This window comes from Molothrus ater, chromosome 4, assembly GCF_012460135.2.
Source record: "Molothrus ater isolate BHLD 08-10-18 breed brown headed cowbird chromosome 4, BPBGC_Mater_1.1, whole genome shotgun sequence".
Taxonomy (NCBI): Eukaryota; Metazoa; Chordata; class Aves; order Passeriformes; family Icteridae; genus Molothrus; species Molothrus ater.
Window position 1 is genome coordinate 37569788 of NC_050481.2, and position 288358 is coordinate 37858145.

The following is a 288358-nucleotide window of genomic DNA, read 5'->3' on the forward strand; positions in this document are numbered from 1 at the left end:
ATAAACAAATATGTTATGGAATGCTGGAATGGTCTGCCCAGGGAGGTGATGGAGTCACCATCCCTGCATGTGTTTAAAAAAAGACTGGATGTGGCACTTGGTGCCATGGTTAGTTCAGGTGTTAGGGCTGGGATGGACTCGATGATCTTCAAGGTCTCTTCCACCCTGGTGATTCTGTGTGTCAAAAGACTGAGGTTTTCCAGTTCTACTGATCATTCTCATGAAAAGCAGACAAGAACCCCTGCCCAATTTCATTTGAAATTTGAAAGTAATCAGATGGTAAAAGTGATCTATGACATCAAAATATGTAAGAATTTAGAGGCTTACTCAATGACTGTGTCTGTTCTTCCTTTTTAATTCTAGCACTGTTTTTCCATCTTGATAAGTATGTAAATAAATAACCTTCCTTCCTTATCCAGACCTTTCCCTGTTCTCCCTTGTAGATGCACAGCAAACTGAAAAAAAGACTATGAAAGGTAATTTGTCATTATCAGGTATGATTATCAAATTGTGTCCAGGGTTAACTAGGAATATTCTGTTCTGCAGGGTAGAAAAAAACCCCAAAAAGTCATTGCTTGGTGCAGGGTTTATTCCACAGTGTCTCACAATGCTCAGGATCACTAGAGAGAAGAGGGTGTCCTTGCACTTCTTGAGAAGTCTGAAAACCTGGAGAGCCCAAGTTTGGGGTACTCAGTCCTACTGCTGGAACATCTCAGTTTCTGCAAACAGGCTCCTCCTTCCATGCCTGAAGAACTCTGTTCATTTCCTTAAAAAGAGGGTTGGAGGAAAAGAAGGTCTCATAGATCCTTTCATTAGGAAATGAAATAAGTACTTTCTTGGCATCTGGAGTGGGAATTAGTTTAATATTATGTAACACTTCCTCTGGTGGTGTTTTGATAGAGCCAAAATACATTAATTGAATGAAACTCAGACTGCAACTTCATATAACAAATTTCAGGAATTATGAAAAACAAAATGATAGTGCTTTGATTTCAATTCCAAAGGCAAACATAAATCAAAATTAATGTCACCCCTTCGGAGCATTTCCAGAGCACACTAGGTGGTGCTCTAATTCCAACAGCAATTGCTGAATGTGCTTTATTCCTTCTGCTTTCCTGTAGAGGTATAACTTGTTGCTTTTCTTAGAGTTCTAAATATTTTTAAATTATAAATATTTGCCCTGTACTTTTCAGATGCTCTAATGGATCTTTATTTGGTAGGAACAACACTGAAACCTCTATTTTTCATATTTTGATTTTTGGTATGGTGAAATAAAGTCCAAAGACTTCTGATTCTTATTTTACTTAGGACTAAGGTTTCAGACATGGGTTTTCCTTCTGTGTATCAAAAGACTGAGGATATTTTTGGGAAAATCCTGGATGTCATGCTCAAAAAATTCTCCTGGAGACTGTTATAATCTGTGCCTGTTTTGGTACCACAACTTTATCAACATCCATAGAAGTGAATCACACTGCACATAGTCTGGATTGGGTCTGTCAGAGGAAGGAGAACACGTTGGATTTAGATTCCCACTACTATCCATGTTACAGATGTGTAGCCTTATGACCTCATATATAGGAGTTGCTATTACTTGAAAAATGACACTGGTCTTTGTGTTAAGCTGGCAGAAGAGCCTCAGACTTATCTGGCTCTGCCTGGACCTTGTCTTGATCTTTCTGGAAGTTTGTTTTAGCTTGTTTAGCTATTACAGCAATTGCCTAATGAGAAGATGACCATGAACAGCTCATTCTATCTTTTGCTTAGCTTTGTGCAATTTTGTGGTACAGTGCTTCTTGTTACGTAAAGTGCCCAATAATAGGCAATAATAAAACTGTTCTATATAGAATGAACTATGGTTGACCCTGGAATAAAATGTAGGGTAGAGGGGACAGGGAACAACAGTAAAGCCTTTTAAATTATACTAGAGGCCCTGGTGCTATAAACCACTCTGTGTGGTCAGTCACTGGTCACCACAGAAATGCAGCCTTGGGACTGGTCAAAACCAGTGTTACGGATTGCAAGGAGAACAGGGGAGAAGTATCCAATACATTAAAATATGCTGTGTGCGGGGAATTTGGTTGTACTGTGGAATTGGAATTGTAAACCAGTGGAACAAGCAATGTGTAGAGCATGTTAGAAAGTGCATCAAAATTGTGCTACAGAGACCTTAGAGGGGAGGAAGAAAACCAACATCACGCTTCTCCTTGAGAAGACAAGAAAGCAGTCATCAACTTACAGTCTTAACCAAAGTAAGGGTACACCAAGAATAAGGTGTAGATACTAGTAACTGGGTGGATTCAATTTTAACTACTACTTTGGAAGGCTTTTTGATAATAATATTTTTTTTTGATTATTCTCTTTTTTATTTTTTTCACCCTGTAATAAGGAGTTCTGGGCTATTAATAATTCCTTGATTATGATTTGAGATTTACAAAATGAGGTTTTAGCCCATAAGGTGTTTTTTTATCCCATGCAAACTGTACAAGTTGTAGCTCAACAACCTGATGCGCAGATTAGATTGCGCTCTGGAAGCAACATCTCCAGCGTTTTGATGGCACTGTTTTACTTCCCCCTCTTGGAGATCATTGCATGAGCCAGGGAAAGAAGATAAAGAACATAATTTCAAGTGGAAGTATGAGTGATTGAGACTTCATACCTACCATGTATATTTACAGATAATTAGGAACTCTTCCACAGCACTTTCTCACTTTTCTGTACTCCAAGTGTGTGTATTTAAGCAAATATTCCTAGGGTACCGTTGGCATACCTAATGTGACTAATTGTTAGTAAGAATGGAAATTGAGTACAACTTTCAAAGCAAAAAAAATGTCACTGCAGGGCTGGATGAAATTATTTTGGAAATATTACCCATACTTCTTGTATGTATGGCTTTAGAAAATGATATGCATTCACACTGGTCCTATTAACATATCAGTAACAGCTGGAAATACTCTCCAGCCTTGATGTGAATTAGGAATCATGTGGGAAGATGTGAGAGCATTCCAGTCCAACATTTAGATTAACAATTTTAGACAGTTTGAACCCATACCCTAGGAACAAATCAAAAGGCATAAATAATTTTTAGCTCTACACAAGTAATATATTACTTTACTGTATCAGAGTTTTTTCAGGGTTTTTAAACAGAGCCCTTCTCTTGTCAAGTGTCCTGTATTAAACTATAGTTCCATGTTGACATTCATTAAGAAGGAAAGATTTCATCAGATGTTTCCTATCACATCAGAAGGACTTTGCTTTGGGTAGGCAAATATTGCAGAAATTATCTTGGCTTAGTTAAATCTAAAAATAGTGAAGATGTAGGAGAATACCTTTTAAAATACATTGCATGCTGTCAGCAATGATTATTTTTGAGTTTTCTAAATTGTTTAAAACACAAAAATGCCGACTGTCTTAGGAAAGTCTTTGCTTCTACTTTTGTCCTTGAGTTTTCTGTCCAAAAACTTGTTTTATCTATTAACCTTATTTATTAAGGGGTGCTTCAATTCACCTTTCTAATAGTGCTTTCAGCATATAAAAGGTTTAATTTCTGGAGAGTATTTTGTTTTTTATGTTTGAAATGCAAAACTATGTGCAGTTAAAATAACTGTCTACTTTCCAAATTGAACTAAAAGTGGAGCAATATATCCCATTTTATTATTGTTTTCTATTCTAATCAGAAAGTAATCTTGCAGCAGCATCTTTTTTGTTATTTCAAACTTCATGTAAAAAATTTAAAAATTTCCAGTCAATCATGCTCTCTTTTTCTCAAAAAATTTGACTCAGTTGGCTTGCTTCAACTGATTTTGTAAGACTAATAGAAGCCTCAAAGCTATTAAGTTCATACAGATTCATGAAAATTAACCTGAAAATTGGGTATGGGTGATGCTTCCTGATTAATATGCTGTGGTATAAGGTTACTGAGACCCATGAGTAGATTCATCTGTGGGAAAAACCTCAACTCAGTAGACACCTGACCATGTGTCATCTAACCATGACACCCCTAGCCATAAGAATCTAAGTATGCTGAATTCCACTATTTTTAAGAGTTTCAGCAATGTGTAATGATTCTATAGAGGAAGGAAAACATATACATACATACATACATACATATATATATAAAATCCTCTATTAATGAGTCAATAGAAAGAAAATGTTTTTCCCAGCATGCTCTTTCCTACCTGCAAAGCTGCTTGAAACTGAAATCTTTGCATCAGTATCTCTGAAGCAAAATGTTTACTTTCAATGTGCCACAAAAACCTCATTCTTTTTGCATCAGCCTAAAATCTGGTTCCTTAAAGTATTGTGGAGTTCCATGAAAGTTGAGATCATGTATCTCTAGCTTTCACTCTCTGCCTGCCAGGTTCCTCCTCTAGGCTATCTGACCTCTGTGGCTCACTAAGTAGTATCCAGTAACTATGAAAGTTTAGTTTTTATCACATTATCAGGCTAATTTCAGTAGATGAGGAAAATTAGATAACTTGTAGTAAGTGGAATGAGATGGATCGTTACATCACGAAATATAGCATGCCAAGGTAAGGAAATGCCATTTCCCCATAGGAAGTTGAAACAATGAACACCTATTTTGAGATGAGGAAGATGCTATCAGCTTATGTAGACAAAAGCTCATCATATCTCATAATTTTATGATTACACAATAAATATCATTAAAGATAAAACAATCTCTTGTAGATAGTGTTTTTTTACTGGTACTCTTCTAACAGCTTAATGAAGCAACCTTCAAAAACCTCTGGACGCATTTTGGAAAAGTTCATATTGCATCCTTCCTTGTTCCATAACTGTTCCCGCAAATTTTTGCCAAAACCTTTCTAGCTTTAGTTTCATATCCTTTATGTTATTTTCACTCAGTTGACAAAAGGTGAAAGTTCTTTCTCTTGGTTTATGAAGTAAAATGCTTCCATAGTTATGCTCCTTTTCAATCCAGACAGGACAAGAGTTTGGCCACTATAGGGTTTTTCTCTAACATTTTGTCCTTAAAGCAAAGGCTGAACATAGACTGTCATAAGCAGATATCACTTCAAGTCAAAGGGTACATCAGACTTCCTTCTCTTCTTTGCATCTCCCTTTGCTATCTCTCATGATACTGGTATTCTGCTGGAAGTAAATCAATTCCAATACACTAAGATTTAGGAATATCTAATGTTTAGAGGTGTTTGACCATATGTATAGAAGTCTTTGTGTGAAAGATGATGATATTCAGTCATTGCCAACCTTCAGTAAAAACTACCATGTGTGCTTTAGTTTATTTCCTTACCATACATCAAGAAAAATCTAAGGGTGCAGGGAAAAAAAACCAGAGAAATTAGGTACAGCCTGGTTTTCACTGCCTCTGTCTGCCTCTGCCATTTTCCCCAGGATTATATAAGATAAAAACAAAGATGACTTTTGTGACTCTAAGACACAAAAGGTTTTGAGAATGGTCAGGTAAGGAGAAGTTTATATTAGTTGTGTTCTTCTAATGCTGCCTTTTAAAGCAAATAAAAACATTAGGATATTATTATTTATAACTCATAACTTAGCATAAATGAAGCAAAAACTTTAACCTAAACAAATCAGAGGTCTGGCAATCACTGGCTGTAGGAAGCTTAAGAAAGACAAATGCCAGATTCTGCACTGGGGATGGGGCAACCCTGGATGTACCTACAGACTGGGAAATGAGGTGCTAGAGAGCAGTGATGTGCAAAGGGACCTGAGGGCCCTGGTCGATGGCAAGTTGAACATGAGTCAGCAGTGCCCTGGCAGCCAGGAGAGCTCCCCTGTCCTGGGGAGCATCAGGCACAGCATTGCCAGCTGGGCAATGGAGGGGATTGTTCCGCTCTGCTCTGCACTGGGAGAGCCTCACCTTGAATATTGTGTGCAGTTTTGGGTGCCTCAATATAAAAAAAATACATCAAACTTTTAGAGAGCATTCAAAGACAGTCTACAAAGACAGTGGAGAGCCTGAGGGGGGAAGCCATAAAAGGACAGCTGAGGTCACTTGGTCTGTTCAGCCTGGTGGAGACTGAGGGGAGACCTCAGTGCAGTCGACAACTTTCTTGTGAGGACCAGAGGAGGAGCAGGAACTGATCTTCCTGTTGACTAGTGACAGGACCAGAGGGAATGGCCTCAAGCTGTTTAGGTGGGATGTTAGAGAAAGGTTCTTCACTCAGAGGGTGGTTGGGCACTGGAACAGGCTCCCCAGGGAAGAAGTCAGAGCACCAAGCCTGACAGAGTTCAAGGAGTATTTGGACCATACTCTTGGGCACATGATGTATATTTTTTTACATTTTTGACTCTTGGGGATATCCTGTTCAGAGCCAGGAGCTGGGCTTCACTGACCTTTGTGGGTCTTTTCCAACTCAACATATTCTGTGATTCTATGATTCTATAACAACTCAATTGTTAGCTTGAATAGTAGCAATCCAGATATGCAAACAATATCATTTCCATCTGAGAATAGTTTTTAATTAACTCATCTGTGCAGGGATTTTTGTCAAGTTGCCTGGTAACTTTACCTCTTTTCAATTTAGACTTATTCGAAAATAATAGTAAGATTTTAAAAAAAGCAGACAACTCTGAGAACAAATCTGCCGCTTTATAGAAATCTGTCAAATTTAGGGCTGGGAAACTGTGTTCAGAATCCATGCCATAACAAAATTCCTAACATATTTTGCACGCTAATCACAGATATCAAGGTGGCCTAAATGCGTTAGTCAGGCTTATCCTCCAGCTTACACTTATTTGAAAGTGTTAGTTTCCTCCTTTTAGGTCTATAATTTATTGAAGTTACTTAGAAACTTGCATTAGTAATGCAGGATTGCAGTAATTTTTATATATATATTTAAAAGTTTTTAAATTTCTTTACCAGTTCTCAAGTTTTGAAAAGCTAGAACCACTTTGAATTCTTAAAAAAAGAGAAGAATTTGGGTACTTAAATTCAGCATTGGGCTCAGTTATATACACCATCAAAAATACCCATCATTACTGCAAGATAACAATGGATACTCAGGCTATGTCATATTTATTACTCTTACATCTGTAGAGACTAAAAATGAACATTCAAAAGCCCTTAGTGTAGAAGTCCAACAATGTCACTTTTCATTTAAATCACTGAGATGGAGAATGGGCCACAGAAAATTTGTTTCTGCAGAAAATACATCATGTACAGGAAATATGCAAATATACTCATTCTGTTAAAAATTTTAATTTGCCTTTCAACCCAGAAGAGCTTGGCAGTTTTAAAACCTTCAAAAGGCAATTTGCAAGAGCAACTTAGATCTGAGTTGTGGTCAATTTGCCAGATCTTCATTGCTGTGACACTTTGAGTGTTTTACAGTAATTTAGTTTATTTTAAGGTGCCATAAAAGACACAGGATGAAAATACTTAAGCTGTTAAACTAAATTTTATTTCTGTGGGAGTGATGGTTATGCATTCACTTTATAAAGAAAACTAAGAAGGATCACTAAAACTAAGATAATTTATTTGAATAAAGCATGTAATATTGCTTTGAATAAATACAAATTTTAAACTTTTTATTTCAAGTTCTGAAGGTCAGGAAATAACTCACATGATCAGTTTAATTCCTTCTCAAAATATGTTAATGGGGTGTAAGCATAAAGTAGAAAGAAGCAAACAAGGATGGAATAAATACTTGTATATATGTCTGTTGCACTGGCTTGAAACTTGTTAATTCAAGGTGCACAAAATCTTTTCTGCTTATTCATGAGATTAGGAATGGACCTTGCATAAATTTGCCATATTTTAGGAGATCTATTGATTTTTCTCTTTGATTTATTTCCTAACAGCATCACCACAGCAGAACAGGCTGTGGCCCACTTTTTGAAGAGTTTTCTGGTTTGTGCAATCGAACTGCAATGATAGTAGTCACAGGACTAATAGCTGGCTTGAAATGTAACCCTGTTAAACATCAACCAAAGCCTTCCACAGAAGGCTGCAGTGTTCTGCTGGTGCGTGACTTAGCTGTTTACAGAAAACTGACTGGCTGTTTCTGGCTGTTTACAAAGTGGCTCTGAAGGTTTACTTAGCAGTGGTCTGCTTTCAACAAAGCTGTGTGTACGATTTCCGACTGCCTTTTTTTTTTTTTTCCCTCATTTTTTTGGACTTCCATGAAAAGGGGGAGCAGTTTAACTTTATTTAGGACTCTGTTCCACTTGGTCTTCGAGCTTATTTTGGAAGAAAGCATGTGCCTTTTTAGGGGAGTTATCTTCTGGTCATTTTTGAAGGCTTTAGATTTGTTGTCACCTACCTCAATTTTAAATCCCAAAACGGACCTGAATGGGGCTGCTCCAGGTTTACTTTTTATATTTGCTACTTGCATTTGGTGGGATCCAGTATTGTTAGAAGGTCCTCAGTAAACAAGTAGGTGACAACAGCACATATTTTTTGACCACTTCCGCCCTACAATCCATAAGAATCAATTGTAGTAGTTTGTCTTTTTCTTAGATTGTTCTGAAATGTAATCCTACATGTCTAATGATATATTTTACTCCTTCAAAATAGTTCTTCACTTGACTGTATTTTTTTTCCTCTTGAGTTTATTCATCAGTTAACAACTCTGCAGCATGATACCATGGCTGACCTCTCCTGATATGCCATCTCTCACATTCCTGCAGCAAAATTGTCTCCCTCAGTGATAAATTAAGGATAGAACAGTTCTCTCCATTCACAAATTTGACCATTAAAAAAAAAGTCTGTACTTTCTCCTGCTGAATCAAGTAGAAAGGGGAGATTGTGAGGAAAAAACCTTTTGTAAACAAATCTGTTCAATTACTCCATTGCCTTGTAGGAAATACTTAACTCTTATTATATCCTCAATAATATGATTTTTTTTTCCTTGGTTTCACAGAACTGAAAGTTAGTCTTTATATTAATTAAGGAAATTATAAAGTGAAAATTGAAGTAGATATGCATTACTTGTTTGTTATTCCATCTCTGATGGAATCCACTGAGAAAACCAGGCTCTTTGAGGTGGAGAGGACAGGCTGGAGGCCATAGGAATCTTATTTAAAAGGACCTAGCTGTCATATTAAGTCAGAACTATAAAATAAAGGTAGGTAATTTCATATGTTGTGAGAAAAGTATCTTAGATTATTCCAGTACTTTATTGCTCTGAACTAAAATTTTAAAATTTCTGAATGTGTGAAGAGTTTTAGAGCATGTCTATTCTTGGATAGCTATTTTGAGATACATTTAACCGTGTGACAAAATGTGATAAATGCATAAACTCACTTAAAATTTTTGGTTTTTATTATCCTTATACCTTGGATCTGAGCAATGAAGGCAAATTACTTTTATGAGGTACAATGTAATTATCATGGAATGTCTTGGGTCAAAATGACTCATAAGGATCATAGTAAATCTTTCAGTGTGTTTGCTTTTCAGGTTGTGCACCTGTGGTGATTCTTCAAATTTCCATAGTCTCTTCTTCTTACAGTATACAGAATAGAAATTTAAATCTTAAAATATAAAGAAGGAAAAAAATAAGAAATAATGGCAGACATAGACAATTTTAACCTTTGTTTCCAAAATCACAGTAGACTGTCTCAGATTTATCACTTGGAATCATGAGTATCATGTGGTGGGGAGGGCAAAACAAAGTTAATAATAAAATCAACATTTGCATTTCTCACCATTATGAGATGAAATAGATTACTGCTTCAAGGTTGGTTTATTAAATAGTATTCCTCAATCATCTAACTTAAAACCGGTAATACTTGATATTAATTAATGCCTGAAGAATAAAAGGATATGTAGGATATATTCAGATGACAATGACTTAGAAGGAAGTCATAAAGCATAGAGGGTGAAAGATTTTGATGTTTTTTAAAAACACAAGAAAATATTTCAGAAACGTGTAATAGAAGGAAAAGGTTAGCAGAAATGTTGAAGATGAAATGCATTTACTTAATTAGAAACTATGGCAAAACAATTCAAATTTGTAAAGATAGTAGTCTAGCTCAATACAAATATTGAAGAGATGAAGTATTTGTTGTGAAAAATACATGTGCATGGAGCTGGGAAAAATGACCTGAACTCACGAAAATGCTGCGCTAGGTTGCTGACCCTTGGAAAACAGGTGCTCTTCAGCACTGGCTTAGGATATGTATCCATGTAGCACTCCATAAAACCAGCTTCAAAGTCATACAAGTGCTGAAATCCCAGTCCTGAAAGTTATGTATTTGAATGGTTGGTTAAATGTCATTGAAAGTGGAAAATAACACTGAAATTTAGGCACATATCAAAATCTTGCTGTCAGCCCTGTCCATGAAGAACAATGGACAGCTGACATAGCTTTCAAAAGACAATGGAAGGAAATGCCTTCAAGGGAACTGTTAAAGAAAAGCTGTTTAAAATAGCCCTTAAGACTTTTTTGACTCTGCCTTCAGTTCTGCCATAAGTATCTCAGGATATGACTGTAATGGTGGCGTTGAGGAGCTTTGTGTGTGGATGTTGAATAAGGCTATGGTGCAACTTTAGATTGCAAAGGAGCATGAACTACTTCATGAAATCACAGGCCTGAAGAGGGAAATTCTAATCCATTTTCCTATGGGTGCCAATTGGTGAAATAAAATCAAATAATTGCCTTGAGACTTTGTTTCAAAGGAAGTCAGCTATGGGGTAAGAAATTTGCCTAGACAGAGCTACCCATGTAGTGGGCATCTACTCCTGTTAACCCCATACAGCTGTTGGCATGAGTCTGTGTCACTTGCAGATAACTTCTGCACACTGCTGTCTAGTGACACTATCTTGATGTCACCACAATGTATCAGTATGTTACTGAAAATATAATTTAGTTCATAGGAAAGCATAAGGATAATTTACATAAATTTTGAAAAGTATCTTCAATTAAATTTAAATAACCCATCAGCTTTTATCAGCACTCAACAGCATTTCTCATCAGAGTGTGTGCAATCAGTATTGCCACCTATAATCTTTTGACCATAATTTTTGTAATTCCTTCCTCCTCTCTACTGGGAAGCTTTAAATAATAATTGCACTTACTGTCTTTACTCAGTAGAATATGTACAACAGTAGAATATGGACAAGATTTATTGTATTGATTTGGGAGATTTATTGTATTTCATTTCTCTTCTAAGCAGATTTTTGAGTCTTTCTTTGCTTCTCAAAGAACAGATTGTTACAAGCCAAAGGAGGAAACTTGACATATTCCTTACAGTTTAGAAAGTGTATGAAGTTTCACATACTGCAAATAAATATGTGTGGTTGGTTGACCCTGGCTGGATGCCAGGTGCCCACCAAAGCCACCTTATTATTCCCTGTCTCAACTGGAGAGGAGGGAGAAAATATAACAAAAATCTTGTGGGTTGAGATAAGGGCAGGCAGAGATCTTTCAGCAGGTACCCTCACGAACAAAATAGACTTGGCTTGGGGGAATTAGTTGAATTTGTTACCAATCAAATCAACATAGGACAATGAGAAATAAAACATGTAGGACTGGTTGTAGGTAGGATTGTAAATTTCTGTGAAGCTAGCATGTTGGTTGGGTTCACTTGTGAATATCAGGATTTTGGATAGCTCCATGGGGTGAAAATGAGAGGGGAAGTAAGATCTCTGACAGCATATGCAATGTCTTCTTGGGAGACATTCTGGCCTTTACAATTCACTTCTAGACTTGCTTTTGGAAAATCATTGAAAGGAATCCATTACCTTCAAGAAATGAATGCAGTGTAGAGCTTAGCTTATGATAGTAGCTCAGATGCTTAATTTCTTTAGCCACATTTTAAACCATGTTCTCTACTTCCTGCTTTATCTGAAAGGATGGTGGATCCTCTGGAAGGATGAACATCTTCAGTTCCTCCTTTGAAATACATATCACAAATCTCCTTGGCTAAATGTACTGCTGCTTTTCAGGCAGCATCCTTTGGTAATTCTTCCTGCTCTTCCCATTTTATTCACTTTCAGGACAAAAGGTCTACTACTGTGTTTTTTATATTCTTTTGGGGGCTTTTCCAATATCTCTCACATAGTATGTATGAGATATATGAAAAAGTTTAGATAATACATGTTCTGGAAAAGCAGCAGCATAAAACATGGCTTCCATTAAAAATATATTTTCATTCACTTTAATTATAAATTAAATTTAAGGGTAAGAGATTTTTAAAAATACTTACATTAGTGATTTGATTCTGTAATTGTCTCCATAAGTTGTTTAATTAAACAAATTCTTACCTTTAGTTTAGGAACTGTCAGAATACGTACTTTTAAAGGTCAGGGCTTAGGTAGTTTCCTTATTAATGTTGTAGAGAGGGAAAAAGAGGAGCAAAGATCACTGCTTAGGTACTTTGCCTTGCTTTGAATGGAAAGAAAAACCCAAACAAACCATAAAGTCTTAACAATCATTTCGCTTTCATCACGTTTTAAAAGGCTTGCGCAAAGCCTTTCTCCTCTGCAAAGCCAAGCAGGATTTGTCCCTTTATGATGATTGCCTTAGAAAATTTAAAATGCAGGGAAACGAGTTTAGCAGCTGTCAAAATTAGTGCAACTCCTGGGACTAATAAAAAGAAAAACTGTAATGTTGACACATCAAATGACATCCTCGGGATGTGGGACAACACCTAATGTGCGTTTTGTCTGACCTACAAGATGTGTGAGTGGCAGCCCTTGTGCATGGTCATTAACTTGAAGAGGGACATTATGCTTAGGTCTGAAATTGTATATACTACTTAAAGGAGAATAAACATTATACTGTAAGTGTGGGGGGCCAAAACAAACCCTGAATTTGTTGACAGCTGCATTGCAACACTGATGTGTGCTTAAATGCCCTTTTAACATGTGTGTGTGTTATTTCTTTAGTGTTTGGATGTGGATATGTCTAATAATGCTCATCTTTTTAAAATATTTATTTGGCTTAGATACATATCTATTCAATACATAGTGAGAAACTATAAGAATTACTAAGCATGTGTTTTTAAAAATATTTCCAAATGCTAAAACAGACAAAAATATCAGTAGAAACTATAAGTATGAAAAAAGCAAAATGACGTTTTAAGAGAAATTTGTTTCCAATATACTGATTTAACTACCTTGAACTAAATAGGTCAAGGGCTCAAATGCAGAAAACGGTTGCAAGTCAAAATGTAAAACACTCCAAACCCACCACCCTTCAAAGAAAGATTTCCAGGCTTATCTGGATGAATCCTGACCTGAGAAAGAACCTCTTCCGTCCTGCCCTGAAGACAGCATGAAAGAGAGCTTTATCTTGTAGGTCAGAGAAAGTAGGGAGAGGTTAGAACTGCCAGAAGTCAAGCTGAAGCGACCTTTGCAAGGAAATTAAAACAAATAAACAAAAAGATTCTTTAGATAAGGAAGAGAACAAGATCTGTTTGCACGAGGTAACCTGTATTGGCCCCAAATAAGAGTAGTATTTCGAATCACTTTTAAATAATGATGCTAAGAATCTGCACAAGCCAGACAGCTAATGATTATGGACGTGTGGCAATGGAAACCATCTCCCTAATGACAGTACAATAAGCACAGTATGTAACATATGCTAAATAGATTATGGGTAGGAATTGGATAAGTGCTTTCAAGAGTTTTGCCATTTCAATCTGGTAGCAGCTATTTAGGAAAATGAGATGAGAAGTAAAGGGGAGAAAAAAATAGAATGAAGTATAATTTGTGTTTTTCAATTATGTATCTTCCAACAGCAATATAAGCTTAGATAAGATGCCCAATCCCATTACCAGAAAGAAAAGTTATTTTTCTAATATCCCGAACTCAATTCAAGCATAAGGCCTTCTGTGTCAGCTAAGGACATTGTGCTTTGTGTTTTCTATTAAACATTCTAAACATGCTGTGGAGCAGTGGAGTCTTTTACGGCTTGTTTTGAGCTGAGAGAGTTAAAACTTTTGTTCCATGGACTCACAAACTTCCTTTTGTTGGGTCAGTTTGATTCTGGGAATGAAATCTGATGCTTATATAGGGTGCTACATAAACTCCTCCATTTTCCTCCGACCAAAAAACATGTTCTATGTATGTTCAAGGTCTGGACGTGCATCTTTTGTCCCAGGTAACAAGCAAAAGGACGAGAGGAAATGGCCTCATATTGTACCAAGGAAGGTTTAGGTATTGGATATTAGGAAAAATTTCTTTAGTGGAAAGGTGGTCAAGCATTGGAACAGGATGCTCAGGGAAGTGGGACAATCCCTGTCCTTGGAAGTGTTCATAAACCTGTGCACTTGGTGCTGGGGATGTGATTTAGTAGTGGGCATGGCAGTGCTGTGTTAATGGTTGGACTGGATGATCTCAGAAGTGTGTTCCAACCTAAATGATTCTGTGTACACATACATAAACAGCGCTAGCTTTTGCCTTTGCTACTGTGGCCCAACTTCTTGGACAACTCATGGATGCAAAATAATAGTAAATGGCTCGTTGCTTGCAAAAACTAAGCAATAATGCCTGGGAGGGTTTTAAAGGCTGTGTTATGAACACTGCACTGACTTTAGCAAGAAACTATTGTTCTCCAAAGAGCTTGGAGAAAATCTGCTTTCCAAAGGCAGAATTTAAGAAACTGTGGAAAAGAGCCAACAGCTCTGAACTGCTATTGCCTTTTCACAAGCAACTGGAGACAAATTTTATTAGAATTTTTTTTCCAAGAGGTATTAGCCACTGTATTCAGAGAAAGGAGAGGATAGACAACTCGACATAAAAAGATTTCATCACATTTTCACTAAGGGCTGTGGTGCCTGCAAATTTTTGTTTATTTTATTTTTGACAACTATTATCTGCTTGTCAGCATGGAAGTGCCACACAAGAGGGAGAAAGAGATCACCTCCTGTATGTGATGAGTAGTCAACTTGTTCCCTAACATCACCTAAACTCATAATTCTTACCATGTTGGAGAAACATACTTTGTCCTCCTGGAATAACTTTACAGTTAATACATGTTTTGGTGGGATTGACCGTCCCCCTTGCTGTTGATTGATATATGTCCTAACCTTAGATCTCCGACGTGTCCTATCGTACACCCTGCCACAGCATTTAAGCACTAGGAAAAGATATTCTGCCTTATCTAAATCTCTGCACTGTGCTGCTTAAGACATCCCTTTTTTCCCAGATTCTTCAAGAGCCATTTCAGAAGGCTGCTTCGTGGGTGGCAGGGGATGCAGGAGGAGTGTGCCTGGTATGCCATTGCAGGTGTGCCTCTCCAAAGCTCACTACCTGCAGTGCACAGAAAAAAAGACTCTCACTACTTGTTTAGGGCTACTTGTGGCATGTCCTTCCTATTCCCTTTTGTAGAGAAAGCTGAGCACAGATTAGAAGTAGTTCAGCACAGCTCTCTCTAGACAAACAATGAATACTGATGCATGGAGCAGGTGAAGCAGTGCAAGAGCTGTTGGGAGTCTTCAAGGAGGGTCTACAAAGATTTGAGAATTTGTAAAGCAGGTTTACAGTGTCCTGAATTCTAGCCATTTTCTATACATACATAGTAGTTGCATATTGGGTGAAAAGAGCATTATCTTTTCTCTCTGAAGTGAAACATTCCAGAATTATCCCCAATTTCATTAGAGACAGCCACAACATTCACTGTATAACCTAAAGCTTGCCATTCTCAGAGCCAGTGCTAGTAGAGTGCTGCAGGTGATCTGTTGAGGGATGTGTGCTGTAAGTATGATGAACTTTTATCTTTGAGAATATTTTACCTTAGTCTTTGTCATTTTTATTCATCTACTGATTTATCTGAGTAATATAATTTTCAGGTTTTTAACTGTGGTGTTTAATTGCTGTGGTATGTTTATATTTTTCAGCTTTGGAGGATTTACATTCCAGACTGTCTCCTATTTAGAGAAGCTAGGGCTCAAATGCAAGTTTGACTTGGAAGCAAAGCCTGTTGGTGTGGAGGTTTTGGTTTCTACTGTGTTCACATTTGGATTAATTATTTTTGTGGTCTTCTCATAAATAAGAATTAGCTTGCTTTTTTTTTTTTTCTGGTGAATATCTGTTTGCCATTGACAGATTCTTCAAAGGTGGTTACAGACTATTTTTGCTTTAAGAATGTTTTAATTTGGGTAATTAGGGTTATATCTCCAGAGACAAAAAAAAAAAAAACAGAAAAAAAATTGCATTGTATTAAGTATTTTAATTCCAAATACAATTTTCATTTCACAAGAGAAAACTATCGAAACTTTTGCAAAAGAAAATAACTACTGATATGCAGAACATTTTCTGCGTAAATACACTCCTTGCATGTTTAAGGAAATGAAATTTCACTAATGTTTGGCATATTATATGCATAATCCCATAGAGTTCAAAGTCTTGTTTTACACTTCAGCACTGGGAATCAGGATTTCCCAACACAATGCAGTCAGAAAAAATGAATTAGCACTGACGCAGAGCTCGTGACCTCCTTGGCGCCGAGGGGCTACATTTAGCCAATTTCCTGCAAGGATATAGCTCAAGGAAAATTTCTCACTGATGCCTAATGTAACATATATGATCATATTTACCTTTTTGTTTTAACTTCTTCAGGACTGACTTTAAAAAAAAATCAAGTTTTTAATAGTTACTTGAATACCATTCCCTTGTTGAAAATAAGATTTAATTTCATTGCCTTTGTATATGTCCTGTTTGATGGTTAAGTCCTGCGTTTTGTTATTTCAACAAACTTCAAACATGTCATAAATAAATTTCCACTGGGTTGGCACTTCCTTTTTGCTTCCTGATGTAGGGATTGATTGTTCTTTGCAAGTCTCTTGGGATTTTATGAGCTTTCTCAGAATGACTGACTTGACCACAAATTCAACCATCATAATTTTCAGAAACCGTTCACACAGAAAAGCCAATAGAGGCAATTTTTAGAACAATAGCAAGTGCTACGTATTGTATGAGATCAAATGCCTTCTCAGGTGTAGCAAGAGACACTGACAATGATGGAATCTATTCAAAATGTTGTTAGTGGCATTAGAGTCAGTAGCAGAGAAGGTTGTTAATATGAAAGTTGTATGAGATAATATTCCTAGAATAAGCGTTTCTCACAAGGGGTGTCTTTGTATATGCATAAAAATACTGACATGGTTAAATAGATTACTTGGCATTTGGGAAGTTTTTCAAGTTCTGTGGAGATGAAACAATATTAAAACTACTTAATCCACTTAAGATAAGAATGTAGTAAAATTTTAATAATATCTAAATTAGTTAAGTAATATAATTGAATAATTGAGGATCTCAGAAACAATAAAAGAAATTAATGAAATAAAAAGAATTAACTGACAAAGTAAAAGTTCAATGTTCAATCCAAATGCTTAGTGAGAGAGATGTCCAGTGGTATCTTGAACAGCCAAGTGAATCCTGATCTTCTCTAGGCCTTCATTTATACCTGACAGCTTTGAAGTGTCAGCTATGCTTGGTGTCTGAAACAAGACTCTTGCTATCTTTAGTCTCGGAGATCACCTTTTAATATTCTACTAACTATTCAATAGTATTAGTATATTCTGGTCAGTTCTTAATGAAACAGCATAAATAAGATCACTTCTGGATAGTTCAACAGAAGTGTTAGACATCTGAGATTTAATTCCACCCTTTTTCTTAAGTACTTTTGGCCATAGCTGGATATAATTTCTCTTCTGTGCCAAACTCTTCTGTGTGAAATGTTTGGGAAGATGTCTGTATCCAAGGAATCATAGAACCCTTTAGGTTGGGAAAAAAACCTCTGAAATCATCAAGTCCAAACTAAAGCTAGAGCTGCCAAGTTCATCACTAAACCATGTCCTCAAGTGCCACATCTACATGTCTTTTAAATATTTCCAGCAAAGGTGATTAACCACTTCTCTGTGTCAGCCTGTTCCAGTGCTCGAAAACCCTTTTGGTGAAGAATTTTTTTCATAATATCCAATCTAAACCTCCTCTGGTGCAATTTGAGGCCATTTCCTCTCAGCCTGTTGCTCGTTACTTGGGAGCTCCATTCCCACCTCACTATAACCCCCTCAGAGAGAGCCAGATCATCTCCCTTGAGCCTCCTTTTCTCCAGGTTAAACATCCCCAGCTCCTTCAGCTGCTCCTCATAAAACTTGTTTTCCAGGCCCTTCACCAGCTTTGTTGCCCTTCTCTGGACTTGCTCCAGCCCCTCAATGTCTCACTTGTACTGTGAAGCCCAGAACTATTTCTGTGATGGCAACAGATGCACAATGACTTCCAACTCCTCTTGGTTGCTGTCCATGTGGAGGGCATTGATGCAGATGTACTTCAGTTAGGCTATCAATGCCATCGTCCTTTATGAGTTCTTGGATGTCTAATTTGGATTTCCTATTGACTTTTGAAGTGCTTTAACCAATTAGAAGGTTTCTCTGGAGCCAACTGGGCACATATCTGGGTTGGACTGCTATTGCCCTATAAGATCTTAAAGGCAGCCTTTTTTTGGAAATTTATTTTTGCCAACACTTTGAAGCTGAAAATGAGATTGTTCAGTTATTTCATATTCCAAATATTGGGTAAAACTGGATTAAATATTTAAAGACAGTAATTGCTGAAAAATATGTTTTGTAATGCTGAATGATGCATAATTAGCATTCCTAGACTTACTATTTAAAATATTTCTGGAAAGCATTCTAATGCAGAACTAAGTGTCAAATATGCATTTAATTTATGTCCAAAAAATGCTGCTGGCACAGTCATCCACTTAGGAACAAGTGGTTACTTGACTACTGAGCAAACGTGATACTAATGAATGGAGTATAACATCACATAATTTTCCTATGTTCCTATCACAGAAAAAAACGTGGAGGGCTTTAATCCAAAGTAATAATTTTTCCTGTTTTCATCCACAAGTTGTACAGTTTCACCATGCTGTGTGGAAAAGCAGCTGGAATTACATTCCCAGTGTAAGCAACTAGTATACAAGTTTGTACTCGGGCAGTCAATGAGCTCAGAAATATTTATGCATTTGCTTAACAGAACCAAAACTACTTCCTAATTTGTCAGTGTATCTATGCCCTATTTAATCATGAGAATCACACCATTTTAATCAGAATTTTATGCCCAGTGGTATAACCTTCAGTCTTCAGTTTTAACTGGTGTGCAGCTAGCACATAAAAGGAAATTGAAAAGGTAAAACTGCATTCAGCAGCGCACTTTCTTATCCTCCTGCACAAATTTAGAAATTTGCTACAGAGAGCATAATTAAGAGTTTCATCTCCATTGCTCAATAACTAATTCAAACTGGGAGAAGCTGTATGTAGAATAGTGGGAAGACTGATATTTTCATTACCACATCTTATCAAAGAGAAGGTGAATCTCATAAGAGGAGATGCTAAATGTCCTTCAATGTAAATATCTGTAGTTTAAAATCACTGTGCTCAATTTTGGGTCTGAGCTGCTTCATTAGGAGACAAACTATGTGATGCCACATTCAGGCCTTTCTTATGACAGCTTGCTATCACTGTAGGCAGAGAAAATATCCAAGAGGCTGGATGTTCCAGCAATGGCTGTGGTGTAATCCAGGAGAAAACAGTGGCTGGTATCAGTTTTGGAAGTGGGGAGATGAACAGGGAATCAACTAACAACTACAGAAACAATGCTGGGAGAGAAAGCCCTATAGAGAGATTATGCGAGAAATTAAGTGGTGAAGCTAAAAGGCGACAGGAACTCAGAGAGATGTGATGTACCATTTTACATAAAATTAATTTCAGGTAATACTACTTAAAATAGATTTTTTTCTCTTACCCATTATATAATAGGAAGAAAACCCCTATTGTCTGTAAGTCATTCATAATACATACTGAGGAGATAATGTATCATGGGACACACTTGAAAAGGTTTGCAAACTGCTGCAGTATCTGAGATTATCTGCTCTAAGACCGAGCAGAGGGATCATTTCTTTTCTTAGGTTAGAATTCTCATTATTACTTGTAAGGACATGGTGGTACTTGGAAGGAGATTTTTTATTCCTTGAAAATTTATTCTCGTATGTATCTGTAATGGTATTTTATCTAGCAAAATAGGAAGGTGTTCAAAACAACAGTTTTACTCCAGACTTCCCTTCAAAATTTCTCTGATTTTTTTAGTCAGTTAATTGTATGTATACTTCGTATTTATTTATTTCTCTATTTATTTCTATGGAGATATATAAGCTTTATCAGTAAGCGAGATATATCTGTAGGAATTTAGCAACTGTTGTTAATATTTAGAAAAAACAGCTATATTCTATACTTTTATGTGAATATTTATTTTTTTAACAAAAAATAAGAACATAGCTACTCTGTTGATCAGTCATTGAAAAAAGAACATAATTGTCAGAGGTCACCAAGAGCTATGCCATAGTTTAAGCATCTTTTTGCTTGACTTGATGTTAGAATTTAAATTCTGCCTGGGAAGCACTTCCCAATTAAAGCATTTTAGAATTCAAGACCTATTTCTTCATACAAACGGACTGAAATAATTAATTTCAAGAGAAAGCAATGGGAAGAAAAGAAAGAGCCTTACTGAGCTACAATTCTGGCACCCTTGGAGGAATGGGAACAGATGGTTTTGCTACAGATCCAGAACTGTTCTGCATTATTTTTCCTCACTGTCTCTCATCCTGCCTTTCAAAGGCAACAGCTCCCCTTTTCTGGACCACAATACAGATTTTTTTTGGATACTTAGGAGGATGTGTATAGATGTGGGTTATGAGATTCCATATAGAAGGATGCATGAAGCCAGCTGAACCAGAAGGGAGATTGTTGCTCTGCTCTTGTGAAGATAGTGGTGTTTCTCACAGAAACAGGACCTGCAGGAGAAGGATAGAAATGGATCAGAAAAGTTGGCCAGTGGCTGTATTTTTATAATTGTAAACATTATAGGGAATCAGACTGCATATAAACTGCATATATTCTATCTATGAATTAGATATAGTGAGACAGCCTGTCTCACTAGTGCTGGATACCAGATTTTAATACCTGGTTGTGCAGAACCTGAAGTGGTTTTAATTCTCATCAAAATTTGTAGTGACATAGAGGATATGTCTTGTTTGCATCTTGTCATGGGAATTAGTATTTTGTTTATGGACTGTTTAGAAAACAGCCTAATTCTGGTCTGAAATGGCTTATGCAAGAGAAAGCTATTTCTATTGTGTTTGTTTTTCAATTAAATACATTTTTTCATCTGTTGAAAATATATGAAATAGATGAATAGTACTGAAATCATGTTTTTATGGAGTTATATGATATGAAACCCTTGTGCTCTCTGTCTTATTTGTATTTAGGTCTCTCTAGAGAGTATGTTTAACTTTTTTTTTTCTGTATTTTGGCATGAGAAGGAGATTAGATCTGTTAGAAATGCATACTGTTTGGTGTAATCTGGAAGTAAACCAGAATGTATCAGAATTCTAACTAAAGAAATAAATACATTAGCTTTCACAACATCATTTTTCAGTGCATTAAGGGCATACTCAATGCTTTTCTCATACTCAGTGTGTCTTAGCAGATGGAATGATCCCACTGAGCAACCTTCTCTGCTTACAGTTTTCTACTCAGCAGATGACAGTTTAGGTCAATGATTGTTTTATTTGATGTAAAGACAAAAGTAAATGTAGGCAATGTAAATAATAAGGATAAATTAACATTATTAAAGGGAAAAAACAAACTTTAAAGGCTTTAGATGTAGAACGGATCAGCTCTCATCAATTCCTGAATGTTGTTTTTGTCTTTGAAAGGCAATTACTTTTGTTTTTTCATTTCTGCTAAGATAAATTTGGACATGTAAGTGTTAAGTATCAATTTAGACATTTGGGTCTTGAAGACAGGCAAGCAGAACATTATCTAATTGCTTCAATGATAATTTTTTTCAAAAAAAATTCAATTTAAAAAAATTTGCAAAAAATTTCAAATTAAAAGTTTTCTCATTTAACTCATACTTCAATTGTTTAAAATCTATTAAAGAGGCTTTCCCATTCAAAATGGTTTTCTTTTTTGAATTATTTTAGTGGTTATACCTTACTATGCATGAAGATGACAGCTTAGGAAATGGAAATATATTGCTTTCATTGAGGTATATATAAAGTATTAAATAAGCATAGTAAACCAAGAAATACTCCAAAATAATCAAGTGCGCATCTGGCAAGGCTGCTGAAAATTTAAGTATAAATAAGTTCTAACTGTGTCAATTTACCCTACAAATTATTGAAATCACAGCAAAACCACAAAAATATGTGGAGTTTCTTTGCACATTGAAGAACCATTTAATCTCCCTTACTCAAAGAGAGCAAAGCATGTTATATCTTACAGAAGAAAAGCATGACAAAAGCATTTCCCATGAGAAATAGTCACATGAACTAGATGAAAAGGATTTATTCTCATACTTGTAAAATTTCCAGAACTACTGGCTTACAGCACGTGGCAATCTCCAGGACAGCTCAACCCCTTCTCCAACATCTGCTGTTCTCTTACAAAAACATGATGGTCAAATAAATAGCACCAGAATCCTGGTCAAGTCAACCACATTAGTTTAGAATTTTATGTTCTCCATTTCTGACTTGAATCTTCCTTACTTATATGAAGTATAATAACTTAAACAGAACTAAGAGAACCTTTCACTTGAGTTTTGGGTGTAAAGCTGTTAGAACTTTGAGTATCTACTGAATTTTACTTCACAGATTAAATAGAGAAGTCATCAGTTTACATGTCTTGATGGAGTTTAGGTATATACACTGCATTCTAGGCACTTGCAAAAGTGCATCTTCAGGTTAGGGACAATTTCTTCAGAAATTGCCTCATATGAACTGGGAGCAAATTAAAGAGGAATCCTTTTGGTCTAAGTTTAGGATTTAGGTATCACTCACAGTGATTATCTAGTCATTTGTGAATCTAATTCATTGTGGTTTTTTCCTTTGTGTATCCTTCATCTTTCTCTTTACTGATTCTTCAGTGAGAAGGAGATTTTCAGCACTGACTGGTGAGTATGCTTAAGGCTTAGCTATGTTTTGGTGTGGCATTTCACTGTGTTGCAAACTCTCATGGCAGGGACAAAACAGTGGAGACCACAATTTGGTTTAAGCTGCCTATTTCACAACTTCCCAAACCTCATATGAGTGGTTTTGCTGTCAGTAGAAGTTGTTTCAAATGCTCCTAATCTTAATTAACACTTCATAAATTGTGGGATTGTCAGTTTTCTCGGTCTTATTTTTTCAGTACTTTTTCCATGAGGCGTGCTTTGAGGTTCACAGTGTTTCTGGCTCTCTCTGGGAGAGCTAACAAGAAATTCCAGTAGATATCTGCTGCTTCATTTTGCATGGAAAAGGAACAAAACTTAGGCATGATGTCTTCTCAAGCTAGAGAGTTGTAACAGCTATAGTTACCCATCTATGAAACCTGGAGTTTTCAGGTAAAATACTCCTGAGTAGCTTTTCCCTTCTTCAGTAATCAATGATGTTAGAACAACCTGTAAAGAATAAGAGTGCTTGATGATATTTCCCAGGCCTTGCTACTCTGAAGACTGATCACAGCCTTACAATGAAGCCACTGAAATGAGTAATGCCATTCAGATCAGAAGAGTCAGTGATGTCAGCAACAAGCCTCATCCTGCAGATGAATTGAACTTGCATTCAGCTAACCTCTTCTTGGTTTTTTCAGTGGCGAGATTATTTATTTATTTATTTATTTATTTATTTATTTATTTATTTATTTATTTTTACTTTTTTGAGTACCTATTTTTCTTCCTGGGAGTTTGAGGAAGCCCCTAAAGCAGCTGATCTTCATTCCAAGCTGGCCCTAGAAGCTGCCTGATGGGTAAGTCACAGAAGAACCCAGAATCTGTCAGCACCGGCGGCTGCAGCTGCATTCCCAATTCTAAACCACTCAGAGAGAAGATGCTGGTTTAGGAATCCATGTGCACAGTTCTGCAGGACTCTGACCGGAGATAGAGTGAATAACTGAACTGAGACTGTAGGCTAGGAAAGGTGGAGTTTTCTTCACCCACTGGTTGTTTATCATTGTTAAAGTTACTAAATTGAAAACAGTTACTTTAGAACTGTTTTTCAAATTAAGCTACAGTTTAAGAATATAAGCTATACTTCTTACATGTTTCAAAGAACAATGCCATAATAAAAGGAAATGTTAACTTGTAGATCTTTGAAACATAAAGACATCTGATTATGAAAGCTGAATGTTTTTAAACTTATTGCAGTAATGTACTGAATGAACAGATAAAATTCTACCACTTGGATTCTCTAAAGCATAAGCTACTATTATTAATCTTTCAAAAGAATACTGATCTTTTATATGTAATACTTGCAGCAATATCAAGACATCTCATTGCTGCACAGCCTGTTCTTTCAAATAAATATGCAAGTGTGCTGTCACACAGCTGCCTGACAGTTAACATCATCAATATGGGTTTGAAAACTCACTCTCTTATTTTTAGAAATTACATTTAATAAAAGATTATTCTCTACAAAAAACATATATTTGTATTTTGGTCATAGCTTGGAAGTGAAGTTAGATCTTAGTACTAGTTCAAGTTTATTTCAAACTAAGCCTCCAGGCAGTGTATCTGCTCATATGATTAGGGGTTTGTTTGGTTTTTTTTTTTTTTTTTGTTGTTGTTGTTTGGTTTTTTGTTTGTTTTTTGGGTTTTTTTTTTTGTTTTTGTCTGGTTTTTGGTTTTGTTTGTTTGTTTTGGGTTTTTTTTGTTTGTTTTTTTGGTTTTTTTTGTTTTTTTTTTGGTTTTTTTCTTTCTGGAAGCAATACAAGTCCAAGGTATTTTTGTGCTTCAGTTAGAGGTTATTTGCTGCACTTCTTCAAAATAAGTGTCTCTTAAATGGTTTACAAAAACTGATTGGATAAGCTGAAACCAACAGTATCTAATCTGATTGTACCTCATGGACTACATTGACCCAAAAGTGTTCTCCAGCCAAATTACTGGACTGGGGGCAGGTTAGTGAACAGTACATCAATAAGATATAAGATTTGAGCTTACAAATAGTATCTATCCTTAAAAACGGCATTATCCTTCTGGAAAAGATTCCATAACCCCATTTCATCTGTCTTCACAGTGCTGCAAAGCAGGTGGTGGATACATCTGTCCTAAGGAAGAGCACAGACCTCAGAGTTTTTGTGGGATATATGAGAAGTCTCCTTACCTACCCTCGAGCCCAAGATTTTACTCCCCACACAGCATGAGATGTGGACACAAACTCAGTAACAAGGCTGAATTTAGTTCCAAACGCTGCGCTGGACATCAAGGACTAGGTGAGTGCACTGTTAGACTGCAGAATTAAAACTTGAATTTTTTACTGAGAGAATGATATTATAAACTGGTTTTTTGTTTGTAAATTATCCTTTCTGTTTCAAGTGGTATCTGCTAGAGTGATCAATGTATCTGTTATCTTTTTTTGCAAGTTTGCTTTGGGGAGCTCTCAACTGTAATTATATTTATTATTATTATTTGCTTGGACAGATTGGATTTGCAAACTTGGAATGTAAAGTTTCAGACTTTTTTTTTAACACTTGCTTTCATGTATGTGTAGTGAAGAGTAACTGTAGGTGTCTAAAATGAGATTAATCCCAGTGTTGGCATGATTATTTAAGAGAGAGAATAAAGTGGTGTTAATGATAACAGAGAAGAAAGCAATGCTATTTTTAGGGAGAGATTGGATAAAAAGGGGATACAGAAGGGTTAGAGCTAACAGTGATATGTGGAAAAGGCTGACAGGGAAATAGAGATGCTCTTACAGGGAGACTGAGATGTGGTGCAGAAATCCAAGAGAAGTAATTTGAGAAAGAGAGCAAAGGGGAAGAGTTCAGTGACCACATACCGCTGATTGTAAATGTAGAGAAGGGATAAAGTTTGCTGAAATGCAGTTGAAAGGCAGTGACTGTCATGAATGGATACAACAGCCTTACTCAGGATCAGGAAAAATACCTGAATCTACAAGATGTTATTTTCATGACAGGGTTTTGCTGAGAAGAAAAGGGAATAAATGGTAATAAACACTTACTAGAGGTTTCTGTTGTTTGCCAGAAGCAGAAATGCTTATATAAAAGAGCAAAGTTTTTCATGTTTTTTATGTGTTTTAAGATTTTTATTATTTTTTCTGGAATCTGCTACTTGTAATTTAGTACATTCTCAAGCTGAAACAAGGTCCCCTAATTCACAGATCCAGACTACAGATAAATTATAATTTTTTAATGATAAATTACTAAAATTTTTGAACTTTTAATTATAAAATTGATGACCTCCTAATGTTTTCTACTGCCCACATTCCATTACAACATTTGGACAAGAGAGTATAGATAAAATTAGTCTATACGTGCATTCTATAAAAACGTTTTCATCTCTCCAGAGCTTTTGAGATCTCTGGTGTATTGTGGAGTCTTAAACTTGTATTTAAGTGGCCTAATTTCATTAGTCATTATTAGCCATTAATATTAATTAAATTTTAAAAAAATTAATACCTGATTCATTTGATCTTATTATTTCATCACTCAATTAGAAGGTTGTCCTGTGTTCTTTCCCAATAGTTTTATCTGAAATGCAAAACGAAAAGAGAACAAAAAGAAGCTATTAAATAATTTATCAACTATTATTTTTATTTTCTTTGAGGAAGCAAAACCCCTGTAATATTAAGAATTCATCCTATGAATATTTTCTAAATGAAAAAGTTGTGAAAATTCTGAACACTTTCAAACTTTTCTACCTGACAGCAACCATTTGTACCTCCAAATGATGCAAAATTAAATATATTTATATCAAAATATTTTAAGAATATATCCTTAAATTAAATACAAAATAAATAATATTTAAAAGAACACAGTCTGTTCCTCAGGCTAATCTGTTGATGAGCTTACTGACTGCATTAATTATTCCATTCCTGTCTTTTGGTATAGATGTGATGGGTGGTTATGCTTGAAAGAAATGGGAGATATGCAAAAATTCAAGGGCAGCTGGAGTTGTAACTGAGATCTTAAGACTGAAAATGAGAATACTGAAAGCAATCCTCACACTAAGCCTTTCAAGATGATACAGTACATATGCAAGATTTCATGCTGGTCTTTCAAATAGAGCTGAGAGACCTGATTTACTGTCAACTTGTTCAGCATGAATTGAACAAACATGTCAGCTGACTAACAACACTGACACTGTAAATAGCATGTCCCTCTGGTCATGCAGGTAGAGGGGGCTTACCCTGCAGAATTTACGGTCTCCCTAGAGTACAATATTGAAAGAGTACAGAAACTGCTGTAAATTCCTGATGAAATGCAAGCATAAGTCTGTTTACTATTAAATGTGATTTACTGCAGTTACATGCGCTCTCCCTCTCCCAACCACCTTGTAATTTTTGTACAAGGTACAGGGATTTTAGACAAATAACAATACAAGCTTTTTATTTGGAGTTAGTGCAGAATAACTTGCATATAGAATTATCATCTATCTTTCAAATCTCCTTTTAAGCTGTATAACCTATTTTTATATTTTTTTAAGAATATCAAGGTTTGAAGTGAAAATGAAAATTTCAAAGAGATCATAATCAAGTATCGCTTCAAAACAAAAACAGTGTAGACCTGTAAGCTACTTTTTGTAATAAATGCAAGGAAGACCTACTCTAAAGATTATTTCATGACAGTATGGAGATAAATGGGATCACATTTATCACATAGAATCTGTACAGTCTCTCCACTAGTAATGATAGTAATTCTGATGTTTGTGTTATGTATAATGCATTTTTACAAAACTATGCTCATGGAAAGTAGAACTGGAGATTGTGATTATCAGAAAATAATCTTGTATTTTGCTTGTATATATTATTCTATGCATCTACATAATTTTGTGAATGGCTAACTATTCACTTTGCTCAGACACAAACCTGATTTTGTGGTAACTTTTACAAGTCAGGAATTGGCTCTCTATAAATCTTATTTTACTTAGATTGGCATAATTTATGCTTAAAAGTTTCAATACTTGGAAAGTTAAGAAAGAAAAAATGTGCATTCATGAACGTAATTCTTATTGGATGCTAGTGTTTGTGATAATGTTGAAACTTCTTGTTCACTGGTCTCATTTTTGAACTTCCTGCCTTCCCTTCCCTACTCAGATGGGTTTTACTATTTTTGACTGTGGTATACTTACTCAGTAGAAATGCAAGTAGCTGCTTAGCCACAATGGGTTTATTACCTGTTTTCATGAACTCTTTAAAAAAATTTAGACATTTGATCATTGCTCAGTTTTGCAGGGTTTGGTTTTTTTATTTGCATATTGTTTTAACATGCACTTCTTATAATCTCTGTGGAATCATGTGATGGAATGTAGATTTTGTTCTGCCTTCACTTGTGCCCTTCTGCTTTATAACCAGAAGTACATTTTTGATCTGTTAGTTAGATACCTGCTTACTTAAGCTCTGTTCCTGGTATCAGATTTGGTTTGTCTTTCTCTTCACTGCCTCTCTTCTGTATTGGTCTGGGACAGAAATTTAACATCTTCACTTACAGTGGGGTTTTTTTCCCTCATGTCTTTATAAAAGTGTAGTGGTTTTGGTTCGCCAATGCAAGTCACGGCAGTAATCCAATTTGTTTTTCAATTGTTTCTTAAGGTATTTTAGGCTTCCTTCAAGCAGGTAACCTACAGAAGTGGATGCTTCAATTTTTTGAATACTGAATTAAATTTGAACATTAACCTCTAGCTCTTATGTCAACATTGCCAATTTAGACACTGATGATTTGTGTGACTACCAATCCTACTGATGGAAGTGTGAGTTCTTATAACAGCTAAAGTTGTACATCAATGTTAAACTGTCATCCACATTTCTACATGCATTTGATTGCTGAAGCAATATGGTAATAAAGACATTGTTCAGTATTTGCATGCCTGAACTTCACCCTATTATCCTGTTTGGATAATAAATAGCTGGCCTCTTAAGAAGAACACTGAGAATAGCAGGCAGACAGTGGAAAGTGGTGAAGTCTCAAAGTATCATCCTGTTACACTGCCTCAACCCACGATGGGGACTGAGTAATTAAAACTTATGAAATACAAAGAATCTAGAAAAGCAACCCCTCCTGGCCAAAGTTCTGGAATATAATACTATTTCATCAATAACTCTTTTAAGAACAGCTGTTGAGACCCAGCAGAATTATTTTTAGAGCTCTGGCCACTCCTGTCACAAACATTTTGCTTTGCAGCGTTGCTTGCTCCACTCTGCACCCAACAAAGTTTCTGTAAGTAAAAAACTTCCTTCCAAATTCTAAGTTAAAAATCTTACCTTGTTTTAAAATTGTAGATGTTTGATTTCATACTTTCTGAAAGAGATTTTTTCAATGTAGAGACTGTGTCAACACAGCAGACTGGTACAAGTCCTTTCATGTCCCCATTAGAATATATTTTTTCCCCTACAAAATATATTTGCATCTGTATACATGATCTGCATATATATGATCAAGAGATCTGATTTGACTACATAATGGTAAACTCATAAAAGCATTTTGAAAGACTTAGCTCTGAAATTTATAATGTAGCCTGTAACACTAAATAAAAAACAATCTTGGTATTTCCACTTACATGCCAATAATCTTGAACAGACATAGTTTTATACTTTTCCTTGGGAATAACACCAAGAAATAAAATAGTAGATGAATATATTAGAATGTGAGTAGTTGCTGCTGTGCTGTAAACATAGCCCTTATACTTGGGCAATGTACAGAATCTCCACTGTTCTCCTTGTTATTAATTATGCCTTTGCTACTTTCATTCTAGAGACAGAAGTACCATGGGCTCACAAAACCCTCAGTATAATTCTGCCACATGGCAAACACAACAGGTACAAGAAAATGTCTGCATCCTTCTTTCATAACAGTGCTTTCTCCTTACTGCTTCTTTCCCTGTTAAGAATACAGAAAATAGAGCTGAATCCAAGTTCCTTTTTTAGGCAGATGATTAAACATTCTCACCATTATATAATACGATTTCCATTTTATTTTAAACATACTTTGCATGATATAAAAATATTGATCACAGTGAGCTTTAACAATTGTTACTGCTATAAACAGAAATGCTGCACGATGGTTTTAGTGGAAATAAATTATATAGTCATTATCTCTTAAAAAAAAAATCACAAGAAGGAGAACCTAGGCTTTTGGTCATTGACAGAAAACAAGTCCTTATTGAGTTCTTTACAAAATGTGAACCCCAGTTGTTTTCTACATTTGCTTTCCACGTCTTGAGAAAAGCACGAGTCTGTCTCTGAAAACCCCACAGGGTCTCTGGTGAACATTTAATTCCAATTATTAGCAAAGTTTCTGTTGTTCTTTTGTTCTAATGGAAAAGTGTACACCAGTGTAGCAAGTAGTGCTCTCTTGGCTAATTCATAAGTGGTCTTTTCCAATATGTAGGTACACAGCGGCACACTTCTTCACTGAAGTAAAAGCCAGCGTCGCAGCGTCTCGTCCGCACTGTACACGGAGGTCTGTAACAACTGAAGAAAGGGGAAAAAAGGTGGGCATTAATATAAAACCATTGTTTGTAGTTAACTGGAACAGAAAGCTGTGTGCCTTCACACTGCTGTTTCTCAACAGAATATTTAATTCCTACAAATACATATATTTTAAGTTTTTATGTTCTTATGACAATTTTAGTTGAACTATTTTTCACAAAAGACAATGAAACAATAACAAATTATACTGAAATTATTATTTTGCAACAGATACATAGAGACTTTTTTATCACACTGCTGGTTGTAGTTGCATTCTAATCTTGTGTACTATTTTTTAGTTTTAGTTTGAAAATAGGATATATTTCTGTACTCAGATTGGCATGCTGCAAATTGGAGGTGGTAATCCAGAATTAGGTGATAACCAAATCTCTCACCCTCCTACCCAGGACTGTTTCTCATCTTATTGACTAGTTCAATAAGCCTGAGAGAGGTTTGTCTACATATGTTACACTATGACTCTGATCTTGAAAATGAGAACATACATACTTCCTTTCAAGTTGCAAATTCCCACTGCCAGTCTCTGAGCCAGTGGGAATATATCTGCATTCATATTGCATCTGTGTGCACTCTGAAGAAAAATCGGAGCCTATTTATCATGTTTCTGATAAATCTTAATGGAGAAAGAACAGAAGTAGTGTCTACCTGATTAAAATAAGTTTAACAATAATACGGCATTGAATCACAAATCACATCTCCCTGTGCAGTGGCAGAAGTTTTCCTCACCAACTCCTTGACTGAAAAATAGAACTTATACAAAGATAATATCTCTGGTTGTCCCTGAACCCTTCCTTTTCCTATTTAATTTTTCTATTAAAACAAGAACTTGACCCAAAATAACCTTACAATAACAATGCTAAATACTTTCTGGTGTATAATAGAGACAAAGTACAAGTCTGTGATTTTTTCAGACACTGGCAATGAGTCAAAAGACAATAGTATGTGTCTTGAATTTCAGCACAGTTATAGTTAAAACTTGTATTGAAATAATGTGTGCCTGTTTGTGAAACACTGATACCATGATCTATTACGATAACTCTTACTTGCATACATACAGCACGCTAAATTGTGCAATGTCACTCTCCTCTTCCCTAGGTAATTCTTGTTTCAGTCTTGTGGTGACTCTTATTGTTGTTGCAAATAAGTTAGTATGTTGTGTGCTTGTTTTGGATTCTACTACTGTTTTGGATACTACTTTGCAATAGTTTGTTTATGATATGAGGTCTACACTACAGTTACATTAATTCACACCATCCAGTTCAACCAATGAATCTGACTATGAGGAAAGTGATAAGGAATGAGGAAGACTGCAAATGGGACATTTATTAACTAGTCACATCATGTTCAGTGTTTTCAATGTCATTTATCCCAGATTAGTTCACCACTGAGGTCTCTGTAATTAAGGGAGTGACATTGTTTTGTGCCACCTAATAGAGATTTGAAATAAGTGTAGCAGCTCATGGGAATCTCTCAAACCCCTAGCAATCTATTCCCCCAAAAATTTGGAAACAGTGGTAAAAGGCAACGAAAAAGTTTGTGGAACGATCTAATATTCTAAGTGAACAAGCAACCAGCCAGGGGTCCATTCTGGGAAAAAAGATGGAGTGGATGAAACACTGAAGTCACCTTCTTGCTGTCTCTGGCATGAAAGTTCAGACCATTGTACTGAATGACAGCAAAATTAAATAAGAAGAAAAAGAGGCAAACCCAAACTCTTCCACATCCCTCTGATTGTACACAATGAAAAGCACTCATGAATACATTAAGCATGAGGAGTTCACTTTGTTTAGGATTCATGCGTCCTTGTGAACTTCAACTTGCAGCTGGAGTGCTATACAGCACCTCTCCCATGTGAGTTTGTGTCTAGCAGCAGTCAAGGTCAGGTTACTTCAGTCTTATCCTTATTTGGGACATTTCAACAGAGCAAGAAAGTCCCTCTCCTCCTCTAAAGTGCTTAACAGATGAAGTTCCTAGTTATCTGGCCCAGCCAAAACTGACCAAAATAAATTTTAGAGGTGGTAGCACAAGGTGAATAGCAGTAGAGTCATTGTAACTACATAAATGTGGTTTCCTTAGGAAACTGCTGAACAATAGACCAGGTCTTTCAAGAGATTTGGTCTGAATGCTGTTTACAGAGTGGTTTCATGTGACAGAGGTCTGTTTCAATGAGGAAAATCTGAGCATGCTGGAGCTAAGATAGATGTTTAGTCACTATTCATAGTGCCAGGCAAAGCAGAAGCAACTTTCTCTTTATGGTCAATAATTGTGAATTTTTGCTGTGCGGAATGCCCAGATTGTTACAATGAGCACTCTAACAACTCCATAGAAGAAATGAGGAAATCCTACTTCTTGGGCTGATAAACAGCATAATCACCTTAAAAAGCAATCTGCTGAGAGCTTTTTTTCCCTTCCCATCCTGTGCTTTGTAGATGATTTTGTATTCCTTTCATCTGCAGCAGGGTGTAACACTAGAAGCAGAGGCATTTTAGCTACAATGCATAAAAATATTAGTGCTTCAAAACCAGAAACTACAAGCATTATTTGTAGGACAGGGAGCTGTCTAGGACATGGCTACAGGATTGTGCTCGTGTCTAGAGCTCACACGTCTAGCACAAAGCTCAACAGAGTGGTACATCAATTTATTTTTAATAAATTTGCATCATAAATATATTTTATATTTTTATTATAGAAATTAAATTGTATAATTGATGCTGTTTTAAATGAGCAAGGGATCTTTAAGAGATAAAAAGGATGTTGCAGGATTTTTATTCCTTTTAGAAACAGCTTGTGCTGGACAGAGCCAAAATGTGAGAAACCTATGCTGTTTCTTAAGGAGGAGAGATTGCCCCCTCTAACAGGGCTAACATCTGCAGGACTATTGGTTCTAGAGGCATAAAGTAACAACATATATAAACCTTGCTTTCTGCACTCAAAGACAAAAGAAAAACAGCTCAGAAAAAAGGTAAAAGCATCCTATGTCATACTGTCCTTGGAAGTGAGAAAAGGATTCTATCGTATTCAACCACAACACAACAGAGCAAGGCTGAACTTAATTTCCTCCCTCAAATACTAAGTCTTTAAATCAAGAGAGATATTGAAATCAACATCAGATATCTATTATGGCATTTCTTAGCTTCTTAAGTGCCTGACTTCTTCAGGTGTGAATGTTCTTTTAAAATGTAGGTGCTTTATATTTGTAGCACTGCTGGAAGTGAAACTTATAGTGTAAAGGCTTTGTAATGTGTAAAGCTTATGTAACCAGGCTGGTTTCTTCTTCTCAGCAAACATAAAATTGAGTTATAGAGAAGAGATAATTTCTGATGTTTCTAACTCTTCTACGTCACTTAAAAGGTCAAATATTTGTAAACAAGTAATGCCAGTTAATAATCTTTTCCCTCATTTTAGAGACTTCAACACAAGTGTCACTACTTGTATTTGACATTTAGAATACTTATTATGCCTAGTAGCTTCCTCTTCTATTTTATAGAAGTCATACAAGGTAAAACTGAACTGACAACAGGCTTACTATTTACTTAAGACTACAAAGCAGTTCAACAAGACAGCTGACGGCCAACCCAAAATTTTAGGCCTTGAACACTGTAAAAGAAATAAAAACTGTGGTTTTACCTGCATGTCTGGTGATGGAACCTTTTTCCTTTCAAGAAGCATTTATTGGGAGATTCTATACATTCACAGATGCATTTTGCAGGATTTAGTGGCTGATGTCTAGGACAGGTCTTTTTACATACACACTGGCACTTTTCTTCATCAAATTCCTTGTTGGGCCCACAGGACGCAGGGATAAGTTTGTTTTTGCATGTGCACTGACACGATGATCTGTCTAATTCTTTGTGAGGTCCACAGCTCGAGGGCCGCACGCCTCCTTTGCAGACACACTGACAGGTTTCTTCATCCAGCTCCTTGTTTGGTCCACAGATATGGAATCCTTCAGATGTGTCTGGAAAAGCAGCAGAGAAGTCCACTAGTACCAGAATTTTGTGTCTACTCTCTCACCTATTTTTATGTGAACAAATGAGCAAATCCATGCCTTTTATGGTGTTTCAAAAACAAGCATTTATCAAAAGACAGCAACAACCAGTAGTAGCAATGATACAGAAAATGATACAAATAATTACTACAACTTCTTGTCTTTAGAAGGACAGTTGATGCTTTAAGGGAAAGTGCTTACCAGATTCTCCAAGGTGAGAAGAGAAACCAAAATCATGCTGTGACAAACATCTGCAAATTTGATTATTCCAAATATGATTTTTCGGACAGGTCTTATTTGCCACGTGACACCTGCGAAATGAAAAATGCTGTTGATTTACTACTATAAGAGCTCAAGGGGAAAAAAAAAACCTATTTCAGCTGTTGATTGCTTTAGTTTCTCACTATTGCAAATATATTTCTAAGAGTGTCAGCTCATTCATAATTTTGTTTTTTATTCCTGTCAAATCTGCATCTAAAGGCTCTCCTCACTTCAGAGATGTTCAACCATTTGTTGAAGAAACCTTCTCATATATCAAGTTTTAGCTCCAAATTCCAGAAGATGGCATTTTTACTTTGCTGATGTTGATTTGAAGCAGACCTAACCGTTGAACATAAGCCTCCTATAGACAAGTATAAAAATTCTTTTGCATGCCAAATACTGCATGGTAACAGGCATCATTTTCTGTGTAGTTTTTTGAACTACAAAAATGTTTTCAAATTTAAGACGTCAAAAGACAGCAATAATAGTTTTGGAATTAATTCTGTAGGCAAAACTTTAAAAAATAAAATCAGTTTATCAGATTCCATTCCACTTTATGTGAAAGTTATGTGCCATTAGCTGACACTTTCTCATCAGTCACTCATTCTGACCAGCCTTCTCGAATCTAAAGAATTAGACTTTCAGCAGTGATGCCTCTTCACTTTAAAAGTAAAGACAATAAACAACTAAACACTTTAGTCCTCTTTTCCTGCTACAGTTTGCAGCCAAGGTAGTAGTACCAAAGAAAGCAAAAAATCCAAACAGCAGCTGTTGCCTTTTTAAAGAATGAGTGAACTGAGCTGTCTGGTGAATCACTGATAGAATATTTATGTGTATTATCTCATCTTCCTTGCTTGCAATTTCTTTATCACCACAGCTGACATTACATCTTTGAACAAGTCAAGCCTAACTTCATGTATCCGGGCCATGTAATTTATTCATTGTTTCTGTAGTATTTCTAAAATCCTACTAATCTTTTAAGACAACACCTATATTACACATTTCATGCACTTTTCATTCCCCTGAGCACCATTACTCACACATTCAAAAATGCAGGTGCTGGCATAGTCTTCCGTGATCATCATTTAAGTAGACCACTCCCTTCAACACACTAAATCACTCCACTTGTAAAGACTGCTGCAGTTTAACATTGCCCTGCTTCACCCCATGTTTTATCAAACTAGTGTTTCCTGATTTCATCCCAGTATACATCTTGCATACGTTTCCTTGGCATATGTTTCCTTTAGCCTGCCTTCCAATTCTGCTTGAGAAATTGTATGGATAATCTACAGCCATCTTATTGTATTCTGTTAAAAAAACCCAAACCAAACCAACCAAATTAAACCAAACAAAACAAAAATCAAACCCTCCTGCTTTTTTATTGCATGAAGCCACAGATTTCGAACTTAAATACATTAAGTAACAGTAGAGAAGACCTTTATATATTCTGATCTAGTACTATGTTGTCTTACCTCTGTTGAAGTGTGATTCCTTAGTCACAGGACAAACTGCTACCTGTGAGTGCTGGTCCAAGTCTGGTATCTGTACTCTCACCTCCCTCAACTACAAGTAGCTGTTTCCTGGCTAGAATAAACTCTTGCACTGATCATTTCAACTGCTCTTAACTTAGAAACACAGAGAAGCTGGAGAGGCAACATAATTTGACTTTCTTACTGCCTCTTGGGTTTGTTTTTTTAATAATCTGTTAATTATGCAATTAAACTAATTATGAATAGATTTATTTCCAAGCTACTGTTTATGATCCATGTTTTGATGAACAAATTAGATAGATTATATTCTATTTGAGTTTAATTTCTGTTTAGGAATATGTCAGAAAACATCCAGACTTAACAGATTGAAACCACTGAGGAAAATGCTTAACACCTCTGAGAAATTTGTTCTATTCACTCACCTTATTAAAAAATGCCAATTCATTCCAGATTGGCTTCTAGTTATTGACTCTTCCTCAAAGCAACTGTTAGTCTGTTATGTGTTTTTGACTTGCTATATATTTATACATCATAAAATCATCACTCAAAACTCTAAATTAAAGAAGGAGATCTTCAAGTGTTTTAATAACTTAAAATCAGATTTCTGGTGCCAGATTGTTCTGTGACATTTTTCATTCAAAATCACACACACAAAAAAATCAATATGCTACTTCTACGGAATGCCAATTAACCCTTTATTTCCCCCTTCCTTTCCATTTTATATGTGCCTCTGGCACATGAAGATGTGAAGAAAGATTTGCGAATTAAAGATTCCCTAAAAAACAAGCCTTTAAAAAAAAGCATTCAAAATATGAAAATATAGATTGAGAGAGAAATATTGTCTCCTAATTATTTACAGAGATATTTTTAGCTTTTCTTTTGAAAATAAATTGATTTTGCTGATTTTTTTTTGTCTCAATTGGAATGCAGCTCTTTCATCAAGCAAATCCCACATACATTATTCTTCAGTTTTAAATCATCTTGCTCCAGTTTTATCTACTGGGTAGAAAGGCGATGTTAATTTAGTAAAATTCTCTTTGTGTAAAACAATGGCAGCTCCCTTGCAGAAAGCATTCTGCTACTGTCATGCATAGCTCGCCTATCCTAACTGTGAAAACTTTCCGGCAGTATTTTAGATCTGAATTATACAGGTTTGCTCATAATGAGAAAGGCAAGACAAGCCTGATACTTACTGAGTTTGTGCTGCTGGCAAGGAACGCCGTATGATGGAGTGGACTTGTCTGTACACATCCAGCTTGGACATGCACCGGCAGGACGTGTGGTTGGCGAAGCTGACGGTGACGGGCTTGGGGCCGTGGGACAGCGGCACCGTGATCTCAAACAGCTGCAAAAGGCAAGGAAAAGCAGAAAACTGATACAGATCCAGCTAAAACTAATGTTAGGGACGTATAAAAAAACCTATCAAGAATTTAAGTTCAGATTTTTTTGTCATCTTCCAGCATTCAATTATACTGCTAAATAATTATTATGTGCAAAATGAATATAATGGCTATGATGTGACAACTAACATTTTTAGTGTTAAACCCCGTTACATGCCAGCTTGCTTACCACAACATTTAATACATGAGAGGAAAATGTACAAAGAACTCATTTTTCTAGAGGAGATGACTTCAAACTGGCAGCATTTTTAAAAAATCCAAAATGAAACTTTCAGAAGGTGCTTTGAAAAACTGAAGAATAATATAAAGAAGACAGTAAGTTACCACCTAACACATCAGTTGCACAATTACAAAAGCTTATGTAAAAAAGCAGTATAGTCGACTTTGGTCACACCAGTTCTGGATGAATAACATTTGAACTACAGCTTACCACATTTTAAAAATTTTTAGTATTTGTGTCTGTGCAAGTTATATGCCTATCCTGATAAAATATATCATTAACTGTTCTTTTTTATCCCAAAGTATTAAGAAATATCCACTACTGATAAAATAATCTGTAAGTAAATTAACAAGATCTTAATTTTAGTGGAAATTATAGATCAACTGGTGAAAGAGGACAACTTCAGTGATGCCTTGTAGTAACACTGAACAAGTGATAACAGAAGAACAGTTCAGTTTTCAATTCAGGACATCTACTTCATCAAATTAAGTAGGTTTTGCTATAAAACTCAAGTCTCAATCTCCTGAAAAGCTAGGACAGATACACTAGGTCAAAGTCTTAAAAGCTAGTTTTCAATAGTCTTTAAGAAGGGCAACAGTGCACTGCTGCCTTTTAGGTGTTCAGTCGTTCTTTCAAATACATTTAAGAACATTTCTTCATCTTCTGGGGACTTTACTACCTTTAAAAATGATCATTGTTTTTTTATTCCAGTTCCACTTGGTAAGATCGTATAAAAAAATCTTATTTTTAGCTGAGATGTATTTGCAATGCTCTTTAAAAATCTGTAACTTTAGAGTATGTCATTTACACAGCATGCAAATATAATCAGAATACTGGTAATTTTAAATGCTTCAAAATACAAAATACAGCATTATAGGATGTATTCACCTGCTTAGAAAGCTGATTCTTAGAAGATATGTATAAATTGATGGGCAGAACAAAGAGTATGAACTTATTTACAATATTACACATGTACGGAGAATCTTTTTTTCTTTTTCTGTTCTCTCATGACAGTATCACCTTGATTTTCTGAAGCTGAAATAAAAACCTGCTACAGAGAGATCTTAGAAAGTGAAATAAGCATGAGTGTGTGAATGGACCTAACTGCAGCTGGAAAACAAGTGCATGCTCTTCCTGTATTGATCTTCTTGCAGTAGATCAACTCCTGTATTGATCTTCTTGCAGTAGATCAATTTGCCATGCTGCAAAGCATAGCGGACTACAGACCACTGGAGATGGCAGCACAGGACGACTGCTACATTTCCAAACCACATAAAAGAGATAGGTCCCTGCCCAACAGTCCAATTCAGATTCAGGAGATCACCAAGAGAAATTTCACAAAAACAGCTGAGATGTATCAATCATGGTAATGGAACTGGAAATGATGGTGAATGTGAATTAATCTTAATTTACATTTATCCTTCCACTGTGAAAGGCATCAGTTTGGAGATGGATATTGCTAACAACTCCTCCCATCACCACTTCAGTGGTGTAGTGAGGAAAAAAGTCTAGTAAAACAACATAAAGGTAGACTAGCTTCCTTGACCTCCTCAAATTACCCTCAGTTTGCTCAAATAAATTCTCTTAAGAGTAACGTATTTTACCTCACCCAATAGCTGCTACTGTTTATTCAGTGAAACTATTTAAGTGAATAAACTCAACATGCATCAGTTTTGTCTGAATCTTCATCTAAGTAAAACATTTCAGATTATGTAAAACCTGGCCATGAACAATGCTTTATGGTTTTGATAACATCTACAATTCATTTTTTGCTCCCCTTCCTCATCCAACAGAACAATAAGCTCAAAATCTGCTGTCGCTATAGGGCATGTCTGGCAACATTTAGCAACCAAATGCCAACACATAGAAAGGATATTTCTCTGTAAAATGCCTCATAACATCTATGTATGAGGCTGGTTCTCAATTCTTTTTCTGGCACCACTGTTGGCTGTGGCTATTATTGCTGCTACCCACATGGCCCAAATGGGCAATTCTTCTTGGAGACCAAATGATTTATATTTCTGTTTGATCCCCCATTCTCTATAAGATTGGATTTACTGCACTCTTAGAAGCCCAAATCTTCTCTTCCTCTACAACTTTAAATTTTGATTAAATAAACAGACTAATGCACTCTAAAGGGAAAAACCATTTCCTTCAGGTACCAATCCCTAAATACAGATATTAAGTACCAAAGACTACAACAAATAAGCTTCAGTCCCCAGAAGATGTAAGATCTGACAGCAGTAGGGATTAGAGAAGTCTTTGAAAAGTGGAGACCATTTATTGCTCTGAAAAATTTTAGTAGTTATAATAAATAAAACAGCAATTCATGAGTATTGCTCCAGTCAGAGGCAAATAAAAGACAAAAATAGCCTCAACTGGTCCATGTTGTCCTGTACCTTTTTGCCACCAACACTGCATTTTCAAGAAACCAGTGGAAAGCAACAACAGAAGCAAAAAGCAATTGTATAACTAAAGAATAATATATATATAACAAAAATAACAAATCAACCAAAAACCAAACAAACCTAAAACTCCCCCCCACACAATCACAAAGCCCTGTCCTCCTCCAGAAAAGCTGCTAATTGTAAACATAAATCAGTTACACATTGTTAATCTCAGAGTACAGCACATACTAACAGAAGCTCTGTGTAATTGAGGAACAACTGAAAACCATTAATAATTAAATGTATTTAATAAGAATTCAACACCTGCCATTCAGCCAGTCTAAGGCTGTTTTATCACAGAAAGCCATATGGCAGGTCTTCCAGTCTTTCACACCATTTCTAGGGCTTCTCTTCAAAGTACTGTCCACAACCTAGAACTTAATATGATTTTAAACTTAGAAAAAAGAAAAAAAAATCTAACAGAAGATGGGAATCACTTGAGAAAAAGCATTCTCAGAACTCCTGAAAAAGCGATTTTCCATATATTCCTTCTCACTGATCCTTAGAAACACAGAGTGGTTTGGTTTGGAAAGGACCTTAGAGATCATATAATTGGAACCCCTCTGCCATGGGCAGGGACATCCTTCAATAGACCAGGTTACTCAAAGTCCCAAAAGCCATGTAATTCTGATCTGTGGCCTCGATGGCTTCTTCCTTACACTAGAAGGACTTTGTAGCATAGTTATCAGAAAAACTGAGGCTTTTTATACAAAGTATTTCTTTGCTTCAGTGGCTAAATTAACTTATTCAGCGCTATCATCATATGTGCCAATATCCATTGTATCAGCACACATTAGAATTATTAATACGCTCCCTGACTCCTAAAATATATCAACACTGTTATTGTGTGGGAAGGCCATCATTCTAGATACTTTTCAAATACAGGATTTATGTATGTTTTTTTTCCCAAGATTTACATTAACTACCCCATGTTCTTCAGATGGCCTGTGGTTTATTTTGGCAAGTTTCCCTTAAATTGATTGAGTCTAAGTTTCCATCACTTGTGATCTTTGCACTTTGTAAAGTGTCAGTAAGGCCAGCCAAATATAACCAGTGTAACACAGTACAATGTGCCTAGAGAGATTTTTAAACTAAGGACATAAAACTGATTTCAAAACTAAACACCTCTATATTGAAATGAAAAAAAATAAACTATTTGAGTAATGGCACATCATCATTATTTTACTTTTGAACTTTCCTGAAAAACTGTTTCAAGTCTTATGAGGGATACAACAGGTATTTCATATAATAAATAAATAAATATATTTTTAATATGCTTGGGTTCCTTATTCTATATTTTTCTATTTTAATCCCTTCCTCTTCCAAGAAATATTAACAAAAAACATTTGGAACTTATATATCTCCCACTATTAAAAGTACCTATTATATCACTATAATAATTAGTCTAACAGAAAAATTCATGGGAAAAGGTAGAAATGGTAATGTTGAAAACAACTGAGGATTTTTGTGGCATATCTCTGAACTGTGAAAAAGAACACCACATGCATCCCAAACTGGGCAAACAATTTCAAGCTGTTAACTTGTTTCCTGTGAGAAAATCTCCTCTAAATCTAATTTTGATCTGCTTGGATAGATGTTTTCCCTGGAGGGACTATAACTGTAACCGTGAAACGAGATGATTTAGGACCTTTACAACAAGTGATCTGAAAGAAGCCAAAAAAAGTCCATCCTGACAGCCAAGAGGGAGAATGGGATGAAACAGCTCTTTGACATCAGCCCTCTGCTTCCCTTCAACATATAAGTGCCTGTAGGTGGGGCATTAAAAAGCGCTGCTGAGGGTCAGGCTGTTACTGCACCAGGTAGTTCCACAATCTTTGTATCCACTGCTGAATCATTTGTGCCATGCAAACAGAGAACAGCTGCTTGATAACAAAGCAGCGAAAAAACCCTAACAACCACACCACAAAACGAACACCCAAGCAGTCACATTTCCCACAGATCCTTACTAGCCAAGCCACCAGTTAAAAACTGAGCTACTGCAGGCAGGAAAGGACCTACTGCAGTTTGTGAATTGGCCTAGGGAGTCTTCAAATATTGTCACAGACCTTGTACTGTATCTTAATTAAGTAGTTGTCTCATATCTCAATCCTGCTTGTATAAATATCCCTTAGCAACTACAAAAACAGGTTTTTGGAAAAAATGGTAATAATACAAAGCAGAATAAATTTCTACTTTTCTCTCAACAAAGTTAAGTAGCTAGAAAGGAGTAACACAGCCTGAACTAGAAACTATTGACCTTGCTCTAGACCACTACCACCAAGGCAGTCTGGGAACACCTGATCTAGTCCATTCTTCTGGAAATCAACTATTTGCTCTCTATAAAAATAATTTCTGTCCTTAGTTCTTTAATTTTTAATTAATTTTGATGAAAGCTGATATAATCTTTCTTTATATTTTAATGTCTGAAACCAGTACTAGAGCTTGCCCTCACAGTAAGAACTCCAGCTAAAAAAATTAGTTTCCCATTAAGCACTTTTTCTGCAGGATGAACACTATGAAGTTACCTTATGGAGTTTATGCACAAAAAAATAAAGCTAAAACTTAGTGAATTATGAGAAAACTATTTGTACTCATTTTTTCAGGAAATAAGAGAAACTGTGGTGAAAATAGATGTGTAGGGTACCTGAATTCCACAGAAGGTCTTGAATCCAATACTTTTTTTCTTTCTAATTCTCATCTGATATAGGTTAAACTGTGGTCACATAATTTTAAAAATGTGAGATGGTGACAGATGAAGATATATAGCTATAGGTCTGTTCCTTTATTAAGGGTTCTTTTAAAACTGCATTCTGTCAAGGACCAGATAAAACTGGAAATCAGAAGCAAGACAGAAAACTCATAGATACAATTGCTTGCTTTTACAGAATAATTAAGAAAACAAAACAGTTATTGCCTCTTCTTTCTACTAAGACCTTTAACATTTTCCTTTTCAGAGTCTCTCAAATCTTTAACTACTCTAGATCACATCATCACCAATAACATCAAGAACTTCAAAAAGAAACTCAGTGCTAAACATTTTCTACTGGGTAAAAAATTACTTCTCTCAACAGATATGAACAGTAAGATGAAGAGAAAGATTTGATTTAGCCCAAACTGACACAGTGCTCAAAAAACAGGAAATCTGTGTTATGTGGAACAGCTCTCTCTGTGATTAGATAATCCTTTATTTTGGTAAGCTAAACTTTACCAATACATGAAAAAAAAAAGTCTCACTTCTTGAGTTTTAAAATGAAAATTATATTTGCATCTTTCAAGTAAGTGGAATTGAGACAATGGTTTCTCCTAATAATGAGAAAAATGGTAAGGCTTGAACAAAGTCAGTGTTGCAGTTGTCCTCATTTAAGCTATTTGAGCTACATTACTCCTGTGCTGTGTGGCTGTCTATCAGTAGCCTAAATTTAGGATTGAAAATTCTTGGAAGGATATAGCATTTCAGACAGACAGATTTGGTGAGAAATGAAGGCAGAAAATGCACTCTATAACATTAGTGGCTTTTACTGTTTTCTTTACATTCCCTCTGTAAGGAGATGTAAAGAAAATTCCCTAATTCCCCTGAGAAAAGGCTCAGAACACTAAGAAGGCTTTTTGATAAAGGAGTGACATTTCTAAGGGCTTCAATTTTATAACTGGCTATGCAATTTTTGGTCTTTGTTATAAATATGTACTGCATCTTCAGCTAGATGAATCCTCTTGAAAAAGGAAGCAAGTTTTACACTATAAAGTGAAAAACAACCAACAAAACCCCTACCAAATACTAGAGTAACAGGAAAATACCCTAGGAAATGCTTTTAAGTATGACTATTTTTACATGATTTTTGAGGGAAATGTTGAAAGATAATTGTGATAATTCCTGTATCTACTTAGAATAATGTAGTATATACTGCTTTAAAGGCAGGTCACAGGCTCAGTGCATGAACTCTGCACTGGATCCTACCTGATCCCTAACCCTGAACTTGAAGAACAAAACCTGCACATACACTGGAAGAAGATGCATTACAACAAAATAAATAGGTACATAATGCTAATATGTCTTAATATAGTAAAACACCGTTCCTAAAAGGCTTTATTTGAAACATGTATCCTGCCTGCACATGTCCTGCAGCAGTCTACACCAATAAAATTACAGGCTAGTTTTCTATGAAGTGCTTGCCCCATAGAGGCATAAGGTAGATGGAAAAAAAAAAAAAAGAGAGAATTAAATTTCATGGATAATCTCAAATTTGAGAATGAGACATCATTTTTTCCCCTGAAAAATAAAAATATTTTGGTGAAAAGAGCGTTAAACATGTTTTTTTTCCAGGCAGTAGTGTCTTCAGCTGTTTTTCCTGTGTATTTTGGAATCAACTATTTCCTTAGCAATAAGAAAGTTTAAATTTTGCATGAATATAAATGTATTTGCAAGGAGTACTTGAAATGTAAAAGCGTGAGAACTTACTGTCTTGCTGATGTAATTTGTGCTGATATTCATACACTGAAGTCCTTCACTATTGCAGCAACCTCCACATCTGTAGATGGATACACATGGAGGTTTAAAGAAGGTGTTTGTAGTTGCTCCAAACTCTTTTCCCACATCCACACACACTTCACGTGGCGTGCACTGAGTTTTTCTCCATTCAGTATCGATACCTGCCAAGTTACAGGGAATTTCATATTATAAATTAACTGTTTAAAACCAAAACTATCCTGCAGTAAATTAGGATTCCTTATTAAACTTCGAAACCAAAATATGAAACTCTAGAGTCACACCCTTTAGTCAGTGAAACACACATCTATCTCTCTCTGTTACCTTCTAGTTGATTTTTTCTCCTTCATAGGGACATGACATATCATCATGGAGCAGATGAAAAGTCACAATGGAACTAAAAGGGAATCCAACAGGCAGGGGAGACCTTAAAGCACAGAATCATAGCCTGGCTTGTGTAGGAAAGGACCTTTAAATGTCACCTGCCATCTAGTCCAACCCTCTTGTAATGAGCAAGGACATCTTCAAGCAGATCAGGTTGCTCAGAGCCCCAGCCAAACTTGAATAAGCTTGGAGGTTTCCAAGGATGGGGCATCTTCCACCCCACTGGGCAACCTGTTCCAGTAATTCACCATCCTTATAGTAAAATTTCTCTTCCCTTTGCCTAGCGTGAATCTACTTTCTCTAGTTTAAAATTATTACCCTTGTCCAGTCACAATAGGACCTGCTAAAACATCTCTCCTCATCTTTCTTACAGGCCCCCTTTAGGTTCAGGAAGGCTTCTGTAAGAACTCCTGGGAGTCTTCTCTTCTCCAACCTGAGCAGCCCCAGCTCTCTCAGCCCATAGGAGAGGTGCTTGAGCCCTCTGAACATCCTCACAGCCCTCTTCTGGAGCTGCTCCAACAGCTCCACATCCCTCTTGTGCTGTCCCCTGAGCTGTTCACTGTGGGCACAGCACTGCTGATGGGTCTCACTAGAGCAGAGGGAGGGGCAGAATCACCTCCCTCAAACTGCTGGCCAGCAGCTAAAGCTGCACATGTCCTTTCTTCACCTGGGGCAATTCTCATCTTGAGTCAAGTCTGCGCTTTAGCTCTGCACACTTCTGCTAAGTAATTCTAACCAGCCCCACACAGTACTTCACTTGGGTATAAAATGTTAATAATTTTAAAATTTTATAGACATAATGTGAAATTCATTTTAATACATGTTCAGTTTGTTAACTAGAATTGTATAATTTAAAGCAAATGTATTTAGCAATTATGTACAGCATGTGATTTAATCTGATGGATGATTTTTGTGCCCAGATCATCCACATAAATTTGGGCAAAGACTTAGTATCATGTTATACAGCATTTTACTAAATATAATCTTACACTAAACAGCCCTGAGACTTACAGCAGTAAGTTTACTCCCTTTTGGCACTAGATTTTGGTAAACTATCCAACAAAAATGGAAATTTTGCCTTATGTGTACTTTAAACTCTCCATTAAGGTACATTATTTCCAATATCATGTCCAAAAATACACCTCCTGCTATAAATCCTGCATTCTCTGCCTACAAGCACTGGCTTAAACTGTAAGCTAATACATTTCATCCAAGCTATCTGAAACACTGAAAGGTATTCAAACACATTGGTTTGAAAACTGTTTTGCTTGTTTTAGCACAACATCATTACAACTATCCTCTTGTAACATAAAAAAGTTACAAGTGGATTATTTGGCATTCCAAAGTCATAATGCATAAGAGAAGAAAGCACTACTAGCTGTGATGCAATTGCAGAAAATGAGAAGAAATAGTTCAATGAGCCCAACTATTAGCATTCTCTTTGATTTCTGCAAAATTGTTATAGCCTCTGCAAAGTAGGATTCCTTATACTTTAAGACAAGCAGTTCACTTTCTCTACGGAGCCAAGAAAGCACTTTTATACAATGGGCATACCTAAAATATGTCTGCAGAGTGATTTCTTTCATTATGAAAGGCTACCTATCAAAGATTTTCTACTATAGAAAACACATCCTATCAAACTGCTGAGGTTGGTTTACTGACAATGCTTAGCTTTTAAAGCGTTTTTGACACAACTGAAAAGCCTTCAGAATTTCATTCATTGTGTGTTGGAACGTGGATTGCGTCCTGTACTTACTTTTCAGGATCTCTGCGTTATAGTGTGCTGCAGCAAATTTCAGGGAATCATCTGATCTTGTGTCAAAGCTGGAGTGCTCCCTGTTGTGTTGCCAACCTCCTCTCCTCAACTGACATTTGAATATTTTCCAGTATTCCGGGTAAAGTACTGTCATGAGTTCATCCACACTGGACACGGACCGCAATTGCTCTTCCAGGTCTTTGCTTCCATGAGCCTGCCAAAGTAACATGCAGGATTAATTACTTTCTCTGGTACACAAGGTTTGCTGGAAACTAGTCTGAAAAGCAAGTCATGCATTGTAAAGTAAAGGGGTCCTCATCATAAAAACTGCTTCTGTCAGTCAATGCCAGCATTACTATATTGACAAACAATGAAATGTTTTGCTTCTTCCATCACTTCTTTATCACTCTTGTAGTTCAAACTATCTGTGTGAGAAAGGAGCCTACACAATTAAGCCTACACAAACACAGTTTGCAGATTTTATACATATATATATATATATATATATAGCATTTTTATCCTGGAAAGGTAAGTTTTTGTGATGAAATTTTGATTGCTTGAACCCCCAAATACTTAAATGATGTTCATATTATTTAATATCATATACTCCTAAAGTAACACCAATTTTTTCCCATTTCATCCCTTAGTCACAGAAAATCAAAATGCCCAAAAATGCAAAACCAGTTAAAACAAACCCAAAAAAACAAAACACTAAGCAAAGAAACTAAGAAACTAAATCATGTTATTTAGTACCATTCTAGGTAAAATCTTAATAAGCAAATTATATTATAAAGCATGACTTCCTAAATCAGTAGGACACGAGGATTTAGGTACCTTGAAGAGTCTAAACCTCACACTCCCTTTCTGTTTCAGGAGTAGCCTCAAATCCTGTAATCCTGCTTTCTTATTCTGTGGCCTTTACACAAACTCATTGCAACTGTACTTTTCTAAATGACTGAGATTTACATTCCAGTTTATCGCTTATCAGGAAGATTCCTCTGTTCCTCTTAGATGAAGAACATGGCCATCAAAAGATTGGTGTTTATCCCCTGCCCACCTTTCTCATCCATGGATTGCTGACCTCTCAAAGGGAAGGCCAGTATGGAGAAAGAAGGGAATTGAAGAACCTTTAGCCACCTTCTCAGCCTACATGGCCCTTAGATGGCAGTATGAGACACAAAATACAGAGTACACTAGTACAAAATCCATCAACTCGCTGGAGACTCTCTATAGTTTACTATAAAATTGTTGCTCTACTCAAAAAACCTGTAAGAGTGCAAAATGTCCAAATGCAGAAAAACAAAGCTATATGAACTGAAATTTACAATTTCTTATCCGACTCTGCCACTAACAAAAAATAAACTTTTTCAGTTCAATGATTTTGAACATTACACAAGTAAAACAGGTAGCTCAGAACTAGCCCAGCTGAATCAAAACTGCTCCTTGTCTCATGGACAACTTCAAGGGTATAAAATGGTGTATAGTTTCATCTACTCCCTTATCTGGTGTCAAACACAGCAGAAACACCTCAGGATAAGGCAAATTCACAGAACTCATTTCTCTAAACACAGTTATATACAGAACTGTGAAGAGGATGAGGCACTGTACCAGGTCACCCAGAGAACCTGTAAATGTTCAATCCCTGGAATTGTTCAAGGGCAGGCTGGATGTAACTCTGAGCAACCTGGTGTAGTGAAAGATGTACCTGTCCATGGCAGGGGACCAAAAGTTAGATGATCTTTAAGGTCCCTTCCAACTCAGGCCATTCTGTGACTCTACTATTCTATTACCAATCTAAATTCATTTAATTTGACATAAGGTGTTATGAAGTTCAAAAAATGTTTTCACTTAAGCCTCACTAACCATAGTGTCCTTGCAGACGACTGTCCTGGGAGGTTTCAATAACCAAGCCATTGTCTCAGAAATGTGCCCATGCAGGCCTTCATCTCTTTCCTTGTCACCACAGGAAAGGCCATCCCTGACCCAAGCCATGCATCAAGCAGTTTCTGAGAGCTTTGAGTTCAAATTTAATGGTAACACAGAGAATTTTACTTCCCATCACCCCTGCTCTCCTTGCAGGATGCCACTCAAGGTCTCAATCAGTGGGTCACAAACAAAAATCCAAGCTTAACAAACACCTAATTTGGCGACTCGCTGCTTGCACCCCCTGAGAGGTGAGGAGTGCAGGGTTTGAGCAGCCTCTCACTCCTGCCAAACTGTTTCCTGAGGGTGCTGCAGCATATGGCCCTTGAGTAATGGGAAGCAAGTTGCTGCACCAGCACAATGCCAGCGTTGCAGATGCGCGTCTGCCACGTGATGGGAATGGGCATGGCACAGCGTGGATATCCTGTCACAAGGCTGGAAGCCAGGCTATTATGTAAAAGGCAGAGGAATAAAACCTGTGGTTAGCCATCCACTAGTTGATCCTAGGAAGTCCTAGAAGATCATGGGGGTAACATGGAAAGAGAATTCAACCAAAGCTTTGCCACCTCTGATGAATCCTTGAAAGCATGCACAGCCCACAGTAGACAAAACATCACATTGGCTGCTGATGTTGCAGATATTCAGAGTGCAGCCTAGAGCATCAGGAAAATAAATAATGAAACTCAGTATTACTTTGTTGATAAGAAGTCAATCATAAAGCAGGAAAGTGAAATTATTAGAAATAATGCATGCTGACTAATTCCCCTTTGGTCAGGCAATCAAGTCGTGTCTTTTCAGCTGGACACAAAATTTTTAATACATATATTAAATATGTATGAATAAAATTCAAAATATGAAGAAATTAATGGCTTTAATTAAGCATTGTATCAAATATAATAAAGTTTTATTTTACCCTGGATATTCCACAGGCCCTAGTGCCATGTGCCTACAACCCGAGACAAGGCAGTCCTGGTTGTGTGTATAGATTAAGGAAGGAGAGCCTGGAGAGCAGCACTCTGGAAAGGAACCTGGAGGTCCTGGTTGATGTCAAGTTGAGCCAGCAGTGCCCTGGCAGGCCAACCCTGTCCTGGGGGACGTCAGGCAAAGCATCACCAGCCAGGCAAGGGAGGGGATTGACCTGCTCTGCTCTGCACCAGGGCAGTGTCACCTTGAATATTGTGTGAAGTTTTGGGTGCCTCATATAAAAAAAATTAAAAAAAAAAAATCAAGCTATTAGAGAGCATCCAAAGGAGGGTTACAAGTCTGGTGAAGGGTCTGAAGTTATTGAGAACACTTGGTTTGTTCAGTCTAAAGGAGACTGAGGGGAGACATCATTGTGGTCTTCAGCATCCTCTCAAGGGGAAGCAGAGGGGCAGACATTGATCTCATCACAAAACCAGGACAGGATTTCAAGAAATGGCATGAAGCTGAGTTGGGGAAGGTTCACTTTGGACCTCAGGGAAAGCTTCTTCATCCAGAGAGTACTTGGGCACTGGAACAGGCTGCCCAGGGAAGTGGTCACAGCACTAAGCCTGTCTGAATTCAAGGAGTGTTTGGACAATACTCTCAGGTACATGGTGTTACTCTCAGGGCTGCTGTGTGCAGAGCCAGGAGCTGTACTTCAATGATCCTGATGGGTCCCTTCCAGCTCAGCTTATTCTGTGATTCTCTGAGTACTCCCTTGATATAAACATAAGGAAAACAATTTCTGGAGCAGATATATAAATTACTTTTAAAAAATTATCTTCTGCTTAGCTTAATTTGCTTGTAAAGATGGCTTCAATTCAAATTTATACTGTGGAAAAACAATCTGATCACTAGAAGCCTGTTGTTCTCTCCCCTCTTCCAATTTAGTAAGAAAAGGAGAAGGAAATTCATATGTATGTACTAAATACACTGTATTTAGTGCCCAGAGTTAGGGAGCAAAAAAAAAAAAACAACAAAAAAACCCCACAAAGAAAAATAACCCAAAAAACCAAACCAAACCAAACAAACAAAACTCAAAAACAAACAAACAAACAAAACCCCCAAAAAACAACAAAAAAAAACCCTTGAAATGTTGCTTTTTCAATATGCTTACAGTGTTACCTTGAGATACAGATCAACAATCTCTTCCTATACATCTATGTATTTTTTAACTGCAGCAAATTACTCTCATATTACTCTCATCTGTCAAAAACTGTTTAGAGGAACATTTGCTTAAGGAACTTGTGATTTAATTTTGTAGAACAGCCAAACATCTTGTTGACATGAACATCAAATGAAATCTTAAGTTCTGGATGATTACAAGAGTGTGTCCTGCATATAGGATAAGCATCAGATCATTAAGGATTGTTAGAAAGAGTTTTCTACTTTTTAAGGGAAGAATGAATCTCCTTCTGTAAATATAATAGTAGTCTTGCAACATTTTTGATTTTGTGCACATTTCAGTAATTTCACAAAAAAATACTGTCTTTGCTCTTTCTTAACTCTGCATTGGCTTGTAGTGTAGGACACTGGATTTTCATTGCAAAACAATTTTGAGACTTAAACACATTTAGAATATATGATGACACAAAGAAAGTAAAATCAACAAAAATGTACTAGAGATTAGAGGAGCTCTAATTTTTCATTCTTCTTATGCACGTGCAGATTAGTAAAGTTCAGAAAGAAATATGGCTTGTAGCTGCAATTACGGTCACCAAGCTAGTTATTCCCAAATGTTAAGTTCAAAGGGAGGAAAAAAAAGGAACATTAATAGAACATTAGCACAGGTTGTAATAAGAGAGATTCTATGACTTTTAGGACTGAAGAATGCTTTTTGATAAATTTAAACAAACAGTTGGTTTTCATATAATTAAAGAGCAGTCCTGATGAAATCGTGGACCAACTGCTTAATGTTTTACTGGTAATGCACTCTGGAGTCTGAGTTCGACATTAAGAAGGAAGCAGGAAATAGAGCCAAGAGTGATTACACAGAAGGAGTTTTCTCTATCCCATGCTTTTCTATATTCTTGGCATTTTCAAGTCAGTTCAGGAATTGGGGTTTGAACTTTTTTTTTTTAACCACCAGCACTCCCTTCAAAAGTGTTTATCCTCTCTGATTGACCATTCTACTATTTTTTTGTCATTTTTACCTATTATCATCAGTGTTGTCCTGTATGAACATCTGAAAATGCTAGATAGAAAGTGTATTCTAGAGAAAGACACTGATTAAACCTTTGACTAGCCAAACTGTACAAGATGATAGGTGATATTAAGCAAAATAACAACCTAAAAATACAAGTGTGAATGGAGAATACAATAAAGTTACCCTTCTCCATTTCAATAATTTCACATTTTTTATGAAGAACAGGAGAAGTGACAAATACATATAAATAAAGGTGCAAAGCTTGATGACAAGTGCTCTCTTGCTATTATTTAACTTCAGAATATTTCGTTATATCCAAGTATATTTTCCACAACATGACTTTCCATTACATGGTATGCCCAGTTTTTCATAAAATTACAGCTTGCAAGGGAAAGGGCAGGATACCAAATAGGCTCTATATCCATTAACAAAGTCAAATGTATAACAGATTTTCCATGCATTACATTACTTATCTTTCATATGTCCCCAGTGCTTGCCTCTATTATTAATAACAAAGGTCAGAACACTTAATATTTGGCAGCATGCTTGACACATAATTGATGGTGCAATATGCTATAATGGTACCTTATGTTTCTGTGCTGACTACAGTTGTCAGCTCATTTCATTTTCAAGGATTTTGTGGACAATTCTGAATAGGAAAATGCTGTCTATAAACCCCTCTGTTTTAAGATGCTTATATTCTGTATTTATTAATTGACTGAAATGGGTTAAAATCAAGTACTTAAATCTGAATGTTGAAATTACTTGTAAGCAAATGGAAATATTGCAGAAGTATTTATAACACTTCACTTGCATAATAATTTATTGCAATTTTCATATATTTCAATGCTAGTATTTTTAGAAACTGATGCCAATAAAAAAAAAGAAAATATTTTAATTAAAAATTGTAGCTATAGTTAAGAATTAAATTCAACTTTTATGCCCACTTCTATGGTCTTACTAGAAAAGCCCTGATTTTGATCTCCCATGCACCCATTTGTCACCAGCAAACTTGGATGACTGTAGTTGAGAACTTTTAAGTTACCATTCAATACAGTAACAAAACAGAGCCTTACAGAAGCCAAACAGTCACAGTGAACATAAATTTTTTTTCACATCACTTGAAATAGATGTGACATGATAAGTAAAAATAAGTAGAAAGACCACTGCAATTAATATGAACTAAATCAAAACATCATGACAACAGCAGAGAGATTAGAATCAGTCTCTGCTCCAAAGAGCTTACAAAGCACATCAGACAAACATAAAAAGTAAGAATCAAAGTAGAAAATAAATAAATAAACAAATCAGTCTGACCTATATTTTGCTTTAAGTGACTTCTATTCACTATGACATTTTAAATACTAGGAATAACATTAGGGAAAGAAAACAAATAAATGGGAGGAGTGAGGAATGTACAAAGTAGATAGGCAAGGAAAAATAAATGAGTTTAAGAAGAAATTCAAAAGAATTTGCTAAGAAGGAAAAAAAAGACATTGGCTGTAAGGATAAACTTAGGACTACAGAAATGTCACTTCTATATTATATATCACGTATTTTTTCTCTTGTTTTGACCTTTTTTTTGAGAGGAAGATCATAAACTGCTAGAAAATCATCCTAGACTTACACTACTTATTATTGCTCCACCAGTTCATAAGTACAAGTATTTAGGCTAAGGTAATCGGTAATGCAAAATTTCCATATTAAGGGAAATTAAATTTTTATGCATGGCAGCATTTTTAGGGCAATATTTTATTTAGATATTCTTAGACAACGCCGGAACAATATCTAAGTTTATAGATTTGCACAAAGGTTCTTACATTAAGTCCTTTAGTCAAACATTTAGCTGCTGCTGAGGCTCTGAAACATGCTTCTTGGCTGGTACTTATTCTTCAAGTACCTGCATTCCTCAGTGGTTCTCAACCTTCACTAAAAAAATGCAGGTACTTTCACATATTCAATGGGAATTACTTATGACAATACCCTTTTTTTAATCTGAGTTCCCTGGGAAGCAGAGAGAAAAGAAAAAAAAAATCTAGTTGCTTTCTAGAGCAGCTCTGTAGGCTGCTGCCTGATTGCTTTAGAAACTCATTCTGGACAGCTTGCTCTCACAGGTTTCTACAAACTTGGGTAATCAATACCATTCCTGACTATAACAGAGAGCAGTTTTCAGAACAAGGATTTGTGGCACCTTAGCAAGACTCTTTTTTTGGAAGAAATTTCACAACTAGATTATAGTAACAGGAAAGGTTTTGTTCTCACACACTTTGCCCTGATCTTTCAAAAAAGGTCAAAGGCTGCAAATATGTGGGATAACCCTTTGCTGTCTAAGTGCAGCTTCATCTGGATTGTTTAATTGATTCTAAGGCTTGTATTGAAGCTTCCAGCTAGCATTACAGATAGATTTGGAATCAATAAGGATTTGGATTATTGCTGCTGAAAGGCTTACATCTGATTAAATCTTGGCGACATCAGGCAGTGCAATCTGTACCAGATGAGATTTGTGTGTTATTCTCTTGGTCATCAGCAGCTCCAGTGACTAGTGGTGACAAATGTGTGCAGCGCCACGCACGACCAGACGCACGACCAGAAGAAAGGGGAAGCCCTTTGCAAGTAAAAAACTTTTGTAAAGGGAAGATAAAGGACAGCACTGTGATGATTGCTGGGACATCAAGGTGATGAACAGGCACAGACCCCTGCCAGGAAGGAGACAGCTAAAGGAATGAGAATGCCAGCATCCTCTGCAATGCACGCTCTGCAACCCAGCAAGGTTCTGGTGCTGATTGCGTGCACTGCCTCTACAAGACATCTGGGTGGCTGTCACATGGCAGCTCTGTAGAATTTGACACATTATAAAAACAATATGTTCATTTTGAATGCTTTTAAGCAACTTTTAACTAACACTGAGAGAAGCAAAGCACACAATTCTGAAAAGAAAAACTTGCACTCCTGCTAGAAATCTTCCTCATTAAAATACCTTACTCTCTCAGAAAAAGATAAAATGCCAGTTAAGCTTTTTATTTAATATGGTCTGAATATTGCTGTTTTTTCAAAATACTCTGTAATCTCTTGTTTTCCTTTCGGTAGTCACATGTATTCCATCAAAATCAGTACAACAAAATAAAATATCAGGCCTTTCAAAGGTTGCTTATTCTCAGTCTTTGCTTAGCTTTCATTAGTATTGCTTTTATGAACAACTATCATTAGCTTTGTCAAAAAAAACATACAAACATAGAGTCCTTTTTTGAAGAAAATTATCAACGTGGTAGCAATGCAATGAGCTGCAATCTTGAGCAAGTGCAACACTGGCAGTGAGAATTAAAAACTTTCTCAGTATCAAATGGAGAGTTACTAAGTGGAGAGGTAAGGGGTAAATTCATTTTAAATGAATTAAAATTAATTTTAATTTGAATGCCAGCACATTCTGAGACATTGCCTGAGCACAGTACCTGCTCTACATGAGTACATCCCAGATACCAATTAGTCAGTGAGTAGGAGCTCTGGCTGCGTTTCAAGGGACTGGCATCAAGAAGGCAGTAGGTAGTTTTTACATCATGTTTTCTATTCTGCAGGTCAATCATTCATAAATGAAGGTTTCACTAAGGGCAGGAATAATAAATTGCACATTTGTAAGAACATTTCTGAGTTATGCTGAACAAATAGGTTCTCACTGTGATGAGACTATTTAGTTTTCAATTCAACACCTTTGCTTATTCTTGAGTTTTTGAAAAAGCAGTCATTTATAGGAGGGAAAGATTACATGAACACACCATGTCTTGTTGAATAATTTCTCTCACTACTAAGTAACTTGCCTTTTCACCAAGTTTTTAGAATCACTATTTGAAACACTGAGAAAATATAATTAATCCATGGTCTAAATATTTAGTAACAGGTCACAGAAATTTCTTGAATTAGTTATACTTTTAAAATGGTTCATAAAACAAATAATTTCACAGACCACGAAACTACATCATTGAATTTCAAAGGCAAACTTGAACTTTATTCCTAAACAAATGTCTTAATCTAAAAGAACATGATTTCTGTTTTGTTAAACAAATCTTGCACAGTTTACAGATCTGTACAGAAATATTAATTACAAGACCACCTACTCTGTCACTATTTAAAAAAATATTCCAACCATAAACACAACACTACTTAAAATTCAACAAAAAACTAAAGAAAAGTGAGGAAGTAATAACACAATAATTCTATTTTAAAAGTCTTGGTTTTAAATTATTACAAACAGGTTTTGTATATATGAAAGAGGAAACAAATAAAGGGGCTCAGAAACCTGTGCATTTTATTTTATTTAGGGTTTCCAAGTATATTACTGGTTTATGCTATTTAGCATCATGTTTTTTTCAGTTAATTTGACACAAGTCTATTTAATAAGCCAAAGCAACACACCAGACTAGCATATCTGTCAGGTTTTGGAAACAAAGGTATTAAATTGTGAGATTTCATTAATAAAAAAGTACCAGAAGAAGCTTTTATTTTTGTTATCAAGCTATTACTTAAATATTTTATGAAAAGGATCTTTGCTAATCCAGACAAAAAGAAAGAGAACATCTGAATTTTTTTAGCCAAAGTAGTTATACAGTTCAGAGGACCAGCTACCCACAACCTGCTTGTGTCTAACCTGATAATTTGTGTTGGAAATTTGTTCTACCCTGAATTCTGTGTGAAATATCCTTTGGACTACAATTTGACACCTGTTACAGAAAATGATGCAGAGACAAACCCATTTGTTTAGATATTGAGCCTATAATACTTTTTTCCCTTTTTTGCTTTCCCTGAATGGCAAACTTCATTGCAAACTACAGAGAAAATCAGTAGTCCTGTGGAGCTGTCACACCTGTTCTGAATGATGGGGGAGAAAAAATAAAAATAAGAAATAACAAGGGTCTTTGATCACAAGAAGAGAAATCATGCTTTTGTATCACTAAAGGAGAAAGCTTACTGTACCATGTAAAACATGACAGGTATTAAGAGATTTGCCAGCAAGGCATGAGAGATAGGGAAAGGCAAATGAAACCTGAGAATGGCAAATCCAAGAATTAAATTGAAACTTGGTCACAATTCCCTTTCATGCAACTAAATCAGGAGAAATGTATGTTGCCCATTATTTTTGGCTTAAATTATTCTGAATAGCGTATTGTACAGCAATGTTACTTAAAAAGGATCAGGGAACATCAGCAGTATTAAAACAGATCCTAATTTACACTGACAGGACATAGAGTAATCCAATGCTGAACACAGTATGCTATCAGAAGAGTTTTTGAATGAGGCTTGACTCCAGAATGAAGTTATTGCAAGAAGTATGCCCTGAGGAATCAACTTCCATTGAATGGCAAGACATATAACCCCTGGTGGAAGATACAATATTGCATCCTGAAATCCATCATAATTGCCATTAGCTGAAACTTGTCCTATATACCATCTTGCTGAGCTGCCTCCATTCTTATCCAGGCCCAGAAACCAATGAAAAATAGATTAATATGGATTATTTATATTAAAAGGAAGCATACAGAGAGCAGGAGACAGGGAGAAAGAGGCTCTTGTTATTCCAGGTCTGTGAGAAGATGTAAGTGAATATGTTTAAAATTAAGCTAAGCATAGGCATAAACCCTACTGTTATACTGAAATATTTACTAAGGTTCATCTTTTTATCTGCTCTTAGAAGTAAACAATTTTTTAATTAAAAAGAATGCGTTTGTGACATTGCATTTTTTAGTTACTTGGTCACAGAGTCTTGAAGAGAAGAACTTTACCTAAAGAAACCCAGTCAGATTTGTGACATGAAAACAGGAATGGGAGAAGAGGTAAGGGAGTAAAAGTGGGTTACTACTATGACTGTGTAACACCTAGTCTCCAGCTTGGACCACCCTGAGATTTTATTCTTCAGCAGTAAAGGTGCACATCTTGAGTTGACAGATTCTGATACAAAAAGTAGGAAAAAAAAACCAACAAAAGGCTCTCAGCTTTCTGAAAAAAAAAATCCTATAATTTTCATTGTCTTCAAAATCAAAGGTTCTAGAGGTTTTCTTAGATTTTAGCAGGAAAAAGTGTCAAGCAGGAGAACTTGTGCATAGAGAAATTTCAAATTCTCCAGCACTACTGGCAACCTTTCAGGAATTGCTTTTCAAAGCATATGAAACTATTTCCTAAAGACAATCTGGAGAGATTACTTATAATGGTTTTCATATAAAACCATGATGGAATTATGTGCACACAAAAATAATGCAGTGGAAGAATTCCTTTGACTTTTTTCCCCAATTGCTTATGGCACGTACCACAAAGCATACACGTATATTTACAGGATTGCAGTCCTGGACACTGGAATTTTGGACACACACTTAGTAATACCAAGAGCCCATTGTAGTCACTGAGGTCACCATTTACAGGACTAGACCATGAAACAATTTCTGTTTGTTCTTGTATGTTTCAAACATTTCTTTTACTGAGAACTGCAATTTCCTCAATGCTTTAAGAGCAGCTCTTTTCAAACAAAGTAGATTCAGACACAAGAACACATGTCTCATTAGAGTAACTGGCAGTGAGAATGACATTTCTGAATTAAATTTTGCTTCAAAAGAAAGTGCTTTGTTGATTTTCAAATTTATTTGAACTAGGATTGCAAAAGAAGGAAAAATTTAAATGGATTAATTTTAAGGACATTTTGTTTCATACTGAAATAGTTCTAAAACAATTTGGAGAGCAATTACTAATTTAACCTTATAAACATGTATGGCAAATGCTATTAGATATTTTTATTAATTTAACTAGAGGCTATTTCTGATACCTCACATCACACAATAATCTCCCATGCTCTCTTACATTTAAGAAACGTCAAATAGCTGCCTCTCAATTATAAGTGCCAAAACTTGAACGGTATCTATTAAATTCCTGTTTTTCCTGAGAAGGAAAGGAACAAAGAACACAGAACTTGCTGTTTCAAAAGACTTAGATTACAGAAGTGTTGCCTTAATATGTCTCTTTGCAATTATTTGCATTCGTCATTTGGATCCATTAGAACTTAAACTATGGCATAATTGTATTTCTTTTTTGAGCTGTCATTGAAATTGACTGTGCCTTTAAACAAATGTGCCCAGATGCTCTGGGTACAGCTAATCACAGGCACAAAGGCCCAGTCAAGGTCAGGCTGCAACTTTGTCTCTAATTGCCTGGTTATACATTCCTTGTTCACGCAAATCTTCTACTGACTTCAATGGGATTTTTGTTTAGTGAGGATTACAGGATTCAGCCTCCTAGCTTAACTACTGCATCTATACATCGCTGTGTGTAATATGCTTCAGTGCCTACAGTTACAGTATCTGTACTTTTACTAGCCCTAAATATCATGTTGAGTTTTTTAAGACTTTTACCATTCCAAAGCCCTAAAATGCAGTTTCTGTTTTTAATCCTTTTCTTTTTTTGGATCTTCCACAGTCAACACTATTGGACTTTAAATAATAGTTACCTGGAAGCCCATCTTTGTCTTACTGCTGCTATAATTTTCATTTCAAACATTCTAATTTGCTTTCTAAACCTACTGACATAACTACTATATCAGCCATTCTGCTAAAACACAAAGAAAGTATGTTTCCTACTCGGTTACATTTCAGGTCCTTATTAAAGCAATCTGGTGATTTTTACATGATCTTACCAATGTCCATAATAGCTTTTGTTGACTTCTCTAAACATTTTTGCTTGCCACAGCATGTTTGTATTATTAATTCCCAATTCCATTTTTTTACTTGTTTACATCAGGTTGCTTTGCAGTTTTCCTAGTTTACCCCACAACATATGTCCATGAAACATTTTTCCATCATTATGCAAACACTACAATCTAGACAAAGTGCATGCCATCATTTTTTATCAGACCAGCTGTACAACTGAAAGACAAGGGTGTTTCTATGTTGTCAGTCAGGCCTGTTGGTCTCTTCCTCATCCAAACTGAACACATGAGGAAACCCAGACACAGCCGACAAGACAGTTCACTCCAGCGCCTGATTCTAACAGCACAAAACAAAACACCATGAGCTTGTCCCCAGAACATCCCAGCTGCTCTAGCAACAAAAAACCCTTTTTCTCACCTCCTGGAGCATGCAACCTGCAGTATCACACTACACAAAAACCTTTCTAAGGGGCTGAAGCACATACTTTGACAATTTAAAATCAAAAATACACTCAAAACCCCCCAAAAAACCAAGTTTTCTCTGAACTGATGGACCCTCCAAAGCAACAAAAACAGTAATTATGTCTCGGAGACATTAAACAGGAGCTGAGAGTACTGACAAAATGCTCTGGGCAGCACTGACATTGGGTGGACCCATAACTAAGGGGCCTGAGGGCTCAAGTTTGCTCTCTACTACAATCCACAAAGCTCAGCTAGATAGAGCCTTTCTTCCTTGAGAAATGCCATGAACATGAGATACCTCTGGTGCGACCCTTGCCAAAACCTTGATTAACTCCTAACACCTCCCACAGTAAAGCCTGGCATATGAACAACCCTGGAAAGTGAAAAAAGATCAGTGAAACTACAGGACAGCACATATAATTTACAGCTCAGTAACTTCCCCATGCATCTCATATCATAACAAAGTCAAGCAGCTTCAGAAGTCTACAGTTTAGTCTAATCAAATTTATTGACACATGTTAAATCCCTGTTACATTTGTGTATTTACCAAATAAAATTTTATTAGGAAATGGGATTTTCTCCATATCCCTCCCCATGCAAGGTTTTTGTGGAAATGTAGCTACCTCAAGCTCTCTGACCCCTGGATTCTGTCTGCTGGATTTAAGAAAAAAGCATTAATTCTGGAAGACTTTATACATCACAAACTTAGCCTCTGTCATTGCAAACACTTCAAGCAAAATACCAAAAATAACTCAAGCAAAGCTGTCCAGATAGAAAGCCAAGCACTCACTGGTCTTACCATAGGGAACCCTTACCTGACTGTCTCACACCCTCTGAACTCCCTCACACTTGCAATCCTACCTCGGGTCATGCTATTTATACTCATGTTGTCACTGATGTTGTCTCCATTTTTGCAGCATGACACTTTTGATAGAGATGTAGAAAAATAAAATCTTATGTTAGAGAAATACATGCCTCCTTAATGCATTGTCAAGAAAAATTTAATTTTTTTTTCCTTTTGATTAGAAAGATGAGCTGGTTAGCACTCAATACTTTTATTATGTTAAACATTTAGATTTTTAAATCTATAGACTTTGCTTCTACCCAGACCCATGGTCTTTAGCTCACGTGGGTCTTTGGGTAGCTACAAATGTTTGTGTTATCCTCAATTCTAAATATTAACTTCTGACTTCTGAGCAGCATGTCAACGGTGAGCCACAGACTGAGAAACTGAGTTCCCTGATTTTTGTCTTAAGAGAGGCCAATACTCCAACATGCTTTTCAAAGCATTTTACTGTAATTTGAACAAAATTTCTTGAGCAGCAGATAAAAGATGAAGAATTGCTTACATGAGAATCAGAAGCATAAACTAAAGTGACACACTGGGTAAAGCATAATCATTTAGTTAAAAAGTCTCTAGTGAGCTGCAAGCAGCAGCAAATATATAATTGCTGCTCAAGGTTTGCAGTTTCTGTGACATCACTATAGGAGCGATAAGAATACTATTTAATGGCATCCACTTTCAAGGTTACCTTATGTTCCAACAGAGCTGGAAGCAGTCACTGCCAAATGACATACAAACTGGTATTTGTCATGCTTGAAAGGCACATGCTAGTCAGAAGATTTTATCAGATATTTACTTTAAATGCAAAAGAGCACTTAACTCCCACTGACAAAAAAGGGATGCAAACTCGGTAAGTTTAGGACGCTGCTACAGTCACCAGGTGCTAGCGTCATATGCAGAAACAGTAGCTAACTTCTGAGGCCTCCAGCACCAGCCTGACCATCCTACTCTTCTTGCCCTGGCATATACAGTTGCAGAAAAGAGCACAGCTAATTTCCAGATGAGGTACAGATCAGCCTGTGGGCTTTGCAAAAGGACTTCTTAGTCTTAAGTATCTTGGTGCTCTGTCCCATCAAATAAGGGAGGCTGGGTGACCCAGCAGAGATGCAGTTCACAGTCTAGACTGCTGCAATTGACATAAAAGCCATGTTAACTCACTATCCTCTCTGTAAGCAACAAGAAGCACACATAGAAAGTATGGATTAGAACTGGACAATCCAAATTTTGGAAGGTAACGAAGTGAATGTTACCCAGCCAATAAGTGCATGTTTTTAAATGGAACTCAAAACTACATCTTTTCTGTGAATTGAAATTCTTGTGTGTCTTATTTTGACCTCCTTTCAGTAAAGCCTGCACTAAGTCATGGTACTTTGCAGCCTGCACTCAGAACAGAAAATAATTCTCTGAAGTGTCCAGATACGTACTTTCCATTCTTGGCCTTTTTCAGATTTCCAACAAATACTCAGCATTTAAGGATGGATCCCTGTTCTCTGCAGCCACATGTGGCTGGCTAACTGAGCTCAATGCCAACATTTCCTTAGAGCATTCCTTACATGAGTTGCCTAAAACTTCTCCCCACCATCTTTAAGACCAAATGACACAGGCACTGAAGTCTCCCAGCTCTGACTGTCAAAGCTATTTGTGCTTACTGATTCTGCCCACAGACAGACTCCAGCGCTGCCAGACTCAGCATCCTTTCTAGGGTAAGGCTAAGTGATCCTTCTCAGGGCTAAACACACTTGAAGGTAGTTTTGAAGAGCACATGGACGTTCCTTATATGAACAGCACATTTCATGATACTCTCCCTGAACAAAATTAGTACAAAAAGCACATAGTAATCACATTACAACAAAATCATACATAAACTTCAGCAAACACACGGAAAAGGAAGCAATAAGTCTTCAGTTCCTAGAGCTTTTGCCCAGTGCCAGTACACACTGAAGCCCCATGTGAATTCATTAGGATAGCCATGTCAGGCAAACAGGCTAGCAGGCAGAATTATACCTATTTAGCAGTACCTCCAAATTTAAAGCTGAAGAACTTCTGGGAAAAACAAACAGAAGCAGTCTTTAACTGACCATACCAATATTCCTGACAAAAGCCTGCTAATAAAAGGTAGAAGTTACACTTGGTATCATATCCTGAATCAGAAGGTATACTATATCAAAAAGATGTTGATTTGCCATTATATTTGAAGTGATTGCCTCAGGATTTATACTTAATCTGGTTTTCAGAAAGCATGAGCTATTCTAGATAGAAACAGATGTCAGAAAATGCACTGTCAGACAGAAAATATGGCACATTATTCTAAAAAGAGGCTTATGTTTTTTTCAAATAAAAATTAAAAAGACAATTCAATATAGTCAAATCCAGCAAAGGTATAAATGGCATATAGTTATATGTGTGTTCTTTCATGACTTCAGATTTATCACTGGTAAATTAGTGACTCCGATTTTCATGATTTAGATATATTACTGGGTCACATGGTAGTATTTTTGAAAGTAAAAACTTGGAAATATAGTTTTAATTTAAAAGTCTCCCAGATTTATGAGCCTTGTCAGCAGGGGGGAATGTGTGTAGGTTTTTTGTTGTTTTGGTGGGTTTTTTTTTGGGGGGGGGGGGGGGGGGAATATTCTTTTTTTTTTTTTTCTTATGGCCAACTAGTACTTGTTATTTTCTAATCCTCCTAGAATAACAGACTGGAAAGGTCCCCAATAGCCATCTAGTCAACATCCCAATCAAACTTCCAAAGACAAAAAAATTCACAGTGTCTCTACAAAACTAGTTGTATTGCTTAATCATCTCCCATAGAAAATATATTTTCCTTCTTATATCCTTTGGAAGCCTCTCCTGCTTCAAAATACGGTAATTGTCTCTTGTTCTAAGCCTGAGCACCACAGTGAAAAGCCTGGTTCCATAGCTGAAGTAACCTGTAAGTGGAAGACCATTATTTGGTCCAGTCCTCTCAGACCCTTCTCACAGGGCAGATGTTTCAGCCCATCTTGGTGGCCCACTGCTGGACTCAGTCAATTTTATTAACATCTTTCTTGCTGTTTTGTTTTCTTTTTCTTTTTGCTGAAAACCAAGCACAATATTCCACATGTGGTTTAACAGTCAAGTAGAGGACAGCCACTTGGCTCAATTTAAGGGCCACACTCCTCTTGAGGGAGCCCAGGACACGGTCAGCCTGCATGGCTGGCGTTCAGCTTCCACCAGGAACCCTAAGTCCTTTCCCACAGAGCTGCTTCCCAACCACTGAGCCTCAGTCCCGACCACTGCAAGGAGCACTTCCATCCCAGGTTAAAGACTTGCATTTGTTTTTATGAATCTCATCAGATTCCAGTCGGTTGTTTTTTCCAGTGTACCTGAGTCCATCTGAATGGCAAACCTGCAAGGAAGTCTATCAGCTTCACTGCCTCCACACCTCCAGTTTGCTGCTATACACAAACCATATGAAGGTGTGCTCTGTCTCACCAGCACATACCCTCTTCTCCTGTAACTCTCAAAGACATAAAAACATGGTTAGAGCACAATAACACCAAGGTTGTGGGTTTGATCCCTGTATGGGTCATTCACTTAAGAGCTGGACTCAATCCTTGTGGATCCCTTCCAACTCAGAATAACATGTGAATCTGTGACTGTAGTAAAACAGGACAAATCCCAGGAGAGGGCTCTCATCCACAAACCTGTGATCAGATTTGTCAAGCATGATTTACTCTTGGCATTTACAGTCTAACTCCAAAAAAATCCATTTACCAGTTCTCTAATCAAACCCAAGTTGGCTTTTTTCAAGGGCAGGATGATACTCAGCTACTTGAATTCCTCACATGAGCTTCAGTAATTCAAAGTTGCTACAAGCCAAGGCTGTCTTTGATTATTGCCTTCTTGGCCAGATCTTAATTTGTGAGGACTCTCTCTCTCTCAGATACAATGCACCCTCATTAGCATCCTTTTGACAGACTCCAGAAACATCCTGGGCTGCTTTTATGTGTGGCCCTTCCAGCAGGCAGGAGGGAGGCTAAAGTCTATCCCAACAACAAGGGTCTCAGAGCTGCTTATATATGACATTGTCCTATTCCCACTAAGCAAGTGATCCCTAAAATAGGCTCACCATTATGTCACTCATACCTGCCCCTCCTCTGATCCTGATCAACAAGAAACCCATCCACTCAAACTGCTTCTATTTGCAAAGGAAAACCCCCATTCCCTTCTTCCCTGCCAGTCTTCCTACATCCATCCATCATAGTTGTTCCAACAATGCCTTATTGATGGGTCTGCATGCAGAGGTCTGTCTCCTCCTGATTGATTCCTATGCTGTTTGCATCTCTCTGCAGGCAATTCTTCCCTGACAGTCTATAAACCAGAAGATTTATGTTTTGCTTTGGAGTTGTTCTTCCTCAGATTTGACCATCTGCTGGTAGTACTTTCCTGTCTGTCATCCAAATTTTGCTTGTTTTCTTCCAACAATTTTTTCCTTCTCTTTAAAATCTGTGTCCATCCCTCTCAACTCCAGCAACAAAACATTAATTAAAAAGTACATACAGACAATCTCACAAAGTTTGTCTGTCAGCTGTCGCACTTTCAAATTAGCACTGCTACTTTGAGAGAAGCTGTACTGCTGCAAATTAAAATTACGAAAAACCTGTAGAAGTCTATGCAGTAACATGTTCAATCAGTATCACGTATGCAGGCAATGGGAGGAAAGGTTTTATCCTAGCCAAACAAGGATAAAATTTCATCTAAGACAGTGAGTTTAAAGACCAGAACAGAAGACTGAAAATATTACCTGGAACTGAGCAAACAACCACATACGTACAGCTATCCTGCACTGGTACTCCAACCACTGCCTTTAAAAGTTACCCTAGGAATATCTAAAGATTGCAGTCCTGAGACTGCCTAACTCTATTTCATTTGGCACAGGATGCACTCTGGACCAGAACACAGGCACCCTAGCTGAGAGGTGCAGTTGATTCTCTTGATTGACAATAGGCCTTGACAGAAAACATTTCCTAAGACAAAAAAATCAGCAGGGCCTCAGTTCTGCTGAGGATACTGACCAGCAAGATATTGAAACATTAATCAACAGTGAGGATCACCAGCCTCGCATCTTGAACTACAATTCCACTTCCTTGGCTAAGCCTGCAGAAGAGCTTTAGAGAACAACAATACAGGCTCATTACAGGCTACCATTTATAAGAAGTGTATGCAGTTTCTCTTCCAGCAAGTCAATTGACTGATGGTAACTTAATATTTGTTTAGCAAACGGAGGTCATTTAAAAAAACAAGATGTTATTGACCCCTACAGTTAGTACAAAAAACCTCTGAGAGGAGGAATAGACACACAATTCAATGTGCTGGAAAAAAAGTGTTAATGTCGACTACTGAATGAAAACTCTACCAAACAACTCCCACTGATGGGTTACTGCTATAATATTGTAAAAAAATGTAGATCACTTGTGGTTCCTCCTAAACAAAATACTCACAATCCAAATTTCCAGTTGAGAATCTTCTTTCATCCAAGACTTAATTCTGAGCACATTTTTTTGAATTAAACCAAGAAGATAATCCCCAAGGTGAAAATAAAGTGATATAAACATTTGTAGGGCTGGAGTTCAGATTAGGCATCATTTTAAATTTATTTTTGAAAAAAAGCTTTCTATTACTAGGTGACTATTCCTATATTTATACACACTCTTAAACAACACATGTAACTGTTAAGTATAACTTCCTATATATTGCGTGGTTACGCAAACTTTTTTTAGAAGCAAGATCAGAGCAGAGAAAATGGCATAGAAAAAACAAAAATGCAGGACCAAAAGAGGCTGTGTTCCTCACTATTTCATGAAGGCTTTTTCCAAAATGCAGACAAAAGAAGGTTGTGTACATTATAAAATTGCTAGACTAAAATCAAAATAGTTTCTATAGCTAAGTTCTGCTCATTTTCAAATCTGGAATGAAAAGGCAGCCCAACCCCTTTGCTAGAAGTGCCTGCAAATCAAAAAAAAACATAATTGAAGGAGCCATTTCTGGCTGTTGTGACCAGAGCTACACTGATTTTAGTGGAGTTGAGACTATTAACAGCAGCTGAAGATCTGATCTTCCAATTTAAATTCTGTCTTGACTTTGAGTGATTCTGTTGAGGTCACTAGAACAGGGTTACTCAGGACATAAATTTGCCCCAAGGGCTTTTGTTGCCTGAGATATAAATATATTACATTAATGTATAAACAGAAAATGCCTAGCAAGTTCCAGTAAAGCAATTAATGTAATTAGTTTGTAACTTGTGCTCAAGTCTCTCAAGGGTTACTGGGGGTCAAATTAGGGAAACATTTCTGAAAAGCACGGGTCCTAAAATAGCAAAGTTTCATCTGACATGTCTAAGTGGTAGCACCTCTGTATTTTGACTTCTTTTTATAGAGAAAGCAGATGCAAATGGAAGAATAAAATACATCTGAAATGTTGGAATGTCAAGTTTAAAAGCAAATGATAATTTTGTGTGTTTCCAGAAATAAAAATGCTTTAGTTAATTTCGATTTAAATTTCAGAACATTATAAAGATACAAATAACAACAAAGGTAAGATTTTTTTCCACATGTTCTAAAACAGAAAACTTCAGGTGCAAATAAAAAGTAACCTCTTTTTACTGTCTGTAACCTCTCCCCATCTGGAGTTTAAGGTTCAGTAAATCTTGCACCATATGAAGCACACACAAGTTAGCAGGATTGGGCCTAAGCATTAAACATCAGTGGACCACAGCAAGCTGTTTAAGGAAACTGATGCCACTTGACATACATGTGAACGAAGCAGCAGTGTCTTTTACAAGCAGCAGCATGGTTTCACTTAGAAAGGCAAAAGCTGAAGGCTGAGAAACACTATAAGACACTCATTATCTATAAGAATGTCAGGGAGACAATTTATTTAATTAACTAAACCTGTCTGAGAACCCTAAACAGCCACTAAAATATAATTAAAATGAACTATCAAAGGTCACCATGGACCATTTGTTCATTTGGATAACAACAGAGGCAGATACCAGCCATTGATAACCCTCATTTATTGAATTTATTAACAAGCTGCAGGAATGTGCTTGTTGCATTACATGACTATGAATATTGAGCAATTGTTTTATTTCAACTTAACTTTCTTCCATTTTACATAGTTCACAACCCTTTACGCTATGCAAACACAACACTTTATTTTTAGATCCTGTTATGTCACACATGACATTTATCAACATGTCAATTAGTTACAGAAAACTGAAAAGAAAGAGTATGGAAATGCAGTCTCCTTAAGGGCTAAAGAGACCAGATAAATCATGACTTTACAACAACTACTTGTAGCATGTAGTTCTGACAGCACATCAAAACTCTGAATTTTTTCATGCCAAATACGTAAATCTGTTAGTTAACAGTTGCTAACAAAGCAGGAACTTTCAAAGTGGAGATTAAAAGGAATAGAATAGTCGAGTCTGTTTCAGTTCCATTAACAAAAACACGATGCTTCCATATACAGCTAGAGTACCAAGGGATGTGAGCAGCCAAAACCACAGCAGCTTTAATGGAAAAAGACAGAAATACGTATTTCTGAAGCATGGGCAGAAATGGAAAAATGCTTTTGATCTAGCTCATGAAGGATAACAAACCCTGACAATACACATTTGGGATGCTGCTCTCAGGTTTCATTATAGTATCATAGTGCAATGTTTCTAATTTGTTTATGTAGATATATTTCTAATTTGTAACTGCAAATACAAATTCCTTTGAATTAAAAAGGAATTTAAGCAAGTCAGATAGTTCACACTGAAATAAAAGGAAATATTATTGTTTCTGATTTATGAAGAAGTAACAGCTGGCACTTATTATGTCTATGTACTACATCAATCACCAAAAACACAAACTCCAATAAATCTACCTTATGTCCTTATAAATATAAAGCTGTTTTTCCTTTCCTAGACCAGATTGCTAGCTTATGAAAAGTGGTACAGCTCTAAATCCAGCACTCTATCTTCGAATCAGTTCAAATTATGTACCAGACACAAATTTATCTAGTTTAGCTTTTACAGATGGGGGAGGACTTTAGTCTTGCTGTTGCTGTTGTTATCTTATGGGGTTTTTGTTTGTTTCTTTTCTTTTTTTTACCAAGTGATTGACTTCCACAGAGAACACGAGACATGGTACCAGTAAATCAGAATATCAGCAAGTACTGCTGGGTTTTTTTCAAAGCTCGATCTGCAATAGATGCCAATTTGTGCATCATTATCTCTACTACAGCAAGCGTTGTTTTTAAACAGACAATCCACTGCAACTGGATAGTGACGAGAATAAAAAGAATAAAGGCAGTGGAAAGAACGTTAACCACAGAACGATGAGTAGGACTTGGCCTCTCACGCTCCGACCACCCAATGTATGGGACATTAGTGCTGAGAAACAAACGTGCTTTAACTCTCCCATCTGACAAAGAAAGAATGAAGCAGAACAGATTGTCCAGCAAGCTTCTGTAAAGAGCTTATCACAATTTTCAGTACAGGGGCTAGAGCAAACCACTAGAGAGCAAATATTTCTGAAGTCTACTCAAACTACATGGGAGGATTTAATCCAGACTGCGAAGAAGGAAATAGTTTTCCATTAAATAGAGCATTAACCTTCAAAGGAAAGTTGATCTTCTACCTAATCAGCAGAGGAGCAACTTATGGACAGATGGTGATGAGAAGACATATTTATGTCTTTCAGTCTTTATATTCAGGTTTTAAAAAGGTCAGTGGTAACCAGGCAGCTGACATGGGTAACAAAGTAACAAAGGGCTTCAGCTAAAATGGGGAAAGCATCCTCCTATGTGTGAATCTGGACGCTTTAAAAATCAAATTACTTTGTCTAGTTTTATCTAAAATACTTTCAAATTTGTCAGAAGGGACAAGAGAGCTATTACTTGCCATCTTTGAGAACAACCAATCTGGTGGACTGCTAGTTTCCAGAGACTATGAAAGAACACCAGAGTTCCTACCCCAGGCTCAATTCCAATTGCACAAACATTAGAGCAAACGATAAACAAGTTATTTGCAAGTTCTTAGGGAGGAAAATGAAGAATCATCCTCATCCCTTATGCCCTAAGAGATTGTAAACATCTGTTACAGCTCTGTGTAATACACTTATCACATCAAATGAATATCATTATATTTTCCTGTTATGGCAGGGAAAGGTTTCCTGATAAGGATGGAGCAACATGGATTAGATGAGTTAGGATAAACCTTCTACATGGTAATAAGCAGCACTGTTTCATTGTCACAAGGGGAAGAGCCAAACTTTCCCTCTGCTTGCTTGCAACCCAGCCTCACTGCTCCCAACCCTCTTCTCCCAACCTTGCACAATCTCTGCATGCATATGTGGCCACAAGTCAGATCCAGCAGTCTCTGCTGCAAAAGAGACCACACATACTTTTAAACTCACTATTTTTGCAGCCTAAATAAAGCCAGAAACCAAGACTTGACATGGCTGCACATGATATCTGTATAACAGCTTCCCCAACCCCTGCCCCATGATCCTGCTCCATGAATGGTATTGAGAGGTCCTGTGGTCAAAGGCATCCACTAAAAGATACTGATTAGCAAACTTGGCCCTTTATCCAATGTGTTGCACTGGCTAAGGACTACAAGAAATACAAACAGTTGTCATGGAGCTGCACTTCCTCTTACAATTATTCTTGAGAAAAAAAAACTGTGTAATTTTTTCTGCCAGCTCAGTTTTCTTGGAAAGCTTGTGACCTCAGTGTGAATTAAAAGCATCATCTTGTCCACTCTGTAATTTATTTTGACTTTAGTAAGGCTTTTTCCTTGATATTCTAAGACACAGGAAATGTGGTCTAGAGGAAGTTACTACAAAGAGGGAAGCAAAACTGCTGGAAAACTGTACCCCATGTTGTTTGTCAATGTTTCACTGTCAAAGTGAACACAGCTGTGCTCACTGTCAAAGTTAACACACTTGTTGCTGTGCAGTTGAACGTACACATTCTGGATTTGGGTAGCTGAAGAGGGAGATGCTTACCAAAATATGCTTCTGACTGCTTAGTGGTAGGCTGTAAAAAGTTTGGATGACAGGACCAGATTTCAAAAGAAACTCTGTCAATATAAGAAATACAGGGGGGAAAAGGTTATGAGATTGTGTTAGGACACTTCTACTCTTTAAGTATCTGAATCTTTTAAGTTCAGTCCTTCAGGCAGGAATACTCAACTGGACAAACACAACTGAAGAAGTAACGAATTGCTGCTAACTTTGTAGCAGCTCTCCAGTAAAGCCATCTATGAGTCACAACCTGAACATGAGTTAAAAACTAAAAAGAACACACTCAAGAGACCAGTGTTTAGTCTAAAGGAGTTTGAGGGAAGTTAAGAGCTAAAGACAAGGAAAGAGGAAATAAGTAATGTTCCATATCCACATTATCTTGGACAAAGAGTAACAGATTTATACTTACAGCACACGCTATTTACACTGGATATTAGGAAAAAGAATTTTGGTGAATCAACTTCTTTCCTAGAGATCTGAATGGGAAGCTATATTAACCAAATTCCCCTTTTGTCTGTTAATAGTCTGCCTTTGCTGTGCCACACAAAAACTTTTTTTGAGGCTTTTTTGTTTGCTTTGAATCTAGCCAGCATCTTGCTTTCTGCCAGTCTTGTTGTAAAACAGTACTGCTGCAGCTGAAGTCAGGAAAGCAATCAAGAAAAACTTCTCTGATGGAACTACATAGCATATCTCATTAGCAATTGTTGCAAACAGTCCAAGTATATGAAACAAAATAAGGACACGTTGATTCAAAATTTCTTTTGCTGTGAAGCTTCAGCTAGATCCAGTGCACCAAGTAACTCCTTCAATATTCATGTGGACAGCTCTACATGTGAATGTGATTCCAAGAAAAAGTGTCTTTTAGTGTAATTATATATTAGAAGGAAAACACAGTTGGTTAAAAATGCTCAAGAAATAATCCAATAGAGTGATTTTTCCTTAAATGTGTTGGATATAACCAGCCAACAAAATCACTTTGTGAAAATACATAAAGTACTTCTAAACTATTACTTTGTGTTGCAGTTACAAAACAGCCTAACAAATGTTGTTTGGACGCCTGCTCCAAAATCATGATTCTACCATATTGCTATCCAGTAGTTTAAGAGGATGGGGGAGAGGAAGAGAGTAAAAGGGAAACAGATCTTTTTCTGACTAATGGATCAATTCCAAAAACTTTGACATGGAGGAGGCTCTTTTTTCTTTTGTTTTCTTAGTAGTTGTGCAAAATTTGCAATGACTTTCAGAAAAAAATACACTTCAATCTTGTAAGGCCACATATATAAGTGTATATAAAAGCAAACATGAAAAAAAGGCAGAAATCTAATTAAGCTTTAAAAGGACAAAACACAAGGGGAGCCACAACAATGAGATGTAATCTTTCAGTAAGCAGAACACCCTTACATTGCTCGCTAGCTTTCCCATTCATCAATTCAGATCCCTGAATCCATCCCTGCACTGGGTGTATATAAAATGGATCTGTGGTTTAGCTACAACCTCCTGTGTAGATTGTTTCATGCAGATACTCACCAGAAGGCAATTCTTTGTGTAAGAGACACTTGATTTACTTTACATGGTTGATTTTAAACTATAATTTCTAATCAGAAAAACTATTTTAAAGTTCTAAAAATTAAAAGTATGAATTAATCCCATCAAAACCCACTCAGTACCATATTATGGTTTTAATCTAAAGGAGGGCTATAGAAATCAAATCATCACTTTTTTTGAATTGCATGACAATTTACAGTAAGAATCTTTTCTAATCATGAAGTCATTAAAAAATTGCAACATTTGGCTTTTCAGAAAGAACTTCCCCCTATAATAAAGACATTAGCACTGAAGCTTTGATTGAGGTTACATTTATGTAACTGAGCTCAAATATGTTTCTGTTTTAGACTACTTAGTTTTAGGGAAAATAAAAAAGAAAATTACTATTGGTCCCACTTTATACAATTCAATTTTAATTTAAAGCAATTGCCGAAAATTTTTAACCCCGCCAAACTCTTAAAGACACAATTTTAAATTATCTCTGGAACAGCTCCATATTGAATCTCAACTTTAGCTAATTTCTCAATAAATTAAAACATGAAGTTCCAAAGACTAATCTCATTTTCTGCATGTGAAAAATTTCACCGCAAAGTTTCAAACTCTTATTCTTTCAAGGTGCAGACTCCAATAGCTGAGCAACAGCTATTTTCCTTTCTATTAATTCTACTCATAAAAACCTACTAGGTTTTAACTAAGCAGAAAAAAAGCTTTGTTGGAAAGAAAAGAAAGTCAATTAAAATGTGTGATGTATATCAGTTGTTTGTGGACATTTCCTTGGCATACATACTAATTTTAAACTAATTCTTGATATCATTATTTTGACTTTGGAGAAGCTGAAATTTCTTACATAACCCACAATATAGTATACCAGAGATTGTAGGGGCAATGAGCTCTCAGAAGGTTTAAGCTTATAAAGAGTTTTTTCCAAATAGAAGTAGAGATATGAGAATTTTAAAGAGCATAAAATGCAGTTGGATCAGCTAGCTATCTACAAAAAAAAAAAAATCTCAACAAAACAGTGCTTAGAATCTCTGAAACTAGTAGCTGGACAAAAACCTGATAAAATGCATTAACTAAAGCTGGTTTCATGAAACACTAATGTTAAATGAATGGCTGCATTAGATAAAGCACAGTAAGTCCATATTGCAGCCTGGTTTACCCACTTCTCAGGATGTCATCATGGAACAGAGAAGAGTGAAGGAACATAGCTTCATAGCAGAATGGTACTTTTGACTGCTACAGCTCCACCTGAGGAAGAAGGACCTTCCATCTCAGCAGCCACCTGGAAGCACAGAAATCTTGGCTGCTCTCTTAAGCTTATGTAGGAGGGAAGAACTGAAGCAGAAAAGAACATGGTGAGGGCTCTCCAGTAGTGCCTCAACTTATCTTTTTGGGTTTTTTTGGAACCCAAAGTTCTTAGAAACCTCTGTAAAGCCCCAAGCTGTTCATTGACTCATCTATCTCAGCTGAAGCGAAGAAATGCCTGTGAAAGCAGAAGTTTAAGCAACTGGATGTCTTGGGAGTCTGAAAATCCTGTTCTATCTTGCCTTGATATACCTCTCATCTCTTAAAGTGGTTCTTCAACCTACCTTGATAAACAGAAACCTATTCAGACTCATCCTAGAGAGATCCAGGTACAGCAAACCCATGAGTAGGGGATTCTTAAACAAAACAAAACAAAACAAACAAACAAAAAAATTTAAAAAAATCTCCAAACCTCTGAAAATCCAAACAAATAAAAAATGGATCCAAGTCATGAACCTAAAAGGTCAATATTTTTAGATATGCCTCAATAGAAGCAATGCAGAAAATAAACTTGACCTTTATTATCAAAAAAGAAAACATTTTGTTACACCAAAAAAAAAAAAAAATCCAACATATACATACGTTCTACTTCAGGCTCTAGATATCTCAAGTTTCCCAATGCCTTAGTCCACACAGAGAGAACTTCCAGGGGCTAAATCAGAATTTGTATGGGTTTATCCTTTGAAGTTGTTCCCTCTCCCTGATCTCTCACAACATCTCTGGGTGACCAAGTTTCTAAGACAGCACATGGCTAAATGCCCATAGATGCTGGACTGTGTTCAAAATGCAATTCAGTTAACAAGAACACTAAAGTCCTCCAGTGGTAATAACCACTCCTTTGCTCACAAACTTGCAAATCCTTTATTTGCCAAAGATTACTGAGGTTTTTTAGACTGTGGAAAGAAGTTGACACCACTCACTAGAAATTACTCTATATGGCCTTTTAAAGAAAGGACACTAAAAAGAAAACAAGTAGCTTAACATATTTTCACATATCCCTATGCAGCTGTCTAATAGCATAAATGTACTTCAATCTTTAACTGGGTCTTTGAAGTAATAGCAAAAGAACTTCTTGGCAGTAATTTTTAATTTTTATAAGACCTTGAAATACACACTTTATTCTCACTAAAATAACTATGTGCACTTGGACTAAATCACTAAATCCATTGTCTTTTGCCAACTTCAGAAACTGAATCAAATCCTGAAGCTCATAACTGTCAGAGAACTCTTAATCTTCATGTACAGAGACAACAGTTCAAAAATATTCAACACAGAAATGTAGCTAGTAAACTCAAAGTGGGGATATAGATATCAAAATTACAACTCGTAGCAGAAAAATCTGATATTGCCAATTTGCAGTTTGCATAGTCAATGCTACATACATAGAGATAAGAAGTACACTGCCACATTTATGTTTTTTTTCTTTTGGGGGAACTAGAATTCCAAGCATATACCACAGCAGTTATTCAACACCTGAATATCCAAAACAGGTCTTCAAACCAGTAGTGACAAACCTGCATAAAGAGCTTGTCACTGGCTTGATGGCACCCATCACACATTCAGTCCCAGCACTTATGTCAAATTCAAACAGAAAATGAAGGTAGTTTGTGACAATGTGCAAGTTAACAGCGAATTAGTTACCTAGTGAAGGCACTAACAGGTGAAGCACTAACAGTGAAGTGGCTGTTACAACACAGAACTAAGCATGGATAAAATCCTTCAAGAAACGCTTTGCAGGGTCTTCCAGAGATGCACCCAGCCCCAGCTATGTCTAGAAATACCCCATTACTATATATATATATATATATATATATATATAATATAATATAATATATATTCTATATATTACATTGTATGTTATACCCCAGTTATCTTAAACTGTGGTTCAAGAACAGGTATCCTCTCAAATTCAAGACACTACTTTCTAAACTTCTCTTCCCACTGTAATCCTTAACTAAAAGGTTGTTGGAAATTACAGAAGCAAAACAAAAGGAGTTTCTTTGGGTCTCCACTTTCTCTAGCAATTATTATGGCTTTATATATACACACTGAGCAATGCAGTAGTTTTGGGGTTTGTGGTTTTTTGCTTGTTTTCCATAAATAAGAAGAGAATTACACCAACTCTCGCTATCATGTCTATGACTTCTCCAAAACGAGTTTCTTTCTTATTTCAAGTCTCTGGCTGGTGCCCATGTTTCCCAAAGAGAGAATTAGTCTGACCTGGTCTGCCCTCTGTACATGACATTGCAGCTGCATTCGCGGGCTGGAAAGGGGACTCAATGGCTCTAAGGAGCATTTTCTTGAGCAGAAGTGTTTCATATGAAGTGCTACAGGTTTTTCTAAGGCTCTTAGAGAATGAAAGAAGGAGGACAAATGCCCACAGAAGAACTTCCATGCCACCGTTACTGTGGCCTGAAATTTTGAAGCAGCTCTAATTCACTCAGCAGGCTGCTGCACAGCCAGGTAATATCAAGTAGAGGTAGAGGACCTTAAAAGACCTTAGAATTAGAGGTAAGAGGACCTGGCCATTATCCTACACCCATCTGTACTTCTCAGAAGGTGAAAACTAGAAAAACCCTCCTAACAGTTTCTTTCTGGCCTATGATAGAAAATGACGTACACCAAAGACGCACCTAACGCACTTCTATCACATGCCACACAAACAGCATTCCATCTGGCTATATTTGCAGGGACAACAAAATTCACTGAAGTTGCAAGTTCTGGCTAACCATGCTCAATACCCAAAGGTGTTTCACCACACTTACCCACACCTGCTTACCAGTTTGAAACAACAGCATATCCAAGCACCATTTGCAGACATGAAGTTATTTGGGATTCACAAAGGAGGGTCACCAATGAGAATCTCTCCAGGAAGCTGATCACTTTGGCACACTCTGAAAGCTTGAGTTTTGCGCAAAGTGCAACAGGTGCTTGCATCTAAAAATTGCACTTAGAAGAAGGCGTCAGTGACCACTCTTTATGTACGGTCTGGTACTCTGAATGCTTTCCTTGGAAATGGGTATCTGTTATCCCAGTAAAGTTTCTATCAGAAGTTCAAAACCACCCAGCAAGTGTTAGCAGCTGCCCAACCATCAGGGTGTCTTGCTTCACACTGGGCAGCTACCCAGCATCTCAGTGCCACCAGGCCAGCCATGGATAACCTGAGTGCAGTCACACTGGATCACAGCATCTGGCCCTCAGCAGCTTGTTGCCCCTTTTCCCCACTTTGTCGCCGCAAAGATCAGACCCTTGATCTTTTACTCAAAAGTATAGCTAAGAGTAAAGACTTGGGATTTCTACTGAGGATGTTGGCTCCATATTTTGTTTCTTTCTACGTGTGGGTCTGACATAAGTCTGCAGACTGGGACAAAACATGGATTGCATTCTGTTTTCACCTAAGTGCAAGCCCAGAGTAACTACTGAACTAATACACTTACTTACTCAGTTTTATATCCCAAATAAGAGAACTCAAGCCAAAATAACTCTTAGATTTATAGATTTCACTTCTTTAGTTTATGACTTTTATACTCCTTAACAGATCAAAACAGCCCCATATTTTTAATATGCAAAGTGTATTTCAGGTCTAGCATGCTCAGTTGAGGAAAAGTGCATTTATATTTAATTATGAAAAAAATTATATTTGTTCTCTAAATTCACTGCTTGAAAGCTTTTCTTTTCCTGTTAGCAATATTGGCAAATCTTATTTCCATCTTCAAACAGAACTGTTACTGTTTTATTTAAACTCTTGGAGGCACAATTCAAACTTCCACATATGTTTCCATACAAAGCCCAGCAATGACAAAAAGCTCAAAAAAAATTAAATATTTCTTCCAAAGCCAGAAAGGTCATTTGGACTGAGATGCCCAAAATTATTGACTGGATTTGGCTCACTAGAATAATTCCTTCTGCACGTAGCTACAGCTTCCTCCAGTGCTCTTTTTCAGATATTTCAAGACGTAAATAAGGGCAAGCTGGGGCTGCATGAATTACTCACACAGCTTGCTCCCTGTCATAACATTTATGGAAAGATCACAGCTCTTCTCTCTTCACTTAACTAGAAACAGACAAGCCATGAAGACACCTACTCTTGTTTACTGATCTATGATGGATTAATATACACTCACATAAAAGCAGCATGTGCACTTGTAAGAGGACAATTAGGGACAAGAAGAACATCACCTCCAATCATGTGATGAGATATATAATCACTACAATGCAGAGAGACACCCATCTTACTCCCTGATCAGTATAATAGGGCTGCAGTGATGTTTGGATGCATCACTTGAATAAAAGTTCATCTGTAGACATTGAAACTGGAGACAGTAGCTCAGTACCTGCCTTACTAGAGCCACATGCAGAAGAGGGAAGGGGGTACAATTCACTGTTGTTCCCTTTTATATGTGTGAGATTCTTATAATGCTGTCTCATTGACAACACTGGAATGTAGAAATTACTTACTGTGGCTTTTAAATTAATCTTCTGGTACTATTTCACATTTAGTCTTCTATGCAACAAGTATATATTAATGTTAAATATTAGAAGGTAAATCAGTTTTATTTCAACTATGATGAGTTTAAATTTTCATTATTTTGCTTTGCTGGAATCACAATTTTTCATATTTGGGAGTGCTGGCATTTTACTGCAGCAGGTAAAAAAGGGTTCTCTATGTGACACAGCAGATAACAATGACATAGGAAGCACTTCTGATGCAGTAATGTACATTTGTTCATTGCTCTCCCTATCTTTATAGGTTGTTGTTTTACAGACCATATAAAACACTTGCAATTTATTAGTAAGGCAATTTAAACTAGCATGGTAGGACAGCTGAACCATTCTTCCAATTACAGTTTGCAGGCATTCAAGAATACATTTTCTCCTATGCTTTGTTTCTGTCAATGTACATTAGCAATCAAATATGAGACTGACAGGGTCAGGATTATCAAGTTGAAAAAAATCAAGGTACTGCACTGGATTTGAGGTAAGAGTTTTAATTTGCTTTAATTTTCACTTTCCTTTCTAATGAAATTAAGCAGCCTTCCATAAAAACATGAATGGGAAATATAGGGAACTGCATTCAGTCTTCCTCATTTGTCATATTTTCTATGAAACTATCACTTGGAGTACTGAGGCAAGAACTGCACTTCACCTAGAAGTCACCTGGGTCTTATTGTAATTGCAATCTACTCAAAACAACTTTTTCTGTTTTAAGCAGAAAGATGAATTCTATTGCACTTCACAGTTCGGGGAAAATAGGACCAAAAAATTGAGGTAACTATAAAACACTTTTGACTCAGATGAAATGAGTGTGAGAGAGGTGACTTGGGTCTCACTTCCCCACTCAGAATAAAACTATTAAAGAAGGATAAAGATGAAGCAAGAAAGCAGGAGGAGGAGTGAAAGAGACCCTGCCTTTGGCATCTGAGAGCACAGGCAACTATTTCATTGGCACTGCCACAGGGGCTTCTGAGTTTATCTAAAGGCACGTTTGTGGACAGTCACATTTAGATACGAAACAAGTTACAGTCATGCATGTATTTAATGCAGATTAGGGAATAAAGACCTGTAAAACTACTTAAAAGTATCTCATTAATAAAAGGAAAGTTACTAACTCAGTGGCTTCTGTCTTGTGCACATCTTGATCACCTTTTATAATATAAAATGATACAGAACATAATACAATACTTCTAGTGAAAGCAGTCAGCCTTCTACTCACCCACATCAGAGAACATGCACGGTGATTTGACTTATGATGAGTCAGGCACCTAACAATTACAAAATCTTTTCTAAATTAAGACATGATTTTGGCATGAAAATATGTTTCACCCTAAATATGAACAGTTGTCCTGATAATGCAGAAGTGCTGCATTCTATTACCCTGAGATTCCAACTGTCAATGAGTATACAGACTTGAAATCTTATGGCAATAAATTATTAACAAGCATAAGAAGTAAATATCCTGGAGTCTTAATATATACCTAGGTAAGATACACCAAGACTGCAACAAGTATAAGCACGAGGTCCTGAAAAACAGCTTACTGATCTCCAATTTGAGTCTCTCCTCACCATTTAACAGAGTCAGCATCCTACTTTCAGTTGGGAGAGAGCTTATTTCTTCTTAGTAGCTGGTACAGGGTTGTGTTTTGGATTTGGTATGAGATTGACACTGAAAACACACTGTGTTGCTGGGTAGTGCTTAGCCTAAGCCAAGGACTTTCCAGTCTCCCTTGCTCTGCCAGCAAACAGGTGCACAAGAGGCTGGGAGGGAGCACAGCCACAACAGCTGACCCTAAGTGGCCACAGCGATATTCCATACCAGAAAACATCACAAACAGTATGGAAACTCGGAGGAGCCCATCACTGCTTGAGGATGGTCTGGGCATCAGGTGGGAAGCAACTGTGTTGTGCATCACTTGTCTCTCTTTGGTTTTAGTCCTCTCTTTCTTTGTCCTTCCCATTAGAATTATTATTGTTATTATAATTCAACAATTCAATTATTAAAATGTTCTTATCTCAACCCATGAGTTTTACCTTTCTTTTTCCAGATACTCCTCCCCATCCCACTAGGAGTTGGGGACAGTGGTACTTAGCTGTGTGGTATTTGGCAGCTGAGGTTAAACCATGACAGTCAGTATGAAAGTTTTAGGCATTGTAAAAATAGGCAGTTAAAAAATCTAAAATTTGGCAGTAAATACCTGTTTTCCAGACTATTTTAGTTTTAAATTTGTTTTTGGATTTTGTGTTTTCTAAACTGAAACTGACCTACTATTAACAAAACCATAAAGCAGAGATTAATTCATGAAAAAAAATTTGAGTGATTTTACTTCAGCTATAGCAGAATTGTAATGTGACAGTTTTAAACATACATTTGTATTCTTATTTTCAAGTTATCTAAAGAATCTATGTGTATTTATAGATATAGACACATATTGTGAATGTGCATGTGTGTTTGTGTGTCTATACATAAAAGGGTGGGAACAGCATGATTATATTCTATAGCTAGATCTAAACTAAGCCACAGCATCCGGATCCAGAACAATACCTTAAAATAAAACTATATGATCTCAGGAAATTCCATACTAAAATTATCTCTCCTTAAATTCCACTGTATTAGCACTGAATGGGAATCAAGACAACAGCTGGTGCTAGCAGCCAGAAGCATTGATCTATATACAGTTTTTTTCTTTAAAACAAATCAAGTGTGCTTTAGACTCTCTCAGCATAGAGTATGCTATATAGTGCTCCTACTAACCTTAGTTTCTGCATACATTTTACTGGAGCAGTAGGAATAAACTGGATAGCAGTTCCCATCTCTTCATTGCTGCTTTGCTTTATCTCTTTCACTTTCTCCTTCAGCTACTTGCTATGTGCAACTCAGCACCAACCAACGGTATTAAACACCAAGCAGATGTTCAATACTACAGAAACCTGAGCTTGATCTGAGGACAAAAGTTTCATATGCTTTAGAAAAATCCCTCAGCAATTTCACCAAAGAGGCTATGGAAAACATGAAATGCAACTGAAAAGTGTTGCTGCTGTTACACAGGATAAATGTGCAAGTGCACACTTATTTAAACCTCCCTCAATCAGCCTGCCCATTTAAATGAAGTAACTTTTGAAAACTGAAATTTGTGAATATACCTTGTAACTGTGGTTACTGAGGCCACGCCATGTATTCCTCAGAGCTGCCAGTCTCTGTCTTGTAGCTACAACACAAGACCAGACAGCGTGACTCAGTTGCTTAAACTTTGAGCAGTTAAGGCACAATAATCACAGATGTTTTACAAAGAATGACTACCTCCTTCGAGGCATTTTCTGCTCTAGGGCTATTTTTTCATAGGACATTGCAAAGTGAAAAGAAAACAGGCCCTCACAGCTGGGTTAACAGTACCACTGTGATCTAAGTTATTGATCAACAAATGTCCTAGACTATCCCAAAAAAAAACCCCACACTCACTCTTTCTATTCCCAACTGCTTATTCATGCCCTCCCACAAATTCTTGTCTCCTAGGTAGACACAGGCACATGTGAAGCCAAGAAGTAAACTAGACTAAAAAAGTAAAACAAAACAGTTCAACAGAGTACTCCTTAACCCTCACACCTCTGCCCAGGCAAGCTGCCATTGGATCACGTTCCCAGTCCAGTTCCCCACATCTCCCACTGGCACTCAGGAAGGGACAGTGCAGGTGACAAACAAGCAAGTGGGCAATGGGAATAAATACTATTTGGGCTGGCAGCACCAAACTATGCAGGTTCTGGCAGTTAACTGGAACTTCTCCAGTTTGTCCACTTGTAAGACCTTGTTTCTAGCTGTTTATTCAAAGGTTTTGACAGACTTTAACCTGAAGCTTGATTTTCCACTGAGGCACTGTCCTAATGTCTGTTTCTTGTCCACATTAATATAGTGCAGCCTCCTCAATGAAGATTTGCAGCACCTTAAATTGACAGGGAGGTATGATATGGAGTGATGAGAAGAGAAAGAAAAAATGAAGGGTGCCTCAGGGGCATACTTTTAAAATCTCCCGTAAAATTTAGCCAACAAATAAGCCTCACGGCTTATGAATTTCTGGTAGACTTTGGCAGATTGCTCTGCTAAAACACAAAAAGTTTTAAGGAGCAATCAGTGTATATTCCCTGCAGCTGCTAAACAAGACCTGCTGTGCAGGTACAGCTTTGGTCTGCAGTGGGTCATGAAGCAACAGCAGTGAGAAGAATAAAGTTCAGTGTAAAGAAACACAAAACAGGAAAAGGCTCATTTTGCTCTAAGAATAAAATGAGAAAAAGAAAGGAAACAGAGAGGGAAGATAGTGGAGTCTGCAGCTGAAACCTGGATCTCAGAGAAGAGAGTGAGAGAAAGAGGAAAAGAGAGCTGTGATCTGGAGCTGGTGAGTGAGATGGGGGAGAGACACACACTCCAATGAGGAATATACATTGGCACTAATTTGCTAAAGAAAAAGTGGAAAAGGAATCAAAGAGCCGTGACAGCCTGGTGTAACCTCATTGCCATTTATTCACATGAGAAAGGGCAATTACAAATTATGATTATAGGTACTAAGATGGGAAGGGAGAGATCAGATTATTTCACAGTTTGATGAAGAAGAGAAGCAAGGTGTAGACAAAACACAGTGAGAAATCAGAGATAGATTTAAAACACAGGAACTGCTCAAGAAGCCTAAAGGACACAAGCCTGCTGCCCCCTCAGCACAGGCTTCTCTCCCTTCAGCTGCATCAGTTTATGCATCAATTCACAGTCCTCAAATTAGGCTCAGCAGGTAATTCACAGGCTGCAGTGAGGGAGGTAAGTGGAAGCACTCAGGCTGGTGCTGCTCCCCAGCTGCCCACAGCCAGCCCCATTCTGCAGAGGACTGTAGGCTGTCCTCTAGATTTGGACAATACAGCCACAGGCATTTTTGTTTATCTTTTCAAAGTCCCTAAACATCAGGTAACTCCAAAGAGTATGAGAAGTACATCAGAAAACAAGCAAGTTTTTAACACTAGCATTATCCAACTTCTGAACACTTTATTTTTACTGAAGTAGCAAGCTGTAGTGTATATATTCATACACTTCATACATTTGTGGTTTCCATGCTTGTCAGCACTACCAGATTTATCTTGGCTCTAGTCAAACATATTATTTATGTGGAATGACAGCAAGGCATTGATAATAAATCTTCATATCACAGCAAGAGAAAGATTCCCAGACTCCAAACTTGTGTCACTGAAAGTCCAAGTACAAAGTAGAAGACAAATAATATTTATTTGTCCTTCTGCTAGTTTAGTTATTTCCACAGAACTAATTTTGGACAACTACCATCACTCAACATAAATAACCAATGGACAGTCTTTTAATTGCCAGTGCAAGTTTAGCTGCTCATGAACTACATGGAATTTGTTGCAAAAATTAACCTGTTTACAATTATATCATTAACCAGATCACTTTATCCCTACACAGAACACAACCACAGTACTATCTAATCACAGGGAAACCTGAGTTTGAGCTTTATAGCTCTTCCTGAGCCATGTTCAGCAGGAAGCACAGCTGACTAGTTAAATTAGCAATCACTCCAGTATTACCAGCCCTCCACTTCAATATTGCTTATTCTTATCTTATATGTATGTAAGGAGAAAAAAAATTAAATCGGCAAAATTAATTCAGCTAATAAGAGCCTTATTACCTACAAAGATTAAATGAGAAAGAATTTTATTAGAATAATCTGTTCCCGTTGGTAGTCATGGGTCATGAGGAGGTTGTTTGTGAAACACTGCATCCAGGTACACGACTACTCCTAATTTTGCTACACAGTAAAGCAAGATCAGCCACTAGGAGTTATTTGCCTGAAGTACTCATAAGTAAACTGTTGCACAGTTACTGTAAATCCAACATTAATCCATGCTGCTACCAGAAGGAGCACTTCCCTCCCCACTAGAAGCTTCCCAACATGTGTAGAGGAAGGAGAAAGAACCAGGAGAACAGGGACAGGCTTCTGGCAGGAGCTCTCTTCTGTCAAATGAAGTACAGCCTTATTTACCATAACCCATAGGTAACACAATTACTTGTCACTCACAGATACTACCTTCTTCAACTACCAGGGCTGGACCCAGACAGGTAGGATCAATTACACCTTTCTATCAGTTTTGCTTACAGAGCATAATTATACAAGGAAATTAATTTATTTCAGACTACTCTAGTAAAACCACTGCAAACTCAGTAAGAAAAAATAATCAAATAATAAAATTGGTCCTTCCAAGGTAGAGCTCTGTCAGAGCTTGGCATGAAATATAGTGACCTTAAAGAGGGTGGTAGAAACTTCTCAAACTGTGGTGATCTTCACTGACTAGAGTCAGAGAGGTTGTGGGGTTTTCTTCTTTGTTTTCTCTCAATCTCCTAGAACACTTTGAAGCCATTGCTGCAGCCCAGCTAAAGCACTTACATATCAGAGTACCAGGATGCTGGCTGCAAACTAATTCTGATTTTATGAAAGCAGATGGGAAAATTGGTAAGCAGTGGATTAGAGTAGTTCTGCATGAAATTCTGTTACTTTAATGATTACTAAAATCATTAATTCCATTTTTCTTTCATTTATTAATTCAATTTTTCTTTTAGGATTGCTACTGAGGTATCAGCGCAAGTTTTGTAAGAAAAGCAATTAATTTCACATCTTACTAAGACTTTGCATTTACTTTAAATTCTTCAGTATGGCACTAACTCAAAGTGAAAAGGAAATTCCAATTCTGATTAAATTAATTAGCTAATGAACACAACCCACTCTGGCTCAGAAAAAGCTTTTTTAACAGCTGCCTCATTAGGCAGTTTGAAGGTAAAAAAAAATATGTATAGTGATGACAAAAATTTAAGTCTTTAAAGAATACATGTTAAATAGTCTAAGTTGGGGCTTTATGATAATGCACATACCAGGGTTTTTGAGGAAGGAAAGAACAAAATCAAAGCTAAATACAATTGTAATTGTTTTCACAATTGTAATAAATATGTGCAGAACAATGACAGAAATCAATAGGTTGGCACAAATATGAAAAAATATTTATAATTCAAAAATGTTATCATTATCCAGAAGTACTTCAATTTTATTCAATATATGACTTGTTAGATAATATCTCTATTATAACAAAAATTATTTAAACAAATACGCCTCAGTGGGACCTTTGGCAAGATGCATAAATTCCTCAAATACAGCAGAACATGGTACTTTTCTAGTGAGCAGAAGAAAAAATGTCCCAATACCACAAAGCAGAAGGAACAACAATGCAAGGATAAATTTAAAAAAAAAATCCTAACCCTAGATGACTTAGTCTTCTTCAGAAGACTACAGACATTTCTGAGGGGGTAACACTCAATGTCTGCTAAAGCTCACATTGTATAATCTTTATCTGAAGGGCTTCTCTTAATTCCCTTATCTTCTCCCTCATCCTAGAAGATGAGAATCGGGAATTAAGGGAAATTTGTGACTCAACTCCACCTCCTTCCTCTAAATACCCTTTCAACTGTTCCTGGACTTTTCTATGGACTAGGGCATCAAGAGAAGAAAGGATCTCATGGATTGCCCGTGTACTCAGCAGTGCACTACGGTTCATCAAATGGCACCTGGAAGATGGAATTTCCTACTAATAAATCCACAATAGGGGTTTTAGGCATCATAAACACCTCAAAATAGCTACAGATTTTAATTCTGACCCGGAGGGAAAATATTTCCCCAAGCTGGCAAAGCCACAGGCAGACAGCAACTAAAGAGACACCTCAGATATAATAAAGGTCCAAAAATGAAAATAAAATCAGTCTCTTAACCAAGAGGGTGAGAGAAATCTGACAATACACCCACTGACTTTGACTGGCCAAAATATGAGCTAATGAAATTTGTATTTGATTGAAGTACAAAATAAAATAATTAAATGATACATTTATGTTCTTTCTTTAGTTTGGTCTTCAAAATTTAAGGACATATATCCCAGATCGTCAAATTAAATGCCCTTTCTTCCTCCCAAGTGCTGAAAATAACTTTTGTGCCTGTGTGACACAAGGTTCAAATTATAAATCTTAATAATATTAATCAAAATTAACTATAGAACAAGTCTTTGCATATATTGCAGTTCTACAAAACCAAAGAAACTCCACTGCCCCCAAAGCAGCACCATTCATGGTATGAAGTAGCTCAGAATCTACCAACTGCTAATAGAAACTTCAGTATGAAAACAGACCAAGCCATGGACAAGACATCCTTAGAGAGATACTGAAGAGGCAGAGGGATGTCTTCTAGTATCCTCAATCCAACAGCTGTGCACGTTAGGTGAGTAGGAGGGGAGGGCTCTGGAGAAACTGATTAAGTCCAAATATTCTCCTTAAACAGAACAGCACATGCTGCTGACATGACAAAGGCCACTTGCAAACCATTAGCTTGCCCCAGTGGGGTATTTCCTATATTCTTATGCTTTAGGCTAGGCTTGACATGTATCTAAAAATTTGCAAGCATGGGGAGGTTTTAAAATTTGCTTGGTCATATGCACCTAATTAGTGCACATAACCAAGCCCTCACAAATCCTGCCTGACAGTAACATCTTATTGTTAGCAGGCATAAACAGTCTTTGCAAGACTGCTGACATATTTCACAGATCACACTGAGCCCATATCTCATTTTTAAAGAAAAATCATTAAGGACATTAAATATATAGCTCATGGTTTATAACTCAAAAGATAGCTAGTTCCATTAAATCTCTTACTGCGCACATGTGGCAGGCAGAAAAACACATTAAAAGCATAATGAACACAAAAGTCTAAATAATCATACATCATCTTGAAACAGGCCCCTAAGAACAACTTTTATGTGAATTTTGAGGAAGTAGTAATAACTATGAAATGCCTTCCCCCATCCTGTTCTTCAATATAAATATGGGTAGTTCTTTAAAGGAGGCACTTTAATCATACTCATGTCTGACATGTTACAAAATACTGGCATATCAAGACACACTTTTAAAACAAATACACAAGTGGAATTATTAGGAAAGAGAACAAAACATCATTGTGGCCTGACACACATCTGTTGTGTCCCACATATGGAATCTTGTGTGCACTCCTGGCTCTCCCCTCTCCTTGTTCTGCAGTCTTCGAGAGAATTAAGAAGGCATGAATTCAGGTGATCAAAGGTAAAGAACAGTTTCATTTCAAAAAGCAGGTTACATAAGAAAGATCTTTAGCCTGAAAAAGAACAGTGGAGAAGGGAACTCAATAAAACCACAAGTGGCATGAACAGAATTGCCCCCTGCCTTGTCCAGAGGAGGGACTCGGGAAGTTTCGTATTTAATCAGCAGGTGTCAGAACCAATCCTTTTGTTTGTCTTGAGCCTTTGTTTGGTTGTTTTTTAATTTACAATTATGTACAGTAAACAGAACATCCACTTAAAGGCATACTTGTTGATACAGAGAAGGATTGATGTGAAAAGCTTCTGTGGGCTCAATGAACACCTGGATAAAAGTCAACTGAAAGCTATTAAAGAAAATGAAATAACACACACACCCCATCATTTAAGGCAAGGAAGTTCACAAGCTGCAGCCAACAGCCTGTCAGCATGCAGTGACACTTTCCATTTCTTTGCTCAGAAGGAGGTTGTCAAGCAGATCCTCACTATTACTAATTTGGCAGGGCTTTGGATGAGAAGGGCATAAATAAAAAGAAAAGAAGGCCAGCCAAAAAAAACTAAGAGGTAGTGAAAGACCAGAAGAGTGCCTGCAGCCAGGTGCATGTTGCCATGGATGCCCTTTCACAAACATGATGAGTCTGGGGATGCTGCAAATGTCTGCTGCTGAGTTTTCTAACTGAAGTCCCCAGCTGGCCAAGAAGGAGCAGGTACATGCTGACACACCAGGTATTTCTCCTGAACGTGGTCTGTGGGATGCAAAGGTGGAAGAAAAAAGTGGAATAGAAATTTCCCAAGCCATTTCCATGAGGAGGTTTGAGGACAAATCAGCTGGATGTTGTGCATCAAGTTTCCTACAGGTGAATCAATTAGGGCAGCTCACATGCTCAAGGATAAAAAAAGAAACTTTGGGGGCAGGACTCACTGGGTACCGTCTTCTTGCAGGAATAGACATGGCCATGGCTAAAAGGCAGCCTTCACCTGGAAGGAATTGGGGAGAAGGGTGTGCCAGGGGCAAGATGTGACAGATCATTTCTCATCATGTACTGTGTATGAGGTTTCCAACACCACTCTCCAATCATCCTTTGCCACATCAGTGGGGCACAGGGTGCAAGTTCAGTGGCTATACAGCATGGGCTCTCCAGTGAGACTGCTGAGAATGGCATATAGGGCTAATCAGGCATTTTGTCTGACCAGCTACAGATAGTCTCCTATGCGACTTCAATACTCCATATATATATAGCATAAGCCAACTAATCATGGAGTAAAGCAGCAACTTACAGGCTCAAAGTAAAAACAGATCATCCATCTGTCACATGAGATGAGGATTTGAAAATTTCATTAATTTTCTGAAACTGCTAGCTAAGATATCCAAAGAGTTTCATTACTACAAAGAGCCTTTTTATGCTGTTAATCCAGATTAGTAGTGACTGTTCAATTTAGAGTTTGCCTAAATCTTTAGTTCTACCTGATGCAAGAGAACAGCCTAATTCTTCCTTCCTTTGAAGCATGGCCCTGCTCTCTGAAAATTCTTCTCAGCTCCTTTCCCTACTTCCTGTTCCAAATTCATGGTTCATTGTGCTTTTACTGCTTTACAGCCCATCCACAGATATTTGAAAAAGGAAAGTACTTCAGAGCTCCTCTACAGATTTTTACTTCTTTATTTGTTTTTAGTGATTTGATCGCCTGCTGGCCCAGCCACATGGAGAAAAAAAAATCATTAATCTTAAAAATCTTCATAATTTTCGTAACTGATATCAGACTCGGAGAGAAATCGGCAGCTCTTCTCGGATAAGAAAAATATAAGTGTTTTATCACAAAACACTTTACAACTCTTAGTTGTACAGACTGCCTTTCATCTGACTTGAACACCACAGTCTTGGAGAGAACCACAACTGTAGGCAGCCCTTCATCAACCAGTTTGCCACTCTAAGGTGGTCTGATCTCAGTCTGAGTCCAGCTGTTAATTTAAACTACCTCCCTCAGCACACAAACGTTGAACCCCTCCCAAGAGGGGACATTCTCACGTGTCCAGCGCTATTGACATGGCATTCCTGGCAGCTGGAACAAATTGCACGGAGGTAGCCAGGAGCTGCCCACCTGCTGGGCTCTGCTCAGCCACAAAAGCAGCCCAGACCGCTCCAAACCGTGTGCTCAAAAAAGTTCCCATAGCTCAGAGTGCGCCTGGGAACACAAGGCGGAAAGCACAAACTCAGCACCAATGACACTCCAGCAAGCAAGGAAAGCCTCAGATAATTCGATTTTGAGCCTCTTGCTTCTGTTGTCTGGCAGTTTAGATGAAATTAAACTTTACCAAGGAGACATGCCAATACCCACCATATTAGGGATCACATCTGTGGGATTTTTGCAGCTATTAATGTTCTCCTGAAAGCTGTGCCCTGTGGGCTGCTCAACAAGATTCTTGGTATTTTTAAATGAACCAACATTTTGCCCTTCTCTAACCAGCCAGAAAAACATTTGACTGGAAAGTCAAAGTAACCGTCCTTCCTGGAAAAACGAATTCTCCATATTTACTGATTGTACTGTGCAAGCCTGCTTATTAACAAGATCATCTCATTTCCTCCAAATCACAGAATATTTCAGTACTAATGAACTAAAGGAGGTAAATTAGAATATATCCTTGTGGCAAAGAGATATTAAATGCTTAATATGACATATTTGACATTTTTAAGTCAAATGAAACAAAGTAAATTGTTGTATTTGTACTGCAGCAGTGCCCTGCCCATTATGCAAGATGTGCTTGAGAGTGGGTGGGGTGAAGAGGAAGTGCTAGCCTCTGTTTTAATTTGGAAACATCTGTCCCTAGGGAAGGGACAAACGTCAATAAGACATCAACTCACAAGTTTATTTTGTATTTTCCTTCCACAGTTAATTGCACTGCTGATCTAACCATTATAGTATAATTTTTATAGAATTGCTACTTATTTCCACCAAGACTCTTGATTATTATTACTTTTAAAGGCAAATTATGTTTCTGTCAAGTTTATCTGTGGGTAGTTACAAACAGGTAGAACTGGACTGACTGAAGTTCCTTATTTCTAAGATGAAATAGGAGTGGTGTATTCTAAGTAATAGTGAGTGTGCAATTAAGCAGAGATTCTCTCCTCAGCAGCACACCAAATAAAGAATTATCCTTTTAGGAGTATGAAATACAAGCACTGTCTTTGACTTAAAGTGAACCCTTCTATTATGGTATCCTCATAGTCTCCACCTCACAGCAGTCACACAGCTGTCACATAGTGTGCATCACCTCACAGTTTTTAGTCAAGAAGAATGACAGGTCAGGACTGGTAAACTCACAGGGCTCCAAAGGCAGCATTAAAAAAAATAGATTATTTTAAAAACCAACAAAACAAAACAAAACAAACAAACAAGAACACCAAAAAAACCCCACCAAAACCCTCTCAAAAATACTTCCAGCGCTTGAGTTAAGAAATGCTTTCCCTTTTTTTTTTTTTTCTTAGGGAACAAAGAAAACCAAAGAGACTTTTACTAACGCAGACTGGAGAGTTTACCCACCAGCTGTAACTTTCCCTCTCCCCCTCTGAAACAAATACACCCATTAAACAAACTAACTAGCCCTCCAAACATTTGATTGTCTACACAAACATGAGTAAGTCAAGAGCAGATAAGGTGTAAAGCTTCACTTGGCCAGTTTTTCTCTTGGCTCTAAATATTGTAACTGATGCCACAAGTACATTCTGGACAGCTGGAGCAGTTCACCGCAAATGCATTTGGCCAGCTGAATTTGGCAGTTTGAAGTAACTTGAAGGACAACAACAGTAGTTTTGCTTCTTTTAAACAACCTCAAATAGAAAAGAATATTTCAGTTGGAAAACACCTACACCAATCACCAAGTCCAGCTGCCTGACCACTTCAGGGCTGACCAAAAGCTAGAGCATGTTGTACAGGAATTGTCCAAATGCCTCCAAAACACTGACAGGCTCAGGGCATCAACCACCTCTCCAAGAATATTGTTCCAGTGTTTGATCATCCTCTCAGTAAAAAAATGCTTCCTAATGTCCAGTCTAAACCTCCACTGGTGCAGTTTAACTACTCCCACACATCCAACCACTGCACCTGAGGGACAAGAGATCAGCACCCCTCTCTCAACTTTCTCTCCCCAGAAAGCTGAGAGAGCAGGGAGGTCACTCCTCAGACTCCTTCTCTCCAAGCTAGATGGACAGAGTCCTCAGCTGCTCTTCACAGGACATTCCTTTCAGCCTTGTCACCAGCTTTGTTGTCCTCCTCTGGCTACATCAAAGGGCCTTCACATCCTTGAATTCTGGGGCTCAGAACTGCACACAGAACTCAGGGTGAGGCCACAACAATGCAGGAGAGCAGGGTATCTACTGTTTCTAAAAATCTTTAGAAATATTAGAAGTTTCCACACATGCTTGTGGGGTGTTGGGGCACTTAATATGGGTCATCTTCAGGGAAAAATATTAGGAAATAGTCAATTGTTGCATCTGTTCTCAGAAGCTATCCCTTATGCTTAATTCCTCTCTTCTCTCTTTCTCAACAGACCATAACTATTGAGTAAGCAAAGTCAAAGAATTAAACCATATAATTGTGTAAAGGATTTTGTTCTTTACAATTCCTGAAATAACGTAGTGCATTCTCAGTGCTGCCACAAGAAGGTAGGAGAAGTAACACAGGTGATGCCACACTTGACACCAGACAGAAATACATGTGTCATTTGCTCCCCAGCAGCCTTCTGGCATCTTCTTCCAAGAACTGTCCAATTATTTGCCAGAATTTTCCCTTGTCCAGTATAAAAAGTCCTGTTCAATTCAGTAAGGAGCAAGATATAAAATGTCTTCAACAGTTTTTAAGCTGCATTCTGAAGGTCAAACTATCAGAAAACTGTGAGTGAGTATGTAGAGTCATTATGTGAACAGTATGGAATAAGACAGAGTTAGGGTGACAGCAGTGTCAGGCAACTGATGTCATTAACTTCCCCAAGCAATCATTCTTCATTGAAGTTATCCATAAACAATATCCCAAAAGTTAGCTGCAGATGACATATGGCCTTAGTATCTACATGAAGAATGATTACACACTCATCTACACTCAGTAAAGACTACAATACCATCAAAATACAACAACTGTTATGATTTTTTTCCTTCTCCTTATCAGAAATTTTCCCCCATGTTTTCTCCTCCTTCCCCAAAGAACACCATTTCTCTTGGTTACTTTGCTAAAAAGGAGCTTCTTACTAGAATATCTATTCCTTCCACTGACAACTGCAGTCTCTAAATACTTGCAAGGAGTTGTAGCTACCTTAGACAAGCCAGAAAATTTCAAAAGAAAACACCCATCAAACTACTGCAGAACAAAGAGGGGGAGCAACACAAATATTGTCACCAAGAGAACTTCTGGAGCAGATAAACACAAAACAAGACAAACAAGTTGACAAAGTCAACAATCATCCATGCTCCCATAAGTTATCAATGTTTTAAATTAAAATTCTGGTGCAATCTATGCAGCCATTAGTTTCTTTGAAGTAGATAACACATTTATATGGAGGGGAATTTGGTATTACATTATCACTCTGACTAGAACCAAGGTGAAATTTTAAAAGTAATACACATTTCTAATAGATAGGGAAAATAATCATATCTATCCTACCTACTAAGCAAAATTTAGTACTTTACCAAACAAAACTCCTAAGAAGCAACTTAGTCTTTAAAAGAACTTGCAACTTTCAGGGACAGTCTTGCTTGGAATTTCTTATAACTCATTCGACAAACAGCTGTAACACATTTTTTTTTTTACATTAAACAGGATATTACATTTGATAGGAAACCAGTGTGACTTTAGTTGGATTCCCTTTTTTTCCAAGGATTTTTTTTTTCATGAATCACTGACCACATTTAAAAAAGCAGCAGCAGAAGGCTCTCAACAGACTTCTATCCTGGATGCAGGGTATCAGTGGGAGATTATTTTTACCATTACCCTCAGCTACAACAGTCTGAAGTCTAAGTCCTGGTTTATTTTTACTAAAATAAGTGGATACACACCGTTGAAAAACAGGCAAGACTTTGAATACACACAACCTAAATGAGTTTAAAAATAATACTTTTGATGGGATGCTTCTGTATGCCTCTAAACACTGCAGTTAAAATGACCTCCACAGCTTTTTTATAACCTTCATAAATGCATGGGATTGCTGCTGACAAACAGCTGAAGTCCCTCCCAGACACACCAGTGTGCTTACACTAGACAGGAATGCTCTCCAAGAACTAGAAAGTGCAGTGAGCTCTCTGAGCTTAGTACTGTACTTTACACAAAAGGCCAGACCAAAGTTTAATATCTATGTTTGCAGAAGCATTGCTTAGCCTTTAAAATAATTACTACTACCAATGTTCATCCTGTTGCATCTGCTACAAATAACAGTTCTAAAAAAAACAGCATATTTTTGTGTTCATGCGTCTGAAAAGAGAGTGGTTACACACATACAGACAAGAAAATTTGCAGCAGACTAAAAAGCAGCAGCAGGAAAAAATTTTCTCCCTACGTGCTCTACTTAGCACTGCTTAAATACAGGGAGTGAGGTGTGTGCTTGTTTTCAGAACAGACCAAGCAGCCTCATCTCTCACCTATGCATGAACACAGAGTAAAGCACTTGGTGAACTAAGGGGTGGCCATGAAACTGATGCGTCTGAGATTGTACCGTGGAGATACAGTGACAGCAGGAAAGCCAGAAAACTGACACGCTGCTTTCCCTCACACTCCCACTAACTAACAGTACTTAAACTCTGTTAGCTGTCAATGTGCAGCACTCTGTGATTAGGTCAGATTTGAAATAATCTTATAATAATCAAATTTAAAAGGTGTATATCAGGTAGCATCCAGGAAAAATGTAGCTCAAGTAAGCGCATGCATTTACACTGTGCTAAATCACAGAATCACAGCACAAACTGCTCTGTATTTTATTGCTCTCTGTGTACAGAGGCCCCAGTGAAATTTTCAGGGATGTGCTTTACAACAGGTAAATACATTTTCATTTGCTATTCCCATTCTAATACAAAACAAAAAATTTTCACATAAATATAGTTTTAAACCTTTTCAAACTACACGGGACAATTGACCAATATTGCTTTTGCAGTCACATAATCCTCAAGACTATGCAACAAAATGATGGTGCAGCTATGGTAAACCCTGCCAGCTGTGCAGTTTCATTCCAGGTATTGTTACCATAATAATCTATTCCTGCTATTGTTACCTCATTGCCATTAATGAAGTCTAGGTACATGCTACTGCCACACCTTTTTTTCAATGACCTAAGAAGTTTAATTCCTGCACAGAACACCCACGTGGTTCCTTCAGTTCATTTTCATTTCACTTCAGCAAACAAACAAGAAGGCATCATTTATTTCTTTAAAATAATACTCTCCCAGGTAGATAGTTTATACTCACCCCACATTCCTTATACAAAATTACCTAAAGAACACAAGCAGGGACTAAACACATTATAAAAACACCCGAAGACGGTACAAGGAGCTAAAGTTGCAAAAGAGCTCACCCTCCCCTTGCTGCAGCTGCTCCGAGCATCCCTGCGGGGCGGCGGGTCCCTGCCCAACCCGTGTAATCCGGGGCAGGAGGGCTGATTCCCCCGGGCCCGCCTGGAGCAGGGCGCTGACTGAAGGAGCAGGCTGCCCTCCACACCGGGCTGCCCTCCACCCCGAGCCACCCAGGCGGAGAGAGGGGCCCGGGCCGCGCTGCTGCCGCCCCGCCGGGAGGGGCGGGTGCGGCTGCCAAGGGGTCAGCTCCTCGGGACAGCCCCCTGTGCTGCAGGAAATCCGCAAGAGGTGATTTACGGGCAGGGCTCATTCCCGTCCCACTGAGCTGACAGTTCAGCTGCAAAGTATTAATCTGGGCCCTGAAAGCTTGTTAAATAAGGAACCTTACCCTTGGGCTGAAAAAAAAAAATAGTAGGGGTGGGGGGTAGGAGTGGAGAGGGATGAGGTAGTGTTGCACAAGCTTATCAGTGCCCACTTGCTGCAGAACATGCCCTTGCAAGAGCTGTGTATGAAGAACTACTACTATTTATATCTGTAACACTTCCAAGTTGCTGCAAATCTCTAGACAAGTTTAATACGTGAAAATTACCTGCTTAAAAATACAATACCCCTATTTTCTGGCCAGCTCCTATGTTGGAGGAGCCTCAACTTCATTCACACTTTTTAAAGCACTTTCTAAATCTAAAGCTCTTAAAATAGGAGCAAAGAGAAATAAAGATATTGAATGAAGAGCTGACCCAATGGCCTGTATGACCTGCACTTAGGCATCAGTTTAACATGCAGCAAGCAGCATGGCATCTTGATGGGAAGTAAAAACATAACATCTGTGAACTTCCTTGAAGTTAACAAAGTTCAAGTAGTTGGCTTTATACTGACAATACAATCATATTTTCCTTGAAACAATTATTTGCAGTTTACTTATTTAATCCTTTCATAATTACCTAAGATACTCATCTCAACATTCACAGAAACAAATATGTGCAGTACTCACTCACTCAAACAGTTCCAGCAAAAGCAACAAACTCATAACTAAAGGCTTCCAACATGACTAAGTCTGCTTGGATCCAGAATTTTTCTCTACTTACTACTCAGCAGTAGTCAGGCACAAAAACGTTTCCTATTAACGTAATCACTTAACACATGCTATCCCACTCTCCTTGGTCTCTTGACCTTTCCTTCCTTTGCTGACAGTTCCTCTTTTTCCAAGGAGCACTTGCACTTATACACAATGCACTGCAGTGGCAGCTCCCAAAGACTTCGAGGTTTCTTCAAGAAACAGAGTAACTTTCCACACCGTATGCTGGGAACACAAAAGCATCACTGAGGAGAGTACCCTCACTATCAGCTGTTCTACCTCAGCAGTCTAAGTACACAAAGTATGTGCTACGCTCCAGCTTGGAGTCTCTCTGCCTTTTCAGCATAAGCTATTCCAAGGCTTTAAAACTCAAATGCCAGTTTCACCCAGTAAATAACTGACTTACAGGCATGGGTTGGAAGGAGTTGAGGTATTTTTACCCTCCACTAAGTTTTGACATTCTTTCTTTTCTTTTTAATTTTTATAAATAGTCTCAGTGGTAAGAGTGGCTAACTGAATTGATTTTGTGTTCCTACTTTAAAATACTAAAGTGTGAAAAACACTTTATACACTTTTAAGCAAGATGATCACTGATAGCATTATTAGCACTCAGAATATTGCAGTGTAAGCATTCAGCTGTAGTTAAAAATATTTTGAGACTACAGTATAATCAGTAAACTTTTCCATGCAGATTTGAAAAGTATGAAAGTATGACTTCTGTGTACAACATATGGTGTACAACAGCTTGCATACCTGAAGTGCAGCTAATGTATACTATCAAAACTTGATTTCCTAGGTAGTTACACTAAAAGCTCCCAAGCTTTTAATCAGTAAAGCAAACAGCGTAGGGGGAGAAGAAAATCAGAATATTAGTTTAAATTTCAATCCACACAACTCCCTCCCTGCCCCATACTGAAATGAATAATGAATGAGCTAGGTCATGATTGCTTTCAATAAGTATGTCAGAAATCTTCAAAACAATGAGATGAGGGTAAGACAGACATCAAAGATCTCCCTAACAAAGCCACATGCTTATACAACCACATACTATGCATCTTTTTTATGCATCAGCATACCAGGAACTGCATAACCACAAGTACCAAAGGTACTTGAGTTTTATGTTACGAAACTTAAAATGCAAACAAAAATTAACCGAGAATTTTAAGTATTTGTGTCTGGAATCCGAGAATTCAAGCCCAACCTTCACCATGCGTCTGGGCAGAGCTAAGGTTTTCAGACCGGAGTGTCACCTTACACCTCCCGTCAACTCTGTCACACAGCAGCAGTTCACCCAAAGCGTCAGTAACTCCAAGAGACCTCTCAACAAATGGAAAGTCTAGGGTTTTGCTGTCATCGTCCTCCCACGCCTCCCGGGCCGCTCCGTTCTTGTGCCCAGCTGCCCCCCGGAGCGCTTCTCAGCCGCCTCCGTCCGTCCGTCCGTCCGTCCGCACTGCCCAGCGCAGGACCGCGCTCGGAGGCGCCTGCGGGGCGCGCCCCAGCTCCGGGGCCGGCATCAGCCGTAGCCCAAGGGCCGCTGCCCCGGCCGGGATCGGGATCGGATCGCTCCCCGCCGGGCAGTCCCCGCTGCTCGGCAGGAGCGCAGCCCGCGGGCTGCCTCCGCTCATCAGGTGTTTCGCGTCTCTCTGCAGTTGTTCCCGTGCAGCCCGCCCTCCAGCATCCCCGAAAACTCAGACACTTTTAAAAAAATGCCTTTCCCCAACTTTTAAGGAACTCCCCCCCCCCCACACTTCAAAAAGCTTCTCCCACATCTTTTCCTTGGTGGAATTCCCAAGCCGTCCGTTCACAGGGACTCGCAGCCACATGCCCAGAGGAACTGGCATCTACAGCGGGGGCACGGGCTTACCTTTGCCTCCCCCGCGTCGGGCTCCTCCTCGTAGTAGCCCTGGCCGGACTCGTAGGCGGCGGCAGCGGCGGGCTCACGGGGTCCCAGGAGCACGGCGCCGGCAGCCAGGCAGCAGCTCAGGGAGAGCACCTCCAGCAAGTGCATGGCGCAGGGATGGCAGAGCGGGCGCGGAGCGGGGCAGTCGGAGGAATGCAGCCGAAATTATGAGGCTCCTTCTTTTCCTCTCCCCCCCTTCTTTCGCTGTCCTCTCCCCCCTCCCTCCCCTCGCAATATCCAAGGCAGTAAAATCCGTGGGATGGAGAAGATGCGGTAGCAGCAGCTCCTATGCGCCTGCAGGGGAGTTCCCAACTTTCCCAGCCGCTTTGCAAATTCTCACCAAAGTTATCCAGAGTTTGCCAGGTAAAAAGCCCACCAGGAAACCGGACATCCGAGGCTGCGCTCACTCAGGAGCAGGGGAGGTGGAAAGCGCAGAGAGGAGGAGGAGGAGGAGGAGGAGGAGGGAAGGGAAGGAAGGAGGGAGAGAGAGCGAGCGAGCCGGGGAGCAGCAGAGCGGGACCGAGCGGCCGGTCGCACCCGGGGAGATGCCTTCCTTCGGGCGGGCCGGGCCGGGGGCTCGGTGCCGAGGGGCCCCGCCGCGCTGCGCTGGCTTGTGCTGTGCCCTGCGGACGGCTGTCAGCGCGGCCGGGGGGTGCGCGGCGCCCGGGGCTGCGCGGCGGCGGCGGCCGCGCATGGCGAAAGCGCCCTCTGCCTGCGCCTCTGCGCGCCGAGAGGGGCCGGCGGCCGCCTTCCTCCTCCTCCTCTCCTCCTCCTCCTCCGCCGCCTCCGCCTCCCGCCGCCGGCGGCCGCTGGCGCCCCGGGGAGCGATGGCCCCGCAGCGCGGGCGGGAGGCCGCCCGGGGCGGCTCTGCCGGGAACGGGAGGCGAGCGCGCCCGGTCCCGCAGAGCTGTGCTCGTCCAGCCACGAGCTCCGGCTCCGCCAAGACGAAGCCCGCGGCAGGTCCCAGCCCCGAGGAAAGAGCGACGTGCCCGGCTCGTTGCATTAGGCTCGGAAGCCAAGGGGTGAAGTTCGGTAAAACTCAGACAGAGAAATCATCCAAGAAATTTTTGTGAATCCTAATCAGTTACTTGTTGAGCAGTGTTGGCAGCTTCACTTAAGACAGTATGCAGCTAGTTTTGGCTGCAGAATAAAGGATTTTGCCGTGTTAGTAATCCAAAGAGCACCATAATTATTTGTAGCCTTCCTATCAATGACATTTTGAAGCCGTCTTCGATGAGAAGGAACGCCCCATTCAGAGCCCTAAATAAAACTGAGCACAGATCCTGTGTTCCAGTTACACTGTGATTAAAAGTTTAAAAAGAAAGCATATGGCTATCAAAGTAACACTCTACTGCCTGCTCAAATCTCAGCTATGCAAAAGGAAAATGTTATATTCCCTATACTCTTGTTTTTTGCTTGATTACTGACCCTTGGGTAAATATTTAAAAACCTTTTAGCTTGTTTTCTGCATCACTTGTGTACATCTTTTGGTAATTAGACTGTATGGGAACCAACTGTGATGGCAGATCCCTGACTGCTTTGACTAGATGCTGACAGTCTGCTCATGTTACGCTGCTCTTATTCTTTGGGAATCCCATTATGTTACTATTTTGGGAACAACATTCTGGGAGTTATACATAAAGGTGTCTCTGGCAGGCTCTCAGGTACATCCTGGGGTTTTTTTTTATTTATTTGTTATCATTTCCAAGGTGGTATTTCAACATGCTGCTACACAAATATTTTGATTCTAGAAAGTAATCACTTCATTTGCAATCAGAAGGAAATCTAAAGTTTAAATAGGGCTGTATTTTAAGAGGATGTGTAGTAATTAGAAAATTTATGAAGCACTGACATTTTTCTAAATACTTTCAAGATGGAGTAAAGCAATGAAATAAACACATGGGTAGAAGTTAAGCAAAACAGCTATGAAGATACAAAATAGCATACATAAATCAAAAAGGCCATTGTTCTTCACTGGACCCTTACAGCGCTTCAGATCAAAGCATAGGATTAAAGCCCAAAGAGAGCATAGGCCAGGATGCAAAATCCATCTAAATAGAAATACAGCATTACTGATTTGAATGTAAATATATTAAAAATCTCTCAAAAGTACCACAGACTGGTATAGAGAAGTTCATGTGCAGCACTTTAATAAAACCTGCCTGACAAATCAAGCACAGATAATATTATTTCAATAAATGAGTGCTGTGCAAGGAGAAGCCGCGGAACTAAATCACAAAACAGAATGAAACATACTGCTCCTGCTGTGCCATCATAATATCAGCTGGCTTCATTATTTATTTCCCCAGTTCTCCAGCACTTTCATTCTTCCCCCCACAATTCATGGAACATCCATCATGGGATCAAAGGCTTTTATGTAACAGAGCATTTCCACCAACTGCCCTGTATAGCAAGTTTCAAGTGTCATAATTGAAAGCTAGTAACCATAGGCATGGGGGCTCAAGTCTCAGTCTAATCAAGGTTTTAGTAAGAAAGTGGTTGAAATCTATGATATGTTCTGTGCACAAACATATAAATACTCCATTGGTTCTGGGACACTAAGGTTTTCCTTAATCTAGACTGTATTTTTCTCCATCCCATAAAAGATGGCTAATTTGAAGGTTTACAAATTAAAATATATTTCATACTTTCTCCACCACCTAATAGTTAATATTTCTCCTCTTGTTTTCAAATTAAGTAGAAATCAGCCTAGAGGACAATCAATTTAAAATTCTAAGTGACACTGTGTACACTAACAGTGAGCTGACCTTATAAACATAGGTGACTAAAGAGATATCCTAAAAATGTAGAGACGCAGCTCTGGATCTGACTGTCTTTTATGCTTCAATGGCAACAATAGCTACTGTTGAAAAATAAAACAACAATTTTTATGTCAGAAATAAGAGTCTTTCAAATGAATTATTTTAATATTGTTTTAAAAATCCAGGCCCCAATCCCTTGTTCAAGTTGGTGTAATATATATCTGCCAAGAACACACCTCTCCTGTGTCTAGAAATACCTGATGTGCTCCTTTCAGATACATTCTGCTTCTGAGACATGGATGCATTTCAATGCCTGTTTCCTATCCATTTGTTAGCAGTGTGAAAACTCACTGCAAGAAATGTGAGCAGAAAGTGGGAAATACATGAGAGTTAAGAGCAAGAAAAAACAGTAGCATGCTTTCATAATGAGGTTTACTTGCTTAATATAGAAATAAATGCTAACAAATGTTTTCTTTTTACAGAATATGATTTCCATTATCTTTAAATTATTGTGTTTAGTTTAAAGCAATCTCCTTTTCATTCTCCTATTAAACAGACAGACAGAGGCATACTCAAGAGTTAAAATCAGATACCATGGCTTGTTTTTTGTTTTAATAAACATCAGTCTTACTGGTAAGTTTCCATGGCATTTATGTTTAATGTAAATCTCAAAGGTAAAAAACATTGCTCCCCGTGTGCAGCAACTCAAAAGACTGTGGAAGTGCCATTCTGGAGTCCCAAAAATGAAGGCATTAAGTAAGCTTCCTTAGTTCCTTTACAGATGGGACTCCACCATGCTTCCTCTCATGATTAAAAAAAAAAAAAGAAATCGGGTATTAGTTAGTGTCTAGTGTCTAAAATATCAATGTCTGGTGTAGATACCATAAATTAGGGGAAATGTAAATAACCGTAAATGTTTAGGGGAAAAAAAAAAAAAGAAAAGGTAATTCTGATTCAGTGCCAAACTGGACAAATTAACTGCTCACTGATACATTTTCTGCCACTGAATCATGCAATCCAAAGTTTTATTACACATTTCTTTTCATATTGCTTATCTACTCAGACTAACCAGCTTTACAGAAGACTTAGCTACTGAAAAGGGGGGGTACTGTGGAATTGAGGCTGCAATCTGCTTCTCCACATTTCTTATTTGCATAAAATAGAATTTAATGGAAATATTTACGAGTACTGCCAGTTTTACTGATTATGAGAGCAATGTCCTTCCTCACTCATCAAAAGCACATTTAAAGCCCTATCTTTTTCTTGGTATGGGCCCTCATTCAGTATTTCCTCATATAATCCTAGAAAAGGATCTAAGCATGGTGGCTTGGAGATCATCAATAGCTACTGAAATATTTTCTTTGGCTTTGATCAGACATCCTCTCTTGAAAAACCCCATGGGAAAATGTTCTACACCAAACTTCCAGCTAGGACTCCTGAAATGTCATTTTATCCATTCACTTGCATTATTGCCGGGACAAATAACTTCAGTTCAATGAGAAAGACATCGTTGCTGCAAGATCATTTTCTGCAATGCTTGACCTAGCAGCCTGCACTTTGTTATCTAGAAATTTGTCTTTTGTTTAGTATAAAAATTGGTCCCTTTTGAAAATTAATTAACAAGACAAGAATCCTTAGAATTCAGCTTTTTGACACTGGTTGATATTCAAGGATTACAGGATTATTGGGATTTCTTTGTTCTCAGGGATTCCCTTTTTAAACTGTTAAAATCAAAACCATTGGCATCTAACATTAGAATTTCTCTGTGTTACAGACTAAATGACTGCAATAGTGTAAAACCCTTCCAACCCTTGCTATGAAGGGGTAGTATGATGCAAAAATGGACAGCACCAGGCTGCATCTCAAGAAAAGTGTTTGAATTAACCAAAGCAAATTACATATCTCTAAAGCTTAGAATGGAGAAAGCCTTAGCACACATTTATTCAGCTGACTTACATTATGATTTTTCTCTTTACCATAGTTTTTCTTCCCTCTTGTGATGTAAGGTCTCATACAACATCAAGTATCCATAGAACATTAATTTAACATCCTGTAGACTGATGATGTTCATTGTTATAACCTCTGACTATAAACAATAAAATGACTGATTGCAAATTTATGCTGCCTCTTAGCTGAAAGCTGTGCACAATCTAAACTGTGTATAGTCGAAGCCATGTCACTAAATAAACAATCTTAGATTCAACAAAAATATTAGGAGCTAACAGCACATGACCACTAAACATACAAACACTTAGCTTGATACATACCTTCCTGCAGTAGTTTTCCAAGTCATAAGCTATGAGATAGCCTTTTCAAAATTTCTTTCTTCCCATTTATACTTACAGAATTTGGTGGTATAACAGGGCACGACGATACCAAATCAATTCAACAGAAATAATTGTTTCTTTAAAGAGATGCAGTTTCCCCTGATTTTGCTCCTGTATACCTCCTCTTCACTTGGGTAGCTGCTGCATTCCTTCTCTTTTTCTTCAGTGCTTCTAACATTCTGTTCAATATTTTGCCTATCCTAGAAATTAGGAATATGCTAAACCCTACAAATGTAAAATGCTGAATTATTAAAACCTTATAGATATTGTCAAACATTATGGAGACCAGTTCACTTCCAAACCCAGAGTAGTATAAATGCATCATTTTAATCCTCATTTTTTCTTAAGAGGTTTTATTTATAAAAGTCAATTATTTTCTCCTATTTAAAATAGCCTTTTACAGATTTGAACACTTAGCCTTCCTTAATTAATCTTCTAGTTTTAAGCTAAAGAAGATCAGTGTTTTCAAAGTCCTGATAAATTTTTAGCTTCTGAAGTTACGCTTATAACTGTCATTTGGATAACATTTATCCAGGGGTTCATTGAAAGCTGATGCTCAACACTGAAAGAAGGTACTTCAAAACTGACTGTGTAGGGCAGAACAAAACACCCCAACCCATTCTTCTGTACCCATGTACATTCCCATGTGGTATTTGCTTTTTAGGCAGATTCATTTTAAGCTTGCAATAGGATGTAATTCTTGTATGTTTTTTAAGGATTTTCTATCCAGCCAGATGTTCCCTTTCCTGTAGCTGTAGATCTGACTCTTCCCACGTTGGAACACTCTCATTTCTCAATAGAAAGGGAACTACCTCCTATTTTTTTCTAATAATTTTTGTACTTCATGATAATTACTTCCAATTTTAAGTCTATCTGTCTTTGCTGTCCTTGCTCCCTAGGTCCCATCTTTACATATAACAAAGTAGAGGTGTATTTTCCCTGTGCTGCCATTGGTTCCTTGTGGTCAGAAAAAGCGTTGTTATTGACCTATTGCAAAGTTTAAAAGGTTGAAATTCCCTCCTGACTTCCTGATCCACACTGCAGGGTTTGCTTCAGCCCATCATACTGATTCAGAAGCCATAAATACCAAAATGTAGGGACATTAAAGACCAAAGTTCTTTCTTAGGTCCAACTTCATTTTTCACACAGCTGAAAATAGTTGGAGATAAACTTGAAAATTATGAAAGAGAGATTTGTGGTTTGGGTTGGATACTGGTTGGGTTTGTTGGGTTTTTCTTTTGTTTTCCTTGATACGCCAGGTAGCGAACATCTGGAATTTGTTGTTACAAGAGGTTTAAACTGTGAGGTTTAAAAATGCATCAGACATAGTTCTGGACATCAGGACCATAAAATGATTTTTAAGTAAAAGGGAGTTGGAGGGGTGAAAAGGAGGAGTAGTCCAATGTTGGATACTTTATTCAATGAATACAGGTGCTGGAAAAGCATGAAGGAAATTGACTGCAGTAGCAGACACTCACTGTGCTCTTCTTAAGTAGCATATTCAGTTGTAACTGTTGGAGACAAAAAAAAAAATAGATAAACAGTCTAGACAGATGGTTTATCTAAGCCCATAGGACATATCTTATATATGAGGGAAACTCAATCCATTTCTCATTGATTCAGGTCCAAACCACAAAGTAAATTTGTTCTTGTCTTACAGTCTCATGTTCAGACCACTATACTTAGTCATAACAGAAATATTCATTTTTACACATCATTATTACACCAAAAGTCAGTCCAACAGATAGGGTTGAAAGGAAGTACACAGGAAATCAAATCTTTAAAATAGTCTTCATAATTTTCAATGAAATTAATAAAGGGTGCTACTGCCATCCTCATTGAAACTAGATTTAATCATTCAGTCAGAGAGAGAAAAAACCTAAACCAAACTACATGTACCAGATTTTTGGATACATCTCACAGAAAAACAGTAAAGCAGCAGTTTCAGATATTTTTCCTCTTTTTTTTTTAATAATAACAAATAAGACAAAGCAAAATGAGAAACCTGCAAACCAACTTTGCAGCAGCAAGTTACCATCACTAAGTTTGAATTTGCAGCATGCTTAACTTGGTTACTAAGGTTTTGTTCTCTGCTCAAAAAATCATGACATGTTCCTTTCAAAATGTTGTATGTTTTGTGCTGAATCAAGAGCATTATTGTTGTTATTAGACGTCAGGATACATCCTGAGCACAGACCTAGAAAGATGAGGAACCAACGTCTCTAAGATTTCAAAATTCAGTCCCTAACCTTTTCACTTTTCAAAAACTGCTAAGAGAAAACAAACAAACAAAAAGCAGTGACAACAAATTAAAGAACAAAGGTACACTGATATGGAGATTGCATCAGAGGCCCCACATAATTCCCTCTTTCACTGTCTGGCCAGAAAATTTAATTTTCCTACATACTTAACACTGGGTGGCAGAGGTCCTTGTTCGCTGTGATATAGTGAAAGCCATGCTAGTTTACCCTATTATCATTAAAGAATTTATGCAATAAGAGACATGCTTAGACCAGTTATTGACTGCTTCCTACTTTCAACTCAACCTGTTAATCTGTCTCTGAACAGAGTCTTGATGTTCCACACTTCAGGCTAAACTAGGCAAATGATGCAACTGGTATGAGACCGTCACTGGGCAAAGCAGGCACAAAGTAGAGCACATCTATCATCCTTCTGCTTGCTTATCTCTTTCTAACTTGAATTCAAGCAGCTACTACTGATCTAAAAAGCAGGTAGCATGCTGGGCCTAATCTATTTTTTGAATTCCTATCCCATCACAAACCTACAGCTATACTCCACAGGGACACTTCAACTAATCTGTCCCAGTATAAAATTCTTAAGTGCAAAGGGTAGATCAACAGACCACTTTCAGGAGCAGATTCCAGCTGTGGAACTCAACCTAATCTTCTCTATTGATAATGAACATAAGCCTGAGTGTATTCAAAACTAAAACTAACCTCAGCTTCTTAGTAAGACTCCCTGCAGTGATGGCATCTTCCCATGGTAACCAACTGATCTGGAGAGAGGAGGAGGAGGCAGAGAGACAAGGACGTATACTTTTAAAAGCTCGAAACTGAAAATCTTTTTTTACAAAAAAAATTAAAATTATAGGTTCCAAACTGTGGATTATTACATTAAAATAATTTTCAGAGATGCACAGATGTTACCTTTGCTTACTTTTTCTGCCTTATAATTCTGAGTGGTCAAAAGTTACCCTTTATGTAACTGTATGGCCATTCATAGATATCTCACTTAAGCAGGATAGAGCAAAGTCTATGAGTCATCCTTTCACCCTATTTCTCTGCTCCTTTGAGATATGACCAGTCAGGAGCAGCACCTATGCCATGGAAGGACTCTGGGATGAAGGAACAGGCCAGTATGGTGCTGGGTTCTGAGTTGCCCCAGCTGAGGTTGGACTGTCAGACCACCTGACGATAACTTACTTTAATCTGTTTTATGACTAGTATACAGTCAAGGACAACCTCTCCAAGCCCATGTGCTCAGCTACATGCAAAGAGAAGAAACAAGACAGGATTTTTTTTTCCTGGGACCTGGCCATATTAGGAAGGTAACCTGGTGAAGCTCAGGGAACCCTAACTATATGGTGCTACTACTGAGACTACAAAGACAGCCACAAGAGAGATGAGACAAGCTATGTTATAGTTTAAAAGCATTTTTCTGCTTCTAAGGCATTGCAGATAGCTTCACCACACACCTTTTGCTCTTGGGTTACTCCTAATAAGTTTCTAAGATTTTAGGATGAAAATAGGTGTTTACTAGTGGGTCTATGGAGTTCTAGTATTCTAGTTGATAAAACTGCATAAAAATCAAAATAGTCCAAAGAAATATTTGCTTCCACACAATTCTGAAACTGTTCATTTGACAGGCTAATATCTATAGCCCACAGTTTTGCACTAAAATCTTTAAGGCAACTGGAGGGAATTAGGAGCCATAATTAATTGTAACAATGTCCTTTTATGTTGTAATAGCCTTCTTTCAAATCACATCTTTTTTTCTAAATCCCTATTCCTTTTCTTGCCCTTTTCCATCTATGTTGATCAGCTAAGCCAAAAGGGGTAAGACTCAAATGAGAATGAGATGTATTCATGGATGGAGAAGTATGCACAGCAAGGCTGTTAATATTCATAGAAGATCTTGAAAAGTCATTTGATTTGATTCCCTTTTTTTAAAACAGAACTTCAAAGTCTAGATGTACAGTAGATTCAAAGGATTTTTTTGCACATTGTGTGACCTATTGTTTAGTAAAACTGTGTAACAAATCCCTTGTTAAATTATAATGCTCCGTGCCAGTAGGAATAAAACAACTTTTTGAGTTCAATCTACTCTCAGTCAAGGTCAAAAAAAGCTGGGATCAAACTCAGTGAGTTTTCAAAAGCTTACCCTAAATATACAATATCAAAGTTCATAATTAAGAAGACTCATTTCATCAGCCAACTTCATGCTTGCACAGCAGTGGGAGTAATTATAACACAACTCATTTTTTCAGGTTGGCTTGAACACTTGACCTTATAAGCAAACTCCTTTTTTCACCCTTCCTAAGATGCAAAGCCAAACCATTTGCTTTTAACAAAACAGAGCTGTCAGTTTGACATTTCAAAGCATGTTTAAATGCTTTCTTTCATTAAAAAGATAGTTTATCTTTAAATAGACATTTACAGGCTATTTCTACTAATTTTTACCATGCAAAGATTAAAAAAAAAAATGTTTCTGCTTTCTTGACATTTTCTTAAGGTCATCAGTTGAACTGTATTTGTTCTAGCCTTTAGAATACATAGAAATCCTCAAATCCAAGCAAATGCCAGGATGCCTCAAGGGCATTGTTGCCTTGATATTCCTCTTGCATCATACCGACATTTTCTGACCAAAGAATGTGAAATCCAAATGGAGAACTACAATTGTTTTCAACAGTAGTCATGTGTGGGCAGATATTCATCAAAACTAACTGAACAACAGAAAGTGTAAAATAAATAGGAGAAGACCTCATCTCCCTTCTGTCATCCCAGAATTAAGGCTCCAGTCTAAAGCCAAGCATCTGATGGTTCATTACAGTCAATGAAAAACAAAACAGACTTCTTCCAAAGAGGAAGTATTTTTCCATTTCTTTGGCACTTTAGGACATGTGCTGAAATATTTCTCTCTGTTAGGGACAGAAGGAGACTATATGCTAACTTTGAGGTGCCTAAAGTTACAGAAAAGAAGTCTCATGTTGAGACTCTAAAGTAGAATAGCTGTTCCTGGGGAGATCCAATGCTGTAGGGGGATGCAAAATAAATACAGGTGGAAAGAGGGACAGGACAGGAACTTAGTCTCCAGCATGGCCATTTGATTATCAAAATGGAGCAAACATTATAGTGGCATAATTGATAAAATAAGGGGAGTATTTGATTGTTGACTGATAATGCTTTCATACTCAAATTGCTGTATTATTCATCTTTTGGGCTCTCTATTGAGCAAAAAAGAAAGCTACGACAAAAGGTGATTAGACATGTCAATAGGTTTTACTGGAGAATTATCAAATAAGTGAATGAAAAAAAAATTCACATTACAATTGATTAAGTCAGACTAAAAATTTGTTAGGTCCTTAATGTTGTCATCTTGCTTCTGGAGTGATTTCTATTAAAGTACTTTGATTTCTATCTGAGATGTTTGGACTGTCAAAATCAAGCCATATAGAAATAGGATATTGCTAGATGATCTGATCTTCTGATTGAGTTTTGGGATGCAGTCATCTGTTGGGAAATATGCCATTAAAAAAGCTGTGTGATCTACAAAGTGTGAAAGTAGACAGATTAAGCGAAGGAAATAGCATTTGAGACACATGTGGAAAAAGCTTAAAAAGTAGAGGTAGACCAAAAAACAGATTAAGAAGATTCCAGAAAGCAAAGAAAAAATGTACATTTTTTTTCCCCAAAAAGAGAAAAACCCTACATTTCATCAGATGATTATAAAGTCTTTTTAAAGTAACCCTAACTAGAGTAATAACTTCACGGAGTCAAAAGCTTCTCATTCAGTACCCCTAAGCCCAGAAAAACCTGACATCTCCCCAGCCACCACATTTTTTTTCCTGCCAATGTTTTAAATTCTGAAAACTAAAAACCAGTTTGTCTCTTTCTAGTTAAAGAACCTCTCTTATGGAAGTCTACATTGTGAGACGAACTTCCTAACAGTTTTGGTGATCTGAATAATCTGTTATACATAGGTGGAACTGACTCTTTCATGGTATTTCAGCAGTAATGCATTCAAAGTATTCTGGTTGCCAAAGTGAACAGATATTGCTCAACAAGTAAAGGTTACTATTTTATCAAGTAGAAATAACATTTTGAGGTTCATTGTTTTTTTGCCTTTAGAGAGAGCATGCCATTTTTCTACCCTTTTTTCTTTGCATTGCAAATACAAGTTTTTGCAATGTGTATTTTTGATAATCATAACTTTATGAGGATTTTAATGTAACACAGTGAAGTGCCTTGCTGGACTCTGTATGACCTTGCTTTCATTATTTAATTTTTATTTCCTTTTTTTTTTTTGTTTTGAATATTTTTGTTGGGTTTTTTTTGTTTGTTTTTAGTGAACTAGAAGATATTTCTGTGGAACTGTTATGTTTTTTATGTTAATTCCTGTAATTGCTATGTGTATCATGTTATATTTACAAAACATACTAACTCTGCCATGTAAAAATGTGGGCAGGTGGGTATTTTAAAGGTCCAATTTTATTGTAGATAAAAAAAAAGCCATTTAACAAAATCTCACACAGAAAATCTCTGATTTTATCATGGATGACTAACATAGCTAATATTAAGCATTAAAATCCAACATCACTTCATTTCCTCTCTCCCAGACTAGATTTAGAATTCTGCTCCCAAGAACACCTCCCAAAAAAACCCCAACCCTGCTCAAGGAGGGGAGAAACATGAAGCATTTTACCTCCAATTATGAAATCTTCTGAATTAGAAATGTAGATACCTGAGACAAAGTGCACACCTATGTCTATCTGATTCAAACAATAGTTCTGATCATAAGAGATCTTCTTCCAGTTATGCAGGACTGATTGTATGTCCAGATCAGGTTTTCAAAGACTGTCATGAAATGGTTTCAATAAGAGTCTCAGATTTTCATAAACTAATGAAGCCCTCAGAGTTCCCTTACTCACACGTCACTGCAGTGTGTGTGCTGCACTGCATTCTAAATGTATTATGAGATGGCTTTTTTAGCAAACCAGATGTGAAAACTACCCACAAGTTGATCCATTCCTTCTTTTGGAACCATGTTTATGGTTTTAATTTAAACAGCTCTATTTTTCCTTTGCACATGTCACAAGAATTAAATGGAAATGAGACAACTGTGTTCCAGGTATTCAGGTATTCTTTCTTCTATAGCTAAATATCAGTCATTCCATCCAAGTGGTCTGATTTTCACAAGTATCATGTTTTATGGGCTACTAAATTTAGTTTATCTGAGTGTAACATTTGATTTCTCTAATATTTAAAACTCAGAAAATTGTGTCTAATTTCTCTATAGGCATTCTTATTGCAAATGGTAAATGCCTACCTGGGGATGAAGAAATTCCAGATTTATTCACTGTAAGCTTCTTGTGCAGTAAATCCAAACTACTCAGCTGAATCAACAGCAGGCTAGAAAGAGAGCACCAACCAAGGTACGATTTCCACATGAGAGATGTGCAAGAGGCACTGTACTTATCTTGTATATAGAGTGCTGATTGTCTTTTACAAAATAATGAACAGATAATATTTCCATTGATATTTTTTCTCATGAATCTTGCTGGTCTATCACATGATTTTTTTTTTAAATGGTACCATGTATGTAGCCTTCAGCATTACATAATTAGGAAAATAAAGTAGCACCTAACTTTCTCTCTTTTATTAACTACAGAGGTTTCTGCTTGACTTTTATTAAAACAAGGAAGAGGTAGTTGTGTTTATCTTTTTTGCCACCTGTTTGAGGTAACAATTCTAGGAAGTTGCAAAAATTAGAATTACATTATGACATTCATTATGTATTCTTATTTCAAAGAAGAAAAAAATGGCATGAAGTAACATATCCTATTAATCACAGAGATTTGAATCCATCTAATCTTTTTCTATAATTTTGGCTAGACATCTATTATAATGTCAAATACTATTAGTGAAGCTTTAGCTACTCAATACATGCAGCACAAGTTCTTGCATGAGAATTGACACAACAGAGCTATAAGACAATAAAAGGGCAGCAGGGCCTGTGGCCTCTGCTCTCCAATTCTGTAATGTGAAGAAAAAGCGAATTCACTAGGAGCTGTCAACTCTAAAACATCTCAGTTCAACGTGATTTCACCAAAGATCAAATGGAAAAGGCTAATCTTGTTTTCTAGACACTTAAATCCCATTTTCCCAGGCAGATTTACCCCAGGTTCATCCAAATGTGTCTTAAGCAGAATATCTTATTCTGAAGTGTCTTTTTTTTTCCTAATACAACAGGCACAATAGCACTGAATACATCAGTGTCACAGTTATTGTTTCCAAAGATCAGGCAGAAGGCCACAAGACATCTATGGAAAGTAGAAAGCCTGTCTCTAACATTCTTACAGTACATTAGTATTTTATTGAAATATTTATTTCTATTTGCATATCAAAAATTTTCAGCATGATACCTTTCCACACTTGTAATCATCCTGTATTGGTAGAAAACAACACAATCCTTTAGTAGTTTTTCCTAGGGCCTTTAAGTTCTTTTTGCTTTTGTTTAAATAATAGATTGACAGGAATGCAATTTACTAATACTTGGTGTTTTGTACATGAAAAATATCCTGCTGCTCAGTCAAACGCATGCTGCCATAATAGTTAAAATGAGATGAATAAACCATGTAGCCAAAATGTTGCTTAAGATTGGTTACCTACAGAAAAACTGTAAGGATCCTGCAAATATGGAATTTTAAAAGTATTTTCCTCTTTTGGCATCCAATATTTAACTCTGACAATTGCTTTGTCCCACTCTAAAGATTTTCCATCTTCATTTCTGTGATTTTTTCCCATTTCTCTTTAGTATGATTTTATTTTTGATACAAAAACCAAAGTTTTAAAATGAAGTAACAACTATGTTGTATTGAATTAGCAGAAAAATTTACCAAGTATTTGCCTGCAAATCTGACTCAAGTCCCAGTGTTTGTAAGTTACACTTTGGATATAATTTAGAGCCTTGTGTTCACTTTTTGCCTGGGGGATGGGGTTGAGGCAGAAAACAATACTCTGATAGTAATTAAATCCAAAATTAACTAAAAATCAATAAAAAAGTTTTTCACTATCCTCAGTGAGAAAGCTTCATGCCTAGTGATCTGCTCTTTAGGCAGAACATGATGAAGAAATCTGGAGATATTTTGGGTTTACAAATGCATTGATCTTGGCAAAACTGATGGCAACATAGCACTGGTGTTTTGTGTTGCAAAACCAATCACTAATTCTCCATCATGTTCAGTCCTGCATTGAAAGCAAGGGAAGTGTTCCTTTTCCAGCTTGGCATACTCAGCAACATATCTTTCTATTTCTTCATTCTATAGGAATGAAAATGTAATTTAAGGACAAGATGAGGCTTACACTAATCTGATTCTGTCATTACAAAAGTGCTTCATTTTCCTTCTAAAAATGAGTGCTTATTTTGAATAGAAGAAAACAAGCCAAGAATCTTGACAGTTTGTACTATTTTAACAAACAGCTCCCAGAAGAATACTTCTTCTTAAACTGTGGAAACTTACAGGTGTGTATGTTCAGAAGTGGAGGGCGAGGGCTTAACTGTTTTCCCTTTGTTAAAAAAGGACTTTTTTTCTATATTTTCCCCCCCTCTAATCACAACTGATGGAGCAGGAAAAACCTCATATACCACTCTACGCCTCTGGAAATATTTATACCTAGTTCTGAAAGCAAAACAAGAAAACTACCAAAATATTCCTCCTCCCTTAAATAAAACATGCAAAATAACGTTTTGCTACTTTGAAGAAGAGGAATAGCAAAAACAAGTGCTATACAATATGGGAAATTTGCTAAAATAACAGGATTTTTCTCTTCAGATACCAAGCATCAGATTTTTTTTCTTTTAAAAGAAATGTAATAATTCTTTCTTGAACTTTGTATGAATAAAAAATTTGTAAAAGTGATTTAGCAGGGTTTGCAAAGCCTTAAAAGTCCATCAAAAGCAGGGAATTCTTGCCAGCCTCTGTAAAGCTCCAACAATACAGTTAAAGATGACTACTGGGAACCCACAGCAAACCACCATGGAGCATGAGCCAAAAACCAAAACCACATATTACCAAGTTCTTCCTTGGTATCACATAAAATATAAGTACAAATTGAGAAAGATGGGAGTCTATTATTTTATGGGGTAATGGACAGTGTACTACCTCAGCCCATAAACTGAAGGTACCGGAGTTTATAAGATTGAATGTTTGGTTTTAAGGTTGCATATTAAGTAATTTTAATGACACTGCTTTGACCAGGCAGAGAAAAATTGTGAAATGTATAATTAGTGTTGCAAAGAAAATGCAATCCTAGCCAAGAACTTTTATGTGTGACTCTGAAATTGAATTCTTTGAAAGGAATTTGCATTTGGGACAAAACTCCCAAACTTTCTGGCTGCTAAAAATTAGGGAAAATGCCAAAAATACCAACAAACAAAACAAACACATTCATCAGAATAAAGAGATCTAATAAACTTGTAAATAAATAATGAGTGATTTCAGTAAAGGCAAAAAAAAAAAAATAGAAAGAAAAGCCCAAGCAGTTAACAGATTAAAATATCTTTACTTTCTTCATTAAAAATAAATACATCAGCTATTTTACCTCTCTTTACCTCCACAGTATTTTAACTTAAAAAACAGTAGAATAAGTAATCAATAGAAGAAACTAGAATAATAACAGTACTAGATTAGGCAGCATGTATCAAACTAGATTAATTATTTTGCTGATATGTAACAGACAGTACTAGAATTTTTGTTTTTATTTCCTACTTAAAAGAAGTGAATATGAATATATTGTTTTCCAATCAGAATAACTATGAAAATTATATAAAAAATCAATAAAGGAGACCACTAAGGACATGAAAGATTTTTTAGGAGATGCAAAATTCTCTCTGATGCAATGCATTAGTAATTTTAAAAGTGATCAAATCAACATATAATTGTCTTTGCAGATGATATTGCTTATTTAGGTTAAGTGAGAGATAATAACTTCTTTGAACCAAAAGTGACTGAGAAGCAATAAACATGAAAATCGTAAGGCCTTTTTCAGAAGCTGTATCCTCACAGAAATGGTTCTTTTTCAGGGAAGAAAGACTTTTTTTCTAGAGGTAAACTCTGAAAGGCTTTCCTACTTTCTGTTTTCTTCTGAGGTATTAATATTTCTGGAATAGATGCAGCTTGTATGTTGAGCAGAAATCCTGGGGCAAAAAGGCCTCTCTGGCCTGCTATCTTGACCATTACAGTAACCAGCAGCAGGAAGCTGAGGAAAATGAAAGCAAGAACATAGCTATACTTTCTCAGAATATTATCTAAACCTCAGCAAGATGCAGCTTAAAAACTTCTTAAGCAGAAACATTATCTATTTTTCTATGTAACAGTTCTTATTTTTCTTCCAGGAATCTGAACTGTCATACTTTGAGATCATGTAGATTTTTGCTATCCATAACACCGTGTGGCAGCTCAATCAGTTGTATGAAGAAACGTCTTCCTTGGTTTGCTCTGAATACTACTAGTTTTATTTTATGCCCCTCATTCTTATGACAGAACTGAAATAAATCCTATCCACCTTTCCTCTACACTTCATTTTGCAAGCTTCTTTCCCTAAATTCTTTAGTTTTCTTTCTTTGTGAAGGATCCTAGCCAGTATGCTTTTTACTCATGAAGATGATGGTTTTATACATTTTGTCATCCTTCTCTAAACTGAAATGAGTAAAAAAGAATTGTATACAGGTCTCATATGTTTGTTGCAGATAAAAGTAATCACAGTGGTATTTTCTATTTAATTTCTTTATTACATTCCTAATAATTTGTAACATTGGTTTCTTCCCTTATTACTAATCATTAAGTCAAAGAAATATTCCCTATATAGTTAAAAAATTTGCTCCTGAAGAGGAATCTAAATAAACAAATGTTTGCTTTCATATTGGAAGTCATACAGCTTTTTGTGCCAAGCCTATGACTCAATTTTAAAGTTAGGGATGCTTTACTAAATATCTAAAGTAGAAATCAAGCAATGTTTGAAAAAATAGTGCTCAGTTTGCTAATATCACACAACCTGCCCTTGGTAAGCAGTAGTGTTAGTGTTTCCATGACTGCATACTGATGCTGCAATAACTTGTTCTTCCTAAACTTCAACCTGACTCATACAGACCATCCAGAATCTTCTTCAGAAATAAGACACCCTAATGCTTTAGGCCTTCATTCTGTGGACAAGAAGTGGTCTAACAACACACTGTAGCACCTGAAAAGGACTACCAGTGCTATTGCAGCTAGAATAAGGTCAGGCACCCTGTTACTGTCACCCCACATGCACCCCATAGCCTTTTCCTGGGTAATGGAGAGTAATTTATAATAATGCCCTGTGTGAGCCAAAGCTTGCAGCAGCAGAGTGATCTCCTGCAAAAGCTGCTGATGTTGTATCAGTCCGTGTATCAGAGGCCGTTTTGCCCAATGAGCAACTGACAGTGACATCTGTCACAGCCATTCAACTGATGGTCATTTCTGGAAAATTACATTCATAGGACAAGATGTGCATACAGGAGATAAAATATTCAGTTGGGTTGTGGTCAAGATGTTTCCTGCTGCCAGCTCTCAAAAGATTTACAGTTTTCAGTTTGACTTTTCTATTATACAAACTCATATTTTTAAGTGATCTTCTCTTTGAATTTCGGGTTAGTTAAAGAGCAGAAAATCTTAACAAACCAACTAAAATGGAGTCTTGTTGCAATCCTTACATTGCCTTTACTTCAGATATTTGGCTCCAGGAAGCTTAAAATAAATGAAAAAGCAATGGTAGAAATGACAGCATTTAATGTAGCAGAAATAAAGGATAACTAACAAACTAAAGCAAGTACTAATAAAAAGAAGAAATTGATTTGTAATCAGTGAGAGCAGCACTCATTGAAACAAACCATACTAAACGTCCTCCAGTTAGATATAGATATTTTTGAATACTAGATATTTTGAATGAATGCTCTAGGTTACAAAACTCAAGATAACAAATTCTTACACATAGTGTTATGCTGGACTGATCAGCTTTAAATCTGGAAAATAAAAATAACTATTTTATTGCTTTCCCTCTTCCAAATCCCTGTAATGTTTCCTAGTAAAACAGGGTATTTACACATCAGTACTATGTGCATCTTTTAATGAGATTACCTTGTTCTCCTAGCCCACAAAATACAAAATGTGTGGCAAGGATCTGAAAGGCCTATAGCCTTTTCTCAGAAGATATACATATGACCATGTCATATTTATTTGTACTTTTTGGCATCAAAAACACTTGGAAAGAGAGCCTATAAACCAGAAAATATGTGTTACTCTTGAAGCTCACAGCACCAAAATTTGTAAGTAATATGGTATCTGAAATACCAGTACAATTTTAACTGTGTTCATTGTAGAAGTCCTGTGCATTTCAAGTAAGAGCTCTTGTAATACAAATTATCAAACCACCAGTTGTAGTTTCCTGTACTTCCACTTCCTTGCTTCTCCTTTTCAGTTGCCCAGCATGGAACATCCATAGGAGTGCAGTTCAAGTGACATAAATGAATCCATATGCACTGGTGAACTCACTAGCTAATTTGTCCAAGTGAATAGTAACCAAAAAAGCAGGACATAAGCCTCATTTTTGCAATTTTTTTTACTTCTTGGTTTGTATTTGAAGTGCCTCTGAGGTACTACCTAACAAGAAGAGTTCTGAAATGAATACTAAAACTGTGAACTTTATAGAAGTGAAATATAATTAAGAAGAGGAGTCAAGAGGCTCTATTAGCTTTTTGGAATACTCTGACATAATTTGCTAATACATGTCAACATATGTTGAACCATATATTATGCCACTATTGACCACTATGTAAAATGTTTTATGATACAAATTATATCTGTGGTCATGGCTGAGATTCATGAAGTTTTTTTTCCTCTCATTTATTCTAATATAACCATTTAAGAGTAACTAACAGCTGCTATAGAACGAAAATGCTCAAGTAGTGTGGTCTTCCAAAAATTCATCTCAGAACCAATTCCCATATTACTGTGTATTGCATTCTGCTTGCACATCTTAAGTGTTGTTCCAGAGGAATGCCTGAATTACAGAGACATGATTGCTGGTGCAACATGGTGCTCAAGGGGTGACTGGGGTGCAGAGAAACAGGAGGTGTTCACTCCTACTAAAAATGAGGAAACATTACAAAATTATATTCAAGATAACATCTACTTAGAGATTTATCTGTGCTAGAGCAGGATAGGAAATTATGGTACTGGTTTGTAATGGGTGAAGCACAGCTCTAATACAAAAGACAATGCAGAAATCATAGGAGAGGAAAGCAACTGTCATGGCTGAGTCTGTGGTGAAAAGAATGCTTTTGTTTGATAAACATTACAAGAACTGGATAGTGCATGGTCTGCAGCACTATCAGTCTGTAGAAGAGAGCACTGACTACAAGAGTGGACAAGACTCTGAGACTCTGAAGTTGCCTGCCACAACTCTGCCGGCAGTAATACGTGCTGGAACACATCACACACATCAGCTAGAGGGACTTCAAAGATGAAGGCACCTTGAGAACTTAGTGTAAGAGGAAAGTCCTAAAATCCACCTTGAAAGTCCTCTTTCTGCAAATGCCAAAAAAACCCCAAGCCAAAAAAAACCCAAGCCAAAAAAACCTAACCAAATAGGAATTAGTTTATACCGAGTGCCTGACCATTTTTTTTTTCAGTTCTAATGGAAAAGAAAGTGTCAGATGAAAGCTCCATTATGCTAAGATTGATAATTTATCATTTGGATACAAAGCAGAACAGCTAGAAACAAATCACAACCTCAGTGCAAGAGGTGGTAAGTGCAATACAAGTAAGCATAATGACAAAATTACAATTGGTGAAGCACAGACTCTCCCACACACTGTTCTCATTTTCTGGTTTCTAATGCTAGGAGTCTCAGATAAGAATTTAAAATGGGAAGAAACATTTTTCAAATCATTATAATGAGTCTATTTACTCTATATGAATCATCAATAAATATTTTTAAGAGTGATGGTAACAACATTAAGGAGAAGGCATTCAGGGAAAAGCAACAAAGTACCACACTGTTAGGCCATGAGTTAATGAACTTCAGTTTACTGGCTGTAGCCCCAAAAGACAAAGAAAAGATGTTTTAGGGGTCAAACCCAAGGATTTGAATGATTTATTGCCTAAGCATCAATGATATATAGGCTAAAGGAGTTATCAGGGCATTCAAATTAAGTTATATATGCTAGACTCATGTACAGTAAATCATTAGAATTTCTACAAACCTAGATAATTTTCTAATACAAACAGAACCAGGTCCAACACACAATCTTTCCAGGAGACTGCAGCTTAAACACTGAGCCAGAAACTGGTTACCTAGGGACCAGTAAGGATGGCCTGTTTATATTATGGATGAACAGAGGACATTTGCAAGCAACACCCACTCACTCATTCTCATATATCACATACACAGTACATTGAAAAGGCTAAATGTTCAGCAAACTCAGTATAATGAGCCAAAGTTAGTAGTGGAGTGGTAGTACTGCTCCCAAGAGACATGGAGTGTTTATTTGCTATGTGGGCTTGGGAACTTAGGTCATATTCCTAGTCTTATAATGACAAATAGCATTACAATTATGGGTATCTTCCAAAGTGAAAAGCAGCCCATGTGGTCTGCTGACTACTTGAGTTTCTTTAAAAATAAATGGTAATTTAAAGTCAGCACTGACCTGTAAGTCCCCATCCCTTAAAGAAAATTAATAGTTGCCTATAATCTATGAGGGACTGAGATCCATGCACAAAAGAGATAAAACATTGTCAGCTATAAAAATTAAAGTTAAGCTGTGACAATCAGTAAAGGCAGAAATGCCATGTCTGTCTCAAAATTACAATAAACCTGTTTATCCTAAGTAACTTACATTTTCCATGTTAGGCTACACTATTATCCACTGCCAAAATGTGGTATGCTATGCAAAAAAGATGGAGTTAGAAAAGCTTATTATGTCCCTATTTTCAGCAAAATATCTTAAATATATCTTGAAAACAAATGAAATAGCAACGTGAATAATTTATAACCTGCATACAGAACTGTATCTTAGTTTGTCTGTCCATCCAGTTTTCTGTTGTCAGCCTACCTTTAACCAGCTCAGACATAAAAAAGCTGCAAGGGGACAGTGAACTTTTAAAACACCATGAAAAAATACATTCAACCCCACCATTTGAAGTAGTTGTTTAACTTCATGAACATCTGTCCAATCACAGGGCTTTACACAAAAAAATAATTAGAATAATGAAATTAACTGGAATTTTTTTTCTAATGTTTGCTTGAGGTAACTGGAGCAAAAAGGAAGTGAACCATTAATAACTAATTTATAACAAGATGCAGTCAAGAATTCAACATATTTGCTTTACATATTCTACTGTTAATTTACAGTCAAATTTAATAATGATGATTTTTCTCTCTACTCTTGCCCCAAATGTTGAGAAGAAAATTTAAAAGCTTAAATAGTCAAAATATGTTTTTCTCTAGTGATTATTTCCATAAGAAAAGGTTGTGGTAAAAAAAGAACCTTGAGAAAATTTGAGAAGGCAGTAGCTCAGAGATTAAACCTACATAAAAACTTAAGTCAAATGAGTAATTTAATTGGCTTATACCTTAAATCAGCTAAATAAGCATGTAACTGGAGGAATACAGACACTTTATCCCAGCAAAATACCCATTTAACACCAAGTCTGGGTGACTTAATCTAGAATTGCTACAAGCTCTCATGTGTAAACTCGCATCCTGATTGCACTCCACCATCACGTGCCTACTGCACATCCTGATGTTTCACTTGTACACAGATGGAGAGACCAGCACAGCTGCATAGGAGCTCTTTGCTGGGCTAATGTCAGGGAGAACTTTTCTACTCAGCACTGAAAATAATTTGTATCCTGAACAATTGTTGAATAAAGAGCCTTGCTCTTGCTATTAACCCACAATTTCCCCCTCTACAGATTAATCAGGTTTCCCTTTTAAAGCCCTATTTTGTTACCAGCCTCCATTCATTAGTGAAAAGATCTACTAATTGGAGACCTATGGGTATTTGTTTGACCATTTCAGAACTATTTTACCCAAAATGGATTTAGGCTATTTCTAACAGGCCTCCTAGTGGCATAACTGTACTCTAGCAAAAAAAGGAATGGTTTGAAAATACTCAGCCCAAGGAAGGGCTCTCATTGTCAAGAACCTTGAGAGATCATCACACCATGGTTATCTAATTTTAAATAAAAAGAGTTAAAATATTGCTGAGATCACACTCAAGATTGGGAAAGAGGCTGCAGTAAAATCCCTGGTTTTGTCCAAATTTTTATCATATTTTTGGATTAACTTCCCTTGCTTGCCTGATCCGGCAGCTGCAGGGATAAATTCCAGACTGTTTGGAAAAATCCTTTCTTCATCTGCGAGATACCTGAAATTGACCAAACTAAGTTATTTTTGTAGGTAACATGGTTTTTATACATAATGCGTTATTGTAAACTGAGATTTTACAGGAGATGAAAAAACCAGCAAGGCTAACTACCATACCAAAGCCACACAGGTAATTAAAAGCATGGAGATAAATACTGTCTTTGAAATCTCAATTTAAGCTACTGTTTTCACAGTAACATAAGGCAACAAATATTTAGGGAAGTATATCATTCACTCCCAAGAGCTCAAATGTGGCAGTGAATCTATTTTTTATTCACCCTCTGGGAGGCCAAGCAGTTCCTGCAAGGTATTATTTTTAAAGGAATTTTTGAAACAAATACTGTTGAGAGAAAAGTCACATAAAGCTGCAGGGGCACGGCACAGCACAGGCACATTCAAAAGGTTTTGAAGTGGCCAAACTTTATGTACACAGAAAGGCTAAACATTTCTTGTTTCTGGGTCACAGGCCATCAGGACCTTTGACCTTCAAGCTATAGATCTCTTACGCAGGCAAATTACTTACACTGCAATACTTCATAAACAACAGGAGCCCTGCGTGTCCCACCAGGCATTACAAATAAGGTGAGGTTACACTCGCTATAGGTTTGATTTGGATGGAAATGAGCCTCCCTGGGAAGTCTGCTTAAGCCTTTTAAATAATGCCTGATCAATGGCATGCCAACTTAGTTTTAGAATTGTAGATAATAATGCTGCTTTGCTATTTCAGGAACTTAGCTGGTATGAGTCGGCCTAAATATTAAATTCAGATGCTTTTTTTAGAATTAAAAATATTACACAGTAGATGAAAAGGAAAATACATCCATTGTCAATCTCTAATTTGCTTGAGTGATTTTTCCTTTAGATGAATTCAGTGTTTAACTGTTTTCTGTAATATGTGCATAAATAAATACTTAAAACATGACATGGAAAGAGGAGAAAAATGCTAATTAGACTGGCAGTTTGTTTAGGTATGCCCAATTCTTGTTGCCACTGAGTTCCATACCTTCTCTTAGTTTATGTATTCAGAGCCTAAAACAACAACAAAAAAATGTTTTAAGAGGCAACTAGAAGCCCACACTTCCACCAGAAGAAAGGCACAGAAGCTCTAATTACTTCACTTTTCTCCAGCTAATAACATGGATATATATCCCTGTTATCTTTCAATAGATGTTAGAGTGAGAAATGGGATGGTTCCTTTTGGAATGATGACTTTCACCCTTTAAGTTGCATTATCTCTTATTAATTTCTCCTTCAATTCAGTTTCTTTAAGAAACACTTTAAAGGAATGAAGAGACATGTCAACATCCAGTACTCTATATTGAGAGGGATATAGAGGATGAAGTCACAGGACCACTGCCCATGATTCAGTGGCACTTTGCTCAAAATAGAAAGAGTGAGCTAGGGTAAAAATTTTCCTTTTTTTTTTTTCCCTGCTGTTTTAATGTTTGGTAAGTGATTCAGGCTGTTAGAAGACTGGCAGTAAACAAACATTTAGGTGTGCTCCAGCCATATTAAGCACATCAATATACGTAGAGTTGTGGTCATGTACCTGAGATGCAAAAGTCACAAGATTTGTCCTTCCCCTCAGGAGACTAATAAATAACCAAATTCAGACTATATTTTTAACTGTTTTTCTAGAGCTGAAAGAGCTCCTGAAACAGCAGCTAAAGGTTTATTTGATCAAAAACAGGGAACAGAATTTAAAAATATATTTTAAATCTACTGAACGGAAAACTTATTTAGGAGGTGAGAAACACATAATTTCCTTATTCTCAAGGTTTAGGCAACAGAAACCATGTCTTTTCCTTAATACAAAATTAGACACTTTAGAATCACTACTAATTATCAATGCTACAATCTCAAACAAGATAAACACCTTTCTAATGACCATTTTTCCACTCTGAGAAGAAAAAAAGAACACTTTTCACAGGAAGATCTCATTTCATTTAATTTTTTTCTCTTCACTTACTCCATTCATTTTCCTTCAGTTACAGTTTGTCAGCTGAGGTATAGTTTCTTTCATTTACCCATCCAACTCCTCACTTTAAAAAAAGCAACCCATTACCTACAACTAATTGGGGCACTCAAGTTGCATTAGAAAACATCTGCTATGCCTATTGATTTTTTTTTTTAAAGAAAAAGTGTATCAAAGTAGTATGATTACCTGCCTTTTGACTGTCACCAAATCCCAAAGGATTATCATAACTTTTCACTGTTCCAGAAATTAGCCTGATCTTATTCTATCTCCCTCCTAATTCCAGAAATATATTCACCAATTAAAAATCCATCAAAAGGCAAGTAAAAAAATTCCTTTCACAGTCTCTGTATGGCACCTATTTAAAACTGGGTTCCATTTGTAAAATCCTATTTCTGTAAGAACAACCTCCATCAGTAAATTATGTAGGGTTAGACATAAGAAAATAGGAGGACTCATCCACTGAGGTGAAGCACTTTCAGTAATGGCTGTCTGGCTAAGAAGCTAGGAAAGGTAATAAGCTTGAGTGATTTTGGTGGTTAGGAAGAGAAAACATAGGGCAGACAGTAAAACAGAGCACTTGTCATAACAACAACAGAGCTGTACTGATTTTTCTTGCAACTTGTAGTATATAAATAACAACATAGTTACTCCTGTTGATCTATTTTATATCACTGAACCTTATGTCTTCAGAAATACTGAATTATATTTCTTTTTAACATAAACATGTTTCTTGTTTGTGATCTTAATGCTATTTTTCCTTGATTTTTCTATTTCATGGTGTTCCCTGACTTCCCCACCTAAAGGTTCTATGAAGTCAACAAAGCATGTAAATAAGAAAACAAGTATTCAATAAAGTATTGTACATCATAAGATTTACTCCTAGTCAAATAAGAGCTTTACCAAAGAGGATAATAAAAATCAGGTGCTAAATGCAGGGGTGTGTGTGAGGAAGTGGTTCATTAACAACCTATGGACTAACTCCTTGTAAGCTTTTCTAAAATCCTTTCCCACTCATTCCAGCAGAAATTTTGGCATAAAAAATATTATCCACATTAGTTTACAACATTAAGTAATATTATTTAATGACTAAGTCATCTGGTTTAGAACAGTCTAATATAAATTAAGTACAATTTGATATTCTTCCAGGGACCAAATCATGTTCCTTTTGCAAAAAAGAAAATATTGCCCAAACTTTTTTTTTTGGTCTCCAGAGTTTAGTCCATGTTTTCCGGCCATATTTTAATTTAAAATTAGCACAAATATCAATCATTTCTGGCACCATAATTTCTCTCATGGAGAGTTTTGACTTGTTGCCTTTTAATCTCACTCTTTTGCTAGAGTATTGAAATATTAAACCATTACAATAAAGGAGATTCTGTCATTACAATTCCTTTACTTCTACAGAGACATGAGAATGCCAGTACTGAAACCCATTTAAAGAGAAATAGCTATTAAAGTTCTTTGCTTCACTTCTACTTACTTCCTACAGCTTCTATGCTACATAGCACTGCAATATAAAAGGAAGTGAATTTTAGCTAAACACAGGGACAAAAGGCCCTGCTAAATTAGGCTGGTTTTCAGGAAATATAAATACACCAATGTGACTACCATGCTTGAGCTCAAACAAAAACATGATTTTATACAAAGAAGTGATCATTTAACCTAGCCTTAGGTGGATATTAATCTATCTTTACATAGGTATAGACTACCAGAAACAAACAAACAAAAACATGACAAAACCTTTTTTGAATTAATCAAGAAACTAACCAGTGGAGATGATGCCAAAATGAAAAGCTCAGGCTTGGAGAAGCACTTTCTCCTCATCTGGGCAGCTGTGCTTCATCAGCACACAGCAATCAGAAGCAAGTGTCAACACCTGAATCCTCCTTTCCCTGCTGCTCAGGAGAGCTGTGATTGACTAGAACAGCAGAGCAGATTAAAGACAGCTGGTTCTGAATTCCTTCCAGGATGGAATGAAAGTAATGACTTTGCATTGAAACAAGTTTGAATAATACAGATCATCAAAGCTATTTTCTTTTTATTAACATGAAGTAACATGAGGACTTCTTATATCGTTTTATGATGCTGGTGAATTTCCTAACAGAAAAATTTATGCCAAAATAATGAGGAGAAAGAGGATTAAGATATTACCCTTTAAAAATGGCTTTGATTGTTTTATGACTTTTTTATTAATTTTGTTATGATAGTAATGATGAATAATTTATTTTGTTTATTTCAAGCTTATGATAAAGGTTACAGCTCTAATATAGATCTACTACACAACAGTGAAAAAAAAAAAGTAGAATGTTTACAGATGTATGAGAGTAGCCATTTTTACTAGAGTCACCCTCTTACAGACTGCTAAGGTTTTGGGAGAAATGAGGCCTTTGTTTACTGAGGCCACACAGACTCCACTGGGATTAAATACCTCATATTATTGCTTATGTGATTTCCCTGTGTCCTCCATTTCTCACATTATGGAAATGGCTTTGTGAGGCAGACCCCAAATACTTATGAAGTTCTTCACAACATTCATCTCCCTCAAAACTGGGCAAAGCACACTCTTCCCCTTGCTGAGGTGAGCTATTTCTTTACTGACAATTTCATTTTCAATAGCAGTTTTAAAGATTTGCACTTAGTTAAAATAAAAGGTCTGATTTCTATTATGGGGTAAGGACTCTTCCCATGCTATATTAGAACTTCTCTATAATGCATTTCTTTTCTTTATGAGATTAACTGTATCCCCCAGGAAGCCACAAGCATTATTCCACTCAATTTTGCTTCATGAGGACATGTAAGCACATACATAACTTTGTCAGTTATCTAGTATTATTTGCTTCACTAGATATGTTCTAGTAAATTGCAGTCATCCCTAGGAACTAGGCTGGACTGGAGTCTAGCTTGTTGCTGAATATGGTTGTCCAACACTGAAACTTGAACATTTCTAGCACAAAACTACAAGCCTTCAGAAGCTTGATTGCCAGCTTTTCTAGGTTAAATAATGTACTTAGCAATGCTTCTTTATTACATCACCCTTCCTGTACCACAGGAAAAAAAATTGTAAGTGATTAGTACATATTAAAGATAGAAAAAGTCAACTTGGATTGTAGTTAGATGACTTACAAGAGGGTGACAGAATTGTGTTTCACCAGTTTTGGAATAAAGCCCAGTAAATCTTACATAAACCTTCAGGCTAAGTCTGTGTGAATCTACATGGTTCAAATTGGAGATATGAGACCAAGTCATGAAAGGAGCAGTCACTATCCTTGTCCCAGACATGTTAATTAACTTCTCAGTTTTGGGTAGCTAAAGAGTTTCTGCACAGCTTTCCTTCTTTCTAAGTTAACATGAGACTTGTGACATGGAAAAATTAATAGCTTGATCAATACCTCTTACAGTGGTCTTCTGCAAATCAGCTATATATTTTTATGTGATACTTCAGCAGGATTATTACGGAACATGTATTTATGGTTGTCTTACTTAGGTTTTTCCAAATGCTTTGCTAAGTTTTTTCCTTGGAACAATTGTCCATAATCTAATGGTGATTTTCTACATTTCATTAACTGGAAAAAAAAATATGCAGAGTGCAAAACCTTCATTCTTCCATGGAAACACATTCAGCCTTGGTTTCACGCTCTTGGGATACTTCACATGGACTTAAATTTTAAGTTCCTGAGTAACTTGAACACAAGATTTTGTGCAATCAGTAAGGAAACTGGGAGCATTCCAAAGAGTCAAGACAAAAAAAGAGCTGACCTAAATCCATCAGTAACATCTAAATATTTTGAGGTATCTTTCTTAGAGTAGTGACCTTATACTGTTATGTGTCTGTTAGTAATGAATATAAGAAGTTGGTATTTTTCTCTTAATCTTTTACAAATCCAAGATACAAACATTGATACTTTTCTTTATCTGTTTCCTTATCTGACCAGAGTAATTGCAGATTAGTTTCTAATGAGAAACATTTGTTTGTCTTTATCTGCTGGAGAGTGAGAAGATGATAAAGACATATGTAATCATATTTTTCTGAAGATAGGTCCAAACTTTATTTAAGTAAAAAACCACTCAAAATTGTTCTTGCCACTAAAATCATCATGACTTTGCTTTTTTAAAATTAATTCTAATCAAGTTATACCAAGGAATTAAGACCAGTCTACAAAAAGGTTAAATTCATATTCATATAGGCATCAATAAAAACATCCATCATTGCTTTTTAATTAATTGGATTCTTTTGCTTCAGCATGGATGGCAAGAAGCAATAGTTTCTTTAGTGTCATTCTTTATTTTAGATCTCTATGTGCATGCTTATTCAGTCCATAATAATCTTCTTGCATAGGGTTAAACACATATTTCAACATGTTCCTGAGATCTTTTGATAAATCACATAATAAAAATTGTCCCTCCATTTCAGAGAGGACTTTTGTAGGACTTCTATTTTTCAGGTCTTTCTTTCTTGAAGTAGTGATATTATAGTATTATTATATATCTGTTAGCACCATAGAAGTAATATTAGATTCCAAAAGGGAGAGTATGCTGACAGTTACTTGTACCAATAGCCTTTCTTAATATCTCTGTGGTTTCAGGTTCTGCAATGGAACTGAATATCACTTCTGATTTGGAAAAGTTTCTTAGTAAGTGAATTGGTATGTGTCTAGGTTTGGATATCTCTTTATTTTCCTTAATTTCATTGAGCGAGTGTTAAATCACCAGCTACTTCCCTCAGTTTGTAAATTATCCTGCTACAGAATTAAAATAAAATAGCAACAGCACCACCACCAAAAAACCACCCAAAACCAAACAATCAGCTCCCCTCAAAAAACCCCAACTCTCCCCAAAAACTAATCAAACAAACAAACAAAAAAAAAGCCAAACAAACAAACAAGCAAAACCAACCAACCCCCCCCCCCAAAAAATAAAACAGCAACCCAACCCAAACAAAAACCAACTCAAATACACCCCCAAAACAATAAAACCAAAACCCAACCAAATGTTGGGTTATAAAATAACAAGGAAAATCTCACATGAGTATTTGCCAATTACTTTTGGGAAACATGAGTTTTATCTAAATTTTAGTTAGAAAAAAGCAAATCTTCCTTGGGATCTCTAGAAAAACTCTGAAATACACAATTATAAAATCTTAGAACTGCAGCTTCAGCTACTGCTGAGCACCTAAAAAATCAGCATCTGTATGGGTATTTGCTGTTTAAGTATTTTTTAAATCTGTTTCTTGTTTGTTGAAGCAGACATACTGGCAATAGCATTCACCATACAGTAATTTACCCACTGGCACACGCAGGAAAAGAGCTCTGTCTGTTGTTGAGGACTGACATTCACCTCCTCCCGTTTTCTGAGCATTAGCCCAGGTATCACAGCTCTTTCCAAAACTATTCAGTTTTCCGAGTCAAACACTGCTGTGTTCTGCAAAATCCTCTATCTGTGCTATTTTTATCCCTGTGAAGCACATCACGTGCTGAAAGCAGCCCAGTGTGACAGTGTGAGGCAAGAGTGCCTGCAGAAAGGTGTTGAATGTGCATAAACACATACTTTGTTTTTCTCATAGCACCTGCCCAAATCCTGTTGCTGACACATCAAGTGGTGAAAAACATTTGACAGCATAGGCTCTCCAGTACATCTCTCTTCTTAATTCTAATCAGGCAAAAAAGTTTTCGATTGCTTCATAAATGTTTCTGGGCCCATACAACAGAAATATTTTTCATGTTTCTTTAAAGAAACCAGCAAATGTATCTGCTCTTTATGTCTCTAGTCAATCTATAATTCAAAGGGTAATAAAATTGTTCAGCTTCTGTTGTAGGTCAAAAGCAGCTTTCCTGGGGGCACTCAGACTCCTTCAGCTTTCTTTAGAGCCCCATTATAAATGTTTCCTGTCTTCTATCTGAGCAGCACATGCAATTCCTAATGAATTCATGAAATCGACTAAAACCCATTCATGAAATGGACTAAAACCTAAAAAGGTTTTAATGTAAAAATGGGTACTTCTCTCCACTTTTCCTACCCTCCTATCATAACAGAACTAGCACTATATAAGGATAGTGTCTAGTAGCTTCATCTAGAAAAAGCTTAAATTCTTCCTCATTTTCATCTGTTGTGGTACCTGTTTTAAAATGTGATGGCTTTCCTGCTTTATGCGGAGTACTGCATAGGGCAGATTTCTGTACATAACTCTTAGTGCAGCAGGTTTGGAAATATGACTTCAAAGAAAAAAACCTGCAAATTGTTTAGGCTGAGGAGGAAAAAATGGTGGGCATGAAAACAGTTCAGATACATAAAAGATGAAGGGAGTAATATATTCTCTGTATAGGCAGAGAAGAAGGAAGGAACAAGGGATTTTCATTTGTAATTAGAAGAATCCAACAATAGGTCATAATTAAAGACTGAAACAGGTTGGAATGTGAAGATATATGGTGTGTCTGTCTGGGCATGTTTAAGGCCAGACAAGCACCTTCCAGGAATTACATAGGATTAGCTGACCCTGTTTGTGAAGAATGGTTGAACCTGGTGAGCTTCTAAGGTCCATTGATTCCATCCTTGTTGCCTAACAGTTTTCAGTAAGTTGGATAAACACCTTAAATTACTCAGCTTAGTCAGATACCATGAAAAACAATTTTTGAATATTCTCCATATTCCCTAAAAGTTTCAGCTTTTTTTTGCTTTTATTTTTGCCTTCAGGGGTTTTATGTTAGATTGGTTTCTTTCTGTACCAAATGTTGTTCACACTGTATGTGGTCTGAAGTAGCTAATCTTTCAGGGAAGAGGGATTATTAGTAAGATAAGCATGGAAGATTCAGTGAAAACTTCTACTCAATAATGCCAGCTATCAGACCAAAACTATTCAACAGAGCATTTTATTATTTCATGTACTTTGAGTTAGATAACTCTAATCTCTGCCAATCCTCCTTGGAGGTGGGCTTTGCCTGCACTTACAAAGTCTTAGCTTTAGATTGACCTAACCATATGACTGAGGACGACCTGAAATCATTTCTGATGCAATACCTACAGTAAGGTTGCTTTTCATTCAGTCAGAGATTTGCCAAGGGAAATTACTGTTGTTCCAATATGCCAACCTCAATAAATCGTTTTCTTATTAGCAACATGTTAGAGAATATGTATCAATTTCAATCTGCCTGACTGATCTGCTGCTTAGCTACAATAAAGTCTCACTCATTCAAATTAAAAATAATAAAATCACAGCACATAGTCACAGCCCAGGAGAATGACTAGGAACATAAAGAAACCTTTGTATCAGAAGTTCTCAACATAGAACATGTCTACTAAAGAGGAGATGGGAGAGGGAATGGTATTTGTATTAAAGACAAGGGGTTTTCTTCCCATTCTCCATCTGAAATACAATTTTCTCAGGCTATAAAGCTGTAAAATACATATTCAAGCCAATAGCAAAAGGCTAAAAGTTCTTATTTCTCAGTCATGTCTTAGAAAGGGAAATAATAAATGCAAGTGTAATGTAGTGCAAGGGATGTGAATTTAATGACACTAAAAGAATTAAAATATTACTGTAGCTTTCAATCAATAAAAATGTATTTGATAATGCTGGGAAGAAAGAGCTTTTCATTAATGTATTAATTAAGAATAATACATTAAGAATAATTCACTCTTCTTGTTAAAAAGAGTGAAAAATCACCCCCAAATCTCCCTTGTTCAGACTGCCTTGGGCATTTTTGAAGTTTCATAATGCTTGCAAAGGTCTTATAATGCTGTGTATACCACTAATGAAGCACATTTGTTATGTTTTATTTAGAAATGTGAACTCAATGGCTAAATATATATTACAATTCTGCTAAGAATGCTGGTAACATTAATCATCATTCCTTTTACTTTCCCTATGGAAGGAGAAAAAATATGCTAAGTGCTCACAAGAACCATTCAGGCAAATTCCCATCCCTTTTTTTTTTTTTTCAGGAGAAAGTTTCTTTTTATTCTGAAGATGGATTTTACCTAGAATTTTTGCTTCAAGTATCATAAAACTATTTTCACCCACAATCTTTATAAAGAATACACATTTTTTAATTTCAATTAGTCAATCTTTGCCTACAAATTTGAATTCAGATGTTTAGGTGGATATTTTTATTTATAATAACTCCATTGATTCTAAAGTTTGGGGTTTTTTTAACTTGTTATTGGAATAGGTGAGTACCTTACACCTTAAGTGAACATTTTGGCATGTTGTGATATTACTTAGGGTATCTGAGGGAGAAAGTAATTTATCTGGGACCTAGGAGCCTGTAGGAATGCTTGCCTCCTAGACAGTGCTTTGCCTTTCAAAATTAAAAGGCAAAAATCTGCTTTGGGAGTTCTTCTCAATTTCTTCTGTTGACATCCTTCTGATGTGAGAAAATAACTAAGCAAGTTGTGGGACAGTAAAATGTCCCACGATAATGTGTTTAGAGTTGGTTTTAGAACTGTAAATTACTGATTTAACTCAGGAATTTCCCACATCCATTCTGTCTCCACCAGCTGATTTCTCCTTCTCTGTTCACTTCTACCCTCCTTACATGCCGATGCCTCTGCTTGGAGAGTCATGCTGTAAACTAGAGCACTGGAAAAGCTCTGATCAGCAACAACAAAGATAAATACTAAAAAGGAGCTTTAATTCAGTACTAAACCCCCCTCTTTTATGTATATTTCTAGTTATTCTTCACTAACTTTGGGGGAAAAAATACTTTACCCAGCCAGGTACATTTTTCTATAATGAACTGATACTTTAAAAATGGGCAGCGTAGAGAGCTGGAGTGGCAATGGAACTACTTCTACAAGCTTCTGATCAACCATACAATGAATTCATATAGCATGGAGATTTCTCTGTAAACCATGGATTATTTTTTAAGGCAGAAACCAGGTAGAAACATGATTCAAAATTTGCTTTTGGATGACTTTTAAAGCTAGAAAAATTGATGTCAGGGAAAACAATAGGAGCAAAACATGCTGAGTTACAGTTCTCTTCAGTCTTGTTTTCTGGCTAGCTTTACAGGGATAAAGATCCTGAGAACAGAGTATTGCAACAGACAAGAGAGGACACAGATTTATGACTTTTCTTATTTGAGTGTCCCACAGTTTCCAATACTGTTGCAGATTTATTTTAGGTCTTCTGTGGTACAGTGATGTTTCTTCATGATGGCTTGCCTAACTGCAGAGGTCGACTGCTTTCTGTGGGACTGCATGGCTCAGAAGGTCATGGGTGTTTTGTGCTTGACTAAATCTTAAATTGCTAATGTCAGTGAGGATGAAGGGAATAGCTGCAGCTGGTATGCCTTCCTTGTATATGTTTTCAGACAGGATCCCTCTATACATTCCATAAATGCTTTCAAAATCGGTTCCCATTAAACAAACCAGCATGTGCTTAGGGATTTCAGTAGCTGGCTAAAAGTAATTTTCTTCCAATCAAGTCAGTTTTTAAGGGTGTTTCCTCTATTATAAACATGCTGTTATGCTTTAGGAAGACAAAGCCCTAGTTTCCCTCTCCCTATTGCTTCCCCCCTTCTTGAGAATACTCCCTTGCTCTGGAATGCAAGACTTTTTATTCATGTCTTCTTTCATTCCCAAGTTTCCAGAGTTATGCCATATAGGTGGGAACAGTGAAATCAGGCAGCATACCATAATTTTCACTTAACCATAGCTCAAAGAAGACAAAGATACTGAGTGCAGGATTGTTTCTTGGAACAAGGGAGTGTTCAAAAACAAAGTCTGTCTTTCCTCTTGCTGCATTAAGCTCATACTGTAAAATTTTTAAAAAGTAATGAGATAATGAGTAGAATGATTAATAAATAATGAAGAGAATAAAAGTATTTCTTAATTAATGAATTTATGGTATATAAAAAGTTACATTTTGGTGAAAATAAAATTACTGTCATTTTTAAAATTAGAAATATTTTTTCCTCCACAAAACAATTTAAATGTTGTAGAATTGCTATTTCTAAAAGCACCAAAGTGAAAAAGAAATAAAAAGATAAGGGAATTTAGGACCTGGGATATCAATCAGTTACTGTAGTCATGGTGTTTGAAGAAACATCCAAGAAGATGGATTTTTTTTTTTTCCCTCATGACCTGTTTTTTATTCTTCACAGACTTCCGATTTGGATGAGAACCATGACACTCCTTCAACACATGTCTAATTTGGACTGTAGTGCATGCCATAATATGTCCCAGCAGGAAGATGTAAACACAGCCATAGAGAGTAGTTGAAGAGAGGATATGAAGTAACAGTTTATTTATGTTCCAGATCACGGTAACTTAAATACTCTTCTTTTCAAATTTAGTAGCACTAATGATACCTCTTGTTAATATTAGTGTGGTGCACTGCTAACAGCTGGAGGCCAATGCAACTCTTGAGAGTTCAAGGACAAACTACACAGTACAGTGCACTTAGGGACCAAGCTTTATTACCCATTAAATGGCTATTAAGCAGCATCAGAAAAGTGAAGACTTTTCATCTGTGTGTGTACTGCTTGAGGTTAAATTTCAGGTTTAAAAGGAACTTTTTATTTCAGATAAACTGTGCATATAATACTTCTTACTGGAAATTTAGAGCTTGTTCTGATTGGATATACAGAGTGGGAACGATGTTCACACCTATTTCAGATTTATCCTCTCAGATTTATTTCAGATATATCAGATCCTCTATGACATTTTTTGAAAGACAAAATTTTAAATTTTCATATAAATCTTTGAGGTTGATGATTTTGAATTTAGCAGATCAGTTTTATTTTGTTTACAATAAAAATTCACCTAAGCAAGGATCAGTGACAAAACCTCAGTTACAAAAGTTATATTGACAACTACAACTAAAATTCATACTTCCTCAGGCAGATTTTAGGAAAAAAAGCAGTCTCCTTTTCTGTTCCATATTCTTTACAGAATGCCTTCCTGAATTGTTGAAATTGGCCTGGTTATGAAATAATAGTACTTAACTCTTTTTCTAGCATGCATTTTCAACTGCTGAAGGATTCTTTTCATCCTGTCCTAAAGCACTTTGCTGCTATTAAGTTTAAGAGCCACTGAATCCTCTGAGGATAAAAGTAGCTATTCAAGTGCAAGGTCATTAGGAAAACCTGAAATTTCCCAGTTAGTTGTTATGCCTTCTGTTAGGAAAAACATCTTTAAAAATGTCTTTTAAGAGACATGCAATCTTAGAGGCATCAGCCAAAAACCAAAATTGAGTTAATACTGATTTAATGGCACAATGGAATCTCAATTCCAGACAGAAAAGCAACACTTTAAGAGTACAAATAACATGATTTTCTTAAAATTCAGAATTGATGATTCAATCACTCAAATTCATTAATTCCTCTGAGAACTCTGTAACACTCCATTCTTACCATATTTAGTTTGGTACATTAGTGGCAATTACCTCCATTCTTAATCCCAGTTGCAGAAAATATCTGATTTCATTGGGCAGTTGCTAGCAGATGGTAACATCTCATTTAGCTCTCAAGAGTCATTGAGGCTAGAAGAAATATTCCTGAACAGTCCTTAGTAAGAAGGCTGTCCTAATTCTCACCCTACCTGTTAATAGTTTTAAGGGTTACCTTCAACTTCCTCTTAGTAACCAGCTTCCTCTTCCCAAACCCTTCGAGTGAACACTTAGGGAGGTCCTGTATTTTCTCTTTTCTGCAAGCTAAAAGTCTTACCTCACTCTACTCTAATGAACTCATCAGTGCAAGTGGCTCGCATAAATATTCTCCTTGCTGATAGATACAAAATGGTGAGAGAAAAAAAGTACTACTAAAAGTTTATTCCAAAGTACAAGTAGATTTTTTTCTTTGGATCTTATGAATTGCTATAGCAGCACCCTGAATAAACTGAATATTATTTGACTTTGGATATTCAGTATCAGATCTTATTTTTACAAATTCTTGATTCATTTCTGAATCAGTGAGCTCCTTGCCAGAATACATGCTGCTCCTATAAAGAAGTTTATACAAAAAAAAGTTTTAAAAAAGGTTTATGAAACTAATTAATTTAGCAGTTGAGTGAAAACACAGAATTCAAATGTTGACTTATTGTAGATAAAGATCCAAGTTGCACACAAAATGCCAGATTTTACTATTAGCCTTTGCCAGTAAATAGTACATTATTAGAAGTTATACAAGCATCTCACAACTGGTCAGCTGAAAGCTGTATTATACTGTTAATATAAGAAGCCTAGAAATAGCAAAAAATATTTTATATTTATAATAAGATAGTAAGATATGAGTGTATTATTTGGAATAAATGGCCATGAAAGGACCTGTTGCTCAGGCTTAGTGATTCTCTTTGTGTAACATGCACCTTAAATCTTCAGTATTGACTTAAACTGAACTAACTTCTGTGCGTTGTATCAATCAGTTGTGTTTGATCTAACCATCCTTCAACTTGCAGGGAGTGAGAAAAATCATGATGGACAAGGACCATTTGGTTTGGTTTTAGTCCTGATAACCAAAATTAGATCCAACTAGCAAAAGGTTCCTTCTGAAACGTTCTATGAAATCTGGGCTGCCCTTTGCATGGCTGTAAGATGGAGGTTATTGTGATTTGTTTGACCGCACAGAAAGCAGACATAGTGTCTGTCCTGAAGACCTTATAGATATCTCCAAGATACTGAAAAACAAAGCAGTTCTCCTCCTCCAAAGAAACTTTTTATTGAAAGTGACCACCTACAAACCCCCCAGGAGAAAGCAATGAAATAATAAGCCTATATGAATGACAATTCCATTAATATTCAGTGTTAAACCTATATGGAGAATAACCCTATTACTGGTATTTGTTTGTATTTATAGGACTCAGAAAAAAAGCAAAATGTGAGAATCCATATGAAACAGTAAGGATGAAGAAACTATTGCAATGCTATGAATAGCCTTCAGTAAGGCCCTAGATAGAAAGTGAAGTGTGGGAGATAGGGATGGAAAAAGGAAAACAGGTTGATGGAATGAGGGTAACACTTGGGAGCAAGAACAAAATTAGATACGGTTGAAACTTGAACAGACCCTTAGCAATAAAGAATAAATTATCAATGAAAACAAGACCCTGCTGCAAGTTAATCAAGAAGGGAGTGTTAAATGTGAATATAAACCTGAATATAAGCTGTAGGTGCCTCAGTGAGTGGAGATGAAGAATGTAGCAGTGGGATAGGTTAGGTGACTGGTGACTAACAGTCACAGTCAATGTAATAGACACCATGGTTTTTGCACCTATTCTGACTTTGTGATCAGGATGCTCCTGAATAGTTGTGCCCATTAAAGGATCTAAAGCCATCTTGTTCTTTCAAAGTCCACACTGTATCCCTGTTTATACCAGCTCACCTGTGGTGTGTCCATGTGAAACTGGCTGAGCTGGCCTCCAGAGTGCTGGGTGTCCCCTGCTGCCAGCAGTCACACTATCAACTGCTATCCTCCATATCAGTATTGACTCCAGCACTGTCCTGTGTCGGAGGACTTGTCTGCCTTGACCTGTCAGTATTTGCACTGACATTCTGCCTGGAGATGTACTAATGAGCTATTACAGACACCCTAAATAACACACTGATAAAGAACACATGCTGAGTTTGTCAGAAAATGTATCTTTTTGGATACGCTTGAAAATCAGTTTTGCTGCTGTAAAACTACCAGTGCTGTGGTTGTACGAAGCTACACTAATTTCCTTTCTTCACTAAGATGTTTTTGTATCATGGTATCATGTGCAGTACATGTTTGGAATTGAAATATTCCACAAATCAAGTAGAAGAAAACAAGACAACTGAACAAAAACAATTATGACAAAGTTAACTTTCCTCTGACTTCCTCTTAGTTATCATGAATAAAGTTGTATCATCAAGGGTCCAGTCAGCTGTGTCCAGCTGTTTTTTCAGGCTACATCATTAGCAAATTCATTACATCAATGAAAAATACATCTGTTTTCTTCCATGTTTTAATAAGTTTTGTACATGAAAATAGGTTAAAAATATCAATAAATGTTAAACAACTTTCTTTTCATGTGCTGCAAAACATAACATTGGACTGCTATGCTACTTAAATAAATGCACTTAATATATTTAGTCAAAGTAAGCACAAAAGTAGTTTTTTAAAAAATTTATGTGTTCCTAGACTCCTGCAAAAAACAGTTTCCTTGTTCTGATTTCTCCTCTGCATTCACACAGACCTAACAGGCATCTCCCTGAAAGTATTTTTGGCTAGATAAAAGAGTTTTACAGCTCTGGGGAAAATAACCTCACTATTGCTCTTAACTATCCCCTTGATACTTTCATAAAAATGTTAGACCAAACAGAATCTCTCCAGGAAATTCCTAAACTCTAACCTTTCGGGGTCAGAGAATGCAGCAGACAGTTTGTTGTCTTGAACAGTGACCTCAGTGCAATTCTACTCCAAACAAACTTTTAGATGCTATCTATGTATTATCTCAGGGGAATTCAGTGCTAGCCCTTAGAGATCAACAGTAGCACTTTTTGTACCACTTTCTTCACTTTCTACAGAGAATGAGGAAATTACTCTCAAATCCACTAAGTTCCAAGTATGTTGTAATTATTGCTTCTCTCAGAATAGTCCTAGTTAGGCAAAAAATTCTATATTGAAAATTATTTCTGAGAAGACAAAATGTACAATATTCCAGTCATTATATGAATAATTCTTAAGCCAGAGCCAGTTTTCTGCATATTTAGGATATGATAGGACTGAATTAGATTTTCTGGGTCAACAAGACCATTTCTGCTGTAATACAACATATGTTGTATAACTTCTTTGACAAATGTTGGAAGTTGCATCTTAAATGTGGTATTTAAAGAGTCACTTAATTCATACAAGCCATTATCAGATAGAACTTATCTCAGGATTCTTAGATGAAATTAGAAAGCCTTGCAGAAGTAACTTCTCTCTTTTGTGGAAATAAACTTGGACAGAAAAATGCATGCTTTGACACGAAAACTTACACATTACTTACTCTTCTATTAACAGAAAAAAATTAATGTAAAAGTTTTGCCCATGTATTTAGTAATTCTAAATTAAGAAAAAATATTGAAAAAAATTATATGGTGAGGAAATTATTCAGTGGGTTTTTCAAATACATTAAAGCCATCAAACTAATAAATTTTGTTTGGAATAAATTCATGCAATACAATAATCATATAGTTCCATTACTCTTTTTGGTATAACTGAGTTTTCAGTCAACAAAAAAGGTTGTTTTAGAGAGACCTTCTGTGAATTCTTGGGGCTTCTCAGGTTAAGATACATTCCAAACTTTGATCAATCTTTTCTGGAAAAATTGCTCAGTGGCATTTCTTGCTATTTTACCCACTACTTTCTCCCAGAAGGCCAAAACTCAAAGATCTTTGTATTGCCCCAGCTGTAAAAGCACATCTGTCAGTTTAAACTAGATAGACAGCTTCCTATAGTCAAGGGGCAGACTAATGCCATTAACCTTCAAGCTTTACAAGAACTTTTGGTGTTCAGTTTTCAAATGCAATGCAAAGCAAATGCATGTGAAAATGATAATGCTATGAAGAGTCAACAAACTGCATGATATTATTTTGTTTCATATTATTTGGGTTTTAGGTTTCTGTAATACTTTAAGTGCTGCTACAAAATTATAAAAATATTAATTTACCAAGTAGTAGATTTTTAAGAAGAAATATGTTCTTTGTGGTTTCCTGTAATCTTATAAACTGCACATTAGATGGGAACAGCATTCAGTTGGACAAAAGAGAGCTCTCTTGAATCTTTAAACCCTGCAGTGTTCGTTCGCAACAGCAGAAAACATCTATGTTTTTGTGGCATTCTTACTTTGATAGACATATAGAAAGAAGTGGGAATAAAAACACCCTTTTCTCCTCTCCAAATTATAAATTGTGTGCCTGAAACATCCCAAACAAGGTAAGAACAGATTGAATGATCTAGCTAGCAAAGAAACTTTTAATACAGTAACAGCTGCAGAGTACTAGATAAGATTATTATGCTTTTCTGTGTCTTCAATACTTAAATAAAGTTGCAGGTCCTCTCTGAGTGTCATTTATAGACCTGTACATCCTCATTAACACATCATGTGTTAAACAAGAAGTTTATCGCTGTTATTTACAGCATAGTTCTCATGACAAAGGTGGTTTGTTTTTTTAAAAAAGATACATGTGTGAAATAATACTGAGTAGAGATAGAAATCTACAAACTACCTGCTTGGGGAAAAAAAAAAAACCTCATTTTGCACCATATGCATAGGTAAATTTAATAAAGTTGGAGTTCAGAGAGGATGTTATTATGTAAAAAATATTGAGAAGTAGAATACAGAAGTTCAATAAACTCAGTGTTGCAGCTACCTCTTCTCTAAAACAATAACCTTTTGAAGTTTCAAAATAAATAAATTGATTATATACATTCTTCTATTTTGCATTTCACTTTGCACTTAAGTTGGATGCAATAAACAATGAAAGCAATGAGCTCAGTTTTAAAAGAATCTGATGCAATTCTGTGAAGTTCAAAGAACACAATCCCATTCCCACTGACTCCTGTGGTGTCTAAGCATATTCAGTTATTTGAGTAAGACATAATGAAAGAAGTGAGGCAGACAGCTTAATGCAGAATGTCAGAGAAATTGTCCTCAGGAAAGAACACCCAGATGTGTCAATGGATATAATAAACTTTCAGTTTTATGAATCAGATATAGTTCAGTTCTGTGGTGTGTCCTTCATTACTCAAACCTACCTTTTGAAATGGAGTCTTTGATGGAAAAATTCAGATTCAATAAAGATTTGTCAAAATTCTTTAGGTGAAAGAGTTAAGACACTTAAGACTATTCCCATGCTGTTAATGAAGTATTATTGATAGCACTCTTTATCTGTCACTGTTCCCAGCAGCAAAGCTATGCTTGACTGGAGATTATTAGTTATCAGCAGAAAGTAAGTGAGCATTTTTTGAAAAATATTAGTAGAGAAAGAGAAAAAATATAGCAATATAAATACTGTTCCATGCTAAAGACAGCATGAATCAAAATACTGTGATTAAAAATATTTTGCAAGCTTTTAAGAAACATCTACTATAAAGTACCAAATATTTCCTAGTTGAAAAGATTTTAAGAGTTAGAAGCTGATGTTCTTATTTTTTTACCATAAGACTGCTGTCTGTAGTATTTTCTTTCTTTCCACCCTTAAGATTCTCATTGAAGCTCATACGTTTTACAGAATAAACTCAAGCGATCCATAACAATTTGGTAAAGCATTGTAACTCCACCCTAGGGAGACAGTTTGAATCTATCAAGAATAATGTATTCTCACTTATTTTCAAGATGTAATGTAAATGCAGTTTCTATCTGAGGTTTCTACTCATATGCCATATTCTGTAGGGGCACATGTGACTGCAAAACTGTGATAAACCCAGTAGCCTGTACTGTGCACTGCTGCAGACTCTCCACTCCTATTACAGGCAGTGGACCTCCTTGTCAAAAGTGGTCAGGTTAATGGAAATAGGGAAAGAAATCTCTTCCACAGACAACAGAACTAGGGATCAAGTCTTAGTAAAAAGACTTTTGTTATCTTGTTGCCTTTAGCTGAAGACCTTCAGAAGGTCTGCTAGAAGGCCTGCTTCCCTTAGTGACATTCTCTGATCTAGTTAATAACTTTTGTCTTTTTCCCTCCCCCTAACAGAATAGTTAAAACATGTGAGGTAGAAACTACCTATCTTTTCCTGAGCTTTATATTGGTCATTAAGAGGGAGATTGAAAGGCTAAAGGAATTTTGTTTTAGTTTTCTCAGTCAAAGTAGTGTATTGAATCTGGGTCTTTGTTATCTTAAGAGAGTGCTTTAACCAGTAAGGTACTGTATAAAAGCAGAAGTGAGAGGGCATCACTATCACCACTTGTACACAGCTTTTGAAAGAAGGGATACAGGCAACTATCTGAAGAGTACAATTTGGACTGTAAAGTTGGAATAGGAGGCATCCTCTGCAGCAATGAGAAAAACATCTAAATATAGGATAAGGGTTTGAATTAAACCACATTCTCATTTTCAGGCTGGGCCAGCAAGAAGTGCTTCTCTGCTCAAAGTGTCCTGTGCACTGTGTAGAAACTGGGGCAATGTAGTGAGTTAAGCACAAAGCTGCTCAGCACTGCAGCATCAAGTGTGCTTGTGTTTGCCTGATTTTGTTAATCCAGCCTAAATTCCATTCTAGATATTACACAGGAAAACTGGTAGTGCCAGTTGTATGTAAATGTGTATCTGCTGAGTCACAGTTCCCTGCCATAACCACAAGATTGACGTTTCTAACCAGGAGCTACAACAGACGTGAGTCACTGTGATTGTGGTTCTGCAAAGTAACATTTTAGCTTCTCATTTAAGAATTGTCACATTGTACATATGTTAATTTGTACTTTTGAATAATTCTTTATATTTGGTTTATGTCTTTTCCTTAATTTTGTTTCAGAGAAACTGCTAGAAAAGTTCTATTTCAAGTAAAAGATCTTTCTTATAAATTGTATATAGCACATCCAGAAATAAAGAAATTTCTTACACTTCTGACATCAAACTTTGTCATTATATTTCAAAAATATTGCATAAAATATTTACATGTAAGTAGCCCTTTACAAGAATACTATTTTAAAAATGTTTATAAAATAGATGTTGAATACTCACAGAGTGCTAAAGTTTAGCTAGATTAAATGACTTCTAAAGTCTGCATCTCCTAAGTTAGAAAAGAAGTTGTCAGTGACCCAATATTATTACATGTTTTGTTGTTCATTTACTGATGCTGACAGCTATGCTCTATAGTTTGTAATTTTTCTTCCCATTTTGAAGATGACAGGTTTTCCAAACACAAAACTCTTGGAGAAATTTCCTAGGTGCTCATTTATTAGTACCACATAATACCACTAAGAGTCTCCACTAAATTAAGAAAACAGAGATGATTTTTTGATGAGTTAAATATTTGGACAGCTCAGCTGAACACTAAAGGTTTGCATTTACCAAGTCAGTACACAGTGGTATCTGAAATAATGAAAGGGTAAAAGGCATTATCTTACACCCCACAGTGTGGTAACTGTTGGGAAATGGGTGTTTTTATAAGTAAAGATAGCTGACCACTCGGTACTTTTAGCACAGTAGAAACACAGCTGGGTTTAGTCCATACTGAAAATATATTCTGAGTTAATTGAGTTTACTTGTAAGCAAACATCTTGAATTCTCTTGCTAACCAAAGCAGGAATTTTTAGATGTCTGTTACATATTATCAGTAATCTTTAACAGAATGTCTTTACTACTATGTAATCTACAAGAAGTGCCAGAGAAGCCTGTCCTTTTGCCCTTTTATTTATACCTGATTGCTTTAGAATCATTGCCAACTAATGATACTAAAAACTGTGGTAGGTCAAACTGATACAAAGCTATACTAGTACTTTTTTAGAGACACTTTGGAGACTACCCTCAAAAGCCTCAATTTTTTCTAGCAAAGACCACATTGAATCTCAGAAGTAAATGAAACATGAAAAAAGTGAAATTTCAAAACCTATCCAAGAATTTGCTACTCAAATGATGTTTCAGGCTACAAATAAATATGTTTTTCAAGAAGGAAATCCAAAAGAATACTTAAAAATAATTATTTTCTATATAGTTAGAAGACATCTCCAGTAAAAATCTATTTTTTTTTGTTTCAGAAATATTTTTCAGCCCAGTCTGAACAGGGCTCTGATGTACAATGCCATCTGTAGAAATAAAGTGCACTTTCTGTATTTCAAATAGTTTTACTATCTGGAGAAAAAGAGCAGACATTTCAGAAGTGACCTAATATGCAGAATAGAAACAAAAATGCTTCCATACTATAGAAATGAGCTTTCTGAAGTTGTTCTCTACATTCAGTATCCTTTCCTTTCTTTCCTTTTGTTTACTCTTCTCCAATGTTCGTAACATTTGACTATGAAAGAGGTTATTTTTATACTAAAGTTTTATTTAGATAGTGTCATGCTTCTACATTATACTAAAAATGAAAACAAAGCAGACTCCCGCTAATTGAATCCTAACATGTCCCAGAATACCACAAAGGCCAGCACTGCACAAAAATTACCAAGTTTAAACCCCACACATTCCAAGTGCTCTCAGATCCTTTTTTATTTTTATTTTTTCTTTAGCAGGGGTACAAGCAATACAGTTTACAGTTCATTATGCTATCTACTATACTCAGTGCATGCAGTAGTTATGTGGTAAGAGAAAAGTAAGCAACCAGTAGCATGCTCCAAACTGAATTCAAGCTTTGCCAAAAATAATGTACATACTTGCAGCATATTTTGGCTGTATACCAAACATGAAACAATTTGTAGTGGACTGTTATTTGTTGAATTGATTGTGTGATCCATTTACAGATCTATCTTCTTTAAATCTAAGTTTGTGTATTTTATTTTCATGTAATAAGATGATATGTCCTATAGTATAAAAATACCAGAATATAGAAAGTCATCCCTTAGTGTTATGTTCTGAACTTAACAGTTTCTTACAGGCAAAATTCTACATTGGAGAAAGTGATCTATTTACTGCAGGAGTCCAACTCCGTAAAGCTGGATTCTGTTCATCATAGCACTCAATGGAAGCCTTTGCATGAAAGATGATTCACATGCATCCATAAATTTTTAATTCAAAAAGCCATTGTTTCACTGAGATATTGTATTTGTCATTAATACTACAGATACATTCATAAAGGATTAATTATTAATTTAATAAAGTATATGTGACAAAGTATACAGAATATAGTATATAATTTACAGTGTACAGTATTTAGTAGATAGACAATATAGTAATTATAAATATTACATAGGTTGGTCCATCCCAGTTGACAGTAATAGTTCCTAAATGAAGCTTCTGTAAATAAACTTGATTCAGGGTCTTAGATAAACAAGATATGAATGGTGCTTTGAGGGTCAACAGATGAGAGAAAAGGGAGACTTCATGTTCAAAAGAAATCCTTGATATTGGTATGGGTTTCAACCAGTTAATACCAGACTGAATTCCAACCATAACTGACATTTTGTGAGATCCATATCTTTCATAACAGTTAAAATCCAGAAGTATTTAATGCATGTTGTAGCCTACATATGATGTGCAAGCAAAGAGCAAAAATTATACTATTAAGCAGCAGGGAAGTCATGAAAGCAAAAAGTCACCAAAAACAATTTAAGGGAAAAAAGTTAAAGCAATCAGAAATCTGGCAGGAAAAGTAGGTTTTTTTCCTGGATACACAATGAGTTTTATCAAAGAGAATGAGAACCATAACCATCTGAAAATTCTCCAACCTCATGGTCTGTTTCTGAGTGACTACACTTGCTCTACTGCCATGTGAATTCTCTCACAGGTTGAAGAAATAGACAATCTTGGAGGCATAGATCAGCCTGGTGAGCTAAATTAATCCCAATAAAGCTTATTGTTGCACATGTTCAAAGCAATGTTTTGAGTCTTCAGAGATGGTGCAGTACCTAATATAAGTAGCAAGATTTAGAAGTGACTGGACAAATAAGTATAGTATCTACCAATTTATTTTTAAAAACAAGTAGGAAACACTTCTGCCCCTCCATTCCAGCCTTTGTTTCTTACTTTGCTACCCAAAATACCTCTAGATAATTTTCCCCTGATCACTAGGCAGGAGTGGTCACAGCTGCCTCATTTTCTTTTATCAGCTTATGTCCTCATTTTTCTCTTCTCTCAGTTTCTGACATCACTCCTGCTAGCTGCCTCCTTGAATTAAGGATCTAGCAGGTACCTTTGCTTTGGCCTTGGTTTCTGAGGGCTGCTCTAGAGTTGAGAAGAGAAACTTGCAATACCACTATGCCTGCCTTTACTGTGGAATAATTTGCATAAGTGTTTCATTTTTGGTACAGTTCCATGCATTTGATCAATCCATCCCTCCCCCAGAGCATTCTATGCTGTTATAGAGAAATGCAGAGAAAGGAGTAATACCTTCTAATGCTATGCAGTCCTAGATTATTTCTGTCTTCTAGTGCTTGAGGCAAACTACCCAGGCTGTGCAGTCTGATGAAAATTTGTGTGGGTTGGTGATTTACATGCTCATTTATGGTTTAAGAGGCAAAGTTCTACTCCTAGTTGTGTCTCTTGCTGTTGAGTTGCCCTGAGAGAGTCATCATTGCCATGGACTTGTGTTTTGCAAGCCATAGAACTGGCACCTGCCAGTGAGGTCATTTGATCTGTGTGGATGCACAGTAATGGAGAAGAGCTTGGCATTAATAACAGAGTCAAGCAAAGCCTAACAAATGGATTTTGCCAGAATCACAAGACACTGCTGCCAGAGCGCAGACAACAGGCAACATGCAGCCGTGGGAGAAAGTGCTCAGTTCATGCCAGGAATATTCTCACAGCCATCAGATATTTTTGTTGGAAGCATTATTTTGTATTTTACTGGCAACTTTACCTGAAGAGATATTAAGAGAAGTCTGACTATGTAATCCCACTTACTCAGTATGACCTCTGCTGGCCAGAGTCCTGCGTTAGCAGAAAGCATATGAGCAACTCCAATGTAACCTAAGAGCATGTTAACCTGGTCATGTATTAGCTTTGAGTAAAGGCCATTTAATACCACAGAAATTTGTAATAAATCTCATACCTCAGCTGAAAATTTGTTTTATAATGTGAGAAAATTATTAGTAAAATAGAAAGCAAACTCTAATCTGAAAAAACCCCATTCCTACCTATAAGAAAGAAAATTGCTTTGACATCTGCAATTGGTAATGAAATGGCCCAAATAAATGAAAGCTTATGGATTTTCAATCCTTTACTCTTTTCTGCACTTAAGATTCATTGGCAAACAATAAATAAGCAAAACAGAAAAAGAAATAACTAGATTGAGGTCAGTAGCTTCCAACTCATTATGAGTTTTATTAATTACTGAAAGATATAATGTTACGTATGGGCTAGATCCATACAAAGGGTCTACAAAGATCACATGTGACCTAGTTGTGTATTTAAACTTCTTTTGGTTGAATTACACTCCAAATTTCAGTCTCAGGGTCTAACCCTGAGGGTGTCTAAAATCATAGAATGTTTAGGCTTCTGTGGGTGAAGATGCAGTGAGAAATTAGGACTTTGGGACACTTAGAAATGGCTAAAATTTAACTGAGCAAACATAGCTTAGGAGGGGGGAAAAGATTAAATACAAGCATGTGTTTACTTATATCTCCAGGAAAGACCTTTTTTTGGCTAACAAGCATTTGAAATAGCAGTTTGTGAGAATGTTTTGACTTCATGTTAATGTTAAGTCTCTGATGTGTAATCTCACTGAGTTTTTGAGAATTAGGCACAACTTCCCTTTGAAATGAGGACAGCTCAGGCCCACCTAACTGCAAGACTCTGGACTCCCTTCTAACCCAGCACCTAAATTATGGACAGGATAAGAGAGAAAAGCCTTCTAAGCTTTGCATCTGTGAATGTGCAGTGCCTTGCAGAGTTATTAATTTGCACATCAGAAGCAACAGTGTGGTGCTGGGAAGAGCTCAGCACCTGACTTAACTAGCGTGGATTTTTTTGCAAATTATGGGACTGAAATGAATATTCTCCTTCAGGTATCAGTCTACATGTTGAAAAAAACCTTTCAGGATGAGAGCAGCCTCAACCATCAACAGAGTGGTCTTGGTGCTGCCATTCTGCCTTGTGAATGGGCTCTGTTAGGTCATCTCCAAGAGCATGAGATGTTATGACTCTGATGCACACCTCAGCTAGCTTCATATAGGTAACAAAACACAAACTACCAGCAATTCAAGCTTTAGGACACACAAGAAAACAGCAGACTAAGGCTTTGGGAAGAGGGTACACCGGCTGCTGGCATAAGATAAAGCATATGCTGCTCTCCACTCTTACTGACAGTCACAGTAGCTAGATATGATAGAGTATCTTCCCAGCTTCATTCAACTACCTGCCTACAGTTGTTCACCTAACTCTGCATCATTAATTAATATTGGATGTGCAACATTCTCAACAGCTGGGTATTTTGACATTAAAGAAAGAAATCCTTACAATTTTCCAGATCCAGACCTAGCTTCTCAACTGTGTTGCTCATACACTGAGTGTATGACATCAAATACTCCAAGCCACTTGTAAGTCCAACCAATTTGTGTGTAGTAGTGAGATCCATTTAATCAATTTCAAGACAAAAAACCCCAGTCACTTACTAGCGACTAGTTAGAGTCACATTTAACTAGTCTAAAAACTTCTTAAATTTCACTTTTATCCACTTGACAAAAAAAAAAATTGAGAACTTAAGATTTTGATGAATTACAATGGATGTATTTTATCAGTAAAAGAATTCAACAATTAGTATACAGAAATGAAAACATGAGCATACAGCTGACTGATGCTTAGGTAATTGGTTTAAAGTTTTGCAGTGGGGTTTTAAAGAATGTGAGAGATTATCTTTCCATTTAAACTAATCTCAGAACATAGAGACAATAATGTTATACTTATGTTATCCAACAATTTGATTCTTGGTAGTATTTAATAAGACTTTTCAGCTGCTACTAAAACTAGTCATGTTTCCAATTATTGCACCTTAACTACATGCCCACATAACTATGTTGGTTGATGTAACATGAATTATAGCTCTCATAAAAATAATTAATCTTTCATAGCATGATATCAAACATATCCTTTTACTGTTTGACAAAAAATTTTATCAATGCAATCATTTTACCCAAGGGGAGGAGATAGGCTGGTACTTAGTGCAGGATATCACTGCTCTCACAGAAGAGCAGTCTATAATGTATGTTATGATGTCAATGTCAGGTAAGCAAACAAGAGTGGTTTTGTTTGACTGCTTAGGAAATCTTGTCCTGTTTCTCACCACTCTTTGTGACAGAGGTGTTTCTATAAGGCATAATTAAACTTTCATATAGGAGGAATACCCTAAATCAACATTTTAGCAATTGCCTGTGTTGAGCACACTGCAATATACATTACTCTCATTGTTCAAAATAGTTCCCTGGTAAATAAAAGATAAAACATTTATCCTGGTGTAGATATTTAAAAGTTCACATAGCATTTGAGAATGAAAAATTCAAATAGTCTCTGTTGGTCCAAGAATTGCAATGATCTTATAACTTTATCAATTATTTCATATTCCTAAGAAGAAAGGCCAAACATCATTCATGCATTTAATTATTTAATAATATGATCAAATCACTTTTATAATCCAGTCATTGCAGTGATACTGCACATTTTCTTGTTAGCAGGATTCCAGTGGTATAGTTTTGTCTGTTAAACTTTAGTGCTTTTCAGTAAGTACCCACCCTCTCCTGTTAGGACCCCATCCATTAAAAGCAAATATGCCTCCATTAATAGCCTGTCTCTGTCGTACATGCTTCCTAAAAAACCAAAAGTGACTATGAAATCTTTGACTACATTTTCATTTCACTCCTTAATACATGTTATGATAAGGCTTTTATATAAATCACTGCTTTAATTGTCTCTATGATGCAAGGCCACCACATTTTTATGAATAACAAAAGTGAGCACAGGGAAAGGTGCTTTAAAAATATATTATCTGTGCTCCTTTAGTTACATTTTTGGAACTGTAATACAGATTCTATCCGAACTACTGACCTTCTCCCATAACAGTGAGTGCGATGTTTCATGTCAATGTTACAAGAAGTTTGAATTCCTTCTAACAACAGCTCTGACTTTTCCTCTCAAACATATTTCAGAATTTGAACTTCATGTTCCTACTTGAAAAAATAAGTAATGTGAACAAATATCTTCCAATTCTATGGGGACATGGATTTATGATAAAAGAACAGCAGGCACTGGAAACAATACGTGCTCCACACATAAAAAGGGAGCAGTCAGCTAAAGCAGTGTAGTGATGGAAAAGAGAGTGGCCTTTCACTGATCTGTAAGTCAATATTTTTTCATCATGAGAAAAGGAGGCATTCTGAAGTTGGAAAAGATCTGTAAGCTCTAGCACTAAAATTCATTTCAATACACATCAGGAATGTTGTATACTAATAAACTGTAAAAAGAGATGGAGGAATGAAGGGAAAAACAAAGTCTAAGTTTACTTCCTAAGATTATGGCCCAATTTTGTTTAAAATCTGACATACTTCTCATCCTGATAGTGCCCAAAAATTTCATAATATTTTACCAAGATTCCCCAAAGCAGATTATCATTAATTTATCATTATCATTTATAATTAAATACCATGGGATTTAAATATTTTAAATTAAAAACTTCTATATCTTCAACCTTATGATTTATTTCTACAAAAGGATATCTCAATTATCAGAATTACTTAGGTACCTAAATCCTATCTAGTTACCTAGTTATTGTTTTTACAATGTCCCTAAATATCTTACCTTCTTATTGGGAACATAGGTTTTAAATTTTCTCTATGTGTTCTCCTGAATCCAATCTATTTTCATTTTATACTTAGAGACTGCTTCCTGATAAACTTTGCATAACTAACACAGATGTTTAATATCTTAAGTAATTTGATGACATAATTTTTTAGACCTCTAGATCTCATTATAGTATATGCTTTTCAGATAATGATTGTATATTGTACTAACCATAATTTTTAAATTAACTTTGTGGGAAGAGAACAATTTATCTGAGTGAGAAACAGTACCTGAAGTAACAAACTTAAATTACATACTGAAATTGCCCAATTTATGAAACTTTCAGTATGCCTATCTGTATTGTTACTCCCTAGATTTTTCTTGTGGTATGAGAGATCAGCCAAAATTTCAGTAATGTAGAAAAAAAAGCAACTAGGTCAAACTGTACTCTCAATTATATCGAAGCCATCCAAGTTTCACTTAATCAAAACACAAATTAAAAAAGGGAAGAACAGAATCTAAGTTAAAACTTCAAGATAAGGAATTTCCTGAAAATTATTCTCTTAAATTCTAGTGCCGAAAATATGAGCTCTTCTTATTCTAAGAAAGAATCACTGTTTCTTAGAAACATTATCTGGCCTGGTTTAACATCACTACATCATTCCAGCTAAAAAACATTCTGTAGTGGAGGGAACACCAAAATGTTTTATTACTGCTTCAAACCCAACTGCTGTATTGAGTGGGGAAGAATGCACAGAATTTCAGTGATTCCATTTCAGCATACATACTACATATTCAGTAAAATTACATTCAGTATGTATATTTTTTACTCCCCAACAATGAGAATTTTCTTGGAGAAAATCAAGCAGCTTCTGCTATTTTAGTCATGCACATGGTGATGAACAAAGCAAATCTAATATTTCATAGGGTAAAATTGCACTTCAAACTTCATTTTTATTACTGTAGATGCAAACTCTAACTGAGCAACTTGATAGACAAACAGTTAAGTCAACCAACAGATTTTGTTAATATTTGTGGACATTTTCTCAGACTCTGAATCTGGACAAAATTTATCCAAATTATTACTTTTCTGAAAGCAAAATGGGTATTTTTGATACTGTTACTGTTAGCATGCCAAATCTGTGAGTTTCACATTAATTATGTGATGCATATCCCACATAATTATCCATTGGCCTATTTAGAAACCTCAGTCTGTTTAAAGAACTGATTTATCATCTCTCTCATGTTATTTACAAAGGGTTGTCCACTTCATACTTGACATGACATCTATAATATGCATATAAAATAAAACATGTCAGGCTCAGTAAACAAATTTGCTGAATAGATTTGATAAATGTAGAAAAGTGACTTAACTGATTTTATTGAAGACTCAAGTTCTTTAATACTTTACCCTTGGAAAACATCCTGCCTGTTCAGGTTGGTATTTTTGCAGATACTGAAATTTATCAAGACACTCTAATTACTTCCTGTATCTACTAATTTTTTCTCTCAGAACATTTTAATGTCTGAGTGCATTGCCTTTTGGCTTTTAGTCAGAAGCTAGAAGTAATCCAGAAGTTTATAAATAAAATTTGACAGTTTGTCTCCTTATGACCCACGAAAGGACTAGATTTGGCAAAATGATCTGAAGAATTAGCTTTCTGTAGACAAACAAGATGTCTGCCACCTAAGGGAATTCTCCTGGGAAGACTGATTCTTATTAAGTAAAAGGTGGAATAATTTTGTTATAATTATAACTGTAAGACAATGACCCAGTCCAAGGTACCTTGGTAAAAACAGGAGCAAGTACACACTTTTTTTTAGCTATCAAGAGTGTGTGATCTGATGTTAAAGAGAACTTTTAAAATTGAAATAACCTAATTTACATAGAGCAACAAGTTACATGTAAACTAAGTATTTTCATGTGCAATGAAAACTGTGTACTCATAATTTTTGATAAAGTATTTCCTTAAAAGACAAACATAGCAATATTTTTTTACAAAAAAACCCAGAATTTTTCTTGATGTGTTTAGAATTATTACTTAAATTTAACAACTAACTGTACTGATAAATCTTGAACACTCTGCTGGAACTACTTTGCTATTTATGTAAATAGTATGTGACAACAAAATATGCAAAGAGCATGAGAAAAAGCTAAATGATAGAGCCGTGGATTTTACACCATTCATAACTCTCACTTCACTAAATCCAAAGTTACTAATATAAGACAACATCCCAAATTATTGCCCTAAATTATGAATCTTCTGTCACACATCTATCAGAAAACTTAGATATAAGGAATAATTGCCTATGTGTTAGGCATTCCAAGGTGACTATAATGCACTTAATCTGACAGAAAAGTATTCTTTCATGTAAAAAACTACATGAACTTAATTCTATACCTAATTAATCCCTGAAAATAACATTTCACATAAAGATTATTTTTAGATTAAAGTTTGTAGCAATTTTAAAGTGTCTAGAACTTCAGATTAAATTTTATATCTTGTGATATATTTAGCATAGTACAGTTAATTTTAACGGTGTATTTTAAAATAGCGTTTATTTTATTTTAATGCACAATACTTATCACAAAAAACAGGTTTGCATAATCCATATAACAGCAATACCCAAATTCAGACAATTCAACTCTTCTAAAAATTTCAAGAGTGAACCACAAAGTCTTGAAAGTAATGAATATGTCTTTATTCTGCCTCATGAAATGAGGGGATTGGACAAGATGGTCTGAAAAATCATCTTTCCCTAGAAACAAGATGCCTGCTACTGCTGGGAAAACAAGTTCTCTTTGAACAAACATTAGAATATTTCTACCATCATATAGTATCTCACTTTAAGGTAGCTGTTGAAAGAAATAAAAATACACAGTTCTGTTTTTGATACAATACGAAAACATCAATGTGTATAAACATGTACATTTCAAAATTGATGCCTAAGTATGTTCTTTTTAACCCAACAGCCCAATTCAGTTCATTTTTCAACTTCTACTGTTAACCAGTGGAGACTGAGAACCTAATTCTAGATTTGTAATCCATCACTGAAAATTCTTAAGGTTACAGTATTTTGGGGATGGTTTGGACATGTTTTGATAGCTGTACATTTTGAAAGGCTTAGTGACACTGCTGCTGGCAGTTCTTGCCAGGCATTCAGTGGGAAATTGGCATTTACTTTTTTTCCCAAGGCTGTATATATGTGTCTGTTTACATTACTGTTATCTCAGGAAATAGGCTGGAGTGTTTTTCTGTACTGTAGTTCATGGTCCTTACTGAAATCAGTTGAAATTGTAAAAATTAAGGACTACAACTATTTTTTTTCTCATTTTATTGTGACACCAGATTGGGGTTTTTTGCTGCTTATTGATTTTCACATTACTTGCTACATGCTGCTTTTCTGCAAGAAATATAATAAATTTAGGCCTGGTATTACTTAGCACAATATGATGGGTATCTACTGGTAGATTATTATAGGAAAACATCAAAACGTGCCTGTTAATTATGGACCTACAGCTGCCTACAACAATAATCTATATGCTCTATATTTTAGATACATAGTGTATGTATGTACATAATAGGTGACTAGTAGTATTATATATCCTATTATACTCTAAGTACAGACAACTCAGTCAGGAAAAGGGAAACCTGACTTGCCATAAGGTATAATCTTTTATTTGCCTATTTTTTTTTTAAGTTTTGGGTTTGCTTCCCCTGCTTTTGCTTATTGTGATTAGCAAAAATGTGAAGGCACGTTCCATAGGTATGGGAGTTTCCTTGGGTGAAAAATGTCACAAGCTTTCCAATTTTCAGGGGAGCACACAGAGTAGAGGTTATGAATACTGGGCTTCTAAACATTGAAGCACAATGAAGCCATTCTATAACAAAAGAATAAATGTAGAAGTGATTTTTGAATACTACATATATGAGATCCAATACAAAGGGGATTATCTCTAAGTTAACTGCTGTACTTACTGAATACTGAAATGGGGAGAAAAAGACAGAAATAAGGAAGCTCTGATGCACTTCAATAATTATTTCAGATAAAGATACTCCAAAATAACTACACAAAAATCCTAAACTAGGAATTACAGTGTTAATGGACCAGATATTTTGTAATAATATCTATTTACCAAAAAAAAAAAAAAAGTTGGCTTCCAGAGATCTCACTCACTTAGAGCCAGAAAAAAAATTTCATCTCTTAGCAGAAGGTCCCCAAAATTAGAGACAGAAAAAAACTTCCTCAGACTTCTAGGTCAGCTCCACCACTGTTCTTATAATTTTGTGTCTGACCAAGTTTGCACATCATTAGGGTGGAATTTCTGTCATTTTGCTCAAAGTCCACTTCATATAAATGTTAAAGTCAAGGTCTAGCAATGGCCCAAAGCCTGTGCAATTAGTTGCAGTTTGGGTTTTTTTGAACACCAGGGAATTTCTTTTGACAGATAACAACATTACTTGTATTTCACACATTTTTAACTTTGGGGTAGAGAAGTTGAATTAGAAAAAAAACCAACTGTTGCCTCTTCAAACAGATTTTTTAAAAATATGTTATATTTCTGGATTATATTAAAATAATTTGTTTTCTAAAAATATTTTTTATTCTATTGAAAAGACCAATAAAAGTCTAAACAAAGTAACTATTGTTGGACTATTTCTCATGGAACAACTCACATTATTTCTAGTTGAGAAAATGAAAACACAATTCTATTTGGAAGTTACGTCTTTAAAAATTGTGGTTTCATTTTTTTTCTCATTTGCTTCATTTTACATGAGGGTTTGAAGTACAAATTTCAAAAATAAAACTTGTGTTCGCACTTGGCATGTTTCAAAGGGTTTTTTTATCTCATTTCCTGCCTTTAACTTCAAACCAACTTCTGCAATAAGTAGTCTTTGGCAGCATTTTGCAGTAGCCAATTTGCTTTTTCAAATACTAATGGAGAGATTTTGTGGATAAAACCCAAAGTAAATAGCTGATAGCCTCAAATAACGAAATGTATTTACTGTAAAATGCTTTGCAGAGATATTTTGATGTCAACATATTTTGCTGGACCTAAAATGCTGTTTTGCCCTGACTCACTAAAGAGAGAATCAGAGAACAGCCATGTGTAGGTGTGTTTTTCAGTCATTCTGCTAATCAATGAATGTTTTCCCTGGAAAAGATTCAGTTTAGAGACCATAATACTAAGCTAAAAATTGAAAATAATTCTTTTCCAAGAGTATCTGAATCTGAAACAGAGCTGCTTGGATTAGCCAACATATCTCCAGTATTAGTGGATTAGTAATAAAAACTGGACCGAAAATGATTTTTGTATTTATCTCTAGAAAATATTACTGAATCATTGAAACTTGTCACAGAATATGAAAACATTATATGCATGGTCTCTAAAACAGTGTAATATGTGACAAGTGATGCAATACGGCTTGTATCTGACACAATAACAAACTATAAGGCAGAAACTATGTCCTGATGTTAATGAAACAGCCAACAAGTGCCTTAAAAAAAAGTTCCTCTGAATTCCAGATTTAGTAACTTATTAGACTCCATATGCCTCATTCACCCTTCATACTGTCCTCCATTAGGCAATGCAAATGCATGTTTTGTATTTTCCTATTAAAAGATGGCTCTTTCATTCTACTTCAAGAATCACTTGCAGGATCCAGGCACTAGTATTGTTTTAAAGTTGATACTGCTGTTTTAAAACACATCTGCTTAGCATGTCTGAATATCTGACTATTTAGTGATTTTAAACAAAACAAGAGCCTTTTCCTATAGCCTAGCCTGTTTCCATGCTCCTCCTAAAGCACCAGTTGTTTCTAAAATAAGATCTTCTCAAGGACATCTACATAATTTCCTGTCACATCCATATCTGACTCTTACCAGTACACCAGCATGGAATTCAGTTATCAGCTGGGAAATGCAGACATACTGAACTTCAGTCTGCATGTTGTTAGAATAGAACAATACCAGAAATTACATAGAAGTTAATAACAAAAATATTAAGTACTTCAGTTATTTACTCAGCATGACATTTTTAATTAAATTTTTTATTTCTGTCTCGGTAATAAATGCAAAGCCAGTTTTTTTCAGTACTTCAGGCAGTGTTTCAGGATCTTCCCTTACAGAGTTTGGGACCTATGTTAGCCAAAATTCTATCCTAACAGAAAAACCTTTCACATCAAGTTTCTCTCCAGATATTTCCTATCTCCAGTGAATACTGGTAAAGTCCAGAAAAGATCACTATAAATAGTATTGTCTGTGAGCTGTTCTGCAAAGCTGTTTGTTTTGTTGGCACTTGCCCCTCCTGAAGAAAGATGGGTGACTTGAAAAGGAAAGACATTAGATAGAAAGACAGTCATACAGATTGAACTTTGTGGAAGTGTAATTTCAGTGGATTAAAACTAAGGTTCATGCCAGGCAAATGGTGTCAGCTGCCATTTTCTGCTCCCCACAGAATCCTAGTTTAGACCAGCTCCAGGAGATGCTTAATGAAATTATTCTGTCACCCATAGTGACAGAACTATGGGTGCATGGCTTGGGTATTTATTAGTCTGCCAACGGCAAAAATATCTATTTACAAACAAAGGCTTCATTATGGAATACACTGGACGGAGAAATAAAAAACAAAACTGTTCCTCCTCAGGAAAATAAAAATTGAAATGTAGAAGGTATGGATGGAATAGATTAATAGCTTGTGCAATTTCTAGAAAACAATGTTTAAAATTTCCAAATTGAAATTAAACTATCACAGCTGAGAGAGCATCAAAGAAATATTTCCAGATTGAGGGAGTGGCATATGGAGAGATAAAGAGCACTGAGGTAATTAAAGGAAAAATGGGCCCATAATAAAATAAAGTCAAATTATTAAATTGTTATCAAAGGTGAGAAGATTTGACATTGAGGCTATGGCTAATTGGGGAGCGCCCTTATAGACAAGGACAAGAATAGTGTCAGGCAGCAGACATCTCTGTTTATGTACCCAATTCACTCCCATAACATTTTATACAAACTTATTTAAAAATTAGTAGTTTTTGAAAATATGGTCATTATCTTTTCAAGAGAGGCATCTACCAAAACACAGCTTAAAGCTGATTCTAATTTCATTTCCAGTCCTATAAGGAATGAGCTAATGGCTTTGAATCACTATTTATGTTCATCTCGCTTGCTTGATCCTCTCACATTCTCTTACTGATTCACCATGTCTATCCTTAAGCTTGGTCTAAGATATTTGATTTTCAAAGCAGACATATGAATCTTAATATTTCAATTTAAAGTTGCTCTGAAATACTTATACATCTGTCCACTAATTTTGATGCAGCTATTACCTAGTGAAATCAGTAACTGCTACATTTTACCTAATTATATGCATTAAGAAGGATCATAAAAAATGTATCATGAGCTAACCAAGAAGTATAATGCAATTCTAAACCATACATTCCTTTTATGGAAGTAAGGGTGATAGATTCCAGTTTACCTTGTTGTGTTTGTATAGACAGAAGGGGAACCCAAAACAGGGCATAAGCAGAAATATACAGCTCTTGTGTAACAAATGGACCAGATTAAATGCTCAGGACATAGCTTCAAATCCATACTTTGCCTAATTTAACAAAGGAACTTCATCTGAGGTCCTTTATCCACAGAAAGTCCTTTTACTGTAAAACTTACAACATGGCTGAAAGTAAAAAAACTTATCAATACCCGGAGCAAGTTTATTCTAATCTGTTTTTGTATATGTGGGCAGAACATGCCTTCAGAAATTAGTCTACTGAGCTTAGGCTAGGAGTCTTCCTTTAGGACTGAACATCAACTAAGATAATAGCAGGCAGCAATAAGAACTGATGTGAACACAAATTCATAGACAAAAACTGAAATACAGAGAGAATGTACTGGGATTTGGAGAAAGGTGGCAGTTTGTGATATCAGTGCAGCCTAAATGGGTACTTAAGTGCTTAAAGTGGTCTGTTTTATCACTAAAGTACTTTTGAGGAACCTGAGTGAAAATCCAACCATAGGTCTATCTCCAGGTATCTTCTAACTGAAACATGGCAGTTTTATTTTGGTCATATTTTGACTTTATCTGTTCTTTTCTCAGGCACAGTATTCGTTCTAGTAAACTCTGATAAAAAGAGGCCAGCTGTGTTGTTTATGTAACTTCTATTTCTGTCTTATTCATGTTCCAGCACTACCATTACACTTTGCAACCCTGATCACAGGTTTATGAATTCTTGGTTTCTGGAAATTTTCTTGAGGTTTTTCAACAGTAAGAAAAAAACCCAACAAGTAGAGTCTGGAGGAGCTCAGCAGTTTACAACTTATTATTTTAACAATAATAGCACTGCAGTTTTGGTCAGATTAACATATCACTAGCACCACTGACCTAAAAGGCAACCCCTTCCAGCCATCCATTGACCTTTCCAATGCAACCCCTCACCGAGTAAATCAGAAAATTAAAAATGAAACTGTATGTACATATATGCACTTTTGTAGTCTCCAGTTAAGTAACTACAAAAAAAAAAATGGACTTGAGTCTGTTCAGTACAGCTACCAAACTCTTTAACCTAACCTCTCTTTGCACTTGCTTATTTATAGATTCTGTCTTGTGCCAATTCGCCTTAAGCAATTATTTTAAAACAACCTTTACAGGTCAGGTTTACGTATGAATCCAATGTTAGTACATGTCTGGAAATTTCTTCACTGTATTCACTCTTCTAATATATCTTTGAAGTAGATATTATTAATTCCCTTTCATAAAATAGACAATCTACATTACAGATTACATAGACACATTGCATTTTTGAGCTGTGGGCACTGCAACATTTGGTTTTTAAAATGCCATGCAAACACTGCAGCCATTAACTAGGTAAGCCAAATGTATACCCTTGATTATAGTCTAGGAAGAATTAGAAAAGAATTCATAACAGTTAGGGGATTAGAGATCATCTGAGCTATGGATAAATAGTCTATGTGCTGAATCCCAGACCAGTGCTTCAACAATATCTTCAACAACTTCATTGACGGACCCTCTTGTTTCGTGCAAAATGTAGTTACGCAGAGACATAAGTAGCTTATTTTCATTTCTTTCCAAAAATAACAGTCATTAAATAACTACAATTTCTTCAGTGGGAAAACATTAATTCTCATTTTAATACAGATATTTTAAATACTGAATATGCCTAAAATTACCATAAATTTGTCCCATTTATTAGTTATCTTGTATTATCAAGTGTGAGAATGCATGGTCTTATTTACTAGCAAGTGCACTGAAATGACACAATTTAAAACTCAAGTTTCACAAACTTCATCAAGATGAGCCTTAGGGCATAAAGCCACTGATTTCACAGCTTTACTGAAGGCAATACCATCTAGCAAGTTAGAAACATCTCTCAATATTAGAACTGTGCCTCACTTCTGCAACAGATGCTTGGTAACAGTATGACTCAATTTGAACAGAAAGAGGAGACAAAAAAGTTGCTTTTCTTTCCAGACAACAGGAAAGTCAGAGTAAGACTGAAGGGAAAAGGTTGGCAAGAAGGATGTTGGCTGGAATTTCTAAAACAGAACCTTCCTTCATCTGTACTTCATGTCTAAAGCTTTGTATTCACCCTTGGCTTTGTTTCTCTCTGGACATGAAACTGTTTTACAAAGCTGTTTTCCCTCAAAAACAAATAAGATTTCATTAAAGGACAAAGAGGGAAAGAAATATTAACCTGGCAATTTTCCTGATTAGTTGTGTGAAATATACTGGCCATTTTTACATTTCTCTTGTGCCTACTCTAAGTCTTGTATCTTTTACTGCATATGTTTCTCATCCTCATCTTTCCTTCCTGTCAATGGAAAATTGTTGCTGTGTCAACAATTTTTTTCCAATGTATTTTATATGGAAGAGTTCACATAGTTATGCATTCTTTTTCTACTTCCCTTTGGAAAATATCAGTAATCCATTCTTTCACACTGCCAAGTGTTATCTACCATTCTGATAATTATATAAGTCTATGATTTCTAAATTATGATCTGGCTGTTGGAAGCAGAGATATTTCAAGGACAAATTTCAACACAGACCTTGGTAAGAATGCCAGTAGAAGCAACATCCACACAGGAGGGCTTATTATTTGTACTGATCACCTGCTTGGCTCTGACTGATTAAAGCTTACAAAATAAACCCCAACTGCCTAGTCACTAAAAGGCTGATCAGGGATCTGTTTCAGTTTTGTCTCACTTTGCACAAATTGAAACCAATCATGATTTTATACTTTATTGCTGATCCTTTGCACTGGGAGAAGAGTCTCCTAGCAGAAGTAGTGAAGCTAAACAGAAACACTGAAATTAATATTCTATCTGAGAAGATCTGTAGATTCCAAGTTCTATGAAAATAGGTTTGCTTGCCATGGCAGCTGTGTATTCTGTTTTAACTGGCATAAACACTTCCAGAATAAATGAATTTTTTTGTAGAAATACTCTAATTCAAGCAAGACAGAAACATTAAGGACTATATGAAAATTTCCCCTATATAATTTTGCATATCATGAGAATATTAGGCAAAATATAAGAATCAGGATCAAGGCCAAACCAAACATTTCTGTTTACCATAGAAAGTTAAGATAATAAGCAACCTAGAAATTATGAACATAGATGCTCATAATGGGCTAAGTAATCATTAGGACATCTTTTTAAAAACTGAAGGTTCACAGACTACAATTCACTAAAGAAAGGATAAAAAAAGAAGAATCAAAAAGTTACAGAAGAACAACTGCTACCCTACTGCTATACCTAGACTAGTTCTGTCCAAGCAGTTGGTTGAAATTCATTAACCTATTGAATCTCGTGACATGAAAGACTGTGCTGATACAGGTATCCAAACTATTTTTCATGTTTTGAAAGTGAAGTTTACAAAGAAAAAAGCATGAATTACCTACTGGGGAAAAATCAGTTTCTTCTAGTATGAAAATTTCAGGTTATTCTAATATTATTTTTAGAAATAGGCTAAATTTAATATTTTGCTTAGCATTCATTTCTGATGGAAAATAGATTTTGGCAACAGCAAAATTACTTCCTAAAGTATTTTTACAGAATGGAAACCTTGAGCTGTTGAAAACCTGAATTTTTATTTTGTTAATAATAAATACATTTCAAAGTATTCTTGTGAATACATACTATTGTACAGATTGATAAAAGATGTCATTTAAGTTCCTCTATTACCATTCTTCTTTATGTAGAAAGCACTGCTCTCAGACAATTTTTGAATAAATTACTTTACAAGAGCAAACCATAGTAAATCAAAGATAGTCTTACTAGCAATCCAATGTTTAGAGGAAAGAAGGCAGCTACACTTTCTACCAAATACAAAACAGAAATTCCATGAGGATCTAGCTATTTCCTTCAGCAAGCTGAAATTTTTATCTCTTTTCCAAAACTTTTCCAACAAGCTTAAGCCATAATTTACTGATTCTGTCAATGTATATTTTCATATTTATATGCTGAAGGGCTCATATCACTTGCAGTGCTGTTAACAGTTCCTTCTGAAGATCTACATGGTAGAGCACACCTGTGAAGAATGTATCTGACACTGCTTGGATCACTTCCCCATGTTTGTGGTGTTTAACGCAATGCAGAAATCCAGTTTCACCAAGCTGACTAGAGTCTTATGGAGAACTAGGAAGTGCAAGATGGATTTTTTTTCCACAGATTTGGCTAGAAATTACTGTCTGGATCTAAGAAATACTTTTCCAACAGAAATGTTCTTCCAAAAAGGCTTTATTTTTGCCAAAATGACATTTTCTTAGAGGAAAAATATTAACATGTTCCCAAACAGTTTTGGAGACAATTCATGCCAATAAGCTGCACTTGCACTGAGGACAAATACAGGCTTTTTTACTTAAATGGAATGTCTTAAGCAGCTGAAGTAACAAGGAGTAGTTTCAAGAGCATTCATATCAGAAATATTTAGAAACAGACCATATTTTGCACCACTGTGAATCAATTTTGAGCAAAAGTCACTAATAAGATACAAGACTAGCTCCCTTGGGGATTGTTCTATCATATACAGAATGTGAGAGTGAAATTCTGGGAGCCTGACAAAGTATATAAAAAAGAAAAAAACCAGGAGTATCCACATAACTTCTTTAACAACTGAAAAGCACTATAAGATAAAGAGTTGAAAAATACTTTAACTTGGTCTCTAACTTAGCCAAAAGCTCATTAGCTAGAATAAGCTTTGTACCAAGTGAAATACAATTTAGAGTATTTTGATAATGCATATCAAATTTTAACTTACCTGTGTGCAACTGCATTTTTGTCTCATATTATCACAGCATATCTCACAGTTGAGACAGCTACAATGCACCAAGCATCACCACATAATTTCAGAAGGCTTTAAGCATCTACCCATACAGAGCAACACCACACCACATCAGAAGGCTACAGGCATTAGCCCTTCTTGTTCTTTAGACCAACCTTTTATACCCTCACGTTGATGCACTGCACCTGTGTGCCCTCTGCTCCCTTTGGTGGTTGGTCAGTGCCCCTGGGCACTCCCTGGCTCATTGCTGTCAATGCTGCTCACCTGCTCCTCGCAGCTGCAGCCCATTGGGGATGAGGCTTGGCCACAGCCCCACTCCCAATGACCACAAACTGTGTGCCTACATCATATTTAAACTACAAAGTTCAAACATCAGAAGTGTCAGAGAGGCATTTGATTTCCTTCCCTCCTGACTGACCTTTTGGATAGGGTAGAGAAAAAAATAAATAAGGCAAATATAATAAAGAACTTCTGATTGGTCTTCAGCACAGTATCCAAGCAGAATCCATGGCACTTCAGTCCTTGAAGAATGACTCTACTAGAAGACCTCATCATACAACTGAAACAGATTCAAAGCTAATATATCAGATTTCCTATTCAATTAATATATATTCTTTCATTAATGCATCTCTTTGCTTTTTGAACTCCACAAAATTTTGGCCTTTCAAATGATATATGAAAAAATGACTTGTTGCCTGACAATTTCATCAATAATATCCCCTGATCTTGTATTGGAGCACATAATAATGTTGTCCCTTCTGCTTACTTTCTGACTTTTGATTATGTTTTTGGGATTGCTCCTGAGTGGTGATTTGATGTTTTCATACAATTCTCTCTCATAGCTTCAATTTTTTGCCCTGAGAGTTAATAACCCTTTTGGTTTTTTGAATGTGTACTGCCTTTAAATATATAGAATTTCATCACCCTTTTTACCATCTTCGCTCAAATTTCAAAGCTTTCCAAAACTCTTTGCAATAAATTTAATTTTTAATTTTCCTTTTATGTGAAAAAATGAATTAGTTTACAGCAACAAACTTGTTGTTTACTTGCTAGTCTCCACTACATATAAATTTTAAGTTCAGTGGCCCAGAAGTTGATGTTTGTGCAATCTGAGAACTGCTCTGTTCAGTTTCCTTTTCCTGTCCCTTTTTTGTTTAATCTTCAAAAATAGATCAATTCTGCGTAATTTGCTCATACTTGAGTTTGTCTTTGCTTGGTGTTTTCAGCTGATTTTGTCTTCACATTCTCTAGCTTCTGTCCTTCTTTCATAAGAAGAGGTCCTTTTTTTCCACCTTTCATTGTTTTTTTTCCTATGAATCTGTAAGTGTATCTATTTGCTGCCATCTGAGCACTCTTTTCTCCTTTCTTCCTCTACCTCCTTTTATTTTGCTCTATCACTTTTCTCTCTGATTATGTCATTATTTATTATAGCAGTTATATTAGTCCAGTTATTTCTCCAATGTTTTTTTAATCAATATTGAAGAGTATTCAGTAGAAACTGACTAGAAAGAGGATATTCTGTAAGAAATCTGAATAAGAGGGTGGCTTAAAAGGTACTGCCAGCATCAATGAAAGCAATCTAGAGCATGAAAAGAAAACTTGTCTTATGAATGTGGTGGGGCTGACATCATAGTTTTAGCCAGAAGGAAAGAGTAAGTAGGATAACAACATGATAACTAATCTGTGAATTAGGGAATGAGAAGGTTAATGAAACAATTTGTCCTGGGCACAGATATTTCAATGTTCAAATAGATGCCAATGACCCTCAAATCCCTTTACGCTCTGTGTGTAAATGCCCTATGTATTCTTAACTCAGCTTTCATTAGCCTGAGGGTATGAATGAGATTACCTTGCCAAACATAAATGAATAGTATTTATTTAGCAAAGTCACTTAATCACTCTTGAACAAACTCCATGAATCTTTTAAACCCATCAAATCCTCCAAGGCATTTCATTCTGGCACAGAAAGATATTTAAAGGCATTCTCACAAATCTTTGACACTGGGGTGAAACTCTGGCATCATTCAAGTTAAAGGCAGATCTCCCACAGGTTTCAAAATATCCAATTAATAATATATAACGTAAACATAAACATATGCACACCACAAAGATTCAGAAGCTGATTTTTTCATGTCATTTTGCATAAAAATAATTTTCATTCTGTGATATTGCAACTGATTTCTAATCTCCTATAACCACTGTGACATTACAGAATGTCATATGTGTATTCTAAATAACAAAAATTGAGTGGCCTCTGTGGACATTGCCCACTTACATTCTTTTGGCACATTGTTCCTTCAACAGGACAGTTTCATATGCATACTTATGACACATTGTCTATTTCATCATGGTGAACCAACTTAATGGCATTTATTATCAGAGTTTTTCTTGCCATGATGGATTTTGCATTTATTTGGTGTGAAATCTAAACTGAAAACTGAAATTTGAAAAAGCTACACTGAACTTCAAAATAGTGTAAGCACAATAGAACTAAGAGTGGCTGAATGGTGAGAAAAAATTATTTCAATAAGCCAGCTGTGATTCTGAAAACTCAGTGGGCAAGCCAGCACTTCAGCTGGTAAAAATCAGTGAAAAGCCATTGCAGAAATTTGAACCACACTAGTCTATTAGACAAAGACTTGATGTCCACTCCCTTCTTCTGCTTTCTCCATCTCAGTCAGAATGAATTTCAAAGCTCATTATTAAGCATAATTTTATGTATATTTTATATAAAATGTATATCTTATTTTCATTACACTTGAATAAATTACTGGATTTAGCTACATCGTATAGAATTTTAATGGTCAGAAAAGGCTGTCTGATTCAGTAGCATAAGTAGGCATATGGGAATTCTAAAACCAACTGCTATTTGCAGTTGGGTTATCTTTCCAAAGCAGAAAAATTTTAGTTTAGCTTACAGTATACTTATTTTGATAAATTTTTAAAATAGATTTAGATTTCCTATTTCTCTATTATAGCCTCAGTTGAAAATGAGAAAAGCAATGTCAATTATTAACAAGAGACAAACTTTTAGATTACACACTCTCCTGCAGACCAAAATCAACTCTCCTATAAAAAACCCAGACATATACATTTTGAAGAGTAGTTCAGAGGACAATAATTTTTAGAAAAAAGTTGGCCCATATTTATAAGAATATGACAATAAAAGAACATTTTCTTCAGTGTAAATAGATTATTTATATAGCTTTCACAAAAGGTTAATTTTACTTTCCTATGATCTTTCTCATACAAACATTATTGAAAATATCGCTTTATCCATTTTAGTAGGTATTCTGAGAAACTGCTTGTGATGAGAATTACCCAGGGCAACTAAAATTTTATGTAAGTTATAAAAATTACATTATACAACATAAAAATTACATGAGTGTTTATGAAACCTATATATGAAATAAAAATAAAGAGATGGAATATAAAATTTCATAGGTCACACACCCATTTAAAATATTTTAATAAAATCTGGATCCTTCAAACTATCATTAGGACAAAGTAAAGTAAATTTTTCCATGCAGTTTTCCCTTCTGTAGCAGCTTACTACATGTACACATGACATAAATAGTCAGGATGGTAATTTCTTATGCACAGTGCATTCAAAGTATTCCTTTATTAACAAATTAATTTCTGCAAATTGGAAGAACATGTTTTCTAATTAGAAACACCTTAGAAACACAAAATTTAAAGTTCTAATTATATTGCTCATAGCTCCTGCAGTCTGTTTCAAAACATCTGTCATGATTTAAACTCTACTTGAATACAACTTGTGCAAAACCCAAGAAAAATAAAAAGTTAAGCTTACTATTGCTATCACTGAAATACATAGGAACTTTTCCTATTTAGCTTTAGTGGGTAAATCATAATAAACTGAACCTATTTATTGATACATGCATCTAGGTTTATATTAAAATTATAAAATAAAAAGCCTTTAAAAGATTGAGGATTCCAAATTATTACATTAATTGAATTTGGGGTTTCAAAGAGTTGGGGTTTTAAAAGCTGAAAGTTAAGGAGACAAGAACCTACGAGAGGCATCTAGACAATGCCCTTAAAATCATGTTTTAAATTCTTGTGTGCCCTTCAACATTCAGGCTGTTGGACAAGATGATCATTGTACGTCCCTTCCAAGAGAAATACTCTCTTAATTTCTATTATTTCTATTTCTATTTCTATTTCATTAAATAACCCCAAAGTAGTTTCACAAAGCAGTAATGATCATACTGTCTCTCTAAAATATAATGTCTGAAAACCCCCAAATACTGGTAGGTAGGTGGTTGCAGTGTGCCCCTTGAAGGCAACAAATGAAGTGTTTTGAGGTCAAAGAGGTAAACACAATACAAAATGTGACAATTTGCAATGACAGACTGTCAACAGGTTTTCTCCTTTCTTTGACCCATGTCAAGTGACACTGTGGCTGTCTCAGTAAGAAAAGTGTTAGAACTCAAGTCACCAGACCTCAAACCACTTTAGTCCACTTATGCAACGCCTTAAGGAGCTAATGTTTTACTGTGCCTATTCAAGCTAATAGACAGAAAGGGTTCCTAACAAGACTGAAGCTCCCCAAAAGGTCATATAAATAAGACTTATCCTTGCTACAACCCACCCCAGAAAGTGAGGGTAACCCAGGTTCTTGTTAACAGATGCCTTGGGGCAGATTAGAGTGAACTGACACTGAATGACCAGTGTTTGTAAATATGTACACCCAGGGGTTTTAAACAATTTGTTTGTGACTCGATCAATGAATGCAAATTGCAAAAAACTGACTCTTAAGTCAGTTAATTAAACTCAGGTTTGGGTTTAATTTTTTAGATTTGTATCAAGCTACCTCAGTAACCTATTTTTGAGAATATTTAGAATATGAATATTTATTAAAAGGGAGAAACTAATAACAAATATGAAACAAATATTGAATAAATAACACTATTTTTTTTTCATTATTAACTATCTATCTTGATTTAACTCTGTTACTTGTTTGCTCTGTGTTTGTTGTCACATTTACTTTTTACCCCAAGGTATAGAAAGAACATTTCTGATTTTTGTCTTATAATGATACCATAGAACAAACTACAGTACATTACTCCTTTTATGAAATTGTGTTGCAGTTTTCCAGAATGAAAAAATTTGGTTGTAAACTGCTTATACTAGAGTATGAATCACTTGCCTTCAGCTATACAGCATGTGTGAAAGAAATAAAATTTAAATTTCTTCATTTATTATGAAATAAAAATAATGAACAACTATTATATTCTTCTATTTGTTATGAAAAGTTGTATCTTTCTGTGAAACAGCATAAGATTTTAGTAGTTTATGATAACAGTTGGCTTTATGGTCGTGGTTCAAGTCACCCTTCTATTTAAAGGCTCAAATTTTCTCAGGGGAATTCTTAAAGTTACCAAAATGGTTGAAGTTTATCATGGTACAGATATTTTGCTAGGGCATTGCTTATATGACACCTTTGTTGTGAGCCACTCCTTTGTGTCACATGGAGATTCTAAATTACGTAATCCAGAGGAACAGCTTCACTTCAAGAAATGATAAATCAGATAGCTTGGCCACAGGAGGAAATTAATTTCTATTACTGCAAGTTTGCATTGTAGGGTGGTCATAAAGAAAATAGATATATCTCGTTTTGACATGTCAAATAGAATGGCCAAAGAATAAAATAGCACAGCTTGTGCCAATGAATAAGGTAAATACAGCGCTGCTTCAGATAACTCAGAATGGTGATTTAAGATTGTTATGATCTTTCTCAGTTGCCCAGAAACTATCATACTGTATTAAATCTAAATCTATCTCTAAATAAAAATAAGAAGGTCTGCCTCAGACACAGACTCAAATCTCAGTATTTTCATAAAGTATTCTCTACAGAAAGTAAACACTGCAGTTTATCCTTCTAAAAGTTGACAAGATTTCAAAGGAAAGAAAATATTTATCAATAAAAAATAAGCTATTTTGAAAATTAGTCCACCATTTAAAAAAAGAGGTTTTATAGTTTATATCACATTTAAGAAGATTTAGAAAATCATTAAAGATGCAGTAAAAAGAGCTATGACTTCATATGATTATCAGAAGAATGCTCTCTTTCATCATAAATAAAAAACTTATTGCTTCATATTTTCAAATTTCTATTAACAGAATAAAATCTGGCTTGCAAACAAGCTAAGTCTTGATGTTTCTAGGCATCCACCTGATACCTATATCTTTAACCATCAAAATATATAAATTATCAATATAAATAAATAAATACATGTACACAGCTTTTCATGTACCTTTCCCACTCTGACCACCATTGGCTCTATCACCTTTCTATTACATATATATCATACAGCTTTATCTACTAGATATCATGTCCTGGAGAGAAGGTTTCTTATTCTAAATTAATTAAGTTGCTTTCATCAGAATGAGTCCCGCATAAGGAACGGATGAATCTCACTTCTGCTGGAGTTCAAAAGCATAGCCATAGCTTGTGTAAACTGGCAGGTGTTTGCCATATTAATGATAAATTATTTCTATCTATGCTGTTTACATTTACACCAGCTTCTATTCATACCTGTTTTTTCCACATCTGTAAAGCAGTCTCACAAACTAAAGGAAAGATGGCAGCAAATTATTATGATTTTTTAGCCCTAAATGAGCAGAACTCTGAAGTGACTGAGTTACCAACCAAAATTAATCTATTCTAGTATAATATTTGTTCCTCTATGATGACTCCTTCTGACTTACAAATTCCTATGCAATTGGATAATTCTGCTACCATATCAAAACCTGAGAAATGTGTTTATGTAATGTCTCAAACTGTTGACTAGATAGTGAAGCTGTGCAGCCAGAAAAAAAAAAATCTATTTACTGGAAATGCAAACTTTGTAAAAAATTGCATGAAAATCAGTTTTTACTTTGGATGTCTATAATTTCTTTGAAACTTAAGAATTATTTTCTGCTTTTAACACAGCTAAAATTATTTGCTACATTTTGAATCTGCCTCAAAATGTCAGTTACAATATATTTTACAGTACATTTTGTAGGACAGAACATGCAGTGACAATCATCTACATTTGGAAGGTTCTCATTGTTGCTGTAATCTTTTTCACAGCACAGGATGACTGGATAAAAATTTAGAATAATTATGGAATATTGTTTTCCTACAGTGTTATGTTTCTTTGTTCCTGGCTTATGCTAAGATTCGCTTTCTGTTTCTGCAATCTGCAGTTGTAGCAAGAATTGTATTCCCAACTTTTCTCATTAGAAGTAACATTTGGCAGGCTTTCACTAGCACTGAACCATATGCATATGGGTCAAATTGGATTGGAGGAAATAATTTCTTATGGGAAAGTTGTAAAATCAAGATATTGTCTTCCAGAAATACGTGAAAATTTACATTTTTTGGCTTTTATTTGGCTTTCTCTTGTTCCTATGAGCTGGTCCAATACTGCACTGTATTTTACAAATTCTGATTTAAATTCTTTCCATTCAACAGGAGGCCATAGCTTGCCTCTTCATCCAGCTGTTGCTTCACTTGGTTACATGTTGTCCAGAGAATGTTACTGTGCTCATTTTCCAACACAGCAGAAAACTTCTTGTTTTGCTATACTCAAAAAATTTGAGACCTTTTCTGTAAATTTATAGAAGAGATGTGGAACAAGATGCGATTACTTTAGTAGTAACATATGTCTAAATCAGGGAGGTTATTTCTGAAAATAAAAAGTACTGAGGGAAGGTTTCCAGTTCTTGAAAGGCACTCAGCAGGAAACAGTACTGGGAATATGCTGTCTTTTCATTATATGAAATTAAAGGAGTCTGTGAAATATTGAAACTTTTTTTCTTAAAATACACAAATTGTTTCTGATAAAACTTTGTTTGTGTTAGAATTTCCTAGAAGACATTTGACGGGTTTACTACAACTTACTCATTTTGTCTCTATGTTATATCTCTATGTCTGGCTTGCAAACCTCCTAGTTGTAAAGAGTTCACACAGTATATTCAGAATAGCCAAAGAAACTATTTTCATGGCATCAGTGACATTAAAGCTTCCTCAAATCTTAGTTCATCAAGAAATCTGGCTGGAAAATTCCAGTTCATCAAAACTGAATAGGGTTTATAAAAATTAGCGTGATTCAGTGAACCACAAGCAGCTCCTCTTACAGTCCACCAGAAATGCCCTACATCTGGCTTAGTGAATCACAGAACAGATGAGGTTGGAAGGGGCCTTTGGAGGTCACTCGGTCCAAACCTCCCGCTCAAGCAGGACCACCTAGAATAGGTTGCGCAGGGCACCTTTTGAACGTCTCCAACAATGGAGACTCCACAACTTTTATGGGCAATCTGTGCCAATGTGCAGGCACCTTCTGCTTCCTGACATGCAGACTAAATCTGTGTTCCTGTCTGTCCTTGTTGCCTTTGTCCTGTGACTGGACACTCTTGAAAAGAGATTAGTTTCCTTCAGATATGTTTATGTATTGCTGAGTTTCTCCTGAGCCTCCTCTTCTCCAGGCTGAAGAATCTCAGCTCTCTCTTAGAGGTCTTCCACTGATCCAGTGGAAGATGTCCCTGCCCATGACATGGGAGTTGGAAGGGACTCCAAAGATTACCTATTTCGAAAGCATTTAAGCAATTGTTTACTTCTCTGATTTTATGGTACACAGTGTCAAAAGCCTTATGAAGTCAAGATAGACAATATCCACCGGTCTGCCCTGACCAAAACAGTTGTTTCATTACAGAAGGTTATCCAACTGTAGATCCCCAATACCTACTTCTTGTCCTATTTTAAGAGGTGTTTCAAATACATGTAGACATGGTGCTTAGGAACATGGTTTTGTGGTGGACTTGGCAATGCTGTGTTTATTGTTGGACTCTATGATCTTGAGGGTCTCTTCCAACCTAAATGATGCTGTGGTTCTTTCACTTAAAACATGTAAGAATATATACAACAAACTTAATATGAAACCATTCGTTGTTGAATCACTAAGATACAAAAAAAAACCCCATATATTCATTGTTTGAATTTGGCATACTAAGACATCATATAAAAAGAGTATTTGCTGAGAAACAGCCCTTTGATGGTTTATAAATACCATATTTTAAAAATAAAGTTGCTTAAACTGGATAATATTCTTTAGGATATAAAATAGAGTTTTAAATATATCAGTAAGCCAAAATCATCTATCCAACATTTAGAAGTCAGAATTCTGACTTTTGTTGTTGAGAAATTACAGAGGAGATATAAAAAACATGAGATGAAAATTTTAGCCAGTGTTATAGCAACTCTGTAAGTAAGCGTACATTTTTTTCTTTAGTACTGAGGCAGGTAGAAAAGTCTTAAAGACAGCAGACAACCTGTTAGAGTTCTGCAAGATTCACATGCTTGAACAGCAAAGAGGGAATATTTAATTAAAAATGACACTAAATTAGAGGTATTCAATCTGAACAGAGAAGCAGCATTATGGTGGAAAGAAATCCAGCAGAAGAGCTTAAAGCCAGCCTCAATCAGAATGTTTGAGCTATCAGGGAACAGGGAGCTGTGTCCATGTGTGTATATGTGTGTTCACCTCCCCCAATCCCTGGGTCATGTCACCTAAGTTCACCATGGGAATGTTAAGTACATCGCTCTGAAGTAATGGATTGAACAATACTTATACTCCAACAAAAGTTGAACAGAGGGGCAACAGAATTATTTTGAGCTTTTTTACATCTCGGACAATGGAAGCTTAACTGAACTTGCTTTTGCTGTGTGGTTATAGCAGTTATTACTCCACTGATGCAAGCCAACTCGTTTGACAGTCAGCTTGCATGGCTGACTCCTCTGCGAGATACCTGTGTTATCTCCTGGCTGATTAGCTGGAGTGCGACTAGAAGTGCATCTACTGCAGCCCAACATAGATCTGTGCCTGAGCCAGCTTACTTTTGACCCAGTTTTGAAGCTTACATGGGATTCAGAATATCGCATATTGACTAATTCATCCTGACATTGGAGGAAACAGAGAAACACTAGCAAGGATCTACTGGAAGTTTATTTTGAAAAGCAGTGTAGGTCATGGTTTTCAGTGCCAGTCCAGCTCTATTAAACTTGATGCCAGAGCCAGTGATTCATGACTATTTATTAAACAAATCCTAATCTATGAACAGAGACTACCTCAACAAGTTTAAATTGAAATACCAAACACAAAAAACCCAGCCTAATCTGATTTATAACTCTGTATTTTTGCTACCACCTGTAGTTAGATTATGATATCCACTCTTTTAATATACATACAAACTCAGTAATGAAAAATTACCTAAGCTTTGCTAGCAAAACTTTAGAGTCTTTCAGTCAAAACTTCTTAAGTAGCTAGCAAAGAAAGGAGATGAATTAATGACTAGCAAATATGTGACAAGTCAGTTTCTCAGGTATTATAGAGATAATAAACAACAAACCCCACTATTTCAGTATTAAAAGTGACTAAAAGCAATACTAAAAAGAAATACTCACTTTAGGCTCACTGAAAACCATTTTGAGTAAGTTCTAGGAAGGTATCCCTGAATAGAATCCCAAATAGAATAAGAGAAAAAATGCTTATAATACTATTAAAGGGGATTAGTAAACCTAGCTCTCACTGGGAGTAATAAATCAGTATCTCTCACTAGACTGTAGTGAGAAACATGATAAAAGAGCACCAAAAAGTGCAAAGATGAGATGTCATCATGGAGCTTCAGGTAATTCAGGTAACTTGATGTGGTAATCTCTGAACAGAGAGAAACATAGCTCTCCCAAGATTTTCCTGGGAAGCTGTGAGAAAGCTCAGAGAAAGAATTAAAATAATTATTATCTCAATCTCTGCATCTGGCAGGCAATCTCTGTTTGTCAAAGAAGTTTACAAGAAGGAATTGTCTCTTCTTGACCAATAGGTGAGAGAAGATTCCTAAAGGCCAATCAGGTCTTAGGTCCACCATTGTTTCTATAAGAACTGTGGATTTCTAATAATAAACTGCTTTTTCATGTCGTCTGATGATGGAGTCTCTGTATCACCTTTGTCTGTCCCTGATACCCCTTCAGTGATAACCTGTCATTGTAAAGAGATGCTGAGAATTACTAGTAAATTTGGGTGCATGTGACCACCTCTGTCTTTCCCCACTTGCTACCAGGGTCCCGAGGGTACCACAGAGACCTTCTTCCCCTTCTGTCCCCCTCCATGTCCATCAGTGGCATCACTGGCACTGCAGCAGGGTGAGCCCCTCACTCCCCCCATCCCTGCCCTGCCTGACCAGGGCCCTCTCAGACTGGGTTCACATCCCAGGGAGCTGCATGATGCTGCTCTAATCACACAGACAATCACAGAAATGAAACCTTAGCCAAACTTGCACAATGTATCAAGAATATGTGGTTTATGAAAAATTCTTTCTATACATCAGTAACCAGAGTGGGAAGGACAAAAAGTAAAATCTTTCTAGGCATTTTCATTTTGGAAGTATGATAGAATCATAGAATGGTTTGAGTTGGGAGGGGACTTTTAAGACCACCTAGTTCCAACATTCCTGCTGTGGGCCAGGACATTTTCAACTAGACCAGGTTGCTCAGAGCACCACCCAATCTGGCCTTGAAAACCAAGCATTTTGGTATTCACCTTTCAGTCTCATGGTTTCTGATCAAATGTTCACGTCTACTACAGCTGCAATAATCTTGCATTAGTTGGACATGTCTGAATAATCCAGGATTTTTCCAGAATTTGAATCTGACTGTGATTGTTTTGGTTTCTGGATGTAAGCTGAATCATCTCCAAAGACTGGATTCATGCCCAGGGAAAATCATTTGAGTTGGTACCAAAGAAATACATGCATCTGAAATCAAAAAAGCTTTTTGAAAATAATTGCTTATGCTTAAATGTAGAATAAACAAAACAGAGAAAATAATCAAAAACTTACTGAACTGCTTTAATACATACAGTCTAAATTTTTGGGACTATTAGACATAGATTAATCCATAGCATTGTGAAGGGCATTATTAACACATTTAAAAGAGTGAAGAATGGAAGGAAATGCTTCAGAATTATGGAAGACTCTGAAAACCTAATATTCACTTGATTTCTGTTAAAAAGATGCTTTTCAATATTTAATGAATGTTGTGTATATTAGTATGGTGTTTCTCAGACATATATATATATAAAAAAGTTAGCAGTGTTAGTGACTGTTTGAAAGAAACTAGGCAGATTGTTTATGAATTTTAACTTGCCACGTGAGGAATATAGTTAAATGCAATGAACTACAATGCAAAATAATTTGAACCTTAAAGACCTACTGAAGAGCTAAAGAAATATTAACTAGCAGCTTTCATTTGGTAATGAACAATTAAAAGCACTTGGCACCAAAAACAAAACCCTTCAGACAGCTCTATCCACAGAAATCTGCAGGAAAGCTTCCTAGTCATTCAGTCTGGTTATTTTAGATTAGGACCACAATTTATTTAGCTGTTGGATTACCATCTGTGGTTGATTTCAATCACATATAACAATATGTCAAGGGCTGTGTCTGTAAAAGAATTTTGACATCTAAAATCTGTGTCCAAAAATGTAGTCCACAATAACATAGGGACTGAACATATAGACATTTTTATCCCACTTAATCCCATCTGGGACCCAGTAAGAAGGTGGAATTTCTGGGGATGCCTGATCTGTCTCCAATGAAACTGTAGACATGCATTCCTTATAATGTAAATTGGCCTCAGAAGGAAATTTTAGCTAACAAGGTAATGGTCAGAACACTTACCTAGGCAACAAGAAACTAGCACCAAAACATCTTACCTCCTCAGTACCCACAATAACTAGATTTCAAAATAATTTTTTTTAAATTACTTTTCTTTACTGGTAGAATGCATCTTCTATTATTCGTTTTGTACACTTCAGTGAGAAGAAGAGAAATTACAGAACTGCTTTGATGCATATTTTGAGTTACATTTTACTCAAGTTAACCTCAGAATGCACAGAGAAACAAATCAAGGCATTCACTTCCTTCTGAGTGTATAATCCTTGTAGGATAAGATTGTTTCCCACAAATTCTGGGAGTCTTATGGTTGCCTGACATATACTTACCTAATTCATTGTTAACAGAGCACTACTGTGACATGTACAAGACCATTTGGGCAGAAGTCTTGGGCAGGATAATAATTTACATATTTGATTTCTATTAAATTGTTTTATTGGAAGGGTGTTATTGAACCCCACTAGCACTTTAATAAATGGCCTGACTGTAATCAGCACACTATTGTTTCTCTCTAGGCTTTCCAGCAGCATATGATTATGTTAAATGATTAAGGTTAGCATGTTTATGAATCTTATGCTGCATATGTAAATATTTTATTTGTGTGGCAATGTAATTAAAAAGCATTCCTGACAACAAGTCTTATAAAAATTTTGAGATTGTCTGATTTTAAGTTTTATATGACACCAAGTACATTTTTCCATAAAATCCATTTTGTTATGCTGCATCAATTTTGCGTCTGAGGCTTTGCACTAGGTTGCTTACTAAATATTTTCTGTGTGAAGTTTAGTTCATTTCTATAAAATTTAATTGAGTTGGGGAGCACTGAAACCATCAGATGTTTAAGTTCAATGTTAACAGCATTCTTTGACCTCTACAAGATCTTTTACTGCTGGCAATAAATAAGTCAGTTTTACCATAATACATTTGCCTTATTGTAAATATCTCCAGTGGCATGGGACCACTGCTATTTAGCAGGAAGGGAGGGACACTGTTAAGTCAGAAAGAGAGCAGACTATGGGAATTAAGTTTCTGGGGGAGGATGTCTAGGTTTTCTATTTGACCCAATGTGTGAGCTCTCAGTAGGACATATGCTACATTTCTTTCATTACTGAAAAACTTAGAAGGTTGCCTCCATTTGTAAAGTTTTTCAGATTACTCTGACAAGTTCGTCAAGCAGTAACAAAACTCCCATACACTTTTTAAGGTGCAAGTAAAGAAAAAATCCTATCCCATTAAAAGATCTTCTTTAAGTTGTTTGAACACTGGGAGAAAAGATCTGAGTTGTAAGGAAAGTGGTTGCTTAAAGATGTGAAGGAAACAGTAAAGAGAAATATATTCCAGTGAGCACAGTAGGAATTTGAGGTTAGCTAGGCAAACTATAACAAGAAAGTAAGAAGGTAGGAACATGAATAATGAGCTGAAGCACATACAAATGACTAAGAGGCATTAAGGATAGACTGTACTGACTTCTAAAAGAAATTAGAAGATGACTGGGATGAAAAGGCTGATTTCAAGGAATGAAAAAAAGCAATCTAGATTATTAAATTTAAATAGATAGAGGAAAAAAATATTGTAATGGGAAAGAAAGTGAAGGAATAGAACAGCTTTTGGAAAGCATTAATAATATGGAAGAAGATGGAAGGAAATTACATGGAAAGAAAGATGATCAGGAGCCATATTAACCACTTGATGACTAAAAAGTGGGCATATGTAGTCAGTGTCTCTGAATCTTATCTCTTCCTCAAATGACAGAGTTGGAGGCATCAAAAGGAAGAACCAAAGAAGGTGGATATCTTGAAGACCTTGAGGACAGGAACACGAGTCACAGAACACTAAAGGTAATGGGAACTAATAGGAAGAAGAATCCTTAAAGAGCATCAGAATTCAGTATAGTTTTCTCTCCAATTCATGAATTCTGAAACCAAACTTCATTGAATTTCTGCATCACTGGAACCACTTTTTTTTCTAACTTCCAAGACCTTCTATCTCCTAAGGTTCATATTTATGTGTAAAATTGTACAGTGAAGGAATAGAAGGAGTTAGGAAACCTTAGAAGCAACCTCCTAACCTCAGTTTGTCCCTGTGTACATTTGACATTAGATGCCTAGTGGCATTTCTAAATATTTCTAAATATTTTATTTCTAAAACATGTTTGTTCATCTTGACTACCAAAAGACTTTTCAGCTATAGCTTCAAGTTTTGAAAACGTTACTCAGATTAATTTTCAAAATTCTGTACTCTGTAGATATGTGAAGAAGTAATAAACTCATTAAAAGGCTCTCTACATGATATCAACTTAAACTTCTGATGTCATGCATAAATGTATTCCTCCTCCGCACAATGCCTGAATGTTTTAATATTGTAATTGAAATACTCTGTAGGCTTCAGTTATAGTCTGTTAGTTAGGCTTTCAGTAAGTTCTTGGGAACAAAGCTCTTTCTTGGCAGCAGACTTATTTTTCTTAACTAGTTTCTTTAGAAGACAGCTGGTGAAATAATATGCCTCCTTTCATGTGGATTACAAAGGTCTAAAATACAATGTAGCAACAGAGGAGTGTGAGTAACGAAAGTAAGACTGATGTACCTACATCAGAGATGTGAATGTAGTCAAATTGTTGACTGCTTTTTTCTTAATTTTTCACAAAATATTGATATCATACTTTAAAACCTGTTTTTTTACTTCTTAAATTTTATTTCTTGTCTTCTTCTAAAACTAGGATCACGGGGAATGGGCTGCTTGAAAGCCCTCCTGTTATAGTTTATCTCACAATTCTAGTAACATTTGGTTCTTGGCTAACAGAAAATACATTTCCCTACAGTAAAGAAAAGCATTATGCAAAAATATTATAGAAAAATCAGCTCTGTGCTCTCCTGTTGTCTTGGAGATCTGTATGGTATGATTCCCAGGAGCACAGAGTGATATCTATCAAATTTATTCACTTCAGACCACCACAGAGTGGAAGAAATATTTTTAAACAAAGTGTACTCACTTAGTGTTATCCCTTCATAGACTCTTATGTAAACCACAAGTAATTAGCCCAAGTATTACTTTACCTTCTCTGTGCAGTGGTCACATTAGACATCTTTCCTCACAAACTACAGAACTCACATCTGGTGCCTCAACCTTGGGGCATGTACTTCTGTGTAATTGTTCTGTGAAGTTCATGTACTTCTATATCTATCATCGGTTTTTAGGCAAAAACTTTTTCTTCTACCAGCTTTCAAACTTCAATGCATATTTTTTACATATTATGATAAATACACATCTAAATTCCTGTCTTATGCCAAGAGACAGTTAATTGTTGATCTGTCTTGGACAACAATTTAAAGACTTAGTAATAACATTCAGAACCAATAACATTTCAGTCCTTTGCAGGGCATCCATGAAAGATTTTTGGAAAATAAATCTACAGGAAATACATTATTTTTTTCAAGTTAGTAATGTTACCAAATATAGCAGTTTCTATAAATTTTGTTTGTAACCAAGAGATATGATTCAATTTTTGAATAGGCCTACAGTGGATATATTCTATGGTCTTTGAAGCAAACCATTTCTTTTTCACACATGGGTGCTAGTCATAACAGAAAAGCATCAAGTGTATTGCAGCAATCTAGTCTCAGTTGTAAAGTGATGTTTATGACACTAATTGATTTTTTTATACACAACAGTTATTTTTTGGCTTTTCAATATAAGTAAGTCATAGTAATCTTTGTATTTAGTGCTACAAAGTTCTGGACAAATGTTGCATGCATATGCTGTCATTTGAAAAGGTAACTCACAGGGAAAGGGCTTGCTGAGGGAACTACCAGGTTTAATTGCCCCTGCCTGACTTCCCCTATAGTATCCTCCCACACTGCCCACTAGCCCACATAAAGTATGATTTTTTTTTTTTTTAGAATAAATGGGTACGTATGTTTAGGAAACCTCATAAAAATCAGTCCTGTAATTGAATCTATTGTTGTGAGTAAAGGTGATCATTTCACTGGAAAATTGCAAGCATAGGCCAGAAAGGATCTACCCAAATTTAGTTCAGATCCTCATCTCTTGTGATCCAAGAGTCATAGTTAATGGCACATCAAATGAAAGAAAACCATCAACAAGTATAAGAACTTTCAAACTACCAGCATATAATTGTCTTTAAACATATTGTTTTCTTGATAATATATTTGATGAGCAAAGATTATTTGGCCTCTGTATTTTTTGTACTGAAAAAACTCCAGTAAGTTCCTATAGCTACATATGTTAGCTAAAGCACACATATCCTTTATAAATACACAAGCCAAAGGGGTGGTGGAGGTGATTTTTTTTCCTATATTCTGAAAGTATTCATTGCTGTGTTTTAGTATCCCATAAATTTTTCCCTCACACAAATAACCTGTAAATAAATTAATAAAATGTATTTTAATTATTTGTAGATGATACAGTCTAAGAACCTGCATTGTCATGGAGCCCTTTCAATAATCCAAAGTGAAATTACCACTCATTTATCCAGGAAAAAAAAACAGGATTCCACCAGATACAAGTAGAAATACAATCTTACCAAACATACAATATAGTTCTACAAAATATTAGTATAAAAGAGAAAAATAACCATTATTTTGGAATTCTGAATAATTCTTAAGGTACTTACACCACCTGCAGGCTCCACAAAATGAAAAAAAGTCATTTCGTCTTTTCCTCTATGTTAAACAGTATTTCCTGTCGTATTTTCCTTTACATTTACTGCGCTCTTCTTTTAAATAAGCTTATTAGTATTACATATTTTATCTTGAAGTATTCCCTTCCATTTAACTTATTTATACTGTAAAAAAAAACATTGAGTTCAAGATAAAAGAAGACAATAGATACTGTAGAATATTCTGATATATATGGCCAGCAATTTCCTAATTTTTATCTAAAATTTTTACATAAGCTGTTTAATTGCAATTACTTCAATGCTCATCCTGGAAAAGTTTATTTGACTGAGATGTATTTCTCATGTTTACCTTGATTTCTATTAAAATAATGGTGGATTTTGTTGAAAACTTCTGTATGAATCCTGGCTCCAGTTTCCAATATGACCAAAAATAAACCCCAAAGTTAACTGCTTTTTATAGAAAAGCTATCAAATTTTCTATTTTTTTCAATAAAAACACAATACTTACATTCCTTTTCTACGTGATCTCAGATTTCTGAAATCATTATTTGATGAAGGCAAATGTCTTTTTCCAAACAGATCAATCTCTGTGAAAAGGGAACATCCACATATCATATGTAGATTGAATAGAAATTACATGTGCTGAGAATGCCTTGTTCCTACTTTCAAAAAGTTTCATTTTTCAGTAGACATAATATTTTTATTAATTTCAGCTGCTAGAGAAATAGAGATAGTCTCTAAAACTGTCAGACTCCAAGCCAGATTTATGTAAAAGTTAATTCCACATGTATGAAACTGTAGGGGGTATGTGTGCATGTAGAAATACAAAAAAGAAACCTGTGGTAAGAAAATTATGAGAATCACCTAAGGCAGTAGGCCTTAGTATTGTACTGCGAATTGAATAAACTGAAACTTCCAATTTATTGCAAAGAAAGCACATTGTAGAGGTATGTAAACAATGCATGAAAGTCACATTACAAATTAGTATTAGATGATAAACATCTAGTGGCAACACCCTTTTGTTTAAAATGATCAGTGCTAGAGGTACCAAAGGTAATTCAGGAGTTTGGTCTAACATCAAATTACAAATCTGGAAATCTTCTCTTTCTTTTGCATAAACCCTAGGATCATTTGGACATTCTAGTGCACAAATATGATGAAACAATATTTTAAACAAGTGGTAATCATGGCTGCAAAAATGTTTATCACAACGATCACCATGGATTTGGCAAGTTATTGAAAAAAGCAGGGTAATTTCTTTGGGTATTTTTAAACTCTAAGTATTAATGTTTGAAATATTATTTCCAGTGCACCTCACTGGGAAATAACCATTTAAAGCATTCAAATGAAATAGTGGCCAAGATTCTGGTAAATAAAGATTTCCTGTCACACTATTTCAGGACATCTAAAATTTCATGCATCAAACAAAGCGATATTTCACAAACTGTATCTGAACATATCTGGAGAATGCAAGAAGTTGGATTTCCCACATCTATTTGCAGAGCTAATATTCTTTGAGTTTGGACTTCTTCCAGAGCCTACTTTTTATTTTGCTAAAAGTAACTGTGGTAATGTCCTGTTCAGATTCATTTCAGTCATCCTGGTTTGAGCAATACATGTGGCTGGGAAATCGTTCCTGTATAATTCCAGAAGTTTAAAGTCCATAAGAGAAGATAATAAATGTTATATTTTCTAAGATAAATATTCTTTTCATTAATTTAAATAATCCATTATATAATTTTGGATTATTTGACTCAGTCTGTCAGCTAGATATGAGAGTTTATCCTTACAGTCAGCAAATAGCTATTCACATTAATTACTTCGGCTGAAAATTCACAGAAATTCAGTTACCTTAGAGGCAAATGAAAGCAGTGTGAAATTTTTTGTATGCCTGATAAACAGGTATATAAACCCAAGTATTAGGTCATTTGGGTTGATTTGGGCCCAAACTGTCTCCATCTGTTTTGTGCATTGATTACACTGTTTATATTACTTGAAGTCAGCTTACAGCAACACAGTAAATTATAATATTCACATTATTATGCAAATTAGCCCCAATCCATGGATTAGGGGAAGACTTCTATCTTCCCCTATGATTTGGTGTTTAATTTGAATCAGTTAATTGATTGTGAGAAGTGAGTTGAATTCTACATATAGTTCCATCTATGTTTCTTAAGACGATATTAAATTATCCTCTGCGCTACTATTTTCAGATGTCTGAGAGGTTTAAATGATTGCCCCAAGCTAAAGTTTATTATCTTCCCTGTGACAAGTACTCTATGACTTTTGAATAAGAAAAAAAAAAAGGATGTAACTTCTGCCTAGAAATGCAACTGACTAAATATAAAAGCGAGCTGAAAATTACCTAAAATACCCCAATCCTGTTGTATTTGGATTTAGTTTTTTAATCTAGTGTGATATTCATTAATTCCACTGCACAGATACAAGAAAGGGCAATCTTTGGTCACAAAGCCAGGAATAACAGTTTGGGGGGGCATGTCCTTCCTACTTGTACACACATGAATCATCTCTCCCTCTTGAAACACTAACTAAACCTTTATTATTTTTTACAGCAGATTCAGAGGCATTGTTGCTACTAGCAGCTGGTAAAAAGCCAATTCTGTTTTCCAACCTAGCCTTTTTTTTTGTGAGATAGCTCTTTCGCAATGCAGAGAACTAAAAACGATGACAGAATCTTTTCTTTCGACTCTGGAAAGCTCTTTGTACAGTAAAACTAACCCCATGTTAACGATTTCCAGTTCATAGCAGTTGCCCTGTTAGTCCATTTAGGAGGTCAGTTGGTAGAGTCAGAACTGCATCGTGTAACCTGAGCAGCCTGTAGGGCACGAGGTGTGTCTGCCATTCACACAGCTCAGAAAACACTGTCTGCTTATCCACAGCATGGTCTGCCTCAAGGATGAACTCTAATCAGAAGTCAAGAAGACGTAAACATTTCTGATACTCATCAAGTTTCCTCTTCAGGGTGAATTTTTGTTACTGCAAGAGTCTTTCATAACCATAGTCTAAAGTGAACACATCTTTCTAAAACACACTACTTGCTTACAAGCCAAAAATAACTTGGAAGAGGTTGTGTAATATTGCCACCTGGTGACATTTTTTGTAATATTTCAAAACTTAAAATTAATTTTAACCTCTGTAATTTTTGCATGGTATTCTTCTTCACAACTAAGCATAATTCTAATACTAATAAACATGTATGCATTTAAAGGCAAAATACTCAGATTTCATACATAGGAAAATAAAGCTAGACTATCCTGAAGTTATTTCTTATTAATCTCATTAGTGAGGTTTCCAGGGCAGATTGCCACCAGACTACTATTCCAAACACAGAATCCCTTTCATACGTAGAGTCATAGCCATAAAAAAAAATTTAAACTGACCCATATTTTTACAGAATATTATTATACATGGCACAAAACTTTCCTCCTCATTTACCAGACTGCAATGAAATAAAATAATAAATAGTTCTGTTGAAGAAAACATAATTAAATAGAATACTCTGTGTGAAAAATAAGCTCAGTTTTCACAGGACGTGAAACACTGCTGCTATAATACTGCACACAACAGTTAAGGTCACTTTAACTGCTTGGAGGAAGATTATGTGTGGCAGTAGGAATTACTTGGAATTCCATTTACTGCCTAGAAAATATTACCTCTAGGTGTTCGGTGATGTTGGGTCCATCAGAAACACTAGGTAAGGAATGGACATTTCAAAAGCATTTGAAATCAAATATCTCGTATGTAGTCATTTGAAGAATTTCCAGGGGTAGAAGGAATCAGTCTCCTCAGGTACTTAACTGAAATCACTTTTCTGTAAGTAAACTCTTTCCAAGTAAAATTGCTAAATATTCTTCCCCTAAAATTCTGTGAAATCCATAGATCAATTGCCTGGTAAATGAAAAAATTCTCATTCTTCATGAAAACAAGTAACTCTAGTCCCCTGTCACAACAGGCAATGACAATGTGATTTTACATATAAACGTCTGTGTGTGTATATATATTTATGCACTGCACACACATATATAAAGTCATTAATTACATCATATTTAATATATTTACATATATTAAAAGTAAAGTAATTTTTCCATTTGATTATATTTAATTTTTTCCTCCTTTTATAAATAGTACTTTTCACCTAAAAATGGAAGTTATTGTGAAAAGTTGTTTGGCACCCAGGTGGCAGTACTGTCATAGAGGAGGCAGAGCCTATGTGACTAAGACCTTGTTTAGACTCAGCTTCTGAGTGGGCACCATGCCAGTCTGACAGATGGGCATCAATAATGGCATCAATGTGCCCTTGCATGTGCCTGTGCATCTACTGTGTTTGCCTAGGGAAAGGCTTTCATCCAAAATTGTCCAAACAGCTGTTCATTCTGAGTTTCTATCCTTATTGTTAAGAAGAGATGTCAACACTAATCCATTTTTAAGCTAGATTAATTATTTTTAAAAAAGGAAGAGTAAAGCAGCTTTTTGGCTGGTAGAGTGTGAGCAAAGTCAGTATCTTTACACAAGTACATGGACTTCATAAAGCCCTTAATTCCAGCTTCTGAGTGAAACAACAACTGAGAAGTCATGGTTTCTCAGGACAAAACAAGGAAATTAAGTTGTGTCATCAAAACCAACCCCAAATATGGATGAGACCAAGCTTAGCATGATAGTCCAGCTGGATGCAAATGCATTTCTGCCTCTGTGATCAAGTGGTAGCTACTTGGACAACCACTGCTCCACATAACAGTTCTTAGAGGGTTCATGCTCCCCTCCTAGTCTCACATTCTGATGGTGTCTGGAATATCTTTCTCCTAAATATGTCACAAGGTGACAGGGGAAGAGTGAAAAGAGGAGGTAATAATCAGTGAAAAGCCATCATATGCTTCACAGTGCCAAACCTAATCCCACCTCCATTGCAGTAAGGGGAGGAAAATGAGTAACTTGACACAAAAGTTTCTGGTAGTGCAAAATCTGCTTTCTATGTCCTTACTTTTCAGTACTAAATCAATATATGCTGTAATAGAGTGGAAGACTAAAAGGCCAGAGCTTTCCCACTGACTTTATTTAACTGAAATCACATATGACCAAAATCCTGGAGCCTAGATGCTGGTCTGTGAACTTTCCATATCTCACGGCTCTCAGACTAGCAGTTCATAGAGTTAGACAGTTGACAAATTACAGCTCTGAAGTTACTGACATTGTATCACCACTTTATTGGCTACAAAATCTGTGAGGCCTGCTGGTTCAGCAGCTCTAAAAGACTTGGCTGAATATATGGATATATGTAGTATCCAGTGATTGTTACATCATCTTTCTTCAAGTCTTTTGGAGGATAAAAAGATTTAGGCTCCTGTGGCTGATTCAGCACACCCAGCCTGCAGGGCTGACATGCAAATATTCATTCCAGAAAACTGCTAAGGTCCCCCTTGTATTAGAGAGGTTGTATAAAAATTCTTCCCAGTTAATGTGGATCTCAATTATGATTATGCATATTGATTCAGATTTATTAGATGCAAGAAAGGGTGATAACAACACTGAATTAAGAACTAGAAATCCAATATAGATGTTTCTCTATATGACAATTTTCTCCTAATTTGTATATATTGCTTTTACAGCTGATTTTATTACTTGTGCTGTACATGTGTGTTCTATTTGCAACCTAAATATGGTAACTAACAAAAAGACACTTCTTGGTTACTTTTGAAAGATAAATTGAAAATAAGAGGTGTATGTTTTAGTCAGATTACATCTTCTAGGCCAGGTTCCATTTTAATTGTTTCCTTCCAATGGTAATCTCTCAGGGGGCTAGTATATAATCTATATTAAAAAGCAAAATGAAACAAAGCAGAAAAGTAATAGTATTTTCATTTTTAAAGCATCAAACCTTTTGGGAAATGAAGATTTTATTTTTATCTTTTACAACAGCTGGATTTCTTTGCATGCTCCTGACAGTATTTTAGCCATTTTGTTGGAAGACATGGGTTCCATTCTGACTCAATGAAATAGAAAGGTTATTTTAGTTTAATTGCCCACCAACAGCTCTTACAATGAGTACTTAAACAAACAAAAAATCCTCTTCTAGTACTGCTTTGCCAAGTAAGATCATGCTTCTAAACAGGAAATTTTTGGGTAAGGAGAAGAAGGCAATATGTCCAAGTTTCCTTCATATCAATGTTAATATTTTTGCTCTGTTAAACACTTCAAATTTGAAGTATAATACAATAACATCATAAAGTCTGTGCCTCCTGAGCAAGTTTCCTGACAACATAAAGCTGGGAGGAGTGGCCAATAACCCAGAGTTATTGGCTAGAGTCTAATAACCCAGAGCACTGTGCAGCCCTTCAGAGGGACCTTGGCAGGTTGGAGAGATGGGCAGAGAGGAACCAGCTGAAATCCAGCAAAGGCAACTGCAGGGTCCTGAAGCTGGGGAAAAACCCCAGACATCAGACAGGCTGGGGCCAACCTGCCGGAAAGCCAGCTCTGTGGAGAAGGTCCTGGGGGTTCTGGCGGACACCAAGCTGTCCATGAGCCTGCAGTGTGACCCTGTGAATGGTCAATGGTGTCCTGGGGTGCATTAGGAAGAGCATTCCAGCAGGGCAACGGAGGTGATCCTGCTCTTCTACTTTGCCCTGTTGAGGACATATCTGGAGTGCTGTGTCCAGTACAAGAGAGACATGTAGAACCTGGAGCAGGTCCAGCAGAGGGCCATAAGGATGATTAAGAGATTGGAGCATCTCTCTCACAAGGAAAGGCTGAGGGAGCTGGGCCTGTTCAGCCTTGAGATGAGACAACTGAGGCGGGACCTCATCAGTGTCTGTCAGTATCTGAAGGGAGGGTGCCAAGAGGATGGAGCCAGGCTCTGCTCAGTGGTGTCAAGCAATAGGACAAGAGGCAACTGACAGAAATTGTTGCATAGGAAGTTCCACCAAAACATGAGGAAGGTGTGCAGGTGATCAAGCACCAGAACAGATTGCCCAGAGAGATTATGGAGTCACCCTCACTGGAGATATTCTAGAATCACTTGGAAAAAATCCTTTAGGATGACCCTGCTTGAGTAGGGAGGTTGGACCAGATGAGTCAACAAGTGGACCCTTCTTTAACCATTCTGTGATTCTGTAACCTCTGGTAAACTAATAGACTTCTGGAAAATATCCATCAACAAGTACATAAAAGATATGATCCCTTCCTTTTGAATTAATTCACGTGGCCTTCACAAAATTTCCATAAAATCACATGACATTCCAGCTTGGATTGAAAAAAATAAAGTATTCTTCACATAACACTATTGCTTTAAAAAAATCTTTAATGTGCATAGAGATGACCCAAGCAGTTACTAGAACACATTTCAAAAAATGATTGCAGTGTCCTTTCTTCATGATGTAAAAACTGTCTTTTGACACCCATCATCTTAATGTTCCTTGAAAATTCATTAAAGAAATTACAAATAAACTTTCTACATCAAAACCTGGGGTATCCATGCAGTGTTTTGTTCTATTGTGAAAGCTGCAACAATTACAGATTAGCCTGCTAGATATTTGGCTCCTATTTCCCTAATTTTCTAAAGGCAACATTTTCTTTTGGAACTCATTATTATGTGTTTCCTTGACAATCTTTCTCATCTAGCCTTCAAGGCACAAATGACTATGAACTTGGCAGCCTTAAAACACTTTTCATCAAAAACGCCTACAAAAGATTTTCTTAATTCTCTCTGTATTGGTGGTAACACAGCAAGTGGAGGAAAAAAGGCAGCACAAAGAATTTATAACTCTTCTTCTGATGCCTGAGGAAATGAAGTGCATAGGTATCTGTTTATACAACTGTAAATATTCCCATAAGTTTACATTCTACAAAATATACTGTGCTGTTATTTGGGTAGCATAGTGCTGGGACATGGCTCCCCAAACCTCTGCTTCTTTTCCCCTAGAACTACAGAGACTTTTCATGTCACTGAAATTGCTTCTGCATATAAACAGTGTTATTTCTAGTAAAATCACATTTGGTCCTCTAAACTATACTTAGCTTGAGTAAAACCCAGTTGAATAAAGTAATTCTAACTACTTCAATCAGCCTTTTAAGTGCCTTTTATGCCAAGTGTTACTCGTGACTCTATGTACAGCACTATATCTTGTATTTGTGTTCATGCACAAGCACACTGACACACACTTATCCAGCCTTCTGTATGGACTATTCTACACTCCTACAATTGTGTTTTAGTTCTCATAACAAAGCACAAGAGAAAGATATTTTCTGTGTTTTTCAAGGGAAGAAATGAAGTGTAATGTGAGTTACTTGCTATGGGGAAAACAATCAGAGCCTAGATTTCTGTAATCACTTCTGCCACAAGATCATCCTCTCTGAATTCTGATTGCTACTATAAGTTAAAACAATTTACAGACATACATAAGGGATTCTGTAACTCAGTATCACTCTGACACACCAAGGTAGGAATTTTGGTGAGGGTGAACTTTCCTTCTGTGCTGGGTCTGTTCTAAGACTGAGAACTAAAGAGAGTAGGGGAAGAGAAAGGGGAAGGGAGAGCTGGTAGAGAGATGACAAGCTCCTTTTAACTAGAGACATGTTTGGAATATGTACAAGCCTAGGCTTCATGTGTTGAGAAGGCAGGTAATACCAGGCTTTTGAAAAGCACACACAGACATCCTACTCCTTCACTTGGTGATATGAACTTGGACTCACTGCAATGCTGGGCACTCAGGATAGATAAATCAGGAGCAGAGATGCACAAGGTGAGTTTTTTAAACTATAGAATCCTGCAGGTTTTTTTTACTTCACTCTTATACTTTCCCTAAGAAAATATTAGGGAAACATGTAACACAAAATATTTTTGTAATTGAATAATTGCAATAATATGCATTTATCAACAAACACTTGTAATGGGACCTTTACTGAGAAATTAGCCATGTGTTGCATTAGGTGTGTTGGCAAAACAAATGCAATTTTTAGACTCCATCTAGATAATGCTGTGACAGTAGAAGATATTACTCTCAATGTCAAATTTAAAACTGATGTTTATTAATAAGAACTTAGAGAAACCCAAAGAACCCACCAGTAAATTTATTCCAGTATTCCTTTGGTTTTCATAGTAAGAAAGAATGTTAACAATTTATTTGAACCACTCTGTAAGGTTTGCTAAGACACACTTATATTAAGTGCTGCACACATTCAAATTATAGCACTTATTTTTCTTGGGTCTCTTCCCAGTTGTGTGGAAATACTACTAAATATTATATTCTGAATGACAGAGGAAACAGGTGCACTATAGCATTCTCTTTTAATTCCCTGCTTTTATTTAATGTTTTGTTAGATCCTTTAGAGAAATACTATTAAGTGGCTTTGTATAGACTGTAGTTTAAAAAAATTTTTTTTTCTGTTGCTCAGACATTAAAGCAGTTTTCTTTTATGTTTATGCTACTTAAAGAGCAGAATTATTATCTATTAAAATATCTACCTACAATTTGTAGAGCAGTGTAGGCTGCACAAAATGTTTAAACCACATTACTTTCCCAGTGAAATAATGCAAAATCTTCTAAAAACCCATCAGGAAATTATAAGTGAACAGGACAATGGTGTATTGTGGTGCAGCAGGCCTCACAAATAAAGATACTTCCATCAGTATTAGGACTAGGATTTGATTTTGGATCAGTTTTAGAGTTCCTACTTGTGACTAATCTCTGTTACACCACAGATGTGTAAAACAAAATAAAATTCTAACTGTTCCTGAAATCATGACCAAATGAATTCCTCACTATGTATATGATAAATCAAATTATGCCTTTTTGTTTACTCTAAATGAACAACTACTTTTACTAGTTTTCAGTCCTTTATATGCCCTTCACCCCATATCTCTTGCTAAATACAAACATCTTTGTGAGGTTTAAATATCTCATCCTTTATAACAATGTTAAAATCTAGCTATTTTTGTCTGTATCAATAAGTTCTTGATATTTTAAAAACATTCTGAATTCCTTCTTCCTTGATTTTAATTTAGTTTTTCATTTTTTAAATTTTAAATTTAAGTTTTTTATTTAATTTTAATTTTCAGAAAATTTTCATATTTTTTGTCACACTGATGTACGTGTCTGTGCATGTGCAGGATTGCCTGCACATATATGGTACAATATACTGTGTGTACAATATTATGTTGTTTAGCAGAACATGTTTACAATATTACGTTACAATATTATGTTCTTTAACAGAACTAATAAAGAAATGTAGGAATATGTTGCATCAATTGAGTGGAACATCTGACAGAACTATTACCACACCACCCTACCACCCTGCTCCAAGTTTCCTTTATTTAAGTAAAGGAGACTTCTGGACATCATAAAGTTAATTCATTAGTCCATAGCATTCAGTGGTTGGGCTTTTTAACATTGTCCTAATAACAATAAACAAGTGTACTGATCAGAGTTAAATACATACAAGAAAGGAATAAATTGAATGGGGACTAGATGTGCATGATTTGGATACTGGTACACTTAACAGTATACAAAGATCTTCACCTTACATAGGATGAGCATAGAGCAAGACAGAAAAGTATAGAGAATTGACAGATAATTTTGGGTTTCCTTATGAAATCTACATTTCCTCACTATTTATCCCTTGTGTAGCATGCAGCTTCACCTTCATATAAATTCAAATGCAACAAACTAAATATTTTACTGAATGCATCCTTTGCCCAGAGCAACTGCAATCAATATTCAGAAGGAAAATTTACAGAGTCCTCCCCTTTAAATTATAGAAGAGATCCCTTCTGCCTTTTGCTACACTGAAAAATATTTTCTGCTACAAGCTATTTAATGCTGATGCCTGGCAGGACTTACCTATATCTCAAGATATATAGTGAATGCTGGCATACAAATTGCTCTTCAGTTGCTATGAATTTCCCTTTCATGTAGTATTGATTTCCCAAGGGGAAAAAATGACAAATTACTCTTAGACATGCTGGGTATTATACAGCAGGGAGGTAGCATATTCCTTTTATTTTTGTTGTCACTGCCCCAGTTTCATTTAACAAATTGCTCAAACAGATTCATTCACTTCAGATTTCATATATGAGACCCAGATGGTTTTTATCCCTAAGAGCTGTCTCTGAAATAATGACAGTAATAGCTAATACCGTTTATCTTTATCGGGATTATAATCATATCCTCTTCTTGTTTTGGAGAGTTGGCTTTTCACAAGAGAAAAGAGAACTCTGGAACACAAAATGCTTCTCAGCTTCTGGAAGAAGACCTGTGTATTCTTTTTCCTTTGTACTCCCCCAAGACATACACATATTCCAGCTCCCCTCAAAAATTGGAGCGTGTGTATTCAAAAGATGTAGGGTGATCCAGCCAGGTACCTAATACAGTAATCAGGGGGAAAAGGACTTCTGAATAGAGTGAAAAGTATTCCTGCCTGGCACAGGAGGCACAGCCAGAGAGGCTCCCCTCCCAGAACAACATGAAATGCCTGGATACATGTGTTCAGATTGTCAATGATATGCCCTCTGTGTCAAACTTAAAAATTACCTGAAGAAAAACCATATGTTTTATAGATTTGCCAGGACTGCAATTATTTGTAGTCACCTAATTTCTAACTTTCCATTTCCTGCAAATTATTCTTTCTTCACTGATCTATTTAAATCAAACAAAAATTATAATAAAATTACTGTTGAGGTCCAAATGGTCTTTCAACATAAACAGCAATTTCTTGTTAATTTCCCTTACATAGCTATATAAATCCACTGAAGGCAGCTAGAAGCAAAAGGAATATGTGTCGTTTTAAAAAGAAATGTCTAGTTTTAGAGTAATTTAGATTATGATTCAAATACTTCACATTTTTAACTCACAGAATTAATTGCAAGCATTATTTTATCAGACATTATTTGTAAGTGATTACCATAAAGATGTGAATAGTGTATTGGAAAAAGAGAAATGATTTGTCTGCGTTACCTGGATGCTATATGGCTCCATGGATCTGCCTGAATTGCAAAGACCACTTAAAGCTCTAAAAGTAAAGTTTGCAAAAAAAAAGAAAACAGGAAATTACTTTATTGTACCCTTTTTGTTCTCTTTTGGAAAAGTGGGCTTTTTCTGACTCGCATAATCTTGGCATAGCTTCCAAGATGATACCCACAATCACTTTATACTAAGTGCTTTAAATTATATCTGAAGTGCTACTGTACTATCCCTCAGTATTTGAGTTTAATGAGAATTTCACCTTGCTTGCATGCTTGTTTACTCTTTCAAGTAAACAGATTCATTTGCTTGCCCTCCATTAGCTTTTGCACTCCAGAGTTCAGACCTTAAAAGTTTCTCTCTCTAGTTATGAATATTGATGATGTAGACTATATTTGGCTCTTCTATTTTAAAGAAATTCTTTATAATGCTGAATTTTACACCAGTAGTCTATAGCTTATTGCACATAATGCCCAACCAGATGGCCAGTGATTTTCTAATAATAACAAAAATTTAATACCTAGTTGAGATACCTTGTGTTTTATTGGGCTCAGCCAACTGTATTATTTCTGCCAAGAAATTGCAAAGAGATCTCTGAGGCTTTTCAGCTCCAGTGGTTCATAAAACCAATTTGAAAAATTACTTCTGAGGACTTATGACTTCTTAGCTACTTTTTTATAAGCCCAATCTTCCCTTTTGTTATATGAATGTAATTATGTTTATATTGCATTGTGAGAAATCACTGCCAGAAGTTGGAGTGCAATTGAAATATCTGTATTTGGTGTGCTTTTCAGGAAATGTATGAGAGCTAAAAAAGTTCTAGATTTCCCCAGAATAATCCAAGAACAGTCTGGATGCAATTCTGTTCAATGTCCTCTAGCATGACCCTACTGGAGCAGGGAACTTGGACCACATGGCTCACTGGTCCCTTCCAATCTTATCCATCATGTCATTCTGGGATTCTGTAAGTTCTCTTTTTGGTAATTTTGCCTGAGAAGAACATGACAACATGGACATTTACTTGGGAATTCCAATGTTTCAGGTGATACAGCATTTGCAGCTTATCAGGAAATGCCAGACACATTTTCTGTGCATGTGCAGAAAAGGTGCCAGGCTGATATCAGGGGGCTTTAGCATCTTGGATTTCTTCAACCTGATATAAGCAATGGGAATAGCCTGTGTGCATGCAGTAGGTCCTGTGGGCTTGTTCTGAGATGCTGAAAATACCCAGATCATTGGGACAGTACATGTACCAAACATCCAAGTCATGAATGTTTTGTAGAATGTCTACCGAGTCAAAGGTCTGCATGTAACTTCAGACCCACTCACAAAACTCAGAATCACTGCTCTGAAGCACAGGCATGCACAGCCAACATCTGTTCTAGTGTTCCAGTGACAGAAACAGGCACTTTTGAAGTGTGATGCACCTAAAAAAATATAGCTGCCAATTTAATGTGAAATAGACTTCAGATTATGTTGACTGTGATGTTTGACAGTCATTCACTATGAAAACAGCTTCACGTGACAGGCTAAGTATATGTACATAAGTACATATATGTATAAGTATATAAGTATACTTATACATGTTGGGGTTGATTATCTTCAACATTTGTGCAACACACAGCAATGCAAGATGACACAGAAAGATAAAACTTGCAAATCCAAATTGTTTGATGTATGTAACATATGCACTTCAAATCTGAAGTTCACTGGTGTCTATTTTGCCAAGATTAAGTAAATTTGGAAATCTAGAATAATTTTGGAGTTATCAGAATTTGTTAATTTACACTTATGTATCTGGGGATAACTGCATGACATTCTAACACAATGTAGGTAATTTACTTGATTTTATGAGAGAGAAAATATTCACACGCTCAACTTAGAAGATTCCATGCACTGAGTATACTCTTTATAAATGCACCTTGTCCCAGTTCAATCTCCACCTTTACATTCAGTTCTGATATTTTTACTCCAAAAGCACCCTCAGTGGTCTCTCCAGGGGAAACTTTATTTAATATCCACAGACAATCTACATGCATTTAAGTACTCTTTTTAGTAAATTCTGCATTTTTAGACTTTCCTATTTCTTCTGTGTACGAAATGGTTTTTATAACTCAAAAGGCAGGATTTTAGTCCCATTTTGCCAAACAAACCAATCAAAATAAATTAAACTGGAAAAAATAAATTAAAAATGACAAAGTTACAGTGACTTAGAATTTTTTCTGGAATGTTAATCAATTATCTCTTTTCACTGTTTGAACTGATAAATTTTGAAGTATCATATTTGCAATTATCAGCCTATTTTTTATATATGTACATTTCTTTTTATTAATGAAAGCAGAGTTTCATAAACAAAAATTTTAAATATGCAGTTTTGTCTATAAGGAGACTTGAACAGAAAGATAATGACTGATTGGGGAAGTGGAGTGTGTGAGATACATAAAAATGTCTTTTTTTTCTTAAGTGATCTCTGTTGTTGGTTTGATTAACCAGAATAAATCTCTAAGAAATATCTCTACTACTAAACTCTGCATTTCCCCTGTGTTATTCTGTTGAGAATTCACACTGGATTAAATAAAACAATAAAAGAATTTTTGCCCATAGCAGATCAGCATGAATATGTCAATTTGTCAAAATTCATTTCATAAGGATTCCAATTTATTTACTAAAAGGTATATTAAGATTAGGTCCTGCTTGTGTTCTACAGTCAGTCTACTTGAGCTTTGACCTTCCACTTAGCTCTCTTTATCAATAATCTACAATTTTTAACAGATTTCTTTGCATAAACACTGTTTTATGCCAGTGCTCTTTCAGATAATTCTTGTATAATCAGTCAGAGATGGGGAACAGCTCAGAGATTTAAAGCCATATGAAAGAGCTTTTCTACTCTTGGACCAATATTCATTTTCATTAAGCAGAAAACACATCACTTTCCAAGTCGCTGAAAGGAAAAGATGTACAAAAATTGATTTGGCATCAGTTACATCTGTTTTGGATTTGAAATGTTTACATAACATTAGAAGAAAATAATACTTTGAAAATTGTTTTCATTTCTTATCAATTACTTTTATTATTTTTAAACATTCCACTTCACCCACTTTTATTTGGCTCTGTCTGTCTTTCAACATTCAGAATTTTTGGTAACTGTAAATCACTTTTTTTCCCCCTGTCAACAAGTAGTTATTCTATTAATGATTTTTTTTTAAATCTACTGGAATAATAGATCCTTTAACTTGGCATTTACTAAAATGGTTGAGAAACACAAGGGCAAGAGTAAGAGATGCTGTTTTGATAATCTATCATCACATAAAATCATATGTATGTTTATCCTACAGAAAATAGAGTATGCTGAAAAGCCAACTAACCTCAGAAAGGCACACTCATTACTTGTTTAAACTCTTTACTTGTTTATTCAGAACTAATTTTGTTGCACAGTATCATTTCTTGATGCACAACACAGCTTTTAAAAATATAAAAAAGTGCAAAGAAATTATTAACTTTTAGAAACCACAAATAAACACAGTAGTTAAAACAATATAAATAATCCTGTGCTAATAGTCAGGCACTTTGGCATATCTGATAAATTTAAGTCATTCAGCCTTATTACCTCAGCGCAAAGTACTACCTGGCACATTGTAAAGGGTATTTTAGCATCTTAGATTTCTTTAAACATATTCTGAAAATATTTGACTTGCCTGATTTTGCCTCTGTACACTTGCACTTTGTAGATTTTGTACAGATTAACACAGAAAAGTTTTGCCAGAAATGGGCTTTTCTTTTATTAAAATAAAGTTCATTTAAAAACTTATTTCATGGCATTGAAAAGTATCTAACATTCTGCTAACTTTTAAGCATTAATTCTTCTGACTTCAAAGGTCTAATCAGTATCTAAAATGCTAACTACTTTAAGTCAGACTGGGACACAGTAATTTTAAAAAATTCCCATTCAAAATTAAACTGTAAAATATTTCTATCTGTTTTTTAAAAGCAGGCACCAAAAAAATAACATACACATTGGTTGCAAATGTAATGCATATAGATAAATTCACACATATTTCTCTAGCAAAGGACAAAGACATGACAGGCATGTAGCTATTCTTCAGTTTCTAGACATGACAGCAACTTGCTGCCATTTAATTGAATACCTCTATCTAATACGGGGAAATTACTGCTGGTTCAGTGTACACCTCTCTACATTAAAAATTCTATTATACCATGTTACCATAAATCATCAGTGCTTTTCTGTTTAAATTATTATATTCATGTTGCTAGATTTTATTTTTCATTACAGTTTTAAATGAAAACTACAGCTTCATTTTGAGACAAATTTGAAGATAGAAGTACTCAGGAGAACATACCATGCAGGGAAGCCATCATAATGAAACCATGCTGAGGGTCAAAAGATGCCTCTGAGCTCTGGTTTCAGCTGTATCTTCTGAATGTGACTGATACTAAACCAAATATACCACTGTGTTAGGAACCAGCATAGCATTTCCTCCCTCCTTTAAAACGACAATGAGTGATTTTGGTAAAGAAAAATACATGGCGCTTGATTCTGTTCCCTAGGATATTTGAGGTACTACTGCACTGTTAGATTAGGCTTGTGGGTTTTGGGCTTCCTGTGCCATCTGGAGTGGCAGCTGAAGGCATCTAGGGTATCCTGGTACATCTAGAGGCACTAAATGCTCATGTGAAGACAATTGAATCACACATTTAAAAGCAGTTTTCCAGATTACTAGTGGGAGTTGGAAGATATTTTACTCCTTTTATTAACAGAGGCTTGAATTTTTGCTTTTAGATCATGTCTAGTGGTTAGGGGAAGCTGGCTGCAGCCCAGCCCTCTAGTCCAGACTCTTCCTATCAGTAGTATCCTGACATACAGTAGAGTACTGCTCAAATGCATGCTCCAGAAACTCTTGATATACTAGTGAAAAAATGAGCTGGAATTAGTCACTCTTCATCCAGCTTTCCCTCACAGACAAACCTGTAACAAAAAACAATGTAATTTACTGTCAGCAGAGAGCAACTTCCTTTTTGTATTGTAAAATCTGACTGGGGCTCCATGACCTATACTCTGCCAGGGTCTCCTGGGATTGCTGGGAGACTGCTGATCATGGAACATATTTCCTTTGCTTCCAGCACACTCTGCTCTCTAAACTGTACTGTTGCTTTAGCAGTGAACTTTTATCCCAATCTTAGGCAAAACCAAGATTTCTGCTGTCCTGCCAATGTGATTGGTAGACAGGGAAGATACTGCTGTTAGCTTGAATGCAGAAAATTGTGTGGCAAAGTATAAAATAATAAATAGTAGGCAATACATAATCTGAATAACAGTTAGCTAGCTTTAACACACCACTTTCCATTGGTGCACCATGTGACATTTTACAAAAAGGTTTATGTTTATATCCATTTTATAGATGGAGAAAAAATTACAAAATATTTCCCAAGATCACAACGTGGTTTAAGAAAGAGCCAGAAGAGTAGTTAAACCTATGTCCTGGAGACAAATAGCCACTTCTGCAATTTCTGGACAAGTCAACTCTGCTAAGAGTTATTTTATTTGTTCTTCAGGTTAATTGAACAGTTTGGGTTTGGTGGATTTGGCATTTATTTGTTGGTTGTTTGTTCTAAATTATGAAATTTTAATTGCTCTGTACTCACTGTAAAAATAAAAATCAATCATCTTTTCTAAAACAAATGTATATTAGCATAATGAAATATCAGTTGCTTGGATACTGCAATAGGTAGAGCACACTTAGAAAAACCTCAGCAGTTACAAAATACAGTGTTACTTTTATATGGTCAAGTTGAATAATGTAGAAAACAAAAATAGCTGCATTTTCATAAGTTTGATCATGCATCCATTGTCAAGGGCTGGACACCAAGCTGAATCAAATTACAGGGAATGTTCTTTTGCCTTGCATAAAAAAGTATGGGAGAGATAATATTTTAACATTATCAATCTACAGTTTAGTATTGTGGATCTCTATTTAACAAGCTGTGTATATTTAATAAGAGCTGTCATAAAGAGGTTGCCAAAAATCAAAAAGCTTTAAGAAACAGAAGTACAGTTGAAAATATTTTGTGTATTTTGGCATTCAAATAGCATGGCAAAAGGTGAAATAGGGAATATATTGCAGTGAAAATTCACATGATCACATGATCACCAGAGCTTTTGACAGCAGGAATAGACTTACCAGAATAGCAAAATTGTTTTAAAAAGAAAGCAACATTAAAAAGTGAATGCAAAAAAGAGGACAGATATTCAAACATAATACTGAGATAGCTTCAGAAGAGGAGAGTATGAGCTATTTTTCCTTATGATGTAAGGAGGGTGAATGAGATCTCAAGAGAAAATGAAGTGGTTCACATTCTGTCATACATAATACATTTTTGGTGATGGTAGAGCATGCCTAAGGAGCTGGACAGAAGCAATATAGATTCAAGTCCAAAAAAGAATAGGTTTGGCCCATATTTTAGAACTTATGGCAGCAACTGGATTTGAAACAAATATGAAGCAGAAGTGCCAAGTAAAGTTCAAGATTTAGCCAAGAAATAAAGAAATCAATGATACTACATACATACAACTGAACATCATTGAGATTTAAGACCTGATTGGATTGTAACTTTTTGACTGGGAAGAAAATTCAGACCATGGAAATGCATTTGAAAACATCAAGTCACAGTTGAGAGGCACTCAAAACAGAAATGTAACCTGAATACCTCATTTGGTCTTTTAAGTCAATAGGCAAGGAGCACATTGCTTTATCAATGGAGACTCTTCATGAAGAGCAAAAAAAATTCTGTTTGCTTTCCCTTATCTCTTCAGATCACAAAATTTCAATCACAAAACTTTATTATTTTGGTAGAAACAATTTTGAGTGATTGTTTTTTAAGTGGCAAAGAACCAAAACCATAAAAGCAATACACTGCCAGTTGAGACTCTTTGTTCTTCTGAGTACTTTACCTGGGCTAAAGTGGTCATTTGTGTTCCACAGTATCCTTCATATCAACATTATGTTTTACCTTTATAGGTTTGTGACAATCAAAGCTAAATATGGATTTTTAACTGCATTTAGTTGAAGCATCTTATGCAATCCATGAGTTCCTGTACCTCAGAAAGACGGAGACTCCTAGGCTCCCTTGATGCCCAAGAAAAATGCACTTTTTGAAAGGCTACTACACTATTCACCCTTAAAATCCAAACAGCAAATCCAGGTGAGGCAGCAATATGAATTTCCTTCCCTCTTATTGCTTTCATGCCTTGAAAGATGCACTAGCTAGTGCCACAGGGGAATTCACAGAACTGGGGCTGTAATTCTGATAAATTACAGATTAGGAGAAATCTGTCTGCAGACCCTATAATCTCCCACTTTTTCTAAAATGCTTGACCCATTAATCCTACTACAGATCTGCTTACACAAAAACAGATTTGCAGTTCTTTTACCAATAATTTAGTGTTTAGTCTGTCTCCTTCTAGAAAAAATTAGATCAGAGTAGTTTGCATTTTAGGTACAGGTACTTGTATTAGGCCACAGACAATAACTAAAGCCAGATCCCCAGAGGAAAATCTAAGAACAGGGGAAAAATCATTCTCTCAATTGCACTTCTATCCTCCAACAACTTCTAATCTCTGTTATATCACACTCTGTTATAGCTGTATTTGTCTGCTTTTCAGGCAGAAAAGCCACATCTTTGTCAGTTTTTCCATAACTTTGATTATATATTCTATTAATTTCATCTTCCTTATTACTTATCTCCTGTCTTACAAGGATAAGTAATACTACTACCTTGTTAGCAGGAACCATGGTTGGAAAGCAAGGGGGTGAGGGAGCCAGCACTGCACACAAGATCCAGTAACTTCAACTACACATTCTTTAAGATAATGGCATAGTCATAGGCTTGAATTTGTCATTTCTAAGCAAAAATTTAGAGAAAGTGGTTACTTGCCTTCTTCACCACACTCCTGCATTTTTTCCAGGCATTACCATTATTTTTACTCGAGGGAGTTCCCAACTTTTCTAAGACAAAGCAGAGCTCATCTGATATGCATATGCAATATCTGAAGTTCAAAGGAGTACACCATGGCTCAAAAGGAAAACTGGTGTGTTTCTGTTCTGTATTGGTGTCTGATTCAGATTGAGATTTACCCATGCCTTTTTCTAAGAGCCTGTAGAAGAAGTCTGCTCTCTCTGCAAAAACTATGTGTGCTGTATTCTCTCTGGGTTTGTCTTGACTTTCACATGACATCAACAGCAAAACAGGATTAACAGAGATGACAGACAGCAGTTTGTTAACCTTTGACATTCACTGATAAATGTATATGCACGTTGCAGTTTCCCACATGAAAAAAGGTCAGTCTTAACTGAAACTAATTCACAAGGTTTGGAACTAATTGGAATTCTTTTGGTTTGCTAAAGAAAAATTAAAGTGGAAGCGGCACTGAGATAAATACCACTTTCATACTTAGAGGAAATCCTTTTAGGTTAAGGAATTTGAGAAAAGTTTATGTCTGTTTACATGTGCCATGCCACTCCAACTGAAAAATTAACCAGATGTTTTTATATTCCCCACAGTTACCTTTGCTATATTCAAAAGAAAAATCAAACTCCTGTGCTAATGTCTTTCAATATAGCAGTAGGGAAATATTTACACTCCTAAAAGAGTAAATCGAGATAAAACACATGATGTCTTTCAGATTCAATATCTGTTTGGGTGTTGCCAACATTAAAAGCATAATATAGAGTAGTCATGTAATAATCTGTGATTTGCAGTCATTGCTTAATAGTGGTTAAAACACTCTGGATTTTTTCCGTAACATTCCGTGAGCTCTAAGGTCCTTAGAGTCTAAGGTTTCACAAATTGCTTTAATTAGACACTTGAGGCCTGATTCTCTAAGGAATGCTCCACTATTGACTCCATAAGAGGAATGTTTGCCTGGTTATTTACTTTCTTACGTCCTCAATAGGGCATCCACTTGTTTTCTTCATACATGAAATTCCTAGCAGCAGAGGTCATAATCTCAAAAGCAAAAGCATTTCCAGAATTTAATAATTTTCAATTAGAAACAGTCAAGTGGACAATTTGTTCTGAATTTTTGACTCCTAATTTTTGACTATGGAAGTCTGCCACCTAAATGTGTAAAACATGTTTTCCCTTGAGAGTGGACACTGAAGATATTTTCTTCAACAATGACTTTTTTTCAGCTAACAGACCTTGCATGTAAACTTACACTTTTTAGCATTATTTTCTTTTAGACTGAGAAATTATTAAATTTCTTTTTATGAGCTTTGTAAGTACATTTTATTCTTCCTAGCTTATTTAATGTGTCACAGCTCTCTCTGGTGTCCTTTTGGATTGCACTATTCCGACAAATGTTACAGGCAATGGAGGTGTAAAAGGCAGTACTATAAGAATATTTGTAGGTCCAGGTGAGGGATGTTGAGACAGAATGACAGAGCATACTAGATCAACATATTTTTTTCTATCCCTGGCATTATGGACAAGCTTGAACTAGCTTATTTCTAACAGTTTGCTCAATAAGGCAAACAGAATGCTCATATTATGTTCTTATGGCAATTTTTAAAGACCATAGGGTTTGTAGTGCAGGTGGTCACAATGACACGATAGCAGAAAAGGAGCCAGGAAGACTGAACGCTTGTGTGGACTGTTCATAGACTTGACTAAAAAAGCATCCGTTCAAAACAATAATCAAGTGGATTTCAAATGGAAAAAACGGAGTATGTGACAAAGAGCAGAATATGTGAAGAAAAATAGCTTTTGGAACTTTATCTGGATACTTTAAAAATTATATGAATATAGACTAAATTATTACTGAAGAATAGCTGCTAATCAGACCTCTTCCATTTGATCATCTGTATTCTGCCCTGCTATCACAAACTATACTATTCTAATCTTAAGCCTCCCCATGTCTCCTCTATATTCCTGTAAATGTTGTACAGCGCTCAAATGGATGTCATAACCTACATCTTTCCTCTTTGAACATTATTGAAGTGAGAAAAAAAACCCTGTATATTGACTAAGCTTTGTAGATAATTCTGCATATCTTCTGGTACAGTTTTCAGCAGAGTAGATATGAAAACAAAAGAACATGAAGCCACTCTGTTGGAGGTTGAGCAGTGACTTTGTCTTTTACATGTAAAGACATAACCTAACAGGGAAGAATGACTACATTTGCCATATTCTCCTGTGCCACAAATTGGTAGGAATATTTTCATGTCTTGTTTCTAGAATTAGACTGTTAGGCAGTTTTTATCTTCACGCTGAAAATGAGAATTACACCTTTTGAACACCATAGCTTTGGTCCTATTTTAAGTGTAGAAGCACAATTTTATAAGAAAATTTATGTATCCTGGAGGGCATACAGCACACATCATGCTGCATGCATTATGCCCTCTGTTTCTTATAGCACACCTTCACTAAACTGACATAATTTAATTAATTTTTTCATGGTCATTATACAGCTTATTCGATCTCTTATTTCAATTTTCATCTAGTTCAGCCTTGTTCAAACTATATTTGTAAAGAAAATAGCCAATTTTAAAATGTGATAAAGGACACATCTTCTTTCACTAAACAGTCTAAACTTTCATTTTATGTAGAGATACAATCTTACTAGGTAAAGGCGAGGGCCAACAAACACCCATAGAAATAGTAATTCTCAGTAGCTGGAAGAAGAATCAGATGCTCACAGAGGATTACTCCAGCAGCTAAAACAAAAATTTAATGTGTCCTCTAAATGTCTGCTTAGTCTTTATGAAAAAAAAAAAATCCCAGGTATTAGTTTTAAAAATATAGGGGTTTAAACTTCATGTCTCAAACATAATTAAATGGCTCCAAACATGTTTAAAAGATTACAACCTCTAGAAAATATTTGTTTATTAAAATAATAGAAAATCCATTTCCTTAAATATCAGTTGTCCTGAAGTATGATATTCCAAAACAGAGACAGTAAAAGTATCAGTTACAGTAGGTGCTTCTACACTGTTTTGTTCAGACATGGATGAGGACTGTACCAATGAAGGTGCCCAACTGGAATGCTTCATTTGTGATCAAGCTAGCAGAGTCTCTAGAAACCTCTAGATTGCCCATGGCACACATCTACACTGGTACACTTGAGATTTGTGTAATCCCACTAGATTAAAATTAAAATATCTGAAACATTATTTACATTTTTGCCACAGCTGTCTGTCGCTAGACAAATGCTTTCTGTCTGCAGAAGAAGTTCCAGTAGGTGGAGTCTGGACATGAAGGGGACTAAAACCATCTGCTTTGGACTTTTTTGGGTCATGTGATAAGAACCATCTGAACACTGACAAAGGAGTCCAGGGAGAAAAAGGCTCATAACAGGAGTCATCAGCCCATTACCAGCCCATCCCCACCAGCCCCAGGAGAGCAGAGGAGCACAATGGCACAATGGAATGCAGCTTAAGGACTCCCAAAGAGCAGACAATTTATCTGGGCCCTCTCCAGGACTGCTGACCTATAGCCACGGGCCCATTGTCCTGGGACATGCCATGGGATTCAGGGGAAGAGTGTTTTGGGACTGCACAAGAATTTTGCAGGATGTTCAAGGAAAGAAGATGGAGAAAAGGGGAGATGTTTAGATGGTTTAGGGAGAAACAAGTATGGGAAAAGAAAGGTAAGAGAATAAAAAAGGGCTGGTCATGTGTGAATAGATCAGTGCAGTCTCTTCTGTCCTGTTATAAATGATCAAATCGGAAACCAAATTTATAAGAAAATTTAGCAAAGATTCATTAGATCGTTAACAAAATAGAATTTTGAGAAAAACCACCACAGCCAAGGCAGCGTCAACCCTGGGTGTTGGCACTGGGTGAACCAAGTTCCGACCGATAAAGTGTCAGCGTCTCCCCAGTGGTTCACCCCGACTGCTTCATGCTGCTAGCTTATACACAGTTTATTCTGCCTGAGGCAGAAATGACTGAATGTTCCTTTGTGTCCCTTCACGTGTAGAACTGGGGCCATACGTGTGCAGGGATAGACAAAAGTGAGTCCAGGTGTCTAGATGGTTGTCTGAGCACTTTGGAAGAGCCTGAATTGTGTAGAACTGGGGCCATACATGTGCAGGGATAGACAAAAGTGAGTCCAGGTGTCTAGATGGTTGTCTGAGCACTTTGGAAGAGCCTGAATTCGCATGCAGCAGAGTGGTGCTGGTGCTTGAGTATGGTAGATGCAATCTTCCCAGGTGCAGGTCCTCATGAGTGGCTTAGGCATTCCAGGGAAGTCAGCAATCATGGCCCCAGGAAGGTTTGAATTCATATGTTAACAGACTTGATATTATCTTAACATTGTCCGGGAACTAATTGAATAAAAATAAGACTCTGCTCCCAGCCAGGGTGGTCAAAGACATAGCTTGGATTCTACAATATTTCATACATATATAGCATTAATTATCTTTACCATATACTACATGTCCTATTACATTATTTTCTAAGTCTTTCCTGGGTGGAAAGTCAATGTTCTGTCTGCATTGGAAACTGGGAAATCTTGGCTAGCTGTGTGTGTCCAAAATCTGTACCCAAAGCTATTATAAGGAATACGTATTCTGAAAGTCTATGGAGAAATGTAGTCTGCTTTCCTCAAAAGAGGTTTGGCCAAAGTTGACAAATAAATCTCTGAACTACTTTAAATGATGGAATTTAAACAAATACTGTGTATTTGTGTACAGAAATATTTAGACTTTTTTTTTTTTAGGAAAGCTAGCATTTCTCTGTAATTAAAATCTGAATCATAACTTATGTACAGCTCCACTGAAGTTGCACAAGGACCCTAAATATTAATCTTAAAATTCCTGACATTGCAACATTGACATTTCTATTGCAATGTTTTTCAAACACTCAGATTAATTCCTGTCCTTTTCCATCCCCTCTTATTATTTAATTCTATTGTCCCCCACATGGATTCTACATCAGAACTTTTTACTCTACCTTACATGCTTTTTTCCCCTCTAGGGGTCAAGTACACAAGGAATGTAATAATTAAGGCAACTGGAAAAGATGTAATGAAACAGTTCATTTGTCATTGTTCAAGTACTGTACGTATACTCAACGTAAGGCTCTGAGCAGACATTTTTTCATGAAAAAATGCATCAAAACTGATCAAATATAAACTCACATTAAGAATAAAATATTATACCCAAGATTTCATCTAATCATATTGCCCTACTTTCACTCTTTCTCCCTCAAGAATTCAGGTTTTGACCTAGCGTCAGAAAACAAATCCTTCCATGTCAACTAATTCTTATGTGCCTAGGAAACACAGTGCAATAGTGGGTATTTGTTTTTTGCAACCATAGTGATGAAATGTGTTTATTGGCTGAGGTCATAAGAACTTGAAACAACTATTTGCCTTCACTTAATTTCCAAAAATGTGACTGGTCCTCTATCATCAAATAACAGGGATTTGGGAAATAGCAGCACAAAACAAGTTTTGCAACTTTTTTGTCAGATACCAGTCTACCAATCTGACTTTTTGATTATTTGAAAAAAAATACAGAAAGACAACATAAAACTTACTATTTTACATGGTTCTTTATTTAATGCGGCATTACTGATGAGTTTTTATTGAAATGCCTCTGGTTCTTATTCTTGAAGAAATGTTATTTCTCCTAGGAGCTAAGTTTCTACATCTATAATTTTCAGATCAGCCTTATAAAAAGTTAACAGAAATTACCAGATAAAGTTTTCTTACTGTTAATATTGTGAGCAATCAAATTTTAAAACACAAATGCTTCAGAGAATTCAGGAATTAGTGTATTTGTTCCTATTTCACAATACAAAACTCATGATCCATCAAAATCAGTCAAAGACATCAAAGACTCCATTAGACATTTGGTCAGTCACATAATGAATAGCAGATGCCGTAGATAAAATCAACATAGAAAAAGTGGTATCAGTCAAGAAAGACTGTCAAAGACTCTCAGCATCTTTGCACAGAACTATATAGAAGAATATGTATCATGAATTTTAGGGATGGTAAAAAAAATAATATGCAAGAAATCTGTACTGAAAGAAAACCAAACCCAGAACTATCAATGCCTGGTGGCAAAGTTACTAAAAAACAGACTTCATTCACTGGCAAAAAATATTTTCCTTTTAGTGCAAATGAAAAACAAACAAACATCATCTTCCTCCACTAGTGTAATTTAAAATATTTGGGGGTAGAGAAACTGCAACTGTTATCAACTACAACCTTCATTTGATTTTAGCAGCGATTCCTTAAATTTAATAATCTACATTTTGGAGATCTGTGTGTTTTTCCTTCCTCAAAAATGCAAAGTATTACCTCATCTTGCAAGTTCTGGAAACATTTTCTGTAGTACATTGGATAATCTAGCTTTCAAGTCAATATGCCAGAAAGTGGAACTCTAAATGGATACATTTATATTCTAGTTTATTCCTCCCGTATTTTTTATACAAAATGTCTTACAGACATTAAAGCATATGTGTGAAACAACACAGTATGGTGTTTAATTCAGAAGGAATTAAAATATATTTAATGTAGTCTTCTCATTAGATTAAATCCCAATGACAGAAAGAATGGAGGAGCTCTTGACTCAGAAAAATGTAACTGAAAATAGAACATACTTCTTGCATTATTAAAAGAATTATCCATTCCAAAAGAACAAATGAGAAAACAATCCCTCTGTTTGCTCAACTGCTACACAGAATCCAGAAAAATTCTTATAACACTTTTTGACTGAATTGGTAGATAAAAATGATTCAATGTGTTGCTTATCCTTGATTTGACATGGTTTTAGTGACAGAGTTAGAGGCAAAGATCCAGGGAAGGAACTCCAGGTGACAGAAATTTTAAAGGCAAAGCTGAAATATAAGGGACTACACGAATCTATGAATTCCAGAAACTGTTTCTTCAGGGGTCAAAACCAAAACATGAATGAATTATACTGTCTGGATGATATTTCTCACATTTTAAAGCAATGTCAAAGCTTAAACAGGGAAAGAACTGGAAGTACGATCAACGAACTTTTCACTTCAACACATGACAAGTGATAAACTATGAAACATGCAAACTATATGACATACAAAACCTTTCTAGGACATCTAGAAATAATGTATGGAAGTGTAAAAGTAACAATAACAACTGTTAATTGAGAAAAAAGCCTCCTTTTTACAGGTACAAGATCCTATTCCCAATTACTTTAAACATTCTGCCTCATATTCTAATTCCACACTTTTTTGTGGACAAGAGTCTTCTTTTTGTTGAGAAACAATAGGAGTGCGTCTGTGCAAATATTCTCCTCTACCTTCTTTTTCAATGAGAAGGCCAAGCATATTCATACCTAGACTATTGCTAATGGCTTGTCCCTGTCAGTATGAATTCCCAGTAGAATTTCTAGATAAAATAATGCTCTTTTGGCTGTCTGGAATAATGACAGCCAAATATTTTAAATATTTTAAATAGACAAGTATCTTCTGGTTCAATAAGCTAAACTGGCATCAAAGAAGGCAAATGACATCAGACAAGATAGCAGATATTATTTTTAAATGTTATAATAATGTCCTTTTGTCTAACTTCAGGCTTGAATACAGAAACAGTGTCACAAATTGCTCATCACTAAAATCAAAGAAAAACAAATTTTCAGAAAAAATGTAGCAACTGAGCTTGAGAGTGAGTGATAGCTTCAAATGAAACTGTCCAAATAAGTTACCTTCTTCAAGAGTGTCCCTTTAGGACATCACTAAAATATACATATATGATCTGACTTAGTACTTTATCCTTCACATTTTTAAACAATTTTCATTTCCTTTATAACTCAAAGAAGTGCCCTGTGATTCAGCAACTGAACTGGACTTGACTATCAGCTTTCTGCTCGACATTTGATTTTTCTGGTACTCAAACAAATGTGTGACTTGTTAGATTTGGCTGTAAAACATGAATACAAGCTCATGACATTTAAACCCAATGTGTTATAAATTTTCAAAAGGACTTCTGAAAAGGCAGTAGGAACAAATGCTTTTATATATTTTTAAGCAATTTCTTTCATTTTGGTAGTTTTCTTTTACTGAAGTGAAGCTTAACAGTTTTGTACTCTGTGCATGGTCATTTTTTGCAAAGAATAAAATGGGAAGCATGGAATTGTGTAACTTGCTGATTTGTTTAATTTATCCCCTGAAAACAACAGCTTTAATTCCTAAGTATTTCTCCTCATGTTGATTTTTGTTTTGTTTACTTTAATTTTAAGTATTTTGAGAAAAGACATTTGTCTTTTTTGTTTTTCACTATGGAATTTTAAAGATGTTTCATTATTTTATTACAAATCTCTCTAAACAGCAATAGAAAAATGATAAAATCTCTCTTTAAAAAATTAAATGGTATTTTGAACCCTCATAGTTATTATTATATTGCTAAATCATGATTTTAAAAAATTAAAAATCATCAGCTATAAAAAGCATATCAAAAGATATTTTAAGAATATTTCATGATTTTAAAAATCTAAACTTTGGTTTAACATTCTCAAAGACAGCAATTATAAGTCAAAGGTGTGCTATATTAATTAACCAATTACAAATTCAAAAGCAGAATACTTGTTTTTGTGACTGTTTTTTGCCAAATAATTTCATTTCAACTTCTGGTATTTCTTAGCTAGAATGTTAAAGACTTGAGAATTTTGTTCATGAAAATTCCAATGCTATAAGGAGAAATGTCCCTTACCACGGCCTTCATTCATTTTGTCTTCTAAAAGTTATTGTGGATTTACCTTGACATAAAATTATGGCTGCTCTGTATCAGAAAGCATAAACTTCAGTGAAGGCTTTGATTTGGTTAATTTTTAACTATTATACTCCCTTCATGCATTTGAAGCATTTTTTTGCTATACTTAGATTAATTAATGCAATTCCCTGCATGTGATACATAGCTTGATTTTTTTACCAGTTTTCAAAGAAAATAAATTGCCCAAATAACAGCTTAGGCAACTCCAAGCTGATTAGTAGCTGCATTTACAACAGCTGTTCCAAAATGGCCCTATAAGTCTATGGAGTGTTTTAGTAAGTCTAATCTACCAACATGTCAGAGATATGTAATACAAGAGCTTGTATTTAGCTTGTCTTCAGCTTATGGCTCTCAAACTTCAAAGTGATTTTCTTCTGGCTAATAAGTGACTGGAATATGCATGTAATCCCTCCAAGAGTTTACCTAATTGGGACAGTCTTTGTGACATTTAGTTGACCCTATACTGTAAGGCAAATTAAGCATCAAGTTGTTCTGACATTTCCTGAGTTTATAGGGCCACTGTGTTAAACAAATAACACATTTATTTGGTGAATTTGAAAATTTTGGTGAATTACACCAAAATCAACAGCCTATATTTGTATAAGGCTCCCAGCATCAGTTAAATGGTATTTTAAATGATAAATAGCTTATGTTTCAGGAAGAAAGTAAGCTTGTAATAGCCAATTCCTATGAAGCATTTTTTAATCAAGTGCCAATAAAGCAATACATTAGGTACAACTAATTTAACATAGAGTAAAATCAGTAAACTGAATATCTAGTGAGTGGCACTCACTAGATATATCTCTGATATATATCAGAGGCATCTAGGAAAAATATTTACAATACTATTACAATTTCCCAGATCTGACAGGGCAGGTTAGTGAGATGCACACTATGGTAGTGCCTGCTGTAATCATAATTGCAGAAACCAACCACAGACATTTGTCTTGGGGTCTTTATAAATTATCTGTGTGAATCCACCTCCTAGTGAAAACACTAGGATCCTAATATACTAATATATATATCCTAATCTTCATGCAAAGAACTGACACTGTGAGAATTGTTGACACTACAGAAATTCCTTTTAATTAAGAAACCACAGCTAAACAATTTTTTTTAATCAGTGTATTTGTTAAAGAAGCTTTTAATTTTTTTCATGCCTCTTTAGAAAAGAATGGATGAAAAACCCTAGCAGCCCAACCATGCTCCTGTGGAGTCTTCATCTGTACAGCATTAGATTAACAGGAAATGCACACTTTGAAAGATGGAGGATATTTTCTTCCAAAGATATAGAAGTTGTCTCCACTGAGCACAGTGCATTTTCACCCTAATGATTATTGTGTATCTGTTAAATAGGTGTATATTATTACAAAGATGCAATCTAGTGTTACCTGAGATGCCTTTTATATTAATATGAAAACATATGTAATTGAATTTACATGGAAGACACAAGGTACAGGGTTCAATGGAAGTGTATGGAGGTTAAATTCTGACACTGAACTGGAATTTGAGCTCCTTTTGTAATGCATAATATGAATTAAGAACATAGGAAAAAATCATGGCAAGATGATAAATATTTGGGAATGAAAGGTAGCAAAGAGTAAGGCTTAGTTTACCTAGCCTGAACTGATAATAACTACTTCTCATCAGTTGAGGTTTTTGCCAAAAACAACCTGAATCTTCTTTTCTAATGTTGGCCATCTGCTTAGGAAGGTCTTTTTCTACCAAGTAGGAAGTATGAAGGACTCCCCAAACCATAAAACTAGAAAACTCATCTGGATGGGAACAACAGGTTCAAGGCTCCATTCTATATAATGCCAAGCAGTTCCCTAGCTGAGAAGCCTGGCTGTACATTTACTGAAGGCAAAAAGGTTCTTAGGGTCTCCTGCTGCTGATGTCAAACATTATAAATAATTAAACACTCATCAGAATACTGGATGAATGTATGACTAATCACAAATCCCAGTTCATCCAGGATACTTACGACAAAATGCATCATCTAGTTAATATTTTATATATATATATTATTTTTTACTTATATTTCTTCTGATAAAAGTATCTATATTTTGTGTTCAAAGAGCAGATGTTTTTGAAAACCTCCTTAATACTATGTCCATGAAGATATCATGCTCTTATAAGTTAGTGTTTTACAGTCAACAACAGGAATAAACCAAATTATGAAAAAGCTTAGCATTTATACAATGCTTTTCCCCAGGCATGTAGACTGTTGTAATAAAATAGAATATGATTTTAGTCTTTTATTCTACTGGGCTGACATTTTTAAATTCCTTTTGAATGGTTTTACTGCATTCTGAGGCTTTTTTCATAGTTCTACTTGCTTTTTAATTGAATAATTAGAAATACCTTTTGTAGGGAATTATCAACCATCAACCTAATATCATGATACTGTATATATAAATCAGAGAACACAAAAATTGCTTTATTGGAAATGAGGCTGTAAGTATTAGGACAATTTTTTCTGAGAGATCATTAAAAAATTATCCAAAGCCAGACACAGAGCTCTTAGTAGAAGTTAAATTTATCTTCAAAGTGCATAGTTTCCAAACCTTATTGTTTAATTGGGCAGCACTGTTTACCAACACTGATTTATATAAAAATTTAACATGGTTAGTATATCAGACAAATATATTTTTGTTACCCTGCAAAAAACTCCAAATGATTACAGTAAAAAAAGTATTACAGATGTCAAATAAACATAATATGTTTTCAACAGACTTCATCTGAATCATCTTCTAAATGCACAGATCTCAATGTTGCTGAAGGAATTAGAGAAAGCAGACAAAGCAGTAGAAAACAGCATTTTCTTCTCAAACAGCTGAATGTGGCTGAGAAGATTATCTGATTTGAACATGTCTTTGGGCATTTGGATTTTATACAGATGGCTTGCACAAACAAATTGTATGGATCTTTCAATATCCCATTACAGGTCACAAAATGTCTGGACTTTAACTGATTGCTTTACCAGCTAAAGCTTAGATTTTTAGAAACTGTGCATGTTCCATGTGTCTAACACATTAGCAGGTTAGACAGCTTGATGTAAAGTGATGTCTCTCAAGTATCTAAAAAGAATTTTAATTACAATAATAGTACAATAGTACAATGTATTTTTTATATTTTACCAAATGAGGTTATGAAAATAAAAACATGGTTTTTATCCTTCAAATTTTTATATTAAATCATAAACCTACGGGAAAAGCTGCATCTTTCTCTTCTAAAATACTAGGCAAATGAAAACAAAAGGTTTTCCTTCCAATGAATGTCACATATTTGTCTGGCATCAGTCTGTATCTCTTCTCAAATAGTGCCTAGACCTTTGTATATAGAAAAAAGACATACAGGCAGAACTAAACAGGAGAGCTAGTACAGGACTTTGGAAGCCTTTCTCTTTAACTTGTACTTTAGTATAAAAATTTTCAACTAGTGTATTGTAGTTCATGTGAAAGACTACTTCTAACTGCTGGAACATTAGTGGAAACTTCACTTGTTAGTAAGCAACTTGATTTATATTTTGAGATCTGTAATACTCATTAGTGCTCTAAAAAATATTACCAATCATACATTAAACCTTTAGGGTGTTGGTATCTGAAGTCTTCACTCAAAACTAGTGTTTCATTTCTCACAAGACAAACATTATGATGTTAATGCACGAAGTCAACGTGCTCGTGTCTCCCCCTAGTGTCTTGATCTGTTTTGTGTATCTTTAACTGGATTTTAGAGGGTTTGTCAGTGCAGAAACCAAAGTTTGGTAAGGAAAACCAAAGAATTCAAGGAAGGAGAACTAGATTTGAATTGAGTTATTTTCTATGTGCCCTATAAATGCTATAAATAGGGAGCAGTTTTAGGATTGGGTTGTGGGGTTTTTGCTTGTTTGTTCATTTGTTTTGGGGTTTTTTTGTTATTGTTTTTGTTGGGTTTTTTCGATGGGGTGGGGGGTTGAATAAAGTAAGAGAGGAACAAAGCAAGTATAAACCTAATTCTCAAATGGGCTGTGTTGTCCTGGCTATTCTTTTGATCTCTCCTGGATTTATTCTAGTTTTACTAACTTCTTTCTTCAATAGGAAAAATCCTATTAAGCTCTTTTAAATAAATCTTTTCAGTGTACAAAACCACATCACCATAAAAACTAGAGGTGACTTTAGAAATTTATGTTTGGATGTAACTGAATCACAAAAACTTGGTTTTGGCAGACTTTCCAAAAAAGTGGCCTCCTGCAAAGTGACACATGCAAGGATGTGAGAAATTTACGCAGATACATCTTTTTCCCTATTTCCTTTTATTACTATTTATGAGGTGAAAGTAAGCAAACATGTTTGCAGTATATCTTATCAGTCATATTGAACGTCTGCTGTTATCAGATATTATAGGTTCTGGTTATTGCTGTTTAATGCTAAGATGATGATACATAGACAAATAAATTTCTTTGAATTAGACTTCAAAAAAATTTCTTTCAATATTTACCTTCATCCAGTAAATTGCATTTGCAAATGTAACTGAATGCAGGTTCAAAACTATTTTGTTCTCAGAAATTGAAACAGAAAGGGTTCATGATTCATAGAGCCAGCACATAATCACTACCATCCTTTGTATTGAAAATGCTACAATGCAGCTCACAGTTAGAAGTTATCTTGTCTCTGTCAGAGTAAATAAAAATAATTATTACTTCTGAAAATACTAATGTTCATTTTCTTACACTGTTTATCTCACCTAAGACACCTCTTTTGTACCAGTTTTGAATTCTGCAGGATATTCTCTCTTAGTTTTCTTGCACAGAAAACCACCCTGTTCAGCAGAATTATTCAACATATTTTATGTAATAGAGAAACTAAGTTAAAGACTGGTTCTTATGAGTAAGATATGAAACAATATTTTTTAACCATATTTTCCTAGGTATCTAAACCTGAAAAAGGTAAAATATTCTTCTGCCAGTAAATACTTATCCCATTATTCCCTTGTTAATCTGAATAATTGTATACTCTACACTCATACTATTTAATTTATATCTCATTAATTAAAATTACCAGGCAGTAAACCTTAGCTATAAGTCTGCCATGTAAACGAAGGGACCATCTAGGAATTCAAAATCCCATCAAGCTTCACATTTAGTAACATTGGTGAATCTATTTTAATTGGAAAATATTTCTGCTGTACTCTTCTGCTAACTTATTCTTTTATCAGTGTTTTGTCTTTTGAGTTAATTTTGGTCAATCACAATAATTTATTTTTTTAAGTTCACTTTCAATGAAGCTCTTAGGTAGAAAGCAATTAAATGAATATGCACAGAATAAATGGTGAGAATACACAAGCATTATTAAGTAAAGAAACCAAGCCACATCCAATAGTGTGTAAATAATATTCAATGTTTATAAAGATTCATAATTTTTGACCATATGTAACAAAACAATAGAAGAATACCCTAAGTTGCATTTCAATACAGTATGGTAAATAAGAGTTTAAATTTCTATACATTTCATTATATGCACATATATAGAGTTACTATATTCATTTTGAAAAACAGCTTCCCTATTTTTAAAATAAAGGCACACTTCAAATGGAAACACAGATATATATGAATACAAGTAACAAAAATAACTTTATTGGCTCTTTTTTAAGACACTGTTTGCTAGGAAGTGGCCAAGAAAACCTGAAGATTTATTACCCTATTGTCTAAATGAAGGTGCTTGAGCACAATTAATAATCTCTGTGCCATTCAGTCTCTGTTTTCAGGACCTATGTTTTCATGCCTGGAATGCCAAAAGTATGAGAACTTAGTCCAGAATTTGTTATGTTAAATAAGTGAACATACAAAGCCATACCAGCTAAAATCTATCACGATATATCAGATCATCACAATAAGAAAGCAATAATTCTACAAAAATTCTGGTTTTTGATGTTTCAAAAGAGCATCCTTTGCTGAAAAAATGTATGCAATAGCAAAATATTTTTATCATACTTTTCAAAATGGAAATATAAATGTTTTGAATTATTACTTTCTCTACAGTCATTCATTCGCCCTTCTCTCCCTTTTTAGGTTAAGTTTTTCTATCACTAATTTGAATCAGTCTTAGAAACTATCCATAGGTATCCTCTGATTGAAAATATTGCCTCAGATCACATAACCATTCAATATGTATATACAAATGTGTCTCAGGCATGAAAGCTAAGGAGAAGGCTGTTACATTATTCATTTCATTTCTCAACCACAAAGGTGATGCTTTGAAGAAAACTCTGTGGATGCTGAGATTGTGAAAACTACTCTGCACAGTTACATGCCCATGTCCTCATAAGTATAATAAAACACTATTAGGCAAGTTAAAGTGGACTGTTTATGTGTTAAAGTGGACTGTTTATGTGGAAAAAAATCTATTTTTTTCCACAATATAAAAAGTTTTCTTAGAAGAAAAGCTCAAGATGCAAGGGTGTTTTTACATCAAAATATTTCCATCAGGAGAATGCATACTGTCAAAGAGAAATAGTGAGATTCAGGCCTCCGTGCTGGGAGCCTTGTCTGCCTATGGGCTCTCTGAAGAGCTGGAACAGAAACTATTATCTCTTCTGAGAGCCTCTTTCTACCAGAAGAATGCAAAGAAAAATCAGAATTAGTATCCCTTCTGTGGGAGCAGCTGCTCAGATGTCCAGTTATGCTTGCATGAGCTACAAAAATCAACTGTACAAGAATATTGGCAACCAGATACTTCTCTCTATTTAAAATGGGCCTCCCTTTGCTCTGTTTAATTCTGTTCTCTTCTTCCATCCGAGCTTCAAACAAAGGTTTGGGAAACAAGAACAAAAGCCAAAACCAAACTGAATCCAAAGAGATAATAATCTTTCTTTCTTCATGATGGATGTGACAGAGTTCCTCTTTTGGAGCTTGCAAAGTCAATAAAAGATTCTACAGACTAGAACTAACCAAGCTTTACTAAAAATTGGCAGTTCATTAGATCGTGAGTTTTTCTTCTAATTCAGACTGGTTTTGCATTTTATTACAAAGAAATCAGAAGATATAAGTCCACTTATTCTTAATCACTGAAAGAAGGGACTGATTATCACCCTGTGCCAATATTTATTTGGGTGATTAAAACCCCCGGCATTGTGACACTTGCTGCTCAGTTTACCAGCTCCCACACCTCTAATGGCCAATCAGCTCTCAGTTAGTACTTCCTTGGAATTTTAAAAAAATTATCTGGAGGCATCTGCATATTTGCTTGTGCACATACTGCATCGAAAGTGATCTTGTCCTCACTAACTCTGATATTGATTTGGGGTAATAGTAGTCATATGAATCAGAGTTTGCTGTTAAAGGAAAAGAATTGCATTTTGCTCCCATGGAAATCAATCAGCTTGCTTTCTGTTGCAAAGTAGTACATGTAGGTCTGGATCTGAATGAAAAAAGATAACCAAACCTGTTTAGATCTAGGCTTGGAGTTCTAAAGAATGAACATTACTTCCTATAGGAACAATTATGTTTATCTAGAAGAGAAAATCTTACTACTGACCTTGTATTTTATATTGCAATGTGTTTAGAAAGGATCATCTGTGCCTATAAAATCAGGTAACTCACACAGACCTCAGCTGTAGTTGCAGCATATTTATTAGTACAATGGAAAGTTTTGTACCTGTGCCAATGTATATTTTGCTAAATCTTTATAGGTCACCTTTAGCATAAGCTTTTAATAAAGTCCAGAAGCTGAAAATCAACTGTTTTCTTTTAATGTGTTTATTTTTCTATGTCAATCAGAGTTTTCACATCCAACACAATGTGACAGGCATTAGGGCAGGTATGTTTCTGAAGGCATTCACATTGGCTTAATGATTTTCAGCATGCAAATAAAAGGACTATCTACTTTCATTTAACTTGGAAAGATGGCCTTTGAATACAGAGAGTAATCTGGGATATTTTTAAATCTGCTGCTCCACTTGGGTTGGCAGCAAAAAGCTGTCAAAAAAATGAAGATTGTCTTTTATAGAATGTAGTCTTTTACTGCTTTAGTTCTGGAACCTTTTTTTATTCCCTTGTATTATTGGAGAAGAATTTTAAGATAAAGAGATATGGAAATAGGAGAATGCTTAAGGAGGTGTAAGAAAGTGTAAGTTCTCACATTCAATTTAATTACATACAAAGTAATGTTCTGTTCAGAACCAGAATTGACATGACATGGTTGATCATAAGATCCCATATTCAATACATTCAGCTCTTAGGCATGAAAAAGTAATGTCAAGAGAAAAGTTTTTCATGTTTGAGCTGCATTCCTTGTTTTCCAAAGAATACCTTCATTGGAATATTGAATCACTGGAATAACAGTTCAAGGACAGGAATAACAGTTCAAAGACCACTGCTATTTGTAAGGAACCATACTTTACAGACAATTCTTTAGCTTTCAAAAGCAGAGTATTACTTTTCATGAGTAAGCTGATTAGTAATATGCCCACCAGACTGCATATTGATAATTTTTTTCCTCTCCCTCCCCACAGACTTGATTGAGGGTGAGGTTTTAATACTTGTTAGCCAAAGTACATGGCCATCTAAACAATAGCAAGTAATCTGCTCCATACAGACCAGTCAAGTAGTCCCATAGTCCCACACAACAGGAAGGGAAAACACAAGAGAAATTCTGAGTCATGATTCATTTCCTGGTGCTCACAGACTCTACAGATCTCATTTTCCCCTTGATCAGGGTGGATCAGACAAATACAATTTAGACACAAATATTAGATCTTTGAATGTGATTAAACAAGTACAGTGGAAGTCAGCACCTAAATGAAACAATTCCAGCCTTCTGCATAACTGAAAAAAGTACAGCCTTCTGCATTCAAGTTTGAAGTCCTTTCTTTGAACTCAACAGAAGAAAATCCTAGAAATATTTGCTTTGGATTTTTTTAAATAATCAAATTAAAAGAGAACCAGCATGTAGGCTTCTTTACTGTTATTAAGTGAAACTCAAGTTAAAATAGTTTGGTTTGTAAGAGAATAGTGCATAAGATATCATAATCATTGAAGAATGCCATTTAAAATTGAGCATTATTTGGATATATTAAAAATTAATATATTGGTGTTTTTTATGTCATTATTGAACTCTCATGTAGAAAGGATCTCAGAAGGAAGTTGTACACTATTATAGAACAATAGTATGCATGAGACGGCAAGAACAGGCCAGACAAGAAAACTTGTCAGGTAAGGAAAGGCAAAAAATCATGTTGGATATGGTGCATTTTTAACTCTACAACTTCCAGGAAATTGCAGTGGGATTCCAGACTGGAGAGGCCAGACTGCTCATTTTTCCAAAGGACACAGGGTATCCTATTTCTGTGCTGAGTGAGATTCAAAAAAACTCTCACAGTTAAATGCAAGCTATTATATTCTAATGCAGGATCAGGAAAAAAAGAGAGAAGACATGTAGTATATTCTTACATGGCATTGTTGTTAGATACATAAAGAAGCATGCACACTTCATCTTTGGAGTACCTCCATGTGTGTTGCATCTATTCTGCACTCTATGTCAGTTGATGCTGTAATTCCTTGCCAAATACTGTCACATGAAGTAGATGACAAACTGAGACAGCTTGGATTGAAAATACTTCTCATCATACAAAGGTGACATGACAGCTTGTGGTAGATTTTTCCATTTTCATCTCATATCTATAGATGTCTAATTTTGAGGATTAACTGGCTTTAAAGGCCAGGTTACTTTTTGGCTAGTACCTTGACTTAATAAGAACTGCTGCTGAGTGAAATCCAGTTCTTTGTAAACTAGCACTAGCAGTTCCCTTTCAGTACTGGATGTCTGTACAATGCTCATACTATTTATACTCCAAAAAGATAAGGCTTAAAACAAAAAAAATGCTGACAGATAGATTAATGATTTTTTCCCTGAATAAAAGGGAATTCCACATTTTTCAAATATATTTTGAATTATTACTGTAATTTTTTCATATTCATATACATCTCTATAGAGAAGAAAGAAATGTCAATGAAAAGGAGCTAAACATACTGAATGATTATGTCACAAAAAAAGAAGCCATATATCAGATTTATATATATACATACATGTGATCCAGATCAGTCCACAAAAGGTATTTTCAGAGATATCAGTCTTAGACCTCATATAATGTCAGTTAAAATGGTACTTTAGAAATAAGAATTTAACCAAAAAAATGCAACATATTTTTTTATTTTTAAAGAGATTTACAAAATTTGTAGGAAGCATTTGGAAGAGAGACAGAAAAAGTAACTTCAAAAAAAAAGGTTAAATGTCTAAAGAAGAAATTATTCTCATATGACAAAATAATAGGTTCTGCTTTCAGTTACAATCACTAGAGGAATAGCGAATTTCCTGAGCTATGAATGATATGGCAGTCAGGATCAAACTTGTTATGCTCAGTAACAAAACAGGTTTTGCCTTTCATATGGTTTTGGAGAAAAGATTCACATGTTCTCATTATCTCTCAACACTCATGAGAAAACAGAGAGCAAGCAGAATCTCCCCATAGTGGAGGAGGAGGAAAAGGTTTCCGTTTATCATCATGATCTCTTGAATCTTTTCAATCCTCTGTTAAAAGGAGCAAGACAGCTGCATTTGAAGCCCTTCTTCCAGCTGTGTATTACTCAGCTGTTGGCTTTTCATGGAATTTGGCAATTGGTGTAATTAGACTGAATCGAATTGGGTCATGCCTATCAATTAACTCTGCTAATAGAGCTGTTGTGTCTAAATGCTCTTTTTGGGCATCTGTGTAAATGTTTTCTTTTGGTAATTCTCTGCTTTCCCCTTCTTACAAGAATGGATTGGTGGCTCCTTCCATGATCTACAGTCCATGCTTATCAATCTTTAAGTTAGATATATGAGAATACAATTTCTTTATTCATAAACAGAGTAAATAATAATATGACAAGAAAAGGGTAAGGTGATCTCAGAAAGCAGGTTATAAATTTACATTTATAAATCAGCATTTGAGACATTAGGAAGTCTATACTATTAATTACTTTTACAATTGGAACTTGATTTACTTGCCAATGAAATATAATTCAACCATTGTATTACAGTTTTTAATACTGATCATTTATATTGCAGTTTGATTTGGAAGGTTTGATCATGGAAGTAGCTGAGGCTTGATTTAGTAGAGTTAACAGAACTCAGTACTTTACACAATCTGGCCAGAGAAAGCAAACTTTATAGTTGTTGTTTATGAGGGCAGCACAAGAAGGGCCAGAAGCTGTTAAAAGAATGAAGCATATTTGAAAACAAATAGGCTACTTTGCAAATAATTATAAGTAGAGAGTTCTATTAGAAGCAGCAGCATGGAGTAATGTGCCATAAGACTAATGAGGAAACATTCTGTTCCTTGATCTACTAGAGAAACAAGATAAGGTATTTCACTTCTCTTTTTCTTCTACCTGATATTATCTTCTTTAGAGCTCTGTCTCTCAGTATATTTTGTATAGTGCTTAATAGGACAGCTCCTATCCTAATCATAACCACCAGTTCTGAATTCTGTCTTTCTCAAGGAAGAGATTTAAGCACACAGAAATAACCAAAATTAAGTCACAATAAAAACCTGTTGCTGCCAAAGACAGAAGTGCCTGATTCCCTGAGTACTGCAGTGCTTGAACTGTGCTCACAGCATTTATATGGCAGGCTCTTGCTCAAATCCAGAGCTGATATGCTGGAGATTAACTCCTAATTTCCATGTAAACCTGGTATAATTCAGAAAACAAGCACTGTACAAATCCAGAATCCAGATCTAGCTGGCCTTTTAAGATCACACTTAGCACACACTGAAAGGAGTAACCTACTTCTGAGCTCATTTGTCATTGCTCTATGTCCATGGAGAGAAACAAGGAACATGATCACAAGGAAAATTATCAAGGAAATCACAGCCTGCAACTTCAATTGTCCAGCTCCTGATGCTCAGATCTCTGCTTCCCACCTGATCCCTTACTTTGGACTTCACCTGTCCCAGTAATACCACCAAGCTATTCCTCACAGGGCATATCTGCATTCAGGTTTTAGTTTAGACCAGTAGTACACTGTTCATGTAAACCTCCTCATCAGCCCTACTTATTGAATAAGACAACAGAATTTCCTTCCTTTCAGAGGATGACCAACTGGAAAATTCAGTCCAATTGTCATCAAATGTGCTTTGTGGTAGGTTTTTTATAGGAAGTAACTACCACTTGAGAATCACCCCTTATTCCTCCCAGTTCCCTTTATCTTGTTCTGTACATTTTAATTTGGCCTAGAGAAAATCAAAGCACACACACACAAAATTCACAGCAAAATTGGTAACAGTTATTTAAGTATTCAGTAAATATTATTCCATAATACACCAACCAATCAGAGTGCATGATTTGTATCTATTTAGCATACTACCAATCATTGCTGATGGCATCAGAAACAAGAACATCCAGCTGAGAGTTAGAGCAAATCTTCACAAAAACAATGTAGCATTAAGAAACAGCATGGTGTAAACTTGTCTTCATCATCATCTTCATCCTTCATCATCACTGCCTGCTGCACACTCTACTGAATGAACTTCCCCCCTTAGAGGTGATGTGTGCCTTCAGCTACAGATCTCATTAAGGAACATTTATGCCTGCAAGTCTATGTAAGTCTGACTTAACATCTTCTGTGCAACACTGTTCTCTCCTCCTGGGAGCCCTGCCTTTCACATTGCTTTCTGCTGCTTTCTTTCTACCTACTAATATACATGAGTGCTCTGGTTTTAGAAAAAAAAAATAAGAGAAAAAAAAAAGATGAGACAACAGTGAATTCTTCTCACTCTGCTAAGGCACAATCCTACAGTTCATCTCCATCAATAAGCGCAGTTGTATATATTGATCAAAGACAAAAAAAATCTTTTCCTGTTATTTTCTCATTGTGAAGAAGGCGTTTCCCACCCACAGTGTTCTTACAGTGCATGGGATTTTCTTCAACTCTTGAATCCTTCTAGACATGCTTTGAATAGCTCCTTCTCTTCATGAACCAGAGAACAGAATGGTGACATGGAAGAGGAAGATAAGGCTCCTCTGGAATTGCTCAGATTCTGTCTGCATGGCCCATAAAAGTCTAGGAACTTTTGTATTTCCTTTCCCATGGTCATAAACTCTGGAGAGAATGTGAAACTTGTGTCAAAGGGGAAGCCTACTTATTTAATGAGTTATGTTGCTTATCCTTATCCTTATTTAAGAATTTGTCTGAATCAGACAATTGCTATCAGAAACATCCTCCTCTGCTAAGAATTGTGAGGGTATTTTTGTCTGGTAGGCCTTGTTTGAGATGGAGAAAATCCTAATTTAAAACTTCCTGGACTCTTATTCTTCTTTGTCTCCTCTATCTCATCCTGGCTCTTGGACAGTTATGGCAAGGGCTTATATTTCAGCGCTTGAAAGGTCCACCTTGAAACTGAGCTGTGTAATGATATTCCAAGTATGTTGACAAAGAGTTGTAAATTATAGCAAAATCAGAAGGACAAGAAGAAACTCACTGCTAGACAGAAAAGGCAATTTAAAAGCCAACTAGAAAGGAAGGCAGAGCAATGGATGAGTAGAGAGTTAACACTTGCTCTGACTGATTCTTCTGCATCTGTCTCTGACACTGCAACTAGCAAGACCATCCTTTCCCTGAGTGCATTGATTGCCACTAAACCACAATAAAATAATAAGAAAAAGCAGTTCAACTTACCCAAGTTGGTTGTACAAACATTCTCTTCCCCCTTATTCCTGGGAACATAGCTATTATGGATGGCAATGTACGGGTCACTATTCCCTTAGGGACACAGCATACTTGCGAGAGAGACTGGTTTTATACTGGCAGTATACTGGCAGTATTTAGCATTTGTCTGCATTTGGATAGATTCCAGTCATTGTTCAGCTTTGAATAAGTGTTTGGGCATTGGGTATGTAATGGATTGTTTTTATAAAATGCTTTGTGAGTATCAGCCTGTTATTTTTTTGTGATTTATATATATGTTTTAATTTTTTACTGACCATAAAATTAATGTAGATAAATGAAAATTAAATTCAGCATATAAATAAAAATTACTAGAATAAAGTTTACTAAATCCCAGCCTAGGGTCAATATTTTCATTTGAGTTTGTTAACTAGTTATTATTAGTTATACAAAAGTAGCTCGAATGGTCACTCTTATCTGCAGCAAGTTTGAATGACATAATTCATTGGCTCTTCAGAGCAAAAGTAATAAGAAATGCTTGCTTCATGCCAAGAATTCTTGTCAAAGTGTGATTTGACAACAGTTACTTGTGACCTCTACAAGACCCAGAGTTGCAATGCACTTGATCAACAGTTATTAAATATTATGCATCAAAACTGGCATTTTTCTTCGATGAAGCTTTATATCCTTTTCTAGACCCAGGACTGTTTTTATTTCACCTGCCAGTTCCAGTGCGAATTTCTGTTTCAAATCTTTTGGTCTTTGCTACTCTGAGGAATATATATGCACCAAATAAAAGCATTTACCAAAATAATCTGTATAAATTACTAGAATTTTATACAAAATAAAGCTTTACATTTGGATAATCAGATATATCTCAGTGCAGCATTTGTGTTTTATTCCTTACACAAACTAGTAAATTTTAGATTAAATATTCAAAAGCTGGAACAAAATCTAAGTCCAGTCAGGCTTGACTTGGTACGCACAAATAACTCAATGGCTAATGTAATTATCTCAAAACAGGCACTGTAAACACAAGCATTTAAATGTTTACACTGATAAATCAGAAATATTGTAACATATAAAAATCTGTATGTGTAAATCCAAGACACAAATATCAGTAAGTGTATGTAAAAAAATAAGAGATAATCTGGGATCAAAGACTGTGGATTTCATGATTATAAAAGGTTATTATTATAGGACAGAGTGTCAGTTTTCTTGATCGCTTAACCAGGCAAACCAGTGACAATTGGCTAAGGCAATTAAATAATAATAAGGCAATAAAAATATGATCTCTTAAATCTCTCAGATCTTCAAGATCCCTCTGGGATCCCTCTGGAAATAATGTTCATGTTATAAGTACTATTATCTACACACTATTATTTCTTTATGGCCATATATAAAGTTTTTACTCTGGGAAAATCAATTTATAGCAAACACCACCAAGAAATGAAGAACAGACGATAAAATTACTATATGTAACAAAGTATTGGCACTGTTAACAAATATCTACACATATCAGAGACAACCTAGAAAACACACTGGCTATAGTTCTTTAATTTTAATTGTAGTGGTATTTTGATATAGGGTTGTTTTGGTTTTTTTGTAGTTATTGGGCTTTTTTGACAGATGACTTGGCCCATGATAACACAAAAGCTTACTGCAAATTCACAGAATGTAAAGTACAAATCCTCTGCATCAGGAAAGCAGCCTGTTTTGACTCGGCTAAACCCAGAAATTTTGTATAATTGGCTGAAACACTGCTAAATTTTGACCAACTTGAAATCTCATGGTGACAAAAAAGAGAAAAATTGCAAGAAACTCACATTTTGTATTACTCTCTTTGCCTTCAACTTTCCCAAATTGCTAAAAAATAAATCCCATACTCTTCCAAGAGTACCATTTTCTTACAGTACTTTTCAGGCATTGTATGATGTATACAGAATGTATTACAATTGTGTCCCTGGTATTTTTCCCTTTTGTTTTTGATAAAGACTATGGCCACACCATTCCCATGGGCTATTCTAGTATAAGTATGCTTATAAGCTTTCTGCATTCACACAGCAGATCTTCTAGTATATGTTCCAGTTCCAACCTTCCTGTAACACAACTATCATAACCTTATTGTACAGTACAACATAAGGAGCTCTACCTTACCCCACCATAACCAAAGTGGTGAAAATCCTGGGCCAGGGCAGTACCAATGCATTAGCACCTTGGCAGATAGCCTTCATGAGGTAGAGAGCACTGTCTGTCTCCACAGGGCTGGCGTGATGGAATGTCTCCATCACACACACCAGTGTTTCCTGTCCCATCCCAGGCTGCCCCATGTCATGCAGGGTAGGGCGTGCCAGATGTCTCATGTGCTGGTTCTCTTCATCACCTGACCCATTGTACTAGTCTGTGCCTTAAAGCCAATCTACAGCTCTAACCTGGACTCTACAGAGCTTAAGAACACAGTGGTGTAGAGCGGGACACCTACAAGGACCAAGTAGGAAAAAAGTCCTTTCTTAGCTAATGCAGGAGGGTAAGAGTAGCAGAACTTGGAAACTGAATCAAGAGACCCAGATTTTATTCACACTAAAATCCAGGGATATGCTTTACTGTTTTCCAGGCCAAAATATGCCTCTTCAGAGCTTAAGAAGAACAGAACCTTATAACCAGCCTCCAAAAAAATGTTTTCCAAGTTTTTTTCCAAATTTTTTTCCAATGTTTTCCAAACATTTTTCCAGTATACTGCAGTTCATAAAAAAAACCTAACAAAACCATCCCACACCAAAACAACAACAAAAAACCTCCAAACCAAAGAAGGAACAAGATGAAGCGACCTTGTCTTCTCATCCTGGGATAATCTGAAATTAGATGTCTTTGGAGTATTGGGCTCCTGTTCCTTAAACATGAAGATACTTTTTCAGAAAAGAACCATCAAAAAGAGTCTTGTCAGCTATTGCCAATCAGTGAACAGTATTTGACCTTCAACAACACTGATTTTACTACCACTCACTCTGTTTTACTGATGCTGGTGAATCAGTTAAAGTTTCAGATTGTGTCTAGTAAAGTAAACACTGACTTGAAAACCCATAAATATTTTTAAAATGCAAGGGCACACACCTCTATTTTAAACTAAAGTAGACATGTAAAATAGTAGCTTTACTTCCTAGGAGTTTTAAAATCATTAACTTGACAAAAAAAATCTGCTTTCTAAAGTATTTCAAAATATTTTAGAACTCTTTCACCTTTATAAACAAGATTTTCATTGACTTTTCTGAATTATCCCAGTTTATTCTAGGTATGTGTTAAATTCTTCATGATATACAGATTTATTGGAATAACTCAGGCAGAACAATGATGTAAGAGCAACTGCACCTCAAAATACAGCTAAGAGACCTTACTACAGCATCCAGTCTGAGCAGCCAGCTTATTTAGTCCTTCAGGACTGATAGTCTGCTAGTTCATATAAGTATTATAGTTTGTTGAGAAAAAAAACTAGGACACTAAATTGTAAAGAATGTCAAAGCTTGTAGATGCTATACCATATAATTTCACAAGCTATGCTTTATTTGGCAGGTGTAACTTTCTTAAAAAACTGTTGAGCAGCTAACAGCTTTTAAAAATACTTTTTCTCACTTGTAGATGGTAAACAACTACAAAATGAATACAATATGATGTAGAAAACAGGTACATAAGTCAGCCACTTTTAAAATATCACACCCATAAGAGTATTTGTTTTGTTAGTACATGCAGCATGAGATTCTGGTATAAGTGTCTCTTTTCCTTGCACAGAACTCTATTTGCCACCCATTTGTATGAAGCATGTACTCTCTGACTCCCTGTGAGGAAAAAAAAAGAAAAGAATGCTTTCCATATAAGTAATAGGGAAGGAAACCTTATTCTTTCTAGTGTTTGTTTAGCAGCTGAACTTCAAACATTCTCTGAAAAGCAAACAACTCCAGGAAAAGGAAAATTGAAACACAGCAAGCATGTTGAACACATGAAAAGTTTTGAACTGCAACTGCAGATTAAATAAAAGGTTAACAATGATGGGAACCAAATACATAGTTAAAAATCCAAGAAAAAGGGAGGAACCAAATTACACAGGTTCATGACAAGTGTTAAATCTTCTACTGATAGTTTTTTAGGGTTCCTGTTCATGTTTTATACACTCTAGAATGAAAAATTTCTTCTTTGAGCAATGGGTGATCATGAAGCATCAATTTCACACAGAGTTTATTCTTTTAACATCTTTATATGAAATAAATAGCAGGAGAAAACATCTACATTTTAAAGAAAATTATTCTAGGTAAGATATACGAGAATGTCAGCGAATAACACAATATCTTGGGTGCTACTGCTTTAGCCTATAACAAATAACAAAAATGTCTCATTGCCCAGAAATACTGCATTGGAAAAACAAAGCAAGAGCTCCCTCTATGCAACTGTAGATACATTACTTCATTGTACTGAAATATATTTTACAATATACTGTGAATGTGACTGATGCATATTACAAATCAACAAAATTATTCAAAACAACCAGAATTCTGAGCAGTAGACTGAACAATTTTTCCCCCCAATACAAATAGACAAGAATAACAGGATAAAACATGTAAGACTTTTATACTACATGAGTTGTTAGGAAGTTACAAGACTGGAATTTCAGATGAAGCACAAGAACACTTCCAGTTGAAAGTAAGCTAACCCACGCTAATAAGAAACATCCGAGGAAGTTTATTATTATTGCTACAGTCAGATGGCAGTAGAATTTACCATTCTCAGCTGTTTTCCCTACCTCTCTGTTGAAAGCTTCTGCTCCCACAGCAGGAACAACTTCTGAACTATCACAGATGGTTCACTATCTCACCCAGATCACCACAACAAATTACATTGACGCTGCTTAGGATTACTTTAATATCCTGTGTACGAAACAGCAATAGTTCAGAACTTGTTTCATGTGTGGTTGCTCCTGCTACAGAAGCAGTAATCTCGAAGAGAATGAATACCAGGCAGACAAACAATAATTGCTTCAGCCAAATGAACTGTAAACACTTGTGTTTGCACATTAAGTTTCTGAACACAAAGGTGATTCTTTAGTGATGTAATGCAGAAATGGGAACTGTTGCAACATTTCCAGGCTATCTTTCCAAGCATTCTTCTGCCTTATACAAACAATTCTTAGAGCTAATTGTAATTTTTCACAGAACTTTGGCAGATAATCCTGCAACCAAGGGGGAAAAAAGTGTTTCTTCATGAAAAATAATCAATAATGCATGATGGTAGTGAGCACTGTTAAAATATGGTTGCTGCAGACATTACTTACTGCCTTGAAGCTGTATAAAATTATTCTGAATGTCATTGCATGTTCTATAATAAGAAAAAGCCATCCCCTGCTCATCTTGTCCTTTTAGAAACAAAATATTTGCCAGCATACTTCGAATTTAAGTTGGAAAATTACTTTCTGTCCTTAAGTTTGTAAGAATTTTATTTTAAATTTAATGTGCTCTGAGATAGATACGATTAATGTAAAAGGCAACTAAGGTGTTAACAGTATTAAAGACTTACTGTTCATTTTGAGTTTTCCTCCTCTTCTCCTCAGTGGCCAGGCTGACAAGTCTTTTGCACAGAGAAAGGAGAACAATGAGCACTGGTAGCTTACTGACTTCACAAATTCTTTTCTCATACCCTGAGGAAAGAACAAATTTTCTTTAACTTCAGAATCACTTGTTATCTGGCAGAAATACTTATTGCCTGTCTGTCAAAACTTCCATCAGAATGTGTCACTTTGACCAGAGCACTCTTTTCTTGTCAAACTATCCTGTTGAGACAATTGCAACCTAATTGCTGAAGACATCAACCAAGACTACTCTAAGAAATTTCAGACACAGGCCAGCCTAAGAAAGCTGCTTCAGGAGTATTACAATTTATTCATAAGAAAGATGGTAACTTGCCTGAAAATTATGATTAGAGATTTCTGCCATGGTTACATTTTTTACAGTTCATTCCTCTCCCAAAAAATACATTGTCAGAAGCTTGGTGCTTCTAGAATCAACAAACAACTTATGATCTTCACAGCAGAAGTTTACTGCTGGGGTGTTAATGAATCTTTAATTTATACTCTGGCTTTGTGGAGCTCTTTATGTTGATATGTCCACAGGTGGATGTTGGTACTGCCCATCAGAACAACCTACTGGAAAATACCACTGGAGTGGGGTTTCTGGACAATTAGAAATGTGTCATGAGAATTCAGACTTTATGACATGGAAGGTAGTCCTCTAGACATTACTAATGATTCCAGAACTTTAATAGCAATAAGTTAGATTTGAAATATATGTATGATGATCTGGTTATGATTATAGGACAGGCAGTCATACTTTTGATAACTACAATCTGCCCAGCATTACTCATTTGCTGAAAATCAGAAGCAATTGGCAATTCTTTGCATGTTTTCTGGCTTCCTGAGCCCATGCAGTAGTATCTTCACTGCCTCTGTGAGATTAATTACACTAAATTTACTTGTGATGTTATCACACAGTTATTTGGGCTGACAGGCCTAGCAAAATAATATCAATTTTCCCAACCAATGGCAGAAGCAGCATGAAGAGGGACAGCCAACATAGCTGAATCTTCCTTGGCTGCCAGAATGGTAGGAGGTAGACCAATGGCACCTGCTGCCTGTTAGAGGAAGTAGCTGAGCAAAAGAATAACAATTTACTCTAGGATCTAAAAGTGTATACTGAGAAATTCTATTCAATAATGAAACTTTTGGAAGAAGTCTATTGTGTTGATTCATCTCTTCTGATAAAGGACATCTTAATACTGAATTGTCTCTTTTGTTAATATTTAATGTGAGTCAGGCAACACCAGTGTGAATTTGCATTCATAATTCCTTTCTGAAAAGATAATTTGACATGCCCTCCTTTTTCACTTTGCTATGTATTCAGCTTTAGTTGCAAAGATCATTTACTGTGCTAATGCCTTTCCCCTTCAAAAGTGTCTGTGCTTGCCATGTCTCATGATGAATACCCATTTGTAAACAAAGTAGTGATGCATTATTATAGCTGAAGGGCATTGTTTTACCTGGATGTAAATTCATCATTTTTTAATGCATCGCAGCTTGATGCTTGATATCTCATCAAGCACTCTGAAAGCTTTGTTGACACAGATTGATGATCCAAACAATTAACTTAATAATGGCATCAGCAACTGGAGGTTGGTATTAGCCAGAGAAAGAGCAGACCAAGTTCTTCCCTAGTGTATGCCTAATAAAGTCAAAGGAGGTATGTTTGGGAGCTATTTATAGGAAACAATTTATTTGATAAATTTTTTCATTTTCTGAGCTAATTTTAAGAGTCTAGCTATGCTGCATTAAGTACTCTGTGGACAACAAATGGAAGCTTTTTTTTAACAGGTTATGTTTTTTTAACAGGCATGTTACACTTTATAAATAATTCTCCTTTCTCAGAGTAGTTTCAGAAAGAAAAGTTAGTAATTTGTGAATATTCTGTTAGAGCGCAACTGGAGATAGCTGCTTCCCAGCTGTTAACTACAACACCTCACCTGAAACATGGTGTGTATATATGGAGATGTGGTAACTACCATGTACATACTTCTGGTTTGTTCTAATGTATAGTAAAATGACATTCAGTAAAACATTTGTTCTTTATTGTTTTTATAACTTGTCTAACTAGAAAAACGTTCCCATTCTAGCACTATATATCTCAATGCATCTCTGTGTGGACCTGGGAATCCACTGATAAATATATGACATCATTTAAATTCAGACTGAACAAGTAATAATTGTCTTAAGGAAGATCTTCTGCTGTAGGTTTGATGGATTCTAGAAGACTGCAACCTCATTGTTATATCCTTTGTTATCAACCTTTCTGATAACAACCTATCAGAAAACTCAGCATCTAACAGAATTCAAAGTAATAACTCTTGAAACTAGGGAACTTAGTTCTGTGATGGTTTACCAGGGAGTCTAATGTCTTGTGCCAACTGATGTAATTGTACTTGGCAAACAGTGCATGGGAACTGCCAGTTTCAAGCTGGAGACTGACAGATGAGTAGCTTTTCTTTCTGAAGTGAGCCAGGTGCTTGGAGTTAGATGTAAAGGGCTTAGGTATTGCCTTGAAGCTAAGCTGTTTCATCCTCTCTTTGATAGTAATAAATGAGAGAAATTCATGAGTCAGATGACTATAAAAGTAACCTGGATCCAAAGATGACACCTGCCACCATCTGTCTGCCTCCTTTTTCTTTCCTTTTTTTGAAGTTTTTGTCATTTTTTATAACATGGATAATTTCTACATCCTCATCATTCCCTTCCTCTACCACAGTTTTTTAAAGTCAGATTTGGAAGAAATTCTTCAGATATTTCACAGCAGTTGATATGTCTTTAATGGTACAGTTCATGTTCCCATGTTAACACAAATCCTTTTCCACTTGTACATCTGGCACCACACAAAAAGTGGAATGCTTAGCTAAGTAATCTTCCTACCTGTAAGGTATGACTACACACAGACAAGTACTTATATTTGCCAGGTCTGTGGCATGCATCAGTGATCTTGTAATTTACTTGCAGGAGCAAAAATCCTTGTATGTTGGATGTCAACGTACTTTTCACTACCTTAGGAATACTGATTTTAGTACAGCTGTTAACAAAGTAAGACAAGCACTGGTAACCATTTCTTGTATTAAGATGCTGGGTATGCTCAATGTCAGCTTGTTTTTGAGAGAAGCAAAAATCAGATTAAAGTAATTCTAAAGAAACAGACTGTTAGAGTTAATACAACATGCAAATAAAGATGATGATGCTCCAATATTCCATATAGTATGCATTGATTTGCTTAAGTCTAATACATTAAAAAAAAAAAAAAAAAGCTGAGAAATGAAAGATGGTGACCAGTAGAGATGAGGAACTACCAGGTAAATTGGAGTTTGAATTGTGCTCCTAAAGTAGAATAAGCTGTAGGAAAAACAAGAATGTCTACACAAGCTTGTATTTTAAATTCACTTTTATGAAATCTTTCCATTCTAGATTAAATTCTTTTCTACTGCTAATAACTTCTAAAAAGCAGTGAATCTAAGCTGAATCTTAAGAAGTAAATGGGAACACATCTTTAGCTTCTTTTATAATTTAAGAATAAGGATTCATTAAAGAAAACAGGCTTGAAGTTAAAAGAGAATATTTTTATGAAGCACATAGTTAATGTGTTGAACTCCCCACCACAAGACAACAATGATAGCAGCAGACAGAAAAGGCATGTAATTTAATGAATGTTGTTACACTAGACAGAATAGTAAAGTATATTTTCATAGATGTAAAGCAATTAGAGAATTGCTAGTCATATCAGATTTTTGACAAAGCAAAAAAAGCATGGAAATGAAAGTGAAATAATAATAAATCCCCTTATTCAAACATCACTGTTATTACAGCTGTTATGCAAAACAGATCGTGCACCACAACTGAGCTCCTGAAGGCTTGAACTTTTATTGTGCATCTCTTAGTTAAGATCTCTCCCCTCCTCCAACCCTATTCATTTTCCAAGAAAAATGTGTACATCTTGGATTTTTTCCAGTCAGCTCTACTGTGTATAGTAGTCTGGTGAAGATTTGTAAATAGTAAATGAATAAGATAAAGTGTTGTCTTTGACAGGCAAAATTAATGTTGTGATGCATGGTCTGGAATACACAACTGTTCTAAATATCAAAAAAGTATTTTCTTCAAACATTGCTTAAATTGAATTAATTAACAGAAGTAGAACAGCTAAATATTTTTGTACACTAGCTAAATGATTTTTTCCACATTAACCTTTTCCTTTAGTTTGGTGAAAATGCATTGTCCCTTTTAAAGAAGATTAAGTATGTACATAGGTGTGTGCCCAGCCCTCGTCCAGCAGATTGCTGCAGCCCAAGCACTGCCAGTTGGGAGGCTATGTTTTACAGCCTGGGCTGTAAATAATCCCCTTTTTCCATGAGATTTGTGTTGGAAACTGTATAATATTTTAAAACATCCTAAGGGTATAATGATGTCAAAGTCACCACAATAAAAAAAGAAAAAGAAATTATCAGTTTGTTAAAGTTCTTAAGTATGAGTACTCTAACACTGACAAAGAGATATCAGGCAATGTGAAAAGTTAGTTTCAAGCTCAGCTTAACTGAAAAATCTTTCTTTCCATTTTTTTAATGGATGCCACTCCTGTGCAATTTGTCTCAACTTTGCTGGAGTATTTGATGTTGGCCACCATCAATTCCTTTAAAATAATAGATAATTAGGGTTTGGCATATCAATCCCTATGACAGACTAGCCTATTTACTTCTGTAGCTTGCTGTTCTAAGATTAGTGCAGGTGCATTGATAAGCTTCTCAGTAGATGCTCATTAGGAAACCTGTCTTTTCTGTGTACAAAATCAAGAAAAGGAAGCACATGTAATGAATAGGTACATCTACTTTTAGGCTAACACACTTAAGGACAAAGTTACTTCTCATTTTGAAAGTAACTAGGTCTAAACAAAGCTAGATCTGTCACTCATAAATTACACATAGGTTATTTTCATACTCAGTGATTTCTATTAGCACAGAAATTGAAATTTTCAATATAGGACTACGCAGATGAAAAGCACTATATTGTTTTATGCAATATATTGTAACAAATTTTAACAAAAAGTTGGAATGAAAAACTTCTGTTACTAGTTTACACTGAGAAGACACCAGTAGTACAAAACATATTATGCCATTTTATAGACAGAACTATAATGAAAACATTGCCAAAGCAATGAGACTTGCCAGCTACTTATGAGACTCAGGAGAAATTCTTTAACAGATGTTTCCCACATCAAAAAGATACTTATCCTTCACTGATTACCATGATCTTGAAAATTCATTACTTGATTCATTGATCAACACCTCTTCATCAGTCCCATTAAAAAAAAAAAAAGAGAACCATTGCAATAGATTTTTCCTTCTACATAGCAGCTGATAAAATATATTACTGCCTTAAGTCCCTTATGGTGAAGTTGTATTACAGCATTGCTATGTTGATGGCATAATTAGGATCCTGTCAGCACATCAGTCATACACTGATGAATACACATCTCATTTCCTTTGCCACTTTAAAACCCACTATCCTCACAGTGACTAGTGACTACTGTACTACAAGCTGACATGGCCACATGCATACTTTAAAATTTTAACTACTGTCCTCTGGGATTATTTATTTTTATTTACTGCGAACTTAGTTCAAAGAGCTTCTTTTGACAGCTATTGTTTATTATTTTTAAATCTCCCTAACATACAATGCACTGAATAATATTACATCTGGATAGCCTTTTTCTTTAGCTTGAAGTTTCATCATTAGACATTGTTTAGACACCTATCAAGTAGAGATATCAAACCCTTTCTAGAGTAGGTAGTCATCATCTAAAGAAAAAACTTTAGCAGCTTAGAATCTGACTGAAATTAGCAAGAAAATTAGTTTGAGATACTAAACAAGCCTGGAAATATGGAGGGTCAAATGAACACTGTTTGAATACAATACCCAGTTCTATTTGTTTAATCTTCTTTAATTTATAGAAATCTTCAACCCTAAGTCACACTAATATTTTTAATATCTATAACATATGTACTTCATTTCTAAAATAACCTGCTCAGCTCACATAACATACATTGCACGTATGACACCACTGGACAGTGAAGTGCACTAATTTTTACATACAAATTACCTTGAAATAAGCTATAGCTAACAGACACTGAAAAAAATTCTTGCCAAGGAAATGTGAGAGGTCCCTTGATTTTTCATATTGTCAGAAATGTTTAGAATAATGTTTTAGCTTTTTGTCAAATTTTATACCTCTTCAGTTTTCACTGATTTTCATAAGGAAAATAAACCAGCTCAATTTTTAAGTGTTCTACTGCTTTTCATTTCCTTTAATATTTATCCTGTTAGTTTGAATAATAACTCAGGTACCTCAAATGGCATGACTTATTTTTGCTATACAGCCCATGCTATAGTTTTTTATGAGTGGGATGAAAGTAACAGGCATCTTGGGCCAAGAAAAATTACTTCTTAAACAGAAAGAAAATCTTTATAATAAGTATTTTTAATTCAATTGAAGTTTTTTTCATAGGTGAGTCAGGAGTAACATTCAATTAAAATAACATTTTTCAGCATAGATGTGGCATAAAAAACCCCAAGCCCCTTGATTATCAATAAATATTTCTTTATGGTAAGTAATCTAATTTAGTCTGGAACACAAGAGAGACCAAATCACTGAATAACCAAATAATTCCTGCAAAACTGGTTTTAAAATTATATCCGGGGCAACAATGAAATTGAACATCTGAACTTAGCCTAGCAGCTTAAAATCTACACTTCAAAAAATATCACCTTGCCTACCTCTTGCACATAAATCATAGAGTGCCACCTTGCCTGTGCAGCCCTTACTTTCTCAACTGCTAAAAATTGCTGGCATCATTAACTCACTTCATATTATGCTATTTCTCTTTCTGCTGAACCTGTCATCACCTCATTTTCTCCTGCATCCCCTGGTTTGACAGATGCACTTGCAGTAGTACTTTTCTAGTTTTTGACTTATTCAGATTCTGCTATATTGCCAGCTTCCTCCTGAGAGCGCTGCTGGATCAGGAGCCTGCTTCCTTCGCTTGCACGTAGCACTAAAGCAGAGCTCTGAGCACCACAAGAACTGCAGCACTGTGTCCTACACTTTGGCTGCTTATTTCCAACTTAACACATGCCATGCAGATTTTTCCATGATTTACAGAAACAAGGGACTTTTCCAAGGGAAATGCATACAGCCCACATTACTGTGGTCTAGACATCTCTGTCTCGTTGACAGGGAGAGGGAACATATCTTACCTATACACATTCCACACAGATCATTATACATGAACATTCACAGCTTCTGAAAAATCAAGCAGATTTTTATTCTATCTCGTTTGTATGTGCCTGATTTTTAGAGCTGGTGATTAGAGCTATTTTTTTGTGTACTTGACAAGACCTTGTATAAAACTGACATATTACAAATAATGAGTTTCATTTTTCTTTTAAAAATAATTTTTAAAAAGGAAACTATAGTGTTAGATTGATATGGATAGATTGGATAGATTCATATGGATAGATGGATAGATTCATATGGAACTCTATCAAAATCATGAAACTGCTGATACAACATTATTTCAGTAAGGAATTTAAGGAGAGTTAATTTAAAAAACCACACCACTGTTTCTAGAAAATTTTATAATCAAATAGGTTTTGTGACACTGTTAGACTATATGAAATTTTGTCTAAAAGCTACTCAAAAATATGAAGTAAATTAATCCACCTGAAAAATCTAAAAAAGTAGTTATCATTACCAGTATGAAACTGGGGTGCCTGTAGAGGGGTCTGTCAAACTCTAGTCATCTCCTTTCACTTCAATACTTTAGAAGTGGTCAAAAATTACTATACTGATAAAAGGTTTACTGATATTGACAGGTAAATGTATAGGGTAGACTTTGTCTCTGAAGAGTACAGTAGTTTACTCTTTTGCTCAGTAAGAACCAAACCACTACCTTGCCTCCTCACCCTGCTAAAAAGGAAACCCCGTATCTTTTATGAAGCTGTTACTTCTCTCAAGTTGCTGATTGTTTCACTGCATCTAAACAGTGTTTCAATATGTGGCTCATAAAAAAGTATATGCGATCACAATCTGTAAAATAACCCAAAAGTGGATGCAGACAAAGAGAAAATGTTTTCATAAATCACTCTTATCTTCTTAATACTTGTCTTTGTTTTTAGTCTGTATTTATTTCTAGTCTAGCTAGGATCTTAGAATTATTTCTGTGCAATATTTGCCAATTCAATTAATGATCTGTTTACTCTGTCTTCCAGATCATTAATGAAGATGTTAAATAAAACCAGTTCTAACACTAATCCCAGGGTGCCTTGGCAGACATTTCTCCTCACAACATAATTCATCATACCCTTTGTTTGGAGATCACTTGGATGATATAGCTGATGTAAAAGAATGTTGCCCACTTGCTTGGATATGTTATCCACAGGGAACATATTACACCAATTACAGGAGAAATTCACTGACTTTCTTTGTTTCTTGCTGCAAGCCAGAAAATGAAAAGTGTTGACAAGGTTCTAGAGAAGAGCTCTAAACTTTTTGGTTCCTGATACCTGAGAGACAGTTCAGCAGCCAGATCACTGGAAATGCTCTTCATAGAAGCACATTTCTACTTTTTGAAAAGAAGACTTACTAATTAGTGGAGGTAGAGAGATGCAAATTCCCAGGTTAAAGGAAAAAAAAAAAGAAAGAAGACTCAAACCCATCAACTCCTAAAGAAAGCAACTTACTTTATGAAAGTGCTCCCAAACCAGAGCATATTAAGCTGAAAATCAGCTTTCTTTGAATCTTTGATAGCAAATTCTATTTAGCTGAAGTTGAACTGCATTTAAATTACTTTGTAAAGAGATTTCTACAAATGCAGAATTCTCTGGATAATTTTCCACCCCAGGTAGTGATCTATGTAACATTGTTACTTACGTGGTATCACCAGCTGCTTTTCAGTGGTTGAATCTCTGGGGTCAATTTCCTTGCTGGCAAGTCAGCACACAGATGGTTAAAGAAAGGTCTTTCCCCCTCTGAAAAAATAAATAAGACATTTAGTGATCATTGTGAGTTTCAACAGCTTTTATTCCATTTGTATAAATAATCTCTATAGTTAGTGTTACATAATCTCTATAGTGGAAGGCATAGTGGAAGTTTCCCACTATTACAAAAAGAGTTCAGGGGCTCTACATTTTTAAACAGCACTCTGCTTAAACCCAATATTACTGCAGCTGGAATTCTTACTGTGTAATTTCATGATTCAGATATTATTTATGTTATTTGTGGATATAAATCCTATAAATGTGTTTCTGTAGTCCAGTAAAAGGCTTTGTTTTATTTTATGAAATTCTTTCCATTTAATTTTATGAAGTTATTTCAGTTTTCTTCATCAGATTTTATTTAGTATTAGCCAACATTATTTTTTCCCTAGTTACTCCAGTAACTAAACTCTAAAACCTTTTACAGTAATGGCACTTTAATTCACCGATTTATACAGCCTCTTTTTTAATTCTTCATTAGATCTGACTTAAAAATGGGCAATAGAACAGGTAGAGTCCACAACTACTCATCGATGACCCTCTTATCTGTGATGGGCCACACTAAATAAAAATCTCACCATTATCACCATAAATCTGCATGAAGAAATTAAAGCCAAAGGCTGAAATACAGCGAGAGTTCAAAGTACCAGAAAGCAAAAGGAATAAATCATTCATAGTATTGCAATGTTGCCAATCCTTACACTGAAAAAGTGCATCCTAAAGAAAGGTTTTGTCCTTTTTGAACTTTCTGGTAGTCCTGTCAAACCTCTTCCTCCTCAAGTTCTGTCAGGTTACACTCAGCCAAATAGCCTTGTTGCCAAAGCAACCTTCTCCCCACTTCACGAAGCATCAGAAAGTTTTTTTGTGCAGAAGCCCATGTCTTACTGCTGTAGCAGTTTAATCAGCAATTGCTTTTGGCAGTCCTCTGCCAACAGCTCTTAGATACAATATTTCATTATCAGGAGGGGAAAAAATAAATAAAGTCTGAGTTGGCAGCATGCGCACAATACGACTTGCAATTTGTTGGAGTAAAAAGAGAATCACACAGAATTCAAAACCACAGCAAGAGCAATCCAGCTGATGAAGAATGTAGATCTTAGACCCACAGGAAACAAGCAGATTGGAGGAAACCTCTGCCCAGCTCGTCCCACTCAAAGCAAGGCAATATTCAAAGTGACGTCAGCTTCCATTGGGTTTTACCCCAAGAGTACTCTCTTAATATGGAGATTTCACACACACTCTGGACAATCCACTCCTGTTCTTAACCTCTTTTCATTAATTTCTCTTTTTTCTTTATATAGAAAAATATTTCCGTCCCTGAATGCGTTGTATTGCCTCTTGTCTTTTTGCTGTGAGCCTCTAAGACCCTCTGCATCCTTAACAACTTTACTTTTCCTTAAGCCTCTGAAGGTGAAGACAGAGATCAGAGAAGTGCAGAAAGCCTTGTTGCTCTCTTGTGCTAAGCAAACACTGCTCTCTCAGCTTCTTGCCAGCCAGCTCCTAAACATATTGGTGGAGCTCGGCTGGATTGGCTTTAGTTTGTCAAAGTCTTCCAGTGCTGAGAAATCCAAAGCTACACACTGGAGCCCAGGTGTGGCTTCCTGCAATATAACCAAGCAGAACCTATCGCTCCCTGTGATGTAACCTATGTAACCCATGGTTCCCCGTGGCACGACACAGCAGCACTCGCGGCTCCCGGAGCGCTGCGGGTGCCGCTGTCCCGCACGGTCGTGCTGCCGGCCCACGCTCCCCCAGCCACCGGCTGCCCCGTCCCGCCGCGCTGCTTCGCCGCCGCACAAAGCCCCATCTATGCCAGCCAGCACTTGTTGCATGGGGTTATTCCACCCCAGGAGCAGGACTTTGAAAAAGAGGCATCCTCTCGCTTCTGTACAAGTCCAGGCTTCTTTGTTTCTGACTTTCCTCACGTCTAGAAAATACACTACGTCTATTCACTCTGAAACCCAGCAAGCCATTTACCAATTCTCCTCATTGAGGCCCCCATTTGTTTTCCTTTTTTGCTTCCTTCTAACCACTAGAGGAAAAAAAAAATCTTGGCTGGCCCTTCTCTGCTTTCCCGGCTTGAAAGCCAGGAACGAAATGAAAACCTCAGCTGCAGTAATGATATGCTGCCTCCTTCCAGCCAGGAGGAAAAATCTTTTTTGAATCTCCACAAGGACAGGCAGAAATTCATAAAGAGCTTAAGCTTTTTATCCTACATCAAAACTGTCTCTAGCCCTTACCAAACTCAGCAAGATCTACCCTTTCCTTCCAGATTGTTACCCTTGACTAAGGCTCAAGAATAAACTAGTAACTGTAAGCTCTTTGGGACAGGCAGGAAGCTGGACATCACTTTTGGGTAATATGAGTATTTTGGAGGACAAAAATAGAAATAAAGTTCATAAAATGGGGCATTCACATTACTTGCATTAGCCAATTTGAGTTCTATTTTCCATTCTTTCTTGCTGATAGGGTTGCAAGTAATAAATATATGTATGGAAGGCATCCAGTTTTGTTTTATTCACTGGCATTGTCTGAGGAGCAATGAATCATGTCAGAGATTTAAAGGGATTACTGATAGAGAAGAGTGTAACCTTTCTTCCAATACAACAGCTGTTCTGAAAAATTTCCATAATAACAGTTGCTTTTAATTATATAAAGAATTGCAAAGCCTTTTTAGCTTCATATCAATAATGCAGCTTTGATTCAAAAGTTGCTAAAGAGATAATCCTCAGCCTTTTTTCTCGAGGCCAGTTTGTGAATAGCAATGATTTAAATCCCAATGTCATCTTTTTTTTTTTTTTTTCCCAAAGGAAGGAAAGAATGGTGTTTATTTCCTTGGAACTTGGACTGAAAAATTACAAACAATGCTTGGAAAACATTATTCTCATGAGAGTCCTTCAAGAAATGCTACTGATGCCTAAACAGACACATGTAAAATAAAAGGATCAGAAGTATGGCACAAATATAAGGAGAAAAATAAATATTTTAAAATATCTAGTCTAACATTACTGATAAGAATAAATCATAAATCTCTATATGTAGAATTGGTGTGTTTTACTAAAGAAGGATTATTTTTAGCAATTTTCAGGGCCCTGCCAAACCAGTAAAAATTGCATTTCTTCATCTTCCACTCTTCCTGCTTCTCTCTGTGATTAAGTACTGGCCTCTGACTGCTTAATGCTTATTCATTCCTCATTTTCTGGGCAGATCACTAGTTTGTGAAGATAATTAGAGACCCCTGCTACTCTTTCTAAGCCTTGAATCTTCAGACTAATTAAAATGGAGTGCTGCATAGACACACGCAGCTGAGAAAGGCTTATAGCAAGGTGCTAAGAATCATACTATTTGTGTCACAAAAACAAGTAAAAACTCATTCCATCTGCTAGGAGAGAGCAACATTTTTGCTATGGTCCTCTTTTGTGGTTTAAGAATAGTATCCTCCAATCTAGTACTACCACTGAGACACTCCAAACCACGTGCTACTCCCTCGCTTCTCCTTGCCCTTCCCTCCCACCTTGCAGAGGGCTGGAGAGGAGAACTGGAGGCACAAAAGGCAAAGATCATGCATGGATTGAGATAACAATTTACTGGAAACAGCAATGAGATAAGAAAAAAAAAAAAAACAAAATAAAAGCAACAATATTAAAAGCAAAAGCTTACAGAGAGAAAGTGATTCACATACAAAAATGCTCACCATGGCACTCAACCGACCGAAGCCGTGTCACCCCAACCACTTCTATTGAGTCAAGGGGTTAAGTTAGAAATGTAGTTAGCAAAGATCATATACTGTGATTAGAGCTTAACAGGAAAATCAATTGATACCAGGTGGGGATAACTGAAACAAGGTTGGGAATGACAGCTGATATATGAAGTATTGTAGAGTGCAGGAGCCATAAATACCACTGACTTCTAAGAATGAGAGGGTGTTTGGACTGTGACCTGCAAGTTAAGGAGCCCTGCCAACCAGACACGGGTGAAGAGTTTATCATGAAGAAGACATCTTAGTTCCTCCCCCAGAAGCCACCAAAAGAGAACAATTGCACAGCTGTAATGGATATTCAAATAATTATAATACCAGGCAAGAGCTAATGTTTATGTAATAAGCATCATAGAAACCGTCCTGGAAACCATCTGAATATATAAAACCTTTTTGGATAAATAGAGAGCAGGAGTTTGACTTTTTTGCACACACTTTTGGAAATAATTCCGCTTGTGTCCAGCACTGTAATAAACATACCACTTTTCAACTTTAATTAGTTGAAGAGTCTTCTGTCTGTGCTTCACTACTACTACCTATGCTTTTGAATGACTATTATCCTAATATTTTCCAATACGGCATTAAAGTATAACATTTAACATCTAAGAAAATATGGTAAATTCTTCATTAGGATCATATTCTTCTAATTTCTTTTCTTTTTCTTTGAGGTGTTAATCTTTAAAGTAAAACATACAGCATAAGTGAATACACCTCAGAGCAGTGCATATATAAATGCAATATAGGCAAGAAGGCTACAAAGAATTTTTCTGCCTCTCTACAGATATCAATTTTCTCCTTTCATCTGTTTTAGCATGTAGACAGCCTAGAGGCATTGCTGGACACTTTATCTTAAAGAGCTTAAAGATTTTACCATCTGAATAAATTACTGCAAGCTCTAAATGTTTTCTTTTCTCCTCCTGACAAGTGAAGTAACTTTTATTTAATTTGGGATGAGCCAATATCCATCAACAAAACAAGGGAAACTACTGGCCCTGAACTGTGTCTCAAGATGCTGAGAAGTTATGAGCAGTGTTCATAAATTGCCAGGAAGGTTGTCTGTACTTATCCCATGAATATCCAGCTTCAGTAAGATCTGCTGTCCCAACCCTGAGGCAATTGCACATTGCTGTCATATTGTTTCTTCAAATAGAGTTAAACTATGACTGCAAATTAGATTATGCAGTTCTGAATGAGTGGAGGCATTTATGCTGACAGATTTGAGTATCTAAAAGCAACAAGAGTATGTATCTGGGAAGGGAATAAGAACCTTTAAGGAGTTAAAGCTTTCATTACAAACTTATAAAGTAACTTTTTTCTCTTCAATTTTTTCCCAAACATTTTATTTCTGAATATAAGTAGGGTCTAAGTCAATTCTACTCCAATACTAATCTATAGAAGAAACATTTAGGAAAGAAATTTTAAACACATCATTTGTGTACTACAGTCAGCATCTCTGAAGAAATTCATATATTTTTGGATCTTTCTCCAGTTTTGCTCACTAACACAAAAAACCCCTCACTTAACTAAACTCGCATCTTCATATCATCAGTGAACTTGCTGAGGTGACATTCTAATTCTTCTGCCAAGTCTTTTCCTAGGAAGCTAAGTTTGTGCTGTAGCCAATTATCTCCACCTAGAATGTGCTCACAAATAAGAGTTGATACCATTTTGTCTATACCTCATCCATAGGTGGAATTGTTTAACTACCTCGACATATCTTGTTTTTGGAGTGTGCTCCAAGAGATGGAGTTTCTTGTAAGGTCACATGGTCAGCATTGGTCAGCAAATGGTGAGGAGTGTAGTCTCACTTGGAGAGGTCTCTGCAAGTCTCTCTCCCGCGGGCTTAAAACAGCCACACAACAAGGACTATATCTATCTTCAAAGTACTCCATATGATTTGAAGCATCATATGGACTGTTGATCTGGTGTCAACAAAGGAACTGCCATGTTCACTGGGTTACTAGGTACACTGATGGAGAAAAGAAGAGGAATCTTTTAGAAAAACATTGCAATAAAAAATAATTTAAAAAGCAGATGGGTACGGACTACTTAAGAATATAACTTATTAATAACACCATTAAGACACAGATTCACTTTCAACAAGCCAAAATTAAATTCATAATCTCAAAAGCCCCTGTCATAAATAATGGCAAGATCACAGCCTTAATCAAAATATCCTTCCAGAGGTAATTCTATTACAAAACGTAAAGTTTGAGGTGGCTATGTTCAGAAGTCAAATGTTGAAAATTATATTTGGTAATTCCAGGCTAATGTAAATGATTAAATTCATTCTATCACCTTGGTGATAGTCATAGCTCTAGTGAAAAACAAAGCACGTTACACAAAGAAAAAGCATCTGATAAGAGGAACAGCTTAGAACAGTGTCTTTTCTAGTCTACTGCATATTTTCTCAGGAAAGCTCTAGGATCAATTTTCTCCACTTCCCAGGGGAAGGAGGCACCACTGATTGGATTGCTCCAGCAGCTTAAAGAAGCTGCTACATTCTCTTAAAAAAAAAAATGCTTTGCTTGGATTTCTAACCAAAGGAGCTGTTTCACTGCTATGAATCCAGACTGCAGAGGCATCTAGGAAACTCCACTGGCACTTCCTGGCTCAGCATACAACTGAGTCATATTCTCTGACATAACTCTCCCCTTACACTGCACAAGGGAAATAGGTGACTGCTTGAAGGTTCACAGCAGGGTATCCAATGGAAGGAACTGCTATTGTTCCCTGTGTGGCTAATGGAGAGAGAGACCTAATGAAGCCCCTGCTCTAAATCACTGTCTGGTGAGGTGCCTACCTATTGCCACTGATTACTTAGAGAGTTCACAGTTTCCATTACCTTAGATATATAGTATAGTTGATGGACCTCGATTATTACTGAATTTTAGAAAGTGAATAGCTTCCCTGTCTCTTTTTAATCCTAACTCCCTCTAGTGGATTTAACCCTTTGGTCTGAGCAGCACAAAAATTCAAATTTAAGAGAGATTATTTCTGCTCCCTGCCCCCCTCCCAAGCAAAGTCCAAGAAATTAATAGAGTAAGCAGATATCTTTGGAAAGAAGTATGATCTTTGGTGCTTGAAAGCAATCCATATCTAATTCCTGACTAAAAATGGCAAAATTACTCTGCTGAAAACTAGCATGTCAAACTAGCCCAGATTTTCAAAGGTGATGCATTTTTTATCTCTAGGAAAATCAAGGATTGCTATAGAGATAAAAAGCTATGGTTTCTAAAAGAGTGGTGTCTTGTTCACAGCCAACCAGTCATTGACAGGTGAACCTGTCATATTCTTAATTACTACCCAGGGAAATTCTAATAATATTGTGACAATAATGAAGAATAGTTATTTAAAAAATATAATTGCACACATATTTAAGCAGTTTAGGGGGGTTTTTTTTGCACCCTCTGTCTGTCCAATTCAAAAGCATGTCCTCTCTGGAAATTTCAAGTACAATATATACCTCTATAGGTATCTTTCTTTCTTCTTTAGTATATGAGTTGGAGCTCTAAGGATATGCTTATCTGTGACCAGTTTTCAATAGGTAGAAATTAGGACAGAACTAAGTCTCAGCTATCCCTTTTATTTCCAAACCATTAATCCATTAATTACTCCATTTTGAACACATACTCCCATGTTCAGTGAAAATGGTATATACATTGTAGTATTTTAGTATGATTACAATGAAATAAATGCAAGAAACTCTAATAATAAAGCAGTTATTCATAATTTGGTTAATAATTTTATATTGATGCTTCACTGCAGTTCCCAAAGAACCTACTTGATCTTTATCTTTACAATAACTGCAGCTGTAAAAACGAAGCTACAGTAGTATAGGGGTTTTTGGTAAAGGAAAGTAAGACCTCTCTACTAATAAAAGAATCCAAGCACTCATGGCATTATTTATTTTCAGATAACTGACAAAAAATAATTTGATTATGTGTCTGTATCAACTATGCATGACCCTCAAAAATCACTGGCAGACCAGGAATTTATAACCAGAACACATTCCCTGGACAGTGCAACTATTTGGATTAATTGCATTAAGAGACTTAATTTTGAAGGATTTGAGAATGTTTTTACAAGGTTTAGGAAAGATTTCATTGGGATTACATGATAAGCAATTTTGAGTGTGCTTAACTGTTCACATTAACTCTTTAAGCAAGCAGGAAATGGATCAGTCATCACTGATTATTAATTCTTATCCAAGATTTTGTCACCGTAAAGGGAACACCTTTGTAGTTCAGTGTATACTTCAACCTGCCAGTAGAAAAAAAACCCCTATGCTTTAGCAAGGATGACATCAGTGCTGATGTTCTTCATACTGCTGGTTTTGAACAATCTGTGCTTGTACTCTGCATATTTCTGTTCTCTTGTGTAGCCTTCAGAAAAATGTAATTTTACTATTTGATCTAAAATGATACTTAAATTTGCCTTTATTTAAATTGATCTATATTTGCCATATGATAATATTACTTGCCAATACCGCTTTCAAAGCTCTACTAATTGCAAATTTAACTTAGGTATTGAAACTGAGCACCAATGGTCTAAGATTAAAATATTAATTCAAGGGAGAAAATATGCGTAAAGTAAAAAGTTTTAGCAGTTGCTCTACTTGCACCAATTAGCCACATCAATTTTATGCCAAATGTTCTGTTACATTAACTGGGACAACAAGGTAGAGAATTAGGGCTTCTATATAAATTCTGGAAACCCAAATTAAAAAAAGAATTGTATTCTTTTTATATTTCTGGGAAACCTGAAGTTTTAGAAAGAATGCACTTCTCTGTGTTTATTTTTTTTTCTAATGAGATGACAAGTGCATTAATATGCCAAAATGTGAGTGTCCAATGTTGAGCACACTGTTCTGTTGTATGCTATTATCTGATGGTAAATATGCAAATGTACAAATAAACCAAGAAATGATGCCTGCAAACCCCATTGGGAAAAATATAATAGAGGCAGCTGTGCAAAGAGCTCCAAGAACACAGGTCAAATTTATGAGCATATGTAGATTTACTCAATTTTTGTTTTGAAAAGAGATTTTGCCTTTCACTGCAAATAATTTGTGTTACAGCTGTATCAATTATTGTGCAGTAGAACAGACTGATTTTGTTGATGCAAAGGCAGTCAAGAAGTAAAAAAAATAGTGAAATGTTAAACTTATACTTGAGTGAGATTTATTTGCTTGTTTGTAATTTGCACATTTAATTACCTGTGGGAGAGATTCTTGTGGACATTGGATTTTTCAAAATCAAAATAAGGTGTGAACAACGATTAATAGAATTACCTGCCAAGAAATATTAAATTCTAATACAGAACTCTGGAATAAATTTAATGAAGTTTTTATTTTTTTATATTTAAAACTTGCCCTGTAGCCTGATAACTTCATTGTTGAAACTGAATGGCAGCAACTGAGATTTCCTGACTCAAGGAAATACTTTCACAAAAGCAGCTAAGACTATTCTATTTGTAATGCTGTAAAACACAAAAAACTGTATATTCCTCACTTGGCTGCACTATTAGATCACTAAGAAATTATATTAGCAATAATATTGCCCAACAACTGTTCTTCATTCAGCTGCTGTCATTTAGGTACTTTTACCTATAAACTATCCTGATTTAAAGTTCAGCACTGGTCATTTGCTACAGAATACAGAACAGTCAGACTGGAATATTACAGTGCTATTACGTCTCTTCCTTTTCTTTCAAATACATTATTAAATGTTTTTATTATAGCAAAGAAATCCCCAAATGTTTGCCACTAACAAACACTTTAATATGAATCTCACCAACAAAAGATTGTGCATACCTGCAAGTGGGTTTTTAGTGGAATAAAAGTGCATGCAAAAGGTGAGTTGATGCAGAATTTCTGGTTAAAATTCATGTACATAAGTGAAAAATGGCTAGAGAACCTAAATAATGGCTACTATTGGAAGTTCTGATTAATCTGCAGAATTAGATGTAGAATTGAAAACCCAATCTGCTGTAGCACACTGCAGAAACCATTGACAGAAAAATATCCAGCTATGAAATGAAGTCCCTTAGTATGAAAAACATTATATTTGACTGCCAAGTGACAGGAAATATTGTCTGTGCTTTTAAGGTACTTTAAATATTAATATAGAAACCTGAGTTACGTATCAATTTTTAATTGCTTGAAAGAACAGTAAGGCAGAATTCTAGAGCAGCAGAAAATCACTTTTGCATGCCATTTTTTAACATTGCCGATTTCTGACTCATGAGCTAAATTCTCTGACTAAAAATTGCCGTATTGTCTTGATTTTAAAATATCACAGCAAAAACACTACTGAGAAAAAGAAAAAAAAAGGCATTTGCAACAAGGTTAGCACACACTAACTTCAGCCGAAAATGTGAATTATATTTTACTTCAATAAACATAATTTAGTCTGATTTATCCACTTCCCTCCATGTTAAAAAAAACGTTCTTTTAAGAAAAACATATTTTGATTGAACCCAGATAGAAGAGTGGATACTCTTCTTCATAAGCTGTGTATGTAAAAAATAACATTGAGTGTTTTTAACCAGTGTGAGTGTTGCCTCACGAGCTGGGCATTGGGAAATGGTGCCCAGTGTTCTACCCTACAATGCAAATTCCCCCAATTTTCTTAGAGCTCACAGAGTTTATTATGCCTGTTTGTACTTCAAACGTGGAGGGTAAAGGAGCATTTTCCTTCTGTAAACCTGGACTGACTACAGAAACCTAATAAATACCAACTTTTTAAAAGCTGAAATTAATTTCTGATTCCGGATCAAGTCTTGAAGTAAGATGCACTTGCGCGTGTTTTAGACAACACCAGGGAGCGACGAGGAGCCACCAAGGAATGTACGAGCAGCAGGAGCTGCCATTCAGAAGGAAAGAAACAGGAAACAGCGGGGCGGTGCCTGTCGGGCCGCACCGCCCTCAGGCTAGCGGGACGTTCGAAAGGCGGCGGCGGCGGCCATCGCGGCCATGGTGGAGGGCCCGGGCTGCGCCCTCTGCGCTGAGCGCCTGCGGGCGCGCCTGCGCCGGGGACAGCGCGTGCGGTCCGCGCGGGGCGGCGGGGGAGCGGTGAGGGCACAGGGACAGGGCTGGGGGGCGGTGAGGGCACACGGACAGGGACAGGGCTGGGGGGCGGTGAGGGCACACGGACAGGGACAGGGCTGGGGGGCGGTGAGGGCACACGGACAGGGACAGGGCTGGGGGGCGGTGAGGGCACACGGACAGGGACAGGGCTGGGGGGCGGTGAGGGCACACGGACAGGGCGGGGGGGCGGTGAGGGCACACGGACAGGGACAGGGCTGGGGGGCGGTGAGGGCACACGGACAGGGACAGGGCTGGGGGGCGGTGAGGGCACACGGACAGGGACAGGGCTGGGGAGCGGTGAGGGCACACGGACAGGACTGGGGAGCGGCGCTGCCGGCCCGGCCACCGGGACAGGGCGGGGCAGCTGCCCCGGGCAGCGGGGCCCAGCGCTTTTGCTCGTGTTTGTCCGCGGTGGTAAATGCCACCGGGTGTGGGTGAGAGCAAGCGAGCGGGCAGGAGCCGCTGGGGTGCCAGGGCTGGCGGGCGGAGCTCCGAGCGGCGTGTTTGGTGCCCCCTGTGCCGCCGCTGCCGTCGCCCGTGGGTGATAGTGGGTGTCATCCGCGAATACTGAATTCTTCCTTGAAGTTGTGAAATATTCTTGTCAGCACCATAGTAATCCAATTGCGGCAGGTCAGATGTGTGAAGACGATTCTGAAGCTGTAGAAACAGGAGATTTGAGGCGTAATGAGGGAAAGCTTTTAGCATCGCTCTGTTCACTTAGGATAAACTTCAAAATACCATGCTACTCGGGGGAACGTTAGATACAAGGGAAATTATTGCTAATCTTCCTTCTTCATAATCTCTTCAGTCTAGGCATGTCCTAGATGCGCTTTAAGGTCCCTTCTAAACCAAACTATGCTATGATTCTAATCTATGTGAAACATGAGAAAGCTACACATTGGCCTGCAGAAAGGCGGTTTCTATATTTATTTTTTTAAGCAATTTTAGTTAGACCAAGTATTTAAATAAAGAGTGTGACATTTGGTTTGTATCCTTTCATTGACAGCATAAAATAGTTTACTAGTATGAAGTTTGTGAGACTTGTGAGACCTTGTAGCAGATGGAGAAATCACTTGGCTGATAAGTGTGTAGGTACTGTCCTCTGGTTTTGATTACAGAGGTATCTTTTTTTTCCATGCCTCATTTTGCTCATCTTGAAAAGACTATGTGTTGCTTTTGTTTTAAGTAAATATATTGGATTCTGCCAGGCAGAAAGTTGGGGAATTTTGACCCACTTTTAGTGTATATAAAGCATTGTAGGAGTTTGTGATTAAGGCACAGTAAGATAGTACTTCAGTGAAACAATTTAGGAAAGAATGGTTGAAAATACATCTTCTAAGATATATCTTGGGACTAGTCTTTATAGGTTAATATCTTTCAGGACAGATTTTTGATGTAAGGAGTTATGCTCCTAATGTTTCAAAAAGAAATCTCACTCCCTCAAATAGATTTGTTATTATCACTTTGTGCAGTAAAAGTCACCTCAGGGCAGCCTCTATTCATTGGAAAATAACCAACCTAAGGGTTTTGGACTTTTTAGATTTCACAGAGGCTGCTAACCATGGCCAAAGCCTTGGCCACTGCTGAAGAGAGTGTTTAGGAGAGTTGGTACTATGATGACTGTAAGATTTTGCCTGATACCAAAGAGGTATGAATTTAACTTCAAATATTTGAAAACACAGTTTAGTTTTCCATCTCAGTAATTTCCTATTCTGGTTTGTTTTAAACAACCCTGAGTGGATTAAAGTTCAAATAAACTTTGTTGCACAGCAATAGACTCCAGCACTTTTATTGGAAAGCATGAACTGCTTACATGGGAGCAAAATTTTGCTTTCTTCATATTTTGATAACAGACAAAGTAAATGTTATGCAAGAAATGTTTTTATTTTCCTACTTGACAGAATAATAACCATAAAACTCTCTAAATGTTCATCATTTCAAGGTAATAATATAGTGGGAGATTGCATAGGGAGTAGCTCTGAAATGTCACTAACTAGCAGAAGCCTGGCTGATTTGCCAGTGTTGCTTTCATACATATTTGCATTGAAATTGAGTGCTGCAATTGAAGCACTGATACATCTATCTGCCTTGCAGTCAGGGCTGTGAGGGCAGTGAGTCTGCTGCTCACAGGTCTGAAGGGACCTTGGGGTGCTGGTCAGAGGGACCTTCACAGGCTGAGAAAAAGGGCTGGTAGAAAGTCAAGTTCAGCATTTGGAAAACCTGCAGAGTCCCGCACTTGGAACAGAAGAGTGTCATGGAAGAGCACAGTCCTGGCTGCTGCTCAGATGGGAAATGGCTCTGCATCAAAAAAGGGCTTTAGGGTCCCGTAGAAGCTGAGTCCATGTCACTTCCATGTTCCAAGAAGAGGGACATCCCCATGCTAGGCTCTGCAAGTTGAGGAGAGTGATGCTTACCTCTGAGCAGCAATTGCAAGGCTGCACCTGAGTTTGCAACTCCCTAGTAATAGCAAGATAATAACAGACTAGAGTGAGTCCTCTGGTATGATTAGCAGGGTGAAGCACATGGTGCTCAAGGAGCAGCTGACAGAACTGGGGTTTTCTTGCTCTCCTCAGGTAGCTGTAAAGAGGATATGGAAGAGACAGAGCTAGGCTCCTGTAGGGACTTGCACAGTGGGTGAGAAGCAGCAGATGCAGGGGACAGCAGGAGTTCTCATTCAGTATTAGGAGAAATTTTCCACCACAACAATAGTCAAGCCATGGAACAAGGGCCCAAAGAGATAGGAGTGTCCATCCCTGGAGCTGCTATGAATCTGACTGGACAAGGGCCTGGGCTCCCTGTCTTAAGTGTATTCTGCTTTGACCAGGTGTTTGGACCAGATAACCTGTTGACATCCCTTGTAAATTCAATGTATTTTCATGTGCTATGGAAGAAAATATGACTGCTTCAATCTCACATTTATCTTGTCCTCTAGTAGTGTCCTACCTGCTGTTCACCTGCTTCTGAGATTAGATTTAAAACTAGCAGGAAGAGAGAGATATCTCTGTGGGCTCAGTGGAGGCTTTTCTGTAACACACAATACACTATGCAAAACACTGAAAGCCTGTTATTAACATTTGAAGAAGGATATAGATCTGCAAATGGCAGAATTGACTCTGACATGTTTTTAATATTCAAACTGTACCTGTTCGTTTTGCACCAGTCTGAAACTCTTATTATAAATTCATGACTCGAAGGAAAAGGCATAAAATTCCCTGATAAAAAAGATGTATTGTTTCAGTTAGGAAAAAAATTGAGGTAAGTTATGATAGCATTAGCAATAGTGACTGCTTCGTGGGTTAATAGTCCCATTGTTTTTGGTAGAATACTTAAGGGGAAAATAGTTAATGTTGTCCAAGTTAGTACAGCTGCTTGCTGAATGTGTACTGGTGCTAGAATCTAAGCAGTATAAATTCTCCTTAATCTTTGTGTATGTACTCATTTTTCAGACTGCTGCAAGTAAAGAGAACATCTCTGGTCATGATTTCCTTGTTGGACATGTTTACAGGGGTGTGGAGACATTGGGAAAAGAACTTTTTATGTATTTTGATCAGAAAGCTTTGAGGTAAGTGAGAAAAAGGCCTTCCTATGCATTCAGACTGAATATATTTGCAGAGGTCATCTTGATCTTGCTAATGGCACTTTCAGAGATTTGAAAGTGTTAGAGAGAAACTTCTCATCAGCCTCTCTGCAGTACAGGCATACTGGATAAAATCACATGTTTAGAGAATATACTACTTTACTCCAAGATTCCATGTAAAGGTATCTGAAAATGACAGTTATTTATTGGCATGCTTTGTTTCAAACAGGAAGTTGCATTTTGTGGAGACAAAATAGTTATAATACATGCAGTGCATTCAGATCCCTGCAATTATTGTGTAGCACGAAATAATTCTAAAGTTTCACCTTCTTACTTAAAACTAGAAATCATCAACTCTTTACTACTAGTTCTCATTGAATAACATTTCCTAGGCTTGATTAGCATGCCTTTTCTATTTGTAATTAAAAAGATTTATATTTTGCCCTATTTCAGGACATCAAAGGTAATGAAACAGCTTAGAATTAAATTTTATAAATTTCTTAATGCTTTTGAATGTAAACGTGTAGTGATGATTAATTTTTTTCTTCTAGTCATGAACTGAGAAGGCACTAGAATAGCTAATAGTTGTGACTCTTAAAATTTATTTCAAACAGTATACTGGAACTTGGTAAATGAAACCATCAGCTATAAAACTGAATGAAAAATAATTTTCTGGAAGCATTTAATGCATCACTGTTTGTTAGCAAGATGCAAGAGTTTGGTTTAAAAGTAAATTTGTCTCGGTTTAAAAATAAGTTAAGCCTGTGCAGTACTACTCATGGCACTTGAGAATTGAAAACGGCTTTTGAAGATAAAAGTGATTGAAACAACTATATCACCTGATCTGACTTGTAAGAAGAGTTTTGGAAAGACACAGGTTTTTAAGTAACTCATAGCATTACTTTTTTTCATGTTTTAAAGAGTAACTTTAAGAATAGGCTTAATGACATGTGTCTAGCCCATCTGTAAATATTTAAAATGCCTGTCCTTCCTGGAATATAGGAAAGCTGGGCTTACTGGAAACAGAGACCTGATATTGCTTTTCTTTGGTCATTTATGTAGTTTAGTCTGTTAAATCTTCTTGTAACTATAAAATTATCTACTTTTTCTGATATACAGTGTATAGTAAAAGGCATTATTGCTATCTTATGGTTTTTAGGTCTTGATTGTAGCAGGTGAAATTGTAATAAATAAAATGTATGAGATAATAGTCAGACTTGTCCTTTGCTCAAGCATAGCTCCTTGTAGAATATTTTATAAAACTTAAGACCTCTTAAGGCATTACTAATCTGTAGAATGAATGCTTGAAAGGGTCTGTTCTTCAACTTTGCCATCTGTGCATTTTTCAGTTTATTTCTTTTATTAATTTTAATTGACTTGCAGGTTTTGCCGTGGTTGTAGGCAAAGAAAAGCAGAAAACAACATATGGCAAATACTAATTATGTTGTTTATGGTGTTACTGGATTTAGCTGCAATGTGATAATAGTGGTGGGAATATGGGGACTAAATTCTTTGTTTTCATACCAGGTGACTTCTGCCTGATTTAACAGAAAATTTTCTGGTCAAGTGGCCTCATTTCTTTCGGCCTTCCTGAAAGTTTATGAATCTGTGTTGGAAGATCAGCATGTCAAGTGAAAAAAATTCTAAATGCACCAGAAATGGTGCTTCTTAATGATCAGGTTTGACTTCTGTATAATGAATTATGAAGACTACACAAAACCAGCTATGTTTTGGAGGGATTTTTACTTGGGGAGCATTCTTTCTTTTTTGGGAATTGAGCATTCTGTAAGCTAAGTTTGTTGCTGTGTTACTGGTAATGACTAGAATTAATGTACGTGCATACTGACTTGGTTAGGTAAGGTTCACAGCTCTAAAAATAGACTGGTGTAGTGCTTGGAAATGATAGCAAAGTTAAAATACCTATAAAAACTCTCTTTCTTTCCAAGGATTCACTTTGGTATGAATGGTTCCATGCATATTAATCCTGATGGAAGCAAAGAAAGGAATGGAGCACAACCAATTTTGGAGATACAGCTTATGGAGGATACTGTTTGTTTTTGGGATGTGACAGTAGAGTATAGGTAAAGCAGAAACTAATGAAACAGTTTATTTCTTTTTATAACTATCTTTTAAGGTAAATGAAAAAATAATGTACACATTTTTAAGTGCTTGGGTTCTGTCAAGAAAAAACTTTCTAAACATGTCATATTTTTTGGTGTGGTAATTTGAGTTTGTTACTTTTGTATCAGAGCTTACATACAGTTAAAGTAATGCTATGCCACAGTGTCATTAGGTAGTGTCAAAACTGGGAATGAAAGTTGGATTTAATTTTATCCTTAGATCTGTATGCCGAAACCTATTGCTCTGTTAATTTCTAACCAAGTCTCACTTCTTAACAAGAGTAACAAATAACCTGCCACGATTACTGGTTTCAAGTTTTTATGCTCCCAAGGTTGGGTTTTTATGTTTTTTCTTTATGGAAGCAAATCTTTATAATTGTTCTAATTTACATTAAGCAGATGTTTATGCCCGTTAGCACTGTACTTCACATTGCTAAAAAAAACATCAACAAGTTTGATTTTAGTGATTAAGGCTCTTGAGTGGAAATGGGCATGTAAATTCATGCAACATATATAAGTGTACGTAAAATTACAAACTACAAAATCTCATGTAAGCCAAGACTTCTTGTATGGTATTATTTTCAAATGAGTATGCTTATCCTAATAATACATATCTTAAAATATGAATATATATTTTTCTAAATTTTCTAACTACTGTTAATAATCTACTACTACATACATCTATTACATAATTATAATTTGCTCAGTTGATTAGAGCGTGGTGCTAATAATGCCAGGATTGAGGGTTTGGTTCCCATTTGGGTCATTCACTTAGGAGCTGGACCTCATGATCCTTGTGGGATCCTTCCAACTCAGAATGTTCTGTGATTCTTCAAAATATAATATATAAATTGATTTTACAGATATATATACACACACACACATAAATGTCATGTTGTAATTAGTGGGCCATGTAACCATACAGTTAGGTATTTTTGAGAGTCCAAACACATGGGCTTTCCATCTGGGAAGTAGTTTTAAAGCAAGGAGCTGGCAAATATTTTTCAAGCTATTACAAACAAAATGAGATTGGACTAGATGCATGTTCCATGCATGTATCATTGACCTGTTTTTGGAAAAGGTGTTTAATGGAATTTCTGTGCCACTTCTTGTCACTGGTATTTTCATGGTTTCTGTTATCTGCATATAATGTTCTAATTTGTTCTGTTGTTTTTAAAACCACACTGCAATATTAGAATATATTTAAAATAAAAATTATCGGTGTATTTTTCTCTTCCAGAAATGCAGCTGAATGTGAGCAGAAAGTGAGGATGATGGAAAGTTTGGATGTCTGTTCTCCAAAGTTTAGCTTCTCAAGAGCAGAACATGCGATTAAGCAGCAGAACACCCGTATGTTGTGTGATGTGTTACTGGATCAATCAGTATTACCTGGAGTGGGAAATATCATAAAGAATGAAGCACTGTTTGATAGTGGTCTTCATCCAGGTGTTAAGGTGGGTGAATGTCTCAAGATGGTTTTTAAGGACACCAAAATATTCAGAATTTAAATACATGTTTATTTAATATTTTGCTATTTTCTTACCTTTGTTTTGTCATCTGTAATTTCTTAACTTATTCTTGGACACTAAATTAATGTTTTATCTTTATAACAAGAGGTTTTTGTCATGACACTTGGAGCTGATAAACTTTCATATTTTAAGTCTGGCATCCTGTTATGCTGCCATTAAAGTGATAGTCAATAAATAAGGGAAAGTGAAAAGTGCTCAGGTTTTTTGTTCATTTACTACCCAAAGTAGTTTATGTGGTAGAGTTGATAATTTTTGCAGCTGCTTCTTCTACTTCTTATCCTGCTAGCTGGCATCAGTTGTTTTTTCTACCATTGTTTATCATACTTTTTCTGTTTTAAGATCCTCAAGATCCTTCAAGATCCTTTCAAACTTTGGTTGAGAAGATGATATTTGCAAAACAGAGATTACGTAGGATGTAAATGGAAACTGGACAAGATTAGTAACTGAAGTTTTTTAAACATAGTATTTTGAAAATTGTTCATAGGATTAATCTGGATTTTAATTTTATCTGTGATATGACAGAGAAAATAAAAGTGATATAAAATTTTGGGTTCGTAAGAAACATAAATTTGGTTGATATGTCTGTAATTGTGATGCCTTTGACTTCTGTATTCTTCCTGAATGTGTCTCAGAGGAAAGAGCCTCAGATGATAGGTCATATTATGATCCATGAGGAAATTAGGAGGGATGTGAGACTTGCTAACTCTGTTATTCATGTGATCATGAACTCTTTGGTCAATATAGGGCAAGAAAACTGAATTTTCTAGCACGTGTTTTGCATGGTTGAGGCAAAGCACGTTGTTTGGTATGCAAGCAGTGAGTTTTTGTATTACAGAATGTAAACATGTACTGTGTTAGTGAGATGATACATATAATACGGAGTCAGGGAAGTATCACAACATGGAGAAAAGCAGCTCCACATCAGTGTCAAAGTGCACCTACTCATAGGTCTTCTTTTGCCATTGTCCCTTAGCATTGTAATATTCTAAAACTCATTCTTTTCTTTCTTACAGGTTTGCCAACTGACAGAGGAGCATATACGTCACTTGGTGAAAATGACACGTGATTTTACCCTGCTTTTTTATAAGGTGTTGGCACATATTTCTGGAGAACTTCCAAAATATTACTCTGGCATGTTAGCTGTGTGTGATCATCTGGTGAAATATGGAATATTAATCCCAGTATTTCTGGGTGGGATGTGCCTGGCCTCGTCTGACCCTTGCTGCTGGGCCAAAGGGGCAGCTGTGGTGTTTCACCTCAGAGATACCTTTGGCCGGCTGGGTGCTGCAGCTGGCACTCGGAACAAATCCAGGCAGAGTAGGAACTCAGTTTACCTCTGGTGGTAAAGGTTCAGGCGATGGTGAAGAGAGAAAGGAGAGGATTCTATCGTGGAGTTTTAATCCAGAGTTTTATTCCAGGATGACAGACCTGAATCTTGTAACAGCTCCCAACAGAATCCAGACCGCATGGTCCCGTTTCCTTTTAAGCCCCGGGGGACAGGGGGAGGGGAAGGGACAGGTGAGGCACCAACCCGGTGTGAGGAGGGGAAGGTTCAAGGGATAAAGACACTTGGACAGGCCAATGAGCCCAGACCTGAGGGACATCTTTTGAAGTTCTGCCAACCACACCACGACCCTGCTGGAATGTTAAGATTGATGGACAGCTCTTAGCAGGAGGGCAAAGGATAAAGGAGAGGTTGGCACACCTGGGGGGTTGGGATAGGTGAAACAGGAAATGGCATCACACTGCAACAGTGAAAACAGTATAAAGATCCAACAAAGCAAGTGTTTCCATGAATAGGAATGTTGGTTTGTGTGCTCTTTATTAATTGTGAATTGTCAGATGATGGAAAGGTAAGGAGAGTCGTGACTGTCAAAATATGCACAGTTTGGCCCAAAAGACTTTCACAGATGCAGCCTGAAGGCCAGTTCAGTCTTTCTGTGCATGTGCTGTTATGCCAGTCTGAACATGTCAGAATTGATGTAGGCTAAGCACAAAGTTACGTGTAAGGTAACATAAAGATTACTCTTCAAACTAGGAACTAGACATTGTCCCAGGGAAGTATGAAAGTAGTTGATGTGGCTTCCTATATAAAACTTGAAATAGCAATTAAATTTATTTGGCTAAATAGTTTGCAACTTCTAACTTCTTTTTCCTAACTCAAATAATGGACTTGGTTGATAAAGTGAAATAAATTATGGTTTCTCCCTACTACTATAACTTCAGTAGGACTTAATTTCTTCCTGTATAAACTCCATAATTCATGGCGCTCTGGTGCTCTTTAACTTTCCACAAAAGAAAAAGAGAAAATTTTACCTAATTCTTCTATGTTTGGTTTCTTTAAGCTGCAAACAAAAAAAAAAAAAAAAAAGAAAAGCAGTAGTGACATTTTTGTCTTTTTCTCTTGATGTTCATGAAAGGCAAGGAGCTAGCAGTGCTAAAAAGAATTTTTTTTGTAGGTGAGGGTGAGGGCACCTAACATTCCTAAATCATAAAGGCTAAAACTTTAATTTGTTTAATAGTCTGCTTAAGTATCTACTTTCCCTCAACCCACTAAAGAGCACTTTAATTTGTTGGTAGGGAAATGTTTTCATTTCTCTAAATTCGTAATGAAGTCTGCCAGTAAAGAGACACCTTCTAGTTCTGCAACAACTCTAATACTCAGAAATTTAAAGGCTTTTGGACTGATAATAAAGAGGTTATACTTTCTGTTTAGCCAATTTCAAAACTTCTGTAGTCCACACTTAGCAAGTACTTTTAAGAGGGCTAGCCTCTCCTTCCATGTTAGAGACATAATGAAAATATGTTAATGAGGGATAGTGCTTGAATTTTTTTAATAGACTGTTATGGATTGTTTGCAGTCATCATACTGTATCATTGCATACGCAAAGGTGAAGAGTCCTGTTTGTGTAAAAAGCTGTTGCTTTTGTTTGTTTTTTGATAACTGGATGGGAAAAAAGCTACTCATAAGAAACTGACTGAAAACCTTGAGGAGGCAGCTGTGAATATTCATGCAAATATATATTAGTAATTCCTTCTGATTGAATTACTAGTTTGCACTGGCACAAGAATTCTCTTTCAGCAAGACTGATGAATAAGAGCACAGTAGAAGCAAAAATACTGTGCTCAAAGACACCTGTGTTTTGGGAGAATTCCCAAGGGTTTTTGTACGTTATAGAGCTAGAGTTAGTGAACTCTGCCAGGGCTGTGCCGGTATTACTTGGACAGCTGTGGTATCGTTTGAGCTGAGCCCAAGGATTTGTAGGGCAGAGTTGGCTGCATCTCTACTGGGCTCTTGTTTGGAATTTTTTTTTTTTTGCCGCTTTTAGCTGTAGTGTGTCTATGCTGACTTCCTGGGTATTTTGGGAATTGTCTCATAAAATGTGCCTGCCAGCTGTCTGGAGGCTTTTCAAGTCACTGCCCTTGGGCTTGTACTGTACTTAATTTAATATGGCTTTCTGCCAGACTCTGGGGAGCTCACCATAGTGCCAAGAGGCTTTTCAAGTTGTTTGGCATGGCCAGGGCCAAGATACAGCTGAGCAACTTTATTGGGCACTACCCAACATTTACAGAATCTTGGGAATATTTCTGCATTGCACAGTTCTTTAGGTTTTGGGAAGGCTTATTAACCCAGATTGTAGCATTGCATCTGAGCTGTGCTGAGTTTTTGGGTCTTTGGGGGTGAGAGAAGGTGGTGTTTGTTTTGTGGTTTATTTTTGTTTTGTTTTCTATGCTGCATTGATTGGAGTTCATTAGCTCTTCAAGAGGACTCCTGCAAGTATCAGGTCAAAGACAATTGGTGCTGATTCAGAGCTAACTGGTCCAGCTGAACTCAGAGAGTTCCTAGCATGTATTTACTTGCACCTTGCTAGTATGCTTTTTTTTTTTCCCTGTGTTTTATTTCATTATGTGGAGAATTACAGACACTGTTATACCTGACTTGTCAATTCTTTACATAAAATAATGTGAAATACAGGGATAGCCTTTATTAATGTCTCTCTTAAATAACTTCATCTAGTCATTGAGTTGACAATTTATGTAGTGTTTTTTATTTTCAGACTGATGTTAAATTGATCCTGAGTCTCTAACATGGATTTTAAACACGTTCTGTTCTAGTGCCGCAGAACGGGGTCCCCGCTGTACCGACACTACAAGGTGTACAAGCGCCCATCCTGCAGGGAGTGCAGTGGCAGCATCACCGTGTGCCGTCTGGGGGACCATAACAGGATGACTTACTTCTGCTCTCGATGTCAAAAGGCAGATCCCCAGCTCGTCAATCTTAGGTATGATGGTAGCATCATGGTGACGTTTTTAAGCACCTCAAAGTGTTGTTACAGTAAAAGGACACCCCCTTTGAAATAGAATGGATCTGTGTGCATTTTATAACTAAATTAACTATGTCAGACAAAACCAGAACGTATTGCAAGAAGAAAAAAAAATTGCCTATTGGTATTTAAAAATGGTTAGAAGCTTCGATTCTTTGCTACTATTCTTTTCAAAGGTGTCATCTATTATGAAGCAGCTATTACTTTAATCAAATGTAGGAATTATGAAACAATTCAGAGTACTCAGATTTATTCACTGAAACTAAGTCACCAGAAAAGTTGCCCTTTGTTCTTGGCGTTATCAATGTAAAGGGCATGGATGTTTCCATACAACTGAGTTGAATATAATGAAGTAGGAATTTGTCTTTCTTTTTGCAGGATAGCCCCATCAGTCCTGGCATATCTAGATGGCTGTGCATCTTTGCAGTTTTCTTCTGGATATAGAATTCTACTGAGGATAACTAAAACTTCAGTAAATTCAGAGTGCAGCAAATATTTTAGGGGCTTAGTACTTTTTCTTCCTCCTTATTGGATTTTAAAAGCTTTTGCTATAGGTGTGCTACAGAGGCACTTCTGCTTCCACATAAATTGTGCTAGCAGCAGCTTTCCTCCTTTTATTTCAGGAAAGCAGAAAGTGCATTTGATATCACAAAGGGTCAAAAGGTAAAAGTTACAAAAATACCTTATTCAGACTTAGGCATCTGTTATTCTTGAAAATTTTCATCTGAGGCTTCAGAATTCTGCCTTTATACTCTCTGTCAGTCTAATATAAGATGCTGTTTCACTTTGTGACTTTGCCTCGTTAGTGTGTGGGGGGGTGTGTGTGTATATATATATATATGTTTTAGATAAGATTTACAGAGCACATAAATCCCTCTCTACCTCCAAGCTTCTTTCAAGACTCAGATGTCTGAAGGGATTTTGCTTAAAGGTTAAAAAATTGCCTTTGGGTACAGATCAAATATCGAAAATTCCAGCATGGAAGATGAATATTTCACAAGCTGATAACCCAAATCTGCTGTATTTTCAGAAAGTAATAATGAGAAATATTTTGCAAAAATGTAGGAAGACAGCATTCTTCTGTTGAGTGAGATAACTAGAAAACAGTGTAGGGAAAAAAATCCTTGTTTTCTAGAACAAGTAGTGATTTAGCATTTTGTTGTTGTACTTTTAAATAAACAATTAAAGAGCGCTGTATTTAAGTAAAAAACATGGTAGTGGTAGCTATAAAATAAAAAGATGGTTTCTTGTCTTGTCCTTATCCTAATGGTCAGTTCTTTGTTTTCTACTGCACTCTTTTCAATTTTACAGTAACTGTTACTGTATAAAATTATGTATAGCTCAAGTAATTTATTTGCCATTCCAGGCTTTTTGCATTTAAAGACTGGAAGGGGCCCATGTGATTAGACTGACTTGCTACAGATCATAAACTGTAGAATTCTACCCAGTGGTTCTGGGGTCAAGTCAACTAGCTTAGGATTCTGCTCAACTGAAAAAAAATTAGAAAATACCCATTATAAACTTAGCCCATCAAATTCAAAAGTACCTTGAATTTAAAAAATAGACCTCTCCCCACATATTTCATAAACTGGGAAAGGGTGTGGGAGTTATAATGACAGGACAGATGACCCTGGGTAACAACATGGAATTAAATTCCCAAACATGATACACTGAATATATTCAGTCTAGTAATGCATTTTTTGATAGCTGAGTAGAACAATTGATCTAATAATGTGAAAATACCCATTTTAACAGTTACAGTTTGGCTGTTTTGTTTGCTAGCCACAGTATTTTGGTGAATGCTGCTGTAATGTCTGTTCTACCTCTTAACAGCACAGACTCTTTGGAATGTCAGCAGTTCTCATTATCCTCCTTAGTTTTCCTTTTGTGGAAGGTGTGGTAGGTAGTGGATATCTTTACTGTTACTTTAGAGCTCTAGCCTCTTACAGAAAGTGATCGTTACGGAAAAGTGATGGGTCAAGGGAGTGTCACAACAGTGCTCAACTACAGCATTTGCATTGTTGACTGAAGTGCTTAAATTCTTAGGATTAATAAAAGTCTCCAAAAAGTCCACAATTTCACAAAAACTATATAAAAAAATATAAGCTTGACAACTTATCAACCATAAGTTGGATAATCATAGCACTTAAAAGCATACATACGTAACTTACTGAACAGGTAAATTCAAGCTACAATTAATATGCTGTCAGTGTTTGGATACTATGACAAGAGCAGCCCCTCGTAACAGGAAGCTGTAAAGGAGTAACTATGATTCTAAATCAGTCTATCAACATAGGAGGTTATAATTTACAGGAAAATAAATACAACTAAATCTTTAGTGGTGTCTGGAGTAGCTTTGTCTCACAAGTCACAGCTAGGCTCCTTAATTCTGAACAGGTTTCTACATTTTAAAAGGCTTTCTAGCAAATGGTGACACACAAGAGACATTCTGACTTTTAAAGCTTTCAGTGCTTTCGGCTGTTATGATAACAATGTGTACTTGTGTGTAGCATTTAAATGAGAACAAAAAAATTATTTGCTAGACTGTGTGATTTCTGCAGTTCATCTTCTAAGCAGTTCTTCATCCAGTAATGCATTTGTTAGCAAGTCTTGTGTACCAGATATGGGGGGAAAGCCCTAAAACACTCTCCCTTTCTCACCAAGCCTTTTGCTGCAGTACTTGGAAATGGTAGGGAATCTGAGAGACTGGGGCATTGTTCTGGAGAGTACACCAGTTGATAATTAACTTTCTGTCAATTTCTTGTTTAAATATTTTTATTTGTTTTACTTCTGCAGCATCTGGAAAGATTTGGCCTTGAGGTAAAGAAAAGAAAAATCAAATTTGAACACTGACATGCTGTCCAAGCTCTGATAGGAGGCTTAACACTGCATCCTGCTTGTTCTCTAGCCCATGCCTTCCTGCACAGAGTGGCGTAAGGCAATTTGTAGGGGGAACGTCACAAAACACTAACATCATTCTTTTGTTTCACAGCAAACTGCCAGCTAGAAGCAGCCTAATTGGCTGGGCATACAGCAGGGGGTCATGTTCTAATGAACATGTAGCTCGGAAATCTGAAGAGGAGTGGACGTGTATGTGCTGCACCCTAATAAACAAGCCTTCTGCTGAAATTTGTGATGCCTGTTTGACTCCAAGACCTGAAGGTAGTGAAGGGTTGTCTGGCAGCTGTATTGGGAAAGATGGGAGGTCTATGATTTCGGTGTAGTTTTTATGTAGAAGTGTCTCATTGTGAATCATATATATATATAACTAGCTAACTTGAAGTCAGATTTTGAGGAAATCTTACACAGACAATATGGAAACTGTCTTGTCTTAAGCCCTGTAAGTGTCATCTTCCAAGCTGGTGTGCAGGTGGGATTCTATAGATTAGTGTCTTCAGTGACCCTTTATTTTTACTGGGGCAAGGAGTGAGAAAAATCTCAATTCTTTCAACTCTGTGTAAAATCCTTCAAAGTTTGCAGTGTAAGTCTGAATTAGAAATCATCAAAGGTCGGAAAATTACGTGTCATTCTTTCATGTGAACAAAAGCAATATATTTTAGTACCCTTTTCTAAAAGGATGCCAGGTTCCTCTGGGGCTACCTTTTTCCCTTCAAGTTCAGAGTAAAAATGATTCTGAACTTCTTACCTCAATTTGTTGTTTGTCTCTTGTTGGAGCTTTTAACGCTGCTATCTACATGAAATATTGCTTCATTGCTTAATCATTTTATGACTGGAGTGATGTGTGGAAAACCCTTATTTGGCACTAGCTATAGTTCATTTTCTCAGGTCAGGAATCAATAAAAGTATGTCTTTGTGCCGTACATGACAGTTGTTGGCAACACAGGCTAATCTTGCATAATTCTTCTGCCAAATCAGCACCAGAAACCTGAAAATTTTAATCTGTTCACAGAATAGGATTTACCAACTAACATTTATCCTGGAATTAATGTATTATGCCATGTGCACAAATGCTTTACTTTATGCTTTGAAACAAAACTTGTTCCTTCTCCTGTACTTCTGAATTTTACTTGTTTAGTTATATGCAATTACTGAAATCAGGCGTGGAATTTGAAGCTGTCTTAGACTCGATGGAATACTGTTGGGAAATCTTTCTTTTTTTTAAATATGACTTTATTTTTGCATAGGAGTGATATTTGAATTTTTTTTTTCAAAATAGGTTTGCTTACCTCTTTTTTTTTAAATCCTTAGGAGTCTTTCCCTTCTCACTTGGTTCAATGTTTGTTTTTTTATGTTGTTTCTAAAATTACCTACTGTCAGCAGAAAAGTTTGAATTTTTGAGGACAGGATACTTGGTCTGTAAAATTAGCTGCTGGCCCTACAGCCAAAATAATTCAGTCTGTAGACAGATAATTATTTACCATTACATTGCAATTTCCATGCTCCTTTGCTAAGTACGAGGCTAAGCCAATACTATTCTGTCTTAAAAAGTCTGAATGAAACCGATATGTTTGACTGTGCAGTAGTGGCAAAATGGAAGGTGCCTGGAAACAAGGAATGTTCCAAGTCAAATGTAGGGATTCTTATTTTGTTTCTGAGTGAGAATGCCTTTGGAGAGAGTGTATGTCTCATCTACCCGTGTTCTGCTTAATTCCCTCTTTGTTGTATGGAATAAACTGGATATAGTAGAAAAGGAAGGACTCTCTCCTGGAACACTGTGGTTTCACAGCTACCTAAAAAGATTGCACATAGGATGCCATTAGGTTTTCACCCTTTTCTCAGGAAGGGGATTACCTACAGTCTCCTTATGTATTAAATTGGCATTAATAAACTATTCCTATTCTTTTGAAATTATTATTGCCCACTAGGAGGGCCTCTGATTCTGTGAAGAAACTGTTGTTTATATCACAAAGCAAATGTCTGGACTGCTTTCTTCTGAAAAGCCTCTTACAGTCAGTAAGTTTGGATGAACACAAAGTTTGGAAAGGATGGGAACTCTGAAATCACTAGAAACCCCAAAATCTTAATATTAATTTTTGTGTTAATAGTAAGGTAATACTTAAAAAATGGATAATGCATTTCTGCTTGGAGGTACTATAGTCTTTGATCTCCCATTACTGAGGTTATCAAAAGTTATTTTGAAAAATTTAAATACTTTAATCTTTGTGTTTGGGCCAAATTAAATTTTTTATGGTTAAGTGTCTGATAGCTTTAATTTACATAGCATTAATTGATCCTACTCAAGCAATAGTAATGCTATCTACAAACACATGTTCTACATGACTCTAAGAGTGCACTGAGAATGATTTTTTTTTTATTGTAAGAAATTTTGTACTCTTATCTAATTTGTTAGATAAGAGTTTTGAGGTGGTTTTGAGATGGTACTGTAAATTTACTCTTTCATTCTCCAATGACAATTTACGAATACAGATCAGAAATATAATGTAGCATTCTATGCAGATGGATTATAACTAAAAACTTTTTTCCTTAGTTCCAAAGATGGAGAGTTTTGAAGATTGTGCAGCCTTTAACACAAGCTTAATGAAGTACCCTTGTAATGATTTCAGAAAACCAAGCACAGAAATAAAGATCAATAGGAAAACTGCATTTGGAACTACAACTCTTGTCTTAACAGATCTTGGTAACAAAACTGTTTTGAGAAACGATATCCAGGTATCTGGTGGACTTTCTCAGTGTGTTTTTCCAAAAAGCAATTGCAAGCAGATCCAAAGCAATGCCTGCCAGTCAGAGAGAAGCAAAGACAAGGATTGCTCAACAAACATAGCTGCCCTGGCTTTGTCCTCCTGTCAGCAACCTGTCTCTTTCAAACACATACAGAAGAAACAGAAAACTGACCATGTACCTTTGGTTCACCCATATAATACAGCAATCAGGTATGTATTCTAAAATGAAAGCAAGTCTTTGTAATCCCATAAACCAACTTTATCCTTAAATATTAATTGAATACTGTGCTGTTTGGCTCAGACAGTGTTGTCTTTGGATTTCTGCCAGAGGTAACTTATTCTAGGCTAACTATAATTTAATTCAGATTTCAAAAGCACTGAATTACCTAGGATGTCATTAGAAAAGTCCTGATTTTGGCATCCAGCCAGTACTGCTGTAAGTTAAACAGCTGTCCATAGTTCAGCTATTCCCATTGAATAGGCCAGTCTAGTTTTAATAGGTCAAGCACATTTCTACCTCAGGAGCTGTCTGATCTTAGCACTGTAGTTGCTATCTGCTTAGAGAGATCATAAAATCAATGTGAAAGATTACAAAAGGAAGCTATCTGGATGAATGTATTCTAATTGAAGTTATTTGTCAACTGCCAGGTTTCAGCATTCTTCCTTGAGAGGAAGATCTGTACAGTTACCTTGATGAGCTTCCCATCACTGCTTTTACTCTTAACTTCCCTCCCCATTCTGTATATAACCACTTCAATACTCTACCCATACTTTTATTTACAGAGCCCTGTTCAGACACATCCATCGCCTAGTTAAGAGAAATGTGAGAATCTATGAGGGTTGTCACAGAAAAGTTGGGCAGATAGTAACATCAGTAATGGGAGTGCAAGGTAGATGTCACATACAATGGTAAATTATGCAGGCTGAATGTGAAATATTGATGATATGTTACAAAATTCTTCGTCATGTGTCTGTTCTGAAATACAGAAATTACTTCTTAAGTTGTTGAAGCACCAGTTTTGAAATGATCTCGCTGACTAGCCAGGCTAGATGAATGAATACAATTCCTCCTCACACTTTCAGTACAGACTGAGGAACTGAGGCTGTAGGCAGGATAATTGAGAATACAGAGGACTGTAAACAAGAAATGAGATAGTATCAATCATGACAACAAGTTGTTGTAGCAAGTCATCAACTGAAATGCTTTTTTTTATAGCATTTTCTTAAACAACCAAAACCAACAAAAAATCTGTTGATTATTTTTATCTTCTTGTGTTTTAATGAGGTGTTGGAATAAAACTGCTGGTGTCTGCAGGACTGCAATCTTCCAGATGTAGAAGACAACATAAAATTCCTAAGCTGATAACTTGACCAGAATGAATTAATATTTTCTTCTTTCATTAAGGTTCCATTACTGCTTTTCTGCTCTATAAATATATTGGAAAGATACATTTCAGAGCATTAATCTTTTTCATGTCACTATTTTAAATGAAACCTTGTGTATTTTAGATAGTCAGAAATTGTCTCAATCATGAGGAAGAAGGAGACTTTATCCCATTCAGAGAATTCTATTTCATCCCATCATCTGGATTATTTCTTGTCCAAATGTGATTTGGAGCATTACTGTAACTTTTCAGTAAAGAGGGTGGGAGTCTTTTCTGTGAAGCATACAAATGTCTTCAGACTGGAGTAATTAGTGGTATTGGTCTTTTTCCCACTGAGAGCAGAATACTCTTTTAGAACATATCAGAATTTGAGGTGGACAGTATAACATCAGTAGTAATATTTATTTTGTTTCATACATGAATTTGAGTACTTCAAAATAATTTAAGACATGGTGGGGAAAACTGGTATAGTACCTCAAGGGCAGCACACAGTCGTGTCTATTCACAACTCGCAATCATTCAGATTTAAAGGCACATACAATATGGTGCATTAGAAAAGCAAGTCCTTTGTCACTGTATGCAAAAGTACACTGGGTGAGCTATTGTCATGGTAGGAGAGAGTTCTTTGGCTGCTAATCCCTTTTAAATTACACAGAAGTCATTTTGTCACCTGTCATTACAGCACACCTCAAGCTAATATGACAGATGCTACTCGTATGTTGAGCATGGGGCATCCTCGCTGCAGTAAACACAACCGTCTCTGCAGCCTCAGAGTTGTGAGAAAGGATGGAGAAAACAAGGGAAGGCAGTTTTACTGCTGCCCTCTCTCCAGGGAAACTCGGTGTGAATACTTTCAAGTATGTATAAGACTTCAGGACCTGTTTTTGCTTTTATAATCAGTGCTTGTTCCTGCAACCTCCTTGGCCCAGTGACGTGTCAATCATGGACAGCAGATATATTCCATTTAAAGTTTGACATAAATACTGTTGCACACTGAATTGAAACTAAGAGATTAATAATAGCTATTGAACTTAACAGTTTTAGTTACTTCTCTTAGTGTTGAGATGGCACCTACTTGTGCAAATGCTCTTAATCTACTTCCAAGTGATGTGAAACAGATGTATAAGAAAAATACTGGTTTGAGGGAACTTGTAAAAGTTGTTCAGATCAGCTTCTTCCTGAAAGGACTATAACAAACTAGATCTGATTTTCAGCCATGTTTCTGGCTAGCCAAAATCCTGACAGCCTCTCAGGATGATGATTCTGTAAACTGCCTGGGCAAACCCTCCCACTGCTGCACTAATACCTAACATGACCTTCCTTGCTGCGATTGGTGGCCTCTGCTCCTTCTTGCTACAGATGTGGATGTCTTAAAAAACTTTGACCTGAAAAGTGATCTGATAGTCATGACTATCAGGTAGTTAATAGATGGACTCAAGACAGTAATGCCTAAATTTGAAAAAAAACCTATGTGCTGACATAATTTCAACTTACACCAGTTAAAGTGCATGCAGTTGCAGTTGATGTTAAAGAAAAATCTAAAAAGTGTTCACAAAAGTGATAAAACTAATCTAAGTACTAGGAAGAATTTCTTCTATGGCATCCCCTGTAGGTCTTTTTCTATTGTCCATTTTAAAATAAGGAATTCATAGCCATCACATGTACCTGATACCTGTTTCTTTGGCAGTGGGCTGACTTGGATTTTCCATTTTGTAACCATGGCAAGCGATGTGTTATGAAGACTGTATTGAAGATTGGTCCCAATAATGGAAAGAACTTTTTTGTGTGCCCTCTTGGGAAGGAAAAACAGTGTGGCTTCTTCCAGTGGGCAGAAAATGGGCCAGGTATGCAGATTCTTCCATGATGCTCATGCACCTGTTCTTCAGGATGTCTTAAGTAACATTCGTAACATGCCTGTAACATTCGTAGTAACTTCTGGTTTGTTCTTTTTCCCTGTTCACTCATTAACTAGTAAAAGAGCTCCAATGTAAAGAACAGATCTAGAAAGAGTAATTTTACATAGTCCTATAAAAATTAAACACTGCTTGTATGAAGACTACAATTATGAAATAAACATTTAGCTTGCAACATATTGCAACATATACTATTGTATTTCTAATAAAAAATTGCACTGTTTCCTTTTTATATGTATTGTTTTAAATTGCTTTAAATTTTCATGTATTGTTTTAAATTTTCTTAAGTGTAAATATGTATTTAACAAAAGTGAATAAAAAGAATATACTTTGTTAAATACCAGTCTGTGCTTTCTCAGAGCATAAGATGAAACAGCAATGAACTGTACAATTCAAATGTTACAACAGTTGATTGACCTTGCTTAGATTTGGAAAATGACAGAAAACTTCCCTAAAACAAATAACATGACTTTTTGGTTTTCTAAATTATATATTCTAAATCCATGTCTTAATGTTTTCTTCTAGTCGCTACTGAACATTTTTCCCCCCATCCATATATAATAGATAATAAAATCTTACCTCCAAGATAGCTAGAACTCAGTTTATGTTTGTAGGTTTTACCATGATTTGCTGAAGCAAGGGGTAGAGTAAATAGAATATGGTAAGCTATCAAATCAGAAACAGAATTCTTCAAATGTTTAGAAAGTGTACTATAGATACCAAGGAAAATGAGACTAATGAAATGGTCATCCATCATTCAGCTTCATACATCATTCAATTGCAGCCAGTTTTAATTGAAAATAATGGGAAATAGTGTTGCTTCCCAGCAAAATATGTGGGATGAAACACCTTGCAAAAGGTTCTTTGGTCTGTGCAAACACTTGTGGTATTTTTTTTTATGGAGGACTACTTGATTTTCTTGAGAACATTGTATAACTTCATTCCAATTAAATCTTCCATTCCATGATGCAAAGGAAACTGCTTAATTCTTTTCCTAAGCAGCAGAAATTCAGAGGTTTTTTTTCTTTCTCTTTTCAGTAGCATTTGATAGCTTTGAAATCTTTCAAAACTTTCCTTACATGAAGAAAATATTTTTTAATCAGATTGTAGAAACTATAATCTTTATGTTGGTCAATGGCCTCTTTCCAAATAATATATGTCTTTCATGAGGTACAGAACTCCACCTGAGAACAGAACAAGCTACTTCACGTGAGGACTTATTTTTCCATTGCTGTCTCTTTCTATGATGTTTCTTGTTGCAATGATATGTTGCTGCTAGCTTGTGCTTATACATCTAAATCTTTAGAATTGCAATCTGACTGGTTTCTCACTTGTATTTGTACAATTTATTATGGTGATAAAGTGTTTGATTATTTTCAAATTGTACATGCTTTTGGATGTCTGGCACAGGGATTAATCTTCAGCAGTTCAGTTAAAGTTGAAAAATAAAAAAAGAAATACAACCATTTCTGATTACTTGCCTTCTATGAATGTTAAGATTTCTCTGAAGCTGGAAGTTAAATGAATTTTCCAAACTTTAATGCATGAAAAATTACAGTTGGGCTCTTACATATTTTTTAGCTTAATAGTGAGACGAGAAGTGAATCTCTGTTTAAATAAAATGCATACAAGTTTTAAATGATTAAGTGCATTTATTCACTACTGCAATCACTTTACTTTTTCTGTTCTTGTATTGAATATGTTGTATATGGTATATTTGTACCAGCCTGATTTTGCTATATATGCTAGTTGTGTAATGTCACAAGGTGAGGAACAGCAGACAGGGAAATCAAAGGGCAAACCCTGAGCTTATCACAGTGAACAAGAAACGAAGGAATCTCACATGTTTACACTTAAAGAAAATAGGAAACTAAACAAAAGACAGTGAATTCTAATTCATTAGATGCCTCTGCAAACCTTAATGCTTTTACCAACACTGTTTTTTAAATTCTTTTTTTTTTCCCCTTGGAGATGATGGCACTTTGTAGCTTGTTTAACAAGGTCTGGCTGATAGCTGGTTATAACAAGATTTGACCAAAAAAGCTGGCAACAAAACTTATCTTGGAATAGATCCCCACTCGACCTTTTAAAAAGAAACTGCAACCAAGGGTGCAAAACCAGATAAAAGTCCTGATTTTCAGCTTTTCTTCTAATAGTTTACAAATGTGTTTTTATTTTTTCACATTGATTCATCTATCACAGTGCAAGTGATGGAACACACTTCTTTCAGGTTTGTATCTGGCTTACACATTTTAATGGCTTGTGTAGCACACAGTGAACTGTGAAGGCTAAAAAGAATAACAAGACCTAAGTTAAAAGAGGGAGCTGTTTTTCACAAAGATTTTCTGTAATTTCTATTCCTAATGAAAGCAAATGTAAATCTTTTAGAAAAGAAATGTAAAGCTTTTAGAAAAATGCAGCCCTTTCTAAAGGCCTTATGGTTCTGACACAGTTTTGATACTTTGGCCTTTACCCAAACACAACCAAGAGAAATGGGATTATTACCTAACAGCCTACAGGACTGGCTGTTAGGAATGACAAGCTCACATAAGCTCCTTTGACTGGATGATTTCTAAAATGAGGTGCTGAGGACAGTTCTGTAATAAAAAGGAGACTTCCAGTAAAGCTGACTTCTAAGTACTCTTGTGTACAACTTTAGAGGGCTTTTTTAGACATTAACACTACACAGTGATAACATGACTCATAACAGAAACCTGTCTTTCACCTTAAGCTGAAAACACGTTTTATATACCACAGAACTAACCTCAAAAAGCCCCATAACTCAGCTGAGATGCTATACAAAACAGGTTTTAGAGGATCAAATCAAGGTCACACGAGTCGTGGAGTAAAAATTTTAAACTCAGAAAATACTAATGTTGTATGCCATAACCAGTTTCTGCTTTATTAGTAGCACTTTCATTACTGTTACAGTTTAAGTTAGTTTAGGCAGAGTATACCCTTCAGACTGAAATTAATTTTTATTTTCCAATTTGTGCCATTCGGTTTAGAATCAACAGATTTTTATGCCTGGTTTCATGCCTTTAAACCCTTATTTAACATAGTTTTTTAACCAGGTACTTGTTAAAGACAGGCATGCCATTTGATGTCAATACAAATTTTGCAAATAAATTAATAGAATACAGTATTCTATTCTACAGTAGTATTAATTCACTAAGGGGCAACTAAATTTACACTAAAAATAGGCAGTCAAGTTTTGGGACATGACTATGTCACAACTGTGATTACAGACCTTTACAATTATACAGGTATTCTGCATCCACCTTCCTACATAAAAAGGTGTTAGTTCTCACTTGTTTTTCTGGAATGGAATCTTACATAAGAGTCATGTAGCTCAATGACAGGGACTTTCAAAGAGGCAGAGGATGCCTTCCTTAATATCTGTATGAATACTGATCATTAGTGGCTAAGCATCTTTCACATGAAATCAAAAGGTATTGTAAAGTCTCTAACAGACTTCACAGCAACTGTGAACATTATAGATTTAAAATTCTTTTCAATGCCTCTTGTACCTTTTTGCACTATCTGCAATTCAGCTTGCTGATGATAGGCAGAGTTCATCATCCAGTGTAACTTAATATTCTGCACGTCTGTTTTTTATTTCTCTGATGCCTGAAAGGTTGTTTATTGTGTCAAATTTTTACTTGAATATTCAAAACATACATCCAAAATTTAGAAGTGTGTGGGAATGCTCTGTAATTTATATTAGTGGAACAACAAAACCCAATCTAAGGAGAGAACCCAACAAATTATTTTCCATATGAAAGCTTATTAAAAATGCATCAAGCACATTTACGGGTGAGCAGAATTCAGAGTGTACACAGTATTGTCTAAACATAGTTAGTGCTTTAGTTACTTAACTTATTGAATTGCCACTGCTGTAGAAAGTGCAGTTCCCTGCAGAGTTTGTATGATTTATAATTTTTTATTATAAAATCAACTTCAAACAACATGACTGTCTTTCAGCGATTAGCCATGTGATATGATCATAATATGAAAAGGTGATAACATTACTCATTTTTTAATACTTAGGTTTTAGGTGAATCTTCTTAACAGAGAGATGGCAGAGTAAAGAGAGACCTCTCGACACTGAGCAGCAGAGCCTGACTTAAAGGTGGGATGAACTGTGTAGTTAGGAACACTGAAGGGGAAAGTGAAGCTCTGTTTTGGCAGAGGAGAAAGCCCATTTGACTGGTTCAACTACTTATGGAACTGAAATCTAAGTCAGACACTAAAAGTCTGTGTGGTCTAAATAATCATCTACCCTACACTTCTGTAGAAAACATGGATTTAGAATTTTTTTCTGGCTATTTTCTTTAACTGTAACTTCTTTTGTTCAACCACAGTACTCATGACAACAGTGACAGTAACCATTTGATGTGCAAAAAATCCTTCCTAATTTATTAGAGACAAGGACACTGCAGTACGGAAGAGACCACCTGAAATGGGGAAAACTGGGAAATAAATGCATTTTAAGCTTTATTCAAAAAACAATGCAGCACAACACAAGGATCACCAGCTTTGTTACCTGCCCCCAGTTAAGTAGCATTTACAAGGTGCTTTTGCTCCAGCTAGCTGACTTTTGAAAAGCAAAATATTGGCTAAGGCTAACATTATTTCAAACATAAGGCAATATCCATTAAGAATAACAAGAGAAAAAAATAATGCATAACCTCTCATAAAAATAATTCAGACTACATTTCTCAACTATAAATAATTCTATACCAGCAAAACCCCAAGGGTTTTTATTAAAAAGAAACAAAACACAAGCATTTATTAATTTACTAAATATGTTCTAGAACTTCAGGATGACCTAAACATAAAAATGAAAATTTTGAAATGTCTGTAGAAAAACACTAAAGTTACAAGTTATCTATAAACAAGCTAAAATGTAAATTTCAGTTTTAAATCTAGACTACATTTGAAGAGCAACTTTGCAATATAAAAGTTAAACTCATTACTATAGCAATACTGCTGAGCCTATGGAAGTGAAAAATACATTTCACCAAAGCTCCACTCAAGGCAAAGATGGTGGGCTGTTGGGAAATTTCTTAAGGATGGTACTTTCACATGAAGTGGTCTTGAATATAAAAGTGTAACTTGCTTTGATTATAACTGAGAAATAACATTTAAGTCAATACATAGCCTTGTAGAAGATAAAAGTAAAAAATGCACTGAACGCTATAATGCATGAACAAACTTAAAATCCATTTGTATGCACAAGAAATTAGGAAAACAATGCACTTGCTTTTTTCTTTACTGTACACATAGAATATATAATTTATCCTTTGCTTCTCAGGCAGTTCGTGTTAGTTGCACTGTATTTGCCACTTCTCAGCTTCTTTCCAAGGTTCAGTCATCACCTAGTATTTCAATACCATAGTTTCACCTAGAAATCCAAGCTGTATCTCATGCTACACTTGACTAGAAAAACAGAATATACTTATTTTAGTCAGCCTAAATTCATTTAATGGGACAAGGCTTTACAATTAAAAAAAAAAAACCCAAAACCAAAAACCCCTTCTATAAAAGTAGGCTTTCAGCAAATGCATTTCTTCAAAACATGGACTGACTTAAAGTAGACCAGAACAAATATATCTAGTATTATCATACCCCATTCTTTTATCATAAATTACTCAGGATTACTGTAAGTAATTTAAACCAGTGTCAGATGCTAAAAGCAACAAAAATGTTACACAAGAAGTTCACAATAAGGACAGAAGGTTTCAGAAAGTTACCTTTGAAACTTTTATATCTTTGTGAGATGTGGAACCTCTGAAAAGGAATTAAAAGTCAAAAAAACCTCACCATCACATAAACACACCAGAAAATACGTTTTCCTTTTGCAGGGGAAATGCATTAAACATGTATTCTTGACATTAGCTACTACAGATTCTTGGATTCCCACATAGCCCAACCCTGACAAAGATCAGGTGATCAACACAAGGTTTAACCATACTAAGTATCCCTCTACAGCCTGACTTGGTGTTTTTGGACACAGCAATGCAGAATGAGACATAAGCATAGAAAAAACTTGTGCCATAAAACTATTCAGATATGCAGACGTTACAGCACATACAGAAGTTTCAACTCTTAATATTTTGCTAAATATAATTTGTTTTGATAAACCAGAACAGGAATGATTAGTTATGGATTGAAACAGAAGAAGAAAAGCAGTTTTGGGACAAAATAGATGGTGGAATTCAGGTGAGGGGAATAAAGCCCTGAAACTATAGTGCATACAGGGAGCCCACTCCCCCCTGAAAAAATTTGGCATGATTACAATCCTAAAACTTTATTTAGCAGATCTCAGGTGATGCTAGTTTGCATGTAATACAATAGGTACTACTGAACTCAGTCCCTGATAAAGATTAACAGCTGCAATTCAAAAACTTTTGTTTCCTCCTCATTGCTCTACACAAGCCACATTTGGGTGCTGCCTAGAACACATTACTTTCAAAATCAGTTTAAATCCTTATTGATTGCACATGGTGGACTAACTTAATTTAATTTATTGTTATATCTACACATTAAGCACATGGAAAAATTCAAGCACTTGAACTTTGTTCCTAAAATCTCTAGAAGCCAGATAAAGCCTATTTATCTTATATCCATTTAGCTGTATCTGTTTTGAAGTCTTAAAAATTGATATGGTATGCAGGACTGACAGCTTTAATGGTAATAAATACTGGAAAAAAACATTCCTGAGATAGCATTATTAATCAAGTTACACTTCTCTATTTTGTCAAAAATACTAGTCATGTTAATTGCAAGGTTTCAGGTGACAATCAGCTAACAGGCTCTGCTGATTGAGAGGAGTCTTTAATGACAGTTTAGGTGATTATATTCACACTATATTTAGAGCTTGTTTGGACTGCTTGATTGAAAAAAATAACAGAAAAAAACCCTTGTAACTGAGGTTGGGATTGTTTCCTAGGAGCAAGAATGACTGGGGGACACACAAAATCTGCAGCTCTTGGATTCTGCTCCTTTAGTGGCAGAACTGCAGGCTCAGCCACCAACTGGCAGCAGGCTGCATTTGCTCAGGATGAGTGAGTCAAGAACCAGCCATACTCAGTGTTAAGTGCTAAAAAAGCACAACTACATCAACTTTGAAAATGAAAGCATACCCAACTGAAACTATTTAAAATTGAGGTATGTGTAATTACCTTATTTTTGTGAAAGCTGCTAAGTTAGAGAATACTGTACATATCCACTGAAAATATTGTTTCCTAGATATTGCAAATAATAAAAGGATTTTGCATTGCAAAAGAACAGCAAGGTCAAAAGAGAGGATCTTCAATTTTTCATAATGTCTATTTACATATAAGTTTGCCACCATGATAAATACATTTTAGTAATAGTAATTTATTATATAATTTCTTTGCAGGCCTGCCAGATGACCCTATCTCTCTTCTCTTGCACAAAAACAAGTCCAGCAATTTGTTTGAGTCAGCTAGAACTACAATTTTTCCAGAAGTTTTGGAAGACTTCATAAAGGTGTGAGTTTGAGGCAGCCAAGATGCAGGAAAATACATACTCAGATTGCAGAAGAAAATAAAACAATTCCCACTTATTCCTGGCATTAAGAATGAATGAATGAATGTAGCTGTTTCCATTACAAAAGTGCTTGGCCATATGATTAAGACAGATGGCAGTCTGTCTTAATCAGTGTGCACTTTTCTCTTCAGGCTGTAACACTGCTTTAGCAGATAGCTCACCCTGAAGCGTCATTTCCATAACCCTGTTAAGTAAGGCTGAAGTAAACATTCTTGGATGTAGGAAAGATATACTGATCATTAATTAATTAATTACTGAGAATACACTGATATCTGCTAAATGGTTCTCCTGTGGACAGGCTGCTAACATTGCCAGAACATCATTAAAAATATTAAAATTTGTTAACTGTAAATTCCACACACAGGATTGCAGACCTGAAACTGGGACTGCATAAATAAAGGGGTTGTGCCTAGGCTGGTAGTCTCACATACTTGGTTTGAAAATAAAGTTTACTCATTCTGTGAGAAAAGAACACCTAGCTTGAAATTCTGAGGCGTGAGATATGGATGCTGTTAGTCGTTCACTACTAAGTCATAACATTATTGGGAACAGACACTTGTTAAAATGAAAATGTAAAAAGTTGGAAGTTAACCACACTGACAGCAAATTCTTGTAGTCAGAAGTTTTACCAGAAAGTTGCCTTAATGCCTTATTAGTGAGCCGCTCAGGAATTTGTTCTGTTTCTGAGCCCTGCTGGTATTCAAGGAATGCTTAACAGATGGTAAAGGAATGGGAGGAAAGGGTTAAAACCAGAAGATGTGGTCAGGAGGAGGGAATAGTTTTGTTCAAAGTGACCTTGCAGCTGGGATTGCTAAAAATGTCAGTCTGGGGGAAAAAAAGCCCATTTATTATGTCTGGTGTGGTTTATCCTCTGCCTGTTTTAAGTGGAATTCCTGTGACCATAACACACTCTCATGGAGATGCACAAAGTCTTCTGTAGTAGTAAGACAGGCAGAGACCCTCCTGGTGCCCACCAGGATGAGCTAAGCCCAAGGAGCTTCTGTCCCTGTGTGTCTCTGCTGCCCTGTGTTGTGAACAAGGTTCACAATTAAATAAATCTACTCTACATTTTAGGTGTGGCTTGGAGGTTGCCTTGGTTATCACTATGTGCTGATTCACACATTACCTAACCAGCACTGACAGGAACAGACATGGGTAAGGATGTGTATCCTTATGGAATCTTCCATCTTCCTAAAGAAGCAGATCTTCACACGCTATCTTCCTCATCATCTCATGTTTCTTACTGAAGCTGTTCCACCCAGTATAAATGAATTGATACTTATTAAAGGAAAAAGAGGAGAAAAAGATTCTTTGGCCTCAGCGTTCTAGGATAATTAGGCAGGTAATTATTTGAACATGGATTTTCATGTTCCACACATAATAGCACAGTCATTAAAAGAAATGCAACAAGCCACAGATGCACAAACTCCCTGCCTGCTGAGCAGCACTCAGTGTGGTGGACCAGCAGGTCCATCCAACAAGGCCCTGGGGTTGAGCTTGAGGGCTTGCTATCTTACTAGCAGTGGAAGCTAGTGGTTTTGTGCAACCCCACTACCAAAATCACATACAGATGTTGGATACTTACAAAGATAGAAAGCAGCAGCTGCTACAAAGTACTGAGGTCTTAATAAAGTTTAAAATGCTGTACTCCAGTGTCTAGGTCTCTTTTGGAATTTCCCAAGAAAAGGCAACTTTTCCCTTTTTGGAGCACTTTTAATGAATACTGAGACTAAAGGCTTCAGTAGTACTGTATTGTCCAGGGATGTTGTTATTTGCTGCAAGAAATACTTTATATGTGTGAGAAATACTTTAGAGGCACGTACATGAGATAGTCTGTTGGATGACCACATTGCCTGAACTTCCAGTATGCATTTGAAGTTCTTCCCAAATGCCAAATCTGAAAAAAATTTAGGTACAAAGCAGAACATAATGGTTAAGTTCAACACTGATTGGCATATTATGAATAGCTGCCTGACCAAAGTGCAAAAATTATAATTATAAATGACAGTTGGAATATTTATCTGACATTAGCACTTATATTTCTCATAGTGAGGCACTACATTGTTATAAAAGTACAACTTTATGCAAGATCAAACTTCTATTCCCAAGTATGAAAAAGTCTTGATTTTTCAAATTAAGTTACAGGGTTATGGCTCTATTCTTGAGTGTGCCTGCAGATGTTATCATAGCTCCACTGAGCATATTGGTGATTGTCTCTTCCCTAAAACTCTTTGTGATTCAGTAACCAGACATCCCCGTGACAGAACTCCCCAAGAATCCAATCTCATAGTCTGTCCAAACACAGCGGTGTTAACACAAAGCACATCTCACAGCGACTTTCAATTAAATAGCCAGTCAAGGAGACTGAATTCATAGTGCTCACATTTTCATAAAGCATTGTAGTAGCAGCAGCTATTCTGAAGCTGTAAAGCCTCCTCAGTCAGCAGAAATTCAAATTCATATTTTAACAAAGAGAAGGTGATCTGAAAGTTATATGGGACTCTGTACTTTCCCATCCTGAAAATGGGAAACCTATGGTAGATAATTAAGTATTTACATGACAGAAGAGAGAATAAGGAAATATGACAATAGCCTGTTGATAAGAAAAAAAAAGAATACTAGATGCCCATCCTGATTTTTCATATCTTTTACTGCATTGTATTGGGGGAAAAACAGTAGATGGGCCTCTAGCCAGAGGGTTGAATCATGAAACCTGCAGAGAGACGGGCCCCTTACTTCAATCTGCAGGAAAATTTAGAAGAGTCTTCTTTTGCCAGACTAAGAATGTGCTGTCACCAGCTGAATATTTTTCCGTGCTCCTCAGTGCCCTACTGCGTATTCCTGCATTCTACCTTGTTAGTATTAGCAACTGTGTGGCTAAAGTAAAACAGAACAGCTTACTTACATTCTGAAAAAGAAAAAAATTACTTTTTTTAGGTAGACAGCAAGCTACCTACCCACATCCTACTGAGGATGTGGGTAGCATCCTGCTCCTTTTGAGCAGCAAAATCTTTCTTCAGCTGAAACCATCCTTGAGAGATGGACAAATATAATCTTGTCTTCAGCCCTTCATTATTAATTGCTATTAACACTTAATTCTTCCTTGTCCAATACAGTTGCTTCTGGTGGATTTTATTGGCACTGCTGTAACTATGATTCCTGGAGCTCAAAACAGGAATGATGATGGTATGATATACATACTTAATGCATGCTCCCCCAGCAAGCCCTGCAGCCTTTCCTTGCAGCTCTTAGATGGGAATTGAGTCGATGGAATGGGGTGCAGGCAACTGCTATTCTCAGTGCAAAGTGCAGAGGGATGTCAGAGAGGCTAAACTTTTGGATCTGGAATGAAGCTATACCAGTCCTGGTATAGGAACAGTAACCTCTAGGGAAGAGATACAGGAGGCAGGGAGAAGCAGCACTGCAGAAATCAGTTAAAGACTGGTTACACCCTTACGCTCATGCAGCAAAGTGATGTTACCCCTAAGGACCCATTTTTGGGGCTAGCACTTTCACTAAGCACTAACAAGATCTGTCTTAACTCTAGCTGAGAAGTGAGATCACAGGACTTTTCATGTTGGCAGATTTGTAAGAATGGGTACAGATGGAATGTCAAAAGTTACAGTTCATTAACACTGCAACTACTCCAATGTAATTTATTTTCTACCACATAACATACAAATTAGTCTTCAGTAACAACCAGATTAACAAAACACAGTTGACTGCATATGAATTAAAATTGTTTATAGTACCTTTTACACTCATCCTTTTAAGCTATAATATTTTGTTACATCTATTACTGTAAATCCTCCAGGAAAAAACCCCACATATCTAAAGAAATTATTACGCAAGGAAAGTAGGAAATCGTCAGTTCTACATTGCTACCCAATGCTCAGGAAAAATGCTGCAGATAAAAATATTAATTTATGGGAAGTTTCATTTCCTTTGTACTTCTCTATGTATCAGCCTGCCAACCCAACCACAAATCTCACAGATGATCCATGATAATTTGTCTTGGAATTTTTCTTGTAACAATATCTATCCAGGAGCAGCATTAAGCAAGCAGCATAACTGTTTTTGTTTTCAAAAAGCCTGTCACACTGTATTTAATAAATAACCACATACGCCATCAAGCATCTACTTATGAACAATAAGCATTCATGATCTCGCTAAGTATAATTCTAAACATGTACTGCTGCAATACTGTAATCTACTGCTTCAGTAATTATGTCACCTTTAAAAGGTCATATCATATAGAACTGAGTCCTCCCTGCCAAATACTGCATGACAAAATTATACTATAACACAGTCTACATCATGCATGAAGTACACTTCAAAAAGAAATCTGAGCAACAGTTGAACCTGGATGGATATAGCCTGCATGTGTCAAGAAAGCTGTTATGACAGGTCTGCTGACAGCAAAGAAAGCAAAATTAGTATAAAGAAAACATTTATAAACTGACAAACTACAGATCTGAAGAAAATATAAAGTACCATTAATGGCAGAACAGGAAAAACACCACTGGGTTTCTTCTGATTATAGGGGAAAAAGCCTTTCTCCTGTTTGGGAGAGTTAGGTCTATAACAATCTTTCTATACTTGTATTGCAAAGATAACAAGTTTGGGTCTTCCTATCTCCTATCTTCCTTCTATCAGAATATTAAAAAAAAACCAATGCCATATGATTTCTTGCTAAATTGAATTTCTTATTTCTCCAGATCTTTAAATGATAAATATTTAGAAATTAGAAATATAAAACACAACACAACTTTTCTGCTACGTTCAAGTGGCAAGGCCACTGCTTTCTATGTAATTACACAACACCAGCAGTCAAAATCATAACATAGCAACAAACAGAATTAGGGTCAAAATGTATTTCAGAGTCCGGCTGGCAAGTATGCAAGGGTGAAAATATGAAACTTCCTGTTCATCTAACACATGACAGGTTTTTTTCTATGCAGAGAAACAAAATCACCATTTTTAACCAATAAAACCCCCTAACATTTACAATACAATTCCTTTTATAAAGCTCTACCTGGAAAAAGTATAATCAAAACTTCTTGTAAAGCTTTTTCTCTACCTTATTAGAAAAAGGAAAAAAAAACCTCACTAGTATCAGGGAGTCCCTAAAATGGAAGCCTTTGAAGTTGCTGTTGCTTTTATTTCACAGACCACCACTGTCACTGTAAAGGTATGCGCTAATCACACCGAGACAGCATGGCATCAGCAGCTGTATTTACTTACACTGATTCCAACTGTCAGGAGAAAAAAAGAAAATGAAAACACAGCTAAGGTTGTTAAATGCACAAACATAAATGTTTCCTTCTGACTCAGCAGCTTAAACAATAACAATATTAGTCACAAAATCCTGAGATTCATTCATTTCTGCTCCATGAATATTTCAGATCTTGCTGCAAATTTAATGGAGTCTATGTGGAGGAATGAGCAGACCCTCCAGTGAAAACATTTGTACTTCAGTACTTAATATGTAACGTATCTGCTGTATATTAGAGCTGGAGTAAATTTAACAGTATAACTGATTATATATATATAACAGACTATAGATAATAGCACAAAAATCCTGCACACCGTCTGTGTTTCAAAACAAGCATGAACAGCACTGTTAAGTAGTTAAAACAGTCACGTGATAAACTAAACTCAACAAATGCTGATTGACTCACTTCAGTTTATATAGCATTGTAGATTCCATCTAAAAATCAATCTTGAATTCTCTAAAACTGAATTATTCCTGAGTGAGGCAGCTACAAATGAAAGAATGTGTTTCAGTGGTAACCTACAAATGGTGAAATCACAGGGAAGCTTTCTTCAGTAAGTGCATGCAAAACATTGCCAGGGTACACACAGATTGCTTTATTAAGGAACAATTTGATGCTATGCAAAAACAGAGCATAGTTCACTTTTAGTCAGACTGTTGAGCAAAGATTCTTTTTCTGTCTTTAGAAACAGATAAAAAATGGCTAAAAAGAAGCTAATGAACTTTGAAAAGCCCCACAGCTTTACAGACAGATGCATTCAATTGAGCCACTAAATCACAAATCCTCATATTCTGTATTGTAAAAGTTGGATAGTAAAAACTGAAATTGAAAACAGTAAAATACTTTTTTGCAACCCCAACAGATTCTAATAGTTTTTGCTTACTTTTGAGAGGAGTCTGTGCTTGATATCTTTTCTAAAAAAATTTGTGTCTGCTAAGCATAACAGAACATCATTAGCAACCTTTAAAAAAATATTCTAAGACAAAATACCAAGACCATTATTTTTCTAATTCTGAATTCTGTCCATAACATCAGAATAGTACATTCTTAATATTAAGATTTAATATACTGTCAAATTAATGATATATCAAAATAATATACACAAACTAACCCTTTCATTTATAACTAATGCATCACCACAGAGAGACCCATATTATCTAACCATATGTATTAATGCATATGTCTCATGGAAACAAGTAATTTTCACAGAATAATAGAATCAGTAAGGTTGGAAAAGATCTCCAGGATCACCAAGTCCAACCTTTCATCAAACATCACCATGCCAAAAAAAAAACATATTACAAAGTGCCATGTCAGTCTTTTATGGAACACTTCCAGAGACAGTGACTCCACCATCTCCCTGGGCAGCCCTCCTATGCATGACTACCCTTCCAGTGAAGAAACTCCTCCTGATATCCAACCTGAACTTCCCTTGGCACAGTGTGAGGCCATTTCCCCTTGTCCTGTCACTGGCAGTCTGGATAAAAAGGCTGCCTCCCACGTGGCTACACCCTCCTTTCAGGCAGTTGTAAAGAGCAGTAAGGTTCCCCCTAAGCCTCCTTTTCTCCAGGCTAAACAACCCCTGTCCCCCAGCCACTCCTAGGATTTACCCTCTAGACCCTTCAACAGCTCCACTGCCCTTCTCTGGACTCACCCCCTTGTGTTATGAGGGGCCCAGAACTGGACACAGGACTCAAAGTCTGGTTTCACCAGTTCTGAGCACAGAGGGACAATCCCTGTCCTAGTCCCACTGGCCACACCATTGCTGATACAGGCCAGGATGCCATTGCCTTCTTGGCCACCTGGACACAGCTGGCTCACATTCAGCTGCTGTCAGCCAGCACAGCTAAGCTATGTAGGAAGTTTGCACTGTAACAGTGACTTCAAGATACACTGTTATAGGGCACTATAACATAGTGGCATAGACTAGCTAGTACAGAGTGACATAAGCACTCTAGAAAGCAAGCTATGGATGTTCCCAAACCTCTTTGAGAAATGAATCCTGGAGAATTCAGCTGCAGAAATTTGAGACATTACTGCTCTGCTCGCAGTACTGAACCTTCTATGTTCATAATCCACGCTGCAATCTTCAAAGTAGCAATCACTAGGATTTTATTAATCTATTTGCACTTGACTGCCTGAGTTATCTGAAGATAGAGCAGCCATGGAAGAAGGATTGTAGGTAGCACAGGTAGAAAACTTATCTTAATCCATTACAGATGTGTTCAGTAGGAGCTTCTCTGACAAAAGCTTTCTGTGACCTGCAGTGAATACTGCTACAACATGCTCTGAGGATCCACTGACAGAAGTGAGTAAATCACTTTGTTGATGAAGTTCAATAGCAAGCCATTAAACATAGCCATTCTAGCTTGAATGGTTTATTTCCAGCTTTTAAAGATACCACCTTGAAACATAAAGCAACAATTAATCAAATGCACAGTGCACAAGCATCTAAATGACTTTATTAATACATTAATGTGTGCTTTTATTACCCAATGATTTTATTTAAGTAGACAGAGAATAATCAAAATGACAAGACACATTCTTTTTACTCGCTCTCCTCTTTTGCCATTTCTTAGCTTGATTTTAGCAACGATTCCATCAAATCAGTAAGTCACCAATTTAAGAGAATGATCAAACAGATCTTCAAATACCTGTGGAATGATCCTCATTATGCTAAAGTTCTATTCCAAATGAATCCTGATGTCTCTAGACAAAGAAAGTGACAAAACCCAAAGCTATAGGTAACTGTCACACTCTAGGCATATAACTGCTCCTTTGCAGAGGTTAATGTGCTGTAAGACAGGGTGAGTGCACAGGATATTACTGACAAGGAAATCACTCTGATTATGGTTCATAACTTCCACTACAAAAAAAGGGTGACAGGATGATTTCTAATCATTTGTCTTCACATCCAGTCAGTCAACCAAAACTCCTTGAAGGTTTGTACTACCAGGGATGGTTGCATGTACTGTCTATTCAAACGTATTCTCAGCTGTTGTGGAACAAGTGAGAATGGTCCATAAGGACTTCTTGTCTCTTCATTAAAGCTTTGAAATAGTCTCCACTACTCCTCAAGCCCCTTTCCTTTCATGTCAGCATTTTCATGCAATTTTCTTTTCAAGAGAAAACCTTGACTAAATCTTTGAAAGACAATTAAATATTCTCAGCATAAATTTTATCTGTAGAGTCATAGTTCCACTTCCAGCCTGTTATTCCAAATGTCTGACAAATATATTTTTAAGTGACAAGGCAAAGGGCCTGTTCAATGGTTACTATTCATCACTTCTGGCTACTCAGTTCGTAGGAAAACAAGCAGACCATAACAGCCATTAAATGCTAGAAACAACCATTTTTAAGGTAGTAATAACTGGTGGAACTTAGCACTGTCCTCTTCTAAGTTGAGATGCTAACAGGACAAAAGGAATTAAATGCAGTCTACTACTTGCTCAGTTGGTCGACTTAGCAAAGGGTTTGAAACCATGAAGTGAAACTGAGTGAATCCTGGAATTTTATTACATGCAGCACCTAAGAAAAAAAGAAAACAAGATTCTAATTTACTACATTTGGGGTTAGTCTCTCTGTCACTGTATTTTATAATCTAAAGATCCAGTTACTAATTCTACTACAGTGGTATAATTATTCTTTTACAAAATGTTTAACCCAAGACATCTTGAAAGTATTTAATTTTAAAGTTAAAATACAATACTGCTGGCTGTTGTAGTGCAATTAATGCCCTTATAGTACAATTCAAAACAGTAACACAAGTCAGGAAAATCTCTCTCTCTTTCAATCCTGATTAATTTAATGAGTTCCTTCAACACTAATCTCTTAAACACAGAACTATAGGAAGTAGCAGATCAAAGATAAGCAAAGCAGTCTAACTAAATAATCCACATTGATTAGCAAATTGTATTTCCCACTGATCTAAGAGTTCACTAATGAGATGCTTGGCAAAATGACTACTCTTAGATCGCTTTGAAGCTATGCTTAACATTCATATTCTCTCTCCCTTATGCCATATCTAGGGAAGGCAAAGCAGTCTTTTTTTAAAACCTTCAAATTAATCATATACAGTCCAGGAAAACAAATGAAGGTCGTAAATATTTTTGGGTTTTGCTAAGACTTCCATAAATTTTGTGAAAGTCTAAGACATCAAAATGCAAAATTAAATTACCTCCAGTCTGCACTAGGACACAGCTGCCCTCCTAACCAGCATTCCATACTGTGAATGGCCGGTACTGCTGCAGTCTTCAAAGAATAGTTAAAGACTTTTTAAAAACTTCTGCTCAGTTTTGTGCATCAGTGACCTAGTTAGGTCAAGCACCTTTGTCTGCCCAACAAAATACATACCATAACTTCCAGTTGTATTGGCACAAATGATAGCACCAAAGAACTTTGGAGCGTACTTCTGGATTCTGGAAATAACTTTCTGACAGGCTACTGTTGGGTCTGTTCCCATCCTCATATATTCCACAGCTTGGTAACTAAAAAAAACCCAACCCCATACCCAGAAAATTAGCCATATTTAGGTTACATAATTTAAAGTACCACAGAAGAGACACTGGTTTCTTTGAATAATGGAAACACGTGATAATTTTTAAGCCAACTTCTTATTGGCAATTATTACTCAAATTGTACACAAAAAGCAATTAAAACAAGACTAAAAGGGACTACAAGATAACATCTATACCATGCATCATTCTATGGCAGGTCAAACCAAGACAGAACTCTGATCCTTTGCCGTAGAAGAGGCTAAGCAAAAGATCAGTTAAAAAACTGCAAGGAGCAGTGGCTTAGAAGACTTAGTGGCTTCTACTTTTCATCACATGATTTGATTTAACATTAGAAGTAATTGCTAATTTTCAGAAAGGCTAATGTCAAGATAATTTTTTGAGGAAAACTCAGTATTACATTACTGATAAATTATTGAGTTCAGTAAGCATTAAAAAAATCTTTCAGAAAAAAATTAAGTTTCTGAAAACATCAAAAGTGACAGATTTTCTTTATTTTATGAATATGAAGGTACCATGTTTTGATCAGGACTTTGAGCCACTTTCAAACTTTTTACAAAATGATTAAAAAAGCCTCCTTATTCTAAGAGTAATCAAAATTAATTTCCTTTATATTGAAAGAAATTGCTTGAGATGAACCAGTTGCATTTCCAAAATGTCCTGAGGTAAAAGATTACTTATGTTGCCATTTTCTTTCAGAACCTGAAGATTAAATGATAACTCATGTCATAACTTACAAGCAAACAACATTTTATGCTTTGATGAAAGATGCATATACCAAGACAAACTCATTACACTAAGACATCTACAGATTGCATTAATTACATACGTTATCAAAGTACCACAGAAAAGAAAAACTCTTGCATTTTGAGATTCCCTATTATCTTTGATTTATTTATTCTAACAATCAAAAAGGTTCAAGTTATCTAAAGACTATCTGATATAAAGCTGTATTTCATTCTTGACTAATCAAAAACTCAGCAAGAAGTTACCACCTCAATGAGGACATACACAAAATATTAACAATTTTGCCCTTTATTTGACACTTCCTTCACTTCTGGGAGGTTAATTCTTGTCTTTGTTTTCATGTGGGAATATCTAAATATCATGGAATTAGTAAAAATCTTTATCTATAAGGAACCAGTAATTAACCACCTAGTCTGGTAATTAACCCACTGGTGCCAACATTAAATGTTTTAAGCATTACAGACAAACACTTCAGGCTGCTTAAGTGCAATCTAAGCTTTTACTGACTAACCTTATAGTGGAGATCAACTCACTACTCATCTTGGTATCTTGTATGACAAGATAGATAACTCATGAAGTTGTCAACTGCCTTGTGTTTGAAAGACTGACTCAGAACAGCTTGAAATTCACTGACAACATCTGTAATTATGCAACAGCCAGCAGGCTTTCTTGGCTGCCAAAGTTTCAGAGAAGTTGCCTGAGTGATATGAAGGCCACTTCTATATTATCCTTCAAGCATCAGTGCCCATTATGTTCAGCATGGACTTCCATAATTGATTCCTGCTGAGAGCGACCCACGAGGATGCTCACGAAGAGAGACATTTCTTACAGTTTATGCAACCACTGTGACAACACTAAAACACCTCTTTCAGTTTCAAATTAGATGCAATTACAAAGGATTGCTGCAGTGATACCTCCTGAGTGAGCTGAGACCCACAGTTCATCCTTTCTACAATTTATGATACTTTCCCACACGCAAAACGCTTTGGAGAAGAAAGCTAATCGATTCTGCTAAAAAGCATACAGGTTGGAAATATACTCATTACCCACTGCCTGTTTGCTCACAGCTTGGCAGTATTAAGGGATCTGTCATCAAGATATTTAAGTCTCTTCTTTTAAAACAGATAAAAAGGGTAACTTGGTTCTGCTACTATTCTTTCCCCTTCCACTCCTTCCTTTACTCCCACTTCAGCAGCCACTAAGTCAGACCATATTTTTAATCTATTTCTTCATTTGCTGAGTCCACATTTTGCTGCAGAAATCTAGCAAAGTCTGCCCTAAAGACAAACCTGGGTAAGAAGCGCATCATGATGTCACCATCCCCAGTGGCTGCAGCTCCTCCGGCGGTACTATCCGCGTAGGATCCTGCTCCAGCTATTGGAGAATCTCCCACACGCCTGTAGTGAACAATGGAAAATAAAAACCAAACTTTGTCAGCCTTACTGCCTCCAGCTGACTTAGCATTAAACCCACAGGAGAACAGAACAGGTAAAGAGGTCAATTCACTGCAGTCAAAAGTCTTGTCTTAAGACTACCTGTAAAAATGATCTGTGACAACCTGACTGACCCGAGGCTTAATCCACCGCCAATGCATAACTGTCTGTTATTATACTGACAATAGTTAAGCCAGTGAGCTTTAGCCTGTGGGCAACAGTAAGCAGCTGGGGACATTAATATGTTCAATAACTTGTTGCTAAATCCAGAAGTTGTCTGACTTGGTTGACAGACAATAATCCTAACTGCGTAGAAAAAGCATCTCAAAGACATAACACAAGCCTGAGGCTCTGATTTTATGTACATTTCTTAGGAGACTGTGCGCCTCTCCAAAATGCTTATTTGTCCCTGGTGCCTTGCCTTACAAGTTGTCTCACAACTGTGCCAGTTGTTTGTGCCTCTATATGGTGAATTAACCAAGCTGAAAAACAAGCATTCCCTCAAATGCAACATGTACTCTTGCAACTGAATCAGTTTCTCAATATTAGGATTTATGGCAAGTGTACAAAAAAAGTTTTGTGATCTACAGGTAAACATTTTAAGCCCCAATGACAAGTTTAACATAGGAAACAAGGTGGGAGAAAAAAGCTTTTTTGTAAAATCAGAGATACTAACCCTGGAAGTTTGTGGATTGCACCATTAGTAGACGTCCCAGAAGCAACGGTTCCACTCACACCAATTACAACCATACCTAAGATTTTCAACAGGAACAAAACATATTCAGGAACACTACTAGCACATTTATTTAGTTGACACTAACAACTTGCTAATTCTTCGTATCATAAAGACCATCACACAGAAAGTTATTGCTCAACTTAGAAAAATCCAAACTAAACCAAAAAGTGCAAGTTTCGAGACTATGAAGTATAAAGATATGAAAGACATGAACCTATAACTGCTCTAGTCCTTTGTCTGATCTGCTCATTAATCAACTTACAGTCTTAGCAATTAACAATCCTCAATCAGTAAACTCTCAGAAGTTTTAGGGCCAACTGCTGCTAATTTGTTTTAGTACTAGTTTCTGTAGAAATTTACTGATTTAGAAGAAAGCCAGGACAGAAGAAAAATGAAAGCAAACTTTTTAAGTTTAAGGAGTGTGAAAAACACTGCTTTTAGTTGGCAAAACGAGTAATGGTATACTCACTTCTACCACTTCAAGGCCTTTTAAGTTGGTCTGACAGCACACCATAATCAAGACAAACATAATTATTTTAAACTTAGTCAGTTTCCTAAGCATCCACAGCAGCCCAAGCAATTATGCCAAGCTATCTATGGGAAAAGCAGCAGGGCAATGAACAAGAGTTAATGGCAAAAAATGAAGGAAGTGTCTGTGCAGCCAGTGAACTTGAAAAAAACAAAAACAAATCCTACTTTTAGGCACTCCATCCTAACACATAACAGAATCTTGAAACCTCTATAAACAGAAAATAATTCCTATATTAAATACTCTTCTTTAAATAAGTATGATTTAATTGTTAGAGGAATGAGGAAAAAAAGATCAGCATCAGAGTTACCAAAAGTTGTTACCAATAGTATCATGGTTATGAACACTTCTTTGTGAGCTGGTCTGTTCTTCTTTATAAGTTACTTCTTCACGCCGTTTATACGGTCCACAGGACTTTGAAGAGTCTGGCACCACATTCTGTAATTAGTTGGTGATTTGCATGAATAT

General features: G+C 36.2%; 3 protein-coding genes and 1 long non-coding RNA gene across 6 annotated transcripts in view; 1 reads left to right on the forward strand and 3 right to left on the reverse strand.

Annotated features, from left to right (window-relative positions):
• Window positions 1-20555: 20555 nt before the first annotated feature.
• LOC118686388 (uncharacterized) lies at window positions 20556-29280 on the reverse strand. Its single transcript, XR_004980163.1, has 3 exons — window positions 29202-29280; window positions 26401-26472; window positions 20556-20738 (listed from the first exon to the last, which is right to left on the reverse strand). It is a non-coding gene; the product is annotated as an uncharacterized LOC118686388 (long non-coding RNA).
• A 181-nt stretch (window positions 29281-29461) lies between these two features.
• On the reverse strand, window positions 29462-221173 carry VEGFC (vascular endothelial growth factor C). Of its 3 annotated transcripts, none has more exons than XM_054514659.1 (7): window positions 221102-221173; window positions 46855-47068; window positions 44688-44878; window positions 37358-37509; window positions 34615-34724; window positions 34053-34383; window positions 29462-30410 (listed from the first exon to the last, which is right to left on the reverse strand). In XM_054514659.1, exons 1-7 carry the CDS (start codon window positions 221147-221149, stop codon window positions 30296-30298), a joined length of 1161 nt encoding a protein of 386 aa, XP_054370634.1. In that variant the 5' UTR covers window positions 221150-221173; the 3' UTR covers window positions 29462-30295. The 3 variants fall into 3 exon arrangements, with proteins under 3 accessions (XP_054370634.1, XP_036238172.1, XP_036238170.1); XM_036382279.2 differs by lacking the exon at window positions 221102-221173 and adding an exon at window positions 104505-104532; XM_036382277.2 differs by lacking the exon at window positions 221102-221173 and adding an exon at window positions 97902-98074.
• Window positions 221174-246472: 25299 nt separating this feature from the next.
• Window positions 246473-268716, forward strand: NEIL3 (nei like DNA glycosylase 3). The gene is made up of 10 exons (XM_036382692.1): window positions 246473-246571; window positions 250033-250148; window positions 252110-252244; window positions 253524-253737; window positions 254826-254900; window positions 257929-258095; window positions 261130-261299; window positions 263587-263989; window positions 265847-266021; window positions 266852-268716. Exons 1-10 carry the CDS (start codon window positions 246473-246475, stop codon window positions 267026-267028), a joined length of 1731 nt encoding a protein of 576 aa, XP_036238585.1. The 3' UTR covers window positions 267029-268716.
• Window positions 268717-282293: 13577 nt separating this feature from the next.
• Window positions 282294-288358, reverse strand: part of AGA (aspartylglucosaminidase) — a 12994-nt gene continuing 6929 nt past the window's right edge. Inside the window, exons 5-9 of the mRNA XM_036382835.2 lie at window positions 288214-288328; window positions 287302-287377; window positions 286482-286589; window positions 284285-284418; window positions 282294-283459 (exon numbers count right to left, since the gene is read on the reverse strand). Of these exons, the coding sequence (XP_036238728.1) occupies window positions 283359-283459; window positions 284285-284418; window positions 286482-286589; window positions 287302-287377; window positions 288214-288328 (534 nt within the window). The 3' untranslated portion in view covers window positions 282294-283358. The remainder of the gene's footprint in view (window positions 283460-284284; window positions 284419-286481; window positions 286590-287301; window positions 287378-288213; window positions 288329-288358) is intronic.

Excerpts from the sequence above, each read along its gene's own strand:
- NEIL3 (XM_036382692.1), top strand. The coding sequence starts at position 246,473 with ATGGTGGAGGGCCCGGGCTGCGCCCTCTGCGCTGAGCGCCTGCGGGCG. Across the intron at positions 252,245-253,523 it reads GATGTGACAGTAGAGTATAG|AAATGCAGCTGAATGTGAGC; the intron begins GTAAAGCAGAAA and ends TTTCTCTTCCAG. Across the intron at positions 266,022-266,851 it reads CTCGGTGTGAATACTTTCAA|TGGGCTGACTTGGATTTTCC; the intron begins GTATGTATAAGA and ends TTTCTTTGGCAG.
- VEGFC (XM_036382277.2), bottom strand. The coding sequence starts at position 98,045 with ATGCACTTGCTGGAGGTGCTCTCCCTGAGCTGCTGCCTGGCTGCCGGC. Across the intron at positions 34,725-37,357 it reads TTGCCAGCAGCACAAACTCA|GTGTCACGTGGCAAATAAGA; the intron begins GTAAGTATCAGG and ends TTCATTTCGCAG. Across the intron at positions 34,384-34,614 it reads TTCTCACCTTGGAGAATCTG|ACACATCTGAAGGATTCCAT; the intron begins GTAAGCACTTTC and ends CTGCTTTTCCAG.